Below are 288,358 nucleotides of genomic sequence, written 5' to 3' on the forward strand. Positions count from 1 at the left end.
ATTTGTTTTTGTTTTTAGCTCATACAACCATAATGACGCGGGGAGGATGAGGCCTGGACTACACATCCCAGCACCCACCAGCGCCTAGGGATGCTGGGAATGACAGAACGCCCGTATTAACTTTCTCCGTGCAATGATTTCTTTTGCATTTTAGCTCATGCAACTGCATTGCCGCTTTGAGGGCTTTGGCGATGGGAAAAAGCAATGCTTTCTCCAAGCTCGCTGCAAGAACCAATGAGAGCAGACTGGAGACAGCCTCTTTTCCGGGCTTTGCTGGCCTCGTTAAGAGCCGTCCCCTTCCTGTTCCTCCTCTTTCCCCTCCTCCTTCCCCTCCTTTTCCCTTTTGCAGCTTTGCTGCTGTGCTTCCTTCGCGGATCCTGCCGCCGCTTTCAAAATCCAAACTGTGCAGGAGGAGGAGGAGGCTTGCGATGCCCTCCTTCTAAAGGCTGCCACCCTCTCCTCCCTTCGCCGCCAGACCTGCAGGAAGGTGAGTAAAGAGCAGCGCCCAACCTCCCATCCTCATCCACTCCAACCCCCATCTGCCAGGCAGGAAAACACCTTCCAAGCCCTCCTGACAGGTGGCCAGCCAGCCTCTGTTTAAAAATCTCCAGAGAAGGAGACTCCATCACACTCCAAGACAGCATATTCCACTCTTGAACAGCTCTTTCCACCAGGAAGTTCTAAACTTTAGGTGGAATCTCTTTTCCTGTAGTCTTAAGCCATTGCTCAGTATCCTAGACTCTAGATCAGCATGTGATATCTTTTCAAATATTGAAACATGACTGCTATGTCCCCTCTCAACCAATTCTTTTCTCCAAGCTAAACAGACCCAGAGCCCGAGCCATTGTTCATAGGACTTGGCTTCTAAAGCTTTGATCATTTCGGTCACCCTTCTCTGGACATATGGCATCTTGTCAAACTCCTTGGATTGTGGTGCCCAGAACTGGACACAGGGTTGGTTATTCCAGGTGAGGTTTGAGCAAAGTGGAACAGAGTGGGATTCTGACTTTCCTCCATCTCAACACTATACTCCGATTGTATAATATAAATACTGTATTTCAGGGGTCCCCAAACTAAGGCCCGGGGGCCACATGCGGCCCATCAAAGCCATTTATCCTGCCCCACGGCACAAAGGCAGAAGGGGGTTGGGCTAAATGACCCAAGGGTTCTTTTCTTCTCTTCCAACTATTTTATTATTATTATTATTATTATTATTATTATTATTATTATTATTAACATTGAGGCTGGGAGGCCATTTGTCAGGGGTGCTTTGCTTGTGCTTTTGGTGCCCAAAGACAGAAGGGGATTGGATTCAATGGCCCAAAGGGTCTCTTCCAACCCTATTATTATTATTATTATTATTATTATTATTATTGCTTGGTGGCCAACTATAGTCCGGCCCTCCAACGGTCCGAAGGATCGTGAACTGCCCCCCAGTTCAAAAAGTTTGGGGACCCCTGCTGTATTGCATTGGCCTTTTTAGCTGTTACACCCTATTGTTGACTTATGTTCAGCATGTGGTCTATTAGGACGCCTAGATCCTTTTGAGTCTCATTGTGGAGAGAAAAAGCAGGGTATAAATAAACAAGATATTAATAATCATAATTGGGTTGCTGTGATTTTTCTGGACTGTATGACCATGTTCCAGGAGCATTATCTCCTGACGTTTTGCCCACATCTATGGCAGGCATTCTCAATGGTTGTGTGGTATATTAGAAACTAAGCAAGGGAGGTTTATATATCTGTGGAAGGTCCAGAGAAAGAACTCTTGTTTGTTGTAAGCCAGAGTGAATGTTGTAATTAATCACAATGATTAGCATTAATGCCCTTGCCAGTTTCAAGGCCTGGCTTCTTCTTGCCTGTGGGAATACTTTGTTTGGAGGTGTTAGCTGTCCCTGATTAATTGTTTTTTATTTATTTAGTGTTCTGATTTTAGAGTTTTTTAAATACTGGTAGCCAGATTTTGTTCATTTTTATGGTTTCCTCCTTTCTGATGATATTGTCCACATGCTTGTAGATATCAATGGCTTCTCTGTGTAGTCTGATATGGTGGTTGTTAGAGTGGTCCAGCATTTCTGTGTTCTCAAATAATATGCTGTGTCCAGGTTGGTTCATCAGACGCTCTGCTGTGGCTGACTTCTCTGGCTGAATTAGTCTGTAGTTCTGGGTTCCTTGATTTGTGTTTGGGCAATGCTGCATTTGGTGGTCCCTCTGTGGACTTGTCCACAGCTACATGATATAGGGTAGACTCCTGCAGAGGTGAGAGGACCCTTCTTGTCCTTTGCTGAACATAGCATTTGTTGGGCTTTCTTAGTGGGTCTGTAGATAGTTTGTAAGTTGTGTTTCTTCATCAGCTTCCATATGCGGTAGGTTATGCTTATCCTTTAACATGCGAAAAAGCCCACTGGTATTTTATGTTTTTCTTTTCTCAGATGACAGCTCCACCAAGAAGAGCTCGAACAGCACCAAAACCGAGCATTGCAGAAGATGAACTACCCTCTTTCCTCATATCGTGAGCTGAAATTTGTTTATAGTGCATATCAATTTGAATAGAGTTTGGCTATCTAACACTAGGCCAACAACAAATGCAGTTGCTGGGTATTTAGAGTGTGTTGGAATAGGTTGCACATCTTCCTTTTTCATGAAGAGTTAGTGTAATTAATATTCATGTACAGGTATAAAACCAGCAATGCACACCGGGCCAACATGACCAACAACACATGTGCAGCCACACCCAAACTAGTGGCAGACTTGTTGAAAAACATGATGCTTTGGTGCTTAGTTTGTAAAATCATAACGTATTTGACGTTTAATAGACTTAACCTTAATCCCTCCTTATTATCCAACATTTTTGCTTATCCAACGTTTTGCTGGCCCGTTTATGTTGGATAAGTGAGACTCTACAAATTTTGTGGGCATGCATTATGGGGACTGTCATGATGAGACCCAACACTTCAAAATGTGTGACTCAGCTACTGCTACTTATGATGAGCCTTATACTCATGGAAGGTTTTACTTGTTGTCTTTATGAAGGTAATACATTGACTTTGCAACAAGATAAAATGTTGTGTCTACATGTATCTTATTTGCTTACTATCTATCTTTGGGCTTGGCCCTGTGTAAGCCGCCCCGAATCCCTACGGGGAGATGGAGGCGGGATAGAAAAATAAAGTTGTTGTTGTTGTTGTTGTTGTTGTTGTTGTTATTATTATTATTATTATTATTATTATTGTATGACACAGCAAACAAGATATACATTATTATTATTATTATTATTATTTCGACTATTTAGAGAAAACTTGCATGACTTGTGACCTGATAAACCAAACTGAGGTCACTTGCTGTTACCATGTACAGTAAGATCCCGTAACTGCAAAACCCATCTCCACAGTTTCATTTATCCATGCCTGGGAAAAAAATATCTCTAGAAATTTGCTAGTTTCTTCTGGTGATCCTGTGGTATACTTTCCTATTGGAGGACCTGGCTAATTGCTAAGGGTGATACCTCTCAAGGAATCTCTAGGTCCTCCAGCTAAGGAACCAGTAATGTTCAATTTTATCTGCTGTTTCATGTAACCACACTTTGACTGGGAATACATCCCCTGTGGATACAGGAATCTTGCTGTGTAGTGGCTTAGTTATTATATCAAAACCATCAGGGCTATCATGTAACTTACTGATTGCAATAGTTGTTGGTAAGTAGCATTTGGCTTGATAGGTTGTAAGTTTCAGGCTGCATTTAAACTGGTTCATGCTTACAGTGTAGGTTGTATTCAACTGTTCATGCAGTTTTAAGAGCCTTGGTTACATAAAATTTGTTAAGGTATAGAGTGAGTTTTGCAAGCTCAACACTATAAGGTTGATATATGTGTTAAGGAAAAAAATCTCATTCTGGTGGTCATTACATGCTCATTGAGGTCAGTAAATTTGGGCCACACCCAGTAGACTATAACTGGGTGTGTTTTGGGATACATGGTGCTCTCTCCCTTGGGCGTTAGGGAAGCCATGCTCTCTGTGTTTATGTGATGCATACAAGGACTATGAAAGTTTTGTTACTCTGTAGGATTTACTTTTGATGCAGTGTTTTTGACACTGCTGAATTTATGTTTCCTTTTTCATCTGTGTGAAGCTACTGTGTCTTTGATGGACTATATTCCGCATAAACTGCAACAAAATTGGCATCCGGCCTCTTTTTTGCAGATCCCATGCTAGGGTTGAAGCTTCTCCCTTTTCTGTGTCTTCTGGGGATCATCACCCTCTTTGAAGTTTGCTCTTTCTCTACTCAGATCCTCGGAATCAGAAGAAAAGGAAGAAGATGAATGGCAGCCTCAAAAGAAAGCTGTGAAAAAAGCCACTGTGCCAAAACCAAAGGTGCCCAGGGTGAGAAAAAATGCCACAACCCAGAAGAAACCAACCGTGGCTAGGAAGAGGACTAAGAAGGTAGCCGTGAAAGAGGAGCTGGTGAGTGAAGGAAGGTAGCAATACTACTTTCGCAACATTGAGGATATAAGAACATACAAGTGCCTGGAGAAATGTTCTCTCTGTGAATGGTGCACCAAATAGACCTTTCATCGGATGCATCATAGTCATTCTTATGTTCTTATTACTCAAGATCCCTTTCACCATTTCCTCCCATCCTATTTCCCCAATCAAATTTCCCAGTGTATGGGACTACTTATTAGTAGGCTTGTGGATTTGTATGGAATTACTTACAATTTCTGTTTCTTCGATTTGTATGGCCCCATTTCCGTCCGCCGTTTATGGAAACGGGTGCATATACAAGTTCCGGAAAAAAAATTCAGGCCTTGGGCAGCAAAGCGCCAGGCCTTGCAAGCTGGGCCTACAGTTGAGCGCCAAGTGCTTGATGTTCGTAGGCCCTGTGAGCTGGGCCTATGCGCATCGAGCGTTTGGCGCTCGACTGTAGGTCCTGCGAGCCAGGTGTACGAGCCATTGAGTTCTCAATGGCTCATAGGCCTTGTTTGCAGGGCCTACAATCAAGCGTTCAGCACTCCGCCTATGAGACATTGAGCGGTCAATGTTCATAGACCCAGCGGGCAGGGCCTACAAGCATCGAGCGCCTGCCGTTTGGCTGAAGGCCTTGCAAGTGCCGAAAATCAGCTGACCAAATGGCTACCGTTCCCCTCTGCCTTTTGTTTAACTGTTTCTTTTGTTCCTGTGACATTGTACCATTCTGTGCAATCCAAATGGATGAAATGGTACAAAACCACAAAAGAAATAGATGAAACAGGATTCGGGCCCTACTCATTAATACAGTAGATCTTCCACATTTGCCGGGATTAGGCTTGCAGGACTCCCACAATAGTGAATAAATAACACTGTTTTTTACCTGAGAGATCTATGCAATCATACAGCTTCACTGGAGGACCTAGAGATTCTTGGAGAGAAATAATAAATCTGCAAATAATCAGATCCACAAAGGTTTTACCCCTAAATTTGGAGGGCCAGCTGTATAGCTTCATACGGGACGTTTAACAAGAAGAATCTGTCCTATTTTCTCCTTGGACTTGTAAGTCCATAATTTAGAAAGGAAAAAGGGGAAATTCCTACAAATGTGGAGCTTTTCATATACATGGGAACATTAGATGCACACATCAGGGCTTTTGGAAATCTCTGTGCTTGATATAGATTCAATGTTGAATGAAAATACTCATACTGTTTTCTTTGCATTCATGTTTTTTGTAACATGGACAGGACACTTCTTTGCCTGTTATGGCTCCTGGGATGAATGAAGGAGAGCTGCAGTTACAGCAGCCTAAGGAAGAGAAAGAAAAGAAGCCGAGGCCTTCTTCCAAAAAGCTCCCAGTGAAAAGAAGCAGTGTCCAACCAGGACCTCCTGCCTGCAACCTGGATGGTGCGGAAGGACCCTCCACAAGTATAGCAGCGGCTAAACAGCAAGTGAAGTTGGAAGAACCAGAAGAAGATTTTACATTTGATGAACCTCCTTTAAAAAAAATTAAATCAGCAGCATGTCCTCAAGGGACTCCTATAAAATTTGCAGCAAGTGCCAATTTGAATGAAGAGCATAAAATGAATTGGGACATTGTGAAGGTATGAGATCTCCCTGTGCCCCCTTTCATAACAAAGCTTGAAAGAAACTGTGTTACATAAAGAACTCATGTGGTCTGGACCAGCATATAAATTTGGTTTCTATTGCATATAATAGCAGTTCTGGATGTGTTCCAGAAACCAAATGGGTCTTTTTATTTTTATAAAATAAATTGCATACTTTCCTCTGGTTTTTAATGAGAATGTCTCCCAAGCATAAGTTGCAGTGCAGGAAGGTTATGATTAGTATTCGGTTTCACAAGAAAATATCAAAAGCAGCTAATTGTGATATCAGTAAGCAAAAAGGAAGTTGTGAGAGTAATATTTCTTACCATTTTTTCTTCTTCTCTCTCTTGTTCTGGACTAGCAAACTTGGAGTACACTTCCAAGATTAGGAAAGGCTACAGGTAGGCAGATAGTATAAGTGGGGGATCAATTTTGTAGCAATCGTTGTGACGTAAAGTTTTAAAATGGTTCAGAAAAGGAATTTTTTGGGTTTCTTATTTCTTAATTAGAGCTTTGCTGAAAATCCCAAACCATGTTTCGCTAAAATTGTCTGTAACAGTTAGAGTTTATTTCCTGGATCTCTCCCCTTGTGGATACCGAAATCAGTAGTTGCTCGAATCCCATTATATACAGTGGTGTAGTAAAATAATATCCCTTATATCAAGTGGGAGAAGTAAGGTTTGCTTGTTGGAATTTTTTTTTAAGCCATGGATGGTTGAATTTGCAGATATGAAAGCTGTGAATATGGAGGACTGCATTTTATATTTGTTTAACTGTTTTGAACTATTGCTTTTAAAAACGTTATTGCCCAGTCAATCTGCACTCTTTCCATTTTAGAGGTAGGGTCCATCTCTTTAGTTGAAATCCTGTGGAAGTGGGTGGACTCTCATTTAGCTCTCTGGTACAGGAGAATCTTTGAGGAAGGAGTATCTGATTCTTGTTGCCTAATCTCTCCATCCTCAGGCAGAAGAAAGATCTGTTGCTGTTGTTTACATCTGTCTTGCTTCCCACTCCTGTAGTGACTTCCATTTCAGTGAGGCAATGAATCTGTTTCTGATCACTTCAAAGGGGTCATTCAAGGTGTGGTACTTTACCCTCAAAGTAGATTCAGCATCTTAGACAGCTTCTGTAAAGTTTGGACTAAAGCAGAGACCAGAAACATCAGCCCACAGACACTGAAACCACTATCAATCACTGTTACTCCCTTCCAGATATTTCTAGATTATTTCAGGTGTGTGGTTTTAAGACTCTTCTCCTTTAAGAATAAGCCTTTCTAATATCTAGGTGTTTTGTTATCATTGTTTTTGTTTCAGGTTTTGTCGCAGAGGACTGGCATAGAAGAGTGGGTGTGTGCGAACATCATCCGCCTTTTTAATGATGACAATACTATCCCCTTCATTGCCAGATACCGCAAAGAGCTTATCAACAATCTGGAGGCTGATGCCTTGCGTGAAGTGCAACAAGTGCTGGAAGAACTGCAGTATGTTATAATGATGGGCAGGTTGGGCGGGGGGGGGGGGGGGGAGGCTGGAGAGAAAATGGGACAGTGAATATAATCTCCATAATATTATGATGCAGTGCTTTGAATGTTGGGCTAGGGTTCCAAGAAACCAGGGTTTGAATCTCTGCTTGGTCAAGGAAACCCCCTGGGTAGCCTTGGACAAATCACACTTCCTCAGTTTCAAAGGTACAGTAGAGTCTCACTTATCCAACATAAACAGGCCGGCAGAACGTTGGATAAGCGAATATGTTGGATAATAAGGAGGGATTAAGGAAAAGCCTATTAAACATCAAATTAGGTTATGATTTTACAAATTAAGCACCAAAACATTTACTTATTTATTTATTTCCAGTATTGAGTTCCTGGGGGACTCAGGGTGGCTTACAAATTGGCAACATAGTGCCATCACATCAACAATACAATACAAAAGGCATTAAAAACTAAAAACATTTAAAACATCATGTTATACAACAAATTTGACAGAAAAAGTAGTTCAATACGCAGTAATGCTATGTAGTAATTACTGTATTTACGAATTTAGCACCAAAATATCATGATGTATTGAAAACATTTACTACAAAAATGCGTTGGATAATCTAGAACGTTGGATAAGTCAGTGCTGAATAACTGAAACTCTACTGTAATGGGAAACTCCGCTAAATAAAATCTGCCAAGAAAGCAGTATTATAGGATTTCCAGTTGAATTTTTTTTTTTTATTTACCATATTTATATCCCACCTTTCTCAATCCCTGGGAGGACTCAAGGTGGCTTGCAAACGGCACTATATAGTGCCTACGGCATAAAACATTAAAAAATTACATTAAAATTAAAATAAACATACATAAAAACACGTTCAAATACAATCCAATGTTAAGACAAAATATTGTCATCACATTTAGCACATACACTGAAATCGGTTCCAAGATTCCTAAACAGTTACAAGAAATATTACTAGATGGGAAAACTTCACTTCTAAGAATGTAGTTAAACTACATTATGAAACTGCATTATATGGAAGTGTAGATGGGGTCTGGGGTTTAATTTCTATAAGTAAAAGAGATTGAAACTTTCCCCATACTTCGCTTCTCTGCAGTTGTTTTCATACAGGACAGCAAACCATGGTATGTGTTAGGGAGAGTTTGAGTCTAGGTCAGTTTTCAGTCTTGCAGTGTCTGTTTGCTTTTTTTTTTTTTAACAAGAATCCCAAGATTTATCAGCTGTCTAATGTCTTGAAGAACAGTACTTGACCATGGCTCTAGGAAATGAGATTTAGGTATCTTCTCGTCCTTTGGTTTATACTGATGCATTAAAGTTGGGAAAACATTGCATTTAACTGACTTAGAGCATGTTTACTTTTCTCACAGCTCTGTAGCAAAAAAGGTCCATGGAGCAATACAGAAGCTTAAGAAAGAAGGGAAACTGTCTGGAAATCTTTTAACAGCCTTGCTGAACTGCAGAACTTCAGAGGAACTTGATCATGTGGTCAGTATCTTTTCTAACATATAACTTGTTAAAATCTAAATATTTCAGATTCAGTGTTGTTGCTCTTGGAAGCATTCAGAGTCTTTTCCATGTGACTTTTTACCAGCTAGAAAACCCCTTGCTTGTTCCAAAGGATTCTGAAATAGTATTAAGGATATTTTCTCAAGAACAAAGAAGACAAATCCATGATCAGATACTAGTGCAGGGCCGGGGAATCTGGATCCTCTGGATGTTTTTGAACTTTGGCTGGTCAGTGGTAGCGAAACTCTGTAAAAGCAGAAGAGCAGTAAAACTTTGGAAACATTGCGATTTTGGTCAACAACTCCCAGAGGGTCCTACTGGCTGGAGGGTTCTGGGAGTTTTCATTCAAAACTAGCTTTTCCAAGCTCTGATAATACTTTATGAAGATCTGAAGAGTCTGGATGTTCCTCAGGTCTTTAATAAGTCTGTTTACTTTAGTACAATCTAGTGCAGGCATGGACAAACTTGGGCCCTCCAGGTGTTTCGGACTTCAATTTCCACAATTCCTGTCAAGGACAGAACGCCACAAGGTTCAAGATAACAGAGTTTATTTAATTACAGAACTCAAAAATGCCCGTAAAACACAAGGGCCAGGCAATTTTAGCCTTTAGGAGCAAAAAAGGGACAAGGAAAAAATGTACAAAAGATAAACCGGATTAAACCGAAGTTTAATCCGGGTAAAAACAAACTGCTTGCTTCAGCCTGAGGGTAAACAAAACAAAAGCCGAGGAACACAAGATACAAAAGAATGCAACTAATTGGCAGCAGATTCCTCTCTGCTGCCAACACTGTGCTTAGAGGAACTTGCGTCGCTCCCACACACACAGCAGACAGGATTTCCAACACGAACAGATCAGCCAAGGATTGTAGCAGAAGAGTAGACCCAGTTCCTTTCCGTGGTTCAAAGCCAGAAGTAGACGTTTGTAGTTTCCAAGTCCAGAAGGGGGAAGGCAAGCCGTGGTCAGTTCAATCCGAGTTTTCAAAGCAGGAGATGGCGTCCGTCAAGAAGACGACGGAAGGTCAAGGTCTCAGCACAGGAAAACACACCAGTCTTCAGGAAAGCGTCCCACACAGATCCCAAGCGTTTGTCCAGATTACCTTGCCCAACGCAATTTGCAATTGCTCCCAAGCCCCATTTTATGCCAGTTACAAATCCTCATCACTGTCAGCTGTCCTCCTTAATCCGGGCGTTTCCTCATCACTTTCCTCATCAGAGCTGGAACACCTCTGACTACGCCCCACAGCATCTCCAGCTGTGGATCCCGTCCCATCCCTCCAGCTAAGCCATGGGTCTAATCCTGAAAGTCCCCATTCATCTTCTATCCCATCATGACCAGTGGCACCCAATTCCTCCCTTACCCGAGTCCAATCCATCTCATCCTCCTCCGAGCTAACCAGCCCCTCCTCCATTCTCTCCGTAAACCCCTCAAAAGACTCTTCGTCAGATGGTGCTGCAAAAATGTCTCGCAGTCTTTTTCTTTCTCGCTCCTCGAGAGTATCTGACTCTCGAGGAGTCTTACGCCCACGTCTGTCAGTAACAGAGCCATGAGGCTCAATCATAACACTATCCCCTCTCACAAAGGCCTCCTCCCCCGATGGCGGAGAAGTGGCAGTAATACCCTCCGCTATAACACCACGACGACTAGAGGTATCTAGTTTCAACAGCGAACGATGGAAGACTGGATGGACCTTTAAACTAGACGGTAAACGCAAACGAAACGCAACGGAAGAAATCTTTTTAACGATAGGAAAGGGACCCAAATACCGAGGCGCAAACTTTCCCCCAGCCTGTTTAATATGTTTGGAAGATAACCACACCAAATCCCCTTCTTCCAACTCCTCCCCTGCCTGCCTGTGGCGGTCAGCCTGAGTCTTTTGCGTTGCCTTAGCTTCCAACAGTAAGCGACGGGCAACATCATGCAATGCAGCCATTTCCGAAGAGCGGTACACAGGGTCCGAAGAGACCACATTGGTCGACGGCGCCACACCTCCCCGTGGGTGAAAACCATAAGTTAGCTCAAATGGCGTATGCTGACTAGACGCGTGCACCGCATTGTTGTAAGCGAACTCAGCCACCGGTAACCACTTCACCCAAGCCGTGGGTTGATCCAAGCAAAAACAACGCAAGTACTGCTCTAAGAGCCCATTAACCCGTTCAGACTGTCCATCCGTTTGTGGATGAAAAGCTGAAGAAACGTTTAACTTAGTCCCTAAGCACTCATGGAAGTGTTTCCAAAAGCGTGACACAAATTGCGGAGCCCTATCTGAAATAATCACCTCGGGTGCTCCGTGCAAACGATAGATGTGCTTAGTAAATAGTAAGGCCAACGTAGGGGCCGCCGGAATGGTTGAACAAGGAATAAAATGAGCCAGTTTGCTAAATAAATCCACCACCACCCAAATACAAGTATAACCCCCAGACTTAGGTAAATCCGAAATAAAATCCATGGAAATGATTTGCCATGGCCTCTCTGGAACAGGTAGAGACGACAACAACCCTCTAGGGCGCCCAACAGGTGTCTTACTCTGCTGGCAAACAGCGCAGCTGTCACAAAAGCGCAAAATGTCTTGCCGCATCTTTGGCCACCAGTAGCTCCTGGTGATAAGCTGTACGGTCTTGAACCTGCCAAAGTGCCCAGCCATGGGTTCGTCATGGTGGGCTCTAATCACCTCCAACCTGAGGGCCCCCACTGGTACGTAAACCTGCCCCCTGCGTACCAATACTCCGTCTTGATCCTGTAGATGCGGCAGTATTGTACGGTTACCTGCTGATAGCAACATCAGTTGTTCCTGAGTCCACACATCATCCCTCTGAGCCTCAAGGATCTGGTCATGTAACCCGAGCTCATTGTCTACAACACATAGAGAGGCAGTAGGCAAGATGGTCTGACATACTACCTGCTCATTGGTCTTAAACTCCGGCTTGCGGGATAAAGCATCGGCCCGCAAGTTTGCCTTCCCCTCCACGAACTGCACCTTGAAGTTAAACCTGGAGAAAAACAAAGCCCATCGAATTTGACGCTGGTTTAACTTCTTTGCTGTTTGCAAGTGCTCTAAGTTCTTGTGATCAGATCTGACCACGATCTGGTGCCGTGCCCCTTCAAGCCAGTGCCGCCACACCTCAAACGCCACCTTAATCGCCAACAACTCCTTCTCCCATATGGTATAGTTCTGCTCGAAGGGTGTTAGTTGCCGCGAGTAAAATCCACAGGGACGCAAGGTCCCTGAGGAATCCTTCTGAGACAATACAGCCCCCAACGCGTAGCTAGAAGCGTCCGCTTCTACCACGAACGGTTTGTCAACATCAGGATGTGTTAGTATGTTATCCGATTGAAAACTAGACTTAAGTTGTAGAAACGCATCGTGAGCTTCCCGCCCCCACACAAATGGCTGTTTCTTACGCAGGAGCTGCGTCAAAGGTACCGTGAGCTTTGCAAAGTTCGGAATAAACTCCCGGTAGTAGTTAGCGAAACCTAAGAACCTTTGTACATCCTTCTTAGTCTTAAGCTCCTGCCATGAGTTGACGGCGTCAACCTTATGTGGGTCCATTTTAAGTTCCCTACCTGACACTACATGACCTAGGAACTCCACTTCAGGCACATGAAAGACGCACTTGGAAGCCTTGGCGAAAAGCCCATTAGCCCGCAGACGGTGCAGAACCTGCTTGACATGTTGACGATGTTCTTTCTCGTCCTTAGAAAAAATCAAGATATCATCCAAATAAATCACTAAAAATTGGTCAATTAGGTCCCTGAACACATCGTTCATGAACCTCTGGAAGACCGCGGGAGCATTGCAAAGTCCGAAAGGCATGACTCGGAACTCGTGGCATCCGAAACACGTGTTAAATGCCGTCTTCCATTCATCCCCTTCCCGTATACGGATTAAGTTATATGCCCCCCGCAGGTCAAGCTTGGTAAAGACCTTAGCCCCTTGCACCCTTGATAATAGTTCCGAGATTAAAGGTAGCGGGTACCTATCCCGAATGGTGTATTTGTTTAGGATCCGATAGTCGCAGACCAGCCTAAGTTCCCCAGTCTTTTTGGCTACAAAAAATACTGGTGCCGCAGTTGGTGAACTAGATGGGCGAATAAACCCCTTGGCTAAATTTTCATCTAGAAACTCCCGCAAAGCTTGCCTTTCCGGTACAGTCAAGGCATACAGCCTTCCTGCTGGCAATTTCGCACCTTCTGCTAACTTGATGGCGCAATCATATGGCCTGTGCGGTGGTAATTTGTCCGCTTCTCTTTTACAAAACACATCAGAGAACTCCCCATACTCAGCAGGCACTCCCTCCATATCAGATTGAGTAACATTCAGAATGCAACAGTCCTGCCTCTTTAAGGTTACTTTACGTGTCGCCCAATCTACTTGTGGATTTACTACAGCTAGCCAATCCATCCCCAGGATCACGTCATATCTAGGCAAGCTCGTAATATCCCACACAAACGTTCCCGTTACTCCCTGCACCTCCCACATTACTGCTGAGGTTTCATGGTTAACCACCCCAGTCTCCAGCAGTCTCCCATCTGCTCCTTCCACCCACACGTCGCATGCTTTGCGCACTCTAGGAATGCCATGCTTCCTAGCAAACTCAATATCTACATAAGAGACCGTAGCCCCTGAGTCCAGCAGTGCCAAAGTGGGAACAAGTTCCCTTCCCCCAACAGATAATGTAATGGGTATGAAAACATGCTTCCTCCCCTCAGTTGACTGCTTGAGGAGCCCTAGTGCGTTGGACTCACGTCGCACTAGGGCTGGCCTTTTCCCGAAAGCTGGGAAGGTTTCACATTACAGGTTTTGGCAAAATGCCCCGCATTCCCACAGTACAAACACAAACCCAGCTGCCTCCTACGGCTCTTTTCCTCTGTAGACAGCTTTTTAAAGACCCCAAGCTCCATAGGCTCTTCCCCCATCACCACAGGTGCCCTGGTAATATGCATGGGTGGCGCACACATTGCTTTCGAGTGTCTACGAGCCTCGAACCTTGCGTCTAAACGCAGCACCTTAGCTACTAAGGCATCCCAATTTTCAGCCGGCTCCAAGCGTGCTAATTCATCCTGGAGCATATCACTTAACCCGGCAGTAAATAAAAGCATGAATGCATTTTCCCCCCAATCCAGCTGGTGGCGATACAAGTTAAACTTATTTAAGTAATCCAAAACAGTCCCCTTTCCCTGTTTCAACCGATACAGAGCCCACCCAGCATTCTCCGTGCGGAGAGGATCCCCAAAAGTGTCAATTAATAACTTTTTGAAATTATCCAAATTGTCTTTGACTGGGTCATTTCCCAAAATTAAATTAGTGGCCCATTGTCCTGCGGGACCGGTCAACAAACTCAAAATAAATGCCACCTTGCTAGTGTCTGTAGGAAAAGCATGAGCACTGAGCTGGGAAAAATAAAGCTCCACTTGTGCCAAAAAGGTTAGCAACTTGCACCTGGTCCCATCAAAGCGTTCAGGAGTCAAAACATGTCCTTTCACAGCATGAGCAGCTTGGCTAACGGTAAAAGCCGTTTGTAATTGGTCAAATTTGGCTCTTAACTCATCCATCGTCTTCCTGACGGGTTTATTGCTGCAATAAACTTTTTAATGGCGTTGGGCAATCTGTCAAGGACAGAACGCCACAAGGTTCAAGATAACAGAGTTTATTTAATTACAGAACTCAAAAATGCCCGTAAAACACAAGGGCCAGGCAATTTTAGCCTTTAGGAGCAAAAAAGGGACAAGGAAAAAATGTACAAAAGATAAACCGGATTAAACCGAAGTTTAATCCGGGTAAAAACAAACTGCTTGCTTCAGCCTGAGGGTAAACAAAACAAAAGCCGAGGAACACAAGATACAAAAGAATGCAACTAATTGGCAGCAGATTCCTCTCTGCTGCCAACACTGTGCTTAGAGGAACTTGCGTCGCTCCCACACACACAGCAGACAGGATTTCCAACACGAACAGATCAGCCAAGGATTGTAGCAGAAGAGTAGACCCAGTTCCTTTCCGTGGTTCAAAGCCAGAAGTAGACGTTTGTAGTTTCCAAGTCCAGAAGGGGGAAGGCAAGCCGTGGTCAGTTCAATCCGAGTTTTCAAAGCAGGAGATGGCATCCGTCAAGAAGACGACGGAAGGTCAAGGTCTCAGCACAGGAAAACACACCAGTCTTCAGGAAAGCGTCCCACACAGATCCCAAGCGTTTGTCCAGATTACCTTGCCCAACGCAATTTGCAATTGCTCCCAAGCCCCATTTTATGCCAGTTACAAATCCTCATCACTGTCAGCTGTCCTCCTTAATCCGGGCGTTTCCTCATCACTTTCCTCATCAGAGCTGGAACACCTCTGACTACGCCCCACAGCATCTCCAGCTGTGGATCCCGTCCCATCCCTCCAGCTAAGCCATGGGTCTAATCCTGAAAGTCCCCATTCATCTTCTATCCCATCATGACCAGTGGCACCCAATTCCTCCCTTACCCGAGTCCAATCCATCTCATCCTCCTCCGAGCTAACCAGCCCCTCCTCCATTCTCTCCGTAAACCCCTCAAAAGACTCTTCGTCAGATGGTGCTGCAAAAATGTCTCGCAGTCTTTTTCTTTCTCGCTCCTCGAGAGTATCTGACTCTCGAGGAGTCTTACGCCCACGTCTGTCAGTAACAGAGCCATGAGGCTCAATCATAACAATTCCTAACAGCCTACCGGTCTAATGCAACATGAACAAAAGAAGAGGCAGGTTTCAGATTATAGCCTGAGAACACTAGCATGTTATATGGAGATTAACAAATGGATTTGAACCAAGGTGTCCCCCCCCCCCCCCCCGAAATGATCTTATTAGGCCAGTTCAAGCTAGTACTGATGTCAAAAATGAGAAAAGGTAACCAAAATTGCTGCCTTTTCTTTGTGCTCCCTCTTTATTTACTATCCTCTTTATATTATTTCATTTCATGTGACTTATACATTATTTCAAATATTCCAATGAAACGAGTTTGGAATGTGTTTGGATATAATACATTACCTGAATGTGTTAAACCAGAAACCATTATTCAGAGCACTGGAAAATTTTCCAGTTCTACTCTTTTTCTGAAAAACCCACATTGATCATTTCATTAGAGGATGTCCCCCTTTTGGATCCTGGCTAAATTTAGAAAAATATATATTCATTCAATGCATTCCTTATACTTTGTGTTATCTCTTCTAGTATGCGCCATATAAAACTGGAAGCAAAGGAACTAAAGCACAAAGAGCCAGACAGCTGGGATTAGAACCTGCAGCCAATTTGCTCATTGAGAACCCAAGAGAACTCAACCTGCTTTCATATGTCAAGGAAGGTGCTGAAGGTAAGCAGTGGTGATATTTGGAATTTTCCTGATAGCAGAGCAAAATGGCGGTATGGTTTTGGCTTGGCTGTTTGTGGATGCTTGCGGAGAACCGATTTTATTTTGGTGAAGGATTGCAGGACACCTGCATTTTATGAAGGTTAATTCTTAGATATCTCCAGGCATGGCTAGAAATGTCTCCTGTTTCAACCCCCAGAGAGATGCTGCCACTCAATACTGTGTTAGTAAAGTAGCAATCTCACTAAGCAGGAGATGTTTTTCTTTGTACCTAGCATGCTTTCATTGGGCATCTACTGAAAATAAAATCCACTTCCCGAGAGCAACAACAAACATTTTGAGGAATAGGAAGGCATGTTCCTCACCATACCAACATTTAAGTTGTTCCAGAATTGTATGTACATGAATCATATTTTTCTCTTGCTCTTGAAGATATACTATAGATTTGCTCATGGTATGCTTATCTGCATACCAATGGAGATATGGCTGTTGCTTTATGCAAGAACATGTGTTATGCACATTATTTCAATCAAAGTATAGATCCCTTGCACAAAAACATGCCTTTCTGGCATGACATAATATTACTTGTAGCTGCTGTTTATGGCCAATTGTCAGTTAATTTTAAAGTTTTTAAAACTTCTTTTGGGGACCTGGTGTGTCTAATGAAGCAAATGGTTGTCCTTTTAGACAGTTTTAGGGAAAACCATGCAAAAATTAGCCCAGTTTTATTTTGTGCTGGCAGATCCCAAGAGCCTCATGCAAGCTATACTTTGGCCACCCCTGTGCTAGTCTGTTCATCTAAAAGTTTGATAGCAATGGAAAAAAACCTATTTGTTAAGGACACATGGGATGTATTTCCTCTAATAGGGAATATTAAGTTTCCTATTAAAATCAAAAGCCTTATTATGGATCAAAGTTCAATAGAGTTCATGTGCAGTATCTGGCTTTTTGTGATCCCTCTTTTGAAATCTGCTTTGGGACTTAAGTGTGGCTGGGATTTTAAATACCATTTTCTTTAGAATAGCTGTGGATTTGGGGCCTAGTTGGAATAGCGTTTCCTTTTTCACCAGGAGGCCTGCTTTGTTACCCATTTGGATTGCTGAATTAATACACGAGCTTTAGCTGAAAGGAAAGGACATTAGCTGACAATACCACATCAGTAAAAGTCTGCACCTGTGCCTATCTATTACATGTTGATTCTTCCATACACAACCTTTACACTTTGTCTCTATGTCCTGTTGATTTCAACTGGAACATTTAGAACTTGGAAAATACAACTTTTTCCAAAGTTGGGAAAAGTCACAATTCTCAGAATTTTCTACCCAATGTAGTCACTTTGAATTTGGGGCTCTCATTCAAATCACCACTGAACCATGAAACTCAGTGGGTGACTTTGGGTTATTTGTTTCATTCAGCCTGATCTTTGCAAGGATAAAGTAGGGAGGAAGAGAGCTACTTGCAGTGCCTTGAAAAAGTAGCTAAAAGATAAACAGCGGGGCTCCTGGAATCCACAACCTCTGAATACTCAAGTTCATTATATACACTGGAATAGCAAAATGGCATCCCTTATGTAAAATGATAACATCAAGGTTTGCTTTTTTGTAACTTTTTTTGTCCATAGATAGTTGAATCCATTGATGCAGAATCTGTGTATATGAGGATCAATGGTATAAATAAATGTTACCCATGTTCTGATGCTATTGAAATATGTGATCCCCTGATCTTTTCCCCACATCCTTTGGTTTTTATTTACTGTGGCAATGACACCAATGACACCAAAGGATATGGGAAGTTAAAGTTGCTATTTTTTGTAAGGTGATGCGGTGGAGGGACATAATAAAAACTCTGCTAAACGAATCAAAGCCCTATCTGCTCCAGCACTACTGTTTTCATAATTTTCACAAATTAGATGTTAGGTAATATCAACTTCCAAACTGTTGGGATACAGTGACATACTGCTTTGAATAGGTAATCATTTAGCTATGGTGGCTAATTGTTTTTGATAGATTGATACTTTACAAATTTAGCTAATGCTTTTTAAAAACCCGTTGGCATTAGTTGCCATCAGCAACATCTTGAGGCAGTGAATTTTATAAATTAGCAGGCTTTTTAAATCTGTCAAGGGCCACTTATTCCACTTTATACATTAGAGTTTGGGAGATTTTATTAAAATCTGTGATTATAGTTACCCCCATGTCTGAAAATTACTGCCTCCGTAAATACTGCGTACCTGAACTTAATTATTTTAATACCATTGCTGTAACAATCCCAGATACACATTTGTATATTACAAGAATAATTTCTTAAAGAAAAGTTCAACCTATATTTAAAATTACTTTGTGTATAGATGCTTAGGGTTACAGAATGTTCACAGCATAGTTGTTTGTGTTATTTACTTGCCTTTTCTATATTTTACTGGACTCTAACACAGCTCACTAACTTTTTATAGTCTTCTCATAATCCTAGTTCAACCTGACTGTCCTAACTGATGCAAAGCACAAGCTCTATCTCTTTGCTGTCTTCATTGTCTCTTCTCTAACTCATATCTCTAAATCTGATTTCAGTTTCCTACAAACTGACATACACACTAGCCTTTAAAAAAAATCCAAACATTCAGCCAATCATTGATCACCTGCAACATATTATGTTCTCAACCCTTGCTAAAAGATCAGTTCCAGTATTACGAAGATTGTGCATCACATAAATAATCACACTTTACCTCTGGTCTCTAATAAATACAGCAATATATTTGTACAAATAATAAATAAATAAATAAACTTTATTTCTACCCCACCTCCATCTCTCAAAAGGGACTCGGGGCAGCTTACAAGCATTCGTAATGTAACAATACATATGGTGCAATAAATACAGGTACATCAATATTAAAGGAAAACATAATTTATATCATCAATACCTAAAACAATACCACAATAAAATCAATCAACCGCAAAATAAACATTGATAAAATGTTACAGTAATTATAAACATAAAATGAATAGCACAAAAGCAATATCATGTCTTTTTTGTGCTTTTTCAAAAGAGAGAAAGGGTTAATTCTTGCAGAAGTCCTCATGAACATATTACTCTCATTCTTCATCCTGTGATCCTGGACCAAAGGATAAAATAGAAGTCCATTACCAATACTTGGAATAATTACTTTTTTGGACTACAGTTGCATTGCTGACTGCAAGACTGTGGTATTCCAAAAAAGTAACGTTTCCAAGCTCCATTGCATTCCGGTGCTGAGAAATCGAGTCTTCCTTGACCCCTATGCATACTTTTATAAACCTACATTATGTGTCTCCACATCATAACATCACACCTCGGTTTCATAAACCATGCTGCAAACATGTGTCAAAGACAGAACGCCACAAGATAAAAGATAACAAAGTTTATTGGAGTTACAGAACCAAAAATGCCCGTAAAAGACAAGGGCTAGGCAAACACTGGCCTTAAAAGTAAAAAGAGACAAGAAAAACGTTCAAAAGATAAACCGGATTAAACCGGAGTTTAATCCGGGTTAAATCAAAACAGCTTGCTTCAGCCTGGGAATAAACAAACAGAAGCTGGTGAACAAAAAGTTCAAAGGAATGCAACTAATTGGCAGCAGATGCTTCTCTGCTGCCAAGAGCTATGTTTGAGTAACTTAGAGGTTACTCCTCCACACAGCAGGCAATTTCCCAATACAAACACAGTCAGCGAAGTCCCAATCCGTTCAGAAGGTCGTAAGGCAGATGCAGACGTTTGTAGTTCACCAGTTCCAACGATAGACACAGGTAGGAGAATCCGAGGCCGTAGTCAGTCAGTCCGTAAGTCCAGAGAAAGCAGATGGCGTCCGTCAAGAAGACGACGGAAGGTCAAAGCTATTAAGATTAAGCAGAGGTTGCACAACAAAACCCCACACAATTCCTCCCGCCGTCTGAGCCCAATGTCCAGGATAACTTACGTAGTCAGCAAACGAATCACACCCGTCTTCAGGAAAACTTCCCACACAGATCCCAAGCGTTCGTCCAGATTACCTTGCCCAACGCAATTTGCTATTGCTCCCAAACCCCATTTTATGCCAGTTACAAGTCCTCATCGCTATCAGCTGTTCTCCTTAGCCCGGGCGTTTCCTCATCACTTTCCTCATCAGAACTGGAACACCTTTGACTACGCCCCACAGCATCCCCAGCTGTGGATCCCGTCCCATCCCTCCAGCTTGTCCACGGGTCTAATCCTGAAGGTCCCCAATCGCCTTCCATACTATCATTGCCAGTGGCACCCAAATCCTCCCTTACACGAGTCCATTCCATGTCATCCTCTTCCGAGCTAACCATCTCTTCCTCCATTCTCTCAGTAAACCCCTCAAAAGAATCCTCGTCAGATGGTTCTGCAAAGATATCTCGCAGCCGCTTCCTTTCTCGCTCCTCGAGAGTATCTGACTCTCGAGGAGTCTTACGCCCACGTCTCGCAGTAGTAGAGCCATGAGGCTCAACCATAACAACATGCTTGGCTTATGGCTATGCTTGCAGTATGTGGGATCAGCAAATTCTGAACTAACTGGGAAATCATATGTTAACCACAGTGTTCTGTTTTACTCAAACTGGGAAGCCAAAGTTAAGAGAAGAGCTCCCAATTTTGCTTGTTGGGACTGTGAACATTGTGCTATGTGTAGCTAAAAGCGTGGCTTATTAAGTTGACATACAAGTGGCTAAATGGGACCATGAGTTTAAGTTTTGTAGAGGATGTCGAGGCTTGAGCCAGATTCACAGTTAATGTTTTAATTGTTCTCAGAAAGGCGGGGTGGAGGGTCTCTACAAGTCAAGACATCCTTGCCAAACTTTGTTTGCAGTTGAGACTTTTGTTATTTTAATGTGCAGCTATCATGAAATCAACAGCAGGTTGTTCATCATCCTTCTTTTCCCCCCTTTTTTCTTTTACATTCCGCTTTTTCATCAGTGAGTTCAAGGTGGCATATGTTGCTTTTTCCTTACCACTGTATCATTGCAATGATGACTATCAAAATATAGTATGTAGACTTTTAATTTTGTTGAAGCACAAAATTTATCACTGTTCCTATGTACCTTCCAGCCATTTCTGATTTATGGTAATCCCATCACAAGGACTTTTAGGGCTGAGGGTATGTAACTCTCCCAAGGTCAACCATTGAATTTATATTGCAGGACTGGGAATCAAACCTTGGCCTCCCTACACAATGCTGTCTCCTTACAGAATTTGTATATCTAGTAGTGTGACTTCATAGTGTAGTTATAGAAAAATCTGTAGGGGGCAATGTTAGACAGTAAAATGTGCAGATTTTATATTGTTAAATAAAAATGGTTTAATGCTATTTTTGTGGCTCATCTTAGAAAGAGACTTAAAAAGCTACTATGATCAAGGAGCATTTTGTTTGAGATAAAAATTTAATGTTGTGTTTATTAGACAAATAGTGTCGGGGAAAGAAAAGTGAAAATAAAGGATCCTAACTCAACATTAATGGATGAATAACTGGATGATTAAATGATTCCTAAATGTGAGGGATACATGCACGGTCCTTGTAATTGGGAAGGTTGATAATACCTTTGAATCGTCTTCCTTGTATTGCAAATTGGTCTATTGATAATACAGTATTTGCAGTAGCCATAATGCAAATCTGTTGAAAAGCAGCTCTTAACATCTTATGAAGCTGTTTTTTTTTTCAGAAACAGTGGAGGTCCTTTTAAAGCAGGAGTTGAAAGTTTGTGACCTTCCAGACACTGTGATCTTGTCAGCTCTAGTTAGCATAGTTGGAGAAGAGTGATGGACATTGCAGTCCAACAATATCAGGAGATCCACCTCCTTCCTAGTTCTGTAGTGCTACTTTTAAGCAGTTTTTCATAATGGAGTATGAAACAAGCATTTCCAAACAGGCATTTTAAAATTCAATGGGTAATCATGCTCCTCTTTTGAAGTCCATTCATGTTCTTCAAGTTCTTCATGACCACTTGGTTGTTGTTATTTTTTCTAGTATAGGCTGCTCCCTTTTTTCCCCCAGTTCCGCACTGCATTCTTCTACTTAACATCGAGGACCATTTCCAATGGAATAGGAGAAATCTCATTTACTGTTCAGGAAAGACTTTTCCTGATTGCAAGGGGTTGAGGTAGGAGGTGGGACCTTATGCAGCATTGAATGTCACCTGTTAGATGCTGCCTTTAGGTTGTTATATTAAATGGTTTAATATGTGCAAAATCTTGGCAGAGTTTAGAAACAAATACCGGTAGTTATTTTTGACATAGTCCTTGTCTAATGTGGACAATTCTTTATATTTTATTGTGTTATTGCTGCTTTGAGAACTGAGGTTATTCCAGATTTTTGGATTTTGAAAATTAATGTTCAAAAGGTCAAACTTTCACTCCTTTACTACTACTTCGTAGTCCAACATCACTACACCACACCAACTCTGCTTTTAAACATACAATAGGAATTCCACTAAATGTATAGACAAGGTACCTGTTCCAATGGATTATATTGAGTTTTTCATGTTCGGTGAAAAAAAAGTTTGAATTAAGAATTGTACCTTGCTTTGGTCTCATGTAATCTGTCCTTGGTTCCATTTTGTGGCCTTATTACTTTTCATTGCTGGTATACAATCTTGTGATTATTCCCAAATTGGGATTTAGTCCCTAGCCTGGAAATGGTTCTATATCCCTAGCTTGCAAAATATAAAGGAAAATATTCACTTTTACTTGTCCTTGTTTTGTAGACTGCCTTGTGAACTTCAATGTTTGCTGGGTATACATTTGGGAAATAAAATTAAATGAAAATTGTAAATTTCAGATGTTTTCTTTTAGGACTTTCCACCATTGAGGAAGTTAAATCGGGAGTACAGCACATCCTGGCTGACATGATAGCTAAAGATAGAGAGACACTGGATTTTATCAGAGATTTGTAAGTATCTTTGTTACAGGTGGGCTGTTTTTATTATAGGTTAATGAATTCATATTCTGTAGCATCTGTGAATTAGCTAGTCTCCCTTTGCATAATGATTAGGATTACTAGGCACGGATAACTGAAACAGAATCATTTCAGCTGCCCTGTTAAGTCACTGGTTTCTCCTGCTGATGCTTTTGTTGTTGTTAAGTTTATTTCTATCCCACCTTTTTCCCATAGGGACTCAAGGTAGTTAACAATCATATAAACCAACCTAATGAAAATTTAAAATAAGAGAAATACAAAAAATAAACAAATATTTGTGAGTGGATGTAAAAAGGGCACATCTACACTGTAGAATTAATGCAATTTGGCACAATTGTAGATGCACCTACTGTTATTGTTCACATACCTGGGAAATTCTATTCATTTTGTCAAAAACTTTTTAAAAACAAATTAATATAGGTGCCAAAGACAATACATTTGCCTTCAGTCAGCCTTGGCCAAAGGGACCTCCCAAAAAGCCAATGAAAAAGATGTCAACAAATTTCATCTCTACAAGAATTTTTCTTGCAATGTAAAGAACATTCACCACCACCAGGTATGTATATATAAAGTGCATGTATAAATAAATATATGAGGAAGAAAATAGACATATTAATTCTGTTTGTAGCAAATGTATTTTTTGATTTATATTACAATTGATGAGAGTTATATCCCAGCAACATCTGGTAGGCCCCTCATTTGCTGCTCCCCGGACAGAAATCATATTTTCTTCACATAGAATCCAACTATCACTCCAGTGTAAATTGAACAGGGGTCAGTGAAACATTCTAACAAGAAGTGGTTTATGACCTGAATCATAGATAGAGATTTTAAAGGTAGGATTTCATGATGAACTTGAATCAGCTAAAACCTAGAAACTTCTGATCTTCTGGAATGCATGAAGGGAAAATCCACAAATTGGGGACTTACTGCAACTTATTCACATAGTGCTGAAACATGACTTAACTCACCTTCAATTCAATTCAAAAGAACTATTTTAAATTGTTATTGTGGACTAAGAACTGCAGAATTTGAGACCATACTCCGGATTTCACTTTTTGAACAGTAGTTGCCTTCAAGTTGTTTCCCACATATGACAAACCTAAAGGGAATATGTGAAGGGAGTTCAATGGCAAGATTTGTTCAGAGGGGAGGGTTGCCTTTGACTGTCTCTGAGGCCGAGAGACGCCCAAGGACACCCAATGAGGTTCCGTGGCTGAGCAGAGAATTCCTGATCTTTGGAGTCTTGTCCAGCACACAAACCATGACATAGTGCTGGCTTTCCCAAATTCTCCAGCCAGCCAATTCAAGACAGTTGCTATTATTCCATGACAACTGATTTTTTTTGTGCCGGGGGGGGGGGGGGGAAGAATAGTTCAAAAAGTAATTAAAAGTAATGAAATATTTGTTGTGTTTTATTCATGCTGTCATTCAGTTGCCTTGTATGCACAGGGAGCACTATGTGGGGGAATTGTAATAGATTGCACTGATTCTTTCCTTGCCTAGTGGGAAGTTTGCCATCATTACTTCAAGCTGTTGCCCTCAGTCACAACTCAATGGGATATAATAGTCCAGTTGCATTGGCAGTCAAGGGTCAATAGAAACAGTTAAGGATCCAAAAACCAATGCCACAATTTTAGGATAGACTGTTTTCGATAGAGCATCCTTCATCTGGAATTCTGAAGTTCTCCAGAATGCAAAATCGTCATCATGGGTGACTGAGATAGTGACATATTTGCTTTCTGATGGTTCAATGTACACAAATTTGTTTCATGGACAAAATTATTACATATATTGTGCATACCATCAAGCTATGTGTTTAAAATTTACATGAAATATACATGAATTTTGCGTCCCATCTCCAAGATATTTCATTATGTACATATATGAAATATAGGCATTTCAACATCTGAAAAAAAACCTGAAATCAAAAATATTTCTGGTCCCAAGCCTTTCGAGTAAGGGATACTCCGCCTGTATTTTCAAGTTTGAAGGTAGATTCAAATTAAACAACCAAGCCTGGAGCAAATGCTTTTTAGAAAAAGGTTTCTGCTATGTTGGTTTCACTGATGCCCAAGAGCTCCTTCATATTACACAATTTCAGTATTATTATTATTATTATTATTATTATTATTATTATTATTATTATTATTATTCCTCACCTCTCCTTGTGGCTCGAGGCGGGTCACAGCACAGTCAAAACACACAGACATTGCAACATTTCTATAAACATACATATTAAAATGTATTTCTGTAAAATACATATTAAATATGCAGGACAGAGATTAGAACACAGGACACAACTTTAAAATTCATGCTTAGAACTGGCTGGGTAGGCCTGCTGGAAGACATAGGTTATTAGAAGGGGTTTACATTCCAACAGCTTATTTAGATGTTGGAGCTTTTCTGGCAGGTTGAGCTGATGAAAAGGTCCTCTGGGTTACAGTCATTGGTCAGGTTCTGACTGGTTGGAGTAGCTGCCCCTCAGAGGACCTAAGTGTGTGGGGTGGATTGTCCAGGAAAGGCAATCCTGCCGTCCTTTGAATCAGCTGGAGTTTCCAGGCTTGGTACAAAGATAGCCCAGTGTAAAGTGCATTGCAGAAATTCAGCTTTGAGGTTATCAGCGTGTGCATGACCAATCTTAAGGTCCTCCAAATCTAGGAGTGGATGCACCTGGCCTATCAGCCAAAGCTGGTAGTAAGCACTCGTGACCGCATTTTCCTGGGCTGACATTTGGAGAGACAGACCCAGGAGTGCTCACAAGCTGCGGACACTCGCTTTAAGGGGGAGTGCAACCCCATACAGAACTGGTTGACACACCTTCACCCTTGATGCCAAGTACTTTTGTTTTGTCTGGATTCAATTTCAATTTGTTTTTCCTCATTCAGCCCATTACCTCCTTCAAGCATTCACTCAGATGACAAAATCTGTTTTTGAAGGTATGGAGAAGTATATTTGGTTGTCATCAGCATACTGATAACACACCACCCCATGCCTATGGATGATCTTTCCCAACAGTTTCATGTAAATATTAAAAAGTGTTGGGGATAGAATGGCACCTTGGAGGATACCACATAGCAGCTCTGTTTTGGAGAAGCAGCTATCCTCAAGCATCGCCATGGTATGAAAGGAAGCACTGCAACACAGTGCCTCCAATTCCCAAATTTCCCCAAGGTATTCCAGAAGGATATCATAGTCAATGTTATTGCAAGCCGCTGAGAGATCTAAAAACACCAACAGGTACCCACACCCCTTGCCAGTGTTAAGATGGAAATTGCCCACTAAGGCGACCATAGCAGTCTCTACTCCGTATCCTGCTCCGATGCTGGTTCGAAATGGGTCAAGGAAGTGTGTGCCATCCAAGACTGCCTGGAGGGCAACTGCTTTCTCAATCACCTTGCCAAAAAAAGGAAAGTTAGATATTGGTATGTAGTTATGAAAGCCCAGGAAATCCTGGGAGGCTTTTTCAGCAGTGGTCAAACTACTGCTTCTTTTACACAGAATGGAAAATTCCCTTCCCTGAGAGATATATTAATAATTTGTTGTATTGGAGATCAAATTGCATCTCCTCCCTGGATGACCAACTGGGGGGGACAGGGATCAAGAAAGTAGTTTGTCCTCCTTACTTGCCCCAGCAGTTTGTCCACATCAACAGTATTCACCAATTGAAATTGATGTAGTGCAATCCTACTTACAGAGTTGCTAGACACCTATTTGTTGACTTCTGCCCCAATGACTCCATCTAAGTTGGCTTATCTTTTGTGCGAGAGATTTTATCTGCGAAATGGTTATTAAAGGCATCACAGCGAGCTACTGAAGGTTCTAACAATGGGCTCGGACGGGAGGGCCCCTGAGTAAATCTCTCACCACTGAAGAGCTCAGCGGATGCCGTCCATGCAGAGAAGAAAGTTTTCTTTGCTGCACATATTAATTACTTGGGGCATTTTGCTTGTGGGTGATGCTGGTTTTCTTAAGAAGCTAGTTGGTTTTCCTTGGTGGATGGATTGGGTAGAGACATCTGAACTTATTCTTGGCAGTTGCATATTAATTCAGTAGAAAGATTAGCACAAACCTTTAGGATGTCTACTTTTTCTCCAAGGTCAAAAAGCAACATCTCTTATTATTATTCTAGGATAATGGTTGAGTGAATGGGACATTTTAGTATTTTTTTTCTCTTTGTGATGACAAAAGTTTAGAGTGATTACTTTGTTCCTTTGCTCCTTGACCTGGATCTGCATTGCCTCCCCCCTTCCCGTGTTCCCCCAACTGCTATCCGCTGTGCCCTGAGCCCTAGTTTGTGCACTTTTTTGTTCCATCATTTTCTAAATGTAACCTCAGACATCTCATCTGATGTCATGTTTCCTGTGTGAATCGCTGTTGCGGTGAATGGCTCGGAGAACATCCACATGATCGAAGAATGCTCTGAGCCACTCGACATTAAACCTGTCACTTGAAATTGGTCTGAAGCAGCGAGAAAAGGTTAGATAATTGCAGTTAAAGGTGACCTGAAATAAATGACAGTTCTATAGAGGTAGAGGGAAATTGTAGACTTCATTTTTACGCTAAGTGGTCTCCAGACCAAGGTGAAAAGGAAATTTGGAAAGTTACTTTTTAGAAAGTCCTGAATTATAGTTATATTCTAGGTCCCCAATACAGTTGCTATTATAGTAATATTTTCTTAGAAAACATACAATAATAACTGTTATAACAGTAAATACTAGGGGAAGGAGTCTGGGAATAAAAGGCACCAAACTCTTCAGTTTCCTGTTCCTCTTCCCATAGTAATTGTGATCGTTATGTTTAGTTATCTTTTAAAAATGGATACAGACCACTGTTTTTGTAAATTCATTTTATTTTAATCCATATTGGTCCAACATCATGTTAAACAGAGACTGAGAAAGAAATACATAGCATTTACAATACAAATAATTCCGTGAGGTAGAACTTACACACTTTAGTGAGGCCAGCCTGTAAAAATAACATGTTATCCCGTGTTGCTTGATAAATATTTGTGGCTTAGTCATAACTGTTAATTTGTTTTGCAAATTACTAATGGTTTGTTAAAGTTGCTTCAAAGCTCAGGAAAAAGTATTCACTCCTGAACTAAAAGTGAAAAGAAAGGAGCATCATCTTGAAATGTTTGGCTCTTTAATCTTGCATGATTATAGAACTTTGATTCCATTTTAATTGTCTTGTCTATATTATATGGAATCTCTGGGATTTATAGTGTGAGGGCACTCTAGCAGAGAATTCTAAAATTCTTACAAATCTACAGGTTCAGAATTCAGTTGCGTTCTAGACCTTGAGACAGCAGATGGTTTAGTAGGTGCAGCAGTTAAAGACCATGGTTTAGAAAATATTAATCCCTGCTTTTGGTGATCTGGAAGAAGTCATGCTCTCAGCCTCAGCAAAGGCAGATTGCCTCTGAACAAAGCTTGCAAACAAAAACAAAAAAAATCCCCAGAAACCTGTGATAGGGTTGCCTTTGGATCACCATAAATCAGAAATGACTTGAAGACACAACAAAGGCAAGATCCACTAGAGGGCATTGTGGCGAGAAACTATTCACATCGATATCTATCCAGACTATCTGAAGGATTGTATTTTCTGTTTTAACGTGGTAATTGAGAGTTTTTGGGAGGAGAGACACATCAATTGCAGATAAAGAGACCTCCCTGGTGGTCATTCCCAGGTTTTAGAACTCCCTACTTGGACACATTCTAGGTAAACTCCCTCCCAGTTCTTTCCACAAGCAGACAAACATATTTTTTAATTTAGATACAGTAGAGTCTTTCTTATCCAACATAAATGGGCCGGCAGAACGTTGGATAAGCAAAAATGTTGGATAATAAGGAGAGATTAAGGGAAAGCATATTAAATGTCAAATTACATCATGGAATTTTGTAGGTTTCCCAGGCCATTCTGTGATACACTTCTACTGGAGGTTACCATAGAATCACCCTGGAGGGTCTAGTAAATTCCTACAGAGTTTACCTCTCTTGGTCTTCTAGGTCTTCCCAGGCAACTCTATGGTAAAGTCTGGGAGAAGTCATTCATTTCAATAGAGTTCGCGATTATTCATGTTTTCCTATATCCACAATAGATTTAAAAATGTCTCCCTATAGATACAGGGTTGTACTGTATTTGTTACAACTTTTGTAAGGTGCCTTGAATCCCAGGACTAAGGGAGAAAAAATGCAAACTACTAATATTACTAAGGCACACCAATTTATTATAAGATGCCGAGTGCTATTTGTGGGAGGATTGACTGTTTGACCCCCTCCCCCACTTACAGGTTTTGAGGGTTCTGATTTTGACAACAGTATGGAATTTGAAGAGTTGGCTACTGATATCCCATGTGAGTTTATTTTTTCTCATGCTGGACAGTATCAAGAGCACCTTATTCCTTTCCTCCTCCCTTTCCCTTTCTTACATATATTCCTTTCCTCCGTTTTTATTTTTGCCATGCATTTATGCTTCTAGTTTATCAGGCTTGATGTTAACCCTGGTTAACCTTCAACCAGGATTTGCAAACCACCTTTAAACTTGGCCAAGGCAATGCTCCAGATGCTCCATTTGTGGCAGTGTAAAAGTGAGAGAGACAGGAAGGAGGGACTGTATGGGATGGAGGAATGCTCACAAACCTTCAAGTGTAGATTGTGAAATGTTATTCCTGGCTTGGGTCAAAGTGACTGGAATGTGGATTCCAGACTGTGCTTTTGCTTGTCCTTCACTCAGCCCAGAAAAGAAAAGAAAAAAGCCATTTGAGGATTTAGTTGCTAACCTTGACTTTCACCTTCCTCCTGAAATTCTCCTGAGTCTTTTCAAATGGATTTCCTGTGCTGCCTGCTTATTTGAACAAGGGCTGTGATTTGAAACTAGCCTGTACACTTTTTCTGTCTCTCACACACGCACGTGTATCCACACACACACACAAGAGCAGAGAAAAGACGGCTGGCCAACAGCCAAAAACCTGCTGGTTATGTCAAATCAGTATTGGAAATATTCCTCCTCTTCTGAAGTTCTTGATTGTGTGCTTTCCCCTTTCAATTCCCACCACTCAGTTTTTATGGCCTCTTAGATATGAATTCTTCTTTTCCATTTCCTATTCCGTCTTTCGAGAGCCAGAATGCTGTAGTGCTTTGAACATCAGACTATATCTCCAGAGACCAGGATCGAATCCCCATTCAGCCTTGTCCTCTTTTGCTTTTTTTTTCCTTTGGAAAGTCACAGAGTCACCTCAGAACTTGAGGAAAAATAATTTTTGGATTAAAGAGACAGGGATTGCCAAACTAAGGCCCGTGGGCTGAATATGGTCTTTATTCCGGCCACGTGCGCAAGCGCATATATTTACTAGCAGTGAAGCTGAGTGTGAGTTGTGGTGGATGTGGGTGTGGTAGCTACAGCAAGTGCATGTGTGTGGAGACAGTGGGTGAGTGGGCAGTAGCGATGAGTGTAGTGGTGGCGAGTGTGCAGTGAGGGTAAGTGAACGGTGGTGTTGGGTGTATGGCAGCAAATCAGTGTGCACGGTTGTGTATGTGGCACAGCTGCCACATGCACACCAGATGCACACACTCATGGTGTACAACCCACATACACCTTACACATGCATGGCATGCATGCACGCACTTGCACACAATTAAAATATGGTCCCCCAGCATTCTGCAGGACGATGAACTGGCCAGGGTCGTAGTCAGAAAAAAAATTCGGGGGTGGGGTGAAAATTGTACTTGCAGTTCTGGAGGGACTCTTATTTTTTTGCGTCTCATAGACTTAGCATGTGGATTTGGTTAACCAGTTAAAATTCATGAGTAAACCAGGTTTTTTTTTTTTTATTAATCTGAAAAATTGGCTACAGGCTTAAACTGGCCCTCCACTTAAAAAGTGTGGGGACCCCTGGTATAAGGATTCTGGGTATTGTATCCTAAATTTTAACTTTTCAAAGCTCTGACCAATGCTATCCAGTCATAGGAGTGAGAATAATAATAATAATAATAATAATAATAATAATAATAATAATAATAATAATAATAATAATAATAATAATTTTATACCCCGCCCCAAAGGGACTCGGGGCGGCTTATATGGGGCCAAGCCTAGGCCAAACAGGCAATACAAAACACAACAATAAGACAAATCAATCAGTAATGAAACAAATCATAAAACTAATGAGGTCACATAAAATAGACATATTTTGATAAAATCCTGGATTGGCTCCTAAAAGGAACTGGGCCAAAGAGAGTGTCAGTAGTGTCAGATACAATCGAGGGGCGGGGAACAATACCAAAACTATTTAATTACTGATTATTTTTTTTAAAAAAAACTGTTTGCAAAAAGAATTAACAATTGTCCCAGTGTTACCGGACTGCAACTTCCATGACTTCTCTCATTGTTGGCTGTGCTGCCTAATGCCAATGGGAGCTGTAGTGGAACAGTTTCTAGATATCCCAAAATTACTTAGTTTATAAAATATTTTGTCATAGAGTCTTTGATAAGTCCTGAGAAATGGCACTGTATCTAATGAAGTGTTTTGCCTAACAATGTAATTTTGATTTCACTTGTGAATGCTGTTGTTTTAGCTTTTAACTCCCCTGTCAGTGTGGGATAAACATGAAACGTGTTTAGTTTTGTTCACAAATGTGCCTCATCCTAATTCCTGCCATTTGCTTTGGCAGTCAAGGTACCCGATGCTATAATATTTCACATGTAATTTTTATTATTCGCTACGTTGTTCAATGATATGTCAGGCCTGGTATGTCAACAAGGACAAGAGAAGCTGAGGAATGTGAATTGGTGCAATGTCCCCAGGTCATTTTTAGACCATTGTGTTTAACATATGTGACATGTCTGAGTTAGCTAGTGATTGAATTAAAGTTCATGATTGACATGGAAAGCTTGCTCCTGACAGGGCTAAGGGCCTATAGCAGACATCAACATGTGCGACAACACAGTAATGTCAACTTTTAACAGCTTCCTAATGGTTTCTGCAAGTCTAATGTATTAGAAATGCATGGTTTTGTTCACATTCAGGAGCATATGGGCAGCAGTGTACCTAGCAATCATCTCTTTTATCCGTACTGGCAGATAAAATGCATATGTATTATTTCATGGAAATTGTTCTCTTCTGTCAAGTAAGACAGAAGGAGAATTCATGTAAGGCTGTGTGGTTTACTGGTTAACTTGCAGGATCAAAGCTGTGGGGAGGCCTATATTCAAATGCAAGGTTGTTTATGTTTTCAGTATTAGTGGGGCAGTGAATCTGTTTCACAGTTTAGTCAGAACTTTAAAGTTGCTGAACTTTCTTTGGGGATAGGGTCAGTATGATGTTACTTATAACAAGTAACATGCAACACCTTGTGAAATTCCTTCTACTTTGTTATTGTGTACATTCTGATGTGGTGATCTTAGGGTGCCCCTATCCTGGGTTTTTGGGGGGCTGAGAATGTGTCTTGCCCAAGGTCATCCAGTGGGTTTCCCTGGCCAAGAGGGGAACTGAATCCTGGTCTCCAGAGTCATAGTGCAATGTTCAAACCACTACACCACACTGGTCCTCTTCTACCTGACCACTAAAGGGACTGGAGCCACCTCCATTTTTTTAGGTTGGCAACTTAGGTGAGATAGATACACTGGATGTGGAAGACATGATGGAGATGTGTCACGCTTACTTCAAACGACCGGCCTGAACACAGACCAAAGGTAGCTGCTATCAAACAGGATCTTTATTGAAGAACACTCGACTTATGCAAAGTCGAGAATGCCATAATGTTTACATGCAATCTTCTTTATTACCTTTGTTTCAACGTCACACCACATGTAAATACCATCACCACAGCCCTACACCACATGTCAATACCATCACTACAAAACAAGCTACTCATTAAAATTGTTTTGGTCTTCTCTCTTGAATTTCCCAGGCTTCGTTGCCAGGTGTTCCATTGGAGCTGTAGAGGAGTGTAATATGTTATGGCTCCGATTCAAGAGCTTGCAAACTCAGCTCTTGGAATCGGTCCCATGACATGGTACTCCCCCTTCGTCTGACAATTTCTTCTGTATCTCGGTCGTCTTGATCCTAGAACAGAACAAACATAGACACTATGTATCCACTTTATCCAAAGTACCCATATACTTCTTTAGTAAGCTACGATGGAACACAGGGTGTATTTTCCCTAGGCTTTTGGGCAATTGCAATTGGAAGGTTACTTCGTTTATGATTCCCTGTATTTTGAAAGGTCCAATAAACTTAGGGCTTAGCTTTTTTGAAGGTAGTCCCAGTTTTATGTTTTTTGTACTTAGCCATACTAAGTCTCCCATTTCCAATTTATCGCCCTCCTTTCTTTTTCGATCTGCAAATGTTTTGTATCTTTTGTGCGCTTCTTTCAAAGCCGCAGTCACTTGGTCCCAACATTCTTGCATTTGAGCTTTCCATTTCCCTGCCCCTGTTCCTCCATTCTCTGGCCACTTCGGCAATTGGGGTAAAGGTTGAATTTCATGCCCATAGATCACTTCAAATGGGGATTTATTTGTGGCGGAGTGAATCGCAGAATTAAACGCTAACTCAGCAAATGCCAACCACTTGGACCAATCGTTTTGTCTTTTGTTTGAATATATGCGAAGGAACTGCCCAAGTGTCTGTTGTGTGCGTTCCACTGCTCCGTTTGTCATAGGGTGGAAAGCAGAACTCATGCTTCTTTCTGCTCCTAACATTTCCAAAAACTTCCCCCAAAACTTGGCTGTGAATTGGACACCCCTGTCACTGACCACCCGGCTGGGACATCCGTGTAGCTTGTAAATGTGATTTATATATAACTCAGCTAGTTTTTCTGCTGATGGTAGCTTTGCAAGCGCTATGAAATGAGCCTGTTTGGAAAATAAATCTAATACAGTCCATATATAACGATAACCCTTACTGGCAGGTAATTCCCCCACAAAGTCCATAGCTACACATTCCCAAGGTCTGGTAGGTTCTGCCACTGGCTGCAATAGTCCCATTGGTCTCCCCCCCGGCGATTTATTCATGGCACAACTGTTACATTGGTTAATATAATTCTTTATGTCTTTTCTCATTCCTGGCCACCAACACTGTTTCGCTACGGTCTTGGTAGTTTTTGTAATCCCCATGTGTCCTGCGCTTTGGTTGTCATGAAAACGATTCAATATTTTGGCCCTTAGTGCTGCAGGGATGTACAGTTTTTTTTTCACAAACCATAATCCCCCCTTTTGTTCTCCTTTGTCTGGGTTGGACAAAATCCATTGGTCTCTTTCATACGATTGCGCAAGTTCCTTTTCCCAAATACTGCCTTCGGTAATTTTGGCTGCGGCCAAACTCTCTTTTTCCGTTTGTGCCCTGGTGGTGACTGCTAGTCCCCATTGCTTTTCAGAAAATAAAGTTCCTTCTTTCGCTACGGTTGTGTTCTCATGTTGTGGCATGCGGGAAAGTGCATCGGCCAGAATGTTTCGTTTTCCTTGGAAAAATTTTAATTGAAAATTAAATCTACTGAAGTACTGTGCCCATCTAATTTGTTTGGGAGATAATTTTCGTGGGGATTTCAAATATTGGAGATTTTTATGATCAGTCCATACTTCGAATGGGATTTCACTCCCTTCGAGGAAGTGCCTCCAGCATTCTAATGCTTTCAGTATTGCTAACGCTTCCTTTTCCCATATGGGCCAGCATTTTTCAGTTTCGCTAAATTTTCGTGATAAATACCCACATGGCTTCAAATTCCCGTTTTGATCCTTCTGTAATAGTACTGCTCCATATGCACAGTCTGAAGCATCACAGTGTATTGTGAAAGGACTCTGCATGTCTGGGTGCCTTAAGATGGGTTCTTCTGTAAAGCGTTCTTTTAGAATTTCGAAAGCTTTTTGGCATTCTGGCGTCCAAATTAATTTAGCGCCAGGGGCTTTTACTTTTGCTGTTTCCCCCTTCCCTTTCGTTTTCAAAAGTTCGGTAAGGGGCGCCGCCAGCTGAGCGAAGTCTTTTATGAACGATCTATAGAAATTGGCGAACCCTAGGAACGATTGTAATTGCCTCCTTGTTTGGGGGACTCCCCATTCTTGTACGTCCGACACTTTGGCCGGATCCATAGCTAATCCATCTGAAGATATTCGATACCCCAAAAAGTCAATTTGTGTTTTGTTGAATTCACATTTGGAGAATTTTGCATACAGCTTGGCTTCCCTTAGTTTTTGTAAGACTTCCCGGACCAATTTAGTGTGCTGCTCCCTCCCCTCACTCACAATAAGGATATCATCTAGAAATACAAATACCCCTCGATATAACAGTGGGCGTAGTATTTCGTTTATGAGTTGCATGAAACAGGAGCCCCCATTTTTTAATCCAAAAGGTAAAACTAAATATTCAAAAAGTCCATAAGCACAGGAAAATGCAGTTTTCCAAGTATCCCAAGGCTTGATCCTTAATTTATGGTAAGCTTCGATTAAATCCAGCTTTGTAAATATGGTCCCTTTCTTCAGTACAGTAATTAGGTCCTTTACTAAGGGCATGGGGTATTTATTGTCTTTTGTAATGGCATTCAAATTTCGATAATCAATGCATAGTCTTAACGAATTGTCCTTCTTCCTCCTGAATAAAATGGGGGCCCCTAAAGGGGAATTAGAAGGCTTGATGAACCCTCGTGCCAGATTTTTATCAATATATTTTCTCAGTTCCTCTTTTTCTTGAACGGACATGGGATAAACTTTGGGTTTTGGTAAACTTGCTCCTGGGGTTATTTCGATTCCCACTTCTAAATTCCTCTTGGGAGGTAATTTGCTTGCTTCCTTTTGATTAAACACATCTACAAAGTCTCTGTATTCCGGGGGCAATAGTTCTTTAGTTATTTCTTCTGATTCGTCCCCCTCGCTCCCTTCCTCTGCTATCTTGCCTATCTCCCATTCTGCTTGTTTTTCTCTGAAAGATGCTTTTTCCCCTCCAATCCACTTCGGGATTTGCCTGCTCTAGCCACGGGATTCCCAGTATTACATTGTACGTAGCGATAGGGGATATCACAAATGGTATTTTCCCTTCCCATTTGCCTATTTTACATAGAATCCCCTGTGTTTCCTTCCTTGTTAATCCCCCAGCAGCAAACGATCCATCCAACTGCGAGAACGCAATTGGAACTTTTAGTATTGTCTGCTGGCATTTTAGAGCCTCTGCTAATTCCGGAGTCATAATGTTCCTAGAGCAACCACAATCTACAAATGCTCTACAGGTGGCTCGATTCTCTAGTCCCGATAGGCAAATTGGCACTACCATCATGCGTCTGTCTTGACTCACCAGCTTCTCCGGAGGCTCGGGGGCTTGTATCTCCTCCTCCGCCCGTCTCCCGGCTGCGGGCATGGGCTTCGGGGCTTTTGGCGGTTCTCCCTTCCGGGCCCAACATTCTGCCGCCCGATGGCCTGCTTTCCCACACATGAAACATCCTTGTTTGGTCCTGTTGTCGTCGCCTTTGGAAGTGACTCCGGGCCGTCCCCCGGGGCGCTCTTGCTTCCTCGTTTCCCCTCGACCCCTCGCTGGCGGTCGCTGCTGGGCGCTGCCGCCCCGGTAGCGCTTTACTTGGGACAGAGTAGATTCAACACGCCCTGCCAGCTGAATCCATCCCGGCAAAGTCTCTGGATCATCTCTGTGCGCCGCCCAGCTAAATATCTCAGGGCGCAGTCCTTCCTTAAACATCTCGACTTTGGTGACTTCGGACCACTCTGGTACCTTTTCCGCGAGATGGAGGAATTCCTCTGCATATTCAGACACCGTCTTGTCCCTTTGCTTTATGGTTTTCAACTGGTCGCGAGCTCTTAATTGCTCCAGCGGGTCTCTGAAACGGTTCTCTAGGGCAGCTAGAAATCGATGTACCGACCTCAAACACGGGTCGTGCCTGGCATGTAATTGTACATACCAGCTGGCTGCCCCTCTTTTGAGAGTATTTCCGATGGCTCGAACTTTACCTTCTTCGGAGGGGAATGTATGCGCGTTGTCTTCCATGTATCCTCTAATGCAAACGAGGAAAAAGTTCAGTTCGGATGATTCCCCTCCGTATTCCAATTTGAGTTCCTCTCTCCTGGGTTTCCACTCTGCGACGGGTTGCCTTTGAACGGGTTGCATGGGGAGGGGTTGCATCAGGTCCCTCTGAACTGAACCTTTAACCATGCCGCGCCCCAGTCCTGTGGTCGCCCTCCGCGGTCCTCCGAATCCCGATGCTGCCGTAGGCCCTTCCATCCATCTAAATGTAGGCCCCGCTGTGGCTCCTTCGTCTTGTCTCCCGATTCTCTCCTCGCCTCCGTCGTCGGATGGCGCATCCTCTCCGTCCCCAGGGGCATCTGGTTCCTCTCCGCCCTCCTCCACCAATCCACTGGACCCGATCCCTGGCCCTAGTGGTATTTCGACTCCAACGCCAATTCGGGGGGTTGGGATTCTTGTTGGGGTCGGCGGCCTCAGAGTTCTCGAGGCTCGCTGGCGATTCATCTCCTGCTCCATCCTTTCCCGAAACTCCAGCTCCTGCCAATACTCTTCGCCCTCGTCACCGCCGACTGCCGTCGGGCTCTGCGTTGACGCGCGCTGGCCTCTTTGGCTCCAGGCTTCTCTCTCGCCCGGTCTTCTTTCGGTGCCGTATTGGGTAGGCTCCCTCTGGAGATTCTCCTCCAACAACGGCACCAACCTTCCCACAGTTTCCGACAGCCGGGATAGGTTGGTTTCTAGGATGGATAACCGTAGCGCCATGGTCTCTGGCATACTCCCACCGGATCCCCAACTGGTCTCCGCAGCCGCTGAAACTCCTCTCCCTCCTCTGGGGATTCTCTGGGTCACTCCATTAGGCCTAGGGTAGCCGGTGGAGGAAGCGATGGCCTGTGGCGTTTCCCCTCCTTCCGGCCGAACATCTGGTAAGGGGCCCTCTGCCCCCTTCGGGCTCCGATCGCCCCCCTCCGCTCATTTTCACTTCACTGCTGCTCCGCAGGAGGGTGAGAATGGGGATTCTCGACTTAATGTCACGCTTACTTCAAACGACCGGCATGAACACAGACCAAAGGTAGCTGCTATCAAACAGGATCTTTATTGAAGAACACTCGACTTATGCAAAGTCGAGAATGGCATAATGTTTACATGCAATCTTCTTTATTACCTTTGTTTCAACGTCACACCACACGTAAATACCATCACCACAGCCCTACACCACATGTCAATACCATCACTACAAAACAAGCTACTCATTAAAATTGTTTTGGTCTTCTCTCTTGAATTTCCCAGGCTTCGTTGCCAGGTGTTCCATTGGAGCTGTAGAGGAGTGTAATATGTTATGGCTCCGATTCAAGAGCTTGCAAACTCAGCTCTTGGAATCGGTCCCATGACAGAGATGTGATAAGGAATGAAGAAGGGAGGCCTGGGATACTGTGTCCAGTTCTGGGCACCACAATTTAAGGGAGATGTTGACAAGCTGGAATGTGTCCAGAGGAGGGCGACTAAAATGATCAAGAGTCTGGAGAACAAGTCCTATGAGGAGCGGCTTAAAGAGCTGGGCATGTTTAGCCTGCAGAAGGGAAGGCTGAGAGGAGACATGATGGTCATGTATAAATATGTGAGGGGAAGTCGTAGGGAGGAGGGGTACGCTTGTTTTCTGCCGCCCTAGAGATTAGGACGCAGAACAATGGCTTTAAACTACAGGAAAGGAGATTCCACCTGAACATCAGGAAGAACTTCCTCACTGTGAGGGCTGTTCGGCAGTAGAACTCTCTACCCCGGAGTGTGGTGAAGGCTCCTTCTTTGGAGGCTTTTAAGCAGAGGCTGGATGGCCATCTGTCGGGGGTGCTTTGAATGCGATTTCCTGCGTCTTGGCAGGGGGTTGGACTGGATGACCCATGAGGTCTCTTCCAACTCTGATTCTATGAGGCAGTGTCTCCTGGAACCTTCTTATCCTTTGAGTTTAGTTACTATCTTTACTACCTGGAGGACAAATGGATTTTCCTAGCAATAATGTAATTCAAAACTGATATAGAGTTGGTCGCCTATGTTTTGTAGATTTTATTATTCATGGAATTGATTACTATGTTCTTTCTAGAAATCTCTAGGTCCACCAGTGTGATCCTTTGGTCAGCCTCGCCCATTGAATTCTGCTAGAGGACCTAGATATTCTTAGACAGAGCACCTCTTTAAAATTCTCTAGGTCCTCCAGCACGACTGTATAGTCAACTGGTGGAAGGTGACCATACAGTTGTGCTAGAGTACCTAGAGTTTCCTAGCGAGGTATTCTCTCAGGTTAAAAAAAGTATTTTTTATTTTTTCTAGTTTTACTGACTTCATGCATCCCTAACCCCTCACAAAAGTGTTAACTGGAATGTATTGGGCTGGCTTGGTCTTGAGGTGTCAAGACTCATTAACTTTACAAAAGATCATCCTGTGGAAATTAAATCAACCAGGAAATTATTTTAGATTAGCACAATCCAATTTTGGGATTCTCTGCAGGGATATTGGTATAGAGACTGGTGAGCACCTGCATTCAGAAATTATAAATAGCCTATTGGGTATGAGGTGAGAAAGAAGAAAGGAAGAGCAGATAGACAATATGGAGTTTAGAAGGGTTGCCAGTGTAAAAACTGGAGACAGCTCCTGGTTTGAGCATTCGGCTGACGCTAGAGACTAGAGTATGATTTCCTGCTTGATTGTGGAAACACAGTCGTTACACTTGGGCAAGTCACATTCTTGCAGACTGAGGAAGATGAAGGAAACCCTTCTTTAAACAAAACTAGGAAAGACAGCCCTGTGATAGATTCACCTTGTAGTTGCCATGAGGTAGAATTTCAGTTTGTGTTCTTAGTCATCCAACCAGATAAACACCTACTGAAATTCTTCCTCCATATAACCACTAAATAGAAGGAGCATTCTCTAGTTTTCCCTGTTGCAACCCTGTTAGGATTTCTGGGAGTTGAAGGCCAAAACATCTGGGGATCCACAAGTTCAGAACCACTGGCTTGATCCTTTCAGCCAAAGTTGTCCAATGAGTCTCAGCTGGGAAAACAATTGATGTCAAGATCACTTGATGGGTTCCTAGGGAGGTGCAAAGTTGGTGTAATGGGTGGCTTGATGAGCTTTTGAGCTGGCACGGGATGAATTCATTTCTGGGCAAGAGGGTTCATTGTTGGACAGGAAGATTGGGAGGCAGATAATTGTGTTTCCAACCTGGAGAAGTTATGGGATTAGTCCTGTGTCCCCTTAGTGTTTCTGAGTTTCAGATGGTGGTATCCTCTGTGACCATCTAGTGGACCCCCCTCCCCCCCCGCCGCTTACGGGTTTTGAGGGTTCTGATTTTGACAACAGTATGGAATTTGAAGAGTTGTCTACTGATATCCTATATTTCATTTTTTCTCATGCTGGACAGTACAGTTGGCTGAGCATAGAGCAGCATTGTATATGCACAGTGGGTAGTCTGGATGCCAGTCTCTATATTAGCACTGTGTGGAATTCCTGTGCTACTTATACAAACAGAATTCAGATACTCAGCCCTCCTTCTCCCACTTCCACTCCTGTATTTAGGTTCTGCCTCTGAAAAGTAGAAATGTCATTGCATTCTTGCTTCTCTGGAAAGGCTGAATTCAAGATGTTTTCATCACATCACAAGCTTTCCTGGGGGTAGGAAGAAATCTCCATAGGTTGAACTTTTCGCAAATTAAAGTGATTACATTTGTTGTCATACATCCTTTTGCCTGGTGGAGGGTTTGACTTTATCTCAAATAAGATAAGGAAGATCTTTTTGGGTTGTTAGTACAGTCTTCAGTGTGTGTGGTGGTTTCATTATATCAAGGAGGGGGAAGTGGCTGTGGGCTGGATTGGCTTTCTGTGGAGGATCACGTGATTTACTGTCATCTCATGCTTCCTACCTCTTCAAAATGGGCGGGGGGGGGGGGGGGTTGCCCATAAACAGGCCAAGAGTTCTATTGGTACAAGTTGAGTGCCATTTCTGGTGGTAGTGCTTTCCCGGATGTAACATAGAAATGTGAAATAGCTGATAATAGTAAGCCCTGTTTAAATGCAGACTTCCAACAGAAGATTACCATGAAATTGTACTGGAGGACCTAGAAAATGCCTACAGGGAACACCTCTCTAGCATTTCTAGGTTGTCCAGCATTATTCTTTGGCCAGCTTCTGAATGCACATGTCATAGAATTGTGTGGAGGACGTAGAATATGCCTAAAGAAAACATATTTTTGGATACAGGTAAGTGAAACTGTGGGTACCAGTCTTTCTGGATAAAGGGGCCATTTTTAGCGCATGCCCTCATATTCCTTAACACACATTCTCATATTCTTAAAGCCCCTACATGCCTTAATTGAAATTGGGAAGTCATTGGGCAGTTTACTCACTTCTTGTTTTTTAAAGAAAAGACTTCTGTAAACCTAAAAGTGGTGAGAAAAAGCACATCTGAAATATGGCAAAATGTTCACTATCACCCCTATGCTTTGAGGATGGAAATGCTACTTGTCATTTATTCCCTACATTGTAATGGACGGGGATCCAGGGGTGCATGTGTACGGTTGTACTTTTAATGATGGTTTAGAAAAGGGAATTTTAGCAAGTGTTTTGCTTTTCACACCATTTAGGTAAAAATTGTTAGAATAACTGAGAAACATACAGTACCTGTGATTTCTATCAGAAGCGAGTGGTCTTGGATGCAGTGCTTAATAGGAGCAGTTAAGAATTGATGTTCCACTGTGTGTTGCCAATGGAAGCAGTTCCTCTATCTTATGCAGAGCTTTCCAAACATTTTATGTTGGTGACACACTTTGTAGATATGGATAATAGAATAATAGAATCATAGAGTTGGAAGAGACCTCACAGGCCATCCAGTCGAACCCCCTGCCAAGAAGCAGGAAAATTGCATTCAGATCACCCCCGACAGATGGCCATCCAGCCTCTGCTTTAAAGCCTTCAAAGAAGGAACCTACACCACACTCCGAGGCAGAGAGTTCCACTGCCGAACAGCTCTCACAGCTAGGAAGTTCTTCCTAATGTTCAGGTGGATTCTACTTTCCTGTAGTTTAAAGCCATTGTTCCACATCCTAGTCTCCAGGGCAGCAGAAAACAAGCTGGCTCCCTCCTCCCTATGACTTCCCCTCACATATTTATACATGGCCATCATGTCTCCTCTCAGCCTTCCCTTCTGCAGGCTAAATATGCCCAGCTCTTTCAGCCGCTCCTCATAGGGCTTGTTCTCCAGACCCTTGATTATTGTAGTTGTCATTCTCTGGACACATTCAGCTTGTCAATATCTCTCTTCAATTGAGGTGCCCAGAATTGGACACTGTATTCCAGGTGTGGGCTGACCAAAGCAGAATAGAGGGGTAACATGCCTTCCCTGGATCTAGACACTATACTTCTATTTATGCAGGCCAAAATCCCATTGGCTTTTTAAGCTACCGCATCACATTGTTGGCTCATGTTTAACTTGTTGTCCACAAGGACTCCAAGACCTTTTTTACTTCACTCCAAAGTAATTCTGTTTTACCAGCAAACCAGAAGTTAAATGTATTCCTTGTAAGAGGAATAGGACACATACATAAATTGTAATAATGAAATGTGTGAAGTCACAATATATCTAATGAAATCTTTCATTGATATTTTTAGAATATAAGATTTACTGCTTATTTCACATACTTATGTTTGTGTGACTACAGCTGACACTCCAACGTGTCACCAGGCACATTTTGGAAAGATCTGGTATAATGGTAGGGTCAGACTTAATTCTGCCATAACCAGTATTCTTATGTGGATAAGCAAAGTTACCTTTATTTTGAGTCTTACCACTGATCACTTTTGCTCAATCTGGTCAAACAAAGCACAAAAACAGTATGATTTCAATCTGTATTATTTTATATTCTATATGTTTTTGCTATTTAGATTTTAGCCATTAACCGAGGGGAGAATCTGAAAATCCTGACAGTAAAGGTCAACATTCCTGATCGGACGAAAAATGAATTCTCTAGGTGGTGTGTAAATGAAAGGTATGTATAGAGGCACAAATATGTGCATGCCCCCTTCTCTGCCCCCATTAGCACAGTTCATTGAATTAAGAAAGATATTTATTCTGAACACTCATTTCTTCTTGGGGATGCTCTAGCCCTGAATTTGGTGACCAACAAAACCTTCCTCAAGATGATTTGCCCTCCTAGATGTGTCAGACTCCAGCTCCCATCCTTCCTAGAGTGGAGGATGGGAGTTGTAGTCTGCATTTTAAGGCTTGGGTGGTATGGAACATCCTCTGCAAATATATGACTCTATTATTCTGAGTTTGCATGACCTCAGGCCAATCTCAGGCAAGGAATACATTGAAATATTTCTAACGTTATTGATTTTACATTTCGTATGCAATAAGGTACTTCTTGTATCCATGGAGGCTTCTCTGCATGATCTGGAACTCAGATTTTCATTTTGGATAAGGAACATCCAACTAGTATTTAAATTAAATTATTTAGAATATAAGTGCAAACTGTACTTACTTTAATATACATATGTGTGTGTGTTTGTGTGTATAGTCTTGTTTGAATTGTGTTCCAATACCCAGAATTGTAAGGAACACCTGAACTATAAGGGACATCTTTGGTTTTGATATTAGGTACCCCTCCCCCCACTAAAAAACAAAACAAAATATTAACAGAGAAAACAGCAGGGAAAATTATTTTGTCTCCATTAGTTCTCCATAGTGCTAAGCTGATATAATGCACTAATTTCCATAAAAAGAGCTGAGAAAAAGAAACTGAAAAAGAAGAATGATAGTGGTTCAATACAATACATAGTTTAACATAAAAAGCTTTTTACATAGTTTTTGAAATGATTTGGGGGCAGTACATATTACAAATTATAGTGTTGAACATTTTAGTCATCATTCTAAAAGATAATATTCGGTAATTACTGTAATTCCTTTCAATTTTTCTGAGAGGAAGCATTGGGGTTTTTTAAAAGCAATTTCCCCCCTGATTTTTTGCTTCTTCTATTCTTCTCCCGGTGGCCCCCGTGGCGCAGTGTGTTAAAGCGCTGAGCTGCTGAACTTGCAGACCGAAAGGTCGCAGGTTCGAATTTGGGCAGCGGAGTGAGCGCCCGCTGTTAGCTCTAGCTTCTGCCAACCTAGTTCGAAAACATGCAAATGTGAATAGATCAATAGGTACCGCTCATGCAGTCATGCCGGCCACATGACTTTGGAGGTATCTTCGGACAACTCTAGCTCTTCAGCTTAGAAGTGGAGATGAGTACCAAGCCCCAGAGTCGGACACGACTAGATTTAACGTCAGGGGAAACCTTTACCTTTTACCTTTACTATTCTTCCCAGGACTTCCACATCATTGTCCCTCTTTCCCATCTTGAAAAAACTGTGGTTTTAGAGTTTTGCCATATTTGGATTTCAAAAGTTGCCAATTGATCTTCGTGTGAAAAATATGTTATATCACACAGGTGGAGACCAAAAGCATTTGCAAAGCCTGAATTAATGCAGCTCCTACGTGATTCAGTGGAAGACTCTTATAAACGCCTGATATATCCACTTCTTTGCAGAGAAATAAGGTAAAGCATTCAATCTTTGCTAATCAAGGATGAGTGAGAGCGTAAGAGGATCCCTAGTGAAACAAAAGAAAGGTCCACTTACTCCAGCATCCAATTTCTGCCGTTGAGGACAAGATGCTAATATGGATATATTGTGCATAAAAATTACCTTCAATCTATGTATATAATGTGCATATACATCAAATTAGGTTATGATTTTACAAATTAAGCACCAAAACATCATGTTATACAACAAATTTGACAGAAAAAGTAGTTCAATATGCAGTAATGCTACGTAGTAATTACTGTATTTACGAATTTAGCACCAAAATATCACGATGTATTGAAAACATTGACTACAAAAATGCGTTGGATAAGCGAATGTTGGATAAGTGAGACTCTATTCCAAAATTTAAAAAACTCCAAAATCTCAAAATTCTTCAGACAAGAGATATTCAGCCTATACAATTGAAACTGGATCTACACAGTCAAATAATCCAGTTTCAGAATGCAGATTAACTCTATCGAACAGGATTATATGGCAGTGTAGACTCATAATCCAGTTCAATGCATTAAATCTTCATTCTGAAACTGGATTACATGTCAGCATAGATCCAGTTATAGTTGGTTTTCTAAACTATGGTTTGAAGGTAACTTGTTTCCACTAACCATAGTTAGAACTAACCACAGTTATCTGAATTTAGATCATATATGTGGCATGTGAAAGCTTTTTAAAACTGGGAAGTAAATTGAAATATTGGGGAGAGTAGTGGGTCAGTGTTTACACACCCTTTTTCTAGCATTATAGCTTATGGTTTTTAAGAGTAAGCATTTGACATGTTTTGCCTTCATTTGAAAAACCTCTTGTTTTTAGTGAGATGAAGTATTTTATCTCATAGTAGTTAAAAAGCATCTCTGTGACTTAAAGAAGACCAATATTATAGTCCTAAAATATTATAGTCCCAAGAACACCAGTGGAATTAGATTCTACTGAAATAAGTGGGATTTATTTCCAAGCAGACTTGTGTGGGATCAATGTAGTTGATGGGTTTTTGACACATCGTCTCTTACTAGTCACAGTTTCATAATTTACTTTTCAAGCTGTAAGAATATGCAGAATTTGGCAAGTTAAAGGCACTTTCTCCTGGCAGTTAGGATGGTTGGAAACACTTTAGCGATCGAAAATGCTTTTTAAATGGGGAAAAGTTGACAGTTTGCATACACAAACTGCAATTTGCTTAACATTTTTAATGACAGTGCCATAATGTGAAATTGAGTTTTTATGCTCTTATATTGAGTACTACATCAGATTGTTATAATGCTCTTTGTGCTAACTGCTGTGTTGCTAAAATTACTTTATTGTATCCATTTCACAATCACTGTTTCTGGAATGCTTTCCATCATGTCACCCTAATCCCATTTCTCATAATTCTCTGGAGAGAATCAGGGGAGCTAATTGCTCCCTCCATAAGTATTTTCATGTCTGTCATCTCCCCTTCCTAAATTAACAATTTAATAGTCATAATGTTGGGTTCAACTCTGCTTATGGGTACTCAAATGACTACAGAGCACGAAGGAATCTAATATGTTTTACCAATGACAATATAATGGCTTCTGTTACCAGCTGAGGTACTATTTGGGCACCATAGGAATACAATATGAATTTATGTTTAAGCATGTATTTCCAATCAAATATTTGAGGGACAGGGTGTTAAATTCTTTTTCCTGAGTAGGTTGGGGGTAATGGCTCGTGTATCATCATGAGTTTCCAGAAATAGCGATGGGCGATTTAAACAGAAGAACTTGGAGGTTTTAGTGCAACATATAACTTTCCCTCCACATTTGCAGTTTTTAGTTTTGTGGATTTGATTATTCATGGATGTAATTAATATGTTTTCTGTAGGAATCTCTAGTTCCTTCAGTGTGATACTATGGCCAACTCCCTCTAGTCATGCTGGAGGACCTAAAGATTTCTACAGGGACACCTCCAGGAATATCAGGGTCCTCCAGTGCAATCCTATAATCAGCCTCCATTGATCGTTGACCCTAAGAGCCATACTAGACGACCTAGAACATCCTAAAGAAGTGTTCTAGGTTTTTTTTTAAAGCAGCAGTTTGTTTATTCTGTTTTTCACCATCATGGGAGTCCTGTGCCCCTAGTGAATGTGAATTGCACACTTCAGGAAAAATAATTTCCCAGAGCAGCTTTCTCTAGCTCAATATCGTTCAGGTTATTTGCCTTTCAGAAGGGTACCAGACTGGAGATTAACCTCAGTGTAGGTTGGTACATTTTTGCTGGAGATCTTCAGGTAGAGTCTGTTGGGGATTAAAATCCTCATTGAGCTTTGGAGTGGTTTGCAACCATAATTTCTCCAATTTTTTTTGTTTCTCAGCTTCTAAAACATTTAGCCATTGATCATGCAGCCCGGGGTTTCTAACACATCTGGAAAACGAAAGTTTGAGAACTGTTGATGTGTAGAACTGCAGTGTCAAGGAACAGGAATGAGCTGAGATTGATAGACAATAATTTTACTATATCGACTAAAATTCATTATATCATCAGTTTTAGGATTGCTTTATGATTTTTACATTGCATTCATTCAATTAAGCTGATAATAAAACATTTGAGTATAAATCTGTAGGAAGAAATCCTCAGGGGAAAACCAGACCATAAGATTGTTTGTCATCCCATCAAATGCAGAACTTAAGGCATTTCTTTTCATATTCTCTTTCCATTCCATTTTTTAATAAAAGTGCCTGATATATACATTTTACATTTCCTTTTCAACTTTGGTGCCTATGATTGATTATGAATGTGCATGGAAACACAATAATACTGCATTCGAAAATTATCTTTTTGAATGTTATGGGGAGAGAATTGGGATTCAGGGAGACAGATTGCTTTTTTGATGCCAACTCAGTGTTCAGCATTAAGTCAAATTCTGCCATGAGATTGAATGAGATTCCAAACACTGCGACTTCATTCACTTAACAACTGTCAGAATGAAACTGTAGGATGCTGATGGAGGTGTGTAAAGGAAATTTTGTCCTCCTTTGTCTCCCTGTACTTCACAACTCTGCCATTTAAAGAAATTGCTCTGTTTCTTAGGAAACAATTTGAGCTTATACAGGAGTACATGAGGTGGAAGGCAGAGTAGAAGTTAAGTATGGTTGGACCTGGATGGAAGAGTCCCAATGGTTACCTGAGCTCTTCAGACACAGCTATGGGATAATTCTGTTTGAATTGGTAGAAAGTAATAATTAACAATATTAAGCTAGAGGATTCAGTGGTCTGATTCAATATTGGATATCCAAGATTTATCTTCCCCAGCTGCATTGAAATAAGCTGATCTTTCAGTGGGATGATAACATGATGGAGTGATGACGTGAGAAAGTAAAGTGTGATTTTGGGTGAATGAGACAAAAATTACCATTTTTTGGCAATGCTCCTTTCTTAGATCAAAATTAACTTCAGATGCCGAGAAAGAATCTGTAATGATGTTTGGAAGGAACCTCCGTCAGCTCCTCCTTACAAGTCCCGTGAGAGGACGAACCTTAATGGGAGTTGATCCTGGCTACAAACATGGTTGCAAATTGGCCATCATTTCTCCAACAAGTAAGCTTGATTTCCAGGCTTGAGAAATACTAATTATGCTAAATACTTTTTTTAGTGATGTTTACTCTGGGTATGGAGTCACATGAACTTGGAGGTGTCTATGGACAATGCCGGCTCTTCAGCTTAAAAACTGAGATGAGCACCAACTCCCAGAGTCCGACATGACTAGACTTAATGTCATGGGGAAAACCTTTACCGTTACTACTCTGAGTACAGAACAATTCCTTCTAGGACTGGTTGAGATTTAGGCTTGGAAATCATGAAGCCTATTTCCTTGCTTATTATTCTGGTTTGGAAATGAAATAAATAGCTTTTTTGTTCATTTATTCTGGGGAGATTGGGGGACACAGGAGTCCAAGGTTTGCTGGGGTTGCTCCTATACTACCAAACTGAAGTAGGCAACTGTGAGGGGATGGGGACCCCCCCTCCCCAAATAGGCTGTATCTTTAATGCTAGTCTAAATAAAAGTCACATTATGGGATATCTTCAGGACCACGTCCTCCCCTATGAACCTACGCGATTTCAAAGATTCTCCGGGAAGGCCCTCCTTTTGCTTCCATCTTCCTCACAGTTACGTTTGGTGGGGACGAGAGAGAGAGGGCCTTCTCGGCCGTGGCTCCCCGACTCTGGAACTCCCTCCCCAGGGAGATTAGGTTAGCTCCCTCCCTATCCTCCTTCAGAAAACAACTAACGACTTGGATGTTCCGGTTGGCCTTTGGTGAGACAGTCACTAGATAATCAGCTCCAGGTAGTATTAATAATCTATCTTGCATTTTATTAGATCCTTACCATCTATGCATTCGAATTCATCATTTTATTTTGCATTGCTGCCTCAGTTTTCCCACCCACGGAGATGATAGAACTGTGCCCGGTGGCTGACTGATATTATTAACTACTTGTTCCATATTGTATTGCTGTTTTTATCTTTTTATACTGTGAATATTGTTTATGTTGTTTATTTTGTTCAGTTATGTTGTCGGGCTTCACCCCATGCAAGACGCCCCGAGTCCCCACGGGGAGATGGTGGCGGAATATAAATAAAGTTTTTTTATTATTATATTACAGCCCAAGAATGGCATATTTTTGCAATTGTTCCATGACTTGGAGAAAAGGGGTGGGGGCAAAGAGGACCCTTTTTGGGTCCTCTAGATCAATTGGTTTTCTATTATTTTTCCATCCCTATACAAAACCATCATTTAACACAGGTATGGATATTGTAACTAATAGCCCCCTGGAATCTGTTTTTGTGGTCTATGGAGTCCACCACAATGTTTTTTTTTTTAAAAAAAAACATATATGTGAATTTAGGCTCAAAGCACCCCCGTCCACATGAAAACACAAGGTACTCCCATCCACAAGAAGAAAACAGAGGTATTTGGGAGGTCGTACAGTGTTCTGGGGAACACTGTATAACCCCCCAAATACCTCAGTTTTCTTCTGTAATCCCTTTCAATATGGCAACAGGACATTATGTTGCACCATTTTGAGAGGTATTGAAAAATAAATATAGGTATTTGCACTTGCTGTGTTTGACAATGACCCCTGCCACCAATTGATTTGTCCTTGTTTAACATTGAAGTATTGAACAAACCCTAGAGTTCTTCTAAACAAAGATGAACAAAACCATGTTTTTTCTTTCCTTTCACAATAGGTCAGATCCTCCACACCGACGTTGTCTATTTACATTCAGGTAGAGGATTCCATGAAGCTCAGAAAATACGAAAACTTATGTTGGATTTCAAGTATGTTAAATATGCCCTATTTTGGAGTGTGTGTGTGTTTGTGTGGTCTTTGTATATTGCAACTTCTTTTAAACAGAAATAATAATTTCTGTAGTCATTTTTGGTCCCTATGGAAAGTATCAATTTCTTGGCAATTTTTCTCAAATATCACTGAAGTGGCTAAAGGAGAAACTGCTGCCTCCTTTATGGCTGCTGCCACTGTAGTGAGGTTGCCCCTTCTTGTTGTGCTGAGATGTGTAGGCAGTAAAATGCTGTAACTAATTAATTATATAAGAACTATATTAACTGTTTACATGACCATATCTTGGCTTCAGAAGCTGAGATATGAACAATACTTGTGCCCGGCAAATTAAATGTTCCCCTCCTCCCTTCTTAGTGCACTTTAATGCATTGTAGAAACCTCCTGCTAACCAAATTTTTCTATTTAGCCTTAAGCCAACTTCAAATCATGGTTTAAGCTTCTGACTTGTTCCAGACCAGGTTAACAGCATAGAAACATGGATTAAAGGGGCAAGGGGTTCACATGAAGGAGTGGAGATAGGTTGTGCTCCATTCTGCTTTCTGACTGAAACCAATTTCAGACTTTAATCTTAATTTGAGTACAGTGTTTTTTCAGGTGCAATATTATTAGATTAGCACATCTCTGCTTAAGAAATTTGCAGAGAGTGTGTGACTTCTTTGATGATTATTGATACTGCAGCGTTATGTTAAAGCCACCTGTAATAAGCAAATTCAGATCTCCAGGAAATAATTCCTGCATCAGGAAGAGATAAAGATGCCGAGGAAAGAAGCTGATATCTACATGTCTGCCTATTTTAAAATAATGATATTTATTACATTTGTGTGTGTGTTCTGTTTTGTAAACTGTATTGAAAGTTACTTCTCCTGAGGAACACTATCTCTCTGGAGGAGTTTTGGTAACCAGCAATCAATCAGGAGTAAAAAGTATAACATTACACCTAAGCCAGTACTCTTGTTTTAATTTCCTTCCATAAACAAACCAAGAGTTTGTAACTAGAATTAGAAATTGTGTTGTGATCCCTAGTTCGTTTAGGACTGACAAGCCAGGAGGTTTGGGAAAGATGCTAAACTTTTTCTTACTAATGAGTTCTTGGTTCCTGGTATTACTCCTTCTGAAAGCAAGAAATAGAAGAAATGATTGGTCTGCACGCATGAATACTCTTGCATGTGCATTAAGTCCTGGCTTATTGTTTTGTATGAAAACACCATTACTGGTCCTTTTTGTGGTCCTTCCCTCATCTCATTGTTAAAATTTGCTTTGCTGAACAGCCAAAACACACACAAATTCCTATGTATTTTAAAGCAATATATTCAGGGAGCACATGGCTCTTTTTAAAACTGAATTGAGCTTCCAAAAATTGGGCTTCGGGTTATATGATTATGTCTTAAAATATGCAAATACTCCCCACATCTCTTTTGTTTTTAACCTTTTCAGCATGACACAGTCAGTAGCTCATTGGGTTTGAAGTGGTTTGGTTCAGGGCAGTTTCCACTCACCAAAATGTATCTGTTCCAGGAGTATTAGGTCAATTCGTTAAGTCAAGTTCATCTTCCTTTCTGTACATTTTGATTGCTTGGAAAGTGATGAATGCAAGTACAGCAGGCCTTCCATTTTTACAGGGATTAAGGATGCAAGACCCCTATGGCAATGGAAAAATGTAAATTAAAAACGCATTTTTAAACCTGAGAGAACACCACTATAGGAATCTTTAGGTCTTTTGGTGTGACTCTGTAATCAACTTCTGCTAGACATTGACCACAGAGTCATGCTGGAAGACCTGGAGGTTCCTAGAGAAAGCGTATTAATCAAATCCACAAATAATTCAATCTACACAAGTAAAACTAACAAATGTGGAGGCCTGACTATAGAAAGGATAGATGGCATGACCACTCTGCACTTACTTAACCGTAATACTGTCTTTCTTCCCACTGAAAGTTGTGGCACAGTTGTGATTGGGAATGGAACAGCTTGCAGGGAGACGGAAGCTTACTTTGCTGACTTAATTATGAAGAAATACTTTGAACCATTGGATGTCACTTACTGGTAAGAAAAAAAAACTAGTTTATTGCTTTCATCAGAGTTTTAGAGGAATGTTTTGCCTTTTTCAGCATCAGGGCTTTTCAGCCTTGAGAGCATAAAAATAGACACTGAATTGTACTCCCAATGCTCTTGACATTATTTCTTGTCTCCTAAATTTCTGTATAAGTGTGCAATCCTTTAATAATCCTGGGTTTTGAGGTCTATAGCGAGAGTATTAGAAAACGGAATTGTCATCTCCATTTCCTTTGTTCTTCACCTCTTCTATTTTGATTCTTTTTCAATATGATAGCTGCTTTGTGTCTCCTTGTGGGATATAAATAAACATAATAAACATTATTATTATTATTATTATGTAATTGTCTTTGATTGATCAACTTTGATAGTGAATTAAGGCGTGGCCAATTTGTTCAGTCAGAATGGGATTCTGCTTTTTCTGGTAAGCGTACATCCCTTGATATAGGGCTAGGTTTTTATTGCATCTTCCTGCCTGCTTATCTATGTAAAGAATATTAGCAAGTTTAAAGTGTGCTTAAGCCTCTGATATGCAAAGCTCATCCTGCTTAAAAATTGCCTAGATTATTTATTTTGTTTTTATTTTGTTGAATAATACACTTCTTCATTCCACTTTTGCTCATAGTCTTCTACTCGAGCTCTTTAAACGTTGGCAGCCTATGCAGCCACTGGTCATCTGGGAACATTTAAGTATGCCGAAAGAGATTAAGCAAAATCCACTGCGCATCTAATTTCTAATGCAGTCTACTTCATTGCTTAAGCAACTTAAATATCAGTAATAAATACTTTGATCTTTTTCTAATGGAGTCACTTCCGAGCTTTGATGTGGGGCCCCTTACTGGCAAAGGTTTTAGCTTTGTGTTCTAGTTTCTTTGTGTTTTATATGCGAAACTTTATGGTCCCTTTTTGACTTTTACGTGTGTAAGATTGCTGAATATCTGCCTTATTCTTTCTGGATGTTAAAGAAATGCCACTTTCAAGTCCCATTGCTTCCTATGTTTCTAATATTTCACCCCGACCTAATTACCTTGACTTTTTTTTGTTTCACAGCGCTCCCTTGGCTAGAAGGGCAATTTAGCAGTTAGGATCACATTATGATAATTGTATTTCAAGACCATGGTGGGAAGGATTAAGATGTCTTTGCTCTGGTTGCAGATAAAAAGGTTCAGATCCACTTGTAAAATGAGATTGGTTAACAGCCCATAGTTTTTATTATATTTGCTACTCATGCAGCATTAATTCTTAATTCATCAGGTACCCAGGGTGCTGTAACTTTAGAGGTGACCTTGGGACTTGATTTACCTCCGCTCGGTTTTCTTTGTTAATGTGCCATGAAAGAAGTACATGAAAGATAGCCAACTTCAAAGTTCCTTTTAAAGGAAAATGGCTGATACAAATCCCCTGGCATTTAATGATGTCTGTCAAATGTTTCAGCTGTCTTGCCTCCTTTTACAAGCTTTTGGTTGCTGCACTCAATTTAATTTTTTCTATGTTGGGGAGGGGGCATAAAAGGCTTTTGTGAGGATCGCTTTTAAAATTAAGATGATCATTTATTAACAATGCAGTCCCATTACATGTTTATTTGGAAGTAAGTCCTGTTGAAGTCAAGGTGATTTACAACCCAGGAAAGTGTATGGATAGAAGTGCAGCCTGAAACAGAGTTTACTGTCTATGGTGATTGCTTTCCCATAGAAAAATAAAAATAAAATAAAATCTATGTTTAGAGTTAACTTGCAGAAATTAAACCCAAGTTCAAAACAACCAAGTTCAAAACACCCAATAATGCAAAGCTTAAACACATCAGTACAGGTTGAGCATCACTATATGGAATTTTGAAACCTGAACTACTTCAAAATCCCAAAGTATCTAAATGGGTGGCTGATTGACACCTTTGCTTTCTCATGATTCAGACTACTTAACCCTTTGTCATGCTCATGTATATATGTGTGTGTGTGTGTGTGTGTGTGTGTGTGTGTGTATTTCCTACAACTATAATTTGAACTATGTAGAAGGTAGCTTAGTGGGTGCTGTTTTTTGTATGTCAGACTATACCTGTCCATATTCTTTATGCAGGCAAACCACTAATTAAGATAAAAGGGGAAAAGGAAACCCCCTGATTGCAGCCCTTAATATAGTTTTGACCCTCAATTTCATCTGTCAGAACAGCTTCCTGTGAAGTTGATTATGATGATGATGGCTAAACCTGGCTGCTTCTTTCCTGTTTTTGGCACAATGATTTATTTTTAATTTTATTCCTTTCCTAACTCTTAATATAAATGGATATGTTGGTATTCTCTGCCTTTGTGCAGCAGCTCTTTGTTTTAAGCATGCCCTAATGCAAATCCAGTGCATTACGTTTTGCAGTCAACAAGGTGAACGCCTGTCTGATTGTTATGGACTTCTATGCCAAATTAGTTATGTCAGTTACAGCCTCACGTTGTGAACAGCACTAAGTGAACAGGTACAGTGGGAACTCTGGACCATCTGGGGTTCAGTTCTGGAACACACCGTGGATAGCAAAACAATGTATTATTAAGTGTATCTGCATGCATATAGCTGCTATTTTAAGTATAGGTCATGAAAATCTGCAGTCAGTGTGCGCATTTGTGTGTATACACACACACACACACACACACACACGTACGTACGTACATACACGCACTCACCATGGGATGATTATCTAGAAAAAATCCCAGTGGATTATAGATGCAATACTTTCAGTATTCATTAATTTTGTCATAGATATTTAAAGGTCTTTACCATATCACCTCTCAGTCTTCTCTTCTCTAGGTAAGACATACCCAGTTCCCTAAATCATTTTTCAGAGGGCTGATTTTTCAGACCTTTGATCATGTTGGTTGCCCTTCTCTGGTCTTGTCCCAGCTTGCCAATATCCTTCTCGAACTATGGTACCTGGACATAGTATTCCTGGTGAGGTCTGACCTTGATATTATATACCTCTTGATGCAGGGCAGAATTGACTTTGCATCCCATCGTTTCCACATGTTTAGCCTGTGGTCTACAAATACCCGTGGATCCTTCTACCATGTGTAGTTTTCAATGGATCCTATATTTATGCATTTCATTTTCCAATCTAAATCTTACATTTATGCCTCTTGTGATTCATTCTGATAGTATGACTCAGTCTCCAGCCTGTCAAGGCTCTTGTCAATACTCTGAGTTATTTTCTACCGCCATCCAAACAACAAACATATTTCTATTTCCTTTGTTAGTTTTTGTGGCACACCAATCTTGGGTCCCTGTTAATCAAGGAGGATGAGAGTGGGGAATGGGGTGTGCTATGAATTAAGTACTATTCAAAGTGGTGGTTAATGGACAGATGCTGGGACCTGAACCGTCTGTTGCCTGTCTTTAGGAAGCTTCCTGGAAAGAAAGAAAGAAAGAAAGAAAGAAAGAAAGAAAGAAAGAAAGAAAGAAGGAATTGTCGCCAGTGTATCCAATGGTGCCTGTTCCTGGCACATTGGAAAACTTTTCCTATCCTCAACATCCTATCCTAGCCTATCTGCAAGCTTATCTTTTTTTAAAAAATAAATAAATATTTTATTGATATTATCTCATATTTCATGTTGTGAGTATGTTGCACATTTAATACAAACATTCATAACTACACATCATTTATCTCTTATCTCATTTCTCCATCCTCTTCCCTTCTATATTGTTTACTCACATATCTAATATATCATCATTCTATTCATTCTTTTTTTCCCCTTCCCTCTCCCTCCCCTCTCCCACCCCCTTCCTTCCCCCACCCCTATCCCATACCACAATTCCATTAGAAATTTAACTCCAACCATGAGCACAACTTTTCCCATTTCTGTACAATAGTTACATTGGCTTCGCCTCTTTTTATCCAATCTGAATATATTGTCCATTTCTCTTTAATTATCCTCATTTTATCTTCCTTCTTATCCTCAGAGGTTACATTTGCAATAATTTCTGATTGAACCTGGTCAAACAAATAATTATTCCAATTCACCATATTCCACTTTTTTTCGTGTCTCCAGCCCCAAGCTATTACTGCCTTCCCTGCAAGAATCATAGCTTTGAATAGATCTTGGTGTTTTACGTTAATCTTATTGTTCCCTAATATCCCCATCAACATTAATTCCATGTTTACTTGGAGTGATATTCTGAATAATTTCTCTATTTTCCCCGTTATTTTTTCCCAAAATGTTTTTACCCTTGGACATTCCCACCACATGTGGGTGTACCATCCCTTGTATCTGCAAGCTTATCAAGCATTAAGTCACTCAGGGCCCAATTCTACCAGGACACACTGGAACCCAACAGCTCAAAGACTGGAATGTTTTCTGTCTTGTAGACCACCTGATAAAGCTAATACTAGAATAGTGATGTGTGTCAGTTTATGGTATCAAGCAAAGTTTTTGATAGTTCAGGAATTGTACCCCATTCCAACTCAGAGGAAGCTCGTCTTTGCATCCCTATGTGCCCCATTTAATTTTTTCTGAAATTATTTTTCCTGCTGACATGTCGCATCCTCTAGCCCAATTGGATTGTCTCATTTGATTAAATGTAACAAATTCTCCAGCAAGTAAATTAGTCAGCCTGCAAATCGGAAGCTATTTAGTACTTTTACTGGGATGCGCTAGAATTAGCAATTTGATAAGACATTGTTTGACATTTGAACCTGGTGAGTCGTCTTTCAGAGAAATGATTTAGACATGTGCCTTGACTGGAATACTCTTGTCACACTCGCATTCCTCTTCTGCAAAAAAGGATTTTGGAAGGGAAATTTTGGAGGCACCCATAGTGCAGTTTGTGGATACTGCTCTGCGTAATTCTTGATCATGTCATTCTCTGGGCAGCTAAACCAGGCAATCCCAACTGGATGGTCCCCCATGAGGGTCTGCCTCCAGGGGTAAACCAAGAATTGGAAGTCCCTAAATAGACTGAGAAGTGGAGTGGGCAGATCAAAAGAAAACCTGGCAAGATGGCACTACCGGGAGGAATCCTCCACCTTATGTGACTATGGAGCATAACAATCAACTCCTCATATGTATGCTTGCTCACAATGCCCTGCCTCATGCGCGGAGGAGGAGTTGTTTAAAGCTACGGACAATGCGATTACTGTTGCCCACTTTTGGTCTAAAACTATTTAGCTGTTTGTGATTCCTTTATTTTATCGCTTTTAAATTTATTCATTATGCAATGCTTTTGACATGAAATAATAAAAATGTCATGGCAAAGTGAAAACATATCTTATTCCCTCTTTTTCTTTTCTTTTAGAAATGGTAATGATGATTCCTATGTGTATTGCATCCTGCGAGAGCTCTTGGGTGCTGGAGAAACACAGCAGTAAAACAGCTAAAATTATCAGTTAGATAAGTGTACCTGACCAGCTATCCCCAACATAGATCTCTAAGTCTGGCCATCAAAATAGAAAATGTAGGCTATTGAAAGGAGGAAAAATCCCTGGATGCATTGTGGAAAAAGCTTTCAAGTGGTTTTTGGAAAGTTCAGAATACATTGGTTTACTTATACAAGGCTTACATGACCTGGTTGTTTCATTTCACATATGTGTATTATTAGTTTTGGAGGAGAATTTGATGAAAAATTAGAAGCTGCTGTTTTTTGTGATGTAGGAACTTCTCTCTATTCTTTCCGTGTTATTTCTGCATCTAGTACATTTTTTTCTTTTGAATAATAATAATAATAATAATAATAATACTCTTTATTTATAACCCACCCTCTCTCCCCGAAGGGACTCAGTAGTGAATTAATGTTCAGGAATACATTAATGTTCAGGAATACATTTACCAAGCACGGGCTAAAGCCGCTATTAAGGCTTACTCCGTGGCTCTGCGAGCAGCCAGGAAAGTTTTCACGACTGCCCGCATAGCGTCTGCAGCCAACAGGCCATCGGAGTTGTTCCGAGTTGTTGGGGAGCTCCTGCGGCCTCCTGAGGCCCAGGGGTTTCCTGATGACTTGGCAACTCGGTGCAGCAATTTCGCGCACCATTTTGCAGGCAAAGTTGCTCAGATACGCCGTGAGTTGGACTCCAGCTTAACTGTGGTCCCAGCGGAGGTAACCGAGGTACCTGTCTGTGCGATCTTATGGGATTCTTTCCGGCTTGTCCTTCCTGATGACGTGGAGGGGATTCTTGGGTCTGTGAGGGCGACCACCTGCGCTCTGGATCCTTGTCCTTCTTGGCTGGTGAAGCTGGCCAAAGATGGGTTGTTGGATTGGTTTGTGGCTATTATAAATGCCTCCCTGGTTCAGGGGTCAGTTCCATCCTGCTTTAAGCAGGCGGTAGTAAAACCATTATTAAAAAAGACCTCGTTAGACCCATCTGTATGTAACAACTACAGGCCAATTTCCAACCTCCCATTTCTGGGCAAGGTTCTGGAGCGGGTGGTTGCTACGCAGCTCCAGGAGTTCCTCGATGACACTGATTTTCTGGACCGCTCGCAGTCTGGCTTCAGGCCTGGACACAGCACCGAGACCTGGTGGATGACCTTGAAGACGGCTCAGAAATTACAACTGGTCCAACGCTCGGCTGCCAGATTAATAACCGGGGCGAATTACAGGGAGAGATCTACACCCCTGTTTAAGGAGCTCCACTGGCTTCCGTTCATTTTCCGATCCCAATTCAAGGTGCAGACCATCATATATAAAGCCCTAAACGGTTTGGGACCCACCTACCTTCGTGACCGTATCTCCTACCATAAACCTGCCCGATCTCTGCGATCGTCAGGGGAGGCCCTCCTGTCGCCACTGCCTTTATCCCAGACCCGCCTTGTAGGAACAAGGGAGAGGGCCTTTTCTGCTGTGGCCCCCCGTTTATGGAACTCATTGCCCATTGAAATCAGGCAAGCCTCCACTCTTTCAGACTTTAGGAAAGATCTAAAAACATGGCTCTTCCGATGTGCTTTCGGAGAGTAACTGTTACATGCTTTTTTGTTACGCCCCCCATTATTTATCCTCTAGACTGTCTGCTATCTTTTCCCTAGTTCCCTGTGGTTTTATTTTTATCCTTTATTCTTATCCTTTTCTCACCCCGAGTTTTAACTGAGTATTCGTGCGGCCCGCCCTGTTATATTGCTTTTTGGATTTTGTGTTGTACTGTATATGATCCTTTATTGTATTGTTGTAATTGTATTATGATATGTTGTTTTTATATTTTGTTATATTGTATTTTTCCCGGGCATGGCCCCATGTAAGCCGCCCCGAGTCCCCATTGGGGAGATGGTGGCGGGGTATAAATAAAGTTTTATTATTATTATTATTATTATTATTATTATTATTATTATTATTATTACTAAGAGGAAGGAGAGAGAGCTAAGATAATTCTTCTAAAGAAATGTTGACAGTAGCTGTTGCGACAGAGGAGGCCTTTTCCCACATCCTAGTTAGTAATAGCATGGCCATTGTGTCATACTGTAGCCTATATATTGCTAAAAAATCTTGCACTGCTTTATTCACCAGAGATTAATAATAATAATAATAATAATAATAATAATAATAATAATAATAATAATAATAATAATGTATTTCTAACCTGAACCTCTCTCCCCAAAGAGACGCAGGGTGGCTTCCAAATATATCACAAAAACATGGCCAACATTCAATGCCATATAATCAAACACATTCAAAACAGTTTAAAACATGTGCAAATAAATTAGAAAAATAGAGAACAACTTTGGCAAAAATGTTATAACACAGTTAGTTAGGCATCATTGGTCGTACTAAACAGTTAAAATCTGTGTAGGATATAAAAATATAGCTCTTCAATACAATTAGACTTAAATAAATTCATAGCAAAAGTTATTCTAATCCAGGCAGTGGTTCCCAACCTTTGTGCCTCCAGGTGTTTTGGACTTCAGCTCCCACAGTTCCTAACAGCTGGTAAACTGGCTGGAATTTCTGGGAGTTGAAGTCCAAAATACTTGGAGGCCCAAAGGTTGTGAATGTCGCACCTCAGCCTTTATTCACCTTGCTACAGCAGCCAAACTCCACAGCAGGTTTGAGTCTTTTCAGTTTATTAAAAATAGATGGTAAAAAGTTCTGTAAAAAGCAAAAGTAAAGCACCAAAAGTCAGTTACAAATATAGTCTTGAGATATAAGTCCAGAGCTTACCAGGAATAAACAACATCCAAGGAAACATGACAAAATCCAAGAAACATGGGTACATGGTACAATATAACCATGGGCTGCAATATAATCCCAAGCACGGCAGGAAAACTGGAGCTTGCTTCTCTGGTAGCGAGAAAGTTGCTTTGACAACAGCTTTTCCCCAAAGCACCCCTTTTAACACTTTCTGCCAAACATGAAATCATTTCTCTGCCCTCTCACCTCCCCCCGTCTGTTTGCAATCCTTACACTACACCGTACCCTCAATTCCAAACGCTCAGCTCTATCTAAGGAGCCCATCCCATCAAGCTCGTTATTTCGCTGAGGCTCATTATTAAGCTGGGAATCTTCCATCCTCCCTTCCCCCGTTCCCATGTCAGTGTGCACCTGGCTGGCTTCAGTGGGTTCAGGGTCATCAACTCCACCCCTCCCTGTGGGAAACTGAACTTGCACCCTCTGTTCCTCATCTTCCAAAACTACAGGCTTTTCAGGAAGATTCTGAACCTGAATCCCTCTTTCCTCATCAGAGTCAATCCTAGATCCACGCTGAGTCACAAGAGAGAACCACTGAATTCAGGGGTGTCAAATTCATTTTCATCAAGGGCCACATCAGCCTTACGTTTGCTTTCAAAAGGCTATTAAATCAATGGACAGAGAATTTGTTTACATGGTGGTCAGTGCTATTTAGTGTTCACCCAGTTTGGGTCCCTAAATGTTGCTGAATGACAATTCCCATCACTTTTAGTTTTCCGCCATGCGGACTTTGGATAATGAGAATTGCAAGCCAACAACACTTGCAGTTCTGAGCCTGGGGAAGGGCTAAACGACGTTTTAAATCAGACATCATATCTACAAGCCTTGTATCTTAATTCAAGCCCCACTATCCTGACTAAACAAAACAGACTGCAGCCTTCCAGATATTACAATATCAAAACTCCCATCAGCTTTGGGCATGATGTCTAAGGACATCCTTAGACAATAATTATAGCCTAGCATCTGGAGGGCCAAATAAAATGACATGGCGGGCTGGATTTGGCCCATGGGCCTTTAGTTTCACACATGTATTCCATCCTTTGCTAGTGCTCTCTAGACCACAGCTCCCATTTTTTCCAAAGAGAGCCAACTGGTGTACATAGAGCAAAAGTTAAGTTTCCCTTATCAGAAATCCTCAGGATCAGAAGTGTTTTAGATTTTGCATTTTTGGGGGAGGAGGTTGGAATATCTTTTTTGTATATATATACTAGCATTGCCTGAGTTATTTGAAAAAGTCAACTTTTATTTGTCCAAAATGCATAAGGTTGTGGGTGAACTACAACTCACATCATGCAGGTTAATCCCAATAAACTCCCTCCGTACTAAAGGTTTGTTATGTTGGGCAAGTTTGCTCTCTTGAGCCATCATCGATGGGGTTCAGTGTGTTCTCTGGCTGCAGGGTAAACTACAGCTCCCACCATGGTGGGTCAGTCCCCTCAATTTCCTCCAGCAGGGTCAATTGGTCATGGGGGTTGTGTTTGCCAGGTCTGTTGTCGATGGGGGTCCCGACGTATCCGGATGTAGGTGGACTACAACTCCCAGAAATGTAGGTCAGTTCCCCCACAAACCCCTCCAGTAGATTCAGTTGGTCATGGGGGTTCTGTGTGCCAAGTTTGGTCCCGGTCTATTGTTGGTGGTGGTCACAGAGTCTCTGGATGTAGGTGAACTACAACTCCCAGAAATGAATGTCAGTTCCCTCCATATCCCGCAAGTATGTTCTGTTGGTCATGGGGGTTCTCCAAATGTGGTCCAGGTCCATTGTTGGTGGGGGGTCACAGAGCTGTGTCTTGATGCAGGGTGAACTACCACTTCCATCATGTAGAGTCAGTCCCACAAACCACTCCAGTATGTTTAGTTGTTCAATTGCTGATCAATTCTGCTCTGTTTGCTGTGTGGCATAGGAAAGGGTAGGAAAGGGTTAAGGGAGAGGCATGGGCGGTGCCATGCAACCTCCACACCAATGGAGAAAGAAAGGAACGCTGGGAAGTGTCTTTGATGGAGGCAAAACAGAAAAATCTAGGATGAAATTGTCCCTGTATGAAAGTTTTCACTTGGATGGTGGGCAGTATGACGTGTGTGGAGGGCATTGGCAGGTCTCTTGGACATGTTCATGGCACCCGCTATAACCTGCAATGTTCCTTGGAGGGAGGGTCATTGGTAGCTCCTCAGCACTGGGAGTTGTAGTTGTTTATGGAGGGAGGAGGCTGTCTGTGTAAATGGACACCCGTGCCACATACATGCATACAGATTTTCACTTCTATTATATGTATAGATATAATGAAACAACACTTCAGCCACATGTCTTTCTCCAGCCTCATATCTTTCTTATTCACTACTGGTGTTGTATATGAGACACAAGGCTGGAGAAAGACTGAGGATCTGTGAAATGGCAGGAATCCAAGCACAATGCTCAGTGCATGGCCTGAATCCATTTCACACCTCTTCACATTTCTCTCTAGCTTCTCTTTAAGGAGCCTGACAGTCACCTGCTTCAGCTTTGCAATGAATTACCAGAAGACCTGCAGTTGCCGCCTTGATTTTGGATTATTTCAGGTTTTGGATTTCAGGATAAAGTCTGAATTCAGTTGCCCTTCAAGCAGGGAAGTTCAACAAGGTCACAATGTCACAAGGCTTCAGAACATATCCCTGGGCTGTCACGGGTAATGGCGTGCATTTAAGTGCCTTTGACATGTTTGGAGACTGTTGGCTCATATTTATGGCTGGCACTTTTTTCAGGAAAAAACAAAACAGTCTTTAAGAAGGTACTTGGGGAAATGTCTCAACTGAATTAGTGCATTTTCACTTACTATTTGTTAGAAATACAAATAAACTTTTTGTGTATATATGGTTGCTTGTGACTGCCAGACTCTAGGAATGTGAGCATGATTTCTTGGGAACTTGCGGGTTACATGCATACCAGAACTTGCTGAATTGCCCCTGGGATTATGTATTTCTAGTAAGTATGCAACATGTTGAAAGGAAGGTAATACTTGAGCGGTTCACTTGGAAAGATTTTATGTACCTTCTTGTTTTAATGTGCCCTTGTATTTATAGGCAGAAGGGACTAAATAGTTTGCTACCGAGATCAAAGTCTTGGAATCTTTTCCCTATCTTCTGAAGTTTGCAAATTTTGGGCCAGCAGCAGGGACATTTCTGTCTGAGAAAATATTATTATTCTTGGTAGTGTTGAAAGCATTAGAGGTAGGTAGGGTCTGTCAAGGAACCAATCATCCTAGGTTTAGGTGACTTTAGCAAGACAGTTAGTGATCAGGACTCTTGGAGGTCTCTCATTCATAGGGCGTCCATAGGTCAAAGCTGACTTGATGGCTATTTAGAGCAACAGAGTATCCAACCACATTCAGCAGTGCCTTCTTTTGGTGAAAAGTGGTTTGTAAAAGGAAGTAGGATTTAAATTGGTGGTGAACAATTTAGCCTGTTGGCTGGATCAGATATCCCTTTGGAGATATGACTTGAAGAGGAACGAATAGTGGGTTTCAATCTACTTGAAATTTTCCACACATATATTGCTCTTTCCTCCATGGGTAGAAAGGGTTACTTGTGGATTTCAACTACACAGGAGATGAGAGAGCCATGATCAAGATGCACCTCTTGAAAGTTACTTTTTAGGACCATAAATGGCCTTGATGGCTGGAAGAGCTGTGGGAGCTGTGGCTGAAAAAGGAACTTTTCCAAGTTCCAAGTTTTTGATATTTTTCCCCTCAGCATTGCTGTTGTGAAAGTCAAAGCAGAAAAGAAGGAGGAATGAAACGTTTAGTTCCCAATCTGCTCCAAGTTCAGTCCCAGATCTGGTGTCTCAACCCAATGTTAATGTTTCCCATAGTGGTCTGGGGCATCGTGGAGTTTTAGCAGCAACAGTCATTAGTTATGTTTAAGGATTCTGGATGAAGTCTAGAACTGGTTTAGGATACCCATGGGAGCTAAATGAGGGGCTAAATGAAAAGAGTAGTTAAATTGCAAGATGTTATGGCAGCCAACTTTTTACACATTATCTAAAGCAGTGCTTTCAAAAGTAGTAGTCTCTTGACTGGTCCGTAGATAATTTCCAGGAGAGAACCTCCCAGTCATACCCAATGGGAAAAAATGGTGTCAGTCTCTGGCATATTTCTTGTTTTCCGCATGTGGAGAAGGCTGAACTAGGTAGACCTTTCATCATCAGACCTTTTAACATTTGCTGATAACAAATCAGCATTTGTAAGGCTTGCTAAACAGGCAAAATTTCCTTTTTATGAAGTACAGCTGAACCATCTTCTATGCAGTCCACAGTAAACACTGCAGTACAGATTAGTGTAAATCTCTAAACCAGCCATTAGGTGGTATTCAGGGAAAAAAAATCAGGATCCCTACGTAGAGCTAAGAGGACCCCATTTGGGGTCGGGACCCACAGATTAAGAAAATGATACCACATACTGTGGTGGTTTTTGTGTTCTTAATACTCCAGCCCTGATCTCACAGTTTCTTCCCATCCCATTTCCTCAGTCTAATTTCCCAATGCATGGAATACCGGTTAGTAAAACAGAAACAAAAACCTTGTAGAAGATTTTAACCTTCTTTTGATTGTTCCTGATCTGACTGCACTCATCTATTTCCAAAGAATGTCGACCTAGGTGCTGCTGCGTGTCATTTCCTAGGCTGCATTAAAAGAATGTCTGAAGATTTATCATGATTAGATGTAGAATGTCACTGGAACACCTTGGGCTGATTTAACACTCCTTTAATGTGAAGTAAGCATGATCTCTGAAGGCAGGGTTGTATCTGTTCTTCTGTTTTAGAGAGTGGAACAGTAGCAATTCTCAGATTTCCTGGTTTGGATTCAGATCAGCATCTGTGATGACAGATGCTGAGCAGATGTATTTGATAACTGGCAAGAACAATATTTAGGATTCTGACAATGAGTAGCAGTAAAGAAGACACGAAAAGATGCCTGAAGGAAGCCAACAGCATAATTTTTTTTGAGGTTTTCATGTTGTTTTATGGTTCTTGAAATACTTTTTTCCCTTTTACTCTGAATCTAGGGATAATGAGAAGCACTTTAGGAACTATTTTTAAAGTATAAAAATTATGTATTTATATGTATATATTTTGGTGGCAGCTCGACTCTTTACCAGTTCCTAAGCTCTTAGCACTGCATTTATTTTTCATTCTCACTCTTGTAGATTTCTGGTGATATATTCCAGCAGAATGTGCAGTTTAATTTTTGAGACTGTAACTCTCTTTTTTATTTTGCTGAATGTTAAACACATTGACTGGATGTGCCTAGTTTTATCATTGCCTACAAATATACAGCAATATTCTTTATGACAGACAGGGTAGGATTTAAAAAAAAGATTGTAGTCTCTTTATGGTATACAAATCGCGTAAGCAATACAAGCTATATTCTGCTGACATTTGGCAAGCAAAAAAACCCAAGGTGCATAAAAAATAAAACTGGATCATCACAAGAAGCCTAAAACTTAGTCCTTGCAGCATGTCTGAAGATTAGCAGAATACACGTAGTTTGCAAAAAGAGATCAATATAGGACAAGGATTTGAATATGCTCTCTTAAAGGAAAAAAAATCCCTGGCAATCCCAATTGACTAGCACCAGGAATTGTTTTTTCCTTGCTTAAATTATCTTACAAGAGAAGCAATGCTAAGGAAATCAAGTTTTAACGTATTGTTGAAGGCTTTCACAACCGGAATCACTGTGGCGCTGTGTGATTTCTGGGCTGTATATACGTGTTCTAGCAGCATTTACTCCTGACATTTCGACTGCATCTGTGGCTGGCATCTTCAAGTTTTAACACCGGAAAATAATTATATATTCTGTCATATTTGCTGTGACTCAGCTTCTTCTGGTTTAGAGTGCTATTTGCAAACACCCTGACCTTCTTGGCTATGCTTATTTGGGAGGGGCGTAATTCCTATTTAATTCAGTTGGATGTACTTCCCAATAATTGAGCTGCGAACCACAGCCTGGCAGCATTGCCTTTCTGAAGATGCTTAATGAGAAGCAAAATGATCTTAATTTCCTTACTGTGGGATTTAAAAAATTAAGCTACATGATCTGAAACACTGTGAAAGTCAACATGACTCCTTACGACTCCATTTCATAATTACGTATAATAAGGTTTATAAGGAGTCATTGAGTTCCTTACACAGGTCTGAAGGCTTGCATGTGCCCATAGAGATTTATTTTCTTTGTACAGCTGGAATCCATGGTCATATGGTATTTATGAAATTTCCCCTAGCTTCATCATATATTGTATAGTAAAGTTGGATGATTGTCCAATTCTGGGCTCTGCAGTTGAAGGGAGATGTTGACAAGCTGGAATGTGTCCAGAGGAGGGCAACTAAAATGATCAAAGGTCTGGAGAACAAGCCCTATGAGGAGAGGCTTAAAGAACTGGGCATGTTTAGCCTGCAGAAGAGAAGGCTAAGAGGAGACATGATAGCCATGTACAAATACGTGAAGGGAAGTCATAGGGAGGAGGGAGCAAGCTTGTTTTCTGCTGCCCTGCAGACTAGGATGCGGAACAATGGCTTCAAACTACAGGAAAGGAGATTCCACCTGAACATCAGGAAGAACTTCCTCACTGTGAGGGCTGTTCGGCAGTGGAACTCTCTCCCCCAGACTGTGGTGGAGGCTCCTTCTTTGGAAGCTTTTAAACAGAGGCTAGATGGCCATCTGTGGGGGGTGCTTTGAATGCGATTTTCCTGCTTCTTGGCAGGGGGTTGGACTGGATGGCCCATGAGGTCTCTTCCAACTCTACTATTCTATGATTCTATGAGCGGCTGTTTTGTTTTTTCGAAAGATAGAATCTCCACTAAGAAAGAGGAATCAATTGTGTAGTAGTTTGGATTCTGGCTCATTTTCTAAAACAAGAATGAGATATTGTATTTGACATCCTTCCCAAATATGCAGCAATGAGCATTTAAGAAAACAGCAATTTGAGATTTACTTCTCAGTGTACTTTTGAGTCCACGTCTTAAGGACTATTTAACTGTAATAAGTATGTACTATTCCATACTTTATGTAGACTGTTTACCTGTCTTTGCAACTGTAGCCCATCCTTACTATTTAATACGTGTGGAAGGATGCATCTGAATCTCAACGTGTTTGTCCTGCTGTTAGAGGTATACATCTACATTGTATAGGCTTACCTTTCTGCCCTCCCCCAGATATAAATGATAGCCATATAATGCATTTCCAACCTCTGCTCCACTCTTTTGGTCATGTGTTGCCTCTTTCTCTCTCAGTCAAATTGGATATCATCTTGCATTAAGTCTTCTATCTTGCATTTGCAAAGTTTTAAAAGACTGGGATCTACTTTTCAAATGTTTTCATGATTTGACAGTCTTTGGTCTCAAACTTGTTGAATTGACAAGTGAGCCTGTGCTCTTTTTTGGAAAAACAACCCATTATATTTGAAAGGGTCCTGTGTTGTCAAGATCTGTGTAAAGGTGTCATACATATTAAATGACATTGGACACACCAACTATCATCCACATTCCATTTATGCAGACCAGCATTATTGATAGTAGTGTGTAGAAAGGGGTGAAGACTTAACCATGGCTCATTGTAATATCTGAATTGCCAGATATGATTGTGATCACCTTTGATGTGAATGGTAAAAAAACAGCAACCCCATGTCATGGCCATTGCTCCACATTAAAAATGGAACTGAATGTAGGGATCATAACTCTGGGAGGTTAGAAAAGTATCAGATAAGAAGATTCCTTTGGTGACTCAGATTTGGCTTCTAACATTGGTGAAAGCCATAGTTTGGAGCAAGGTCTGATTTAAGGCCAATAATATTAACAAGCAAATTAATTGTTTTGGTTACTAATTGAAGGTAGATTGCAAACTTGAAATCTTATATGTATTGTACAATTTCCAACATGGGGAGAAGAACTTCAAATCACAATGATCTAAGAGAAAATGAGAGGACAGAGAACGGTGAAATCCAGGTAATTGTCACCTTTTAAGCATGAGAGCTTTAATACCAGGACTTCACTTTCCACCACTGACTTGAGATGTGTATTGCTGCTTGGGGGATGAATCCCAGCACCAGCTTTGTTCTGATAACAGCATCTGGCACTGGATTGATTTAACAGACTCTGAGGTTTGCTCTTTTCAGATATGCATTCTTACGGCAGCTACTGTGTAGTTCTGACATGGCCACACGCTGCTGTTGTTTTTTCTGCCTCCTAGCACCACGTGTGAAGCTAAAGCTCTTTGACACCTGCCATTTGGACCCCTTTCTTACGGAAAAATGTCAGCATTTTCCGACAAGATGAAGACAGATATCTGATCGTTCTTCTCTTTGCAGAGATGTGCTGAGGGCATGGTTCATAGATGAATGGATAAAGGATTCCAGTTGCACAGTTTGCTACGATTGGTTTAGTAAGCTAGCGGAAGACTCGGTGCTTTGGATTGAAACATCTTCTTCCAAGTGAAATATGCAAGCTGTTTAGTTTTATCATACTAAAAATGTAGTAGTGTTCTCACTGATTTGCCCACAAACAGATACTCTCCGTATATATGCTGGTGGTTTAGTATACCTCTAAAACAGGGCTAATGCAGCCCTCTAGATATTATTGGACTTCAAGTCCAAACAGATCAGCCAGCATAACCAATGAGGAAGAAATCTGGGAGTTGTAGTCTCACAGTATCTGGAGGACTATGTGATGCCTGTTTGAAAAGAGGGCAAGCATAAGAAAGATCTGGATGACATCTTGTGATGTTTCATAATGGCCACACTCAATCATATTGTGGCTCAATCAGCTGACAAATGAACAGACATTATTTCTGTGCATGCTGTCCAATTGCTCCTTCCTATATGGAGCACATGAACCAACCAGGGCTCACATCCTGGACCTATGCCAGCATACTATCACTGACAACAGAGTTGAAAGTGGAGGCAAGAAAGGAGACTGAAGGAGAAACTGTCATTCAAGAGCAACTGAAAGTGACCTTTTCTAGCTTCCATCACTACACTTCCCTACGTATATGGTGAAAAAGTAATGCTCCTTAATTCAGAGCTTTCCAAACATTTCATCTTGGCGACACACTTTTTAGTCATGCATCATTTTGCAGCACATTAAATAGTTCAACTAGCAAACTGGAGATTAAACCAACACCCCCGCATAAGATATATGGACACAAGCATAAATCATAATAACAAAATTTATGGGTATACAGAGCTCCTGAACTTGCTGAACGAAAGGTTGGCAGTTCGAATCCAGGGAGCGGGGTGAGTCACAGCTTCTGCCAACCTAGCAGTTCGAAAACATGCAAATGTGAGCAGATCAATAGGTATCGCTCTGGCAGGAAGGTAACAGCGCTCCATGCAGTCATGCCGGCCACATGACCTTGGAGGTGTCTACGGACAACACCGGCTTTTGTCTTAGAAATGGAGATGAGCACCAACCTTCAGAGTCGGACACAACTAGACTTAATATCAGGAGAAAATTTTTACCTTTATCTTTTATGGAGACCCAACATATTTCATGAAAGAGCTTTCATTTATATTTTTTAAAATATATGATTTCTAAGATAATAAACACACATTTCCAATGTTTTTGCCGTTTGTCATTACGTTTGTACGAAACACCTACACACTGCAGCTGACACACCATGTCCCAACACAAAACTCTACCTTAAGTAGATGCATTGTATGTAAGTGGTGTGCTATCTGCTTCTATCTTGTGAAGGGACAGGTAGAAGCTCTGCAGCTTTGCTTTGAAGGTAGAGGTGGACAGCTGCCAAAAGAATGGTAGTTACGCTTAGCATTGGCTCTGTTGCTGCCTTCCACAATTACATTTATAGGGACTTGATCATTCACATTTTTCTCATCTATTCAATGTCCTGGAACTGAACCCCTGCAGATATCAAGGTCTCACTTTTCTTGTTAAAGAATAAATGCATTAGCTGGAATCTTTTATGAGCCTAATGTGGCTCATATTTGTAATATTTTTTGTGCCAGTGTTTGGCGACTGTCTGTCCTCCTTCACAAATACTTGGGAGAATATCACCTCAGATGCCTGGATGCTCCAGATTGTCTGAGATGCGTTACAGTTCGAAGAGCTGTCACCAACGTTACAGTTCGAAGAGCTGTCACCAACAGGGCACATCTTGTTCACCGAGCCATCCCCCGAAATTCTTGAAGTCGACACGCTTCTCTTGAAGGGAGCCATCCAGCCTTTTCCTTTTGAGCAGGATGCTCGCGGTTTCTTTTCCAGGTATTTTACCATTCCAAAAAGAGAGGGAGGCCTTCGCCCGATCCTAGATCTCAGAGCCCTGAACGCTTATCCGGTCCACAAAGTTCCGGATGGTCACCATGTCCTCTATTCTCCTGCTACTGCATCGCGGAGACTACTTTGCATCCATCGACCTACGAGACGCCTACTTCCATGTGTTGGTACGGAGGCCTCACAGATGTTTCCTTTCCTTCAAAATCCTCGATCAAACCTACCAGTTCACCGTTCATCCCTTCGGCTTGGTGATGGTGCCAAGGGCTTTTAGCAAAGTCATAGCTGTGGTTGCAGCCCACCTCGGAAAGCTGGGAATTATTGTCTTCCCCTATCTGGACGACTGGCTACTTGTCTCCTCCAGCTACTGGCTACTTGTCTCCTGTGTTGGAGCTCCACGTCACCCATACGTTCCAGTTACTGAACTCACTAGGCCTTCCGCTGAATGCAGAAAAGTCAAATCTCATTCTGTCAAGAAAGATAAAGTTCATAGGCGCCCTCTTCAACTACGTATCCCTACCACTAGACAGGTTTCTGGTCTTGCAGCACAAGATCACCGCCTGCAAATCCAGGATACGGGCCCAATCGATCCAGGTCCTCCTCGGCCACATGGCTTTCCACTGTTCTCGTCACTCCTTTTGTCAGACTATGCCTCAGACCCCTCCAAAGGTGGTTCACCCGAACTCGATCTACCTCATGGTACCAGAATGCATCAATCGGTCGCTATCCTGGTGGAGGTTCCTTTCGAACATCTGCAAGGGCCTTCCATTTCATCCTCCCACACCGTCGGTCACCATAACGACCGACTCATCAAAATTTGCGTGGGGAGCACACTTGGGCGACCTCACGATTCAGGACCTTTGGTCCCCTCAAGAACGGGCCCACCACATAAACTTTCTCGAACTTCTAGCCATTTACAAATCTCTCAAGGCCTTCTCCCACTTCATCTCCCACAAGACAGTCCAAGTGCAAATGGACAACATGGTAGCAATGTATTACATCAACAAACAGGGCGGCACCGGATCGAGGAAACGAATGTCTCTCTCTTCACCCGCCTTTAGCTCTGGTGCATAGACCACATGGTGTCCCTTGTAGCTCTGCATCTTCCGGGCGAACAAAACAATTTCGCAGACATCTAGAGCAGGATAATGAAGTCCACCCACGAGTGGAAGCTCAACCCAATGATCCTTCATTCCATCTTCGACAATTGGGATGGCCAATGGTAGACCTCTTTGCGTCCCCTCAGAACGCTCAACTCTCTCGGTACGGGGCAAGACTATCCCCAGGGACAGCCCCCGGATGCCTCGGAGATGCTTTCCTTCTGGACTGTTTGCAGAAAGCTTCTACATATTCCCTTCGAACCCCCTCACATCGAAGGTGCTGGAGAGGTTACAACTGACTGCGGTGTCGGCAATCCTCATAGCTCCCGCCTGGCCTCGCCAGCCATGGTTCCTGGCTCTCCTCCAGATGTCCACGGGGAACCATCGACACCTGCCACTCCTGCCTCACCTCCTCACCAGACAGGAAGGTCAACTTCTCCATCCCGACGTTCACTCTCTTCACATCTCGGCATGGAATGTCTCGACGTAGCTGACCTCCACTCTAACCTACAAACAATCTTCTGAGCGGCTCATAAACCCTCCACAACAAGGGCTTATGCCTACAAGATTTCTCGTTCCTGTTCTTTCTTTTGGTCCCGAACTGTCACTGCCTCCCTGCCCTCGGTACCGATGGTGCTGGACGTTTTACTTACCTTAGCAGATCAACAATTCTCACTGGTCTCCATGAAGTCTTACCTGGCTGCATTATTGTGGGCTTCCACCAGCATGACCAACCATTCCTTTTCTCCCACCACTTAATAAAAACATTCCTAAACGGATATACCAACCTGCGTCTGCCGATCCAACCACCAACACTGGGATGGATTCTCAATCTCGTCCTTACTCAGCTCTCTGCTCCGCTGTTTGAGCTGCTGGTGTCCACCGATCTTCACCTCCTTTCCTGGAAAGTTGCCTTCCTCGTTGCCATCACCTTAGCCTGCAGGCCATCGGAGTTGGCAGCTCTCAGGGTTGACGAACCCTACCTCCATTTCCATCACGACCGGGCGGTCCTCAGGATGGACATCACCTTCTTACCTAAGGTGGTCTCCGCCTTCCATGTAAACCAGGACATTGTCCTCCCTTCCTTTTTTCAAAATCCATCGTCTCCTTTGGAAAAAAGGCTGCACCTCCTTGACGTTAGGAGGGCCCCCTTTTTTACAGGGACAGAACTAGGGGCACTAGAAAGACTCACAGATTCTTTGTTTCCTATGCCCCAGATAAGATGGGAAACCCAATCTCATCCCAGAGACTTTCCCACTGGATTGCAGCAGCGATAGAGCTTTCATACCAGCTCGCTCGCCACCCTCCTCCTCCTTTGGTCCAACCAAAGTTAACAAGGGCCTTGGCAGCATCTACAGCGTTCCTTAGGGGGATCCCTCTGGACTCCATTTGCAAGGCAGCTGTATGGTCAACTCCCCTGACCTTTGTTTCCCATTATAGGATAGACTACAGGGCCCACAGAGACTGCCTTTGGCAGATCGGTCCTCTCCTCCTGCCTTGCCTGATCACATTCTCTCCTTCCTTCCTTTCTTCCTTCCTTCCTTCCTTCCTTCCTTCCTTCCTTTCTTAAGTTCTCAAAGTTCTAACATGTTTATTTTTTATTGTTCCAAAAAAAGAAGAAGACTTTGTTCTTTTTTATGGGTCTTGACCTCATAGAGGTGTGCCTCCCATGTGATAATGCATCTACTGTAAGGTCACCTTAGATTGCTGCCTCAGGGCGCTTCACCTTCCTCCGCCACCCTGATCGCACCCTCCATTGTTGGGACACTCATATGTGGTAATGTGCACTACCTCCTCAGCTGGTACTGGGTGGCCACGGTACCCCTGAGCTTACTCCCTAATACATATATACCTCGCACTTGGCCACTGATGTGGGCCTCTTTATTTGCACTGTTGCTGTTTTAATATGTGCCTTAATAAATGACATGTTTGGACACTCAACTCGTAGTTGGGTTTGCTATGCCCCACCAGCCTGGACTTTAGCTAGCTAGTCTCCACTAGTGAGCATTCACAGAGTACACGGAGAAAAAGGACAGGTTACAGGTAAGCAACCTGTCCTTCTAGCCTATGTTGTCATATACGGTGCTACAAATGACTATAATGTTCTTACCTTTTATTAATATTTTTACACCACGCGCGTGCACACACACACACACACACACACACAAACACACACACAAAAATAATTTTCTTACATAAATAAAAACATATAGGGAAATCTAATAAAGACACAAACATTTAACTAGTTTTCTAAATTCTCCCTATCTATAAGGAGAGGAAAGACAAAGATAATTTTCTCTTTTCCTAACCAGAGTCATTAAGAAAGAAAGCTTCTTTTAATAGTAACCTCAATTGTATTTCTATGAGAGCTTGGCTGCAACTTTTGAAATGCTTCTTAGGTTTTTGTGGGGGTTTTTTTAGTAGCTGAACTTAGTGTTTAATGTTTAGGTGTCTGAGCATAGTGGTGATAGCAAAGAATATCTTAGGTCTCTTTCCAACCCTGTTTTTCCCCTCTAGGTTTTGTTTTGGAGGGGGGAGAAGGGGAGAGAAAAACTTCTTAGATATGCTTGACGTTTTCCTTTTATTGTTGAAAAAAATCAATTTAGTTAGTGGAGCTTCTCATGCTATTGTCAAATAATACGCTCTCGACAGAAGTAGATTCTTTTCACCCTTCCCAAGCTGTATCCCTTGAAAATTACTGCCTTTGAATTGCTATAATGTTGTTTGATATATGACACACAGGTTCGCTCTTTCTATATATATCACATTTAAGAAATCAGAGGAAATTGCACATTATAGCAGATTATCATGGATCTCTCTCTGCAAAAATGAGACCTGTGTCATCTTCTCTGTTTTTACTGGAAACTGTTTTTCTCAGAGCACACGAAATAAACTAAGTAGTTCCTTTGATTCTCTTAGACATCCTAAGATACCTATGCTTGCTTTTCAGTGTGTAGATGGTACACGAACATCATGTTTATCCGAAAACATGTAGTTTAGTGCACCAAACATGTAGAGATTATTTACCAAAGAATTCTAAGTCTCATTGAGTGCCATTCTTTAAAAGAAGTTGACATTTTATTCAATATACACCTTAGGATTCCATAGAATAGAGTTGTCATGTTATGGATGTAGTCAACCTTACTAAAATGGATGACTTCCAGCTGAAGTTGACCATAGAGTCACAATGGCAGAACTAAAAAATGCCTAAGGAGAACACATCCTTAACATTTCTGTGCCCTCCAGGGTGACTCTATGGTGGAAGCAAAACAGAATTGTATTAGGAGACCTAAAAATGCACTTCTGCAGCATTTCTAGGTTCTCTTGGATGACTCTATGATTAACTTCCAATATCTAGAAATAATATAATTTTTGGATGCAAGTAAATGAAATTATGAGTATTTGTATCTCATTGGCTGCTCAGGTCTTGCTGACTCGGTGCCATGGCTTCCTTGATGGAGTCTATCCATCTGGAATGTAGTCTTTCTCTTTCCCTCCTGCTTTTTACTTTACCAAGAATTATTGTCTTTTTGGTAAATTTTAAAACAATACATTTCCCCATGTTGAAGTGTAGGTTAGAGAGTATCCATAGTTTATGTTTCACTAGTTAGATTTCTAGGCACTTGGAATTTTTCCTGTTATCAACACTGGTTTGCTTGAACTTTCTGTGACTCTCCTAAATATATTGTGAAGTGGGATTTCTGTTGCTGTATTGAATGTGAGAGGGTGATTAAATATGTCAGCATTTGATGCACAAGTTATTCCAAAGGATCTTAAGGTTAACAAAATAATAAAATTGAACATAAATACAGCTTACTTCAAACCGAGTGTCAAATCGTGACACTTTTCTTCCCACTCGAATGAAAACAAATGTACTTTTGCATGGCCAGGGCTTAGCAAGCAGGAATAATGCCACACTGCGAAACTGACAATTCCCTTCTGAGATGCATTATTTTTGAGACATATGCCATCTCTCGACCCATAGTTGGCATCCAGATGCATTCTCAGGTTTAGCTGCCAAACGGACCTGGTGTAAATAGATGCTGCTGCCTTGCCCCAAGGGCTAGAGCTGGGCTTGGCTCTAGCAATGCAAGCTGTCAGTCCAGCATTCTGCTAGCATAAGCGGAGTTGAACTCATTTATGTGTCTGTTCTCACATGTGGGGGGACATAGTAAAAAGGGGGGGCTTAACTTTGTCAGGAAGAAAATGACAAAGAATAGCCTTCAAAATGCATGACATGATTTCTAAAAGTGATCTGATGCTTGTTTCTCTTGTTATTAGTGTTAGAGTGATAGAATCATAGAATTGGAAGAGACCCCAAGGCTCAGCCAGTCCAACTCCATTCTGCCATGCAGGAGCACACAATCAAAGCCCTCCTAATGGATGGTCATCCAGCCTCTGCTTAGAAACCTCCAGAGAAGGAGACTCCATAAAACTCCGAGGGAACTTACTCCACTGTCAAACAGCTCTTACTGTCAGAAAGTTCTTTCTCTTGTTTAGATTGAATCAGTTTTTCTTACAGTTTCAATCCATTCACCTGTGTTTTAATTCAACTTATAAGCTACCTTTTCTCATGGACCTCATGCCTAAAACACACACAAGTACATTAATCAGTTATAAATACTTAAAAATTACAAATTACAAATTTCTGCCAAAATAGAGGAAAAACTGTATCAACAGCATAAGGCAAGTGGAACACGTGCTTATTGCCTGAAATCTTGGACAAATAGATATGTTTTTAATTGTTGCCTGAAGGAGAATTGGAACTTCAATTTATATTAGTGGAAGTTCTAAGATTTCTGCAATATTGCATTTGTTATTCTTCCCTTTGTTTGTTTTGTTTTGTTTTTTAAAATGTGCACACTAGGTTGTTTCACTTTACAGTAAAAGGTTTATCTTTGAATTGGAAGAATTCTTGACATGGACAAGCAGTGAAATTTGAAATAAAATCCTATGTTCTATTTTCCAATGCTTCCTTTTTTATCTGTGCATGCAGAAATACAGTTGCGAATTCATGTTCTTTCACTCATCACCATTCCAACATTTACAAGAGCTCCCTTGGCATAACCTTGAAAGTGTGTATTTGCAAAATGTTTGTATTGCTTTATGAGGAGAATAATGAAAAGTGTTGAGTGAGCTCAAGTGGGGATTTAAATCCATTTGAGGACTAGTTGGGAATGCATTTGCCTCACAAGAGGGAAAGGTTTTTTTTAATGGTTTTGAGAATCTACCTTTATAGAAAAGAGATGAGTGAGATGGGCTTATGTTTCATCGTTTTGGCGGTGCGCGTGGAGTGCACTTCTGGAATTGTGGCCCAGTCCTGATTGTATGAAAGCACTTGCTACAAGAGTGAAAGCTACACTTAAGAAACAAATTAGCAAGGTTAACCTTCTCCAGAGCAGAAGGCTTAAGCTTCTGACCTCTTGGCTCCCACAGCTTGTCTCTGTTCAATGAAGGGCATGCGGTTGCATTCTCAAGAGACAGCAAGACGGTCTATGGAGCACTGAGCACTCGACTGCAGTCTTCAGTGATTTGGGAACAGGGTGACAGCAGCGTGTTGAAAGGTAAAGAGGTGAAGCATCTCACAGCAATAGAGGAAAAAGAAGCAAAAGTACGTGTCTTTGCTCATCTCTATACAAAATAAAAAGTCTTGGCAGAAGAAAGTTGAATCGCTGCTAAACCTCTTATCTTTATAAATAGAACAGAACCATTGTATAATGGTTATTTCATAGACTCATAGAGTTAGAGTTAGAGGAGAACCCAAGAGCCATTCCATTCAACCATTACAGTGGCTGAGATCCTACATCTGATAATAGCCCCACATGTGCACTGTACCACATCCTCACATGATCTGCCCACAATAATGCCCCAGAAGAGACCATGTATATTGTGGCTTACCAGTAGGAGAAGGGAGGGAGCAGGGAGCAACTCAAGCCACAGAGAAACAGTTAGTCCAACTCAAACAATAAGAGTAAGAAATTGTGTGCTTTAATTTGAAGTGCACTTGCCTTTTTCCCCCCCGGGAGCTCAGAGGAGTTGGAACTTCATGAATTGGCACCAACTTAGGGGAGCTCCGGGATTTTACTACTTTGAGGTGGTGGGAGATGCTTAGACATAATGCAAGGGCAAATGAATAGTCCCCCGCACCTTGTCCAGTAGGGTGTATGTGTCTTCAAATCACTCGTTGACTGATGGAGGCCCCATGATTTTTAGAGGGTTTTCTTAGGCAAGAAGTACTCAACGCTAACTTTGTCAGTTCCTTCCTCTGAAATGTAGCCTGCAGCACCTGGTATTTGTTGGTGGTCTTCCATCCAAGTGCTAACAAATGCTGACCCAGCTTAGCCTCCAAGCTCTGACAGAATCTGGTGCCTTTAGGATATTTAGCTTAGGTATGTGTAAGTCACCATCAGTGTTCCTAATTAGTATCAGTGGAAAGAAGGTTGACTAGCTCTTGGTTCAAATGCCATGCAGTGTTTTTAGCAGAAACCCCTGGAATAATCACTGTTTCATCTGTGATTATATTGGTTTGTTTTTTTTTCTACTGCTTTAATGTCTCAAATCACTAGAAGGTGAGGGGAAAGCTGAAGCTTGACATCTTATTCCGATTATGAGCTGGAGTTGGCACTTGGAGTATGGCAAGAAGACACTATGTCAGCAGCTTCTTTAATTACATTTTGCCATATGACATACACTTTTCTGTACAACAGGGAATTGTCCAGTCCTTGGGAGGTTACTAATCTGAATCTCCCAGAACTCTTCATCATTGGCAATTCTGGCTGGGGTGGCTGAGAACTGGAGGATTCTGCAATCCTCCTCTTACCTTTGTTTGTTCCATAGTTACAAACACTTATATATGCATGATTAATCTGAAACCTACTGTTTTATAATGTGGCTGTATTTTGTGTGTCTGTTGGTTCAACGACTGTCAGACTTTCAAGTGCTGTGTAAAGAGTGAGATGTATATTTGAACATATTAGTACGCATATTTGCATAAAGAAGCATAAATTAAGTAAAATTACTGGCATTAATGTGTGAAAGTGTATTTTGTAGTTTCATTGATGTAACTTTCACTTTTCTTCAGTATAGGAGCAAGCCATGCTTTTGAGCTCACTTACATAGCTATTAATATATACTTTTTCTGTATATATTATTATTCATTACTTGCTTTTTGTTCCAGCATTCTCCCAATATAGGAATTCAAGACAACAATGTATGCATAGAATGGGTGTTATTTTTGTTGGCTTGCCCCCATCTCAAATATAATGCTGGACCACAGTGGTACTGCTTTGGGCTTTGTTATCTAAAACAAATTGCTAGTCCAAACTAAAATAAATTCAGTGATTCAATGGGAACTTTAAGAAACATAGACACATTCAAGTGATTAATTGGGTATACACATTGAATTAATTGAACTATCAATAGGTGTGGAAATGTTAGTTATATTAGTTCTTATAAGGAAAAAGTAAAATAATCCACAAACTTGTGCAAGCATAATTACACATGAGAAATGCAGCATTGCCAGGTCTCATTCATTGAATGTTGTCATCCGCAGACATTATTATCCTCCATTTATAACCCTCTCTCAGGCCGCTTCTACAGTGCCATATAAAATCCAGATTATCTGCTTTGAATTGGATTATATGACCAGTTCAGAGCAGACAATGTGGATTATCTGCTTTGATAATCTGGATTATATGGCAGTGTAGAAGGGGCCAAAAATAGGTCTCTCTGAGAAAGAGTGATTGGTACCAAGTTTCATGGCTTAGTGAAGACCAGAATGTGGATTTCTCAAGCCCATTTCACTTATACAAACACATTGCATTATTATTACAGTAGAGTCTCACTTATCCAACACTCGCTTATCCAACATTCTGGATTATCCAACACATTTTTGTAGTCAATGTTTTCAATACATCATGATATTTTGGTGCTAAATTCGTAAATACAGTAATTACTACATAGCATTACTGTGTATTGAACTACTTTTTCTGTCAAATTTGTTGTATAACATGATGTTTTGGTGCTTAAGTTGTAAAATCATAACCTAATTTGATGTTTAATAGGCTTTTCCTTAATGCCTCCTTATTATCCAACATATTCGCTTATCCAACATTCTACCGGCCCGTTTATTTTGGATAAGTGAGATTCTACTGTACCAGTTTTTTCCTTAATACACAAAAAAATCAGAAAAGGAGCTCAAGATGAAAGAGTTAATTAGTGATTTCTAATTACTAGCCTTCTATCTGGAAATGTGCTATCTTTCCAATATTTATCTAACCAGTGGTTGCCCAGAATAGATTTTACCTGTTTTTTTTAAAAAAGAAATTCTAGCAGTAACTACTGGTGATCACCAGATGGTGCTAAAGCAACATTTTTAAAGGACTGGCATTGACCGTAATGCGATTTAGTATAACTGGTTGAGGTGTATGCAGCTTCAAAGAATTCCTTTTATTTGTCTTGTATAAGCAACCCCAACAATGACTGAAAATGGACTAGTTTATTGGTACTCAAATAAATCCTAGTGCACTTTATCTGTTTGAAAGTTTATATGGGTTAATGGAGATCAGATTATGAGAAAAATATAAAATATTTTAGTAAAGTGCAAATGGATTGCTGTCTTGACCTGACAATACCTTGTATAAGTGTATTAGAATTCCATCCACGTGTTGTGTATAAGAGTATCATATAGGGAAAGCAGATTTGTGTTGGAGAGAGCCACATTCTCCTTCCTTCTATTTGTATTGTATGTCTCAAAAGTACCATACTTATAACTTGGAAGAGAATATGTAAACATGACTCTTATAACCCCAAAATTCAATGAGGACACAATTATTCTGTTGATAACACTGATGTCTTTGTTGCGAAATATGGTAGTTTTTTTAAAAAAAGAAAGCAAACATATCAAATGCCCTTAACATATACAAGCAGTCCCCGAGTTACAGACATCCAACTTATGAATGACTCATTGTATGACAACAGGAAGTAAGAGAAATCAACATCTAAGAAGGGATTGTCACTTCTGAAAGAGTTATGATGGGGAAAAGGTGTCTCCACTGAAGCTTTATCACCAATCCTTATTACCACAAGCCAAATTTTTCAAAATCACAGGGACAGAAAATGAGGCGACATCTTCTGAACAGGGGTACAGACAGCAAAGCAAACACCATAGGGATGCTATAATGCCTTCCATATGCTATTAAAGGCTTCCTTCCTTTAGAAGGAAATCTTAATCAGCCACTCCATCAAGGGGAAGAGGGTTCTCACGGGTGGGGTACCATTGAGGTGGTCTGGGGGAGGAGGAAGAGCGGTCACTTGCGCCCCAGGGAGAAGCGCAACAGAGTTTTTGCGACCCTGGAGAGGAATAGGTGTGGTAGCCTTCAGAACAGACCCCCGGCCTTAAGGTTCTGCTTCTGAACGCCAGATCTGTCAATGGAAAGACAGCTGTTATCCAGGACTTGATCCTAGATGAGGGGGCGGATCTGGTATGCATCACCGAGACGTGGTTGGACGAGCTGGGTGGGGTGAATCTCACCCAGCTGTGTCCGCCGGGTTTCGGGGTGCATCAGCAGGCCAGGGCTGGGGGGCGGGGAGGAGGAGTTGCGGTGATCTTTTGGCAGTCCATCGCCCTGATCAGATGCGCCGTTCCGCAATCGTTGAGGTTCGAGTGTGTCTTCCTGAAGGTGGGAGCCCGAGACAGTCTGGGGATTCTGCTAGTGTACCGTCCACCCCGCAACCCAGCAGTCTCTCTGTCCGAGCTAGCAGAAGTGGTCTCTAATGTGGCCCTTGTCTCCCAACAACTCATAGTTTTGGGGGACTTTAACATTCATGCCGAGACCACATTGACAGGTGCAGCTCAGGATTTCATGGTTGCCATGACGACCATGGGGCTGTCTCAAGTGATATCTGGGCCCACACATCAGGCGGGTCACACGCTGGACCTTGTTTTTATTGTGGACGGTGGGATAGTCAGAGTGGAAGAGGAAAATATTCTTCCATTGTCATGGTCTGACCATCATCTGATCTGTTTAAGTTTCGCCGTGTCTTCTAACCTCCGCAGGGGTGGTGGACCCACTAAGATGGTCCGCTCCAGGAGGTTGATGGATCCGGATGGACTCCTGAGGTCTCTTGGGGATCTTCCTGTTCTGGAGACTGGCGATCCTGTCGATGTCCTTGCTGATCGCTATAACAGGGAGTTGGCAGGGGCACTGGACACGATCGCTCCCGAACGTCCCCTCTCTCTGCGTAGAGCCACGTCGACTCCTTGGTTCATTGAGGAACTGGCTGTGATGAAGCGTGCGAGGAGGGGACTAGAGTGCATCTGGAGGAAATCTCAGGATGTGTCTGACCAAGCTAAAGCCGCTATTAAGGCTTACTCCGTGGCTTTGCGAGCAGCCAGGAAAGCTTTCACGACTGCCCGCATAGCGTCTGCGGCCAATAGGCCTTCGGAGTTGTTTCGAGTTGTTGGGGAGCTCCTGTGGCCTCCTGAGGCCCAGGGGCTTCCCGATGACTTGGCAACTAGGTGCAGCGATTTCGCGCACCATTTTGCAGGCAAAGTTGCTCAGATACGCCTTGAGCTAGACTCCAGTTTAATTGTAGTCCCAGAGGAGGTAACCGAGGTACCTGTCTGTTCGATCTTATGGGATTCTTTCCGGCTTGTTCTTCCTGATGACGTGGAGGGGATTCTTGGGTCTGTGAGGGTGACCACCTGCGCTCTGGATCCTTGTCCCTCCTGGCTGGTTAAGCTGGCCAAAGATGGGTTGTTGGATTGGTTTGTGACCATAATAAATGCTTCTTTGGTTCAGGGGTCAGTTCCATCCTGCTTTAAGCAGGCGGTAATAAAACCACTACTAAAAAAGCCCTCACTTGATCCATCTGTTTGTAACAACTACAGACCAATCTCCAACCTCCCGTTTTTGGGCAAGGTTCTGGAGCGGGTGGTTGCCACGCAGCTCCAGGAGTTCCTCGATGACACTGATTTTCTGGACCGCTCGCAGTCTGGCTTCAGGCCTGGGCACAGTACCGAGACGGCTTTGGTCGCCTTGGTGGATGACCTCCGCAGGGAGCTGGACAGGGGGAGTGTGACCCTGCTGGTTCTCTTGGACATCTCAGCGGCTTTCGATACCATCGACCATGGTATCCTTCTGGGGAGGCTCTCCGGGATGGGGCTTGGTGGCACAGTTCTGCTGTGGCTTCGGTCCTTCCTGGAGGGCCGTTCCCAGATGGTGAAGCTGGGGGATACCTGCTCGGACCCCTGGCCATTGACCTGTGGGGTCCCGCAAGGGTCTATTTTATCCCCCATGCTATTCAACATCTACATGAAACCGTTGGGAGAGGTCATCCGGAGTTTTGGAGGGTGTTGCCATCTCTACGCAGATGACACGCAAATCCACTACTCATTTCCATCTAACTCCAAGGAAGCCCCTCGGATTCTGAACCAGTGCCTGGCTGCTGTGGCGGACTGGATGAGGAGGAACAAGCTGAGGATCAATCCTGATAAGACAGAGGCCCTCCTGGTCAGTCGCTCGTCGGATCGGGGTATTGGGTGGCAACCTGTGCTGGACGGGGTTGCACTCCCCCTGAAATCACAGGTCCACAGTTTGGGGGTCCTCCTGGACTCAGCGTTGACGCTTGAGGCTCAGGTGTCGGCGGTGGCCGGGAGGGCCTTCGCACAACTCAAACTTGTGCGCCAACTGCGACCATACCTCGTGAAGTCTGACTTGACCACGGTGGTGCATGCCTTAGTTACCTCTAGACTGGACTACTGTAATGCGCTCTACGTGGGGCTTCCCTTGAAGACGGCCCGGAAACTACAATTGGTTCAGCGTTCGGCGGCCAGATTAATAACAGGGGCGAGCTACAGGGAACGATCTACTCCCCTGTTCAAAGAGCTCCACTGGCTGCCGTTCACTTTCCGGTCCCAATTCAAGGTGCAGACCATCATCTATAAAGCCCTAAACGGTTTGGGACCCACCTACCTTAGTGACCGTATCTCCTATCATAAACCTGCCCGATCCCTTCGTTCATCCGGGGAGGCCCTTCTTTCGCCACTGCCTTTATCCCAGGCCCGTCTTGTGGGAACGAGGGAGAGGGCCTTTTCTGCTGTGGCCCCCCGACTGTGGAATTCACTGCCCACTGAGATCAGGCAAGCCCCCACCTTGTTAGCCTTCAAGAAAGATCTAAAAACATGGCTTTTCCGATGTGCCTTTGGGGAGTAAATGTTATATACCTCTTTGGTTATTCCCCTTGGATTCTATCCTTTAGACTGCTCCACCATTTTATATCCCTGTTCCCTTTATTCGTATGCCTCTCTCTCCCGAGTTTTTAATTAAGTGTTCATGTGGCCCGCCCTGTTTTTTACTGTTTTCTCTGATTTGTGCTGTAATGTTGTCACGACCCAGGCTGCAGAGCACCAATAACCATACACAGAGGCCAGAATCTATCTAATATCTTTATTGTAGGAATATATAAGGTTAATAAAACAAGTGTAGAAAATAGTCCAGAATTAGACCTTTCAGGAAAGGTCAGAATTAGTCCAAAAAAGCAATGTCCAATAAGAAATATTAAGGTCCAAAGTTGTAATCCAATAACCGAAACACTCACTTTGCCAAGCAAAGTGAGGGGAGATGACAAGGTCCTTTAGTCCATGAAACTTGAGCGAGGCTAGGAAATAACTTGATACTTAAAACAAGGCTTGAACGTGGAACAAGGTAACTAAGAACAAGAACAAGGTCCGTGGAATAACTTGATAAATCCGTGGAACAAGGCAAGGATTGATCCTGGGAAACAAGGCAAAGTCCGTAGATAAACAAAGGCTGGGAAGCAAGGCGAAGGCTGGATAGCAAGGCAAGGCTTGAGCAGGAGCGAGGCTTGAACCGGAGCGCGCTGTCCAGACACAACTCGCTCCGTAGGCTGACGAATTGACTCCGCGAAGTTACTACGCGGGTAAAACACCTAAATAGAGTCTAGCTTTCCCGCCGAAGCAGTTCTCTGGGAATCAGAACCGAAAGCTAACTCTGAGACCAGATGTGAGACTCCCCAAAGATTCTCACGAGAAGCAGTCTTAATTGGCCACATTCTTAGCTGCAATCCTCGCACTCCTGCGCGAAGCTGAATCCAAACTTCTCTGTTGTTTACAAAACTCCCGGCGCAAGAATACGGGAGAAGTAGGCTCTGGGCTTGTTTGACATACTTCTGGGAGACAACTTTCTTGCAGGTGCAAGGTTCCCAGATCTGCCTGGGAAAGATCTGGCTGAGAGGAATCCAGTTCAGACTGGGAAGGTAAAAAACCCAAGTTTTCATCTTCATCAGGAATTACAATGTCCTGAGCAGGACTACAAGGCCCATGGGTCATCACACTATCCCCCTCCTCAAGGCCCCTCCCAAACTGGGGCCCTCTTCCCGAGGCGCGAGGTCGTGGTTTGGTGGGATAGGTCTGATGAAAGCGACGGGTTAGCTCAGGAGCATGGACTGTGGAGGCGTCTTCCCAAGAGCGTTCCTCAGGGCCAAAACCCACCCAGTCAATGAGATATTGTAGGCGGCGGCGGTGAAAGCGAGAATCCAAAATGTCCTCAACCTCGAACTCCTCCTCCCCATTCATCAAAACAGGAGGGGGGGCCGGTTGGTCTGTATCAGGTCGCACACCATCCGCCGGAAGGAGCAGGGAACGGTGAAACACGGGGTGAATGCGCATTGAACGCGGAAGTTGGAGTTTGAAAGTCACGGGGTTTAATTGCGCCACCACTGGATAGGGACCAATGAAACGGGCATCTAACTTCCGGCAAGGGCGGTGGGAGGGCAGAAAGCGAGTGGACAGGAAAACCCGATCTCCTACCTTGATTTCGGGGCCCGGCTGGCGATGTTTGTCAGCGTGGCGTTTATAGTCCTCCTTGGCTTGGTCCAGTTGCTGGAGCAAAAGTTGTTGCACCGCTGTGAGTTCCTGCAGCCAATCCTCTGCTGCGGGAACCTCTGAAGTTTCAATGACAGGGGGGAAGAAACGTGGATGGAAGCCGTAGTTTGCAAAGAACGGCGTTTCTTTTGTAGAAGCTTGAACTCCATTGTTGTAGGCAAACTCAGACAGTGGTAACAGAGAAGCCCAATTGTCCTGTTGATAGTTTACATAACAGCGAAGATACTGCTCCAAAGTGGCATTGGTGCGCTCCGTTTGCCCATCTGTTTGGGGATGATGAGCTGAAGATAAGCGAGAGTCTTTGCCCAATAGTTTTTGTAGTGCCTTCCAAAAACGAGAGGTGAATTGAGATCCACGGTCTGTGACTAAACTCTTGGGCAATCCATGTAGTCTGAAAACATGTTGAAGAAATAGATCCGCAGTTTCCTTGGCCGTGGGGAGGCCTTCGCAGGGAATGAAATGGGCTAACTTGGTGAATAGGTCCACCACCACTAAGATCGTGGTGAATCCACAGGAAGGTGGTAGGTCAGTGATGAAATCCGCGGAAATTATTTCCCATGGGCGAGATGGGGTAGGAAGGGGGTGTAAAAGCCCTGAGGGCTTCTCCCTTCGTATCTTGGAGCGCTGGCATACTGGGCAGGTGTTGACATATTTTTCCACATCCTTGCGGATCTTGGGCCACCAAAAATCCCTTAGGATCAAATGCATAGTTTTAAATAGTCCGAAGTGTCCTGCTGGTTTGCAGTCATGACACAGACGAAGCGCTTTTTCCCTGCCCGGTCCGGGTGGGATATAAACATGATTTCTATAGCAGAGCAGCCCATCTTTAAGCGAAAAGGGGAAATGCAGACCTTGGCGAAGTTGGTCCTGCGCCCAGGCATCTGCTTGCTGACTAGCCCTGATTTCTTGAGCACAGATGGGTCCTGGAGTAGGGGAAGTTGAACCAATGGGAATGGATTTGGTGTTCCCCACCGTGAGCGTGGCAAAGTTCTCAGGTTGTAGCAGTTGGGATTCAAAGGTCTCCTTGCGTCCTGCAGCGTATTCCGGTTTACGTGACAGGGTGTCTGCTTGCTTGGTTTGGGCTGGGGTCACATAATGGATCTGAAAGTTGAAACGTTCAAAGAATAAAGCCCAACGTTGCTGCCTCTGATTTAGTTTGCGGGCAGTTCTTAGATGTTCTAGATTACGATGATCAGTGTGGACTTCAATGGGAAATTTGGCCCCTTCTAGCCAATGTCTCCAAGTTTCAAAGGCTGCCTTTATGGCCAGTAGTTCTTTTTCCCAAATGGTGTAATTCCTCTCTGGTGTGGTTAGTTGACGAGAATAAAAGGCACAGGGGTGGAGGTGATCTCCCACCGGTTGTAAGAGTACAGCCCCAATTGCCACATCAGAGGCGTCCGCTTGCACCACAAAAGGGGTTCCAGGATTTGGGTGCTGTAGAATTGGCTGGGAGGTGAATAGTTTCTTTAGTTGCTGGAACCCTTTCTCTGCTTGATCAGTCCAGCGGAAAGGCTGCTTTCCACGGATGCAGCTAGTGATGGGGTCGGACCAGCGGGCAAAATCTGGAATGAACTTGCGGTAGTAGTTCGCGAACCCCAAGAAACGCTGCACCTCTTTCTTGTTAGTTGGCGCCCGCCATTCCAATACTGCTGAAACTTTGGCTGGATCCATGGAAAGCCCTAGAGGCGAGATGCGGTAACCAAGGAAATCTACCTCTTGTAGATCAAAAGCGCATTTTTCCAGCTTGGCATAAAGTCCATGATCCCGCAATCGTTGTAACACCATTTTGACGTGGTTCTCATGTTCTGATTGTGATCTGGAAAACACCAAAAAATCGTCCAGGTAGATTATCAAGAACCTGTCTAGATAGTCCTGAAAAATGTCATTGACAAAATGCTGGAACGTTGCGGGGGCTCCGCATAAACCGAAATTCATAACTCGGGACTCAAATAATCCGAATTTGGTCTGGAAGGCGGTCTTCCACTCGTCCCCTTCCCTGATGCGAACTAAGTTGTAAGCCCCCCGAAGATCCAGCTTGGTGTAAACCTTGGCTCCTCGAAGCCGATCCAGTAGATCCGAGATTAAGGGCAGGGGATAGCTGTTCCGCTTGGTGATATTGTTCAATGCTCTGTAGTCCACCACCAAGCGTAGTTCCCCTGACTTCTTCTTCACAAACATCACTGGGGAGGCGGCTGGGGATTGAGAGGGTCTGATGAATCCCTTGCGAAGGTTTGTCTCTAGGAATTCCCTGAGAGCTTCTTGCTCTGGTTCAGTCAGGGAGTAGAGATGCCCTCGCGGGATCGGGGCCCCCTCCACCAAGTCAATGGCACAGTCATAAGGTCTATGTGGGGGTAATTTTTCGGCTTCTTTCTCATTGAATACATCCCAATACTCGGAGTACTTCTTTGGCAAGGTGATGATGGGCTCGGTGTCTGTGGCATGGCATACCTTGGCTACGAGGCAATGGTTTTGGCAGTACGGTGAAGCAAACTGCAGTTCTCTGTTGGACCAGGAAATGTTAGGGTCGTGGAGAGTCAGCCATGGAATTCCCAAAATCACAGGGAAATGGGGGACCTCGGTAACAAAGAAGGAAATCTCTTCCATATGTTCCCTTATCCACATCCTGGTGGGTTCCGACCACTGACTTACGGGGCCCGTCTTGAGGGGACGGCCGTCTATGGCTTGCACCACACGGGCATTCTTGAAATCATGATATTGTAATCCCAGAGAGTCGGCATACTCTCTATCGATGAAATTGTTGGTAGCTCCAGAGTCTATCATGGCGTGGATCATGACGGGTCCCCTTTTTGCTGACCATAATGTGACCACGAGAAGGAACAGGACCCCGGTTGGCGGCTCTTGGATGGATTTTTTGACCGGGTTGGCGAGCCTCTCTACACCCGGTCGTTGGCTTCCCCCGCCGGCTGTGTGCCAGTCGGCTCAGACGCCTTCGTCTCCGTGGAGGACGCCGCCGCAAGACGGGCGGCAGGCTTCCCTTTGGCTGGGCACTCTCTGGCGAAGTGGCCCCCGTTCCCGCAGTACCAGCAGAGGTTTAAGCGTTGACGACGGGCCTTCTCGGCGGCATCTAGTCTGGGACGCACATTGCCCAACTGCATCGGCACCTCCTCGCCTCCTCTGGGGTATGGGGTTGGCGGTGGGGGTCTCCACACCGGACGTGGCTGAACGCTGGCGGGAGCGGGGGGTTTTGCCCCGGCTCTACTGCCCTGGCCTCGAACCCACTGTTTCCTGTTGGCAATCATGACTTCAGCCCGTAAACATTGATCAATGAGTGCCTCGAGGGTCTGGGGAGGATCCACCTTGGAGATTTCTTCCAGCATTTCAATGTTGAGACCCTCCCGGAATTGTCCCCTGAGGGCTACATCGTTCCAGCCGGTGTTGTGGGCCAGCACTCGGAACTCGGCTATATACTGAGACATAGGTCTGTCTCCTTGGAAAAGGCGACGGAGTTTGTGACCGGCTGCCTCCAAATTGTCCTCGATTCCCCAAGTCTCCTTGAGGTGGTCCAAGAAGTGTTGCGCTGATCTTAGGTGTGGAGAGGCTTGGTCGAACAGTGCCGTCGCCCAGCTGGCCGCTGGCCCGTCTAGAAGACTGTAAACCCAAGCCACTTTGATGTCTTCTTGGGGAAACTCGGCAGCACGGGCCTCCAGATAAGCTTGACATTGGCGACGGAAGACATGAACCTTAGAAGCTTCTCCAGTAAACTTGGTTGGCAACGCCATGGCCGGAAGACGAACTCCGCGTTCCTTCAAACCCCTTATTTCTCCATCCTGTGCATTGAGCTTATCACGGATTCGGTCCACCTCTTCCTTGTCGATGGTGTAGGTAATCGGCTGGCCGCTCGGCCCAGGTACGACTCCGGTAGACATTCTGGCCGAGGTTAATTGGTGCTTAGGGTGGCGGAGTCAAACTGTCACGACCCAGGCTGCAGAGCACCAATAACCATACACAGAGGCCAGAATCTATCTAATATCTTTATTGTAGGAATATATAAGGTTAATAAAACAAGTGTAGAAAATAGTCCAGAATTAGACCTTTCAGGAAAGGTCAGAATTAGTCCAAAAAAGCAATGTCCAATAAGAAATATTAAGGTCCAAAGTTGTAATCCAATAACCGAAACACTCACTTTGCCAAGCAAAGTGAGGGGAGATGACAAGGTCCTTTAGTCCATGAAACTTGAGCGAGGCTAGGAAATAACTTGATACTTAAAACAAGGCTTGAACGTGGAACAAGGTAACTAAGAACAAGAACAAGGTCCGTGGAATAACTTGATAAATCCGTGGAACAAGGCAAGGATTGATCCTGGGAAACAAGGCAAAGTCCGTAGATAAACAAAGGCTGGGAAGCAAGGCGAAGGCTGGATAGCAAGGCAAGGCTTGAGCAGGAGCGAGGCTTGAACCGGAGCGCGCTGTCCAGACACAACTCGCTCCGTAGGCTGACGAATTGACTCCGCGAAGTTACTACGCGGGTAAAACACCTAAATAGAGTCTAGCTTTCCCGCCGAAGCAGTTCTCTGGGAATCAGAACCGAAAGCTAACTCTGAGACCAGATGTGAGACTCCCCAAAGATTCTCACGAGAAGCAGTCTTAATTGGCCACATTCTTAGCTGCAATCCTCGCACTCCTGCGCGAAGCTGAATCCAAACTTCTCTGTTGTTTACAAAACTCCCGGCGCAAGAATACGGGAGAAGTAGGCTCTGGGCTTGTTTGACATACTTCTGGGAGACAACTTTCTTGCAGGTGCAAGGTTCCCAGATCTGCCTGGGAAAGATCTGGCTGAGAGGAATCCAGTTCAGACTGGGAAGGTAAAAAACCCAAGTTTTCATCTTCATCAGGAATTACAATGTCCTGAGCAGGACTACAAGGCCCATGGGTCATCACACATGTATATGATTATTTTTGCACTGTTATATTGTGTTATGATATGTTGTTTTATTTTGTTATATTGTATGGTGTCTGGGCATGGCCCCATGTAATCCGCCCCGAGTCCCCGTTGGGGAGATGGTGGCGGGGTATAAATAAAGTTTTATTATTATTATTATTATTATTATTATTATTATTATTATTATTATTATTATTATTATTATTGTATGTGTGTGTGTGTGTGTACACATACACACACACATCGCTGGAGTTATACTTAAAATGTACTTGTTCTGACTTACATATAAATTCAACTTAAGAACAAACCTACAGAAGAAACCTATAGTTGTTTGTATTTTGGGGACTGCCTGTATTGGACAAAAGATAATGCAGTGTGAGAGAATTTTTGCTCACATGGAGGAAGGTCCTAGAGAGAGTCCAGGCTATTGCAGATGAAACAGATTACCTGGATTCATTGCAATCTGGGTTCACACCTGGTTATGGGATAAAAATAGCTTTCGTCATCTTGGCATATAACCTAAATTGGGAGTTAGACAGATGGAGTGTCTCCTTGGTGGTTCTTCTAGATCTTTTGACACCTTCAACTGTGGTATTCTTCTGGCTGATATATGGGTCTTGGAGATATTGCCTTGCTGTGGTTCCAGTCTTTCTTGGTTGAGGGTGGTGCTGCGGGACTGCTCTTCAAGATTTTGGTCATTAGCTTGGTTGTATTTCCCAATACTCTGGAAGTTAGGTTAGTGAGTACATGTATCAGTGTTTTAATTTGGAACTTCTTACCCAAAGAAGTTAGACTGGCCCTATCTCTTTTAAGCATTCACCGAGCAGCCAAAACAGTGCTGGTTTAGGGTTCTTGTGTGTTTTCTGGAATGCTTCTGGAACATGGCCATACAGCCCGGAAAACACACAACAGCCCTGTGATTCTGGCCATGAAAGCCTTCAACAACACAGTGCTGGTTTACTGGGCATTCACATTTTGAAGTGGCTGGTTTAACGATTTTAAAACTAGTTTCTAGGATAGCTTCTAAAATGCTTTTAGGAGTTTTAAAATACTATTTCAATGTGTTGCTCGGGCACTCATCTTGGGGCACACTTTGCCTTCCAGACCAGATTTAGAAGAATCCATTCCCTTTTTGGAATGTGTTTAACAGTTTTTAAATTCCACATTGCATATGCAGAAGCATCTAAACATGAAAAACCTTTCTGTAAAACCTCATGTATTTGGGCTACTTGTTATTTTAAGGCACAACAAGATAGAAGACCTCATCCAGTTAGAGAAACCTTCTAACTAGAAACTCAGTGCCCGCAGTATTAGTCTAATACTGGGATTTCTGCAGAGCTAATGTAAGAAATACTTACTTTGGAAACCTTTCTCCATTTCAGAATAGGGTTGTGTTATAGGATGGAGATTCTGTAGCCCTCTTGGGCAATTGAAATTAATTGAGTCTTTCTTTTCAAGCTAGAGCTCTGCTTTTTGAAACCAAAACTAGCCAAGCATGTGGTCAACTAGATACATGAAGGAAGCCTACCAGTGGGACACAAGCACAATTCTGTCCTCCCACTTATGTTTCATCAAGCAATTTGTATTCAAAGACATGTTGCCTCTAGCCCTGGAGGAATTATGTCACCGTCATACTGCTAGCCTTATCCTCTTATGCATTTTTCTAATCCCTCATTTAAGATAAGTTGGTGTTTTCTCTCTATTTGTGAATTGAAATATTTGTCAGAATGAACTTCAATTGTATGTGACACTTGGACTTTAAAATCCTAATAATTCTTTTATAACTTTTCCCCCTACAAAGACTTATGGAACAATCTCTGTAGGAAAACAATAGGAAAAAAAATATTATCCTTATATAGATGAGTTCTACAGACTGGTACTAACATGCCCAGGACAACAGACCAAGCAAGTTAATATATTGGACTATTCACTATTATTGTGTAAGGATTTAGAACTTTTAAACAGTCATCAAGTAGGATGATATTATAATTTAGAACGAGTTCCATTAATTCAAAATTAGTTCCATTAATTCAAAGGCTTACATATTCTACACAAATAGAAGCTGGTTCTAATAAAAAGGTTTTTAGTTCACCTGTTTTATATATTTTAATTCTATTGAGGCAACTGGCCATGAGTTAGATGTACAGAGAATGCCAATTTTATGCTCAATTTTTCCCATTTCTAAAGAAAAGATTAAAAATCTAGATTAGGAACACTCTTTTGTGCATATTTTTAAAAATTATGTTAAATCATTGTCTTCCACATATTGAACTTCAAACGGTAGATATATGGACTGAATTAATCCTAGAAACCCGATGACGTTTATCTCTGCTAATGCTATCTCTTGAATTTGTTCCTAACAGTCCTCTTTAAAATATGATATGTTCAGTACTGCTTGTTTATTGTTTATACAGATCTGTTTATGTGTGAAATACTTTATCTTTTTCTCATCATGATACGCCACAATATTGTCCAAATTTGTCCTAGTCAGACAAAGACAGCTACATTCAAGATGCATTTTCTGTGCTTACATCTCTTCATACCAAGTGTGCGGATAGCCTGAGTGACAATAGTCTATCATATCCAGCAGCTGATGTATACATGCATATGTCAGGAAACATATGCCTCATATTCTGTTCTGGAATAATAATAATAATTATTATTATTAGTATTATTTATATCCTGCTTTTCTCCCTGAATGGGACCCAAAGAGGCTCACAAAATTTTAAAAACAGTAGAAACAACAAACACATATAAAAGTAAAACCATCTATAAGAATGGCATAAATAAATATTCTAAAATGTTAACAATTACTATTATTGCAGGGACTCGTCAATTAAAATAACACACTTTGCACAACTCACTGCAAGTTAACCTTCCTGTCATTTCAGATTAGATTTCTTCATTAAAGAAAGGTCTCCAGCTGTTTTTTAAAAGATGTCAGGGAAGGGGCTGTTTTAATCTCCTTGGGGAGGGAGTTCCAGAGGATCAGGGTGGCCACCAACAAGGCCCCTCTCTCTTATCGCCACCAACGGCATTTGTGATGATGGCGACAGCGAGAGAAGGGCCTCTCTGGAAGATCTTCATACTCAGGCAGGTTGGTAGTCCGATGGGTAAGTTGGACCTTGAACTGTTTAGGGATTTAACGGTCAAAACCAGCACCTTAAATCAGGCCTGGAAACATATTGGCAGCCAGTGTAGGTGCTGTAGCAGGAGGCTGGAATGCTCTCTGGGTCCAGCACCTGTGAGCAACCTGGCTGCAGATCTTTGGACTAGTTAAAGTTTCCGGGCACCCCCAAGCTGCGGACTTGTGTCTTCAAGGGGAGTGTGATACCATCCAGCACAGGTTGCCACCCTATACCCGGATCTGCCTTATGACTGACCAGAAGGACCTCCGTCTTGTCTGGATTCAGTTTCAATTTGTTTGTCCTCATCTAGTCTACAACAGTTGACAGGCACCAGTTCAGAGTCTGGGCTGCTTCCTTGGCTTTTGGTACAGATGGCACCGAACTCTGAAACTCTGTATTATCTCTCCCAACAACTTCATGTAGATGTTAAACAACATGGAGGACAATACTGAACCCTGTGGGACCCCAAAGTACAAAGGCCATGAGGTTGAGCAGGCATCCCCCAACACCATCATCTGGGTCCGCCCTTCCAGGAAAGACGAGCCACTGTAAAACAGTCCCATCCCAGCCAAGCAACACAGAAGAATACCATGGTTGATGGTATAGAAGGCCACTGAGAGGTCCAAGAAAACCAGCATGGACACATTTTCCCTGTCAAGCTCTTTACGCAGATCATCTACCAAGGCAACCAAAGCAGTCTCAGTCCCATAGCCAGGCCTGAAACTAGAGTGGCCTAAACTGACCTAAGATCAAGTTCTGAGTTTTATTGTTGAGTAGGGATTTGAACTATTGCCTCTGCAGTTGTAATTCAAAACTCCATACACTACCGCTCATCAATAATAATTTTAAGTATTCAAGGAAGAGAACCCAGCTTTTTGTAACCTTTCCAGTTTTCTGATGTGGATATTTTCTTCTTTTTATTTAAAGAATTCAGCTCAATTATGTGTTGGAAATATTCCTGGTCTGGGGCAATTTCACACTTCTTTTTCTTCTTCTTCTTCTTCTTCTTCATCATCATCATCATCATCATCATCATCATCATCATAGTAATATACATTTTATTTGATATCCATCTCTTCTAATGGCTCGAGGTGAGATACAACAAAGTCAAAACATATGAACCTAATACATACAATAAAATACATAGATAAAAACACACAATTATAAAAAACTAGCTGTGCCCGGCCACGCGTTGCTGTGGCGAAGTCTGGTGGTATGGGAAATAAAGTATTGAGGAATTGGTGGTAGTTAAGGTCAAGGGTAAAGGTTTTCCCCAGACATTAAGTCCAGTCGTGTCTTACTCTGGAGGTTGGTGCTCATCTCCATTTCTAAGCCGAAGAGCCGGCGTTGTCCGTAGACTCCTCCAAGGTCATGTGGGATGACTACACGGAGCGGCGTTACCTTCCCGCCGGAGCAGTACCTATTGATGCACTCACATTTGCATGTTTTCGAACTTCTGGGTTGGCAGAAGCTGGAGCTAACAGTGGGGGCTCTCTCCGCTCCCCCAATTCAAACCTGTGGCCTTTCAGTCCAGAAGTTCAGCAGCTCAGTGCTTTAACACGCTGCGCCATCAGGGGATATTATTTCCTAAAGGTTGTGAATATACAATATTTCTGATTGGTTTTTTTTGTTTGTTGGAGGCAAGTATGAATGCTGCAATTAGGAAAAATGATTAGGATGTAATGGCCTTGCAGCTTTAAAGCCTGGCTGTTTCCTCCCTGAGTGAATTTTTTGTTGGGAGTTGTTAGCTGGCCCTGATTGTTTCCTGTCTGGAATTCCCTTGTTTTCAGAGTGGTGTTGTTTGCGATATTTTATGTGCTTCTACTGTCTGTGGCCCTGAGAAAACAGAGGATTTTCCAGACTTTGATTATGGGAATACTTTGTTGGGAGGTGTTAGCTGGCCCTGATTGTTTCCTGTCTAGAATTCCCTTGTTTTCAGAGTGGGGTTGTTTGCGATATTTTATGTGCTTCTACTGTCTGTGGCCCTGAGAAAACAGGATTTGCCAGACTTTGATGATGGGAATACTTTGTTGGGAGTGTTAGCTGGCCCTGATTGTTTCCTGTGTGGAATTCCCCTGTTTATTTACTGTCCTGGTTTTAGAGATTATATTGTTCTGCATTATTCTATCCCAGTAATTATTTCATATTAAAGAAGAATCTCACTTATCCAACATTCGCTTATACAATGTTCTGGATTATCCAACGCAGTCTGCCTTTTCATAATCAATGCTTTTGTAGTCAGTGTTTTAAATTCATTGTGATATTTTAGTGGTAAATTTGTAAATACAGTACAGTAGAGTCTCACTTATCCAACATAAACGGGCTGGCAGAACGTTGGATAAGCGAATATGTTGGATAATGAGGAATTAAGGATAACCCTATTAAACATCAAATTAAGTTATGATTTTACAAATTAAGCACCAAAACATCATGTTAGACAACAAATTTGTCAGAAAAAGTAGTTCAGTACACAGTAATGCTATGTAGTAATTACTGTATTTATGAATTTAGCACCAAAATATCACGATATATTGAAAGCATTGACTACAAAAATGCGTTGGATAATCCAGAACGTTGGATAAGCGAGTGTTGGATAAGTGAGACTCTACTGTAAATACTACATAGCATTACTGCGCATGGAACTACTTTTTCTGTCAAATTTGTTGTATAATATGATGTTTTGGTGCTTAATTTGTATAACGATTACCTAATTTGATGTTTAATTGGCTTTTCCTGAATCCCTTCTTATTATCCAACATATTCACTTATCCTGCCGGCCTGTTTATGTTGGATAAGTGAGACTCTACTGTATATTTGTAATCTTATAGTATCTTCTCATAACTGGATTATATGAGGCTCCTTCTTCACAGCTGTATAAAATGCACACTGAAGTGGATTATATGGCAGTGTGGAGTCAAGATAATCCAGTGCAAAGCAGATAATATAAGATTCTAAATGGGTTATATAGCTGTGTGGAAGGGCCTTGAGTCTACACTGCCATATAATCCAGTGCAAATCTGATAATCTGTGGAAGAAGCCTAAGTGAGGCCTAAAGCTGCCTGTCCCCTAACTGAAACCTGGCTGTCCCTTGGTTGCTAGGCAACCAAGTGGGCAGAGATTAGCCCTCTAAACTGGCAGCAATTGGATAAAAAAAATTATTCCTCTCCCTCTAATTAGGACTTTATTTTTCTTTTCTTTTTGTTGTATCAACGTTGAGGCGTGGATGATGGGTTGTGTTGTCAAATTTTGAGGTTGGGGGGCTTGTACTTTTGTTGTTTTGTGAATTGCCGTGATGCCATCACTCTTTTATATATATAGATACACCAAGCACACACATCAAATCAACATATAGTGGCAATAGAATGCAAATTCAAAACTCATGATTCAGAGTTGGCTGGGTAGACCTGCCAGAAGAGATAGGTCTTCAGATATGTTTCAAATTCCGACAGCTACTTTAGCTATCGGAGCTCTTCTGGCAGGTTATTCCACAGTTGTGGGGCAGCCAATGAAAAGGTTCTTTGCGTGACGGTTGCCAGTTGAGTTTTGACTGGTTGGAATAAGCATCATCCAGAGGACCTCAGTGTCCCAAGGGGCGGAGTGTGCAGAATAATAATAATAATAATAATAATAATAATAATAATAATAATAATAAAGTTCTATGATTCTTCTTTAGCTGAGATTTGTAGTTTAGGGTGGGAATTGTTAGCTAGAGGCACCAAACTGCAAATCTCAAGGTTCCGTAGAATGGAGCGGTGGTATTGAAATAATAATAATACTATAATTACATAATTTTAAAGGACACATATAGTTAATATCCATTTGGTTCTGTTCTCTCTCCGCTGCTTTGAGTCCCATTCGTAAAAGTAAATTAGTAGTAGTAGTAGTAGTAGTAGTAGTAGTAGTAGTTATTTACCTGCTTCTCCCTATGGCTCATAATGTCCAATGTGGCCTAAAATATAGTGAGATAGAAACTCTGTGGTATTTTTCATTTGATTAAAATATTTATGCCCAAAGACCTTTAAGTGATGTACATGAACATAATTTAAACAATTGCCTGTAGAAAAGAAGAATAGTTTTTGGTGTTTGCTACCACTCCCAGGAAATAATGAAACAGCATTCCATCCAGACTGTTTTGAGCATTGACTGGAACAATGGCATTCCCAACTACAGTAGAGTCTCACTAATCCAAGCTAAACGGGCCGGCAGAAGCTTGGATAAGCGAATATCTTGGATTATAAGGACTGATCAAGGAAAAGCCTATTAAACATCAAATTAGGCTATGATTTTACAAATTAAGCACCAAAACTTCATGTTATACAACAAATTTGACAGAAAAAGTAGTTCAATACACAGTAATGTTATGTTGTAATTACTGTATTTACGAATTTAGCACCAAAATATCACGATATATTGGAAACATTGACTGCAAAAATGGCTTGGATTATCCAGAGGCTTGGATAAGCGAGGCTTGGATTAGTGAGACTCTACTGTATTTCCCCCCACTTTGCTTGAGATATGTATTTGTGATCGTTGTGATTACGAATGCTCTATTTCCCCTAATTCACACTGGGAAGCCTGCTGATGCCATTTGGAAATAAATCACAGCACCGCTATAAAACGCTGGCTAAAAAAAAGGAAGAAACGAATGCATTTGTTATAAACTTGCTCTTCTGTTCATTCACAGTAGCCTTCTGTTTCATGAGGGCGTTCTCAAATTTGAGCCGCAGTAAATGTAATTGCATTTGTTGGAGGGGATGGACTTTCAGTAGAAATTATATTTCACCTTTGCAAAAATAAAGCTTTGGATACGTCTTTAATCTTCTCTGTGATTTGCTAAATTTTGTCTTCCCAAAAGGGCACAGAAACCAACTTCTTGCATGGTAGTTTGTGTTCTCCGTTGGAATGTACTAGTTGTGTATATGGGATTTTTGAAGGCTTGGCAATAAACCATTTTTCTCTATCTGCATATTATAAATGAACGACATGCATGGCTGAGCATTGCTACCCAATTTGTATCTGCAATCACATGGGGAAAATGGTCAAAACTATGCACATGGAATAAATAAAATATTTTCCCATAAAAATATTTTAGTGTTTGTCTGTGTCTACAATTTTGTTTATTTGTAAGCATCTAATTTAAAAGTTTTTAGGTAGGAGTGGATTATTATTATTATTATTATTATTATTATTATTATTATTATTATTATTGGAGTGATGTCAGCTACAGTAGCAAAATGATGAATACTTATTCATTAAATTACTAAGATATTAAGTGCTGAAAATCAATAAGGTATTGGTTACATTTAGACTCTAACAAATGTTAAAGTTTATTACATATTTTCATCTCATTATGTTTTGAAAATCCGTGTATTGTTATTGTTATCTACGTTTTGTTCTTACACTTTTTTGAGGTCAAATTAGCTACATTTAGGCTATTTTTGATGTGTTTTGCAAAATCTTATCAATCATGTCCATATGTATTTGACAAGAGTGCTCAGAGAAACTGACCAGTTGTTTGATTTGTACATTCAAATCAGATTGTAGATTTTTCTAGCAGAATATTTAGCAGCATTTGGAGGTCTTCGTTATGACTTTCTCTCCACTAGAGTTCAGAAAGAAAATTAATTAGGGTTTTTTTTAGCAATCAGAAGTGTTTTTCAGTGATGGCACTGCAATATGGAAAAATAACTTTTCAAACACGGATAAGCAATATCAATTTTACTTGTGAATCAGAGACTTGAAAAACAAAAGAAAAAAAAAAGATAGGATGATGTAATATAAAAATGGTGTTTGTTTCAGCTGCTTCTAAAAAGTTCATTCTTCCTCTATTATTTTTCTAATCTACATTGTTAAGCAGCTATATTCCTATTTCTCTGCAAATTCTTAGGAGGCAGAATGTTTTGAAAGTATTTCAGCTATTTAAAAAAAAGGCCTTTCCTCACTGATATCATCCTATATTTGATTGCATGGGAAATATATGTGTGTGTGCTATTGATATTCATTATTAATCTGTGCAAGCATATCATATTATATATAAATGTATATATAGAATTTGAGTAACCGTTTTCTATTTGACTACATGAATAAAAATGCAGCTCCAACCTGTAGATCTTTTCTAAGGGCTGGTTCTTTGCCATGAACAGAAATGCCATTGTTTCCCTTCAATGATATTCAGTCTGAAAGTTTTTGAATAGTCGAGGGAAAGGAGTTCATTTTCTTCTAGCAGATCCTCTCTTTACAGATTCCAGTATATTACAAATACTGTTCAGCTTTGATGGTTATTTCAGTCGGCTTTCATATCTGACTCTTTCTGGGGCATTTCAGTGTGCCTTAAACCAAGGAAAATTGATACTCCTGCCTTGTACGTTTGTAGCTTGGATATGGTCGCTTTGTATATTGAGATTGGCCTTCGATTTGATGTTGTGACTCTGGTTGCCTTTAGAGGAGACAGCTGTAGGGGAAAAAGTCACAGTGCCTTGTGGGAAGACCAAATAATAACAGAATACCGGCTTCTTCTTTTCTTTTTAAAAGAAAGTCACAGTTTTGTGAACTGGCTGTGCTTTGACGTTGAGGAATGCTTGAAATTACATATCACTTTTTGCATTTGTGTTTGAGTTTGATATGTGTGTGTGTATGAAAGACTGCAAGCATAAATACACTGAACGGGTGAGCTTGTTATTCTTGCAGCTGAATAAAAACCGACGGCACTACTGTTAGCTACAATGCCAGAATTATATTTTAGAATTTCTATGTAGCCATTCAGAACTGACTAAGATTGTTCCGGTGAAAAGGGATTCGTATCTTATTACTGGCATAGAAACGGCTTAGGTAAAGAATATAATGTAACACCAAAAACAATTAAACGAAGGGGTATGGATGAATGTTTAGCTCTTTTTCAATTTCCAAAATGCTTTAGAACAGGGGTTCATTCAGTTGCATATTTAGATATCTTTACTTTCAGCAGATCTATTTTTAAAAGCATTAAGAACATTTCATGTCATGTACAATGAATGTGAGCAGTGCGTAGCCTAGTATATTGCAAATAGTATGTTTTGTTTATGATTACTGTGATGACTCCCTCAATTCCTGGGCAGAGGACCATCAGGTGTGTGTATAAAATTAATAAAAACCAAGGAAAATTATTTTAATTGTGAAAATAAAAGATAAGGTAACATCTGTGGAAAGTGATCTTGACACATTTACATGTATGTACTATAGATTTCTAGCTCAAATTCTGAACAATTGAACATTAACGATTTCAGTTCAAATTACTTTCAGATATAAATATGCTTTAGGATACCATCTTGGGATCTTACTGAAGGAGGTCTATCATGTAATGGTGGAATCATTTTATTCTGAGATTTGTTCCTGTATTATTTTTAAAAACACAACATTTCAGTCTATATGTGGGTACTTTGTGATGTACAAAATATTATATCTGTTTTAAAATGCAAGAAATTGTATTCTGCCCCATTCAGTGTGTTCAACATGTTTTTGATCATGTGCTTTCTGTTTTGCAGCATTACCAATGAGGCGGGTGCATCTATATACAGTGTTAGCCCAGAAGCTTGTAAAGAGATGCCTGATTTAGATCCCAACTTACGAAGTGCAGGTAATTGTCGATTACTTTCTTAATTGCATAACAGTTAGAGCATATGTTTGTGTTACAAACACTGAATTATAGAAACACAGCACTATAAAAGTTAGAGGTGAAGAAAATAATGGAGTGAATTATGCTGTCATTTATACCTCACCATAATTTTCATTTCACATATTCTTTATACATTGAAATCTGCATGGTTTTAGAAAAAAAAATTGTAAATAGGAGAGCTTCTTTAGATAACGGGCTTTTCATAATTTCTTAGTTCAGATGATCCAGAACACAATTTGGTTACGATGCATGTATTATCCAAACAATCTGTTGAACACTATTTATACTGTACCTACCTGCTGCCTCCAGCATATGACATGTGAAGCAATGTGTTCAGTGTGTTTGACAAGGCTTTATCTTAATATTTTTATTGCTCCTTAAGCAGGAGTCACATCAGTCAGGAAGTTAACAATGAAATTGTGATCCCGTTTAAATGGTTTTTCTCTCTCTCAAGACACTTGTATCTCACCGTGAGGATATGAATGTCAAAATGGTAAAGGTGCTACCACATATGTAGAGATCTGGTGCAGATGGTATCCAGCATTCTCTGAAAAGCTGATATAATTTGTGTCTCTCTTGAAACTCTTGCCTCCTCCCAGCAGCATGTGCTACAACAAAGAAAAAAGCTGTGAACTGTGGGATTTGCAAGGCTGTAGTGTGAAAGGGACTTGGTAGCAGTAGCCAGAAATATAAGTGCAAGAGCAGCTATTGTGTGTGTGAAGTCTTTGGGTTAGAGAGTTCTAGTGACAGTCAAAAGCATATATGTGCTTATATAATGCACATTATATTTACAACTCTCTGGAAATGTAACCTTGGATCTCTCAGCCATTCTCATGTTTATTTTAGATTATTCACAATAGTGCTTCCAGAAATATTTTTGAACAATACAAAAACAAAAAAACAAAACCTCAACCTCTAGCTGTTAAAACATTCTGATATGTTTTCTTCCTCTTTCTTGATTTCATCCCTGCCTGTTCCCCATAAAATCCTCACTGGTCTTTGTAATTGTCGTTTCTTGCTCATTTATTTCATTCATCCAATCACTTCATCCTTTTCTGGAATGCTATTTAACGCTTTTCTAAATAAGCTATTTTTATGTCTGAATCAATTAATCCCTCTCTAGGCCTTCTTCAATCCCAGTTTTGAATTCCTTTTCATTTTATTTAAGATATTCAGCTCTTTGTTTGCATCTATTATAAGCCCATTCTGTCTGTTCTGTTCAGTCTAATTTCTAAAAGATGCCTTACCAATGTGAATAATACAGTGTGTGGCTGTGGTAGGTACAGTTAGCCCTCTATATTCACGTATTCCACCAACCATGGCTTGAAAATATTTTTTTAATCCTATAAATAAACTTTGATATTTCTGTTTTATATAGGGGACACCATTTTACTATGCCATTGTATATGATGAGACCTCAGGTTTTGTTATCCATGTGGGGTCCTGGAATCAGACTCCAGTAGATACCAAGGAGCTACTGTATTTATGCATGAGGCTGAAAAATGAATGTTTCTTAAGTTATATCATGTAGACAACTGACATCCCCCCCCTCCCAAGTGTGCCAGAGACTGGTATGATATTTATATTATATTATTATTTTATTTGCCTATTTACTGAAAATCTCACCATTAGCCAGTACAGATTGGCTTATAAGCAACACCAGTCAACCACTTTGAATAGCATTACCCTATGCTATATGTTTTAGTTTGCAATGATGTAATCATTTTGTAAGAGTTATGTTTTCAACCCAAGGTTTTGTTTTTTCTCTCGCTTTCTTTGTATTTCCACTCCCCACCCCACTGTTCTCTCCCTTCTGTTCTGTCTGAATCTTTCTGACTGCTGGAAGGTCCCAGAAATTATTTACATTCTTTTACCCAAATTCATGGAGGAAAGATTGTTCTCGGCCCCACTCCCACCTCCCTCGATAGGACCATTGTCCAAGCGATAAAACGTGTTTCTTTCCTACCAAATCTACTGCTCTTTTTGCTCCTTTGGCAAGTTGCTGTAGATCCTCAAAGCAAAAGGGAGTTGCAACCCACCAATTCAACTTTACTATGAACTTGTAAAAACCTGTTCCCTACAATACTTTAAATTGCAATCATGAATTCCATCTTTGTTCTAGATAGAACCAGTTCTTCAAAAGTCCTGCACTTAATCATATATGTAAATAATAAAATCCATGAGGTATTTTCATTGTTGTTCCTCAAGTTACTTGGAAGCTTGTAGTGAACAATGAGGAAAATCCAGGTATGTAGTTAGGTGCTGTTAAAATGCTTCCTTCTTGAGAGAAGTGACAGCCCTTGGCCCATCATATCTAGGCTTAGGAAGATGTCTAGTCAATGGTGCAATTAGTTTCTAAAAGTGTTTTTCTTACTAGTTCTCCATTTTTGTTTGCTTTTGTCAATCCTCAGTGTGCATGGAATCAAGGAAAATGGACTTTCTCCCCCTTTTTGTTTTAATTGTTGCGTTAACACATGTCAAACTTGGTGTCTACACAATTTAATTCAACACATTAAGAAGCAACAATGGCTGACAGCTGCATGATGAAGTGTGACATTTGGAGTTAAATTTTTAAAATGGCTTTGCAAGCGTCGCACAAGATAACAGTGATCCTAACATGGTTTGCCACTTTAACATTTTCTCTCAGTAAAAAAATAGAGAAGAGGAGAAGCTGAGCCCATGAATATAAAGATAATCAATCTATGTCTAATAAAGGGTTTTAAAAAATATACAATCAGATTGAGGTTTTTTATGATAATTACTCATGGAGTATTGACCTTTTTATATCCATTTTTGCTGCTTGTATAATTCAGATTTCCATTCCATTTGAAGATCACATCTGCTTTTATTTAACATAATGTTCTTTTAATTTATTTATTTTAAAACCTTACCAAATGGATTGTTTCAGATAAAAGAGAATGGACTATTGTTGATTGATTCACCTTTCCCTTCCCCAACATCAGTGAAGTCCAATATTGCTGTGAAGAGGTCCACTAGTATTACTTTTTTCAAGTCTAAGGATCTGTTGCTGAGAGCAAGTGAGCTGCTCTAGGTAATTTCAGATAGATATTGAATGGTCACGATTAACATGTGTGAATGTGTAATACCAACCAAATGGAAAGCTTCCTTATGCTAAGACAAAGGAGTATCTCACATAGTTCTGTAGTGTCAATGTTAGCTGATAGGACATCTTCAAAACAAGGTCCTTTGTACCTCTTCTCAGAGGTGCCGAAGATTGAGTGCTGGACCTGCTGGATACAAAGCATGGACTCTACAAAGGAGATGTTGTCCTTTTCCTCACATGTATCTCACTGGGACTTATCAACTTTTGTTTGGTCATATAATGAGAAATGTAAGGGATATATCTGCATGCTTGTGGGATGAAAACTTCAGATTGCTGCATACACTCAAGTATAGGTCTTGTCAAAAAGTCAACCAGAGAAACCTGGGTTGACTTATCCACAGGTCAATGTAGATACTGTAGCTTTCCTTTTATAAAAACAAGGAACCATATCTGATTGGAGTAGTGAAAGGCAAGAGCTTAGTCAGTCTAGGATAGTGGTTCTCAACCTGTGGGTCTCCAGGTGTTTTGGCCTACAACTTCCAGAAATCCTAGCCAGTTTACCAGCTGTTAGGATTTCTGGGAGTTGAAGGCCAAAACATCTGGGGACCCACAGTTTGAGAACCACTGGTCTAGGGAGAACCTAAAAGAAGTACCAACTAATTTACTCTCTCAACACAGTGCTGTTGTTGACATTTTTGAATGCCATTACATTAAAATGGTAGTGGTACAGGGTCAAATGAGCCCCTGAAGCAGTGCTGGTCCTTCCTCCTCTCTATGGAATGAGCCTTGACTTATCCATGAGTCATATCAAAATCCATAATTTTGATTTCTGCATTAGTTTTTATCCAACTTGAATCTCCAGATGTTATTGAGTGACAATTCCCATCACTTTAGATTATCTGCCATGCTGAATGGAGATAATCAAAATTGCAGCCCAATGGCACTTGTGGCTTTGAGGCTGGAGAAAGGTCAAAAAATATCTTACCATCTTATCAGATAACTAGTCGCAGCGGCACTTCAGAGAGGGGCGTGGGGACTCCGCACCCCACACCCTGCATTGCCTGGATAAATGGGAGGGTGATCACATGGGAGGAAGCATGACTGCACGTGCTCCCCCCCGAGATTTAATGGCAATATGGGAGCTCTCCCGTGTTGCCAGCTCCTCCCTCCTTCACCCACAGAGCTGCTACAGCATCATGTGATGGGAGCTGGCTGGCTCCATGTATGACCTGGAGTAAAATTGGCACATGCTGTTGATTTTAGCCCAATGTGATGAGGTCGTTAAAGTCATACATCATACTCACAAGCCTTGTATCAAAATTCAATCCCCACTATCCTGGTTAAACAGAAGAGGCTGCAGATAACAAGTCTAATGACAAGGAATACAGGAATTGTAGTCCAGCATCTAGAGGGCCACATAAAATGACATGGCTCACAAGGCCTGAGTTTGACATATGTGCATTGGCCAACTTATACACAAGTATATACAATATTCTACTAGTCTTTTGAAAGAAATGATATTTTCTGGCTATGTTCTTGTACATTATTATTATTATTATTATTATTATTATTATTATTATTATTATTATTATTATTATTCCTCCTCCTCTTCCTCCTCCTAGTATTAAATGTTTACCAAAATTAGAAGGACGAGTATTCTGTCCCAGCTACGAAGCAGTCAACATTTTTGTGTTGAGAGAATTGTGAGAGGAAAGGGATGAAAAGGAGAGCGAATTGTAGAACACAGTGGTTGGAAAGATGATAATTTTAGTACATTGTGAACATCCCAAATGTTTTCATTCGCAGATTTGTAGACTCCTGAAGGAGAATGAAATCTTTTACTAATATGAAACTATACTGATAAGCGTTCCATAATACAGAGCAGCTGTTGTTTAAGAAAAGCAAGGATAGGAATTTTCTCTCAGTTGCTTCTGTACTACATTGACCCACATGTTTCTTACAGATGCTGGATGAGATATTACTTGAAAATAAAGTCAAACAGCCCCTACCTGGATAGCTTCGTTCCTATCTTTCATTGTAAAGATAGGAACAAAGAAAGACAAACATTTTAATACAGAAACACCAACAATAATAAAACAATCATAGAATTTGAATAAGGGGGAAAGATTATGACATTTGAACCTGTGCAGTCTTTCTCAGCTTGTATTTAAGCAGCTCAAGTATTTCTGTTGAGAATTCAAATTGGGGGTGTTTGATGAGCCCAAATAGGTGATGCATGAGCCCCTTTCCCTATCAATTCCCCTCCTTCCATTTCCACTAAAAAAAACCCCAACAAGTCTAAATAACTTTTTTGTCAAGAGGAAGGAACAGAAATAGAAATATGGAAACTGCCTTGCATTAGGTCAGTTTGCAGTTGTCTTTTACATTGGTAGCAATTCTCTACAGCCCACAAGAGCTTAAAAAGAAAATAGTTTTTGACTATAATTGTCTGCATCTGTGAGCCAACATGGCAACTGCCCAATGGGATGGGAGACTTTGGGAATTGTAGTCTGAAATGGCAGCTTTTTTCCCAGTCTTGGCTGTGCATGTGTCTCTGTATTTATCCATGTGATATGATCTGTTGCCAAGCCAGGTAGTTTCCTCCTGTACTTATCCCTCCTTCTCCGTTTCACTGGGGAAGTTTTAGTGCCATTTTAAAATCTCACACAATTTCCCTACTGTTTTGAAATACTCAGGTGGCCCGTTGACTGCCTTTGCTCAGTACGAATCTAACCCATTTGCAGCAATTGCTCCGGAGATAGTTCCCTTCTAGCTGTTTTTTTTAAAAAAATTCTAAGTGGCTTTGTCCCTTTGCTGCCAAGTACTCTCAACAATCCCTTGGTGCTATCAAGTTTTTGTAAGGTGGCTCCTTGCCTTTAACTTTCCCCTGGCTGTTATTAGCCACTACATTTTTCTGGCTGATAGCCACTCAGAGCAAGTTATCAAGTTCAAGTCCCATTGAAATGGATAGGGGTTAAGTGCTTAATGGTGCAATTTCATCTCACCAATTTCCGTGTAACCTGAGCACACTTGACTTTCTCCGGGTTGTGGCCATTGTGCATGAGCCATACTTTGACACATCTTACCACTCCCCTTTCTTAATTCACATTTCTCATTTTAAAAGTAGTATACAGAATATAGTTTCTGACTTGCCACTATTGGATGAGGTGTCAGAAAAAATAAATCTTTTATCTAACCCAGCACAACATCCTTTAAAAGCAATATGAGGCTGTCTCATATCTTTTGCATACAAAATAATTGGATCATACAAACAAAATAAATTGTGTTGTCACATATATAAAAATATTCAGCATTAACTTGATGACTTCTATAGCAAAGGCAATAATTAATTGATCAGGTGGGACATTTTACTACTGCTACTGAATAAAGAGGGGGAAACTTGTACAATTTAAAAAAATCTTTGTAATAATAACCTAAAGCAATTGTATTACTTCCAAATTCCAGGAGAAAAGTTGCCTTAAAATTGAGTATCATTATTGCTGTTAGGATGTAGTACAATTATTAGAATTTCATTTGGCAGCTACGGCATTGTTTTAGGAATTCCAGCCATTTCAGAATATAAACATGGTTTTCATTGTGTGTTTCAGTTAATGGCAGAATGACTTCTCTCTCCCCTCACCCTTTAATCCGGTTTATTGCTTCTTTCACAGCAAAGAAACCAAGCTAGCAGCTCTGTGTGCTTCATTGCACCAACTCACAGAAAGAAATATAGACAAGCCACAGAACAAAGATTTCTTCTGACACAGAGTAAGATAGGAAAGGGCATTTCCTCTTACCGACAAGGGCATTTATACCAGCCTGTGTCAAAAGACATCTCCTTAGTAAAGCTTGTCTGTACTACTTTTGTACGTTAGTGCAGTGATGCACAGAGGGACACTTTCATTTTAATTTCCGTTTCACCTGTTAAAACAGAGATTGTACACTTGCCGTTTGTTTCCGGACTGCAATGCCTCCAAGATGTACTGTCTTTCCTGACCAGTTAGCAGTCAGGGTTTGGGCACTTGTGTCCAGCTTGAAAGCTGTGACTTGTCTTGCCATGTGCCAGAAGTTAGTTGTTAGAATCTAACTGACAGCATTTCTCCACAAGCCACTTTCTTCGTGCTTTGTGCTAGCAACAAAGTTGTTCTGTCCAGATGAGTGACCCAGTTCCTTTTGTCTTGGAACTGTGTATACAACCTACTCGGGAAGCATTTCTATGAACAGAGCGTATCCCTTTATGATACTGCCTGAGTTACAAGATCCTTAGGGGAAAGCTTTCTCTAAGTCTCAGGAACATCTGAGGCTCTTTCTTGCTACAGAGTTGTAGCACTGGGATTCATTTTAACTAGAATCATGGAATCGTAGAGTTGTAGGAGACCACAAGAACCATCCAATCCAACCTCTTCCAGGCAGGAATACACAATCAAAGCACCCTTGACAGATGGCCATCCAGTCTCTTCTTAAAACCTCCAGAGAAGGAGACTCCACCACACTCCGAGGCAGCATAGTCTTCTCCCAAACAGAAGTTTCTTTGAATGTTTAAGTGAAATCTAAACATTTGGAAGAACTTCCTGCCATATAATCCAAATTAAAGCAGATAATTTGGATTTTATATGACAATGTAGAAGGGACCTCAGTTTATCTTCCTCTGCTCTCCTTTCATCAGAAGAGACTACTTTTTAAAAATTATATACAGGCATTGGGCATTTATTGCAGATGGGGTGTGTGTACTATACTCTTTCCCCCACCACTGTATTTTAAATGGTTTTAATTGGCTTTAGATTTGTGCTACTTTTAGTAAGATGGATTACTTCTTTTAAAACTTCTTATCTCTTAGTGGTACTTTATTCTAATCAGTGCTGTGAGCCACATTGGGCCCATGTTGGAAGAATGAACGAACAAGTAAAATGTTTATTTAAAAACATGTATATGTGTGCTGTACAGTAGGCCCTCCATTTTCATCGTTTGGGGAACAAGACCTTCATGAAAGTGGAAAAATTAAAAAGTATATTCTTTCCAACCTGAGAAATTTTCTAGAAATCTCTTGATCCTCCACAGTGACTCTAGTCCTGGAAGTTGACCATAGTGTTGCCCTGGTGGACTTTGAGATTCCTAGAGAGAACATAATAATAAAGACTGTAAGTAATCAAATCCACAAAAGTTAAAACTCGCAAATGTGGAGGGCCAACCAGGGCTGTAGCCAAGGGGGTTGGGTTAGGGGTTCACCCCCCCCCCCCAAATCTTTTGGTTTACTCATGAATTTTAACTGATTAACCAAATCCCCATGAGTGTCCACTGAAATTTTATCGATGGAGCCCGATTTCTAAATCATTTTGTGTTATAGAACTACTCTTCATGATTCGCTAAAAAAAAAAAGCTTTAACTCCCCTCCCCCCCCCCCCCCCCCCCCGGAAATTTCTTTCTGGCTATGGCCCTGGGTGCGAACTGTGATATAAAATTATAGAATCATAGAGTTGGAAAGGACTACAACTGTCATCTAATCCAACCTCCTACCATCCAGGAACTCCAGCTTCTGCTTAAAAACCTCCAAAGGAGCTTCCACCACACCCCAAGGCAGAGAGTTTCACTGCCAAGCAGCTATTAGGATGTTTTTCCTAATGTTTAGGTAGAAGCTTTTTTCCCCTGCTATATAAATTCATTGTTCAGTGGCCTAGTCTCCAGAGCAGCAGAAAACAAGCTTGCTCCCTTTTCAGTGTGACATCTTTTCAAATATTTAAACATTGTTATCACATCTATTCTCTATCTTTTTTTCTCCAAATTGAATATCTTTATATATATGTATATACATGCAGTGTACTCAATCTGGATGCCATAGTTCCTTCAAGGAATATAACAGGGCAGCGTATCTTGTTTTGCTCCCCCCATTCAACTCACAACAGTACTATAAAGTTGATCCGACTTAGATACTGATGGGCCCAAGGCTGCCCCATGGGCTTTCTCATGGAGTGATGATTTTAACCTGGGTCTCCTTGACCCTCAGCTGTCAAAACCTTCTGGGTGCTCTTGGGAAAGTCACACTCTCAAATTCAAAGGAAGGCAATAGCAAATTCTGAACCCATCTTGCCAAGAAACTCCTGTGGTAGGTTCCCCTTAGGGTTGCCAGAAATCAGAAATAACTTAAATGCATTCAATACACACTCTTTGATTCTGGACTTCCATTCCAACCATGACATCTCATGTCATTGCAGTTGTGATATTTTGTCTACTCACACTGTAAGCTAGTTTGCCAGCATATCAGGGTGACATGGTACCTCAAAGGTAATTTAATATTTGTATGTATGGTGTTCTGCATAATTTATTATGTGTATGCTGAGCGATAATTTTAAAAAGTTATTATGACAGGAATACTGTACACAACAAATCTGCAGGGATGTGAATTTTCCCTAAGTTTGTCTTGAGTAAGAGTAGTACAGGGTAAGAAACAGGTTTCCCCCTTTGAATGGAGAGGTAACTATGAGTGAAAGTATCTGCCATTGAAAAGCATGGCTTTTGAGTGAACAAGAAGAAAAGCAGAGCAAAAGGTCACACAACACAGCTTGGCTTAACATTGTCAAGTCCCATCTGCTTGTCTTCTCTCCACAGGGCAGAATACATTGGATTATTGTACACTCCAAAGTTCAGCAAAGCACTTGTACTTTCCATGGCAAGAGAATGCCTTCTAGGCATTTAGGGCTTATTAGGACTTTCAGACTGTCATGCTAAAGGGGTTTATACCCCTGGGTGATTGTACGGATAAAGACATACCGTTCAGAGCTGTCACAGTGTCCAGCAAATGAAAGGTAAAGATCGGAGGCAATATAATTTCTTCTGACTTTATCTCAGGGAAAGTAAAACCATTTGATGATTCGATGTGTGGGACATAGTGCCTTTATGTCTACTTGAGCTAATTTCTTTAGCTTCTTTTAAAAGAGCACTGCTTCCCTTTGGCTGCTTTGAAAGAGAAGGTCACTTTTAGCAAACTTTACCAGGGAAAAGTCGGCACACTTAACGGCACACTGATTTGAAGTGGGAAATACTTCCAGCTACCCACAGAAAGCCAGTGTGAATTAATACAAGATTAGAGCATATTGCAAGGACTAAAACATATTATTAGTCAAAGGGTTCAATCGATGTAATAAGCTGTTCAACATTTTAAGTGTAAGTGCAAAGCTGGCTGTTTCTTTATTTTTAAGGAGTGGATTTAGATTCTATAACAAAACGAAGGCAACTGGCTTGTTATTTACTGTACTGCTGAGCTAAAGAGTTAACAGATTTCTGTGTTGACAAGATTGACTCAGGGCAAGATTTGGAAATAAAGCATCTCTCAGCAGGGCATGATCCTTATTTGGTGTAAGAAAAGCCTTTTGAGTACTTTCCTTCTTTTCTGAAGTGCTTGTCTTGTTAAGCTTTTATCTTGGACAACTCTCTTGAGTTTGCAGTATGTTGGAATGCTTTGACTTGAATCAATTTTGCTTATCTCCTTGGAGATCTGTGGCTATTCTCTGCACTTGGATGGGCCCATCTTCTTGTTGGATTAACAGTATGCTATCCGGTGTCCTAGAATCGTAATATTTCAATCATTCTAGCATGGATTCAATGATCTGTGGCCAGAATTTGAACTGTATGACACAAATTTAACCTCCTCTTTTCTCCCCCCCCCCCCACTGCCCTTTGCACACCTACCAAAAATCTTCCCATTTGGCTGGAGAATCCTTCAGAGTGGTTTTTAATGGATGCAGGCAACTTAAGGCAGGGCTAGGGAGAAATTTGTAACCATTCCTGTGCAAAGGTAGAAATATCTTCTGGTTGTTCAAGGTGTTGGGTAGGACTGAAATGTTGTCTCTACTGTATTTCCCAAGTGAAATGCGTTATAATCATCATCATCATCATCATCTTTATTTGTATACCGCCTTATCTCCCCAAAGGGACTCAGGGCAGTTTCCAGCATGTAAGGCAAACATTCAATTACCAGAAAGAAACCATACAGACAATAAACGAAATAGACATGAAATAGTCATGAAACTGAGCAGGAAGGCAAACAGACAACAAACAATAACTTTGGTCAAAGGATCTACCAAGCCTGTTAGGGATTCCTCTTCTTCAGAAGAGGAAGGGGAGCAGGAAAGTGTTCATGAATCTGAGAGCGAGTTGGAGTCTGAGGAGGAGACTTTGCTAGTACCCTCATTGCAGGAGAGGCAAAAGGAAACAGAGCAGAGACGTCATTCAGCTAGATTAGCTGCCAGAAATGCAGCTGAGTAATTAGGAACTGCCCTAGCAGCTGTGTGGGGACCCAGGGCTATAAAAAGCTGAAGCAGGTGCAGCCAGCTCTTGCTGGTAACAAACCGACTCTAATTCCTTCACTCTCTGTGTGCCTGCTCCAAGTCTGCATCTGGATTTATGCCTGTTTCTTTATCTGAAGTAAGACTTCCTGACTTTCTTTTGCATTATTTCACTGAGTGTGCTGTAGTTTATGTTTTGCTGAAGTAAAACAGTTTTCATTTACATACCACAGTGACTTAAAGCTGTTCTTGAAAGATAGAACAGGACAAAGCCCCAGCACTGTTTTCAGTTCAGCCAATTCACAGCACTGATCAGGATTGATAAAATACTGATTTTTGAAACAAACTTTATCTAACTTCAGAGTTATGCAGACAACGACAGAGACTGTGAGCAATATCTAATGCATATGTGATCATCCTTATCTGAGGTCTATGTGACCAGTACAGAATGTATCTAGAGATGGTTTGTTGTTTATGGGGATGTTTTGGGGATCTTGAACTATATGTAAGTGCAACTTGGATTGACCCTGTTTTAACATCATACATGTTTTTCAAAATCAAAAATGGTCTTTGGATCTATTTCTGATTTTGAATTATTTCAGTTGTCAGAATTCCAGATAGGGGATACTCAACTTGTACATACACAAATTAGTTACTTAGCATATAGACTGAGTGTCCCTCATCTGGAATTCTGAAAATTCGAAATACAGTAGAGTCTCACTTATCCAACGTTCTGGATTACCCAACGCATTTTTGTAGTCAATGTTTTCAATACATCGTGATATTTTTGTGCTAAATACGTAAATACAGTAATTACTATACAGCATTACTCCGTATTGAACTACTTTTTCTGTCAAATTTCTTGTGTAACATGGTTTTGGTGCTTAATTTGTAAAATCATAACCTAATTTGATGTTTAATAGGCTTTTCCTTAATCCCTCCTTATTATCCAACATATTCGCTTATCCAATGTTCAGCCGGCCTGTTTATGTTGGATAAGTGAGACTCTACTGACTCTAAGCAAGATAGAATCCTGAGTAGCTCCCCATTTATGGACAGCTGACTAGGGCATCGCAATGAGAGCTCTATCCTGCCTGTCGCCCTGGGGGGAGTGGACCGGAGCCTGGGGGAGACCATTGAGGTCGTGTGGGGGAGGAGGAGGAGTGGTCACCTTTATCCCAGGGATAAGCGCAACAGAGTTCTTGCGACCCTGGAGAAGGATAGGAGTGGTAGCCTCCATGACAGTCCCTTCCGTTTGAAGGTCCTGCTATTTAATGCCAGATCCGTCAATGGTAAATCAGCTATCATCCAGGATTTGATCCTGGATGAAGCGGCGGATCTGGCTTGCATCACCGAGACCTGGTTGGATGAGCCCGGCGGGGTAAATCTCGCCCAGCTGTGTCCTCCAGGTTTCGGGGTGCAACAGCAGGCCAGAGCCGGGGGGCGGGGAGGTGAGGTTGCGGTGGTCTTTCGGCAGACAATCTCCCTGGTCAGGTGCGCCATCCCGCAATCTGCAGGTTTTGAGTGTGTCCATCTTAAGGTGGGTACCCGGGACAGTTTGGGGATTCTGCTGGTGTACCGTCCACCCCGCGACACGGCAGTCTCCCTGCCCAAGCTGGCAGAGGTGATCTCTGGTGCGGCGTTGGTCTCTCAGCGGCTGGTAGTGCTGGGGGACTTTAACATTCATGCCGAGGCCACATTAACTGGTGCAGCCGAAGACTTCATGGCCGCCATGACGACCATGGGACTGTCCCAAGTGATATCTGGTCCCACTCATCAAGCTGGACACACACTTGACCTGGTTTTTGTTGCGGCAGATGGTGAGGTCGTAGTGGAAGAGCAAAATATTCTTCCGTTGTCATGGTCCGATCACCACCTGATCAGTTTAAGACTCACTGTGACCTCAAACCTCCGCAGGGGTGGTGGACCCATTAAGATGGTCCGCCCCAGGAGACTGATGGATCCAGATGGATTCTTGAGGTCTCTTGGGGATCTTCCTGTCATGGAGGCTGACGATCCTGTCGATGCCTTGGTAGATCGCTACAATAGCGAGATGTCCAGGGCAATTGACATGATCGCCCCCGAACGTCCCCTCTCATTGCGAAGAGTCACTTCGGCTCCCTGGTTCACGGAGGAGCTGGCAGTGATGAAGCGCTCGAGGAGGGGACTAGAGTGCCACTGGCGGAAAACTCGTAGCGTTTCTGACCGAGCACGGGCTAGAGCCGCTATTAGGGCCTACTCCGCGGCTTTGCGGGCAGCCAGGAAGACCTTCACGACTGCCCGCATAGCGTCTGCAACTAACAGACCATCGGAGTTGTTTCGGGTCGTTGGGGAGCTCCTTCACCCTCCTGAGGGGGGAGGGGCACCCGAAGACTCGGCAACTCGGTGCAGCGAGTTCGCGCACCACTTTGCAGACAAAGTCGCTCAGACTCGCTTCTACTTGGATGCTAGTTTTGTTGCAATGCCAAAAGAGGTAACTGAGGCACCTGTCTGTTCGAACTTGTGGGATTCGTTTCAGCTTGTTCGCCCGGATGACGTGGACAGGATCCTTGGGGCGGTGAGAGCGACCACTTGCTCTGCAGACCCTTGCCCCTCGTGGCTAATTAAATCAGCCAGAGGAGGGTTGGTAGAGTGGTTTGTGATGATAATTAATGCCTCTCTGGATCAAGGCAAATTTCCATCTGTCCTCAAACAGGCCATAGTGAGGCCTATATTGAAGAAGGCTTCCCTTGATTCGGCCATTCTAAACAACTACAGACCAATCTCGAACCTCCCTTTCTTGGGCAAGGTCCTGGAGCGGGTGGTTGCCTCGCAGCTCCAGGGTTTCCTGGATGACACCGATTTTCTGGACCCATCGCAGTCTGGCTTTAGACCTGGGCACAGTACTGAGACGGCTTTGGTTGCCTTGGTGGATGACCTCCGCAGGGAGCTGGACAGGGGGAGTGTGACCCTGCTGGTTCTCTTGGACATCTCAGCGGCTTTCGATACCATTGACCATGGTATCCTTCTGGGACGGCTCTCCGGGATGGGCCTTGGGGGCATGGCTCTGTCGTGGCTTCAGTCCTTCCTGGAGGGCCGTTCCCAGTTGGTGAAGCTGGGGGACACCTGCTCGGACCCCTGGCCTTTGACCTGTAGGGTCCCGCAAGGTTCCATTCTGTCCCCCATGCTTTTTAACATCTACATGAAACCGCTGGGAAAGGTCATCCGGAGTTTTGGAGTTTGGTGCCATCTCTACGCAGATGACACTCAACTCTACTACTCCTTTCCACCGAACTCCAAGGAAGCCCCCCAGATACTGAACCAGTGCTTGGCAGCTGTGATGGGCTGGATGAGGGCGAATAAGCTGAAGCTTAATCCCGACAAGACAGAGGTCCTCCAGGTCAGTCGTATGTCCGATCGGGGTATTGGGTGGCTACCTGTGCTTGACGGGGTCGCACTCCCCCTGAAGGCGCAGGTCCGCAGTTTGGGGGTCCTCCTGGACTCAGCACTGACGCTTGATGCTCAGGTGTCGGCGGTGGCCGGGAGGGCCTTTGCACAATTAAAACTTGTGCGCCAACTGCGACCTTACCTCGTGAAGTCTGATCTGGCCACGGTGGTCCATGCCTTAGTTACCTCTAGACTGGACTATTGCAATGCACTCTACGTGGGGCTGCCCTTGAAGACGGCCCGGAAACTCCAACTAGTTCAACGTTCGGCAGCCTTGCTTCTAACTGGAGCAAATTATAGGGAGCGGTCAACCCTCCTGCTTAAGGAGCTCCACTGGCTGCCGTTCACCTTCCGGACCCAATTCAAGGTGCAAGTGATCACCTACAAAGCCCTGAACGGTTTGGGACCCTCCTACCTTAGTGATCGCCTCTCCCCCTACGAACCTGCACGATCTCTTCGTTCGTCGGGGGAGGCCCTCCTCTCGCTCCCACCTCCGTCACAAGCACGGTTGGTGGGGACGAGAGAGAGGGCCTTCTCCGTGGTGGCCCCCCGGCTCTGGAACTCGCTCCCCAGGGAAATCAGGCAAGCCCCCACCCTGGTAGCATTCAGAAAGAGCTTGAAAACCTGGCTCTTTACTCAAGCCTTTAGATAAAGATTGCTAATCCAGAAGTAATCTGTATCTGTGACCATTCTTGTACCGGTTTGCACCTTTTACCTTTGTCAACTCGATATAGACACAGGGTCTATTCCCATCCCAATTTGCACTTCCAGAATTTGCAGCACTTTATCAGTCACCTTGTGTTTACAATATTTATATGGTGCACCTTACCCAGTCTACTTTTACAATCTCTCAGTTTTAATCCATGTTTTTATTAGTTCTTGTTTTTTATTGGCTAATGTTTTATTTTATTTTTTTATTTTTTTTTTATTGTGCAAGTTGTTGTCTATTGTTGTGTTTTATACTGCTACTGTTTTTATTCGGGCTTGGCCCCATGTAAGCCGCCCTGAGTCCCCTCCGGGGAGATAGAGGCGGGGTATAAAAATAAAGTTATTATTATTATTATTATTATTATTATTACTGTATTTCTAGCATAGCATTTCTTAGCATAGCACAAATGACTGAGCTCAGCAAACAATACAGGTCATGAAGAGATGTTACCTGTTGCCATTATGGAGTTGATCAGACACACCAAAACAGATCAGCATCTTTAGTTCTTATTTTCTGTCTACAGTAGGATTGTGTGAATTCCAAGCAACTGTATTTTTGTAATGAGCTGCAATATAAATATAACTTACTTGAGTGAGACTTGTATCATCATGATTAAAAGTCTGGTTTCTCTCATACCACAGTAACTTTTCTTTGGACCCAAAAGCATAAGGCTGTATTCTTCAGTTAGTACTAGCAGATATCAAGACTAATTAGAATATTATGGTTTGTTAACTCTTTCATACAAAATGGTGAATCTGTGTGTGTCCTAGACCTAAATTCATAATCCAAGTCATATAAGGAACCTTCATTCCAAAAGCAGATAAGAGATATTTGTTATGATATATACCTGTGAGTATATTTATATTTGTGCTACAATGTCCAGTATTACAACGTACAACAATCCCTTGGGGAAATATTCTTCACTTTTTAAAATTTTCTTAAGTACTGGTAGATAGCAATTGCCCATTGGAATACTGGACTGATTGGTCTAAACCAGAGATAGAAGCTACCTAGTTAAAAGCAAATTTGTCAATTAATTCAGAATTTTTTTGATGTTAGGAAAGTCAACTGATTAATTGGTTGATTAAAAAATATTAAATCCTGAGAGCTTTCCTTCAGTCAAAAAGGCTCTCAAGGTGGCATGCAAATTGTTGACACTTCGCCCACCCTAAGGTTTACAATTCAAAAATACCTGACAAAAGATTGTTTCTAAACTTAATTGGTTGATTTAAATTGAAAATTCAGTTTAGCATAATCTCAGTATTTATGATGTCAGTCTTTTAGAAGCTCACTGAGGTGCAGTTTTAATACCATAAGTGTTGTTTTAGGGTTCCATAGTTTTTTAATGAATATTAATATTTTAATGGTTAATGTTTTTGAATATTCTATTTATTTTTATTAATGCTTTCATATTGTTTTTAATTTGTACTATTTTAAATATGTTGTTAGCCACCGTGATTTCCACTATTGAGAAAAAGGTGGGATATAAATGAAAGAAAGAAAGAATACTTCAGTTTTCTATGCCAGACAAAACATAGAAACTACTACTCTGTCCAAGGAAACTAAATTTTAAAGGTCTTATTTCTTAAGTTTTTTCTTGGGATCCATGTATGAATCACCAAGCTAAAGAGATGATTGATATTTATACAGATGGGAGAAAAAGAAAACGAGGGAAGGGGTTTTGCTGGCGTGGATGTGCAATAAACTTTTCAGAAATTGATGCAGCTGTTCCATCTTTCCCAAGTCAAATCAGGGGTAGGGATGTTAAATTATGGACGGCATTTTTCAGCTTCATTTTGGTATGGCTTTTCATGAAGGCATTTCACTTATATTCAATTGATTTTTCCATCCCTTCCTTTCTAACATAATGGCAGTTATATTACACCTTTTTTGTTTATTTGTGATTAATTAAACAAAGTAAAGTTTTTTTAAAAACTAACGTTCCTATCTCTGATTTCAAGCATCTTGTGATAAGTGAAGGGCAAATCATCTAGTTGACAAAAAGTACCTAGTATTTCAAAAAAGAAACCTGTTACGTTTTCTTAAGAGAATCTGGGGAAATTGTGGAGTGATTATAAAAACTTGAACTGACTGTAGAAAAATATAGTGGGCGGCATACATTTCATAATGACTTTGTTAGCACATATATTTTTCATGCCTTGAATTTAATGATGTGTAGCACAGAATGCTTTATACGAAATATCCTGAAAGGCTTATTTTTAGAAGTCAGATACCTTTATCAGATACTATATATATACTATAAATACATGTTCTAGATAATCTTATGTCTAAAAAAGACAATTGGAAGATCTCGCTAAGTTTAACCCATGGTTATATGTATATATATTAGACATGAAATTCAGCTATGACCTGGAAAAGTAATGGCTGATTTTGGGCAGAAGATTGCTGAGTTTTTTCAGCCAATACCACCGAGAAAAATGAGTCTTAAAATTAGCAGTTCTTTATAAACCAACCATGTAAATTGTTTCAGTTGCCAAATCTAAAAAAAAATAGCAGTAGGAATTAATATCTGGTTCACATAATGGTAGTTGTGAAATGATCTGCTGGAAAATTAGAGTATTTTTTTTAAAAAATTACTTTGGCCTTCATGTAGCCAGACCCCATATATATTTACCTGGAAATCTTGGTGTTCCACTGCAATTTTGGATTGTAGTTGAATACCAAGAAGAGATAATATTTCAACTGACACAGACTGGAGGCTTCGCTAAGTTAGTTTTCCAGCTTAGCATACATCTTGAGAAAATCAGTTGCATATCATTCTGTGTGGAACATTTAATTCCGAAATTCTTCATTGTCATGGATATGCTTATTTTAGAGATACTATTTTTGCTTCTGAATATTTTTCCACTTTTGCAGTCTGTAAAAAAAACTACAAATAAGCAATAGCTTTGCTCTTTTTTTTAGTTTTAAATGCTAAGCATCTTAGATGCATTTTTGTTTACTGTCTTCTTTTATGTTGCATGTTAACACAAGATGGTTTGCTTTGTAATCTCACGGTTATAGTGTAAGTGATCAGGTTTTATAGTGTCAGAAATAAACGAGATTCTAATAGCTTTAAAACAAAAACCTGACTACTTTCACAAAATAAGAGTTTTGGATGAGTTACAGCTGTTCAGCAGCTGCTGAGAACAAGTCTCAGTTTATTCCACCAAGAAGATGTATGAGGATTCAAATTTGTGCTGCAAATCCTATCCTACTGTGAACAGATTTTAATGCAAAGCCTACTGTATCTTTTGCGGAGTAGTTTAAATCCAGTTCAAGAGTACTATCCTTGAAATCTCATGGAGCTTTAGTGTCTCACCAGACTACCAATCCCAGGAATCAATTAAATAGTACCATAGCTGGGAAAGTGGAATAATAGTACTATAATTGCATGGTGCAAATGGGCTCTTCCCTCCTCATCTCATATATTATTCTCTTGGCTCTCTTTTTCCCTTTCCTCCAGAACACCACCTGGACATAACCATTTCTTTCTCTTACTCTCTCCTCTTCAGCATGGTGGACTCTCCTTCTCTGGAGGTTTTAAAGCAGAGGCTGGATGGCCATCTGTCAAGGGTGCTTTGATTCTGTGTTCCTGACATGGCAGCTTTCCTGCTTTGTACATTTGTTTTATTTTAAAGTAAATCACATGATTTAAACAGACTAAACAAATATTTATTTATTTTTAAAAAGATGTAGAAGGGTTAAAACAGTTTCAAAACATGTGCATGTAAATTTTGGAATAAATCATGTTTTTACTTGACACCAGAATTAAGCTAGGGTTAGTCAAATAAGACTTCCAAGGAGAGCACATTCCACAATTGAGGTGCCATATCCAATTTTTCTGTATAGGGATCATAGAAACAGAGAATTGGAAGAGACCACAGGAATCATCCAATCCAACCCCCCGCAATGCAGGATTCAAAGCATTTCTGACAGATGGCTATCCAGCCTCAGTTTAAAAACCTCCAGAGGAGGAGAATCCACCACAATCGGAGGCAGTGTATTACAGGGTTCACCAGTTTTTACCATCAGGAATTTCTTCCTAATGTTTAGGTAGAACCTCTTTTCCTGTATTTTAAATGCACCATTCTGCGTCCTGGTATCTGGATTAGAAAGAAACAAATAAGTGGAATATCTGTCAGTTATATTAGAGAAATTAAATAAATGCACTTGGGCTGTGTAATACTAAAGTACAACTTTATCCAGATTGGGAAGCTGCAGTTTAGTAGAAAAAGAAAGGTAAAGTTTTCCCCTTGACATTAAGTCTAGTTGTGTCTGACTCTGGGGGGTGGTGCTCATCTCCATTTCTAAGATGAAGAGCCGGCGTTGTCTGGAAACGCCTCCAAGGTCATGTGGCCGGCATGACTGCATGAAGCACCATTACCTTTCAGCCGGAATGGTACCTATTGATCTACTCACATTTGTATGTTTTTGAACTGCTAATTTGGCAGAAGCTGGGGCTAACAGCAGGAGCTCACCCTGCTCCCCAGATACGAACCGCTGGCCTTTTGGTCAGCAAGTTTGGCAGCTCAGCGGTTTAACCTGATATGCCACCGGGGGCTCCATGCAGTTTAGTATAGTTGTGATCAATTAGATTGGGTTCAGAAAAGAATAATGTAGATGATCACAAGAAGAGGGCGCCTTTCATGATATGAATTCTAAATGTCTCTTTCTAAAACTACCAATCTTAGGATTCCATAGGATGGAATTATAGCAGCTAAAATCGTGCTACGATTCGGTAGTGTGAATGGGGGCATGCTGTTCTATGCTACCTGGGGATGGGAATGTTGAGATCTATTGTATTTAAGTGACAGGAGGATAGCTTTCAGTTGGAAATTGGCAGAAACCTAATAATGGTATGAGCAATTGAGCAGTAGAACTAATTATGTAAAGGGGTGGTGGATGTCTTTCTCTGGAGACCTTCAATTGGAAGATGGAGAACCAGATTCTGTTGTAATTGGACCAGAGGACCTACAAGGACCTGTTCAAATTCACGATTATAAAATAGTCTATAAAGCATGAAAACAGTTTTGCAGTCATAAAGCTTATATTCCTTGTTTCATCCTTATAACACTTCAGATAAGTCTATTAATTCAGGTTTCAAATGTGATGACCTTGTTTTCCTTCACTTTGCTTGCATTGATAGTTCTAGTTCATCAGTTTATAGATGCATTAATTAATTCACACAATCAGGCAAAAAGCAATGTCTTTCAAGATATAACAATAGTTAAAACAATAATAACGAACTGCAATTTTGTTGCATTTGGAATAATCCACAGGGGAATTCAAACGTATTTTGTTCCAGGAAACAAAAATGCTAACATGGATCAAGTTGTGTCATTTTCAAGTAGAAAATGACAGTGATGGCAAGTTGGTTTTGAGTTGGTGAGGGATTTGCTAGGGATTTCAAGGGTCTTTTGAGAGTGCATCCAGGGAAATGTGGTGAATCCCTTGGAGTCTTAACTATTAAGATTAATTAAGATGGCCCCCCGATTGTGGAATTCTCTGCCCGCTGAGATTAGGCAAGCCCCCACACTAGCAGCCTTCAAGAAAGACTTGAAAACATGGCTCTTTCGCTGTGCTTTTGGAGAGTAACCATTTTATATTTCTTTTCCGTTGCTCCCTCTAATATCTATCCTCCAGAATACCCCACTCCCTTATGACCCTGTTCGCTGTGGTTTTTATTTTTATGTCTTTCTCACCCCGAGTTTTAACTTAATGTTCATGTGGTATGCCCTTGTTTTCATTGTCTCCTTGTTTTATTTTGTAATGGATATTATTTATTGTATTGCTTATTGTATTATGATGTGCTGTTCTTTTATATGCTGTTTACATTGTATTGTTTTGGGCATGGCCCCATGTAAGCCGCCCCGAGTCCCCATTGGGGAGATGGTGGTGGGGTATAAATAAAGTTTTATTATTATTATTATTATTATTATTATTAAATCTGCTTCTTTCTGCACATCCCTATTTTGTGTTTCCTGATCCCTCAGAAGTTTGACAGGTTGTTAATAGAGTGGCATGGAAAGCTACAATTCTTATAGGTATTAATCTCAAATCCAAGATTTAGGCTCAGAAATTCTCATACGAAATGATATGCTGAAACCATTTAATTCTAAGGATGCTGGCCACTCTGTTTTCTTTCTCTCCAAGTACATTTGTATGCATATATCGCTTTAATTAAGAATTCTTTTAATAACACCTTTTTAAAATATCAGGCTAGGCTTTTAAAGTAAAGGAAATATAATCCACAGGCATTCAGAATATGTTTTGTACTTGCACATTTCAACGCGAAGAAAATACCAAGGCTTTAACAAAAAAATACAGAATGTTCTTATTTATGGGAAGATTGAGGTTGAGCTAATCCTAGCCTAATAGCTTGTGGTTGTCATATGTTTGTTTATATGGTCATTTGTAAAATCATGCCCGTACCTCTAGCATCTGGAAGGCTCATAATATCTAAACACACAGCCATTCTTGTTGGCATAGATTGGGGGAGCCATTTCAGTTGATGTTGCCTGGCAAGTGGTTTTGCCTTGTAGGGTAACTATGTTTAAAATGTTTGTTTAAAAGTACAGAATCCAGGAAGGACACTTGCATATCTGATTACAAACACTTGATTGATATTCAGCAATTTTTAGAGAGGAGAAAACATACACACACACACATAGAGACAGCCACTATATTTCTTGGGCATTTCCCCCTGCTACGTTGGAGCTAAATACCAGAACTGGTTTGGGAGAGGAAGGGGGGAAAAATAGAGTTTCAACGTAGTTGTTTCAGCCAGTCGTCTATTGCTATGATAATCAAAAAGCTGTAAGAATGAGAAATACTATAGTATTTAGTAAAATTAATAGTGGCACTTATAAGTGCTCCCTACCCACAGCTACAGAAGATTCAGAGGAGGCTTCCCACTGTTAGTCATTTTAGGCAATTTTTTGTGGTGCCTGGGCATGCTTTAGCCCCAGGGTGGCTTTTTTCCCAAATCTAGAATCAGTTTTCAATTTGGGGGGTATGTTTCTCCATTCTTAAAAGCTACCTAGGGTTGAGGGAATGGTACCTAGAGCCTTCTTGAAGTGTGGTTGGCTCAACAGTTTGGGGTTTGGAGGTGCAGGCAGTTCTAGTGGGTGCAAAAATGGCTTTGGCTTCATGTGATATACGGGCTGTACCATGTCCACCTCAACTGAAACAATCGTTCAAAGAAAAGCAAGGAATTACATGGATACAAACATCTGACTTGTAAGAAATCAAAGAAATACTGGAAAGAAGTACATGAAGAATGTCAGAAGCTACTGAAAAAGAGATATCAAATGAAACCAGAACTATACCTACTAGGTATAACGGACCTGAAATTAGAAATAAATGAAGAAAAGATATTAAACTACCTAGTGATTGGAGCTAGAATAGTCTTTGCCAAGATTTGGAGATCAAACGAGACCTCAACAATTAACCAATGGATATCAAAGCTGTGGGAAATAAGAAATATGGACAGGTTATCATATCTAATGAGGAAACACCAAGGAAACCCAGTGAGAGAAACAGACTGGTCAGTATTTGAAGATTATATGACAAAAAGAGAGAGGAAGACCTCTGAGGCTCCATAAGAAAGAGAAGAATCGAAAGAACAAGGAATGGCAGACAAAGACAAACACCTAAGATCACCTTACACCCCCCCCTACTCTATGCAATATCTATCACTTGCATGTATCACCAAACCGTCCCCCCTCCCCCATCACCAACCATCCCAATCCTTACTTTCTCTCCCAATTACTATCACTACTAATATCTCTCCCATTCCCCCCCCCCCTTTTTTTTTCTTCCTCTTTTTCCCCTCGGTTTTTCTTCCCCCCTCTTGATTTTAACTGTACAAAATAAATATCAATTAAAAAGCACACACACACACACACACACACACACACACACACACACACACATATATATATATATATATATATATATATATATATATATATATAACATCTGACTTACAAATGATTCATAGGTAAGAAAGGGGTGAGATAACAGGATGTGAGAGAAATCTGCCCTCCAAAAGGGAAATTAACTCCTGAAAGAGTTATCATGGGGGAAAAGCTAAAGTTTTTTCATTAAATCTTGTTTCCATAACAAGCCATTTTTTTCAAAATCTAATTTTCACAGAGACAGAAGGCAGCAACAGTGAAACAAACATGTTTTAACCTTTCCCTATGCTAGCCAAAGCTCTCTTGCTCGCTCTCTCCCCCCTCTCTCTATAGATGTATACTCTGTTTCCCCAAAAATAAGACATCCTCTGAAAATAAGACCTAGTAGAGGTTTTGCTGAATTGCTAAACGTAAGGCCTCCCCTGAAAGTAAGCCCTAGCAAAGTTTTTGTTTGGAAGCATGCCCACCAAACAGAACACCAGAGAATGCAGGATTGGTAAATATACGTGCCATAGATTGTTGTACATGGAAATAGTAGTAAAAACAAATTCTTGATAGGATTCACAGTTTGTCTGGTTATGCTGGTTTGTGATGACAACTACTGAATAGTATATAATAAATACTCATTTTTTGTTCAACAGTGAGAATTATTCTTCGTGAAAAAATAAGACATCCCCTAAAAATAAGACCTAGCGCATCTTTGGGATCAAAATTAATATAAGACACTATCTTATTTTTAGGGAAACATGGTATATATAAGCTGGCATTATACTTTTAAAATGTACCTGTTCCAACTTAACATACAAATTCAACTTAAGAACAAACCTACAGAACCTATCTTGTTTGTAACTTGGGGACTGCCTGTACTTGAATCTCTTCTATTTGCATGCATTTGGTTGCAAATTTATTTCATTGTCAATTATCAGCAGTATTATATGTTATTATATGTTATCTAATTAGGCATAAAATATCACTTTTGAGATGGAATGAATGTACCTTATGGAAGCCAATGCTTTTCAAAGTATCTGCTGCAGAGAACCGGCATTCCCCCCCCCCCCCCCCAATATGCCAATGACCAGTATTATATTTGTGTGGTAGTATTATTATTGTGTAATCACATATTTTTAGAAACTGACTAGTAGCCTAATGAGTAACCAATGTCTTGCAGACCAGCCCTAGTTCATGGACAATCTCTTGGGTTAGCACTGATATAAGCTGTGCTTTGAGAAATAATAATGTGTTTAAATGAACTTATCTTTCATTAGATAGATAAAAGGGCCTTCCTAATACAAAAGTACTTCAGGCACCTAATTATGATATAAGCAAATAAAACAAATGCAAATAACTTACTATGGAACAGATTAAAACCACAATAAATAAAGATTCCAAAACTAGCCCTACGGGACTTTTTTAAAAAAAAGGTGATATGAGGCACCTTCCAATTCCATGATTCTATGAAATTATAGTAGTCCATTCACATTTACAGGAATTAGTGGTCCTAGGTCCCTGCAAACATAGAAAAATTGAATATTCATACAAATTTACAAGCATTATTTTTTCCTGGGGGGAACACTTCTCTAGGCATTTATAGGTTTCCCCTGGCATAATCCTGTGGTCAAATCCACCAGAAGTTAACTTGTCAGTGATCATCAACATGCTAATATTTTTTGTTTAGGATTTTCTCTCCACTTAAAAGCAGCTATCCAAAGCTTTCCCACCCACGGCTGGTCTCCCTTCCCATCTCTCCCCACTAGCACTGTCAATGCACTTCAATGCTCCTTGGTAAACATGTTCAGCTACGTGGTGGCTTTGTCACGTCAGATCTGCAGCTTGAGGTAGACTGAGACCACCGCGCTGTTATTAAATCGCCTCTTTTGCAAGGTGCCCCAAGCAATCTGGATGATAGGATGGCATCTGTGCTGAAACGTCTGCACTCTAAGCCAGAGAGGCTGAGGTGAAACGTGTGTGGATGAAATTTGCTTTGCCACCTGGCTCCTCCTCTTCCCTCCAGCTGTGAAATTTTACATGGGCTTCCTGCATGACAGCACAATATGTTGTTGTCAGGCCAGATGCTGCAATCACGTTTTACTCCTAATTGATGACCTAAAAGGTTTTGCCTCAGCTTGATAGGTGGAGACTTCAGGTTACGTTGTCTAAATAAATTGAAATAGCCTCACACAGCAGTCAGAACACTGTAATCACTCTTGCTTTGTGTCTTTCTAAAATGTAAAAAGAAGAATATAAAAGTTTAATGTTTGACTTCACAGGAATCTTTTCACACTTCTAGACGTCAGCTGTCTTGTTTTGGCAACAGTATTTTAAATCATAGAATTATAGAGTTGGAAGCGACCACAAGGGCCAACCATAATATAAATGTTTGTCCTGGCTGACATTTAATGGATATTTTTAGAAAGAGCACTATCCTCATCATCCTTATTTCAAATTCCTTTTGTTTTGTTTATTTCTAAAGAAAAATCAGGGCTTCTCAAGCAAGAATAGTTAAGATTGTTACATCTGTGAGGACTGTGTTCTCGAATTTCATGTGGATATGCAGAGTTGTGGATAATAGGGAACCTTATTGAAATGAAAGACTTCTGGTCCAAAAATACCATAGAGTCATGCTAGGGAACCTAGAAAATGCCTATTTTGTTGGAACTGAATAATTGAAACTGATACCAATTTTGTATATATGAAGAGCATACTGGATTAATGTTTGTACAGTTGTAGTGTTTATTTATTTATGTATCATATCAGAAGTGAACCAAGGGTACAGCTGTAATGTATTTAAAAACACAAAGTTAAAAACTTGGCATTATACTAAATGTCTTTTGACCAATAGCTGGCCACATGGACTGCCTCTGGTGTTGCTGTAAGAAGGTCCTCCATTGTGCATGTGGCAGGGCTCATACTGCATTGTAATAGATGGTCTGTGGTTTGCTCTTCTCCACACTCGCATGTTGTGGACTCCACTTTGTGGCCCCATTTCTTAAGATTGGCTCTGCATCTCATGGTGCCAGAGCACAGCCTGTTCAGTGCCTTCCAAGTTGCCCAGTCTTCCGTGTGCCCAGGAGGGAGTCCCTCATTTGGTATTAGCCATGGTTTGAAGTTCCAGATTTTAGCCACTTTTGGACTCTCGCTTGCTGCGATGTTCCTGCGAGTATCCCTGTAGATCTTGGAAAACTATTTCTTGATTTAAGGCGTTGGCGTGTTGGCTGATATCCAGACATGGGATGGGTTGGAGATGTCACTCCTTTGGTCCTTTCATTATTGGCTGCTAGTAGTGTTTATTAAAGGATATTTAAAATATATTTAATAGTTTTATGTCTTTTTTGTCCAAAGAAATTATCCTTGCAGTAAATTCTAGAGACAAAATGCGTCATATGCACTAGATCCCTATAGGTCTTGGAAGCCAAATAGGGATGCCTCAGTTAGTACTTGGATAGGAGACTGTCAATTAATATCAGGTGTTGTAGGCTATATTTCAGAAGAAAGAACTGATGAAAGAACTGATAAAACCATCTGAGTATTCTTTATCTGAGAAAATCCTATGAAATTCATGAGGTCGCTATAAGTCAACAGGCAACTTGAAGGAGCATACACACGCACAGCCATGTTAATCTTAGTATCTCAAATATACTAGTCCCTGCTGTTTGGATAATTCCTGGCACCCAAAAGGGTTTTGTGGACCCATCCATTATCCCCATTTTAACCATAGTAAACATGCTAGCAGTATAAACTCAGAAATCTATCTGCCATTTTCATTCCTTTCTCTTCACGTCAAATACTAGACAACAGTTCCTTATCTCTCTTCTGTTTTTCTGCTCCTCTGCTCCCCAAGAATCTTAGCAGGACTACCTCAGAGAACCATTTCATGTCTAGTCCTTAAATAAAGTTCCTGGTAACTTTTGGTATACCCACCCACTCAGTTTTGTTTCTAGGATTTTTAACTTTACATTGGTCACTTTAACTTAGATGACAACCAAAAACACCTTGTCAGATGTGAAGGCATCTGCCACATATTCTAATGAATTATGTCAGGGGGCCCTTTTTTGCTTATTGAAAGGCCCTTCCCAGTTTTAACTGAAATAAAGTTAAGTAGCTGCACTTTTGACAACTAAAAACACTAACAAAAGTGTTACTATCTCAGTCACCCATGTGGACACTTTTGTATTTTTGAGTATTTTGGATTTCGGAATTCCAGATAAAGGATTCTCACCTTGTCTGTGATTTTCTGGTGTACATTGGGGCTTCTGTGAAGCTTTCATTTGCATTTTGAATTTTCAGATTGATAGTGGAACTTGAACAATGAGAAAACCACTAATACATTTTAGATATCTCCCATGATCTCTTGACAAGTTGTGACTGGGTCCCTTTTTCCTTCTTATGAGTCCTCCATTTTAAATTTTGGTTTGAATCTATGCACTGAAACATGGATACCAGCCCCAAACAAATTTTGAGGTATCTAGCATGATGCTTTAGTGAGTTATGGAAATTTCTGACAGACAAACAGGTTTTCTTGTTTAATATTATGAATATTTTTGTACCTTAGAACTCATTTACTTGTGATGTGGTACAGCGCATGATTTCTCAACATGTCATCCAAGGGTGATGAGAACTGTGTGGAAACATACTTCAGCCCTTGAATGAGTTTTTTTTCCTTTTCTTCTTTTTCTGTCATTTAGTCCAAAATACTGCATTTCTGGACCATTAGGAAGACTGGTCCCATATGCACTGGTCAAGTCATACGAGAGTGGATACAGGTTATTCATCAGTAATATGGGGTTATAAGATATTTTTCACCATTTCTTCCTTCCCTAGTCCATCCCACCCATCTATTGGTAGGCTTTTTCATTTGCTTTTCCCTGTTCCATTGCTAGACTCTTACAGTCCTAACCCACTGGTCCAAAGAAACCTGGGGGTTCTTTGGGATGAATGATTATGAATGAAGCACTTTTAATTTTTTTTAATTGTTTTGTGTTGGAGAATGTGGAAGGCCTCTGGAAAACATTGGGAGATCATGAAAAGAATACAACCCCTACATTGCATTTTCTCCTGTCACTATTTTAAGGTTGATTGTATGCTGCCTTTGGAGAATGTATTTTGTCAGCACCAAAAACTTTCTGCAAAGTGAATCAATCCCTTGACAATCCTTCATTTGCTACCATTGCTTCTGATCTTAGAGAAGCAGCAAGTGTTGGCCATTGAGGGAAGCTTGAAACATTGGTATCAGGTTTTACATCAGATACTTGGTATTGCATGATTCAGTTTGGCATGTGGTGGTTTTGGGGTTTTTTTTTGCTGGAATTTGATTTGATTTTGTTGTCTTCTATGCTAATATAAGTCTGAGATACATTGCAGTTCTCATTATATCAGGCACAAGAAACATGTGACCTTCCAGATGCTCTTGGAAAGCAGTTTTCATCCTCCTTCACTATTGCCTACGCTGGTTGCTGTTGATGGAAGTTGCAATTCTGGAACATCTGGAAACACCATGTCCCATTCTATATGATCCGATAGATTTTTCTGCAAGATACTCAATGTTTATCCTTCTCCCCCTCTTTTCTTTTTAACCCTTTACCCCACCTTTTCATACTTTCCCATCCATTCTTCCTTGGTAAAATAATACTATCCTTTAAAGACCATTCTTGATCTCTACCACTGGAATGCCAATCCATAATTACATGGGTGATTATTATAGGAAAGCTTTTCTCTTCTGAGCTGTTGTGTTTGCAGTGATTAACCTTTTGTGATTTTGACAAGAAAGGCATATATGAAAGCCTTTTGAATGCCCAAGTTCTCTGGTGTAGAAACCAGCAGATCAGGTGTCACCAGTGTAATTCTTTCTAAGTCAAGCCTGCAAGCTGCCATTGTCGGTGTGTGTGAAAGCTTGCATACAATCGAGCAGTGAACTTAATGATAAGCATGTATCTTTATCTTCATCAGAAGGTGGGGATGTAGATCTTTGAACAGCATATGACTCATTAAGTGGTCTCTAATTCCCTCTGTGTGTTTGCATGTATTTGAGATATGTCACATAAACAGTAAATTGTTAGCTCTCTTGAAGCATCAGCATTTGAGTAAATAGCTTTGAGTCTATCTCTAAGCAATACTTTCAAAATAATGGATGCTAAGAACTTGGAAGTGTTACTTCTAGCACTTCTGATGTTGCTGGACATATGGTGTGCCATTTTCCATATCCCTGTTCTATAGACTTGGCTAAGTCTGAAAGCTGAGTATTTTATTGCCACCTCTTTAGATAAAGGTAAAGGTTTCTCCTGACATTAAGTCCAGTCATGTCCAACTCTGGGTGTTGGTGCTCATCTCCATTTCTAAGCTGAAGAGCTGGCGTTGTCCATAAACACCTCCAAGATCATGTGGCCGGCATGATTGCATTGAGCGCTGTTAACTTCCCGCTGGAGCAGTACTTATTGATCTATTCACATGTGCATGTTTTTGAACTGCTAGGTGGCAGAAGCTGGGGCTAACAGCGGGAGCTCACTCTGCTACCGGATTCAAACTGCCGACCTTTTGGTCAGCAAGTTCAGCAGCTCAGCGGTTTAACCCACCTTGCCACCGGCCATCTCTTTATGTCTTTTCTCAACCTCCATCTCTCTCTCTCTCTCTCTCCCTTTCCTTTCTCTTTTTTTTCTTTTGTTCCTCTCCAATCCCACACATCTGTTAGACTTTATATCACTCCTTATCAATTGCCATATTCTCACATTGCCCTTTATGTTAATCATGAAGGCTTGATGAGAAGTGATTCAGTAATCTGCTTTACCACTGTCACTTTTATCTTTCCTCACAATTATTTACTATTTTTATAATGTAACAAATGCTAGTCGGTGAGTGTGATTGTCTCCCAGACCAAATACACAAAATGGTCATTTTGTCCACAAACATTGCTGTTCGATTAGTCATCAAGTCAGCATTTACTTATGTTAACATTATGAATGAGCAATCTAGAAGAATCTTAGTGATCTATAGACCTGTTCAGATCTTACAAACTCAGGACCGTGCCTTTCTTGTTTGAGTCATTCAAGAGGCAATAAGATGTGGTCTTTGCCATTTTTTTTCCAGTAAATCACATCCAAAGTACAAAACCTCAGCTGAGTCATTTGACTTGTAGTGAGAGTACAGACTTAATTTGCTCTTGGATCCATTTGTTTATACAGTAGAGTCTCACTTATCCAACATAAACGGGCCGGCAGAATGTTGGATAAGCGAATATGTTGGATAATAAGGAGGCATTAAGGAAAAGCCTATGAAACATCAAATTAGGTTATGATTTTACAAATGACGCACCAAAACATCATGTTAGACAACAAATTTGGCAGAAAAAGTAGTCCAATACGCAGTAATGCTATGTAGTAATTACTGTATTTATGAATTTAGCACCAAAATATCACAATATATTGAAAACATTGACTACAAAAATGCATTGGATAATCCAGAATGTTGGATAAGTGAGACTCTACTGTATATTGTATCTGTAGACGTCTTCTCCAGCAATGCATGCCATATGAGTTGATCATCTTTCTGCCAGCTCTCTTCTTTCATATTTCACACCCATACACAGTATTTTATTATATATCTTTACATTTAATATTTTTATCTAGTTCTTCCATAGTTGTCCTCCTTTAATTATTTGATTTCATTTTTTTAATGCAGTGGTTCTGACACTTTTCTCCTCCAGGTGTCTTTGGACTTCAACTCCCAGAAGCGCCAAATGGCTTAGCTAAGAGTTGGGAATTCTGGGAGATGAAGTCCAAAGCTTTTGGAGGACCAAAGTTTCAGAACCATTGGATTACTGGCAAAACCAAAGTAGGAAAATCTTCTATTTCAATGTCTTTGTCATCCAGTTTAAAGTTATATAAGTCACCTGTGGTCTTCATTATTTTAAATGAATACTCAGCTGTAACCCTACTTTTACATTAGCTTCCTTGGGTTTTATCAGTAGACATTAAATCTCTTTATTTAAAGTGATCTAAAACATTCTTTCCTTTTTGTGTAGATAAAATGATTTCTGGTGTCATAACTTTCTGTACCTAGTTTGAATGTGTTATTTCCTGTTTAATTGTGTGGTACTTACTTTGAAAATACAGTAGTTGGTATTCTCCAGGAACTTCATTTTTGTTTTTTATCGTTCTATTACCTGAAACTCAAAAGTTTGTAATTTTGTTTAATGAAAATATGCACAAAAACAAAGTTTCTGTAGTTTGATAAACGTTGTCCATGTTTTTTATGATAGAACCAATTAGGAAATGACCAAAAATAAAAATTGTATTACATATTAGACAGTCTCATTCCTCCAGCTAGCACCAGGTAGTAAGAAGCTACCATTTAATTTTCTCACAATGCCTTAGAATGTTCATATATTTCATCATAGATGGAAACCAAAGCAAGAGTTGAACTTGACTTTTTAGTACACTGATGAAGCAGAGTTTTTTCCCCTAAAGAAGGCCCAGGTTAGCAACCAGTGATGACATCTGCCAGGAAACCAAGCAATCTAGCTCAGCATTGTCCATTCAGATCAGCCATTGTTTTCAATCTGCACCCATTTCTAGAATGAGTGCAGTTTGACACCCACTTTGACTGCCATGGCTCAAAGCATGCTAGAGAGTGCTAGAGCCTCATTAAACTACAACTCCCATGATGCCACAGCATTGAGTTATGGTAGTTAAAGTGGTGTCAAAGAGCACTGATTCTACAGTTTAGAACAGTGGTTCTCAACCTGGGGTCCCCAGATGTTTTTGGCCTTCAACTCCTTGAGTCTCCTTTGGGGTAGAGAAAGACAGGGTAGAAATAAGGTTAATAAATAAATAAACTCTCAGAAATCCTAACAGCAGGTAAACTCGCTGAGATTTCTGGGAGTTGTAGGCCAAAAACATCTGGGGACCCCAGGTTGAGAACCACTGGTTTAGATGCACCTTTAGATGAAGAGATTCCACATCATTGGCTAGCAGATAGATTTTGTGGGAAATACTGGGGATTGAAGAAGAACTTTCTGCATGTGTAGTGTAATGGATAGTTTTAAAGGTATCAGTAACAATATTCAACTTTTTTATTTGTATTTTGTGTATTTTTAACAATTTGTTTTTTAATTTGTTATAAGCTGCTTTTAGTTCTAAATTGGGAAAGGGAGAAGAAATCTCCTCCTCCTCCTCCTCCTCCTCCTCCTCCTCCTCCTCCGCCGCCGCCGCCTAATAGAGTCAGCACCTTGGAAAGCTCCTTTTAAGCTTGTTCTAAAATCTGGAGTACAACCATTGCTCCATTAAGATGGGGCCCGCCAGCAACTATTGTTTTTCTGTCTCAGGTATAGCTCAGTTAGTTGGGACACATTTTTCGTCTGATTAATCCATCTAACTACTGACTTAAATGTTCTAGAAATTGTAACCATGTTTCCTCTATGTTGGGTGTATGCAGTTGTAGAAAAATGATGCTTTGAAACATACACACTGAAGAATTTCAGATGATCTTAGGCTAACTAATATATTTAACATGCAGGTAGAGGTATAGATCACAGCCATGGCAACCTCTCATACTTGATAGCATATAAGATTTTGTGTTATGTTTTTGTGTGTTTTTATCTATTTATATATTTAAGATGCACAAAGTAAATTCAGATAACCTGTTATGGTTGAGCCTTCTGGCTCCGATACTAGGAGACGAGGTCGTAAGACTCCTCGAGAGTCAGACTCTTTTGAGGAGCGTGAAAGGAAGCGGCTCCGGGACTTATTTGCAGAACCAACTGACGAAGACTCCTTTGAGGGTTTTACCGAGGGAATGGAGGAAGAGATGGTTAGCTCAGAGGAGGATGACATGGAATGGACTCGTGTGAGGGAGGATTTGGGTGTTCCTGGTAATGATAGCATGGGAGGCGACTGGCGGGTTGCAGGATCGGACCCGTGGACGGGTTGGAGGGATGGAACGGGATCCACAGCTGGGGATGCTGTGGGGCGTAGTCAAAGGTGTGTTAGTTCTGATGAGGATGATGATGAGGAGGCACCTGGAATTAGGTTAGCAGCTGACAGCGATGAGGAGTTATGAACTGGCATAAAATGGGGTTTAGAACCAATGGCTAATTGCGTTGGGCAAGGTAATCTGGACGAACGCTTGGGCTCTTGTTGGGGACTTCCTGAAGACGGGTGTGATTTGTTTGCTGTATACGTAAGTTACCAAGGACACTGGGCATAGACGGCGGGAGGAACTGTGTGGGCTTTTCCTGTGCAACTTGTGTTTAATCTTAATAGCTTGGACCTCCGTCGTCTTTTTGACGGACATTATTGCCAACTCTGGAGTGACGCTGGACTGACTGACTGACTACGACTCTGGACTAACCCTTCTGTGGCTATCGGTGGAACTTGTGGAACCTAGACGTCTGCATTTGGCTTTTCGACCTCGGACCGGATTGGGACCTCGCTGACCGTCGTTATCCTGATTGAAGTGCCTGGACCTGGTTTTCGCCCGTTGCACGGAGGAGCAACAGCCCGAGTTACTTCCGTAGCTCTTGAGTAGCAGAGGGGAATCTGCTGCGGGGTTTTGTGTTCATTTTGACCCTTTGTTAACCAGTTTTTGTTTGTTTAATTGCCAGGCTGAAGTAAGCACCTTTGTTTTAATCCGGATTAAACTTCTGTTTAATCCGGTTTATTCTTTTGAACTATCTAGACTCAAACGAAGTTATTTTTGTTACTTTTCACACTGAAGACAAGTGTTTGCCTCGTCTTTTGTTTCCTACGGGCAATTTTTAGTTCTGTAACCTCAATAAACTGTGTTGTATTCTACTTGGAGCGTTCTGTCTTTGACATAACCTGTGTGCAATAAGAGGTTTTATAGACTGGACTGTGTGAACCACATTAGACAGTCACTTTCATTGTTTAATAGGTAAAATAATTGTATGTTTTTGTATATCACATACAACTGAGATTAAAATTGGGTATCATAAAGCAGAAAATCCTGAATAAAGTGTATGATAGAGTTTATATTTTGAAAGAATACTGAAAATAAATATTCACTTAAAATGTATAGCTTTAATAGTGGTAGCATTATAACTGAACATAGAACAAGGCAGCTATAGTTAAAAACAAAAATCAATATTGTAATATATTAATAAAATTAAAGTATCACAATGAAAAATTTTATGTTTTATGTTGTCTATTTTTAATTGCAAGACCATGTTTTTATTGATTGATGCACACAATTTCAATGTTTTTAAATAAACAATTTTTCTGCAGTTTGTGGTATTTTTATTGTTTATAAATGCATTTCACTGTTTTATGATATGATTTTAAATAGCTGCAATTCACTGTGAGCATTAAAATGATGGAAAAAATCTGCATAAATAAAAAACAGTATACAAAAATTCATCTGTTTTTGTCATTTGCTTAAAGTAAGTAATGGCAGCTTCCAAAGTTAGCAAAAGATATTGATTTCTGATTACCGCACCATGTGGTACTTTTAATCGCTTGCTTGCATTTTCATTTTTTTAAAAAAAACATGATTAGTATACTTTTCAGTTGACATTATTGGTAGTCATGGGTTTGTTTTTTGTAGATATATTGATGAGAATAAATTTCCTATTGTCACATTGCATTTTCACCTATGCTGTGGTTTAGTTTTTCATGTAGCAAAGTGCAGAGTGAAGGTATGCAACACTAGACACATCGAAAAGTACTTGTTACTCCTCCATTTCACAAAACACCCTATTTTTGTTCTGTTTTCTCCCTAGTTTCCATAGCTAGACGGGTACAGGACCCATTAGCTGAACTAGTGAAAATTGAGCCCAAACACATTGGAGTCGGAATGTACCAGGTAAGGCAATGCAGGTCATTTTAATCCAAGCATAATCCTACATGATATGAAGCAACACTGAAACAGTGCTCGGTAATTAAGTGTCAACTAGTTATATGTCTGCTTTAAAAGATTTGTGGAATGGTAATAAATATTTATAAGCCCTTGTGCAGGCTTTTTCTTTAAAAATTCTCTGGCTTTAACAATTGCGACTGAGACTGAGCCATGGCTGCAGCCAGATTTATTGTCTATTAAAAACATCAGATCAGGCTGGTAACTTGATCTGTAGAGCCTTCTCCCTTTCACATAGCTGCAGCGGTGGGTTTTTAAAAGTCCTTGTGGGAAAACACTATAAGATATTGATTCTCAGCTCAGAGTCTATTGGCCTGTGTCCTTGTCTGTGATGGTTCCTCAGCTAATAGTTGTAGAAATGTTTTTTTCATATACTTTTGATGAATGAAATGAACCGGGAAATGCTTCAATGATAGAAATGTTTGTAGAAAAGTGCGTATTAGTGCATGGTGGGGGTTTCCAGTGATGTTGAAACTGTAGAACTGTGTAGTTGAAGTAGCAACATCCATTGCATTGGAAAAATATGTTTAAAAATGTGAAGTTAAGCAAGTTCACTGTACTATCCTATATCCCCCCCCCCCCCCCCCCGGAAGAAAGCTGTAGCACAGTGGTTCTCAACTTGTAGGTCCCCAGATATTTTGGCCTTCAATTCCCAGAAATCCTAACAGCTGGTAAACTGGCAGGGATTTCTGGGAGTTGTAGGCCAAAACACCTGGGAACCCCAGCTTGAGAACCAGGGCCAGAAAAAAAATTGGGGATGGGGGATTGAAACTTTTTTTTTAAAGCGAATCATGAAGAGTAGTTCCATAACACAAAATAATTTAGAAATCAAGCTTTTAAAAGATGGGCTTTTATTTATGGCTAGATAAAGTTGGTATCTAGCCATAAATAAGAGTGACTGGCTTGACCTTGAGGGAACTGGGGGCAGCGAGGGCCAACAGGGAGCTCTGGCGTGGACTGGTCCATGAGGTCACGAAGAGTCGGAAATGACTGCATAAGTAAAGAGGAAGAAAGTTGGTACAATTTCTTTGGTACATTCATGTGCCTTGTACATAAATAAGAGTAAACAGGCCTTGCATATGGAATATACTATTTCTGCCACTTGCTAGAACATTGCTATGGGCTCCTTGAGAGAATCTTTATAAGCCTTCATGGACTTCTTGAGAAAACAAAGTAAATAAATAAATTTAGTTACTTATGTACTTAGGTTCTAGAATCAGCAAGACGACAAGTGTGCCTTCCCTGCTTTTTTCTTATTCTCCAGTGAGAACAGAGAGCAAATAATACCTTTAGGTTGGCAAAACCCCTTGTCAGAAATTTTTAAGAGAAAATTTCACCCCAGAAGGTATATAAGATGCACACTCAGTGATGCAAAGGCATTGTGAATCACTAGAGCATTCAGTGCCACTTTAGGAGACAAATTGTTCAACTTGTGTGTCAAAAGAGTGATTATCCTTGGGCAACATCACAAGTCTAAAGGGAGAGGATTAAGTGGTTATGACTTTTTCTTCCTTTGAGCGCACTTATTAAGTTATTTGTTTTCAACTGAAAAGTTGAAGAAATGAGGTTGTGGAGAGGGGAAACAAGCCTCTTGCATAAGTCTGTCCTGAGTTAAAATCTATGGTGAGATGTGCCAACAATAGTTGCTGTAGGACACCAACGTTTTTTGTTTTCACACTTAGGAAGAGAATCATGCAAATGACTGTTTATATGAGCACAAGTGCCATGTGTAGCAGAGGTCTGTTGAATGTTGTATTCTCATTCATATTTCAGTACATAGTATACTGGTGTTACAGGCATTTAACCTATGCTAGCATGAAGGTAAAACTTACCCTCTGCCCCACTGAGAAGTTATTCATAGTAAATGCTCAAGATTGTTTCAGCGAGCCATGCTGCTCACCATGGAAGTCCTGCAGTGTCCTAAAACAAAAGAGACAAAGTACTAAAAACTTATATATAATCACTGTTTCAATGTGTTTCTTTAGTAACCCCATAAATAGTTTTGTGGGCTTACAATGAAATAATGAGTTGAAAAACCCTCTAGGAAATTTACTATTGTCTGAAATCAACCTAGTTCCCATTTTAGTTAGACCATGCCCATAGGTGGGATTTATATAAGTGCTGGTTTAAGTTAATAGCCTAATTCCAACACCTACTTCCAAGTATACTTGTTTCATCAGATGAGCATGCGTTTTGATTTCACTGATTTATTAAAACATTTGCTTGATTCAGTAAGATTAGCCTTTAGTCATATTTTCAGTACATTTATTAATAACTTGGAAATTTCCTTTACAGTATTTTTGGGGTAATGTTCTGTTATCCAGGTGGGTACCATTAGGGGTGCTAGAGAGAAAAGGATAGTTCATTTTACAGGGAGGGAGTTGAAGGAGGAAAACAATTTTCCCCTTCTGCCCCCCCCCCCCATATCATAAACGGGAGTTGTTTCCATGAGGGGACATGAGTGTGTGTGAGGGGGGGGACACAGGAAATTGGGCGGAAATGGTTTTACTTCTTCAACCCACCCTCCAACCCCATAAAACGGACTATCCTCTCTAGCACACCCTAGTGGCTTCCGTCTGGATAATGGATCAGTACCCCTTTTTGGTTGTATTATATCCGGTTGCATTTTTTTAAAAAATTAAGAAGCAGGAGAAAAACCCACTTTGCATCATCAACCCCAGAGTCTTGAAACTTGTTCCATTCTAATTTTGCTTTTGATAGTCAAAATATCAAGTTTTTAATGGTGCTTAAAATTGTCCATGTGCTCCAGTATTTCCAATATTACAAAAGTAGTTTATTAGTGCACAAAGGAGCAACCATCTCCTATACTGCAAAGGTAATAGAAATAAGAATATATCCTCATTTTAATTTTGACCTCTGCAGATTTTGTTGACCAGTTATATTTGTAAACAAAGTTAACGTGCTTTCTTCCTTGTTCTACACACTGACATCTTCTCTCCTTAGCACATTTGGGAAATTAACATCCTTTAAGCATATGAGAGATAATGTGTATAGTTTTCAAACCCCCAGAAGGGAACCATACTTCATTCCAGATGTAACTGCAGCATTTTGTGTCAAATAAAATCTGCGAATAATGCTTTTATATGTAGGCTCCTTGAGGGAGAACAGTTGAACTAATTTCTCCCCCTAGTTCCCATGTATTGCTCCAGGGTCTTGATCAAAGAAGGATTTTATCATGTATAATTGAAATACCTAATATGAAGTTTAAATACAATGTGGGTAACTCCATGCCTTCTCCTCTTTCTGGCCTTCCCTTCTTCCCTTGGTACTTGAATGTATAGAGTTTTCTTTCTTTCGTTTCAAGCATTTTGTTCTGGGGTCTTTACAATTCCAAAATGAAACTGGATATTTTACAGCAAAGCTTTTGGGTGTGTGTGTGTGTGTGTGTGTGTGTGTGTGTGTGTGTGTATATATATATATATATATATATAGAGAGAGAGAGAGAGAGAGAGAGAGAGAGAGGAAGTTCAGGGAACATTGTTTCTCAAAGGCTTCCTTCTTCTTTAATTGACAGTGGGAAATGTCTTCTAATAATCTAAAGTGTCCTGCTGGTATTACTGTCGTGAGAATATAGATTGGTTTAAAAGTTTTTGCTCCTAATTCTGTATCCCTTTAGGGGCGTGAATAGGCCCATTAAATCATAGTAGAGGATTCTCAGTGGGATACCAGTGGGAAATCGTGAGTTCTCTCCCGGTAAGTGGAGTGGACATTTCCTTCTCTACTTAGAATCATAGAATCATAGAATCATAGAATAGTAGAGTTGGAAGAGACCTCATGGGCCATCCAGTCCAACCCCCTGCCAAGAAGCAGGAAATCGCATTCAAAGCACCCCCGACAGATGGCCATCCAGCCTCTGTTTAAAAGCCTCCAAAGAAGGAGCCTCCACCACAGTCCGGGGAGAGAGTTCCACTGCCGAACAGCTCTCACAGTGAGGAAGTTCTTCCTGATGTTCAGGTGGAATCTCCTTTCCTGTAGTTTGAAGCCATTGTTCCGCATCCTAGTCTGCAGGGCAGCAGAAAACAAGCTTGCTCCCTCCTCCCTATGACTTCCCCTCACATATTTGTACATGGCTATCATGTCTCCTCTTAGCCTTCTCTTCTGCAGGCTAAACATGCCCAGTTCTTTAAGCCTCTCCTCATAGGGCTTGTTCTCCAGACCTTTGACCATTTTAGTTGCCCTCCTCTGGACACATTCCAGCTTGTCAACATCTCCCTTCAACTGCGGTGCCCAGAATTGGACGCAGTATTCCAGGTGTGGTCTGACCAAGGCAGAATAGAGGGGGAGCATGACTTCCCTGGATCTAGATGCTATACCCCTATTGATGCAGGCCAGAATCCCATTGGCTTTCTTAGCAGCTGCATCACATTGCTGGCTCATGTTTAACTTGTTGTCCACAGTACATCTTTTTCACATGTACTTCTGTCTAGTCAGGCGTCCCCCATTCTTCTCAGTATGAGCACCTGTCAATGATATGTGTGCATGCTGTCTGCTTTGTTGGAAAGGTATTCAGAAGGTTTCCTCCCATGCCTCATCTGAGATTGAGATAATGTGAGTTGCCCAAGGCCATCCAGAAGATTTCCATGGCTGAGTGGGAAGTCCAACACTAGTCTTCCAGTGTCCAAAACCACTACTTACTTACTTACTTACTTAGGCGATCCCTCGTCGTTCGAGGACGATAGTCTTCCAACCTTGGTATCTTGGGCGTGTGTTCTTAGGTGACTGAAGAGACCGATTCTTGACCCGCATATTCTCCCGCAGTGAGGACATTGGTTTCCAGGTGGAAGGCGGTCCCGGTCGGGGTTAGCTTGACGCTCCTTCCTCTTGGCACGTTTCTCCCTTAAGCCCTCCGTTCGTGCCTCTTCGAACTCCGCAGCACTGCTGGTCACAGGTGACCTCCAATTAGAGCGCTCAAGGGCCAGGCTTCCCAGTTCTCAGTGTCTATGCCACAGTTTTTAAGGTTGGCTTTGAGCCCATCTTTAAATCTCTTTTCCTGCCCACCAACATTCCGTTTCCCATTCTTGAGTTCGGAGTAGAGGAGCTGCTTTGGGAGACGGTGATCAGGCATTCGGACAACGTGGCCAGTCCAGCGGAGTTGATGGCGTAGGAGCATCGCTTCAATGCTGGTGGTCTTTGCTTCCTCAAGCACGCTGACATTTGTCCACCTGTCTTCCCAAGAGATTTGCAGGATTTTCCTGAGGCAACGCTGATGGAAACGCTCCAGGAGTTTGGTGTGACGTCTGTACACAGTCCACGTTTCGCAGGCGTAGAGCAGGGTTGGGAGGACAATGGCTTTATAAACAAGCACCTTGGTCTCTCTACGGATGTCCCGGTCATCAAACACTCTCTGCTTCATACGGAAAAATGCTGCACTCGCAGAGCTCAGGCGGTGTTGTATTTCAGTGTCGATGTTGACTTTTGTGGAGAGGTGGCTACCAAGGTAGCGGAAATGGTCAATGTTTTCTAATGTTACACCGTTAAGCTGTATTCCTGGCTTTGCAGAGGGATTAGCTGGTGCCTGTTGGAAGAGCACTTTGGTTTTCTCGATGTTCAGTGAGAGGCCGAGCTTCTCGTATGCTTCTGCGAAGGTGTTTAGAGTGGCTTGTAGGTCTTCTTCTGATTGCGCACAGACTACGTTGTCATCAGCATATTGGAGTTCTATAACAGATTTTGTGGTGACCTTGGTTTTTGTCTCTCAGTCTGCTGAGGTTAAATAGCTTGCCATCTGTCCGATAGATGATTTCCACTCCGGTGGGAAGCTTCCCATCAACAAGGTGAAGTATCATAGCGATGAAGATGGAAAATAAGGTGGGGGGCAATAACACATCCCTGCTTGATGCCTGATTCCACCTTAAATGGGTCACTTTGGGAGCCGTTGCTGTCCAAGACTGTTGCCATCATGTCATCATGGAGGATCCGCAGGATGTTCACAAATTTGTCAGGGCACCCGATTTTTTGGAGGATGGTCCAGAGAGCGCTGCGATTCACTGTGTCGAATGCCTTTGCAAGGTCAATGAATGCCATGTACAGAGGTTGGTTTTGTTCCCTGCATTTTTCTTGGAGCTGTCGAGCAGTGAAGATCATGTCCACTGTTCCTCTGGAGGGACGGAAGCCATTCTGGGATTCTGGGAGGGTGTCTTCTGAGACAGGGAGAAGGCGGTTTGCAAGGATTCTTGCAAGGATTTTCCCGGCCGAGGTTAGAAGGGAGATACCACGATAGTTCCCGCAGTCTGTTCTGTCCCCTTTCTTGAAAAGGGTGATGATGGTGGCATCCTTGAAGTCTGCTGGGATTTTCTCGGTCATCCACACCTTTTCAATGAGCTGGTGGAGTTGTTGTATCAGCTCAGGTCCACCCTCTTTGAAGATTTCAGCAGGAATCCCATCAGGTCCGCTGGCTTTGTTGTTTTTTTGTTGGCTGATGGCATTGCTGACTTCTTCCAAACTAGGCAGTGCTGCAAGCTCATCCCTGGTTTGTTGTTGCGGGATTTGTGAGAGGGTCTCTTCGGCCACATTGGAGCTGCGATTCAGCAGGTTCTGGTAGTGCTCTTTCCAACGTAGTGCAATTGATGTTTTGTCCTTCAGAATTTTGGTTCCATCTGATGAGCGTAGGGGCTGTATGCCATGGTTTCTTGGTCCGTAAATGATCTTTGTGGCTTTGAAAAATCCCTGAGCGTCATGGGTATCTGCAAGGTGTTGGATTTCTTCAGCCTTCTTTGTCCACCAGATGTTCTTGAGTTCTCTGGTCCTTCTTTGGACCTCAGCTTTTGCACTGGCATAGATCTTTTTCTTGGCAGCACAGTTGGTGTCTCTCTGCCATGTTTGGAAGGCTTTCCTTTTGTTATCAATCAGCTGTTGGATCTCTTTGTCGTTATCATCAAACCAGTCTTGATGTTTCTTAGTTAGGTATCCAATGCTTTCTTCGCAGGCTGTGATGATGGAGGTCTTCAGTTTGTTCCAATGTTCCTCAACATTTTCGGGGTGTTCTGTGGGTAGACGATCTTTGAGTGTTGTTTGGAGAAGGGCTCGTTTGGAGGGCTCCTGAAGGGCTTGGGTGTTCATTTTGCGCCTTGTTTTTCTTCCTTGGAGTCTGCGTTTGGGGACGATCTTGATAGCCATCGTGGATCGGATTAGCCTGTGGTCTGTCCAGCAGTCATCAGTACCTGTCATGGCTCTTGTGAGAAGCACATTGCGGCGGTCTCTGGCACGTGTGATAACATAGTCCAGGAGGTGCCAATGCTTTGACCGAGGGTGCTTCCATGATGTCTTGAGCTTGTTTTTCTGGCGGAAGAGCGTATTGGTGATGACAAGGTTGTGCTCTCCGCATTTGGTGAGAAGCAAGATGCCATTCGAGTTGCTGTTTCCGACCCCGTCTTTTCCTATGATCCCTGGCCACAGGTCAGAGTCCCTTCCGATTCTTGCATTAAAGTCCCCCAGGAGGATGATTTTGTCCTCCTTAGGTATCTCCGATAGGATGGTATCCAGCTGACAGTAAAATTTTTCCTTGATGTCTTCGTCAGCATCTAGAGTTGGTGCATAGGCGCATATGATGGTTGCCTGTTGGTTTTTGGCAAGGTTAATTCGGAGGGTTGAAAGTCGTTCGTTGATGCCAGTGGGTACTTCAGTCAGGTGCTTCACCAGGTCGTTTCTGATCGCAAAGCCAACTCTGTGTATTCTTCGCTCTTCTTCAGGCAGTCCCTTCCAGAAGAAGATGTAGCCTCCCTTTTCTTCCTTCAGCTGTCCCTCTCCTGCTCTCCGGGTCTCCTGAAGGGCTGCTATGTCAATCTTAAACGTCCCAGCTCCCTTGCAATGAGAGCAGTCCTGCGTTCGGGGCGTTCGCTGTCAGTTTTATCTAACAATGTCCGTACGTTCCATGTTCAAAGTTCATTTTTCTTTTTTGGCCGCAGAGTGGTGACCCCTCTGGACGCGGCAGTCCAGTCAGGGTAGGAGAGGCAGACTATGTTTAGGGCATCTTTTCTAGCCCCTTCCCCGTGTGGGGTGAGCAGAGCGGATCCTAAAAAGGGCTGCTCAGTCATGGATACAGCTGCCGGACTACTCAACTGCCTCGGTCCTTGAGGTAGAATGACTGAGTCCATATCCACCGCCCATGTGCCAGTCTGTGACTAGGGGCTTCCAGATTTCACAGTCCTGCCCCCGTCGCCACTCGCTGATCGCCATGGGACTTTTGTAAGTTTCTTTTTATTTTTGTTGGAAGATGCCTGTGCGTGATTTTTTTTAATGTGTGGAGGTCGGTGCATGGCCTGTCAACACACAGTCTTCATAGAGTGAGGTTCCAGCAGTGGTGTGGTTAACACAACGACAGTGGCTTCTCAGTCTGTTGCAGCCTTCTTCAGCCTTCACAGCCGTTGTAACATGTACCATGTTATCCTCCGCCTGCTCCGCCGTTGAGGTCTTTGGGTCTTCGGATTGTGCTTGGTCTGGAACCTCCCCTGCGGCCACTCCTGGGAGTGCATCACTCCAGTGGTTGTGCCCACAGGTTCATCGGAACACGCAAGCCCCCTCACCACGGCAAGGTGACAATCCATCCAGAAGATTTCCATGGCTGAGTGGGAAGTCCAACACTAGTCTTCCAGTGACCAAAACCACTATACCACACTTACTCTCTCAATCATAGTTATATTTCCTTATTTAAAACAAAACGAAGCAGAAAGGTCTGTTTTTTTATGTCTGAGATCCCTAGGTTTTCTTGCTGTTGGGGTGAGGTTACTACAGAGAAAGTCAAGTATCATTGTTCTGTCGTTTATGTTGCACCATCTTGAAGCTGATTGATTTCCTGAGTATTTAATTGACAAGTAACACTAAATCGACGGGTTTGCTGGAAAGTTTTACTTTTGTTTGTGATTAACAGTGTCTTATTATTTCATTCATTGCACATTATGGCTTCCCAAAACAATTGATGATCCAGTTAGAGTTCTGCTTGGAGCAGGAACATTAATATGAGCATTAAGCTAATATGCCCACCCAATACCATGGCTATGATTTGGGAAGCTTTCACTCCAAATTTTAGAAATACAAATCACAGCAGGTGTTAAGCTTATAGTTAGTCGGAACAAGCCGGTTTCAGACCACTGTTTATAGCACTAACCATAGCTTTAACCAGCCATGATTCATAAAGTAGATAACCATCTAAAATGTAAGTAGAAACATCAGATCTCATGGAAGTGCAGAAGAAAGGGAGAAAAGAACAAGAAACTGGATTTTATCTTGGTTCTTTCTTATAATACTAATGTGTGACTTTGTGTTATATCTAAACGTAGCTACTATAACTTATTTCAGGAATGTTTTTGTTTTGTTTTGTGTTTAAATGCATATGATTGCATAGATTGACCACGTTTACTTCAACAGGTATAGATCTTGTTTGTTAGCTGACTAATAGTACTTATATATTTGTGTGTGTTTTCAGCTTATAGCATGTGCACGTGTATACATATATCTTAGATGAATAGGACTGGAGAGTATTACAAATACAGTAGAAGGTTGGTGTCTTGAGACAGTTGCTTGCAGAAAGTGATTTTGAGGGATGATGTGCCGCTGAGTGGTTTTTAAGTCTCCGAGGTGTGATTATGTCATAACAACTGTAACTTCTGGACTTGCTTTATTACTTTTATTAAAACAAATATGTATGAGGGTTTTTCCTGGTTTTCTGTGTGTATGATGAGGGAAATGAGGTGGCTAATTTATGAGGTGAACAAAACTTCCACAGAGCAGTGTGCCATTTGCTTAGATATGCTTAAACTACGGTATTTGAGGGGAAAATATTATTCAGTGGTCTGATTTGTGGCCTTCTGCTGTCAACGTTTTAAAGTGTGGTTTGTCTCCCAGATAGCTATTTTTGCATCTTTGCCCCCTTGAAACGTTTGTCCCAAGGTGATGGGGCCGCGAACATTGAAATATTTTTTGTTTCATTGTAAAAAGATGTGAAATAAAAGTTTTATGAAGTTCATTAATTGAGATTTATGCTCCACCCATGAAAAAAACATGCTGGCAATAAACTCTCAAGGATACTATAAAGTCAGTAATGTATGAAAATAAGTTGAAAACGGCAAATCTTCAAATCTATCAAAGGAGCATAAAAATAATACAAAATTACTCAAAGTAAATTGATGAGTTTAAAATGGTTTGATACTTTGCTTTGTGGCAGAAAGACTTTGGAGTGAGCAGCAGATGAACCTCAGTGACTAGAGCATTGCAGAGTAAAGGTGCTCCCAAATGGAAAGGACTCTCCCAAGTAACACTCTATATGTATTTCATAGGTCTGGAAAACTCAGAGATGAAGCTCTATAGCAGTGGTTCTCAACCTGGGGGTTCCCAGGTGTTTTGGCCTACAACTCACAGAAATCCCAGCCAGTTTACCAGCTGTTAGGATTTCTGGGAGCTGAAGGCCAAAATATCTGGGTTGAGAACCATTGCTCTATAGTAATCTCAAATGTTCAACAAACATTCATTTCTGTCTTCACTCCACATTCATTGAGTGTGAATGATGAGTTGGAGCCATTGCGATATGCAATACTAATGTGGGAGATGAGGAGATGCATTCTAGATGTGGGACTTATATATGCTCACTCAAAAACCATAATAAACACTGCACACACTGTTCATTCTGAGATTTCATAACTAATTTCAGTGCTAACTTCAATCAATAACATATTACAATCTAAGAATGTTAAAGCAAGCTGTGAAAAAAACTATGTGATGGAGCAAATTTTAGATTTAGAATGTCAAATTCCTATGAAATCAGCATACATTATAAAAAATCTGATCCTCAATTTGTAATAGTCTAGTAGAAATGTTTTAGCAGTCAAAGGGATGTGGAAAATATCCATCCATTAGCTCTTTTTAATTTTCAAAAGCAGGTGAATAACTCAAGATAACATGAATATATCATGTATATCATGGAACTTTCCTAAACCAAATTTACTCCTATGATTTCTTCTTCCCTAAATTTACTTAACAATGAGATAACGCCCAAACATGAAGCATTAGCAGTATTACATTTCCAACAGTTTGCTGGTTTAGAAAAGCCTATCTAGAATAGATCTTATGGTGCCCAATATGCCAAAAATAGCAATTTCTGCTGAAAAGATCTCATTAGAAATCTATAGCAAAACTTATTATAGATGTAAAAACTAATAGACATTGTTTTGTTGAAGGCTTTCATGGCTGGAATTACTCGGCTGTTGTGAGTTTTCTGGGCTGTATGGCTATGTTCCAGAAGCAGGAGAGAATGCTTCTGGAACATGGCTATACATCCCATAAAACTCAGAGCAGCCTAATGGACATCGATTAGTCAGAACTGAATATGCCAATTCTCTATTCCATTCTTGTTCTAAATTTCATATGTCAGATTTATTTGTACACAAATACACAAATTAAATATTAAATAAGACAATGGACATCCCTACCTTGACCCTGCTCTAACGTAAAAAAAGGTAAAAACAAAACAAAATTAGTCATGTATGTGTGTTTTTTCTTAATCATGGAAAATTTTAAAATTCAATTTTATTTTTTATAAAAGACTATAAAAGGAATTGGAGAAGTTTCATATTTTGGATATGTTTATATTTATACAATATTTGACAAAAAAATCACAGAAGAATTTAATATGTAGGGTACAGTTTTGGAGTAAAAACTGTTGAGGTTTTTGTAATGTATTTAAATTGTCATTGCCTGCAGCAATAATTACACTTATTCATTTGTGATTATACTAATAAAAAGGTTAATCCAATATACTGTTTAACAACTGAATTCCTGATTGCAATGTGATTTTTATTTTTACTTCTTTAACTTCAAAAATAGTTACATTTATAAGAGTACAGGGGCATAACATTTCATAAAAGCACCACATTTACTCCATCTGTGAATGAATACATAACAATCATTTTAGATGTCAGTGCATGCCATATTCATAAGCTCTGATTTCTATGGAAATTTTAGGGGCTAACAGAAGTTTAAGAGGCATGCCTTAGGGTAGCAATTTTAGAAATGAGTTTGGCAGAAAGTTAATCCAAGTAATCTTTATTTGTCAAATTTATTTTTATACATTTTTTTAAAATCCCATAATAGTTTACAATATTACACTGTTAATTTAGAAAATATAATAAAATCATACAAGGTCCACAAAACTGAAAATATTCTTGTCTATTTGATTAATAAAATGATGATCATATGCATTACAGACATTGCATGAAGATTGCAATTGAAAAACAAATCCAGATTACTGTTGTTGCCATAGTAAATGGATTGGAGATATTGGCAAAGAAAACAATTCCACAATATAGATATTTGTTGATACACTTCATGAAGAAGACTAGTCCTTTTAATCCACCAGCTCCACAAGATTATTCCAGATGATTCAGATGTTCTGAAAAAGTATGGTCGTCTTAGTGTTCACCTGTACTGTAGAGTTAATGAAGTTTGATATTATTATTATTATTATTATTATTATTATTATTATTATTATTATTATTATTATTATTATTATTATTTGATACATTTGTACCTCATCCTGCTCACCCCTCCTTCCTGGGGGGGAGGAGGGGGGCAGACCCAGGGTGTCCTCACAACCAGCAGGCGGCAACCATTAGATGCCAAACATGTATAATTAAAATCACAATACAGATAAAAACAAATAGTTCAAAACATCAAGTATAAAACATCAATTTATAACTACACAAGTTCAAGGTCATAATCTGTCCATTATCAGTCATATAAATCTTTCTTGTTGTTCAGTGCTATGGAATCCTGAAAATTGTAGTTTGGTGAGATACCAGAGCTCTTTGACAGAGAAGGCTAAAGACCTTGTAAACTATTATTTCTATGTTTCCATAGCATTGTAGCCATGACAGTTAACTTTAATTATGTCAAATTATGTTCTACAGAGTAGATGAACCCTTAGCAATTCTATGCAACCATGATGTTGACTTGGTTTTTGTGGAAGTATAGGGTATAAAAAATTATTTGTATTTTTAAACCTGTCTTTTTCCCTTTCTCCTCCTCCTCTCCCCTTAAAATTTAGATCTTTTCGTCATATCATCTACCATCATTTTTGAAGTGGTAACATCAATTGAGTAATTATCTTTTCAACAGCAAACTTTCCTCATAAAAGATATTAGATGGGCAACAAAGAAGAACACTTCCCTTTTACTAGATTTCTATTTAGCATCGCTTGCCACCTGGCTATTAAGGAAACCTATCCATTGTGAGACAGCTCTGAACATCTAGCTAAAGCAATCAGCAGATTTCCTGTTAGAGATTTCCACCCCATTCCCTATCAACCACATTGTGGTGGGGAGGTATTGTTAAATCATCAAGCAACCATCTTCAATTACATCTTTGTGAGTCCAAGCATCTTGTTGTTTATTACAGGCATGTGAATTACAGGACTGTTTCTCTCAAACAAAACATTGTGTGCAGGTTATGCAATATTATTTGTTTCTGTGAATGCAAATGCCTAGGATATAACATCCCTATGCAAGGAAATACAATGACTGGTTGCATTTCCTAAAATGCACACGTTTTGGGAACCACTAATCTGCAATCATAATGGAAAAAATTGGAAACATCAGTTGCATAGCACTTCAGATTCTTAAAATATAACATCCTAGCTGTCAGTTATTGCAATAGGGAAGCCACCAGATGCAAGAGTACTGAAAGAAAGCTTCTGATTATATAGATTTGATAACTAGGCACAAAAGTGGGAAGCTTTATTCTGCCAGAGGGCCAAATTTAATTTAATATTACAGGCATTTTCAGCAGCTGCATTCCAGTGGGCGGTAAGACCAAAGGCAAAGAAGTGGGACAAAAGGTATCAGCATATTTTAGTTTAAAGCTCTTGTCTGACAAAGATTTAGCAGAGGTGTTTTAATCTTTTACGGTAGGGAGTGGCAGCCATACGAAAGTCAGGAAAACACAAAATAATGAGTGTCATGGAGAATAAGGAATAATAATCTGAGGAAGCCAAGAGGACCAGAATGGTACCCAAGTATGGCTGGATATACATCAGAAGGTTCTAAAATTCTCCACATCTTTTGTAACATCTTGTGGCCTCAATATGGTAGGTAATACCTAATGTCAATTTATCAATAGCAAATGCCACACCATCATATACTCTCCTCTTTGTTTTATAACTTCCACTTTGTCTAAAATAACCTTTGATTCAGATCAGAGCATGTCAAGAAGCTAGTAGCCTCCAACATTTGCTTCAGGGTTTTAAATATCTCTATTGTGTCAGTCACTATAATAAATACCCCCCAAAACATACATCTGTATATAGTTTGAAAAGTGGCTTGCTACATAGAAGACAGACTAGATTAATCTTGGATCATGGTCAAGGTTTTTCCGAATGCCATTGGTAGTTTTGCATTGCTATATAATTTAACATTCAAACTGACATTTTATTACCACTATGATATTTAAATTATTTTGTTATTTCTCTTGATTTCTTCCAGAAGTGCATTCTAATCAATGCATTTTATGATTTAGTAAAGCAATGTTGCTTCTCATGCAGTAATAAGTTAGTGTTTTATTTTCTAGCAAGGTATTTACGCAAAGCATGCATAGAGTCTTGTTTTAAAATTTCTTTTTTTATTGATTCTATCAACCTAATATTTTTAGCAAATTGTTCCCTCCCCATCCACAACACTTATCATAACAATGAATATCTTGTTTTATTACATAGATTATTATCTTTGACCCTTATTTTTGGATCACCAACATAAATATACACTTTTTCTGTGTCAGTCATTGTCTAAAATTTCATCTTTGTTCTGCTTTCCATTACATACCATGAATTATATGAAATTAAATTAATCACTACTCTAAACAGAAATTAAATGTGCCCTAATCCAGAGTTACGTTGTTTGCTTTTACAAGTGAAAGTCATAAGTAATTAATTTTCCTTGGAAAATTAATTCACTTACCATTCCCAGTAGCATCATATGTTGACACAGGGTTATAGATAGTTTAATGTTTTTTTTCTTCAGCAAGTTGGCCTCAACTTTGGAAGACCTTAAATCAAAACAAATTCAAATTTACTCTACTGCATACATTCAAGATTATTTAAGTTGAATGTTGTCTTTGGTGCTGTCATCCAGATGATGGTTCTGAAATGATATTCAAACTTGCAAGATCTTGTGCCTGAGGACAGTTGCCAATCTCCTCTTCTTTGTTTTGTTTTGTATTTCCTCCAACTTTAAGTTCAACCAAGGTTGACCACTGCGAGACTAAACATGGAGAATCAGTAAAATTGAACGATTTTAGTGTGATAAAACTTGAAATGTTTGTCTTGGCTTTCTGTGGGTAGTGGTAAAGTGGCATAGGGTATGATTTTTGTCCCAATTTTTGTGAAAGCACTCTGGTTATCATTAAAAAAGAAAGGGCTGTTTTCATCAAAGGAAGGCTCTTTTCAATGGAAATGGGGAATCCTGAACTTTGATTACTGTGCTTTGACTTTTTAAAACAGTTTCCATGCTATAGCATTATAATCTTGTGGACTCAATCCAATTATTTGTGCCAACTAGACTATAACCATGGAATCAAATACTGACTGTACACATATAAATCCAGTTATATGGGGTTTGCTCTAGTTGGGACTGGAAACCAAATTAAGTCCAAAAATTCAAATTGAGCAATAAGAGATTTCTATGTAAATAAATACATACTCTCTCGTGTGGCAACGAGGTGAGCAACTGTGCTGAATCCAAAGCCCAGATTCCTTCCCCCTGGGCTCAAAAAGACAGACCATCAAAAATATATGGTTTTGCAATAGAATTACAACGAAGTGATGGAAGTTCTTTGCTGCAGGGAGAAGATGGAATGGATGAATTGCCTGGGCTAGCCTTGTTCTAACCAGGGTAGGAGGTTTAAGAGGGTATGGCACACATACTTTTCATAGTCACCTTTACACTTTCCCCCTCATTTCTCATCCTGTTGGTACTGATGAAGGGTAAAGTATGGGTACCAGCTCCAAGGTTAATGTTCTCCTGTTATCCTGTGCTCTATAGGCATATTCTAAATCTCCCATGTTATACCTCTGGCCCATCTTTTTCATTCCTGCTGGCATATTGGTGACTTTTTGGTATTCCTGTAAGGAGGCTTGAAAGAATTGAGCCCCTTCGCTATCTGGGACACTTATTGTTCATATATGCAAATGCAGTTATTCAGAAATCCAATAAAACAGATATCTAAAACACCTCTGGTCCTAAGCATTTTGGATACTCAACTTGTACAGAATTTTTGGATATCTTGTGATGATGCTAAAGTTTTCTGCTCCTCAAATAATAGACATCCCTTACACTAAGGGGCATCTGTCAGCAATTCACAAGATGATATTTCTGGCCCTCAGTTTAGTATATTTCTAGGAAAGTTGTACAGTGTTATAGATTTTTTTATTTGCCTTTCTACCCAGTGATTTTCAAATCAATTTTCATATTATTATTTTTGTTTTAAAAGAGGTAAAACAAAAGCACCCTTATTAGCAACAGGGCGAGATAACAGGAAGTGGGAGAAATCTTTTCCTAGAAAGGGAAATTGACTTCTGAAAGAGTCATCATGGAGAAAAGGGATTTCCATTGAAGCTTTATCATCAGTCTATGTTTCCACAACAAGCCAAATTTTTCAAAATCTAATTATCAAAGGGGCAGAAAATGAGGTGAAATATAAACAGGGGCACAGACAGCAAAACAAATACCACGGGGATGGTAACCCTTTCCTATGCTATCCAAAGCTTTTATTTATATGTGTGTGTATGTGTGTGTGTGTGTGTGTCCCTTTGTATATGTGTATACATACACACAATACACACACACACATACCCATATTACATCATACACACACACACACACACACATACTGTACAACAGGGGTCCCCAAACTAAGGCCCGGGGGCCGGATGCGGCCCTCCAAGGCCATTTACCTGGCCCCCACCCTCAGTTTTAGACTTAGGCTTGCCCAAAGCCTGAAATGACTTGAAGTCACACAATAACAACAATCCTACTTGATTATCTCAATGGCCAAAAGCAGGCCGACACTTCCCACTGAAATCCTGATAAGTTTACAGTATGTTGGTTAAAATTATTTTTATTTTTAAATATTGTATTGTTCTTTCATTTACCAATATTGTAAATGAAATATTGTAAATGAATGATATGGTAATAATATAATATATTGTATATACATATAATATTGATAATAATATTATAATGTAATACAATATAATATTTATTTATTTATAACAGTATTTCTACCCTGCCCTTCTCACCCAATAGGGGACTCAGGGTGGCTAATAATAATAATATAATATAATAATATTGTATAATATAGTAATATTATTTATATATTATATATTAAATGTAATATTACTAATAATATTACGGTATAATGGTATAGTACAGTATAGTAATATATAATGCTAATATTGTGCTATGCTAATAATATAATATATTGTATGTACATACAACTTGTAAGCTGCTCTGAGTCCCCTTCGGGGTGAGAGATGGTGGGGTATAAATGTAGCAAATAAATAAATAATTGTTGCTGGGGGGGGGGTTGGTTTTTTTTTTTTTTTGGCACTACAAATAAGACATGTGCAGTGAGCATAGGAATTTGTTCGGGTTTTTTTTTTCAAATGATAATTCGGCCCCTCAACAATCTGAGAGACCATGAATCGGCCCTCCACTTAAAAAGTTTGAGGACCCCTGCTGTACAACAACATTATATTACTATTTAATTGGAGTTCTCTTCTCAATTTATTGAATCTTGATTGCCAGTGTGAGGATTTTTTCTAACTATAAAATTTTATCCTATAATGAAAATTGGATTTCCCCCCAAAAAACCCTTCCAATGTATAAACAACATGACCCTGATTACTAACCTCCTGCATTCATGCAAAAGACCTCCACCCAGTTCACAAAGGCACATTTATAGAATAAGCTTTGGCTTTTTTGAACTGTAACACTGCCACCACTGGAGTTTTACCTTGGAGATTTAAGTAAATAGAAATAAACTAAAGTAATAAACACTATATGTTTTATGGAACTTCATAAATATGAAAAAAAGATTTCACCAGACTAACAACCTCTGGGTGAATGCAAAGAAGAAAATAATAATTTGATTCAATTGGATCTTGAGGTCCAAGGCCAGAGTAGGTTTCTGGGTTTGCTTGGGGTGCGGGTAGATAAAACAATATAATCAATTTTGTAACATAGGATCATAAGAGAAAGACCCAATAGTTTGGTTATGAAGAGGTTCGAAAGCATAATTGAAGCACTGAAATGATACCATTTTCTCCCAAAGAATGGATAACAACACTGGGGACAAATGCCAAACAACAAATGCCTAACTACACTACAGCTTAGAAATGATTTTGTGGGCTACAACTCCCAGTATCCCTTAGTTACACTGTTCCTGTAATTTGAACTCATTGCTCTGGATCCTGGTCTCCAGGGCAGTTGAAAACCAGCCTGCTCCCTCTTCCTTTCAAATATTTATATATGGCTATCATGTCTCCTCTCAATCTTCTCTTCTGCAGGTTAAACATACCCAGCTGTTTAAGACTCTCCTTCCTCATAGGGCATGGTCTCTAGACCTTTGATCATTTTAGTTGCCCTCCTCTGGACACCAGCTTGTCAATATCTCTTTTAAACTGAGGTGCCCAGAATTGGACACAGTATTCCAGGTGAGGTCTCACCAAAGCAGAATAGAGAAGCATCATTACTTCCCTTGATTTAGGCACAAAGCTCCTTTTGGTGCTGTCCAAAATCCAATTGCCTTTTTTAGCTGCTGCATCACATTGTTGGCTCATATTTAACTTGTTGTCCACTAAGGGCCTTTCTACACAGCCATATAACCCAGAATATCAAGGCAGATAATCCACAATATTTGCTTTGAAATGAATTATCTGAGTCCACACATTTGATTATTTATAGAAAGTCTGTGGGATGACTGCTTCTGTTATTTTTGTCAGTTACAGGTGAGCAAAATGTACCCGTGGGAGGCTTCAATGCAAGTCTAAGAGAGCACTAGGGAACTAATCAATTCTGTCATTCCAGATAATGGGTTCACTTTTTCAAGAACTTTTAATGACCCCACACTGAATGAAACCTTCCATCAGTTTGGTGTGATAGAATTTGCTTTATTCATAGAATCATAGAATAGTAGAGTTGGAAGAGACCTCATGGGCCATCTAGTCCAACCCCCCGCTAAGGAGCAGGAAATCGCATTCAAAGCACCCCGGACAGATGGCCATCCAGCCTCTGCTTAAAAGCTTCCAAAGAAGGAGCCTCCACCACAGTCTGGGGGAGAGAGTTCCACTGCCGAACAGCCCTCACAGTGAGGAAGTTCTTCCTGATGTTCAGGTGGAATCTCCTTTCCTGTAGTTTGAAGCCATTGTTCCATGTCCTAGTCTGCAGGCCAGCAGAAAATAAGCTTGCTCCCTCCTCCCTATGACTTCCCCTCACGTATTTGTACATGGCTATCATGTCTCCTCTCAGCCTTCTCTTCTGCAGGCTAAACATGCCCAGCTCTTTAAGCCTCTCCTCATAGGGCTTGTTCTCCAGACCCTTAATCATTTTAGTCGCCCTCCTCTGGACGCTTTCCAGCTTGTCAACATCTCCCTTCAGATGTTGGCATAATAGGCAGAATAGAGGGGGAGCATGACTTCCCTGGATCTAGACGCTATTCCCCTATTCCGGACTTCCAGATTATGTTGACCAGTGTGATCCAACCCACATGCGGCCCACCAATTTATTTTTGTTGGTCCTTGCCCTTCTTACTGGAAAAATATTTTAATTATGTAATTAAATATTACATAATGTCCTCGTGGACAACAAGTTAAACATGAGCCAACAATGTGATGCAGCAGCTAAAAAAGCCAACGGGATTTTGGCCTGCATCAATAGGAGTATAGTGTCTAGATCCAGGGAAGTCATACTCCCCCTCTATTCTGCTTTGGTCAGACCACACCTGGAATACTGTGTCCAATTCTGGGCACCACAATTGAAGGGAGGTGTTGACAAGCTGGAATATATCCCGAGGAGGGCAACTAAAATGATCAAGGTTCTGGAGAACAAGCTCTATGAGGAGCTCCTTAAAGAGCTGGGTATGTTTAGCCTTCAGAAGAGAAGGCTGAGAGGAGACATGATAGCCATGTATAAATATGTGAGGGGAAGTCATAGGGAGGAGGGAGCAAACTTGTTTTCCGCTGCCCTGGAGACTAGGACGCGAAACAGTGGCTTTAAACTACAGGAAAGGAGATTCCACCTGAACATCAGGAAGAACTTCCTAACTCTGAGAGCTATTCGGCAGTGGAACTCTCTACCCCGGACTGTGGTGGAGGCTCCTTTGGAGGCTTTTAAGCAGAGGCTGAATGGCTATCAGTCAGGGGTACTTTGAATATGATTTCCTGCTTCTTGGCAGGGGGTTGGACTGGATGGCCCATGAGGTCTCTTCCAACTCTACTATTCTATGATTAATTATGTAATTAGTTTTCTTTCTGGAATGTCTCTGGCCCTCACGTTCCTATACTAAAATTTGATTGGCCCCCAGGTAACTAAAGTAGACTATCACATTTAAATTATCATGTTTCCTCATTTCAAAGTAAGGACCTGTGAATTTTGTGAATTTGAATTTTGAAATGTCAGAATTTCAAACTAGGTGCATAATATTGGTTAGGTATTAAACAAAATGCCTGGAATAAAATCCTGAAAATGGAGAGACTTGTCATGTTTGTTTTGGAGAAACAAACACAGTTTACCTTTTGTGTTGTGAAGTGGGCTGTCTTAACTGCCTTCATCTTTCTTTACTCACATACACGTGCATTCTTACATATATGCACACACAGAGACACCGGCAGAGGGATTACTCTTTTTATTTCCTTTTTTGGCATGTAATGTTGTCAGTTTGGACACTGATCACTAAGCCCGACTGAGTGGTTTATGTCTCATTGCTAGTAGTGATAGACTATCATTCTATGTGTTGTACCCAATCCTTAAAGATCATGGGTTTAGTTCATCATTCAGTTTTAGGATCATATCACTTGTTGATCCGCATTTTTTAAAATACAAGTGTCCTTTTAATTTAATGGCACCAGCAACAACAACATATAATAAAGTATATAGTATTTGTATAGTACTTTCATATGTTGAATGTCATTTATGTACATTAAACTAATTTTAGTCCTTGAAGCAGTCATTTAAACAAAAAATTGTATTACTTACTGCACAATATTGTAAATGGGAGAACAGAGACAGAGGAAAAGAGATATTTGTCTTAGTCAATTTGGTGAGTTCACAAAAGACGTGAGATTTGATGCAGTACTGTATATACTCATGTACAAGTCGACATGTATAAGTTGAGGGTAAAGGTTTGGGCATGAAGTTATAGATTTTTATATGATGTGTGGATAAGCCAAAGGGCATTCCACAGAGAGGGGAAAGCACCAGCGCTACCTCATGGGACTTTTCTGCCGCTGCCATTTTCCCATGCAGGTATTCATAAAGGCCAGAAGCGGCACAGAGACAGATAACGGAGGAAGGCAGTGCTTCTCTTCGGTTTTCCCAGAACAATAATAACTATAATGACTTTATTCTTGTATCCTGCCACGATCTCCCTGAAGGGGCTCGGGGCGGCTTACACACAGCACAGAAGTGCCTAAAAGCAAAGCATAAAATAAAACACAATATAAAATGTAATTGAATAAAACAAATAATCATATAAAACAACAACTTAAAACACAAAACGGTGCTTATCTGGTGTCAGCTATAGTAAGCACATACTTACACATGTTTCTTCCATAAATGTAAACCCAATAGGATTTATTCGCTGTGGGATTTATGTATATACTCTATGTTATTCAAAATATGAAAAAGAGCATTATTACAACTGATCAAAATAAGTTGTTGGGTTTTGTTTGGTTTTGTTTTGTTTTGTTTTTTTGCTTTTAAAGTGGAATAAATACCACACATTTTAGGAACCAAAATGCAGTTTTCAACTGGACAGCAAGTGAGTTGGCAATCACTTTTGAAATAAACAGAGGAGCCGTAAACTCCAATAAAAGAAAAACACTGAAGGAAAATGAACAAATAACATACAATGTCTCTTAATGTAAACGTTTGCCTCTGCACGGGCCACCAAGAAGTCTGCCATGATTGACAGCCGTCCTGGTTGTTTTTTTTTCTAATTCCTGCGGCAGCACTGAAGTCAGTCAAAGTATATAGACAAAGCTAAGTGAATACCAGTTTCCCCAGTACAGGGGCTATTTTTTTTAAGGAAGTCTAACTCAAACCAGATGTTTTGCCTAGACTTGGAGTTCGCTACTGCCAAGCATCTCATCAGAGGTCAGAGTTCTGGGCTCGAGGCTCTGCTAGAATTCTTTCACAAATTGCTATTCGGTGAGGTTTTAATCCTAATGGAAAGAATAATGTGCTTGTAAAATCTACAGTTATTACAAACACAGTATACATATTGTGGACTTCAAATGACTACATATTTCATTCCCATAAACAGGGAATTCAGATGAATGCCGTGTGTAATAGCTCTAGACATTCAAACTTAAACCAAGGAGGGAGTTTATACTACTGTTAACCATTTGCATTCTTAACACCCCTGTAAACGGAACAGTAATCGTGACTTACATTTCATAAGTCCAGCATTTTTTAAAAAAAGAAAGAAAGTAAGAAAAGGGATCTTGATATTTTGAGAATTTTTTCCAAAGTGTCATTTTTAAAAATCTATTTGTGATAACCCTATAAGTAATGCCCAGATAGGCATTTTTTGCATAAAGAAAGCTTGCCGTCTCTAAAGTGTTATGTCATATTTGTTTGCTTTCACTTAATTTTAATGAATACCTGTTCTTGTTAAATCAGATTCAAACTTACCAACTTTCTTTTAAAATAGCAGGTAGCAATTGAAAACGTAGCTATATAACATTTTAAATGTAAGCTGCTATAATATATAAATATTGTTGTTAATATTATTTGTGTAATGTAGCCTTCCCTCTTGATGTTCTGGACTGACATCACCATAGTCCATAATTAACATAGCCATTAGTTAGCGATCTGGGGATGCTGGGCAGGGGAAGGCTGCTTTTAGGAATGTATTCCTCCCTGTTGTGTGTATCTGTATACATATAACCTTACCCTGTTTCTCCTAAAATAAGACATCCCCAGAAAATAAGACCTAGTAGAAGTTTTGCTGAATTGCTAAATATAAGGCCTCCCCCAAAAGTAAGACCTAGCAAAGTTTTTGTTTGGATGCATGCCCACCGAACCGAACACCAGAGCATGCAGGATTGGTAAATGTACATACCATAAAGTGTTGTACATGGAAATAATGGTAGTAACAAGAAATTATTGATAGGATTCACAGTTTGTCTGGTTATGCTGGTTTGTAATGACAACCACTGTACAGTATATAATAAATGTTCATTTTTTTTGTTCAACAATAAATGTGAATTTTTCTGCATGGAGAAATAAGACATCCCCTGAAAATAAGACCTAGTGCATCTTTAGGAGCAAAAATTAATATAAGACACTGTCTTATTTTCGGGGAAACACGGTATCTATCTGTCTGTTATCTTATGTACAAAGTAGCTAAAAGTAGCAGTTATTGACAAATGCACTCAAAGGTATGAAAAACCAAACTAAAGCATCCCATTACACAAGAAAATGTAGAAAGCAACTTTGGTAAAGTATGACAGTTCCCAAATATTGAAAGTATTTGAAAGGAAATGTCTTAACCACAAGTTGATCCCCATCAAGATGCTGCCACATAGAAGATTTTGGTATATCTTTGTTGTCTATGTGAAGGGCTATTCTGTTCAAATACACCTGCCAAATACATGTTCGGGTCAGGGCATATTCAACAGGGAGACACAGGGTTGACAAACATGTTTCCATGATTATCTTATTCATACTTCCAACTCATAAAATGATAGTCATGTGTCCTGATGCAGTAGAATGACCCCCATACATAACTGGGGTCATATTAGTGGAACACTTTATTTCAGCTATAGGATATGGTGTAGTTTAATAAGAACTAAAAAAGGTCAGTGTGGTTTAATTATATGTTACAAAACTAATTGCAAACTTACCTATCAGCTATGCTCACTTGAAAGTTTGGGAAACTGACTTACTTACAGAGTAATCCATTACACATTAACTTAGAAATAATGCCTCCTGGATGTCCCCTAATAGGTGAATTAAAGATGGCAAAGCTAATCTATTTGACAAGAGGCTAAAGACTTTACTCTGAGTTCCTTTGTTGAAATATAGAATACAAAAGTAACCAATCAATGAAATTCTAGTATTACTTTCCACTGGGTTGTAGCTTTCAGAGAATAAAGGTTGATCTGTATTCTTATAAGGCCTGTGTGCTCAGGGTGTCCAGAGGAGCAGAAAGCAATTGCAGAATGAGACATTGATTAGAGAATGCTGGCTCTCAAAGATCTGGATTTACTTTTTGTCTGCGTGTTCAAAATAAAGATGTAAGTATATGAATGACAGAGGCATGAGCAGTACTTTATAAAAGTATTTCATTAGTCATACATTTCTAGGCGACAAAAAGCAAGAATGTATAAACTTTGTAGTTCCTTCTGCTGCATGCAGAATGATGAGAGACAGTGTGTCTTATTATTTAAGCTTCTTGTGGAGTTCTGAGCACTAAAACAATAGGTTTTATGCCTACAGTGATGGTGCCAAGGATACTTCTGGAAGACATCTCTGGCAGTTGGAGAAGAATAGACTAACTCTGCTTGATTTACTTAGGATAGGTTGTACTGACACTACTGTAGCTAAAGCCATCCTTTTTTCTGTTTTTCTTGCTGAATTTCAAAGACAGGTAAAACAATGTCACAACTTGGTGAACATAGACATACATTTCTTTATTTCAAGGGTAGCGAAGTGCAAAGTCCAGGAGCCACATTTGCTTCATTTTCTAGTCTCACTGATTCAGTGGCCAAATCTGCCGATCTTTTCAAAACAAGGTTGTCACGAGATTACAATCAGTTTTGGATCGTTTTGTTCTTCTTTCCTCCTCCAGCTTGCCATAACTGTACCCCTTGGATGTAGTACAGAGCTGAGTCTCCATTTTGAAGTTGAACTATATGGTGGTGGCTTTGATAAAGCATTGTGAGTTTTGGCAATCCATGTCATCCATGTCACAGATTTACTTAGGGGACAACAAGTTAAATATGAGCCAACAATGTGATGTGGCAGCTAAAAAAGGCAATGGAATTTTCGGCAGCCTCAAAAGGAGCTTAGTGCCTAAATCAAGGGAAGTAATGATGCCTCTCTATTCTGCTTTTGGTGAAAAGGCAAAATGTATTCATTTTGCCTTTTATGACACTGCATCTATCAGTACCGGTACAAAATTGTCTACATGGATGGCTGAGATAATGCCACTGTTGCTTTCTGGTGGTTCAGTGTATACAAACTTTGTTTCATGCCCAAATGTATTGTAGAAAATTACACTTGTGTTATATGTATAATTTGTATATGAAACATAAATGAATGTTGTAGTTAGAACTGGGACCCACCTCCAAGCTATTTTCTTATATACGTATATGCAAATACTGGTATTCCAAAAAAGAAAAAGGCCCCAAAAATCTGAAATTTCAACTATTTGTGCTCCTCAGCATTTTTGTTAAAGGATACTCAACCTGTATGTTAGTTTTTCTTTTTAAAAAGTGTTGAATATTACTTTTGCTTGACGTTTAAATGAATCAGGGGTATACGCATTTTGAATCATGTGAAGTAACCACAGTGTCAACTAGCTTTCCTTCACAGAAAATAAAATGCAATAAACCCTGATCAGGACCCAAGCAGTATGTTGTAATTATTCAGGTGTAATAAAAATAGTTGCCTCCAACGACCATCTCATAAAAGAGAAACCTCTCTCCCGCCTCATATTCATGAATTTCCATTTGCTAATAATTCTTTTAATTTGCACAGTGAATCACTCATCACCCCCCATGGCACTTTTGAAGACATCATTTGCGACTTTGCCTTGTGTTTTCTGTCCTTGATGTTGTGAAAATGGCAGTCTACAGTTACATGACTGAAAAGAGATCCCATTCAAATATCTTTTGTGTTTCCACTTTCGAGGGGGGAGCAGAAGGAGGAAAAAAGTGTTTTTCAAACCTGCAGCTGGTTATTTCTGCAGGAGTTCCCACTTATATTCCGTCTTGATTGACATTCTGAAATGGCAGCTTTTCATGAAAAGCTGTTAACTTGTAGAATTTGGTTATGGAACTAAGACAGACTGACTTTGTTCTGCTGTTGGGGCCTGTCCAACCTAAACAGAACCTTGCATCTGAATTTAATAGTCTTTCTCGGCCGAGGGAGAGCGGCGTTCCCAACAGTGGTGCTTCTGATGCATTTTAAAATATGACCCAATGAATATTCTTTCTAAAAACGTTTCATTGTACAATTGGATTTTCTTTCATTGTCCTTCGTTGTCTTTACCATAATTCATCAGTGTGATGGGAAAAGTGTATTGTTGCATTAATTTCTAAATTGTACTTTATCAACTTTCTCTGAGAAGTAAAGCAAGGATGCTTTTGCGGATTATGTTTCTTCAATCTATTCCTTTTAAGCTGCAAAACAAAACAAAGCAAAACAATCCTAAACAGGAGTCAGTCTTAAGTAACCATCATAACACTGATTACCTTTTAATTTGCAGTTGAAAACTGAAAGGGTAGTGAGTAATATATCATAATTTTCCTAATCTTTGCCAATCACTTCTTTAATGACCTGCCAGCTATTTGAAAGTCAAGCATATAAGAGAGGGACTCCATCCAAATGCTCAGTTTCCCTTTCTGCATCTATTACCATGCTCCAACATAAAGTGTGCATGGAAGTATATTTTAACATCTCAGATTCATGACCTTATTTGCTTAAGAGAAGTAAAAGAAAGTAAACAAAATAGAAATTTAAGCACCCTGAGCCCTTTGCTTGACATATAGCAGTGCCTGCTTGTGTGTTAAAAGGTAAAATTCTACAAATATTATCTTTACTGTACTGATATACAATATGCACTTTTCTTTCTGAGAAAGTTTAATGTTACAGCTTCTTGAGTGTTAATGTAATACGGTGGTTGAGCTTATGGAATCTGAATTAATGGCATTGGGTGGTACGTGGATTGTATGGGGTCATAAATGCACTATGTGGTTTGGGGAGAGTATATTTTATTTGTTTAAACTGTTAGCCAATTGGGCTTAATTTCGATTTTTTTAATTGACACTTGGTTAGTTTATGGTGAGTAGAAAGTAGATGTGTTTCTGTTTGTATTTTCAATCTGCGTGATGGGTTTACCTTATGAATATTGATCTTCAGTTGCAGGCATTTCTGGTTTTTAATTCTTATTCTCTTCACTGCTTTCCTGAAAGCAGAGTGATTTGTTTTGAGAATCCCTGGTTTCTTTTAATCCTTCATCACATCTTTTGATCTGATGTAAGAGTATGTGCTGAAAAACGAGTGATAGTCCTCGGTTCATACAAAATTTTTGAGTCCAGATGTCTCTTCTTTCCTGAATCATTTACCGTTCATCTGGTCCTGTACGTTGAGCTTTCTCTGCCCCTTTCCCCTTTCTCTGGTCCAAAGGCGCATTTGGTACCCCCTCCTCCCCATTTGTAGGGAAAATGTTACTCATAAAGCTTCTTTGCTCTTTCTAGAAGACATTGGGACATTTCAACATGTTTCTAAGGCTGTCATAGAGTGAGAACATGCCTTCTCCCTGCTCCTAAAGATTCCAGTTCTTTTTTTTTTAATTGAAACAGTATTTGTTATTCTGTAAGTGGGAAGGTGGGGCCCCAGATGTCAGGTAGTTGTTTACCAAGAAACACAGATATCTCTAACAGATACCAAATAGCAAAACAACAAGTTGTCAACTGTTATACACAATAGTGTTATACAGTACTTTGGTCCCAAATATGGTATGTCTGTGAAAAAAATTTCTTGTACAAAAATCAACTTTTTTTGCACATTTCTTTCACAAAAAGTCCCAAAATGCAAAAACAAAAGAGGGGAAAACAGAACAAAATTTACAAAGCTCCCAAATTCATGACAAGTGATAATTTTGTTTCTAATGGAATTTCTTGATATACAGTAGAGTCTCACTTATCCAACATAAACGGGCCAGCAGAACATTGGATAAGCGACTGTGTTGGATAATAAGGAGAGAGATTAAGGAGAAGCCTATTAAACATCAAATTAGGTTATGATTTTACAAATTAAGCACCAAAACATCATGTTATACAACAAATTTGACCGAAAAAGTAGTTCAATATGCAGTAATGCTACGTAGTAATTACTGTATTTACGAATTTTGCACCGAAATATCTGTGATGACTCATGGGCCATGTAGTCCCGTTCCTAGTACTGTTGTGACAGATGAAGAGGAAAACTTGGGTTTCCCACCGTTTCTGCCGGATTTGGAGCCCTTGCAGCTGCAAGATGTTTGCCCACAAGAAGTCAGCCAAACAAGCCTTGAGCAGAAATCTCCCCCATTTTCTCGCCGCCTTTATTATAATCAAGATAGAAGCGCTCGGGAGGCGACTCGCAGGAGCGCTAGGATCGCTGCCAGACAATTAGATGATTAAGTCTGTTTCCCTTGGGAAAGTTTAAGGAGTCCTGCATCTGGACACAGAATAGGTTTCGTTTCTTGTTCCCCAGAGAAAGTGTTCTTTGGCGGGAAAACAAGATCCTATATAGGTGTCTGGCCACTAAGGAATCCTTGCGGAGTCAATTCGTCAACTTCGGGAGTAGATTGTGTGTGGACTACGCTACTTCAGTTTCCAGGACTGTCAGGACCCAGGCAGCAGAGCACCAATAACCATACACAGAGGCCAGAATCTATCTAATATCTTTATTAAGGAAATATGTAAAGTTAATAAAAGCAAGCGTATGAATTAGTCCAGGAGTAGACCTTTCAGGAAAGGTCAAAATTAGTCCAAAGAAGCAATGTCCAATATGAAATATTAAGGTCCAAAGTTGTAATCCAATAACCGAAACACTCACTTTGCCAGGCAAAGTGAGGGGAGATGACAAGGTCTTTTAGTCCATGAACTTGAACGAGGCTAGGAAGTAACTTGATTCTTGGAAAAACAAGGCTTGGATACAAGGCAGCAAGGAACGAGGAGCAAGGACAAGATCCGTGGTATTTACTTGGCAAAATCCGGGAAACAAGGCAAGGCTGGGTCTTGGAAAGCAAGGCAAAATCCGTGGAAGAACAAGGCTGGAAAACGAAGGCTTGAATCAGGAACAAAGGCTTGGAAGCGGAGTAGCTGTCCACACACACTACTCCAGTTGCTGACGAATTGACTCCGCAAGATCCCTCCGGGAGCAAGGAACCTAAATAGGCCTTGTTTTCCCCACCAGAGAACACTTCTCTGGGGAACCAGAAACGAAAGTCAATCTCTGTGTCCAGATGTATGACTCCCTAAAATTTCTCATGGGAACAGGCTTTAATCATCTGAATGCTTTGCTGCTATTCTCAAACTCCTGCGATTAGCCTGTTGCACTCCTTTCTGCTGGAGAATGTAATTACGGCGCGAAAAAGGGGGAGAACTCGACTCCGGGCTTGTTTGGGAGATTTCTGGAAGACAAGCCTCCTGCAGGTGCAAAGGCTCAATTTCTGGCTGAAATGGTTCCCTTTCTGGCTGAAATGGAGGAAAACCCAAGTTCTCCTCTTCGTCAGTCACAACAGCACTAGGAATGGGACTACATGGCCCATGAGTCATCACAAGGACCTTGTTCTCGTTCCCGCCCTGCCTTGTTCCCTGGACCTCGCCACGGATTTCACCACGGACCCTGTTCTTGTACCTCGCTTCTTGTTGCCTTGAATCAAGCCTTGTTCGCCAAGAATCTAGTTTGCTCTCCAGCCTTGCATCAAGCTCCATGGACTAAGGACCTTGTCATTTCCCCTCACTTTGCTTGGCAAAGTGTGTGTTTCGGTTATTGGATTACAACTTTGGACTTTAATATCTCATATTGGACATTGTTTTCCTGGACTATATTTGACCTTTCCTGAAAGGTCTACTTTTGAACTATATTCTACACTTAATTTTATTGACTTTATATATTTCCTTAATAAAGATATTAGATAGATTCTGGCCTCTGCGCATGGTTATTGGTGCTCTGCAGTCTGGGTCCTGACAATATCACAATGTATTGAAAACATTGACTACAAAAATGCGTTGGATAACCCAGAATATTGGATAAGTGAATGTTGGATAAGTGAGACTCTACTGTATTGAAAATGTATTGAGGGGTAGCCTTGTGGCCCTACCCCTCTTGACTGCTATTTAAATAGTCTAGAGCAGAGTTTTCCAAATATTTCATGTTGGTGACACACTTTTTTATGTGCATCATTTCCCAACACAGTAATTCAGGTTTATCAGCAAACTGGAAGTCAAACCAACCCCTTTAAAAGATATGGACATATGCATAAACTGTAATAACGAAATGTATGGGGACACAATATAGTTCATGAAAAACTTTCATTTAGATTTTTAAATATATATGAAATAATATTGCTTATTTCACATAAAGGTTTCTCCTTATGTTGGCATGACACACTTGCATGCTGCAGCTGACACACAAACACCTTGTGACACTCAGTTTGGAAAGCTTTGGTCTAGAGAAATATCAATTCAAGGAAAGGCCACTCTCCTTGGTCATGTGGATACTAGGAACATGTTTTAGACATGTACCATGTGACACAGTAATTCAGTTTTATGAGGAAACCGGAGGTTAAACTAATCCCGTCTAAGAGATAAGACAGGTGCTAAATTGTAATAAAGAAATGTGCAGTGGGGACATTCTTTTATATTTTTAAAATATATGATTTACTGCTTATTTCACATAGACTCTGGGGTTTTCATTATGTTCATGCAGCAAACCTACACACTGCAGCCAACACACTAACATGTCAAGACACATTTTGGAAACCACTGGCTTGAATGATGTTTTTTATTCATATCAGTTGGTCCAAAAATTGTATCACTGTTTTTTGGATTTTGTATACATTGTATACACTGTATTTTGTATACACGAAATACACTGTTGTATTTCGATATGTTCAGACACTCTTTCTTGGCAAGGACCAAAAATGCATCTATTCTTTACATTATGAGTTGATTTGGCTGCTATGGCTTTATGAGACCACATGTATCCTGATTGGCTTGGAAAATCAGCTGTCTAAAAGTTCAACTGTGTCTCTTCTAATTAGAACTCGATTAAGCTCAAGAGGAGTCTTTTTTCTCAGGTTTAGCCTGTTTTATGGTTGAAGACCCAGAGTTCCAGTAGCACAGGAGGTATAACACTGGATCTTTATTGCTGGTTTTGAGAGAAACACACGTTACAACAACAAGCCTCTGTCCTGTCTCCTCTTTACCCCTGTCTTGCTTGAAATGTTGCAGAGATTGTAATTGATCCAATCCATGACTACATCATTTTTTTTTTTTTTACAAAGCACAGAGCCCTCCTTTCAATGCATAATGCTGTATTTTATGCTGATCTCAGTGACTGCAGTAATGGATGCCTCCTTGAATGACTTTTGCTTGTTTATCCAACCCAAGATGGCATTGTGGTTTCCTAGATTTTATTGAGAGCTCATCTTTGGGTGGTTATACAGTATAATTCCTAAAGCCCTTTTCTTGCCATCCCTTCCCTAAAATGCAGTCTCCCCCTCTTTCAAGTATGACCTACATTCTTTGATGCATGACCTTGCATTTGGCTGCATTAAAACACATGTTGATCAAATGAAACTGGTGAATACACATTCCAGATTTGAATGCTACTGATTTGACATTGATGGCAGAGACGATAATAACCCCTGGTTGTAATTTCCTTGTTAAAAGATATTTGCTCTCAAGATTGAAGAAATACAGTTAATAGGACTTAAGAGTTGCAAACTTCCAATTTGTTAAATCCCATCATACTCTCTGTGCTGAAGTTACTCTGATATTTGAAAATTATGTAGTTTTATAGTTTCCTTAACAACCAGTTAATCTTGGCTCCTTTGTTGCATGCTATTGCCAATTTGAGGATAAAGGTGGGATATAAATAAAGGTAATTATGGTTATAGCAGCATTAGGACAGTGGCATTTCAAACTCTTCATTGCAGAACTATACAGCTTTGGTGTGTTCAATACTTTCTTTACCTAGAAATGCCATTGTACACATTTATATCCAATTATAAAGGTTTTCCATGTTGTTTGATTAAGGTAATAGAAATCTTTGGTGGATGCAATCAGCATGATATATATGTACAGTATTAGATTTTTTAGCTGAGTGAAGTTTTTTCACATGAATGATCTTGATTCCAGGGTCATGATTCAAGGCTCACACAACTGTCCAGTTAAGTACTTTCTGCATTCATTTAGAACAGTGGTTGTCAACCTTTGGGTCCCCAGGTGTTTTGGCTTACAACTCCCAGAAATCCCAGCCAGTTTACCAGCTGTTAGGATTTCTGGGAGTTGAAGGCCAAAACATTTTGGGACCCACAGGTTGAGAACCATTGATTTAGAAAGTAGTAGCAGCAATAGCAAAAAAATAAAGTGGGGCGGGGGGGGGGGGGAGGGCAGAGAGAGAGAAAACAAAAGGAGGAAGCAACCACCTTCAAGCTGCTTATTTCTTGGATGGCTGAATTTGAGGTGTTCTCAGAGCTAAGACATTCTCCAAAGGATAACATGGAATATCTCTCCTTCCATTGCTGCCACTGCCTCATTATTTTACCATCATTAAAGTAAGCAATGGAAGAAAAATGTCAAATGGGATGGTAAGTGTTGTTGTGCAGAAGTGATTGCAGCATAGAGAACAGGGACCAAAATAATCTGAAAATCTGCAGAAAGCATGAAGAGTGTCATTGCTAGAGTTTCTCTGACGGTACTTATCTTGAGTTTTTCATCCTGATACATTTAAAGTAAAGAAGACTGGGACCCCTTCCACACAGCTGAATGAAATTCCACATTTTCTGCTTTGAACTGGAATATATGGCAGTGTGGACTCAGATAACCCAGTTCAAAGCAGATATTGTGGGATTTTCTGCCCTGATATTTTGGGTTATATGGCTGTGTGGAAGGGCCCTGAGAGAAGAAGAGCGCTACTAGCTTCTGATTTTACCAGTCGTACTATGCAACTCAATAATTGCTTTTCCAATTGGCAAATCGATTTAAAAATTTCCTTTCTACATGGATTGGACCCGAACAAAAAGGATTCCTTCCGGGACGACATATGAAAGAAAATGTGAGGATTATAGTAGATGTAATCGAATACTATGAAACACACCACCAAAAAGAATTGGCACTCCTTTCGATTGATGCAGAGAAAGCATTTGACAATTTAAATTGGGCATTTATCAAATTATTATTCAAAGAAATCGATATTGGCTACAAGTTCTATAATGCCGTTGAGGCAATTTATACGGAACAAAAAGCAAAAGTCTTAGTAAACGGGCAATATACAAAAGATATACAAATTAATAAGGGAACACATCAAGGGTGTCCGTTATCACCTTTGATCTTTATATTTGCAATCGAAGTTCTAATAAGAAATATCAGAAAGGATAACCAATTAAAAGGAACAAAAATAGCAAACTATGAATTTAAAATGAGGGCCTTCGCTGACGATCTTATTTGTATTATCGAAAACTCAAAATACCAAATCCAAAAATGGTTGGATAAAATAGAGGAATTTGGATCAGTTGCAGGCTTTTACCTAAATAAAAAGAAAACAAAGATTTTGACAAAAAACATATCCAAGAAAAATCGAGAAGGAATCGAGAAAGAGGCAAATATTCAAATAGTGTCCAAAATAAAGTACCTAGGAATCTGGTTGACAGCGAAAAACGCACACCTATTGAAAAATAATTATCAAATGAAGTGGAATGAAATTAAAAAAGACTTACAGAACTGGAAGAATTTGAAAATTTCTATTCTCGGACGAATAGCAATAATAAAAATGAACACTTTACCAAAACTGTTGCATTTGTTTCAAAATCTCCCAGTGATAAGAAATAACAAACTCTTTTTAGAATGGCAAAAGGAAATAACAAAATTCATTTGGAAGGGTAAAAAGGCAAGAATAAACTATACAATAATGACTGATGACAAGAAAAGAGGGGGATTTGGTCTACCTAATCTAAAATTATATTACGAATCTTGTGTATTGGTATGGGTGAAAGACTGGGCGACCCTGGAAAAAAATAGCATACTAACACTAGAGAGTTTAGACCTGAGGAGAGGGTGGCACAGCTATCTTTGGTATGGCAAAAGATCGGTGGAGAAAAATTTCGGAAATCACTTCATCAGATCCTCACTAATAAAAGTATGGGACAAATATAAGAATAGGATTTACAAGAAAACACCCCTTTGGATATCACCTTTGGAGGCCAACCAGAATAAACTTCTGGGATGGACAAAATGGCCAAAATATAAGGAAATACTAAGAAAAAAGGATGGACAGTACCAACTAAAATCACAAGAAGAAATAAGACAAAAATTTGATAGAATATCGTGGTTCCAATACGCCCAAATAAAAGAACAATTTGGAAAAGACAAGGTACTAGGATTCAATGAAACTGACAACTTTTGGGATGTTCTAATGCAAAATGAAAGGAAAGAGATTGCAAGGATATACAAGAAGCTATTAGAATGGTCTACGGAGATGGAACATGTAAAAATATGTGCAGCGAAGTGGGCAAAAAATATTGGACGCCCAATCATGATGTCAGAATGGGAATCAATTTGGAACACAAAACAAAAATATACATACGCCACAGATTTACAAGAAAACTGGCTCAAGATGTTTCATCGATGGCACATCACTCCAAAAAAACTGGCGATTATGTATAAGAATACGGACAATAAATGTTGGAAATGTAAAAAGCATGAAGGATCATATTTCCATATCTGGTGGACGTGCCCACAAACTAAACTATACTGGAAATCTATACATGAAGAAGCACAAAAAATACTACAAAAATCATTCCCAATGAAGCCAGAAATTTATTTACTTGGACTGACGGAGAACACTATGAAATTGAATGTAAATGAGGACAAAATAATTACCTACGTAGGAACAGCCGCACGAATAACCTTTGCTAAACACTGGAAACAAAAAAAATCCCAACAAAACAAGACTGGTTGGAGAAATTGAATGATATATATGATATGGACAAATTAACGTATTTAATGAAAGTGAACAGAGGAAATATAATAAATCAAACCAATTGGGCAAATATGAAGAATACAAGAAAAAGCTAAAGGAAAAATAAGCAAAAAGAGAACCCGAGGCAATGTATAACAAATCTAGTCTAATCTAGGGGGGGGGGGGGGGGAGGAAGAAGAGGAAAAGAAATCTAAACCACAAAGATTAGAAAGCGGAAGGACACAAATTTATTATATATATATATTTTATTTTTTTATTTTCCTCTATATATATATATATATATATATATATATATATATATATATATATATATATATTGTTTTGTTTTTTCTCCCCCTTGTTTTCCTTTTGCCCCTTTACTTTAACCCTATACCCCACCTCTCACTTGTTTCCCATGACATTATCTATCCTTTTTTTTAATGTATGTGCACGTAAGAAAACCTGAATAAAAATCTAATAAAAATAATAATAATAATTGCTTTTCCACAAGGAATTGAGACCTACACGTTGCTCACCCTGATATAAAGGGAGTTCATTTATTCAGTTAACTTTCCTTTCTTCCCTACCAAAAATAGTGCTTTAGCGAGATTTTAAAATGGAGACAGATTAAAAATGGAAATTGTGGTATTAAAATACCATTATATAAATATACAAAATCAAAGTAATGAATATATCTCTGTCACAACTCCCTTTTCTATTTTTAGCCAGCTTTCTATAGCATCATGCTTTATTGTATGAGAGATACTGTACAAAATATTTTAGCCTATCAGTGAGATATTCCAAAAGGCACCTTTTATATCCATTCCTACTGTACCTATGGCCGAAGTCCCAAAGTACTAAGTATCAGGAACAATGCAAAAGGAATTGCAAAGTAAACTGCTGGACTTTTTCCAGGCAACAAAAAGAATAGTGGTTTATCCTTCCTTGCCAGCTGGGAAAACAGAACAGACAAGCTCCCCTGCGAGCAAACACGGCTGTTCTTTTCGTAACTGCATTCCTTCAGTATGGCAATTGGTTTTATGACTTGGGCTCATCTTGCTAGATGTGGATCTTCATGTAATTTTGCCCCCTGGTTAAAAAGGCAAACTGCTGCTTTAGTTACCATAAGTATAAGCCGACCCGAATATAAGCTGAGGCACCTAGTTTTACCATAAAAAACTGAGAAAACTTATTGACTCAAGTATAAGCCGAGGGTGGGAAGTGCAGCAGCTACTGGTAAATTTCAAAATAAAAAATAGATACCAATAAAATTACATTAATTGAGGCACCAGCAAATTAAATGTTTTTGAATATTTACTATATTTCAAAGAAAAACAGTAAACTAGCTCTGTAAGTGCAAGAGCAGGGTCAACAAAAACAATATGGTATTAACAATAATTTAACAACAACAACAACAACAATAAAACTTCATTTGTACCCCGCCCTATCTCCCCATGGGGACTCAGGCGGGCTTCCAACATAGTAACAGGTAAGCATTCAATGCCTATATAAACATATAAACAATGCAGAGCTAGATATAGATCTATAATTATATATACTAATTTCACATATGCATTTCCCCTGAAACGTTTGCAAATCCTCTATACAGTAGAGTCTCACTTATCCAACACTCACTTATCCAACGTTCTGGATTATCCAACGCATTTTTGTAGTCAATGTTTTCAATACATTGTGATATTTTGGTGCTAAATTCGTAAATACAGTAATTACTACATAGCATTACTGCGTATTGAACTACTTTTTCTGTCCAATTTGTTGTATAACATGATGTTTTGGTGCTTAATTTGTAAAATCATAACCTAATTTGATGTTTAATAGGCTTTTCCTTAATCTCTCCATATTATCCAACATATTCGCTTATCCAACGTTCTACCGGCCCGTTTACGTTGGATAAGCGAGACTCTACTGTGTGTGTGTGTGTGTGTGTGTGTGTGTGTGTGTGTATATATATATATATATATATATATATATATATATATATATATATTTCCCTCCTGCATCTATTGAGAAATCTCGCTATGTGTGTGTGTGCATTTCCTCTGTAATATCTCCAAGCCCTATATTCATATATATCTATCTAGACATCTCTCTATATATAGATAATTATATCTGCATAGGATTTACAAAGACTTATAAACATGTGAGGCAAAAATTCATATATGAAAATATTGTATACACATAGATACAGATATACAGGTACATGGAAATCTCTAGAAATCTATATGTATATAGAATTTGCAAAGACTTGCAAACATATGAGAGGAAAATTCATATCTAAAGTTAATGTATATAGATAGATACAAATATTTAGGTACATAGGGATTGCAAAGGCATGCAGGGGGAAATGCCTATATATCTGTAGCAGATATTAGCAAATATTTCAGGGGAAAATGCTTTTATAAGATTAATGGGTATATATATATATACAGTATATTCTTTTTCCTGACTTGCAAGGGCTTATTTTCCTTTTCAAAACATTCCCTTGGTTAAGAGCGAGGGAAGCTTTGGAAAATAAAACACACTGATAAGGGAGGAGAGAAATAGATCATATATTGCAAGCGATGCCCTCCAGGCTTCGCTGCCCAGCTTGACCCCATTATAAGCCAAGGGAGGCTTTTTCAGCTGATAAAAAGAGCTGAAAAAAATCCGCTTATCTTCGAGTATATAGGTACTTCCAACAAAGTTTTATTTGAAATTATCCATGTTTTTAAATTGAAAGTTTGGTTTTAAGATGAATAAAAAAGGGCAGTGCATTACCAGGATATGATACAGAAATAAATATATTTGGATGCTGGGTATTTTTTAGCCATGTTTAAATATTTGAAAGGATGTCATAGTAAGGCAAGCTTGTTTTCCGCTGCTGGAAAGAATAGAGCACAGAGCAATGGATTCAAAAAGCAGGAAAAGAGATTCCACCTAAACATTAGGAAAAAGTTCCTGACAATAAGAGCTGTTCAAAAGTGGAACAGTTGCCTTGGAATGTGGTGTATTCATCTCAGGAGGTTTTAAAATAGAAACTAGATAGCCAGGAAAGGTTTGGTTTGTCTCTTTCTGCATAGCTGGGATTTGGACATGATGGCCCTTGTGGTCTTTTCCATCTATGGGCTTGTCTACAACAGGCAGGCTAATCTAGTGGCAGCCTAGCCTTCAGCAGTTTAGATCCTGCATTACATATGGAATTTAGAGCTGTTGCCCAGACAGGACAGACCGACATCTGCTTCACTGAGCTGCCACCTTGTCCTTCTCTCATAGCTGGAACATTGCCATGTGAGTGCCTGGCCCTCACATGTCATGTCTGATGTCAGAATGGGGCACTCATGTGATTAGCAAGAAGGAATGGTTTCATTTGCCCTTCTTCTTGCTGGTCACATGGGTACCCCATCCTGACATCAGAAATGTGATTTTGGTGGCCAAGTGCTCACTCTGTGCTCCTTGTAAGCCAGCACTTGGGTATGTTATGTTGATTCTGTGTTCCTACTCTAGTTTGGATCAACAACTGCATCTAGGCTATTCAACTGTATGATATAAACTGTTGGCGTATTTCAAACTGACATTCATGCTGAAACAGAGCAATGGAAAGGGAATCAAAATGTCAGACTGGACAATGTTCAAGGATTATATAAATGTGGATGATAAATAAATAATAATATGAAGTATGGAGTTTAGATAAAAGAGGAAATTTTTCTAGAAAGTTTATGAAATATAAAGATGTGACAATGGGGTAAAGGAAGACGAACGGAAGTCAACAATATTTTATTTATATTTTCTTTTTAATTTTTTTTCTTTTTTCTATTTCTTCTTTTAGGGTGGGTGGGCCTGAGGGGGGCTTATTACTATATCTTCTCATTTCTTAACTTTCATTAAGAAACTTGTTCTCTTTCGCTGTATATCTTTGGAAAACCTCAATAAAAACTATTTTTAAAAAAACAGTTGGCGTATGCACTGGAAAATAGATGGTAGTGTTTGTTTTTGCTACTGAAAACAGTTGGCCCCTGGTATCTGCAGCCTAGTAATGGAATCAAAGTCACTGAACAGAAGCAAGAAATCCAACATTCATTGTCTCTCCCAATTTCCTCTGCTAAATGAACCATAGCAGCTTCCACTATTTTCCTTTTCTTTTTACTAAGACAGCAGCGGAAGTAATTAGCAATGAGAAAGGGCCGATTTCTTGGCAAATACTGAGCAAGGTTTTCCTGGAGTATTCTCCAGGTTTTTTTTTTTCACAGCCAGTGGATGATGAAGTCTTCCATTGCTGCCTTAAGCATTTCTGCAACTACTTTTACTGAGAGGAAAGTTTTGATTTCCAAAATAGCTACTCTTCAAAGGAAGAAGAAAGAAGGGTGGGAGATTTTTTGCCACTTTACTGCTTGTTTCCATGGAACAGAACAGTGAGCATAAAACTCCAGGCCAATTTCAGTTTTTCTTGGTGGAAAGTTGGAGAATGAAGTTACTACAGGTAGATAGGATTTTCTGAATCAAAAACAAATGACTTTGGCTGTTGGCCTGAAGACTAATGGGGAAGTTCCATGACAAAACATTTCCCCATTTTATTGCAATCAGTAAAACTGTAGAATTAAAGTCCTGTGTAGTTGCTGAAATGGCAAGCGCTATTAGCAATTATCTTGATATTTTCTTGTTCCTGGTCATTTAAACAGATACTACTGTGTTACATTTTCTTGAGTATTTGTGAATTAAGAAGAATTATGAAGGAAACCCCACATTTCCTTGGTTCTCTCTTTATGATTTGCAGAAATATTTGCCAGGTCATCATATAACAACCTCCTAGTCAGGTGTGGTGGGCGAGGGTTTCTTAGGTATCCATTTCTGCACTTAACAACATGATTTAGGCATTATGAGATGATTTTTAAACCAGAATTTTAAATGGTTTGTGTACACAGCTGAGATGTTTCTAAACCATCATTTTCCACATCCTGGAAAATATTATTTTATAGGCAGTTTTTACAATATATTCACTGCCACAACCTGACTTTAAAAGTGCATTAGACATACTTAAGTAGGACAAGGCTATCTATCAGTCAAGATGGTTCTCTACAACTGTAGAAGTGACTTTCTACCAAGTACTATTGCTCATTGTGTGTATGTGTGTGTATGCGCACGCCTTCAATTGGTCTGCCATTTTCTTAGGCAAAGAATACTGGTTTTGCCAGTTCATTCTTCTGAAGTATAGTCTATAGCATGCGATATTTGGTCTCCCATGCATTTAGTCAGAAGCAAAGGCAGAGCTGGGTTACAGTATGACCCCTGTATCTGCTGGAGATACTTTCAAGAGCTTCACTTGGATATGCAAAACCACCAGTAATATTTCTTTCACTTTCACGCATTCACCTGTTGCCTTGCAGAGGGGAGAGTAGCTAAAGAGAAGACTCACATGTTGTTCCTTTAAGCCACCTTCTAGCTGGAGCACAAAGAGCAACATGGTGAACACTTCTAGCTTCAGCACAATAACTACTACCTCTGGCCGTGGTCCTTCCTCCAGGTTGCAGGTTCCCACAGATACACCATGCTGAAGGTGAAAGCAATAGGGAGCAGGTTGAAGAATTAGTCTCCATCCCCTTGGTCCATCAAGAGTGGCACATCCCTTCCTCTGTGCCACTCTTCCTCTGTAGGGAAAGGTTGCCTATAATGCTTGGTTGAACAAGGGGTCTCCATCCCCTTAGTCCATCAAGAGTGGCACAGACTCCATATACTTCCCTTGGATGAAGAAGGGGTTTTTCATCATCTTCCTCTGTAGAGAAGGGCCGCTGATAACATTTGGTTGAATAAGGAGTCTCCATCCCCTTGTCCAGTGGTTCTCAACCTGTGGGTCCCCAGATGTTTTGGCCTTCAACTCCCAGGGATCCTAACAGCTGGTAAACTGGCTGCCTTAGTCCATCAAGAGTGGCATCCTCTTCCTCTGTTGGGAAGGGCACATTGCTCCCCATGGCCAGGCTGTCTGTGTGTATATCAGGAGAGTAAGGAATCTCCAGACCCCTACTCCAACAGGCATATTGGCTGAACCCTTTCTTGGAAGAGTGAGGGGATGGAGACAGGTCCCTTCTGGGAGATGGTGGCAGGGGAGAAATTAAGTTCTTTAGTCTTTAGGGGAAAATCCATATTGAAGAAGTTCACATGAATGAATGTGGTTTCTGAATTAGGAATGTATGTTTCCTAGTGAAGCTTCACAATCTTCATTGTGATATAATATTAGCAGTTTTTTAAACAGTACTTGCACATTTAAATAATTTACACATAATTTCTGTCTACTTTATTCCAAAGACATGATGCTGTAATTATTATAATTTCTGTTATACAGAAACTGGTCTCTGACATCTTCATTGTATGTTTTCTGTAAGGCTAGTCTAATTTCACTGCCTTTACCATGCTTTTAAAGCACTGAGTTTGGAAAATGTTTGAAGAGACAGTTGTATTTTGTTGCTGCCAAGTCTTTAGCATTATTTTAGCAGTTCCTCACTCCAGAATATTAAATCTTGATGCCTCAGGCAGATACTGCAGGTATAAGTAAATTAAATGTGTTGTCTGTAAGAAAGAAAGAAAAAGCCGACAATGCAACATAAAGGTCATCACTGAGATGTGAATTTAAGCAGAATTGGAAAAAGATGAAAGGATCTCAACCATGCTGTTTTATCAGATTCTTGTGTGGTAAGCTAATTGTCATAAGAAAGCTGTGTAAGGTTAGTCTAGGCTGTTTTATTACAAGTTTCAATGCAGGTCATTTCAAGCTCTTTTCATATAAAAACCTGTGTGCCAAATCAATAAAATCTTTCATCAGGTTCATAATTTAATTTAACTTTCCTACACAGCACTTCACTAATCTGATAGTGACGTCAAATAGATCACAGTTAAGCCATTAATTTTTTTAAAAAAAGAACGTTATCAACATTTTACATTTCAGTGTAAAATTATATTCACAGTTTTTAGTGTGAACAGAATTTTGTTTCTGCGAACAAAATGAGGCTCCTCCCCACATAAATAGGATTTACTGATTTGATCATGTCGTCAAATGGAGCCTACTCTCTGTTAGTTATTTTTAAGAATGGGAAGCTAAAAACTGTACCTTTTTAGCTATGAAAATGTAGCTAACAACTTTCATATTCTAAGGCCTGATCAGAGCTAGTCTGTCTGCTTTGTATGGCCATTTTGTTAAAATATGAAAAGTTATACGAATGTCAGAATTTGGCATGTTCATTCCTAAACATTCTGGAAGTAGACATATTTTATATAACATTCCGTAAGTACACATATGTATGCTTTTCTATTAAAATGGAAGAAATGTCTCTTGCTAAATAGTTATCCTATTGCTTCTTAAGAATTTGATAAAATTACAGTATGACCCCTGTATGTACAGAACCAAAGTACACAGTTTGCCTTACTCAGTCCTCCTGTGCAAGCTGTATTCTCTTCTTGTTTGTCCCATTGAAAATAATAGGGTTGGCAATTGTCTGCAGTTTCATGTAGCCATGTGAAGTCTGGAAATGTATTCCCCATGAATACTGAAACTATACTATATTTCTTAGTGGTTTTTAAAATATATATAAGTCAAATTATGTATGTATATATTTATGTTTGTTGGTTGTTTTATTATTGTTATTTATACTACAAGGACTCCTATATGGCTTGAGGAATCTTAACCAAACACGGCACACATACCCTTCATTATTCAGTTAAAAGAAAAACACCCCTTAAGGGCCCAGAGCAGAGGGAAAGAAAAGGAACGAAGCAGATTGGCTGTTGCCAGGTGAAGTGGCCTTTTGTCTTGTGACTGGTGGGAAAGAATGGGAGCAAAGCAAATTGGCTGCTACTAGATGGCATATGTATGAGGAAAAGGAAGGGAGGAAAAAAGGTAAGAAAAGAAAAAGGGAGGGAGGGAGAGAGAGAGAGAGAGAGAAAGAAAGAAAGAGAAAAAGAAGGGTAAGGAAGGGATAAGGAAAGGGAGAGTGGGAAGAAAGAAAAAAGGAGGGGAAAAGGAGAAAGGAAAGGGGGAAAGGAAAGATAAGGAAGGGAAGAAAGAAGGAGCAAATGTGTAAAGAAGTGTGTTTTTATTTTGATTTATAGATGTCATGTTTAATTTCGTTTTAAAAGTCATGTTTGGCTATGTTTAAAAGGGTAAGTATTAGTTACCATGTGAGGGCAGTTGGAAAAATATAATATTAATTTTCTAATTAAGATGAAAATTAAAGATTCAAATTTACCTTGGTTCAGAAGATGCTGAAGAGCTGTGTTCTGTATATTTCCACAAGAAACATATCTATTGATTTCTCCCCTTGGCATAGTGGAATGTTTATTCTGTTTGTTTATTCTGCCTCTGTTTACAGAAGTACATAGGTCGAACCGGTAGGGCATGATGAACTCGATGAGTGAATATATCGATCGGGATGTGTAAATACATCTCAGGACATTTAATTGATGCAGTATTAGAGCGTCATCTTACGGAAACTACGTGTAAATAGCAGGCATTTTAGAAGAACTTATTTTGAATTATATTTTTCAGTTTTACTTAGGAAAATACATTACATTTAACATTAGGAAAACAATCAAGAACAGACACTAAGGAAGATCAGCTTAGTATTCGTTGATTGATTATAGCTTTAGTAAGAATACATATATATATTCAAAGAATATATAAAAGATAGGAAAAAGAAAACAATAAATAAATGAGATTAATAGTTCTTATAAGATGAAACCTATATTTTAAAAGAGTTTGCTTTAAGATCTGCTTTTAAAATTCAGTAATATAATAATCATTTAAAAGACTTTAAAAATCAAATGGTAAGAAATAGAACATTTGATCTTTGGAATCACCTGATGTCTGAATTACATAAAAGTATAATCAGGAGATGTAGATACGTCAGCAAATGTTGCATCCCCCTGACCCGGAACATGACCTAAAATTAGAAGGTCGAGGGCAACTGTACACGTAAACACCTGTTTTTCACTTGTTTAATAATTATATCAGGGAAATTTCCAAATGTTGTATCTTCTGCGCATGTGTAGAAAACTAATTTTGTCAGCACAAATTGTACTATATATACTGGTGTAATTGAACATAGCTTTTGTGACAGTCCTTTGATCACTGATCACCCTCTTTTGCAAAAAAGTAAAGACCTGGAAATCGATCTGCTGCCTCCGCCTCTTCCTTTCCCTACTGCACTCGAATGGACGGGTAACGTATGCTGCAACAACCAGTGCGTGGGGGATGGTAACCAGCTCAGCATTCTGAGGCAGGTTACCATAGTAATGTGGGTGGAGCCAACCGCCATTTGAAGGAAAAAGGAGGGAATGTTTTTAAAACAGTTTAGTCTGTGATTTTAGTCACAGGGAAGACACTGCTTCCAGGTTAGGGAAACCAGGGAAACTCAGATCTCTAGTGGTGTCAAATTAAGCAAGTTAGGTGACTTGTTTGAGTTTATGTGTAGAGTCTGAGTAGTAAGGGAAAGCAATCCCAGTTGGATCCAAAGTGATCAGTTAATATCTTTGCATTATCTAAGTGCCTTTAAAGAAGTTACTGTAACCACTAAGCTCTGTGCCTGAAATAAACTTATTTTTTTGTTCTTCCAATATCCAAGCCTCTGTCCCATATATTCAAAACTAAGTTACGCTACCATCTAAGTGAATAAGAAGAGAAGAAAGAAGAAATAAATTCCCCTCTGCCTGACATCTCCACAATTGGTGGCAGCATTGGGATTTTAAAAAAGGGTTTCCTCTGCTCCACATCGCCACATTTGGTGGCAGCGGTGGGATAAAAAGATTCCTCCCTGCCACATCTCCACAAAATGGAATTGAGGGGAAATAACAAAAAAGAAGGGAAGAGATAGGAGAGAAAGGAAGACAGGAGAATATGTATGGGGGAAAGCAAGGGAAGAAGGAAGGAAGGAAGGAGGGAAGGGAGAAGGTGTTTGAGGGAAATGGAGGAAGGAAAGAAAGAGCCAAAGAAAATGAATACCCAGGCAAAACCGGGTATATACTTTAGTATACAATAATTTGATTTGAAATGTTCTCTATAGGAGTCCCTAGATCAGTGGTTCTCAACCTGTGGGTCCCCAGATGTTTTGGTTTTCAACTCCCAGAAACCCTAACAGCTGGTAAACTGGCTGGGATTTCTGGGAGTTGTAGACCAAAACACCTGGGGACTCACAGGTTGAGAATCACTAGCTTAGATCCTCCAGTGTTGTTCTGTGATCAACTTCTTTAAGTCATGTGGAAGATCTAGAAACTGCTAGATAAAACACCTCTCTAGGAACCTTTAGGTTCTCCATTGCAATTCTATGTTCAGCTTCCAGTAGAGGTTGGCCATATAATTGTGTTAGAATACCTAGAAATTCCTAGAGAGGTGTTTTTCCTGGCAAAAAATTAGCAATTTCTTTATTTGTGTGTTTTTTTTTGTTTTTTTTTTTTGTTTTTTTACTTTCACAGGGGTTCTGCTGCCCTAAACCCAGCAAATATGGAGGGGTGACTGTACATGTAATTTTAAACACCTTCAGCATAAAATTGCCACCATTAATGTCCTTCCAATTTCCTCTCCAGAATACCCATGACAAATCCTCCCAAATTGCTCCTTAACGCCTGGGAAAGATTAAAAAGCTGTTCTGGTGATTCAGTGAAAATACCTTTCAAAATTCTGAAGAGAAAGGATCTGAGTGTGTCTGCACTCATCTGGACCCTGGCCATGGTAATTTATAAAAAATTAGCAAGAGGCGCATTTGAACTTCATTTCCCTTTTATGTGGAAAAACCTCAGGAACAGCAGACAGCTTCATATATGGTCTGCTTTGTAAACAAGTTAGGACTTGATCACAAACTTCAAATGTATTATTTGAACTCAGCTCTTTTTCTGAACTGTTATGACATGAAACTGGTGTATGCAGTACTGAAGGAATGAAGATGAGGTACAAGTTTATCCACAAAGGAGGGGGATGTTGTTTACTCTTATCTGCTGAAAGCAGGGAAATCAAGTTAATAGCATCTTACATTTGACCCCCAAAAGATGAGGCTTATATTCCAGCTGCAGTCTGAACATACTGTTGTTAATTAAATGCTGTGAGTTGAATACTTTTGATCAGACTCCTCAGAGAACTCCTCGAAGGAGCAATCTCTGCTTTCTCTTATTTGCCCTTTGGCCTCCCTCTGTTCTGCTTGTGGCATATTGTAATTCAAGCCAGAAATTTCTGTTCAGGGGCTCTGGCTCTGTGGTTGCCTATAGACTTAATATTCCCATTTTGAATCTCTATTGTGCAAAGCATGCAGAACATGACAACTGAGACAAAGTCTAGTTCAGGGTTGGAGACCAATTGCTGGGTACATCCACCCATATTGGTGGTGCTGTTAGAGCTCAGGTCCAACAGCAACTAAAGTAGAGCTTGGATAGTTACTACAGGCTGAATATTCTTTATCCAAAATGCTTGGAGCCAGAAATGTTTGGCGTTGGGATTTTTTTTCAGATTTTACCATTTTTCAATACACCATATATATTCATGTATAAATTGACCTCATGCATAAGTTGAAGACAGAATGGAGAAAACACCAGTGCCAATTCATGGGAGCATCACCATTTCCCTGCCCAGGCATTCAAAATGGCCAGAAGCAGAGCCATAGTGGAGAGAGTAGAGTGGATCACACATCTTTTAGGTTCTCCTGGGGTGGACTAAGTTCTTGCCTTTTGCCACTCTACTCAGAGATGGTTTATTTTTATTGACCCATTGATAAGTCAACCTAAGTGTTTGGAGTTGATTTTTTTTTACTAAAATGTTTATACTTATGTATGACTATATAGCAAGCATAAAAAGTAAAGGTTTCCCTTGACGTTAAGTCTAGTCATGTCTGACTCTGGGGGTTGGTGCTCATCTCAAATTTCTAAGCCGAAGAGCCGGCGTTGTCCATAGACACCTCCAAGGTCATGTGGCTGGCATGACTGCATGGAGTGCCGTTACCTTCCCGCCGGAGCAGTAGCTATTGATTTACTCACATTGCCATGTTTTCGAACTGCTAGGTTGGCAGGAGCTGGAGCTAACAGCAGCCGCTCTCGCCGTTCCCGGGGTTTGAACCTGGGACCTTTCGGTCTGCAAGTTCAGCAGCTCAGCGCTTTAACACAGTTTGCCACCATAGCAAGCATGGGCAAATGTTTTTGCCTTGGGGCCACATTGTGGGCCAGGCCGGGAGGGAGGGCAGCCAGGCACATGCTGGGTGAGATGGACCTGGGAGGGAGAGAGCCAGGAGGGTGCGGGACATGGCCCGGGTCATCCTCAGGTTGTCCTCCCGGCATAAGGATGGGGCTGTTCACCCCATCCTTATGCTGGGAGGAAAACGAGACATGTGGCAACTGCCACTATCCTTGTCCCCAATACTCCTCCTTTGATCTTTGTGCTATCTTCTCAGCATTATGGCAGGTGGAGGGTGAGACAGGCGATTCTGAGAGCACTCCGGAGGATTCACAATGTCTGCATGCCTTCCTCGAACCATCCCCCAGCATAAGGGCAGGGCTGTTTGCACTGTCCTTATGCCGGGAGTTGGTGACACATGTGGTGGCTGAGAGCACTCCAGAGGGTTCTCAGCTGCTGCGTGCCTTCCTCCTTGTCCTTTCTGCATAAGGATGTGGTGGGCCACCACATCCTTATGCCAAGAGGACAGGAAAAATGAGGAGGGCCTGAGGTAAACGCCCGGGGGGCACATCCGGCCCACAGGCCTTAGTTTGCCCATGCCTGGTATAGAAGGTCCTTAATGAGATACCTTGGAGATTGAACCCAAGTCTAAACATAAAATTGATTTATGTTTCATGTACACATACCCATATTGTGTATATAATTACCTAATTATATACACAATATTGTTGCTTCTGTTGTAGGATGAGATAGCCTTTCAAAAATAGTCAAGGCATTTAAAGCTTTATAGCCCAAAAAATATCACATAGACATGAACTTGGAAACAACTCATTTTATTTTATTTATTTATTATTGCATGTATACACCACCTTTTTCCCTGACTGGGATTAAGTCTGAAGTTGATCAGGGCTTGCCATATATTGCTTTTAAAATGTACACCAGATAGCAGTCTGTACATGTATTTTACTTTCATTCTAATTTCTGAACATTTTTAAAGAGCAGTTCCATGTAGAATTCATTACAGTGATCTAAAGCGGTACTTCTCAAACTAAGTGGTATTACAGGTTGGTACTATATTCATGCACTTTGGCTACAATTGTTCCTTTCTTCTCTGGAAACTCTCTATGGGCAGGCATTTCAGACTGGCCCTGGTCCATGTACCATCACCTTAAATTGCTCTGGTCTAAAGATACACTCTAGCAGTACTGAAACTCTCCAGCTATAGCTTTCTTGGATTTCTGACAGATTTTTTTTTTCTCAGTCCTCATTGGTGGCGCCAGTGATTGAAAGCACCTAATGAGATATGACAGGTAGGTATGGCTGGTTCAAGACCCACAGGTTTGCCATGGCATTCTGAAGCACTTTAAAGGGTTTAGCTGCGGCTCCAGTTGTGCTATGTATGGTCTCAACAAGCATCTTCAGGTAGACACAAGTGCTTGTGGGTGGTAAATTGCCCTCCCAGTGGCTCTGCTAAAATGTCTGGGCTGCTTGTAAAGGAAAGCCATTACACCATGAAATAGAAAATAAGTAATTAGAAAACAATTACATTACTTAATAGCTGCCACAGTTGAAATGTTACTGGAACACGTAGGCTAGGCTCATGAAACAAATTGCCTAATTACATCACTGACTCATCAGCATCCTGAAGCGACTGTGGATAATTAGCTGGATGCGATGATCTAATTCTCTCCTGCTGGATGCCTTTGTGCAGTCATTCACACCTACATGCCGGGGATGCAGAGTGCATGTAAAGGCAGCGCCATCAGAATTTCCTGCTTCTTTTTTCAGAGGCATGAATAAGCCACACATGATGGAGAACCTGGGACTGTCCTACTGCACAGATGTTTCAATAAATTACAGAAGCTTGCATGAGCTATATGGCTTGCTTTCAGATTCAATATATAATAAAAGTTATCCTACACACCACTTTTACAGTAAACTGTTTCTTTTTTTGTGGATGTAGGTTCATACTTTCCAAGTAATATTTTCTCTCGGAAATTATAGGTAAGCTGTGAAACTCACTGGGTGAAAGTGAGGCACTTACTACTAGTAATCTTGATCTACCTTTGAAGGTGATTGTGAGGATAAAGCTGGGAGGAAGAGAGCCATGTGTGTCATACTGACTCATTGGAGAGATGGTGGGCCATAACTGTAGATAATAAATGAGTATTATTGCCAAAGTAAGGAACTAAGTAATTTTCCCATATAATTTCTCTCACTCAAAGCAACTTAAAGATGATCCCCCTGCACTAGTAATTGCAAATACAGTTGGCCCTCCATACTTGCAGGTTTACTTTTGACATATTTTATTATTCGTGGATGAATATATTCTTTCTAGAAATCTGTTGCCTCCAGTATGAGTTTCCACTAAAAGTTCACCATAGAGTCACACTGGAGGACCTACAAATGCCAAGAAAAGCAATATTTTATATAGAGATATGTATTATATTTATGTTATTTTCTTACACTCCTCCTTTCTCCTTCATCTCAAGACATTTCCATAGTATGTGTCCCAAATGTAAGGGGTGAATAAAGTTCTGGAACATGGGGACCAGATTAGCCAGTTAAGCCAACTTAGTGTAGTGGTTGGACTATTTTACCTAGAACTGGAGAAACCCAGGTTAAAATCCCCACTTGGCTGTGAAACTCACTGATTCTTGACCTAACTTACACCATAGCATTATTGTGAGGATAAAATGAAAGGGGCAAAATGTAGATACCACCTTGAGCTATTTGATGAAAACAAAATGCAAGACAAATGAACAAATTTGAAGAGTGAATGATCTCTTTTATCCCCCATGTCTGTGCATACAATCCACAAACCTGTGTGAGCTAGTGGAGAACACTGCAAGTTATTATATACTCGAAAACCTAGAGGTTATACACTTAACTCCACCTGGAGAAGTTTGTAGTAATTTCTGTGTTGGAGTCAGTCTGGATGAATTCTTGTCAGGACTACAATAATCTTTTCATTTCTAATCCAGAGGGGACAAGACTGTTAGTTTGATACCACTCAAGGGAGGATGGTTTCCCCCCTCATGTCCTGTTTTTGGCTTTCATAAGCATTGTCAGGTTAGCTACTCTGCATACAGAAAGCTGGACTAGATAAGCCTTTTCTCCAATCCAGGATGACTCTTCTTATGTTCTCCAGTCCTTTTTAATTTACTTTATATATTACCTTCCCATAGAGATGCAAAGGCAGTGAAAATGTTTAACATGCAGCTTTGAAACAAGTGACTCTTTTTTTCTCCCAGTTCTTTTCTTTTCTTTTTTTCTTTTTTCTTTTTTGCTTAAACGTGAAGAACTTGGGTATGAAATGACCAGTGTTGAAATTGGTACCAGTTGTGAATGACACAATGGGTATTTATGTGGCCTGTTTGGAAAATCCCAGGGATGCTTGGTCTGAGCTTATACTTCCTCTTGTTATGTCAAACGCGTCCTTGTCTTTTGTCAGCTTTCAGTTTTCCATGGGTCATTCCACATGCAACCCTGGGTGACTTCTTTGGGATGTTGAATGCCAATCACTTCTAAGTGGAAGAATTTCCTGCAAGTAGAAAAAGCAAGCATTTCTTCTTTTTTTGAACCTGCCTTTTATGTTTTCATAAAAAACCTTCCTCCATCTTTTTTCATTCAAAATCTTAGCTTGTAGTCGTATGCCCATTTATTTTACCTATATTCCAAAAGAGGGAAGCACATGATCTTAGATATACCTGGACTTCAATTCCCATTTAATCCAGTTCATAGCCAGTGATGCAGCTCCATGGGAGTTAAAAGTCCAGCGACATCTGGAGAACCATATGTTCTTGATTCTTGCTTTATTCACAACATAAGTGTATAAACACACACTACTTTGTATTGATAGTTGCCAAGGGAGGGGGCCTTGAAACAAGATAGATCCTCAAATACACTTGAACACATTGAACATCTAGATCAGTATGAAAACTTTGTTTTTAAAAAAGGAACATAGATGTGTCTGCCTTTAATCTTTCTGAAAGTTGAGCTCTGTTGTACTGTTTGCAAGTTTACTTCCTGATTTCATCAAATAATCATAATAATGCCTAATTCAAAATATTGGGTGTGGAAAAAAAGTTTGAATTTTTAAAAATTAATAGGAATGTTAGTGGTAGTAATAATAATTAATATGCAATAATTACCAATTAGCCCATTCCTGTATAAATCTTGTCAGAAGTAATCCTCAGTGAATTGAGTTGAACTTGGTCTTGGTGTATAAGGTTCCAATTTAAAGCACTTAAAGTTTTCCGCAGTTGCAGAACCACATCTAACCTCCTAGGGATACTATCCCTGTTAGCAAGGTAGAAGTTGATGAATTGAACTAGGTTGCCTGGCAAAATAACTTGTCAAGAGTAGGTTTGGGTTGATGGGAATTATAGTTTTGGCCCTAGTCACCAAAGATATTCAAGAAATTCAGTTGCTAAGCATATTATGCCAGCATTGTATGATGTACTGTCAGTGGCAATATGAGATTTCTATTCACAGATGCTTTGTAACATCTGGGGAAAGGGAACAACTATCCACACACATGAGTAACTAGTGATTCTTATTTCTAATGGCCACCAGAATTAAACTGGTTCTTTCGTAAAGACAGAAGAAGGACAATTCATATCTTACAACCACTTCTGCTTGGCAATACTCCACTACTTGGAAAGTTTGCAACCTTCTTACTGTGTACATGGGCCTGACTTTAATGTTTGGATAGACATGAAGACCCTCAACTGATGAATATGGTCAGATACTTATGAAAACTGCAGTCTTGCATGGGGTATCAGCATTTGTTTCTGTAAAAAGACTATCATGTTTTAGCAACCTTAGAACAATTTTTAAAATAATATTTTTATGAATAGAGTATGGGAAATGGGGAAGGATAAAAGAATGCATATAAAGTAGGGATATTTAACATCCTTTGTTATTATCTTCAGTAATTATCTAATACAAAAAAGATTTCTATGATGTTAAAAAATTAAATCTGAACTAAAATAGAAAAACAGGTATAAACCGAATTAAAGCAAAGAAGACAGAAAAGTTAGGAAAAGAGAGAAAGCCATACCAAACACTTCCTGCCCTCTCACTAATGTTTTCTTCATAATCAATTTGGGTGGTGGGTGCACGTAGAGATTACATGCATAAAAACATATAATTAATTGTTTAACAGATTTATTGTATGTTTTGTGTTAATGTTAGTTGTGTGTTTTAATTTTTTGAATATTTTTTTAAAAAAATCTATCATTCAATAAGGTAAAGGTAAAGATTTTTGCCTGACATTAAGTCTAGTTGTGTCCAACTCTGGGGGTTGGTGCTCATCTCCATTTCTAAGCAGAAGAGCCACCGTTGTCTGTAGATCATGTGGCCAGCATGACTACATGGAGCGTCGTTATCATTCAATACTGCATTTATAATTCACAGGAGAAAACATTATTGCTCTAGTGATTGATGTTTTTGAATGTACCATGCTGATGAGACCCAGGGCAATCTAATGTTTGAGTTTTGGATTCAAGGTGACTAGGGTTTGCATCCTTACTTGGCAGTGGAAAACTACTAAATAACCTTTGATAAGTCATTCTCTCAATTGTAGAAGAAGACAATGGCAAAATTCTTCTGAATAAATATTGCTAAGAAATACCTATAATAGGATTGGCATAGGTTGGAGTTGAAGGCACATCATAGTAACAACAAGCCATGGTCGTTATTATCTTAACACTTCCTGTCTAAGCATATTTCCTTGGGAATCCATCCCATTGATTTCAGTGAAATCTTCTAAATGTTATCAAGTTTAAGAATCATCCCCCACCTGCCCCAAATTCTGGTTTCTCTTTAAGTTTATTTATTTACTGCATTTATATTCCGCTCTTCTCACTCCTAAGGGACTCAGGGCGACTCACAAAAGAAGGCACAATTCATGTCACATATACATACATAGTAGTACAGCTGGATACCTGAGCATTATTTGTGCACATATTAAATTCCATTGCTTATTTTGTGACATAGTTGTATTACTGCTCATGACATACCAAAAGGTTTAAGTTCTTTTGGTTTTTAAAAGATGGTTTAAAAACACAATACAGATGATAATCTGAAAGGCCATTTAAAATGTAGTGATATATTTCAGGTTTACCAAACGTTTTGATTGATTGAAATAAAAAACTATTTATTTGCCTCAGGGGATATTTCTGGCTATCTTATTGCTGTTAAAAACAAACAGTATTTCATTCTGAAAGGACAAGATATGAGTCAGAGTGAAAGTACAAACTACAACAAGAAGTATCCAGATTTGCAGCGGGGAGGGGGAAGCCCCCAACAACAACATACACACACACACACAAAACCTTCAAAAGAGTGTCTTGAAGCAAGAGTCTTTTATCAAACATCAGAGGGCTGCACTTGTGTTCTTTGAATCTAATTGAAAGGGTTTTTCCAAATGAGACACAAAAGATTAAAACCTCTGGTCTGAACTTTCAGAGTCTTCTTACCTGAACTGGTAAGGAATGTGTGTCTCTCTCTTCTGTTTAATGTCTTTTAATTCTCCATATTACAGGGCATTGCTCATTGGGTTATGAAAGTAGGTTATTCATATGTTTTGATAACAGGTTTTAATTTTTGTGGGAGAGGCAATGTTTAGGAAGTTTCTCCTGAAGGATCCCAGTTGTGAGCTAGCATCTTCAAATGGACTTCTTTATGGTGGACAGTGTTCTCTTTATAGGGCTATGTAGTACAAGTTTGGTTTAAATGTTTTTAAAAAATGAAAGAAAGCTGTACATTTCCTAAAGTGTTATCCATCAAAAACAGTTAGAACATCTATTGCAGCTTAAAGAGGTACACAGGAAGTTCTTCCTAAGGTTTAGGTGGAAAAGAGATTCAACTTAAACATTACCAAGAACTTCCTGATGATAAGAATTGTTCCACAATTGAGTGGAGTCTCTTTCTTTAGAGATTTTAAACAGAAGCTGTGTGGTCATATGTTGAGAGCATTTTGCATGGCAGGGGATTTGACTGGGCGGCTTTTGGAGCTCTTCCAACGCTATGATTTTATGTCTCTTATGTCACAGAGGATGCATCTACATTGTAAAATCAATGAGTTGGACATTGCTTTTAACTGCCATGGCTCAATGCTATCAAATCCTGAAAACTAGTTTGGTGAGCCACGAGAGGACTCTTTGACAAAGAAGAAAGGCTTTTTGTAAAACTACACCTCCCCGGATTCCATTGTATTGAACCATGGCAGTTAAAAGCAGTGTCAATTTGCATAGATGCACGCTGAAACAATTTTCCCCAGTATGATTTGGGGTGTTTTATGTTATAGTCCTTTAGATATGATCTTTTAAGGCCATATTTTGTATTATGCCTGGAAACAAATTGGTAGCTATGGAAGTCGTTACTACAGAAGGGTTATACATTCCCTGTATCCAGTTTCAGCAGCATTTTGGACCTGATGAAGTTTCCAAACAACTTCCAATGGCAACACTGCATAGAGTGTGCTACAGCAATCCAAATGAGAAGGCGTGTCTCACTGTAGCCAAATCTCACATCTCCAGGTACTGGCACAGCTGATACACATGTTTTAGCTGTGCCAATACACTCCTGGCCACCACCAAAACGTGGGTTTTCAAACTTGGATCAGCGCCCAGGAGTATGCCAATCTATGAATCTGAACTTTGCAACCCCATCAAGCACAGGCTAAATATTCCCTGATCTGCCTTGTGACTGACCAGGAGCATCTATATCTTTTCTGGTTTAGCTTGTTGACACTCATCCAGTCAATTACTAAAGTGTTTAATATGGAAACAGTTAGGTGGGAACGAGAGATAAAGCTGGGTACCCTCAGGATGGTGCTAACACCAAATCCCAAATTCCAAATAAACTCTCACAGCAGTTTCATGTGGATATTAAATAGCATGGGAGATAAAAGTTATGGGACTGGCACCACCGCAATGCAGTGCCTCCAAATGTCTTGCATATATATTACATTGCTATGTGGAAATGAATGAAAGCTTCACAAAATGTCACCTTTCTTTGTCTGCAAGGTGTCCATTACATTAGTATATCTTATAATCTCATCTGAATGAGAACTCCTTGTACATAATTGCCTTCAAGTATTGTAGGTATGCATTCCCAATTGTCCTTTTACTTGTAAAGTTGGCAAATTTGTCATTAAAATAATCAAAAGACAATATTCATAGAGAGCAAAACTCCTGACAGTCTCAAGGTTTCCTTTTGAGGTGGAGGGGAGTAATGAATAACTTCAAAGGGAGACAGGAGCGTGAGCCAGGTTTACAAGCTGCTGGTTATAAAGCTTAAAGTTTAAAATGTAATTTTAATATCAGAAGTTTCTTTGATGGTTAATTACAGTGTGTAACACTTTTATTTTTTACTGCTGCAATGGTAACCAGACATTTGAATGATCTAATTTGATCCCATGATATGCTACTTCCTCATCTCTGCCTAAATATCTTAAAGGCACCAGATCCTCTCTGATCTTGGAAATCAGGCTCAGTACTGGTTAGTACTTGGATGGGCAACTGCTAGTGAATACTAGCTCTATGTAGATGTCTGTGTGCGCGCACAAACGTGGTTTTACGTTGTCTGCTGACTTAAGGCAATAGGGTTTCATCTTAAGTTTCCTCTGAAATATAGCCTATACGCCTTGCTATTTGTTAGCAGTCTCCCATGCAAGTACTAGCCAGAGCTATCCCTGCTTTGCTTCCAAGCTCAGACAGACAGGCTCTGGTGCCTTTAGGGTATTTGTATCTCTGAGGTGAGGATGGGATCCTATAAATATTTAAGGCTCTGTCTCTTCCACCCCATATGGTGCATAGATACACAACAGATGTCTGTTCCATCTAGTACAGCTGTTATAAATTGAATATTAGAAACTTGTGGGTGTCTCTTAATGGGAGCTTCAGAGCTCTTCTAGCAGGTGTTAAGCTTCATGCATTTGTTGGGCAAAGCTGTGGCATGCTGACAAGGAGAATTAATAAGCCTTTCTACAAGACAGAAATATATACATTGCAATGGCTTTCAAAGGATTCCTTGTTCCTTTTCTGTCATGCATCGCTTACCAGACTATTTGTATAGACAGTCAAGTCACTCCTCAAGATTACATGACAAATAAACAGTCAGGAGAGTGGGCAATGTGAAGGAATTGACAATGGATCCATGGTTAAAAGATGCAAGGGAATTTCACTTGGAGATCTTAGGCTCTTGTTTTTGAAAGGAACTAGAAAAAATATAAGGATTGGAGGAGACATATCATGAAATATGTTAAGGACATGTGGACCATAAAGTCTAGATATTTGGAATGGTGTAATTTTTAAAATTCGTTATACTTCATTTTCTTGTTAGCACCCACCAATGGCAGGGAGCTTGCATGAAGTACATAATATTGGTAATATAAAACAAGCAAAGTCTGGTAGCATTTTTTAAAACTCCACATGTCTCCCAGAGATTGCAATAATTTCCATCGATTTCACCAGGCTCTCATGTGTATGCCACATAGGTCTTATTGAAATGAAGAGTAATTACCTGGAACAAAATTGGGCACAATGTAGCCCAGAACTGATGTATGTTCTTGGTTTGATGGCATCATCTCTACCAGGTGGTGTCTGTGTTTATGAGCATAAATTTTTGCCATTGCCCAACTTTCACATTTATACATGGAGATGGAAAATATGATGGTATGAAATATCCTAGCTTTAGTATTCAGTGCATGGAGAAGACAAGACTCACCAGAAAACACAGTAATGCATGGTAAGGCAGAAGTCAGTAGGAAAATAAGAAGATGGCATTGCAGATGGAAAGACTCAATCAAGGATGCCACGGCCGTAAGTCTGCAGGACATGAGAAGGGCTGTTGGCAATAAAGTGACTTGGAAATCTTCTTTCACACAGTTGCCATAAGTCAAAGTTGACTTGACTGCAGTTAACAATGATTACTAGTGATAATGCTATAAGCTCTGCAGCTCTGTTTGTATTTGAAACCTTGGTCTCTTTGTCTTTGTCTCATATTCTAACCACAATCCCACAGATATAATCTGTATATGTATAACTGTAGCAGATAGCATCTTAATGACCTGGGATTTTAGGATAGAGCCTTGGCATCTGAATTTCAGTTTTGGTGTACATAGAATAATTGGTTTATTTGAGTATATTAGGTTAAATTGCATTTATGACATCAGCTATATACAAAATATCAATGGCATTTAGTATTACAGTTAACTGCAGGTCTTTCCTAGCTTATTATATATATCTCATCATTTGTGATGTTTGCCATGGTCACTGTATGCTTAGATTTGGTTAACTGTGATAAGGAATGAGGAGTTGTTGGGAAATGGCTTAAGAATCCCATCTGATATTGTCCACAATTTAATGAATTACAAATACGAGTTGATGGAGTCTGATGCTGGTAGCATATCATATTTTGTTAAACAATTTTAAAGAGGCTCTATGATTTGGAAAACAAAACAAACTGTTGGGTGAAATAATCTGGGACTTTGGCTCAGGGCCAGCATGATATCCCAAGCAGGCACATCACAAAACCACCACAGATCAACTCAGATTTAAATGAGTGACTTGTAAGAACCCTTGAACTAAGCCAACATGGTGATTGAATCAGCTTCTGCATTTATAAAGTATTCAGGCTTCTTGGCTTTGATTGGCCTGTGCAGTAAAGTTCATAGTGTTATTACTTTTAAGTGCATGTGTTGTATGTAGAAAAAGAGGGCTCGGGTAGATTTAAAGCCTATCAATTTCTGAAAAGCACAGCTATTAGACTGTAATAATGAAAATGAACGGTCAAGTTTCAAACAGCAACTAAAGGACTTGTCCATCTTCTCAGTGTTGGTAATTATTTTTAGTTTCTTTTCTGGTAGCTTTATCCTGGATATTCAGTGAGGCTTACTTTGAGCTAAGTAGACATACAACTGAAGCCTTAATTTCTTTTCATTTTTTGCACTCAACCTTATCCTTTCTTGTTTGGCTTGTGAAATTCCCCCAAGCATGAGGTTGGCCGTCGTCTGAATGGGACTGTGTCCTTATCTTTTTATATCATGAAGGCTAAATTGTAGATTCTCTTGGCCAGTGGTTCTCAACCTGTGGGTCCCTAGATGTTTTGGCCTACAACTCCCAGAAATCCTAGCCAGTTTACCAGCTGTTAGGATTTCTGCGAGTTGAAGGCCAAAACATTTAGGGACCCACAGGTTGAGAACCACTGCTCTAGGCCAATAAACCTGAGTCAAGCCCAGGAGTGTGGAAATTACTTACAAGTGCCCTCTCCTTGGTCTTTGCTCTGGTATTATAGCATGGCTCCAGGGCATATAATTAAATATCATACCATTAATGTCAGAATCATCCAGCCCACTTTATTTCCAGTGCCGTAATATGATATTGTGAAAACTAGGTAAAAAAAAAAACAGATGGAAAGAGAATCAACTCATTTGAAATGAGATGCTGCAGAAGAGTTTTGAGGATGCTCTAGACCACTAAAAAAGTTAAATAAATGGGTCTCAGAGCAAAGTCTGCAGGTGCTACCATCCTTTGGACATACCATGAGACTGGGACTCATTGGAGAAGAACCATAAAGCTTTGGTAAAGTGAAAGGCAATAGAAAAAGAGGGAGACCGTACTACAGAGTTTATTCAATCAAGGAAGCCATGGTTTTGAGCTTGAAAGACTTTAGCAGGACATAGATGACCAGCTTTTGGAAGTCTACCTCATGACAAATAACACTCCAGACTGAAGAGATGTTTGGTTCCATTCCCCTTTCCCTTTCCTGCTTTATTGCTGGTAGATTTTACTAGGTAGATGCATTCTCTATGTATCAGAGGATGGAGTATAATGTCTGGAGTTAGCCGTAATGCTATTCTTAAAGATTCCACTTCTTTGAGAGTAGCTTTTGGGGGGAAATTGTGAAAAACGGAGCCATGAAACATTCTCTTTCTCCAGACATTAATGTAATTTCTTTTTTTCCCCAACACCCTTGTCAATGATCATACTCCTACTTAAATCTAATATACCCCAAGTAGAAAGTGTGTATGCCACCTTTAATTGGTTTAGTCAGTGCTGGGCATTTTAATAATTGGGAGCAGTAAACTTTAATTGATTGAGTTGTGAGTTATTGGGGCATTTATGTTTTATTTTTACAGACTGCTTTTGTCAGCGTTGCTGTAATAACTATTAAAGGTGAAAATATTCAGTGTGGACTTTTCTGTCTCACAATTATTAGTAGTTTCTGTTGGTTCAGTTTTAAGATGCCTTTCATGTTTCCTTAGGTTTTGCAAAGTGGCACATCTTATAGTTTTGAGGCAATGCAGTAATTTGACATAAATGGATTAATAGGTGAAAAGACCCAGCAGTTCACTGCATAGTACTGTGAATGTGTGGGCGTTTGAGATGTTGTGAGTAGTTAGGGCACCACTGGCCCTCTACTTCACACTCCAGAAAGTAGTTCCACTTGTTGGACTGATACCATCATCTATCGTGCAGCTCTTTTTCACTCATGCAGTTATCCACCAACTAAATATATTCCTGTATAAGTCAAGGGCAGCCTTGTGGGGCAAAATTATGGATTTGATATGACCCATGGATCGAGAGTCATGTCCCAGCATTGTCATTTTCCCACCCAGGTATTAGAAAGTGTCAGAAGCAGCACTGGGACAGAGAGGGTAGAAGGGGTGGGTACTTTTTAATGGTTTTTCAGGGACAAAGTTTTCAGCTTTCACTACTTTAGTCAAAGGTTGTTTCTTTTTTATAAGAGTTGAGGCACAGTACTTAAATTGACAGGCCAAGCTCTCAGCTTTCACCACTTTATTCAGACTTGGTTTCATTTTTGGTAAAGGTTATGGGATAGTACTTACATTGATGTAGATTTTGGGGTCAGTTTTTAAACTAAATTTCTAATTTGTGCGTAAATATATCCCTCACTTCAAAATGTGTGTCAGCTGTTTATATCTTTTTATATCCAGGCAGTCCCAAAGTTACAGACATCCGACTTACAAATGACTCATAGTTAAGAATGGGAGTGAGGCAACATGAAGTGAGATAAATCTATCCCTGAGAAGGGAAATTCAGTCCTGAAAGAGTAATCATGGGGAAAAGGTGTCTCAGCTGAGCAAAATCCAATGATCACAGGGACAGAAAGTAAGATGAAATCTTCTGAACAGGGGCAGAGACCACAGAACAAACACTACAGGGGTGTTAACCTTTCGCTGTGATCTCAAAAACTTAAAAAAAAAATTGGCTGAAGTTCCACTTAAAAATGTACCTGTCCTTCTGTTCCTATCTTTGTACTGCCATTATAGAGAAGAGCACATTTCTGCTTACCCAAGAGTATGTCTCTGTTGTGAAACAAGATAGGCTTTCTTTTGTGTATGTGATAATTTTGACCTTTTTGCAAATAGGTTGGGGAAAGACCTGTATTTACAAAGTGAATAGCTTAAAATAAATTCAGGTGAGTTATGATAGCTCTATAGTGAAAAGCGCAGAAATGCAGAGTTCCTCTCCTAAACTCTTTTACATGTTGAAATTATACTGGCCAATGTTTTATTAACATTGCTGTTCTTTGGAATTCGCATTGCGATGTGGTTTCTGTATTTCAGTAATCTGATACAACACTGTTGTTGTTGTGTTTTGTTCTTCCACCTCCCCTGACTTCCCCTCTCCCCTGATTTGCAGCATGATGTATCTCAGACCCTGCTCAAAGCAACCCTGGACAGCGTGGTGGAGGAATGTGTCAGTTTTGTAGGAGTTGATATTAACATCTGTTCAGAAATATTATTAAGGTGAGCTTTAAATATCCATATGGAGTCAGATGAGATATATCCATGTTCTCTAATCTACTATGGCTTTTCAGTGTACTTGGTGTCAACTTCAGTTACCACATCCACAGTCACGTCCCTTGTTCCATGTGCTGCAGTTGAGGTAAATTGGTCCTCTGTTCATGAGGATCCCAGCATTTGGGATCTACATGGAGAAGGGACCAATAAATAGCCCAATTGACTCCATGGGATCCTCATGGAGAAGGGACAATAAAAATAGACCAACCTATAATTAAATCTTTCTTATTTTTTGCTAGTATATGTACCCCCTTTCCCAGTGCTTTTCCTAAACCATACCTGTAGAGCCTGACGTGGCAATTTTTGGATATATTTATTGGACCAGAAGAACATTCCTGGTTGAACAGTGGTCACTCCTTTAATGTGTTTATTGTGGTGGGTAGCTTGGCCAATAGATCTACTAAGAATAAATGTGCTCTGACATGGTAACGCTTTGAAGTAAATGCTACCAATTAGATTATTGGAATTTATGTAGTAAACTGGTTATATTTGTGAGCAGAATAGGTCTTAAGAATCTTTTTAAGGCATCCTAAGACCCTAATCTGGGTTGTAGCTAAACTTAGAGAGTAGGATACTTGGGAGAGTTCAAAACAAGATGCATAAAGGATTCCTTTTAAACATGATCTTCTGCCCTACTAGGAGTGCTTTTTTCATCTAAATCAAGGTGTGCAAGACCCATGCATCTTGATATCAAATGCTTTAAGCCTGGGCCTAAGGGTCATGTGCATCATGTGTCTTGTTTTTAAATAAAAACAATGTAGTGAGCTTAGTTTTGGAATCACAACACATTCCCCAAGAGGGAATTCCCCACCTTTATGCTCTCTCCCTCTCTCTCTTTCTGTCACACATCTGTTTTATTAAAAGCATGATGTTCTCTTACATCAATTATTGTTAGTTATGTAATATGGAATTCGATATCTGTATTTGTTGATGAAGAGCTACCTCCTTTTTTTTTGCTTCTTAGGCATATTGCAGGGCTGAATGCCAACAGGGCTAAAAATATTATTGAGTGGCGAGAGAAGAATGGCCCATTTATCAATCGGGAGCAGCTCAAAGCTGTCAAAGGACTGGGCCCAAAATCCTATCAGCAATGTGCTGGCTTTATCAGGATTAATCAGGAATATATCAGAACATTTTTAAGGTAACGTATGAGCAGGTGATGTGGATGACAGGTTATACAGTTGTCTCTTCCTTTCATTCTCTGTATATTAACAGGCAAGTGAAGGTGGGAAATCCTTCACTTTCTGCTTAGGCCCCTTCTACGCTCCCATATAATCAAGATTATCAACGCAGATAATCTGCATTATCTGTTTTGAACTAGATTGTATGAGTCTACACTGCTATTTCATCTGGATTTTATATGGCAGTGTAGAAGGGGCTTTAGAGGCACACATTTGGGAGTAAAAGAAAGATTCCCAGAATGGAATGACTTGAAATCTTCTCAGTGCTTCCTTGCCTTGAGCTCATTTTCATTTTCTCCTTTGTCTTTTTAGTATTTATAAAGTTTCATCATAAAACATATCTTTGGAACATAGCTTGGAAAGCTGTCATGTTTCTGGGGCATGGAGAACTTGTCACCTTTTATATGTTTTTAGATTATAGTTGACACAATGCCTTGATTTAGCTGTGTCAGATGGAGCTTGATAGGAGTGGTAGTCCAAAACCTCCAGACATAAAAATGTTCTCACCAATACAGGACAATATAAAATATAGTAATAACACAAATAAACATTAATAACCTACCTATGTAAGTATTAAGAAATTGTAGCCATATTACAAAAGATGCCATGAGAAAAAAGTATGGAAAAATAGGAAGTGGGGGCAGTGAGAATAAAATGAAAATTCTTCTTTCTCCTTCTGCTTACTCCTATCCACAAGCTTGCTGTCACAACTTTCAGTAACCAATGGGAATTCTTCATATGTTGTGGGGTTTTTTTGTTGCTATTTTGACCTTGGCAGACTGCAGACATTCTCTCGCAAATTGGGACTTTGTGTCATAATAAACTTTCTCATCACTTCTAGTGGAAGAAACCCCAAATGACAGTTCGATTAAATTTTAAATGGAGCAGTAATGTAATAGCAACTTGATTGAACTCAGTCTGGAACTGAGCATCGGGATTCATTCTGGAGGCTGACCTAACCAGAGATCTGCAGATACTCCAAATGCCAAACCAAAGCACATAAAAAAAAATCTGCCAGCTTGCTCAAGTAGATGTGTGTTATGAGACTGTATCTTGTTTTAGGAGCAACCTTAGAGTTGATATAGAAGAAAAGGGCACACTTCTGAAACCCGTACTATAACCACTGGCCTTCAAGCGGGTCCAATTTTTGTAATATGTATAATTTTGTCTGCTAATCTAAAACTGGGCTTGTACTTCAGCACATAAAAATAAGAATATAAAGTTGAGAATAACTTTAGTACACCCATTCCTTGGGGCAGATTAACACTAAATTATCTAACAAGTGCAGCATTTTCTATGCCAGTTTTTAATCTAGAAGCCTCTAAGTGATATACAATACAATAAAATAATGAAATAACAATCTGTAAGTAGCAGTCCATTGGGAAACAATGTGATATAAGTTCAAGTATTCCTTATACAAACTGCTTGAGGCCAGAATTTTGTATTTTTCAAATTTTGAAATATTTGCATATACATAATGAGATGTTTCATATTCATCTGAAGCTTATAGACAATATTTTAAATGATTTTGTTCATGAAAGCAAGTTTGTGGTCGTGGAACCATCAGAAAGCAAAACTGTCACTACTTCATCCACTGATATAGACAATTTTGGATTTTGGAATACTTTGTGATTCTGGATAAAGGATACTCAACCTGCAATAATGTGTACTGAACTTGACTAACAGTAAATATTCATTGAAATTGATTCAGGAAAGTGAAATCTGGGCCTCCTGTTTCCAAAGTATATATCATACAATGGAACTATTGCTGAGGTATAGCCATGATGAGTGGGATAAAATGAGAGCATTGCTTCCCGCTCTGAATTTTGACTGCCAAAATGACATTTTTCTTCATTCCTCAAATTTCTAGCCTTGCTGTAACTTAAATCTTCAGTCAAGCATTTTGAAATAAAGCTTAGACATCTTTTAAAAAGGGCAGCCAGAGTTATTAAGGGAATGCGAACACAGGTGTGAACAATTTTCAGTGTCTCATTTTTCTGTGGTGCTATAAATATTTGACAAAAAGAATATTTCACTTGGATTAGGCAAAATTTTGATTTGAAGGGTCATTTTGCCCCCTTATAGCTATAACCGTAAGCTTCATTTCATTGGCATTGCTGACAGTTGAACTTAGGACCTTTGTGTCCTGTTTTGTCTTTCAAGAACAGCCTTAAGACACTGTGGTAAGTAAATGCAAACTGCTTTACTTCAACAAAACATAAAGTACAGTAAATAATGCAAAAGAAAGCAAGGAAGTCTTACTTCAGGCAAAGAAACAGGCATAAATCCAGATGCAGACTTGGGGCAGGCACACAGAGAGTGAAGGCATCAGAGTCGGTTTGTTACCAGCAAGAGCTGGCTGCACCTGCTTCGGCTTTTATAGCCCTGGGTCCCCACACAGCTGCTAGGGCAATTCCTAATTACTCAGCTGCATTTCTGGCAGCTAATCTAGCTGAATGATGTCTCTGCTCTGTTTCCTTTTGCTTCTCCCGGAATGAGGGTACTAGCAAAGTCTCCTCCTCAGACTCCAACTCACCCTCAGATTCATGAATACTTTCCTGCTCCCCTTCCTCTTCTGAAGAAGAAGAATCCCTGACACTTTGGTACATACAAATGTATTGGATGTGTATTTTATATTTAAAATATTTATTTGTCCTTCTTCCATCTGGGCTTCCAAGGGGATACTAAACAAATATTAAAACAAGTTCAAAATTAGTTTCAACCTATATGAAACAATATAGTTTGGTGGCCCACCACAATCTGGGGTAAAGCCAGATTGCTATCACTTGGGAGGTTGTTTCAAAGTAGAATGGCTGCTACAACATCCCTGTCTAGTATATTCCTCTGTTTTGGAATGAAAGTAATAATTAGTATCAATAAACAAATATTTATTTAGATATTCACTGAACTATTATAAACTATGGATCCACATTTATTTATTATTTATTTATTACATGCATTTATACCCCGCCCTTCTCCCCGAGGGGACTCAGAGCGGCTTACATTCTGCCACGAGGGCCAGCAACAAATATACTATAAAACAAAACAATTAAAACATGATAAAAAGTATACAAAAATTAAAACGCTGCAAGGCAGCGATATTGCACCATTTGAAAGGATGCTTCTGTCCATTTTTATTCCAGATATCTTTTAAGTGAAGCAAACACAATAGCTTTTGTAGGATTCAAGTAGGTCCACTATAAACCAATTTTTATAGGACTTTTAATTACAAAACACTTTTTCAGTCATAATATGAATTTTCCTTTGCTCCTTGTGATGTTAGTAGTATTTACAAAATTTTCATAGTGAATGAATTGTATATGCTCTAGCTGTACCCAGAGTGAAGGATGAAGAAAATGTGCATTTGAAAGACATTTTTAAACTATAATAACGTTTTTCTTTTTTCATTTCATGATTTTGGGCATTAGTCAAACAAGCGAGCTTGCAGCTGGGAATCCCAAAGAAGCCACAAATGAGAAACAGGGTAAAAAGAAAATTAAAGCAGCGGCAAATGTCACTTGGCAGCCAGATCCGTTGGATCAGACTTGCATCCACCCAGAATCATATAATATGGCAATGAGGTAAGCCATCATACAATGGGCCTACAGTTAGCTAATTTAGCTTTTAATTTACAGTATGGTCATTTTTCATGGATAATGGAAAATCTAGGAAGTAATACACTGAAACTCATAAGGTTTGCGCTGTGGTCTTAAGCTCTGTTCAGCATTGACTTTCTTTTATTCTCACCAGCATTTGAAATGACTTCATATACCTCATGATGTCCCTTACTGTTCAAGAGCAACCATCTATTCCCATCTGTTCGAGATCATATATATTCTGAAACCTTTATATTCACTTACACAGTGTAAGAAAAGATGCATTCAGCACTATGTATTGTCTGACTTTTACTTTGGCGTATATATGTATGGGATTACACAATAATTTATGCCCTTAAGACAGCAGTTTTTCCCTATCAAACTTTTTCCCTATCAAACCATTAAAGGCAAGACATTTCAACTGTATCAGATGGGACGATGGAAGACTTTCCCACTTTAATGCATTTACCATAATCCTTGGACCGTTCTGTTGGCAAACCTTGCTGGGATTCTAACAAAGGCCTGCATATGTAGGAAATTGGGAAAGATCCAGCAAGGGATTTTATGTCTTCTGGAAAGTAGCCTAGGCTTGGTTACTAGATTAACACCCCCTCCCTGACTTCCCATTTCCTTTTAATTAACAAGGATTCAGAGTTGCATAAAGAACAAAGCCACTAAACTTAAGAGAGGAGGAAAAGCTAAAAATCAACTCAACCTCTATGGGCAACTAAGAAGAGTTGATCTTGGTTGACCACTGGCCTTGGTGACTGGAGGATTTGGGGTGTTGTAGTCTAAAAAAGCAATGTCCCCAGACTCTGTTTCTGTGTTTTCCAATGCAGTTTGAATCTCATTGAACACATGGAAAAGATATAAAGAGCAGAGCTTGGGAATGTTACTTTTCACCAAAAGAAAATTTTCAAAGTTCTGCTTCTATACTCCTGTGTTACACAGAATTAGCACTATTGTGCCCACTACTTTACTTTTAAAGACCTTTGATTCAGAGGACCTTCACTATTTAAACAGAATCATCTCTGGAGGCCCTTTCACACTGCAGTTAGTCCTCCCATTTGCAGGTTCCACTTTTGCAGATTATTGTATTTGCAGATTGGTTTAATATGTTCTCTCTGGGAATCTCGTAAGTCCTTCAGTGTAGGTCTATTGTCAACTTCTGCCATAAAATATGGCATCTAATGGGCATCTAATTGTTGCCACTGTTGTAAGCCGCCCTGAGTCCCTTCGGGTGAAAAGGGCAGGATATAAATGTGAGAAATAAATAAAATAAATAAATAAAATAGCACTAGAAAATCTTAGAAAATCCTAGAGATAACACTTCTCTAGGTGTTTATAGGTCAACGTCCAGCAGAAGTTGATCACAGAGTTGTGCTGAAGTACCTAGAGATTCATAGAGAAGCATTTTCCCAGTTAAAAAAAATGTTTTCACTTTTGCAGAAGTCTTGTGTCCCTCCCAAGTTTACATCCTGTGGAATCCAGGGGGTTTGACGTCTGTTAAGATTCTAAAGCCCTCTGCCTCAGAAATCAAAATATCCCTCCCTTAACTGTAAAACCTAGGAATCCCATGGAATTCCAACTGAAGTGGAATTTTACTACTATCATTATGTGCTGTGGAAGGGCCCCATGTGGGTATTATGGTCACATATAAATCTGTGTCTAATGTAGTACCACTCTGAGATTAGGAATGATGAAGGGGAATTATTGAGACTGATGAACAGTTGGAATTAGGAAAATCTTGCCAATCTCTACTGCAAACCAGGCAGTGAATTGGAAAATGCCAATCTACCTTCTCCACACCTGCATCCTGAGGTGTGTCACAAAGATATAATGAGGGGTATATCTACACCAGGCATATGCAAACTTCGGCACTCTGGGTGTTTTGGAATTCAACTCCCACAATTCCTAACAGCCAAGTCTTTAAAAAGTAAGCATTTTTTATTTATCTTTTTAACAACTTTAACTTTAACTTTTAAGCAAAATTATTTCCAAATGCTGATAGCAACCTGTAGCCATTTCTTGGAGTCAATTTAAAAAACTGCAAAATAGGGACTGGAGGTTGTAACAAGAAGCCAAATTATATTTTCAACATGTGCTGTATAATTGTCTTTCTTTTTAAAAGTTCTACAACATATGTGGCAAACATGTTATGAATATAAATTATCATTTATGTATATTACTTGTTTCTCCACTTTGGAAATATGATATAGTTCTGAATTCTAATAAAGCTTATTAATGTTTTTTAACTGTTTGCAATACAAATCCATCTTGGATTTAGAAACTTCAAAAGGTGTGTGTGTGTATCAGTCAAAACACTTCCAAGGCAGCAAGCTCGATTGAGATTAGGTTAGTTTTGCTTCAGAATCATAGAAGCTTTGTGGAAATCAATAGAAAGTAATGCGACTATCTTGACCCACTGATTTAAATAGGATTAACACATCTAAGTTTTGATCCAAACTATTTTATTTTTTCTGGCATAATATGACTGTGTATTAAAATTTGGAAGGTCTGTTTAAAAAAGCCTATAGTGGCTACTGATCCTACTCTGTTAATATAGATGGACAAACTGTCCAATTTAAATTTGCATGTACCAAATAATTGCCCCAGAAATATCAGTAAAGCTTTCAATGAGTCAATTAATTATATCCATTATTATTATCATCATTTGTTGCCTTGTTATTGGTGTACTGGGTAAGGTACTGGCCAGAGAAAAATCTCAGAGAAAATGCCCATTAAAACAAGATGTTAAGCAGATTATACCTATTATTTAGCCAAATTGCAACGTCTGGTTTGTGGATTATATTTCGAGTGGATTGAGATTTTAGGAGTCTTGTGCCATGGTTTAGTATTTAGCTCTGCACATATGGGAATCTCCTTTTGCAGATCACCAAGCTCCAAGTGCCATAAATACCAGATAATCATTTTGTTCTCAGCATATATCATGACTTCCCATTATCTACTAAAATCAGATTAAAATAAAGATACATACAATAGCTATACATTACATGTAATATATAGCAGAAAATATTTGACAGAAGCTCTGAATTGATCCATGTTTTTCTCTTATTCCTGCTTTCATTTTCTTTCGATTTGACTATCTTCTCCTTTCTGGAGACAATAAGGGCCTGAGGACAGAGATCTGTCTGCTTCTCTGGCTATGGAAAACCCCTGGGTGGCAGTGGACAAGTCACACTCTCTCAGCTTTAGAGAAAAGGAAAGATAAACTGAGCAGATCTTGGCAAGAAAACCTTGTGATAGGTTTGCCTTCATGTCTCTATAAGCCAGAAAGGAAGGTACACAAGATAATGGTGTTTGGTGGTGATGGTGATGACTGTATGCTGCTTGAAATACCTTACTTTGAATTAGAGCCAGAACTTGAGAAGGTTACTGTTTTGAATCCCTAGGCATCATGACTGGAAGATGCTGGGAGTTAATGGTCTAAAAGAATCTGTACAGCTCATTAGTCTACCTAGCTAATCTATACTTGACTTTCACATCAAATTCATCAATTATAGAGGTAGCTTTATCAAGTGAGAGGTTACATGGGCAAAGTTTCTCTCTTGGACTAAGTCAGTGGTTCTCAACCTGGGGTTCCCAGATGTTTTTGGCCTTCAACTCCCAGAAATCCTAATAGCTGGCAAACTGACTGTAGAGTTGCACTTGGGGACATAAAGATAAGGAGGTGCTAATTCATATATATGCATATATCATTGTTTAATACATTTTTTCACTGTTGCAGGGGTCCTATGCCCCTAACCCCAACAAATGTAGAGGTCTGACTGTAGTTCGTCTCCAAACAGCCTACTTGAAATGTGCCATTATGAAGTATCGGTTTGGTTATTCAAAACACAAATAGAAATATGATATTTGAAGAGATGAGAAAATGGACATTTATTGTAAGTTCTATCAAGTATGGCCAGCTGGAACTTGCCCATTCACATGATCATGTTAAGTACCATATGTCAGTCAATTGTTCATCCCAACAAAAACCAAATAAAGGCAGAGAGAAGAGGAAGTTGCCTGTAATGCGGTCTGTTTTGCTTCCTTTCTTTTAGAAGGTAATATCCTTATTTTCTGGCTCCATTTTCTGTGACCTTGCAGTGTAACTCGGAGGACGTTTTGCAACATGCAAAAGCATTTCACTTTGTTCTTAGCAATGATGTTTAAAAATAGAGGTGGTCAATATGCATTACCGCTGAGATGGAGCTTTGTGTTTTAATATTGATTTCTGTTCCAAGTGCCCTCCAAGCACGTTTCTTTGAGCGAAAATGATCTATGAAATATGTAACCAGATTAAACAACCAGATTTTAGAGAAAAATGAAAATACATCACTCTGTTGACATGGAAATGACAGCTTTCCCTAAAAAGGCACAGGAAATGTCTGTGGTTCTTTGAAGAGGAGTCTGAGTTGTTTATTAATTCTGGGGTTGGTTTGATTTTTTTTTTAAATCTTGCAAAAACAACAAAAGGGTTTGTGATATCTTATAGGCTAATTTTACATGACATAAATGTTGTTTAATGGTTTGAGCATTGGATTATGACTCTGGAGACCATGATTCGAATTCCTGCTTGGCCATGAAATCCACAGGTAACCTTGCTCAAGTCATGCTTTCTCGGCTTCAGAGGAAAGCAATGGAAAACTTCTTAACAAATTTCATTAAGAAACTCTGTGATTGGTTCATTGTAGGGACACCAAAGGTTGGAAATGATTTGAAGGCACACAGCAACAGCAGCAATAGTTTTTGTGAACTACTGTTACAAAGGCATATGAAAAATAAAATGTGATTTAAGGTACAAGACTTTTTGTGGTCCATGGAATATCCCTTATCCAAAATACTTGGGATTTAAAGTGTTTTGAATTTCAGATTTTGAAATATTTGCATACACATAATGAAATACTTTATGGATGGGACCCAAGTCTAAACACGAAATTAATTTAAGTTTCATAGACACCTAGAGAGATATTTCTTTATTTATTTATTTATTACATGCATTTATACCCCACCCTTCTCCCCGAGGGGACTCAGAGAGGCTTACATTCTGCCACGAGGGCCAGCAACAAATATACTATAAAAACAAAACAATTAAAACATGATAAAAACATGATAAAAAGTATACAAAACCTTCCTCGGTCATTCACTACTGCTACAATTACAGATTTGCGACCCGATTACAACAGCCAATGAGCTTATTCGCTGAATGCCTGGGCGCAGAGCCAAGTTTTTAGTTTTTTAGGTATCTACTCTAGGAATCTGTTAGTCACCCAGTGAAGCGATTCCCCCCCCCCCCCCCCCAGCAGATTCTTCCATATCATAGAATCACCTGAAGGACCTAGAAAATTCCTAAAGATGACATATTTTATTGGTTGCAAGTCTGTAAACCTATGGGTACCAACCCTGCAGATACAGGGGTCACACTTTATGTGAACAGCTATTACATTATTTTGAAAGGGAAAACCATCCTTACAATAACTTTTTATCATTTTTGTTATGCTCTTATATTGTTCACTTTGGGGTTTTTTTAGGGATAGGTGGATTTACTTGTTTTATTCATGTTATTCAAACATAAAAGTAGTCCCAAAAGTTAAAAACGGTAATTGTGCAACTCAACCAAGTCTTTTTTAAAATTGCCAGTCTGTATCAAAACTGTCTACTTCCCCAACCAGATGATATTTCTGGACCTTTCTCTGATTGTCTGCCTGTTGAGTGGATTAAAATTTACAAGTTCAGTTTCAAATAATTCTGAGACTCCTTGTAATCTGCATCAAGATATAAAAAGTCATAAAGAAAGGACTAAAGTTATGAATCATGTTATGTGTTTCCTTTTATACTAAACCACTTAAAACAACCAGAGTGTATTATCCATATCTCATTACTTCTTCTGCATTGTTATCTGTATCCCAAATGGCTGCAATCCTGGAGTGCAAATAGTGCTCTATTAGTGTCAAGGACAGAACGCCACTAGATAAGATTCAACACAGTTTATTAAAGATACAGAACCAAAAATGCTCGTAAAAAACAAAGAGCTAGGCAAACACTCGCCTTCAATATGAAAAGTCACTCAAAAACGGTTCAAAAGATAAACCGGATTAAACAAGAGTTTAATCCGGGTTAAACCAAAAATGCTTACTTCAGCCTGGGACTTTAAACAAACAAAAGCTGGTAAACAAACATTCAATAGAACATAAATACTGGCAGCAGATTCCTCTCTGCTACTCAACAGCTGTGGTTGAGCAACTAAGTTGTTACTCCTCCGTGCAGCGGGCGAACTCCGGGTCCAAACACATCAATCAGGGTTGCAGCGGTCAGCGGGGTCTCAATCCGGTCCGAGGTCGATAGCCAGGTGCAGGCGTCTTAGGTTCCACGAAAACCTCCGATAGCCAAAGAAAGGGTCGTCCAAGATCGTAGTCAGTCAGTCAGTCAGTCAATCAGTCAGTCAGCCAGTCCAGCGTCAATTCCGAGTAGGTAAATAATGTCCGTCAAGAAGACGACGGAGGGTCCAAGCTAATAAGATTAAACACAGGTTGCACAAGAAATGCCCACACAGTTCCTCCCGCCGTCTTTGCCCAGTGTCCTTGGTAACTTACGTATTCAGCAAACGAAACACACCCGTCTTCAGGAAATTCCCAACAAGAGCCCAAGCGTTCGTCCAGATTACCTTGCCCAACGCAATTAGCCCCGGATTCAAGACCCCATTATATGCCAGTTACAACTCCTCATCGCTATCAGGTGTTACCCTAATTCCAGGTGCCTCATCATCATCATCCTCATCAGAGCTAAAACATCTTTGACTACACCCCACAGCATCCCCAGCTGTGGATCCCGTTCCATCCCTCCAGCTCGTCCACGGGTCCGATCCTGCAACCCGCCAGTCGCTTCCCATGCTATCATTACCAGGAACACCCAAATCCTCCCTCACACGAGTCCATTCCATATCATCCTCCTCTGAGCTAACCACCTCTTCCTCCATTCTCTCGGTAAAACCCTCAAAGGAGTCTTCGTCAGATGGTTCTGCAAAGATATCCCGCAGCCGTTTCCTCTCTCGCTCCTCGAGAGAGTCTGACTCTCGAGGAGTCTTACGACCACGTCTCCCAGTATTGGAGCCATAAGGCTCAACCATAACAATTAGTATGTATTTATGGTGGTGCATGTGTAAAATATTTACAAGAAAGTGTGACAATTGTGGCTACTTGGGATTGCATTTTCAACCCTGAGTACAATCAGTCTTTGTTTATGAATGTATGAAAATGTGTAAACCTCCCCTAGGAAGGATATATTATTTAGACTATTGAGTCATGGGAGTGTCTGCCTGTAGTCGTCAGTCAAGTCACATCTGCCACGTCAGTCAAGGCTTAGACAGCTGTTGCCTGTCTTTACCATTGTGGTGTGGCATTGTCCATCCATCAACACTAAGATTCAGTGGTTCCCTATCAGGGATTTAGTGGTTATTCCAATTTATGATAGTTTTCACTGCCAATATTTTAAATAATCAGGCTAAGGAAATATAGTGGACATTTTAACATCATACATGCCATGATTTATGAGCTAACAAATAGTCCGATTAAGAAATTATTTATGCCCACATCGTATTAAGTGTACCCATGGCTCCCTTTTCGTTACTGCTTGTTAAGTTATCATTCCACAACTGATTATAGGCATACAAAGTGTTTTTCTTCACTCTGGAGTTTTATACCAAGTGTGGAAAATGTGACACGTTCTCAATGTTGTTGGAATATAATTCCTATCAGCCCTAACTATTATCGCCAAGGATCGGGAATCATGGGATTTGTTGTCCAGCCACATTTAGAGAATTACATGTTTTCCATTCCTATTTTACACCAGACATTGAATGATGAAATGGGGGGGAGGCAGAATTCTGTGCAAAGTCAATAATACTTTGTCAGGATAGTTGTTGTTATTTGTGATTATTAAAAAGTCTTTTTATCCTTTTGCATCACAAACAAATATGACATGGGCCTTTCAGGATATCAGAAACACTGAGTAGTAAAAAAGTAGAACCATGGTCCCCATTTTTTAATTGAGGGACTGCTAGTGCTCTGGAAGGATGAAATGAATGAACCAACTGTTGGGAGAGAGAGAACAGAAGAAAATGTTTCAGTAGTGAGGCCCTTGGTTTTCTCAAATATATTAGGTTTTAAATAATAGATGTACCATTAATCAGGAGAATGCTTTCTAGTCAGGATGATGTGAACCACCAAACGCCTTCCATGCTCTGGCTTCTGCTGTTCACATTATTTTTCTTGTTGATTTGCCTGCTGTTACTTGAAGTTACTAGAAATGGATGCATTTTGAAAATCCTTGATTTAAAACTGACTTGTTTCAGCAGTAGACTTGCTTATATGATGATCTCCAAAAGCTTTCAGTGATGATGTAGTAGTCTACTCAACCAAGAATGAGATAACATCTTTTAGACCAACTAGTAGTTCCATTCAAAATTGCCAGCATGAGCTTTCATGAGTAACATGTGATTAGTCAAATGCAATGATCACTATTATTGTGTTCCTATTGGGAGAACACCAGGATAAACATAAATAAATAAACAAATAAAAACATGGTGCTGGTGATTATGTTCAGAGGTCAAAATGGCTTGGCTCCTCAATAATTCAAAGAGAATCCCCCCCCCCCTAAATATGCCTGTTGATGACTTAACATCTGCTGTATGTTCCTTAATATATTTACACCTGAAAAACTCTGTGCATTGGCATGGGAGAATTTTTTTCTGCAGTGTTACCTGAATTGTGAAATTCCCTCCCTTGGAGGTCCATTTGGTGCCAGTGTTGACCTCAGCTTGGTGTTTTATTACAGCTTTTTTGGGGGGGGTCTGTTGTTCTCCCTACCACCACCACCAAATGCAAATGTTTTACTCTTCTAAGTGAATTTAACTTGTTCACTTGTCTCTTATGTTTTAGTCTGCGTAAATTGTTTTGTTGTTTATTGTTTTATATTATTTTAAATAGGTTTTATTTGTAAGATGCCCAGAGTGCTCATGCAGGGCAAGATATAAATATATTACTAAGTAAGTAATAAGTAAATAAGACGGAGGCTTATTCTCAGGTTTTGGACTCCTCTTATCCAGCTAGGTTGGCAATTGGACTCTCCTGGTATGATATGTATGGTCTGTTGTTTAGGCTGGCTCTGGTTTGAGAAACTGGATCAGGGTGGGGAAAGTATAGCCCCCAATTACCCCTCAGGGGTAATTGTGACGCCTCAGGGCAGCGTGGGTACTGGGAACCAGACACAGAGGCCAATAAACAATCTAATATCTTTATTAAAGAAATAAAGGAGTCAAACAAAATAAGCAGAGTATATAGTCCAGCAGTAGTCCTTTCAGAAAAGGTCAAATATAGTCCAGTAATGTGAAAGTAGATGTCCAGTATTAGAGTTCAAAGTTTTAAATCTGATAACCGAAACACACTCAAACTTCTAGGCTGTTTGAGTGGGGATTACAGCAAGGTCAGTCAAAGAGTCCCAGGTTTCAAATCCGAGACTAGGATACAAGGCAAGGCAAAGTTAGTCGTGGTAGAGCTGAATCGCTGTCCAGGCTTGGCAGAGAGACGAGATGCAACGCCCGGTCTACTCGAGAGTAGCACGTCGCAGATACTAGAGTCGATGTGAATTCCTCAACTGACACGTTGAACACCGCAAAGACCCGCCTGCGCACAGAACTTTTATGGGACTTCAATCTCCCCTCAAACCAGGTGTCTGAACACTCTTTCCCAAGGGAAAGTGGACTAAAGTCAACAACTTGCCAGATGCAAACCTCCCGGGAAACTCTCAAGGGAACTGGCTTAATTGGCGCTTGCTTTCTCCGCTAATCTAGCGCTTTTTCTCCTATTCTGTTTCTCTGAGCGAGATGTTTCCCAAAACAATTTTCAATTAAAAGGAGCGCTCTCTGGAGAACCAGGCTCTGACTCAAGGGCTTTTGTAATTAACTGTGGGCTAGAACTGTCAACAGGGGACATCTGGAAGGGAGCAGAATCCTGCTGAATCAGCACAAACCCCATGTGATGAACCATGGGCCTTGTAGTCCTGCTCAGGACATTGTAATCCCTGATGAAGATGAAAACTTGGGTTTTTTACCTTCCCAGTCTGAACTGGATTCCTCTCAGCCAGATCCTTCCCAGGCAGATCTGGAAACCTTGCACCTGCAAGAAAGTTGTGCCCCAGAAGTATGTCAAACAACCCCAGAGCCTACTTCTCCCGTGTTCTTGCGCCGGGAGTTTTGTAAACAACAGAGAAGTTTGGATTCAGCTTCGCGCAGGAGTGCGAGGATAGCAGCTAAGAATGTTGCCAATTAACATTGGTTCTCGTGAGAATCTTTAAGGAGTTTAACATCTGGTCTCAGAGTTTAGCTTTCGTTTCTGATTCCCAGAGAACCGCTTTGGTGAGAAAGTTGGACTCTATATAGGTGTTTTGCCCGCGTAGCAACTTCGCGGAGTCAATTCGTCAGCCTACGGAGCGAGTTGTGTCTGGACAGCGCGCTCCGATTCAAGCCTCGCTTCAGCTCAAGCCTTGCCTTGCTATCCAGCCTTCGCCTTGCTTCCCAGCCTTTGTTTACCGACGGACTTTGCCTTGTTTCCCAGGACTAATCCTTGCCTTGTTTCACGGATTTTACCAAGTTATTCCACGGACCTTGTTCTTGTTCTTAGTTACCTTGTTCCACGTTCAAGCCTTGTTTCAAGTATCAAGTTATTTCCTAGCCACGCTCAAGTTTTATGGACTAAGGACCTTGTCATCTCCCCTCACTTTGCTTGGCAAAGTGAGTGTTTCGGTTATTGGATTACAACTTTGGACCTTAATATTTCTTATTGGACATTGCTTTTTTGGACTAATTCTGACCTTTCCTGAAGGGTCTAATTCTGGACTATTTTCTATACTTGTTTTTATTAACTTTATATATTCCTTCAATAAAGATATTAGTTAGATTCTGGCCTCTGTGTATGGTTATTGGTGCCTCTGCCGCCTGGGTCGTGACAGTTTGACTCCGCCACCCATAAGCACCAACTAACCGAGGCCAGGATGTCTACCGGAGCCGCGCCGGCTGGACAGCCGCTCAGCTACACCATCAGCAAGGACGAAGTGGACCGCATCCGTGACAGACTCAACGCGCAGGATGGAGAAATAAAAGGGTTGAGGGAGCGCGGAGTTCGCCTCCCGGCCATGGCGTTGCCTACCAAGTTTTCTGGAGAAGCTGCTAAGGTTCATGTTTTCCGCCGCCAATGTCAAGCTTATCTAGAGGCCCGTGATGCCGAGTTTCCCCAAGAAGACATCAAGGTGGCGTGGGTCTACAGTCTTCTAGACGGACCAGCGGCTAGCTGGGCGACGGCCCTGTTTGATCAAGCCTCCCCCCACCTAAGTTCAGCACAACGCTTCTTGGATCACCTTAAGGAGACCTGGGGAATCGAGGACAATTTGGAGGCAGCCGGTCACAAACTCCGGCGCCTCCTTCAAGGAGACAGACCCATGTCTCAGTACATAGCCGAGTTCCGCGTGCTGGCCCACAACACCGGCTGGAACGATGTAGCCCTCAGAGGACAATTTCGGGAGGGTCTCAACATTGAAATGCTGGAAGAAATCTCCAAGGTGGATCCTCCCCAGACCCTCGAGGCACTCATTGATCAATGTTTACGGGCTGAAGTCATGATTGCCAACAGGAAACAATGGGTTCGAGGCCAGGGCGGTAGAGCCGGGGCAAAACCCCCCGCTCCCGCCAGTGTTCAGCCACGTCCGGTGTGGAGACCCCCGCCGCCAACCCCATACCCCAGAGGAGGCGAGGAGGTGCCGATGCAGTTGGGCAATGTGCGTCCCAGACTAGATGCCGCCGAGAAGGCCCGTCGTCAACGCTTGAACCTCTGCTGGTACTGCGGGAACGGGGGCCACTTCGCCAGAGAGTGCCCAGCCAAAGGGAAGCCTGCCGCCCGTCTTGCGGCGGCGTCCTCCACGGAGTCGAAGGCGTCTGAGCCGACTGGCACACAGCCGGCGGGGGAAGCCAACGACCGGGTGTAGAGAGGCTCGCCAACCCGGTCAAAAAATCCATCCAAGAGCCGCCAACCGGGGTCCTGTTCCTTCTCGTGGTCACATTATGGTCAGCAAAAAGGGGACCCGTCATGATCCACGCCATGATAGACTCTGGAGCTACCAACAATTTCATCGATAGAGAGTATGCCGACTCTCTGGGATTACAATATCATGATTTCAAGAATGCCCGTGTGGTGCAAGCCATAGACGGCCGTCCCCTCAAGACGGGCCCCGTAAGCCAGTGGTCGGAACCCACCAGGATGTGGATAAGGGAACATATGGAAGAGATTTCCTTCTTTGTTACCGAGGTTCCCCATTTCCCTGTGATTTTGGGAATTCCATGGCTGACACTCCACGACCCTAACATCTCCTGGTCCAACAGAGAACTGCAGTTTGCTTCACCGTACTGCCAAAACCATTGCCTCGTAGCCAAGGTATGCCATGCCACAGACTCCGAGCCCATCATCACCTTGCCAAAGAAGTACTCCGAGTATTGGGATGTATTCAATGAGAAAGAAGCCGAAAAATTACCCCCACATAGACCTTATGACTGTGCCATTGACTTGGTGGAGGGGGCCCCGATCCCGCGAGGGCATCTCTACTCCCTGACTGAACCAGAGCAAGAAGCTCTCAGGGAATTCTTAGAGACAAACCTTCGCAAGGGGTTCATCAGACCCTCTCAATCCCCAGCCGCCTCCCCAGTGATGTTTGTGAAGAAGAAGTCAGGGGAATTACGCTTGGTGGTGGACTACAGAGCATTGAACAATATCACCAAGCGGAACAGCTATCCCCTGCCCTTAATCTCGGATCTACTGGACCGACTTCGAGGAGCCAAGGTCTACACCAAGCTGGATCTTCGGGGGGCTTATAATCTAGTTCGCATCAGAGAAGGGGACGAGTGGAAGACCGCCTTCCAGACTAAATTCGGATTATTCGAGTCCCGAGTTATGAATTTCGGTTTATGCGGAGCTCCCGCAACGTTCCAGCATTTTGTCAACGATATTTTTCAGGACTATCTAGACAGATTCTTGATAATCTACCTGGACGATTTTTTGGTGTTTTCCAGATCACAATCAGAACATGAGAACCACGTCAAAATGGTGTTGCAACGACTGCGGGATCATGGACTTTATGCCAAGCTAGAAAAATGCGCTTTTGATCTACAAGAGGTAGATTTCCTTGGCTACCGCATCTCGCCTCTAGGGCTTTCCATGGATCCAGCCAAAGTTTCAGCAGTATTGGAATGGCGGGCGCCAACTAACAAGAAAGAGGTGCAGCGTTTCTTGGGGTTCGCGAACTACTACCGCAAGTTCATTCCAGATTTTGCCCGCTGGTCCGACCCCATCACTAGCTGCATCCGTGGAAAGCAGCCTTTCCGCTGGACTGATCAAGCAGAGAAAGGGTTCCAGCAACTGAAGAAACTATTCACCTCCCAGCCAATTCTACAGCACCCAAATCCTGGAACCCCTTTTGTGGTGCAAGCGGACGCCTCTGATGTGGCAATTGGGGCTGTACTCTTACAACCGGTGGGAGATCACCTCCACCCCTGTGCCTTTTATTCTCGTCAACTAACCACACCAGAGAGGAATTACACCATTTGGGAAAAAGAACTACTGGCCATAAAGGCAGCCTTTGAAACTTGGAGACATTGGCTAGAAGGGGCCAAATTCCCCATTGAAGTCCACACTGATCATCGTAATCTAGAACATCTAAGAACTGCCCGCAAACTAAATCAGAGGCAGCAACGTTGGGCTTTATTCTTTGAACGTTTCAACTTCCAGATCCATTATGTGACCCCAGCTCAAACCAAGCAAGCAGACGCCCTGTCACGTAAACCGGAATACGCTGCAGGACGCAAGGAGACCTTTGAATCCCAACTGCTACAACCTGAGAACTTTGCCACGCTCACAGTGGGGAACACCAAATCCAGTCCCATTGGTTCAACTTCCCCTACTCCAGGACCCATCTGTGCTCAAGAAATCAGGGCTAGTCAGCAAGCAGATGCCTGGGCGCAGGACCAACTTCGCCAAGGTCTGCATTTTCCCTTTTCGCTTAAAGATGGGCTGCTCTGCTATAGAAATCATGTTTATATCCCACCCGGACCGGGCAGGGAAAAAGCGCTTCGTCTGTGTCATGACTGCAAACCAGCAGGACACTTCGGACTATTTAAAACCATGCATTTGATCCTAAGAGATTTTTGGTGGCCCAAGATCCGCAAGGATGTGGAAAAATATGTCAACACCTGCCCAGTATGCCAGCGCTCCAAGATACGAAGGGAGAAGCCCTCAGGGCTTTTGCACCCCCTTCCTACCCCATCTCGCCCATGGGAAATAATTTCCGCGGATTTCATCACTGACCTACCACCTTCCTGTGGATTCACCACGATCTTAGTGGTGGTGGACCTATTCACCAAGTTAGCCCATTTCATTCCCTGCGAAGGCCTCCCCACGGCCAAAGAAACTGCGGATCTATTTCTTCAGCATGTTTTCAGACTACATGGATTGCCCAAGAGTTTAGTCACAGACCGTGGATCTCAATTCACCTCTCGTTTTTGGAAGGCACTACAAAAACTACTGGGCATAGACTCTCGCTTATCTTCAGCTCATCATCCCCAAACAGATGGGCAAACGGAGCGCACCAATGCCACTTTGGAGCAGTATCTTCGCTGTTATGTAAACTACCAACAGGACAATTGGGCTTCTCTGTTACCACTGTCTGAGTTTGCCTACAATAATGGAGTTCAAGCTTCTACAAAAGAAACGCCGTTCTTTGCAAACTACGGTTTCCATCCACGTTTCTTTCCCCCTGTCATTGAAACTTCAGAAGTTCCCGCAGCAGAGGATTGGCTGCAGGAACTCACAGCGGTGCAACAACTTTTGCTCCAGCAACTGGACCAAGCCAAGGAGGACTATAAACGCCACGCTGACAAACACCGCCAGCCGGGCCCCGAAATCAAGGTAGGAGATCGGGTTTTTCTGTCCACTCGCTTTCTGCCCTCCCACCGCCCATGCCGGAAGTTAGATGCCCGCTTCATTGGCCCCTATCCAGTGGTGGCGCAATTAAACCCCGTGACTTTCAAACTCCAACTTCCGCGTTCAATGCGCATTCACCCAGTGTTTCACCGTTCCCTGCTCCTTCCGGCGGATGGTGTGCGTCCTGATACAGACCAACCGGCCCCCCCTCCTGTTTTGATGAATGGGGAGGAGGAGTTCGAGGTTGAGGACATTTTGGATTCTCGCTTTCATCGCCGCCGCCTACAATATCTCATTGACTGGGTGGGTTTTGGGCCTGAGGAACGCTCTTGGGAAGACGCCTCCACAGTCCATGCTCCTGATCTAACCCGTCGCTTCCATCTGACCTATCCCACCAAACCGCGACCTCGCGCCTCGGGGAGAGGACCCCAGTTTGGGAGGGGCCCTGAGGAGGGGGATAGTGTGATGAACCATGGGCCTTGTAGTCCTGCTCAGGACATTGTAATCCCTGATGAAGATGAAAACTTGGGTTTTTTACCTTCCCAGTCTGAACTGGATTCCTCTCAGCCAGATCCTTCCCAGGCAGATCTGGAAACCTTGCACCTGCAAGAAAGTTGTGCCCCAGAAGTATGTCAAACAACCCCAGAGCCTACTTCTCCCGTGTTCTTGCGCCGGGAGTTTTGTAAACAACAGAGAAGTTTGGATTCAGCTTCGCGCAGGAGTGCGAGGATAGCAGCTAAGAATGTTGCCAATTAACATTGGTTCTCGTGAGAATCTTTAAGGAGTTTAACATCTGGTCTCAGAGTTTAGCTTTCGTTTCTGATTCCCAGAGAACCGCTTTGGTGAGAAAGTTGGACTCTATATAGGTGTTTTGCCCGCGTAGCAACTTCGCGGAGTCAATTCGTCAGCCTACGGAGCGAGTTGTGTCTGGACAGCGCGCTCCGATTCAAGCCTCGCTTCAGCTCAAGCCTTGCCTTGCTATCCAGCCTTCGCCTTGCTTCCCAGCCTTTGTTTACCGACGGACTTTGCCTTGTTTCCCAGGACTAATCCTTGCCTTGTTTCACGGATTTTACCAAGTTATTCCACGGACCTTGTTCTTGTTCTTAGTTACCTTGTTCCACGTTCAAGCCTTGTTTCAAGTATCAAGTTATTTCCTAGCCACGCTCAAGTTTTATGGACTAAGGACCTTGTCATCTCCCCTCACTTTGCTTGGCAAAGTGAGTGTTTCGGTTATTGGATTACAACTTTGGACCTTAATATTTCTTATTGGACATTGCTTTTTTGGACTAATTCTGACCTTTCCTGAAGGGTCTAATTCTGGACTATTTTCTATACTTGTTTTTATTAACTTTATATATTCCTTCAATAAAGATATTAGTTAGATTCTGGCCTCTGTGTATGGTTATTGGTGCCTCTGCCGCCTGGGTCGTGACACCCCATATCTTCTTCGGTCTAATCCATAATGGCTACGGGGTCATGACTCGAGGGTCTCTGAGACACTACAAATATACTGTATTTATTCTATTCTAAGGCACACTTTTTTCACCATATAAACACCTACCAAAATTGGGTGTGTGTATGTGGGTTTTTCTGTTGTACTGAAATTAGTATATATCTTACAATTGATAGCATCTTAGAAGTGAAGAAATACAATAATTGTGGGTTTGTCTTCCTGTTTGATTTGAAAAAGAAAGTCCTTCCTAGACCAAAAATGACCCAAAGAGCATTAAAAACATGACAGACATGCCCCATTATGTTAACAAGTAAGACTTTAAGAAGCCTTGGACTCCATCCGTCTTTTAGCTTTCTGTAAAAATAAGGTGATGCATTTTCTCATCTGTTTCATAAACCAACTGAATAAGCTACTGGGTTAGTGTAACTACTTAGCCCCCCTGAACTAGGTGTTTAATGTTGCCTTATATTAGAATTTGGATTTGACACCTTAATCACTTTTTAATGTTTTTGTAATCTGTGAAATTATTAACAAAAGGTGTTTGGGTGTCTGGGTAGACATGTGTTTGCTTTTGCATCATTGGAAGAAAGTGCCAAGCTTTTCATCACAAAAAGTCCTTCTAGATGCATGATTAAAAATCCATACGTTTGAAAAATACACAAAAATAATCTATGGTGGGTTTTTAAAAATGGTCTATTGTGAAAGGGTTGTTTATTTCATTTGTTCTCTGTTCTCTCCCCTTTCTTTCTTTCTTTCTATCTTTCTTTTTACATGTAAGGTTTCTAACATTCATTGGAGGTAGCCCCAGTGAGATAGGAAAGCCAGAAATGCAGCAAAAAGTGAATGTGTTGCTTGAAAGAGAAGGGATGGAAGGAATATCAAAAAGGCTGACTACAACAGGGCAAACTCTACAAATAATCATTGATGGGTTGACACAACCTGAAGGCTTTGACATCCGAAAAGGTAAGATGTTTAGGGTGACGACTCAGTTATCGCTATGTCATTGTTTTGGTTTTTTTTTTTATGTGTAAATCCAGAGTCATTTGAAAGTGGATTAATAACTCCCTTCCTTTGTCTACGAAAGGAAATATTGTGTTACTCTGAGGAGTGTGTGAGTAGCAAGAGGTGGTTTTATAATTAAGAAATTTGAAGCCTCTCTCTAAATCATAGTCCTTCAAAGCTATAAGAAAACAATCGCTATAGATCCTGATGGGTTCATACTTCTTGGTGTTTTTTGACACAGGTGGCGATAACTAAACTGCTTGCACTGATTCTATTGATCTACCATTACCTTTGAAGATCGTTTGTAAATCGTCGTTTTTTCTGCTTGAATATTTCCTCAAGTGTGCGAGAGAAAAAGCAAATGATCACATTTGGTTATGAACAAATACCATTTTCCGGGTTTTTAACTGGGAGATTATGCTGCATCATTCTTGAGGGTTAGATGAACTGGGTCAGACAAATTAACTTGATGTAGATTTTTACTACAGGGCATTTTTAAAATTAAACTATATCTACCCCATTGTTTCCAAAAACAAGCAAGAGTCATTTGTTTTTTTTTAAAGAAAATGCAGAATAGAAAGTGGGAAGTGATATGTACCATGAACAAAGTTTGTTCCATATGTTTCTGCATATTTACATGTCAAGTTATTCTGCTCCATTTGTTTATTAATCTATTATTTTCTTTTTCAATCAGCATGGATATTTGCATATATACACTTATATCTAAGGCTGTTTTCTCTCAAGATTTGCAGTTCTAAGTGTATTTTCTCTTAGAATGCAAAACTTAAAATATTTTGATTTTTTTAAAACAACATTGTAACTTGTTGGAAGGTTTTAGAATCTAAACTCGTTCAAAAAGTATGGGTCAGTTCAGTCTGAGTCAATATTCATTAAAATAAAATTCCTATAGTTATACACAGATATTTTCAAAGTAGATACAAGAAGCTTTTTGGAAAATAAAGTTGATAATGAGAATCAAGGAATTGCATCACGGCTTGATTTAGAGATGAGATATGAGCTTTCCAGGTGTCTTTTCGGCCCTATAGTTCTAGTCACATTTGCCAATAAACTTGGAGTTATGAAGCTGGAGTCTGAAAACATCTGGAAGCTCACAACTACCTAACTTTCATATAGAGTAGACCATGGCTACTTTTTGAGTGATAATTAGGAACCCAAAATCAGAGCTGTGATGAGGGCAGGAAACAGTGATAATATGTGAGACTGGGGCCCCTTCCACACAGCTGAAAAAAATCCCACATTTTCTGCTTTGAACTGGGATATTTGGCAGTGTGGACTCAGATAACCCAGTTCAAAGCCGATATTGTGGGACTTTCTGCCTTGACATTCTGGGATATAGGGCTGTGTAGAGGACCCAAAGGGTGTATCTACACAGTAGAATTTACAGTTGGACACCACTAACTGCCATGGCACAATGCTATGGAATCATAGGAGTTGTAGTTTGGTGAAGCACCAACACTCTTTGGGAAAGAAGGCTAAAGAGTTTGTAAAACTACAACTTCCATAATTATATAACATTGAGCCATGGCAGTTAAAGTGTTAAACTGTATTAATTCTACACTCTTAGTCTCACATGTCACCATTGTCCCCGATCCATCCCTTCCAGTTCCAGGCATGGGTTACAATAAAAGTCTGGAAGCATTTGAGTTCTTTTTCATTGCTGAAACAGAGCTTGTTGTACTGCAGGGGTCCTCAAACTTTTAAAGCAGAGGGCCGGTCCACAATCCTTCAGACTGTTGAGGGGCCGAATTATCATTTGGGGAGAAAAAACGAACCAATTACCTATGCACACTGCACATATCTTATATGTAGTGCAAAACAACAACAATAACAATGAAATAACAATACAATATTTAAAAATGAAAATAATTTTAACCAACATAAACCTATGAGGATTTCAATAGGAAGTGTGGGCCTGCTTCTGGCCAATGAGATAGTTAGGTTAATTAGGATTGTTGTTGTTGTTGTTGTGTGTCTTCAAGTCATTTCAGACTTTGGGCGAGCCTAAGTCCAAAATTATTTATTTATTCATTTACTACATTTACTTACTACATTTATATCCCACCCTTCTCACCCCGAAGGGAACTCAGAGCAGCTGTATGTACATACAATATATTATATTATTAGCATAGCACAATATTGGCATTATACTATATTGAACTATACCACTATACTGTAATATTATATGTAATATATAACATATAATTAATATTATTATATGATATTATTGTTAGTATTGTATTGTATAAAATGATAATATTATTATCAGTATTATATGTATATACAATATATTATATTATTAAAACGGATATAAAAATATTATACTATAAATGAGGGCGAGGGCCAGGTAAATTACCTTGGAGGGCCGCATCCGGCCCCCGGGCCTTAGTTTGGGGACCCCTGTTGTACTGTCATTTGAAAGATCCAAACTGTGATTAATGTAACTATGGCTTGCTTGCTTGGATTGAATCAGCTTCATTCTATCTGTTTTGAAGTTTCCAAGTTCAGACAATGTGAAGTTAACATTAAGCATACTTTACGATCAAATAATGTTTAATTGTGGTTGATATGGACTAGTAGTGAAATTCTCTAAGCATGCTAGTTGGCGTGCTAAACTATAGTTTAGCTGCCTGGCATCATGCCTGAATGTTGTAAGTGACACAAAGACAAAAACTTTTGAAAAAATGATCTCAAGGACACATACATATTCCCACAGCCCCTGATATTGCATCCTAGTTACAACTTCCATGTTCTGTACTGTATTGTACCACTAAGCCACAATAATCGCACTTCAGAACCAATTTTTATTGCCACAGATGCACCATTTAAAAGTTGTATCTATTTTTAAAATCACAACGCTTTCTTAGTGGGATTTGGGAAAACGATTGATTTGGGGGCTGGTGGAATCAGTAGAAAGCTCGTAAAAGTAATGGAAAATACAGTATATAAGGTTGTGCAGCCAAAAGATTTAATTATACAACCGACCACACAAAATGAGGGCTTTTTTCATGTGCAAATGTTTAGCAGCTGATTTTATATATAGGGAGCAGATTAGGGGTGCAAAGCCGCTCAACATGTCAAGAATAACGGGGGTGGGGAGTACAGGGAGTTTGTAAAGCATACACGTTACTCCAGAATGGGTACCTAAGATTATCTTCACTGTAGCCATTAAAAGATATTTCCTTAGGTAAGAGAGTTTGTGTAAGGAAATTGCCTGCATTGTATACAGTGGTACTTCAAGAAGTTTAACTATTTGGGAGTTAAGTAATTAGGTTCATTTCTTCATTGGAAATGTTGAAGTCATGCCGTCTGCTGTCACTATTACTGCTGGTCTTGACTGTATAGAACTTTTTCCCTTCCAAAACTTTCCAAAAACATTTGAGATCTCTCTCTTTCCCACACACAGAGTATTTCACAAAGTAAAAGCCATTACAAAAGAAATATAACATTCAAAAATACAAGAAATTGGAAAAGGGAAAGTGTATAGAATGGACTGTGGATTTTGAGAACCAGCTTTCTCCCATTTGATTTTCATTCAAACATCAGTATCCTGTGGAATTTTCTACCATTAGGACTAGAGTAAATACAGGGGTTTCAGGAAAATCATTGGGGATCAGTGGCTACTAGCCATGCTAACTGTAGATTAATTCAGACTGGGAATTAGTTTCAAAAGCAATACGCTTCTAAATAACAAACATCAGGGAATATAAGGGCAAGTTTGGGACTTCCTGCTTGTTGACTTCCCATAGAGGCATTTGGTTGCCCACAGAATGCAAAATTAGATAAGCCTTGGGTCTAATAAGTCTTTTGTTGTGTGACTTCAAGTTGTTTCTGACTCATGATGATGTTAAAGCAAAACTTTTATGAGGCTTTTTGGGGAGGATTCATTCAACTGGAGTTGAGATTGCCTTGTAGGTTTCCATAGCTGAATGGGGATTTGAAACCACTGTGATACACTGAGAAAAAACTTGATCCGTGATAGACATTCTTATATTTTCATTGTCATCCAATGCAAAATAATGGTTTACCTCAGAATGCATCCAAGAGTCCTCAATAAGCAAGTGGTGAACAATTTGATCTTCATCTTGTAGTTCCATAGGTGGTTGTTATTATCATTATTATCATTATTATTATTATTATTATTTTATTGTATGACACAGCAAACAAGATAGATATGCTGGATTTCGTATCATAAAATCACAAGTCGAACACTTCCCAAGTGTCTAGGACTGTGTGATGTATTTTTGGATGATGCGTGCAGATCCCAGCAGGGTGGCCTTTTGCAGTTGGCAGATCGTAATTTTGTCAATGTCTATTGTTTCCAAATGCCGGCTGAGATCTTTTGGCATGGCACCCAATGTGCCAGTCACCACTGGCACCACCTGCACTGGTTTCTGCCAGAGTCTTTGAAGTTCAATCTTGAGGTCCTGATAGCGGCTGAGTTTTTCCTGTTGTTTTTTGTCAATGCGACTGTCACCTGGGATGGCGACATCAATGATCCAAACCTTTTTCTTTTCCACAACTGTGATGTCTGGTGTGTTGTGTTCCAGAACTTTGTCAGTCTGGATTCGGAAGTCCCGCAGTATCTTTGCGTGCTCATTTTCCAATACTTTTGCAGGTTTGTGATCCCACCAGTTCTTTTCTGCTGGGAGGTGGTACTTGAGGCATAAGTTCCACTGAATCATTTGGGCCACATAGTTGTGTCTCTGTTTGTAGTCTGTCTGTGCAATTTTCTTACAGCAACTGAGGATATGATTAATGGTTTTGTCAGCTTCCTTGCACAGTCTGCAGTTTGGGTCATCAGCTGATTTTTCGATTTTGGCCTTAATTGCATTTGTTCTGATGGCTTGCTCCTGGGCTGCAAGGATCAGGCCTTCTGTCTTCTGTTGTTGTTGTTGTTGTTGTTGTTGTTGTTGTTGTTGTTGTTGTTGTTAATAGCCCGCTTTATCTTTCCTGAAGTAAACTCAAAATGGCTACTTCTACACTTCTATTATATTCTATATTCATTATCAAAAGCCAAATAAACTCTTAGCTGGGATGCTGAATATATTTTCTGATTTTATGTGTAAGAACAAGTCATAGGCACCTATAGGTTTCCCACAGTGCAATTTGAGTTGTTCTCTTTATAGCAAATAGTTTTATAATCATGATGTTGTGTTCTATTTTTATAACAGATTTTGACAAACCTGATTTCAAGAGGAGCATTGTTTGCCTTGAAGACTTAAGTGTTGGAACTATACTCACAGGAAGAGTTGAGAATGCTACTCTCTTTGGAGTTTTTGTTGACATTGGAGTTGGTAAAGCAGGACTGATTCCAATGCACAGGATAACAGAAGACAAGCTTCCAAAAGCAAAGAAAAGAAGAAGTCTCGCCCTGGGCCCAGGAGAAAAAGTAGAAGTTAGAGTATGTGACATTAACATTCCTCAGTCCAGGATATCATTAGACCTCATACGTGTTTTATGAACATTTTGTTGGTACTTTTCTCTCAAGGGCTATAATTCCACCACAATGAGCAGAATGCAGTAAGTAAATGAAGACCAGTCCAGATGGATAGCAAGCCAAACATTTGTGGGAGTGTGTTAGGTTACCTAAAATCTCAGGATCAAACCAAAAATCATACAAAATCCACAACTCTAGAAATTCAATATCTTGACATTCTGTTTTAAACTTTGTTGTGTTAACCAGAATGTTTTGATTTCTAAAGATGTTTTTCCATATCTGTGAGCTGATGTAGTTTCTGTTCCATGCTTATATTTATACATTCTGATTTTGTTGGCCAGCATATCCACTTTAGTACCATAAAAAGGGACAGTACCATCAGAAGGTGTCAAAAGAGAAAGATGCCCTACCAGCTTACAAACTATAGGAGGCAGCTGAGCAACTTCTTTTACTGGTAGAACCAGCTTTTTTTCCCAATTGCTCTTTCACCACTTCATGCTGCTTCAAAAAGTGTTTTTTGCCAACATTACAAGGTCGGCATAATCCTTAAGATGCAACTTAAAATGCTCACAATATTATTTTGGAAATTTATACAGATATTAAGATGGAGGATTGCTGTAAGTAAATCTTATGTCTTGGCCATAAGACTTCAAACTTCAAGGTGAAGACTTACATACCTCAATTGTCTTTCATTTAAAACAGCGGGTTGAGTTTTGCGCTAGTTCTGGGTATTTGCTTACTGGTTTCATTGTGAACAAATCTTCAGCTCCGCTCCAAAAGGATTGGTTCTATGGTTCTGTTAGCTACTTGTAGTTTGTTTGTTTTGTTTTTAAAAAGGAAACTGAATGTAAGTGTGACGTAGTGCAGAATAATATGAAGAATGATATTGTTCTAAACGGAAGTAAAATACAAATACATTTTAATACATATTTTGAGCATGAAATGTAGTTGTTAATTTTTTTTCTGGTTGCTAGCTTGTTGCAGAACAGTTGCTCTCAAAAAAGCAAAGAAATATTGTTTAGTGGTTTTTAAAATAATCATTTATTATTATTATTATTATTAATAATAAAAAAGATAAAACCCAGATTTTTTTTGTTTTCCTAAGTATCTATTCTTTATTTGCCTTGGAGGCCAGGGGGACTTTCTCCTGAGCTATAAATGACAGAAAAGTGATGGCCAAATTCCAGTCTTCTAGATATTTGTCATTTCAGCTTCCAGAAGCCTTAGCTGCCTCAGCCAATGGTTGGAATTTCTGAAGTCCAAAACAGAAGACCAGACAACAAACTCCACAAATGTGGCTAGTTGCCTGTGGGCAATCATATGCATCTTGATTGTCAAGACATTCCTAATATTGCTTACTATCGGATTGATGTGTATTGGAACTGGCAACCTTTAAATCAGAATTCAAAAGGGTCACAGTGGAAGGGAGTTCTCCACCAAATCAAATTCAGACCAAAATTAGTTAAGTCAAGAAGGTTATATGCACCTACATGTTGAAAAACCATCACAAGTGAAGGAGGGTGCCATATGGACAGGGAGTGGAATTTATAATGGAAATTATATATGGATGAGTGTAAAGGTGTTCTCGTTAGAGCACTAGGATGTTGCTATGCAAAAGCTAGTAAAATGCATCCTCCTCATCTGGATTATTAGAGTGAGGTCACAAGGCTTACTTTAATCTCCAAAATTAAGGAGATATGCCAGAGTTGTGTTGGAGTCCAGAAGAGCGGGGTTTGAATTCCCAGGCAGATTCTATGTGTGCCTCATTGGAATTAAGGTGAGCAGCTGTGACCTTGTAGTCTATAGTTGTCTTTCCAAGTTCAAGGGTACATCTATGCTGTAGAACTGATGCAGTTTGACACCACTTTAATTGCCTTGACTCAATAGAAGGATGGGAGGTGTAGTTTTACAAGGTCTTCTGCTTTCTCTGCAAAATAGTGCTGGTGCCTCACCAAATTACAATTCCCATGATTCTGCAGCATTGAGCCAAGGCAGTTAAAGTGGCCTACAACTCCCAGAAATCCTAGCCAGTTTACCAGCTGTTAGAATTTCTGTGAGTTGAAGGCCAAAACATCTGGGAACCCACAGGTTGAGAAACACTGTTTCAAAGTGTAGGTGCAGCCTTAGTTTCCTGATTTCCTGAATGCACTCTTGATTGAACCTATGGAAAATCTTGAACCACAGGCAGTCCCTGAGTTACAAACATCCAACTTACAAATGACTTGTAGTTTACAAATGGGGGTGAGACAACAGGAAGTGAGAAATCTACTCCTCACATGGGAAATTCATTCTTAGAAAGAATCACGGGGGAAAGGTGTCTCCACAATCCTTGTTTCTACAACAAGCCATTTTTTAAAAATTCAAATTATCACATTCACAGGAACAGAAAATGAGGTGAAATCTTCAAGCACCACATGGGTGTTAACCCTTCCCTGTGCTATCCAAAGCTCACGTGTGTGTGTGTGTTTTTTTTTTATTGTGTCAGAAGCAACTTGAGAACATACTGCAAGTTGCTTCTGGTGTGAGAATTGGCCATCTACCGAGACATTGCCCAGGCGATGCCTGGATGTGTTACCATCCTGCTGGGAGGCTTCTCTCATGTCCCCGCAAGCTCACCCCGTCTTGCGGATTAGAACCGGCAACCTTCAGGTCAGCAGTTCAGCAAGCACAAAGGTTTAGCCGATGGCTGTAGCTACACTTTAAAAATATGTCTGTTCCAACTTACAGCTGAAGAACTGAAGAACGAACCTATAGAACCTACTTTGTTTGCAACTTGGGGACTGCCTGTATTTCAATGTCTTTTACATCTGTTTTAAAATTATATAGTCTGTGGTCTTTTTTTTTTCTTTTATTAATGTTCAGATGTAAACTTGCCTTTGCACTTTCTGCCTTGGTTTTCTTGCTAACCGTAGTTAAATTGCTTCTGCTAGGATTGCTGTAAGTAAATCAGCAAAGCAATCAATAAACCATTCATTATCACAAACTCATTAAATCTTCCCACCAGTCTAAAGCTAACATACAGTGTTATAAATAGGATTTCAGTAGTACAAAGCTTGATTTAAGTAGCTTTGTCCCATGGAAATGAACTTTCAAATGCACTGGGATATTTGCCAAACCTATCTGTTCCACAGGAAAAGAAGTATAAATTATTTCTCACTCTGTCTATATACATTTTGGGGATAGGCTATTTAGATTACATTTGTGGTCATGATTACCAAGATGGTGTGAAAAACTTACTGCCAGCATTGAAGATTAATACAAAACTGGTTTTGCTGGTCTTTCACCCTTTCACAGCTAATGGAAAGCTGCACCTGAAAACACATGATTTGCTTTATAAGAAGACAGGTGAGTTCCTTGTAATTTATACCAGGCAATAAAACATTTATATAAAACATGGCAAAGAAATGCTGTTTGGAACATTACCCAGATGATTAACTTCTCATCTTAGAAACCTCAACTTGTTATATTTATTCCATAATGGAGTGTCTTTCAGACTTTGGTTTTCAGAAGGATTCATAGTCTTAACCCTTTCTCTTCTCTTCACTATAGAAACTTTTAGAAGGTTTTTCAGTCCAAATGTTGAGAATGATTCTTGAGCAAGACAGGAGAGGAGACTATCGAATAAAGAAAGCCAGAATTCTCCTTGATTTTCTTTATGCAATGCTTTTTGAATATGTGAAAAACTTGGAAAATCCCTTGTCTGTTGATGATAGTTATTACCTTTTGTCCCAGAATAACTGGTATAATTGAAAGAAACATTTGGATAATAATTAAGGCAGTCTTCTCCAAGATTACAAATTGTACCACAATTGTTTACTACTGAGACTGAACCCAAATGGTAGACACCAGGTTAGAGGAGATTGATTTAGGGTAGTGTTTTTCATACTCTGTTCCTCCTGATGTTTGGGACTCAATTCCCACAATTCCTAACAGCTGGTAAGATGGCTGGGATTTCTGGGAGCTGGAGCCCAAAACACCTGGAGGAGTAGAGTTTGAGAAACTGATTTAGAGAAATGAAATCTTCATCTTGCATAGATCTTCTTTTTTTGTAGCAATCATCAAGGCGGGCTTTAGTAATATATTCCTGCATGGCAGGTTGGAGTAGATGGTCTTTGTGGTCTCTTCCAACTCCTATAATTTTATAAGTGGCAGTATATCTCTAAGTTGGATGGTTTGGTTAGATATTAAACTCAAGCCATCTATTATTTATTTCCATAACGCTTTCACTTTAGAGCACTGTAACCACATATCTTCCAGGGAACCTATAGCTCCAAATTCTCTCCAACTACGTTTCAGGTGATTTAAAGTAGTTTAGTCAGACATATAAGCTCAGTACTTCTGATGTTGATGAAAGAAGGAGGTGATAATCTTTCACACTGGTTTTGGGCGACTACTCTTTTCAGATTACAAGTCCAACCTCAACCTGCATGGCTAAAATAACTTGGCTAGACTGCAATACTATGCAGCTTGATTTGTGAGGTTTTTCAGGAATTGGGCAGATATTCTCATTCTGTCTTGTGACAAAATATCTTGATTGCTCCTCATCTCTGAACAGCCAGTGTTTTCCTCTTTCAATAATCCCTTCCTCTATAAAAACAGCTTGCTAAACTGTTGCCAACAATGAGTGAACCAAGGCATTCGTCTTGCATTTTCCTAAAATGCTTTTTGTATCCCCAAGCAGCCACATTACTTTCCATGCTGGCTTAAAGTTTGGAAACTGGACATTTCTATTATCTTCAGAATCAATTTCCTTTTTCGACGTTGCGGTTTTCAGGTTCCTGACATCATAGTCTGATTATCATAGTTTTTCCTATACTTGCTCCTTGCTTTGAGACTTCAGAAGTAATTGTTCCACATGTTTTTTCAATAAGCACTGGGAACGCCTTTCATTGTGTGGTCCCTGGTGCAGTGGAATAATAATTTATAAAACCTCAAACTTTAGTCATTGGGAAAATCTATTATAGTTTCTTGCTTTAATGATATCAAATACAACTCCATATAAGAAAAGAATGTGTATCATAGAGAAGTGTTTCTTGCAATTAATGTTTGATACCAAATAACTTAGCAATGTTATAAATACAGATCAGCCATCTTTGATCAAATAAAGGAATTCTCCTTGCTTTATACAATATCCTTAGGACCTGTGTTTTCAACTACCTGTGTTTTCACCTGCATCTGTCAAAATATGTCCTCTGTAGGAATCTTTCAGGTGATTCTGTACTTCTGTCAAAAGTTACCAAAGGGTCACCCTGGAGAACCTACCTAGAAATAGAACCTCAAGCAGATTTACTATCACACCAACACAGAAAGTTTGGGTTGCCAAAGATCCCATTTTTATTGCAAATCTTTGATGCTGATAAAAAAGGAATGCAGAATAGTATTCCCTGCTGTCCTGCTACTACTCTAGGTGCTTCTCTACTATTACACTGTACTTCCAGTGTCTTGTTATAGTGTATTCTTGGCTAGATTTATTCAGAATGGATTTGCTATTGTATTACACTAAGGGTGAAAGAGTTTGACCTGCCCAAGATCATCCAATGAGTTTCTAGTTCAACACTCAAATTATTGCTTCACACTGGATCTCGCATCCCTGCTCTAGACTCTCCTGCTCTGAACACATTTGCCAGAAAGCTGTATGATCTTTTACTTAACATAACTTTATATATACTTAGCTAAATAACAACGATGCAAAAAGCACTATTCTTGAATTGTGAAGATGTGCATCTGAACACCATCAATAGATCTGATGTACATCAAATATCAGTAATCCTCAATGTGCAATGCCCATTGGTGCACATTGCATATTGGGCACTTGGTTGGCAAAGTTACATAGTAATGCAATGGTAGCCCTCTACTGGATGTGGATGTTTTGAAGCTACCCAATTCTATTCATGCATATACAAAGATGTAACACCCCAGCAGAATTCTAGTCATCAGTTTTAGTGGGCTACATTTTTAGATTATCTTAAGTTTGTAATTTTTCTTTGCTTGTTTCATAACTTTGGTTATATGATCCCGTTACCTTGAGGACCGCTTGGAAAAGCTAGCTGTTGCATGCTGCACCTAAATCTTCCCAGTGGGAAAGGATGTGATCCTACCATAACACAGAGAGTCAAATATGTTTCTTGCAGAAGTTCCACTGGATATCTTGGGATCATTTCTTTGGTGTTAATTTGCGCAAGCATTTTTAAATAAACGAACAAATAGTACTAGCACTCTCTCTTTATGAAAAGAAAGACCTCCCTAACTGTTATCGTATGTGGAAGCATTTAGCAATGAAAATATCATAAACGGAACCTCAATTGTTCCAATTTGCATGCCTGGCCTATATTGCTTTGCGTAACTACTTGCCCCGGTGGACTCGGCAATTGCGGCTTCCCAGCTGCAAGGGCTGATTGAGAGACTCTGTAGGCAGACACTTTTGCCAGATTCCAATAAAGACGGGGCCTAGGGAAAATATAAGGCAATTATCAATGGGCAGCAATCCACTAATCAGGCAAATTTCAAAATTAATCCCATCTTCCCTCACTGTATTAGCTTGCCTTCGCCTTTCTGTTTACAGAGGGAATTCACAATTCGAGGAGAAACTCTCCCCTCCAGCCCAATTATGTCTTTCTGAGGGGGATTAAATTAAGGAAAGGAGACATATTGAAAGTGGCTGAGAATTAGTTTCCTGAATGGTTGGGACAGCCGCTCAAAGCTTCTGTCTCGAAATATGAGGCCTGCTCATAAAAACAAGCAGTCATTTGTCTTAATTTTAGCTGAACAAGTGCGGATGAATGTTGGGCCTAATGAAATTGGTTGCAAAATGAAATGAAGGAGTGGGTGGGAAATATAGCTGATTTTGGACATGCAGTGTTACTCTCCTAAATGTGATGTGCTCGTGTGTGTGACACAGAGAGAGAAAGTTCTCAAATTATGGTAATCATTACAATTTATCCAAAAAAATCTATTTCCCCTTTGGTGGGCAAAGCAGAAATAGTATGGTTGCACGAGTGACAACAGGAGGTGGTTCCACTAATGGATGCGTATCTGGGCATTTCAGCAGGTGTTTTGCAACCTGGCTGCAAAGGTGATAAGTAACACCTGCTCTAATGTCCTCTTCTATGCAACCATTAGAGGCACAGGAGCTACCTCCAGTTTTCAATCCAGCAGGAAGGCACGTGAAAGAAAACAGTTTTCCTTATTTTTCTTAGAGTCTTCTCACCATCCCTGTTTTCTGTCAGTTTTGATCCCAAGTGAGTTTTCATGAGGGGGAAAGTTGCTAAAATGTAAAGAGTTAAGCAGTCATAGCAATCTAAATTTTCCTCTTTGCTTCTTGAAAGAGATGAGTCAACAGGACCAATGTTGCTATGAGGGATAAAAGTAGGCTATCTACCTAAACTTTTATCTACTACCTCTAAACTCCAACTTACTTGTGTGTTACCCTATAGTGATAATCATATTGATCTCCTAGGTCTCTTTCACACTACGTAATTAGAATAATTTGACACCATTTTAAGAAAGCATCTCACATAACAACAAATCCCAGGATTCTATAGAATGTGATACGTATATGGCAATGTGAAAGGGCCCTATTTGTATACAATGCTTGGAAATATTAACTCTTTTTCTTTGCAGCAAACTCTGATATCCAGTGGCCATACTGACTAGAGAATTCTTGAAATTGTAGTTCAAAAGTGACTGTTCAAAGTTCAGATTTCTTCTTAGGAAGAAAAAAATACACTCTTAAGGCAGAGAAATTTGAGCATCACAACTCTCTGGTTGATAGGAGGCAGACTAGCCAACCTGCCATCTGGATTGTTGCACTCAATTTAGGCCACATGAACGGTCTCTGCTGGAGGTGCAATTCTGAGAAAATGGTGGGGAATTGAGCATGACGTGAATAAACCAGCAAATTACATGACTTCCCCCTGGATGCACCTGCTTTTTGTTAGAGACATAGTTGGCTTTCTAACCGACATGTGGAGCTGCCTCCTTTCCTATGTCCTCCTGACCATTAAAAAGTTTGTTACAGTAGTACTTTATTACCGTCTTGTGGTTCAGAGCCTTCAGTGAAATATGCATTGGATTACTTATGTACCTTTTAATCATACCACCCTGCCTTGAACAGGAGATGGGGTGGAATGAGACAGTAAAGGAATAGAAACATGAGTATATCTGAAATCTGCCTGAACTATGTTCAGAACAGCATGTTCATCTAAATCATAAATGGAGAATGAGTGACTCTCGAGACAGAAACTGCAATTCTCATCTTTCCTAACCATGCTTGGGAATGTGGAAACCTCTTGATATTAGTTCAGCTATAGTTCTTTGGAGGCACCAGATCTCATGTGATCTTGGAACCAAAGCAGGGTCAGATCTGGTTAGTATTTGCATGGGTTGGTGGCCATCTGTCATGAGTGCTTTGATTGGGTGCATAGCAGGAGATTGGATTGAATCAGCCTGGTGGTCTCTTCCAACTTTATGAGTATATGAATGTGCTAGATGTGATTACTTCCTGAAATTTCAGGTCATTTACTTAGGTGTACTCTTGGACTCAGCCCTACACCTGGGCATACTTAAAACAAGTGTGTCAGCAACAACTGTTCCTGAAGCTGTCAGATTTGCTACAGTAATGCATATGTTGATTACATCCTATTTGGGTTACTCTATGCAAGGGTGACAGATTCATCGAAGGAAGAATGTTTTGCAGATGACCCTATAATTTTAGAAAGTGATGTGGAAGCAGCACTCAGCACTTGAGAGAAATAAATCACCAAGAACAGACAGCATTACCAATACAGCTGTTTCAAGCTACAGATGCAGAATCTAGTTAGAATTATAGAATCATAGAGTTGGAAGAGACCACAAGGGCCATCCAGTTCAAACCCCTGCCATACAGGAAAGGCACAACTACAATCTGCCAATAAATATGGGAAACTAAACAATGGCCCACAGAGTGGAATTCCTAAGGTAGAGCACCTTTATCCTGTCAGGTCCTGGGAGCTCTGAGACTGTTGGAATCAATTAAATTATTTTCCCTGTCTAACTATACCACCCAAAACTGATGGGAGCTGTTGTCCTTCCAGAATCAAGAGCATTACATTTTAGTATACCTTCTATTAGCAAATAGGCTACTTGTATCACCCCACCTCACAAGGAGAAGACAGAGGATCACCATTATTACCAACGTGAGCGTGCCTTCAAATGGCCTTTGTTTCTGCATAATGTTCTGCCAGTGTCACCCTGCATTACTCCTGCTGCTCATTAGCTGTTAGTCTGGATCTGCAGTAAAAGACTACCTGATGTGAGAGATCTTACCATTAGCAGTGTTACCAAAAGCAACATCTCTTGGCTCAGAGGAATATGAATTAGTCTCCAGTGTTAATATTGTATGTTTTATGTTGATTTTAACGATTGTTTTTACTGTAATTGATGTTTTTATTGGATAACTGTTTTATTGCTGTGTTTTGATATTTGATTGTTTTATCGGGCAAGGCCCCATGTAAGCCGCCCCGAGTCCCTTTGGGGAGATGGGGCGGGGTATACAAATAAAGTTGTTGTTGTTGTTGTTGTTGTTGTTATTATTATTATTATTATGCCAAGGTGGGAATTGTTGTGTGCCTGCAAGTTATTTTTGCTTGTGATGACTCTAGGCATATCACAGAGCAAGAGGTTTGCCTTTGCCATCCTCTGAAGCTGAAAGCAAGGGACATGCTGGCCTGGCCACCCAATTGGTTTCCATGGCTAAGCAGACATTTGAACACTGAAATCTAAGAAACTTACTCATGGTGAATAATAATAACTTTATTTTTATACCCCGCCTCTATCTCCCCAAAGGGGACTCAGGGCGTCTTACATGGGGCCAAGCCCGAATAAAAACAATAGCAATATAAAACACAACAATAGACAAAAAACATGCACAATTATAAAAATTTAAACATTAGCCAATAAAAACAAATGACAAGAACTAATAAAAACATGGATACCCCATTATTTATTATTTACAGTATTTATATTCCGCCCTTCTCACCCTGAAGGGGACTCATTATAACATAAGGAATATGGATAGATGAATCTCTAGCACGTAGTAGGAATCATGTGTCCCTCCAGACTTTATAATGCAACTCCCAGTGTTCTTTACACTGTGTTATGGTTGAGCCTTCTGGCTCCGATACTAGGAGACGAGGTCGTAAGACTGCTCGAGAGTCAGACTCTTTTGAGGAGCGCGAAAGGAAACGGCTCCGGGACTTATTTGCAGAACCAACAGACGAAGACTCCTTTGAGGGTTTTACCGAGGGAATGGAGGAAGAGATGGTTAGCTCAGAGGAGGATGACATGGAATGGACTCGTGTGAGGGAGGATTTGGGTGTCACTGGCAATGATAGCATGGGAGGCGACTGGCGGGTTGCAGGATCGGACCCGTGGACGGGCTGGAGGGATGGAACGGGATCCACAGCTGGGGATGCTGTGGGACGTAGTCAAAGGTGTTTTAGTTCTGATGAGGATGATGATGAGGAGGCACCTGGAATTAGGATAGCAGCTGACAGCGATGAGGAGTTATGAACTGGCATAAAAATCAATGGCTAATTGCGTTGGGCAAGGTAATCTGGACGAACGCTTGGGCTCTTGTTGGGGAACTTCCTGAAGACGGGTGTGATTCGTTTGCTGGATACGTAAGTTACCAAGGACACTGGGCATAGACGGCGGGAGGAACTGTGTGGGCTTTTTCTGTGCAACTTGTGTTTAATCTTGATAGCTTGGACCTCCGTTGTCTTTTTGACGGACATTATTTGCCAACTCTGGATTGACGCTGGACTGACTGACTGACTGACTACGACTCTGGACTAACCCTTCTGTGGCTATCGGTGGAACTTGTGGAACCTTAGATGTCTGTGTTTGGCTTTCGACCTCGGACCGGATTGGGACCCCGCTGACCGTCGTTACCCTGATTGATGTGCCTGGACCTGGTTTTCGCCCGTTGCACGGAGGAGCAACAGTCCGAGTTACTTCTGTAGCTCTTGAGTAGCAGAGGGGAATCTGCTGCTGGTTTTTGTGTTCATTTTGACCTTTTGTTAACCAGTTTTTGTTTGTTTAATTGCCAGGCTGAAGTAAGCACCTTTGATTTAACCCGGATTAAACTTCTGTTTAATCCGGTTTATTCTTTTGAACTGTTTAAACTCAAACGAAGCTATTTTTGTTACTTTTCATACTGAAGACAAGTGTTTGCCTAGTCTTTTGTTTCCTACGGGCAATTTTTAGTTCTGTAACCTCAATAAACTGTGTTGTATTCTATTTGGAGGCGTTCTGTCTATGACACACTGACTGTATTGGCTAAGGCTAATGGGACTCACAATGTAACATTTGGATAGTCATTTCATTCATTCTCCTGATATATAGGTGTTTGTCTTTTATATTAAGCCTGAACAAGCCAAAGTGCTTTTTAAAAGAAGCATTACACATTTGATTCCTGTTATTTTGTTCTTTAAAAATATCTGTTTTTACTCTTGTAATTTTAAAAGGCAACATTAATTCCCTCTTCAGTAAGTCCTGTACTATAGGTACTGTGCTTAAGAAAAACACTCACGTTACAGACAAACATTAATAAACTCCCCAAGAAGTCGAGAGAGTTAGCACAGAAATGATTGAAATGCAGAGCTGGGCCTTGTTATGTTTTATGAAACTGTGAATAATATAAGTATCCAATTGATAAAATGTTATTAAAGCTGACAGCCCTTAAGTGATCTAAGTGGTAAATATTGAAATTAAGTTTCTGCAGAGCGGCGGTAGGCAAGAGAGGCCTACGGCAGTAATAAGGATTAAACAACGATTTAATGTTGTTCTTTAGGGGGCTGAGGAGTGTGATTTCAACCGAGAGCAAAAGCTCACTCCCTTTAAATAATTAAACTGTGATGGGAGAAATTGATCTAAGGTAGTTGTAGTGGTTTGTTAAGAGTCCGAATGAGCTAAATGAAGGAAATATATCCTAGGGCAGCTGAAAGTCAGGTGAAGAAATAGTTGGATGGCAGAGTCTCCTGATGCACCTCCCATGGGGTTCAGCCAGCTAACAACCGAGCATATTTTAGCATCTCTTTTGTAATGTAAACAGACTTTTGTCGCCAGAGGGAGGATAATAGCTAATGAGCAGAGGGGGTTCCAGAGGCTGCAGATTTTATTAGCAGCATTTATAAGGAATGGAGAGAAATTAAAAATGTAGCATCTTTGAGATAATCCGATAATCAGGGACTCTATGGGGAACACATTTACCTATGCACAGTGGAGGGTTGAAGGCATATCGATGTATGAACGTTGAAATATGCAAATTATTTCCTTAGCTACATTTAACAATTGTGCAGTTAGGACAGGATAAGGAGGTGAGCGTGAGATATACATTTTTGGTTAAGCTAAATTAGGGAAATTATTTTTAAAAATTGCTTTTCTCCAACTTTGATGGGGATATCTGTATCCCTAACCCCAGTAAATGTGATGGGCTTACTGTGTATTTTTTTTTTAAATCACAATGCCCCTTGTGCCATTTGCCATATTTTTGCTTCTACAAGGACTGCTTAAACCCAGGAAAGGACTTTTTAAAACCAGGAAGTCAAACTATTTGCTCAATCAATCCCTTTCCATGAACCACCCATCTCAGAAAAATGAAAATTGCTTACACGCACAACCAGCTATCCAGAACCATCAAACGTAAAGAGTGAATGCCTCCAGCTTCCTCAACTCCATGTCCTTCAAATATTAAGGATTGGATTATAGCCATTATTTTCTCCAGACAACATACAAAGCCCTGCTGCTGTCGCTGAGGATAGTGAGAATTTGTGCAACATTACTACTTATATAGCATTTTAGGGAACTGGCGGACCATTTGTGGACTTCCATCTATCGTTATGTCTAAGGAGGTTTCACAGTACACAACAACAGCATTACAATTCTACTTAAACTTCCATGGCTGTATCCTATGGTGTATGTAGTTTGGTGAAGCTCTTTGGTTGAAAATGGAAGAATATCCCTCCCTGAAATGTAAATTCCAAGATTCTATATGATGGAACCAAGCCAGTTAAAGTGGGATCATAGTGGCATAATTCTGGAGAGTGGAAGGGCTTTATTTCTGGATCAGTAGAATTGAATCTAAACAGTTCCGCTTTTGTTGGCTTACTAAACAAACTTTACACCAAGGAATCAATGGTGGGAAACTCTGTTATATTTTCATGTTAAATATGACCATGGGATGGGTGGGAGGATAAAGGTGGAATGGGGCCAGAATGTCACAGTTCATGAAGCCATGGCGACTATTTCCATGCACCATTGTCAGGCAGGTGAAAATAAAGCCCCAGCATTAAAGAAAAATAAAACTTCAAAAAGGTTTTATATAGTTCACTTTTATGTTTTAATAGCTCTTTAGGAACCCATAAATGAAGAGGCAATTGGTTTTTAGACTGTTTCCATAGTTATATTACACACCCAGGGAGAATTCAATAAAACAAATCTTTTATTTAGTTCCTGACAGGTAATTAAAACATGCCTTTGCATTTCTGGGTCTTCTATGAAGCAAGAAGGACCTGCTATCTGAATTTTTGAAAGGTATAATTAGTCACTCTTGCAGTACAACTTAGTTCTCCTTCTGGGCTATGTAACTGCAAATGGAAAGCAGCATTGGAGGGAAAGTTTGAGTCACATTTTAGACCTTGTATTTCATTCCTTTGACAACAGCAATCATTCAGTGTCAATGATATTCTAAGGATTGGAACATATGAATGAGGTAAGAGAGTGTACTCTTTCTGCACTGCATAGTTACATCAGTTTCATGCCATTAATTTTATAATTTAATATAAATTATAAATGCTGGAGACTGTAGTTGAGCACTAGCAAAGAATCTCAAGCCCCTCACTGTATTATAAACCCCAGAATTTCAATGATTGGGTATGGGGACATACCCATGATATACTAATGCATTTGAGAATTATCCTAAAGATGAGGCAAGGCCCAGAGGTCTCACCAGTTCTATAATTTGGTGATATACTTAGAATTCTTTGCAAGGAGGCTTTTAATGCTGCAGTTCTAAATATTGCATCAGAACAGAGATCCTGGAACTGCATGGGATGAAACTATGATGGTTAAAGGGGTAGGGAAAATGGAGTCACTAGTGGGTGCACTTTGGTGTATGAGCTGCACCGAGTGACGCACTCAGAGGGGGTGACACCAAAAGGACTGTCCATGCATTTTTTGTTTAATGTTTAAGCAGATTTTTTTAATTTGTTTATAAAAAAAATCCCTGCAGTTAGATATAACCACAAAAACACTTTTGTGAACCCAGCTTGCATGCACTGTGATTAATATACAGTAGAGTCTCACTTATCCAACACTCGCTTATCCAACGTTCTGGATTATCCAATGCATTTTTGTAGTCAATGTTTTCAATACATCGTGATATTTTGGTGCTAAATTCGTAAATACAGTAATTATTACATAGCATTACTGTGTATTGAACTACTTTTTATGTCAAATTTGTTGTATAACATGATGTTTGGGTGCTTAATTTGTAAAATCATAACCTAATTTGATGTTTAATAGGCTTTTCCTTAATCTTTCCTTATTATCCAACATATTCGCTTATCCAATGTTCTGATGGCCCGTTTATGTTGGATAAGAGAGACTCTACTGTACCTATAAGGCTACAGAGCTCGTGCTGATTCACTTTTTGAACCAGCAAATGAGTATGCACTCCTGTCAAAGGTATCATTATTACCTAATTACAGCGATGCTACTGATAGTGGGGTTCTGTCTACACATGCTATAAGCACATGACATTTTTTTCTTTATCCTGGGGTTTTTATAGTTGCTGATTTTCTCAGAATTTCTGGAATTTTAGCTAAAATATTCTGGTGTGGTACTGGAAGAGGTCCGTGGGAGTGACACCATGAGTTCCCATAGTGTGTGACACCAACACTAGAGATGAAACTAGTGATTAGGAAAGTAATATTATTCTGTGTAGTACTGATAGAGCTGGAGAATGTGGCTTGAACGAAGGGCCTCTGTTTTTGTAGCATACCTTCCAGCATATTACGTTTCAGAAACAAGGAATATGAGTCTGTTAAATTGTCTCAGAAAACCTTGCCAAACTTATTTGAACTTTGGTGACAACAGCTCCCTCTCAAATAATTTTCTTTAATAGAAACATTTGCAGATTCCTGAGGTCCACAAATGCCTAGTTTAAAAAGGGAGTATATCTCTTTTAAAAGCTTAAGAGGACAACTGTCATTGGAAAAGTGCAGATCCTCCAACAACCCCAATTTCAAAGTGACAGTCCCAATTAATATTCTATTATCTCACTCTTGGTTGCATGTTGCAACCTTAAGAAATGGGGCTACAAAGTAGAGTCCACAACATGTGAGTGGGGAGAAGAGCAAACCACAGACCTTCTATTACAATGCAGCCTGAGCCCTGAGGACCTTCTTACAGCAACACCAGAAGCACTCCAAGTAGCCAGCTACTGGTCAAAGGACATTTAAACTTTGTGTTTTCAAATACATTACAACTTGTGCCCTCGGTTTGCTTCTGACACAGTAAATAAATATATCTCACTCTTTGCCTTTCAAATACCTCAAGGCCCTTCCAGATACGCCCTATATCCCAGGATCTGATCCCAGGCTTTCTGTTTCTCCCAGATTATCTGGCAGTGTAAGCAAGTAAGTAAGTAACTTTATTTTTCTATCCCACCACCATCTCCCAACAGGGACTTGGGGCGAAAACAAACAAATACAACAATTAAAACATATTACAATAAATAATCACAATAAAATTGACATTATAAAAACAATCCATTACATAAATCATAAAAACTCATTAAAAGCATAAAATGAGAAAACCAAATTACAATGAAATGAACCACCAGGTTGATGGAGGGGGGTGGTGTGGCGGGGACATTTGAACTAAAGTGCAGTAGTATAGTTATAAAGTGCTTTGGGGCAAACAACAAGATGGAACATTTCTTAACTGTTTGATGGGGATGGATGTCCGGTTAATTATAGAGAAGGGAACAGTGCGTGAGAAATGTATTAATTTCATTTTGGACATGGGGACTAAATTATTCAAATACACAATGAAAAAAACAAATTTTTAATAGCTTTTTAAAAGATGCAAGGGTGGGAGTCTGCCTGATCTCCCTAGGGAGGGAGTTCCAGATCCGTGGGGCCACTACTGAGAAAGCCCGTTCCCTCATCCCCGCCAACCAAGCCTGCGATGGACTCATATAATCCAGTTTAAAGCAGACAACCTGGGATCAGATCCTGATATAAAGCCTGTCTGGAAGTTTATTTTGCCTCTTCCCATTTTCCCTTTTTCTCTTTGACTTATGCCAGTTGCTGCAAGTTGAGCTCAAAGTGTCTGTACCATTTCCAGTTTTCATTCTGGCAGCCCTAACACACAATCAACTACCAATGCTCAATATTGTTAGTGCTTCAATGTCAGGTTGCCCTCTTCATGCAATAAAGTCTCACGTGAGAAAGAATAATCTACAATTTCCCCTTGGTCCGGAAATAGCCCCTTAAGTAAGATGTCTGTCTTAATTTCCAAAAAGGAAAATATGTTCTCCGTGCTTGCTTTTGAATGACAAACTGTGAATAACTGTGATAAATACATAATGCATAACACTTAATGACATCACCAGACACCACCCCTATGTCTCAGTTTTTGGTTCAAAAACCTCAGAACCAGGGATGATCCTGAATTGGCAACCCAACTACTTACAACTCTCAAAGACTTTAATAGTTAAAATACATTCTCTTTCTAATGTTTCTCTTTTGATAAGCACTTTTCTATTAATCATACTTTGTGTGCGGGTGTTTTTAAAAAGACACCTGAAATTATTACATTAGAGGTGCAATCTCAACAGAATGATAAGATTTGCAGAATAGTCTGATCAGACGAGATAGACCAATAAAAAATCAAAAAAAGAAGGCTAAGCTGGAGGAATTTACAGGGGGAGATTTACGAGCTCTTGGCACGCTCAGAAGTAACTGCTTCCATGAATGGGTGTTTTATCAGAAAGAGAAATTACATAGTTATGTAGCACAAGATGTTTGTAATGGAGGGAGAAAGCCTTCATTTCTGGTTCTCTTTTGGCACTGCCCATCTCCCCCCTCCCAAAAAAAGCCCCTTCTAATCACGCTGAGCTGTTCATCTGTTTACTATTGTAATGCAGCATTTCAGGTGCATATTAATACAGTGCCTTTCAGATCAACTCTGATCGCAGCTTTCAAGCTGTCTTTTATCTCTTGCTGCAGCAGTTCAAACCCACTTATTGCATTTGCAGAATTTATGTGTTTTATAAAGCGAACAGAATGCCTCATGTAGTGATTGATGGAAAATCAGTTGCTCAGTTGCCAGAAAATGATTGATTTTCCAACACAGCTGCTCCAGCTGTGCTACAGATGAGATTCTTTCCCCCTGCAAATGTTACAGAGTTGGCACAGTCAGCCATTTGAATCAAACCCTTAGGTCTAATGGTTTCTAAAGCATCAGTCATTTCAACAGATAATTTGGGCAATGTGTTCTCATGATGTAAGTAAACTGGTTTACTGTAACAAATAGATATGCTAAGGGTTTTTTTTCTTTCCTTGATTAGTTGTTTTCTATGTTTGAAGATGACTTTGAATTCTGTCTGTGTGGATCAAGATGTTTAGGAAATTATTAATAATATCTAGGGAAAGACCCATATCTCTGGTTTTCTCTTTGTAACCACTTCCCAGTCTGCAGTCTGGCCATAGCATTTTGAATCTTCTGAAGTTTCCAGTTTCCAAAGGTAATTCATAGAATGCATTATGGTAATTGATGGGATAAAATCAAGAGATGTATCCCTGTAAGCAGATGCAACGTCTTGATGATTGGCCACAGGTTGTGTACTAGTTTTAGTTGTACAAACATGCTGCTGGACTCTGCTGAAACCTGGGTATGTAGGCTCAGGTCTGAATCCAAGAGTACACCCAAGCTGCAAACCTGAGATTTCAGGGGAAGCGTAACCACATTCAGTTTAGAGGATGGTATAAACCTCTCCTCCAGTGTTCACATATTAGTTAATTCTATGCTTTTAAATTTATAGAAGCTCTCTCATGTTCTTGGCAACATTTACTCTGAGGAAATTTATCTTTAGTCTTTAATTTAGATAATGAGACTTGTCTAAGGTCACACATGTTTTCTCAGAGCTCTTCTACACTAAGCTAAAACCCAAGAGGAAGCAGGTTAAGACAACCCACTTCCTCTCGGGTTTCAGTCCCCACCACCAACTCAAAACTTGGGCTTTCCTGGAAGGGGTGACAAGATGGCATACAGGGTCAAACCCCCCCCCCCATTTCCCGTCTCCCCAGCTTACCAGAGGGACCTGCAGGCAGTGCAGGCCTCTTTGTACAGGACTCCTGATGCAAGAAAATGACATTAGGAGGTGGGGAAGGAGGGGAGAAATCCCTCCCCACCTTCTAACATGCCATTTCCTCACACCTAGTGTCCTGTACAGAGGGACCTGCACTGCTTGCAGGCCCTTTTGGTAAGTTTTAGTGGGGAAATGGGGGGCTGGAGGGGAGGGGGTAGGAGCCCAAATAACTGAGATAGCATTGGGGATTGACTCCCAGGACTGTAGAAGCAGTCCTGGGAGTCAATCCCCAAAGGGCCCACACCTGGAAAGATTCAAACCTTACCTTAAGGTCCAAATCTTTCCAGGAAAACCCAATTTACTCTGCATTAATTTGTTTTCCCCCCGAGGTGTTATTTGGATGCCTCTAGTAAAATGCGAGACAGGTCCCATGTATTACGCTTGTCTAGAAGGGCCCTCAAAGTCCTAATTCAATATTCCAGCCATTACACTATGATGGCTCATAATGCTTTGCACCTGGTCACCTCATTAGCCAATCGTTTTTACAGTGAAAGCACATCCAAGAATACATTTACTTGTGAACAAACCTGCCAAAGAATATACCACTTAGCTTGTGCTGTGTAGGGGTGTTAGTATCAGCATTTAATGAATAACATTTTCCTCAATGGCATGATCACCTGAGTTGACTGTGAAAAATTGGTTCACTTGGGGAAAATAAAGCTATTTGACACTGAAATGCTGGTTCACTTTTTATTTTGTGATCAATGGGATCACTAGGTTTGGTGGCACCCAATGTGGTCTGGCATGGAAGGAGAATCCTCATGGCTTGCTGAAGGCATCTGAACCTTATTTCTTGGTAAGCATTTGATAAATGTATGTTTAAACCAGTTCTCTACATTTGGCACACTATGGTCTGAAACTCATGGAACCTTATTGTAGAGGAATCACAAGAATTACCATATCTTTGGAAAGAGGTCTGAAGGTTATTGTATCTTTGGATTTAAGTGTCTTCGGACTTGGGTAGTTCAAATAAATGTGATGTAGAATGGTGCTGTGTCCATATCTATATCCATGTGCTAGCAACCAAATGGTCTAAGCTATTAGGAAAATAAGAACATGTATGAAATACTGTTGGAATGAGGTAGTACAGTATTCAACATAGTTCCTTAGTGAATAAAATACTAGTTTAATTTCCTCTTTCATGCGAAAGACTCTGAACTGGCAGCAATGTGTATCTGAAATAACAGTTGCAATTTTAATTTTGGCAAAGTAGGTTGACCTCTGTCAGTGAGCTACCCAGCTCAAGGGAAGGATGAATTATTGAACTAGCCTGCCTTTAATATTTCATACCAAGTCCGAAGTGGATTGCATAGCCAAATTGCAACCTATGACTAGATAAGCAAGGTCATCGCTTCTGAGAAAACACTGGACAATGAGACAGTTCTGTTCTTTCACCGTTCTCTCACTTTTTGGTTAACACTTGCCGATTAATAGTTGCTATACTAAAGGCACATTTTCTGATTTAGTTGAGAGTTTGGTTCTGGGATCCTTTTTGTACCTTAAACATGTGTAGGTTTCCCTACAGAAGCACTAGGACATTTTATCTTCGATGTGGAAACTTCACATTCAGTTCAAGGTTGAGAAAATGGAATTCTTCATAGCTTGCCACTGTGAATTCAGATGTATGCTAAACAATTATATGCATATTGTGGTGGACATGCATTGTCTATTGTGCACAGCTGCTTATGCACATTTGATTGTGCATAAAGTTATATATTTGATGTCTTGGTTCAGTTGCACAGCTACCATTCAACACAAGGTTTGCAATTGTGATTCCACAAGTGAAGGTTTACACTGAGCAGCCCTACTGTATATTATTATTATTATTATTATTATTATTATTATTATTATTATTATCATCATCATCATCATCATCATCATTTATATCCTGTCTTTCACATGATAATGGGTTTCAAGATAGCTAACAAGATATTAAAACAGTACAGCTTAAAATATTATAAAATCACTAAAAAGTATAAATACAAGACTGGAAAAACAATTAAACAGTTTATAATTTAAAACAGTAAACATTTAAAAATATTACAGTAGCTCTATACAAACCTTAGAGTAGTCCAAGAACATCTATAGGTGGCTGGGATTCCCACTTCCAGGGCACTCAATTGTTCTTATTAAATATAATCATGACATCTTCTCATGTTTTAAATTTAAATTATTGCCTGCATTGTTCAAACACAAAATTTCAAATGCAATTTTCTGCCATGGTTTGTGTGTTCCACAAAACTGGATTTGAAGTAAAATAAAGATAGTCATGATGTTTCACACAATGTGTAATTTCAGAATTGGGTTGAAATAGCTTTAACTGTTAGATTTAACAAGTATTTAGAATGGGTGAATGTTGCATTTTTAGCCAAGCAAGTCAATGCATATAGACTTCAGTTACGGAGACATAAAATATAGAGACACAGCCTTGTAGCCTTTTCTTTTTTGCTTCTAATAACGTTTTGGCAGATTTAGAGGGGTCTGTTGTGGAGGGGGTGAGATCATCAGCTGAATACATTTATGTAAGAATGATAGTGGAGAAACTTTGCTTCATTACACTAATAAAAATTGTGTAAATAGCCAGAAAGCACTAGAACCTGGAAGTTAAGCCACTTAAGCCCTGGTTAGTACTTGGGTGGAAGACTGCAATGAATACCAGGTGCTTTAGGCTATATTTAGGATGAACAACCTGGCAAAACCACCTCTAAGTATTTCTTGACCAACAAAGCCCTATGAAATTCAGCAATACATGGAGCGAGAGTTGCCAGATGTCCAAGCTGGGTTCAGAAAAGGCAGAGGAACGAGAGACCAAATTGCCAATATCCGCTGGATAATGGAGGAAGCCATGGAGTTTCAGAAAAACATCTACTTCTGCTTTATTGACTATTCTAAAGCCTTCGACTGTGTGGATCATAATAAACTATGGCATATTCTTGGTGGTATGGGGATACCAGTTAGCCTTGTCTGTCTCCTGAGAAATCTGTATAAAGACCAAGTAGCGACAGTAAGAACAGATCACAGAACAACAGACTGGTTCAAGACTGGGAAAGGTGTACGGCAGGGCTGCATATTTCCACCCTCCCTATTCAACTTGTACGCAGAACACATCATGTGTCATGCGGGGCTTGAGGAATCAAAGGCCGGAGTTAAAATTGCTGGAAGAAACATTAACAACCTTAGGTATGCAGATAATACCACTGATGGACGAAAGCGAGGAGGAGCTGAGGAGCCTTATCACCAAGGTGAAAGAAGAAAGTGCAAACGCTGGGTTGCAGTTAAACATCAAGAAAACCAAGATCATGGCAACTACACCTATTGATAAATGGCAAATAGAGTGAGAAAACGTGGAGGCAGTGACAGACTTTATATTTCTAGGCACAAAGATCACTGCAGATGCAGACTGCAGACAGGAAATCAGAAGACATTTACTTCTTGGGAGGAGATCAATGGCCAACCTTGACAAAATAGTGAAGAGCAGAGATATCACACTGGCAACGAAGGTCCGCATAGTCAAAGCAATGGTATTCCCCATAATAACTTATGGATGCGAGAGCTGGACCATAAAGAAGACTGAGCGAAGAAAGATAGATGCTTTTGAACTTTGGTGTTGGAGGAAAATCCTGAGAGTGCCTTAGACCGCAAGAAGATCCAACCAGTCCATCCTCCAGGAAATAATGCCCAGCTGCTCACTGGATGGAAGGATATTAGAGGCAAAGCTGAAGTATTTTGGCCACATCATGAGGAGACAGGAAAGCTTGGAAAGATCACGATGCTGGGGAAAATGGAAGGAAAAAGGAAGACCAAGGGCAAGATGGATGGACGGTATCCTTGAAGTGACTGGCTTGACCTTGAAGGAACTGGGGGCGGTGACAGCCAACAGGGAGCTCTGGCGTGGACTGGTCCATGAGGTCACGAAGAGTTGGAAACGACTAAACGACTGAGCAGCAGCCAAAAGTCAACAGGCGATTTGAAGAAATATCCATATAGTTTATGAGAAATAGAACCTGGTCTGTATTGAAGAACCACTGTGATCCATCATGTTAAATCGAGGAATCATTTGACACATTTATTTCTTCAGCAGGAAGTGTTCTGTCAGATCTGTTGGGAGCATTGAAACTGTGTGCATTAAAGATGAAAGTGGAAAAAGCAGCCATTCTTCGGCCTGGGTCCATGAATATGAGATGTGTCTCTTTACCAATTGGATGCAGAATGCTTCCCCCCCCCCACCTTTTGCACATGGATTTTCATGATGTTGTATCATTAAGGGATATATTAGATCAGTCTGAAAGTGATGCTACATGTGTTGAATTCCATCCAGTGCAAAACAGACTCTGTGTACAAATGCATTTGAAATGGTACACCATCAACTGGTATCATGATGAAACAATTACCAAAAAGAGGAAGGAAGTGTCCATTTTGGCTTTCATCAGGCCACTCATGATATACTTTCAAGAATGAGATTGAACAAATCATATGTGTTTGATTTCACTTCCACTGCTGTCTGTTTGCATTGCTTATTTCCCTATATTTTAGAAGACATTTTAACATTCATTCTTTTAGCTGTTCATAATTTGTGATTCTAAGTGTGATTTTTCTGCCAACTCTTAGAAGCTTTGAGCTCCTCTGGGAAAGGAAAGGGAATAAACTGAATAATCAACAATGAAAACAATAACAAGAAAATGATCTATAACGAGCCATGTTCTAATTTGATAATAAAAATCTTAAGCACACGGTTGCGAAGAATGATTAGTTGACCTGCACTGAAAATGCATAAACATCTTAATAAACATTAGCTCTAGATTTAGCTCATATATAGGAACTTCAGCCAGTTTCTTAATTATAGGGGGATGCAAAAAGAACAGGGGGAAAAACCTACCAAAACCAAAAAACAAACCCAGGTTAGAGCTTGGTGATCTTTACCTTAATTATTAGAAATATATAAAAAAGCAGCACTGGGGATGTTAAAACACTGAGAGCCAGCTGCATTTTTATTGGCCGTCTGTAACTTCAAAGCTTTTCCTCTTCAGAAACTCAGCCAGGTACCTTAGTTGGGCTGCCCTCAATCTGCTTTTGCTGACTTATTGTTTTTCATTGTGTTTTTCTTTTCTCCCAAGCTGTGTTTTTCGGTTTGAAATAAAGTAGCATGTTTACTATTAGGATTTTTTTCCCCTGCCTTTCTTTCCTCTGAAGGCTAATAACACTGTTTCTGCTCCATTTTCCATCCTTATTGGCCTTTCAATTAAATGTTTCCTTGTGCATCCATTGGGTTACTTAACATTAAAAAGGAAAGGATGGAAGAAGGAGGAGAAAAAGAGTCCTGCATTTGACCAAGAGTTCCTTGATCCAACAACCTACCAGAGGCTTTTTAGAATCTCATAAGCTCCCTATGGTTTATTATCAGCTGATATGCATGGGCCGCCTCCTGTGTGAGGCCATCTCATAATATCATAGCGAAAGTACCAGAAAATATAATGAAGCAATGATTGATTGGGATTGTCTCTTTGAAACTGAGGCATTGGCACCTCGAGCAACTGTACTTTTCCAGTGATGGTTATCCTCTTAAGCTTTTTAAAGATAACAATTGCCATTATTACTACTATTTCCATGCTTACTACCACCACCATTTGTACCACCTTTGTCATTCTTACCACCATTGCCATTCCTATTTGGCCTTTCTTCATGCACCTCAGTAAATTACAAATGCTTCTCTTAAGTTATGGAAAGTGTTTTGAGAGAGATTCTGTATTACAGAGAGAGAGAGCGCTGTGGCCACCAGTGTTCAAATAAGTATTTGTTTTTGAAACAATGCAAAAATATTTCACATTCCCTATTCCTGAGAGATAGTATGGTGAAAGGTATGCTAGAGAAGAAGTGGTCCTTCAAACCACCTTTTCTGGCTGTATCTGTACTACAGAATAATATGAGCTTCATGCCAGTGTTTCACTAGGTTTGTTGTCACTCAGTGCAGTTACTCATGGTGTCACATCCTTCCAGACCAGACCATAATATTGTATGAGGGTTGAATGAAAAGTAATGCCTCCACCTTCATAACTCCTCAAGAGATGGCAGTACTGGTATGCGGCAGGTACTGGCTTGTTCAGTAGACTCTCCTCTACAGTTCTATTTGGCAGGAAGCCTTAGCATTGAACAGTTGTGTTGTTAAAGTACAACGTATGGAACCCTGTGCAGACGGTCAGTCAATGCGACTTAAGCAATGTGCAATCATTGAATTCTTGACAGCAGAAGGTGTCACTCCAAAGGAGAAAGGCATCACCTTAATTCTCGTAATGCGAGAGGAGTTCATGGCAAATTTCAAGTCTGTGCACTTTCATTTCAGGCATCAGTGTCCTGGGTACCTGTAGTGCATAGATCTTCCAATAGCCAAGCAAAGCAATAATGTGAGCCACATGTTCTTGTGAAATGCCGATTATGCTTGAAGTTTCTCTCTGAGTGATGCGACAATCATCCTGAATCAATCTGTCAACCTTTTGCTTGTGAAACTCGGTGGTTGCTGTCAAAGGACATCCAAGTCTTCGTTTGTCATGCAAGTCAGATGTTCCCACCTTAACATCTTTAAACTTACTCATCCAATGATGCACAGTACTCACATCAACACAGTCACCATTCTCTGATGAATCTTCTTTGGGGTAACACCTTCTTCTGTCAAGAATTCAATGACTGCACATTGCTTAAGTCGCATTGATCGACTGTCTGCGCAGGGCTCCATACTTCGCACTTTAACAACACAACCGTTCAATGCTAAGGCTTCCCACCAAATGGAACTATAGAGGAGAGTCTACTGAACAAGCCAGTACCTGCTGCACACCAGTACTGCCATCTGTTGAGTTACGAAGGTGGAGGCATTACTTTTCATTCTACCCTCGTAGCTACAATTTCAGAAAATTTGGACAAAATCATCAAATATTAAAAAAACACAATGACAATGACAACAACATCATGATTCAAGATGACATTGTAATGTGATGATAATGTTAACTGTCATCAGAGTGCATGCACATTACAAGGTTCAAAAAGTAAGCATAGTTTTAGTTTTGGAAGACTACTGATACAGGACATGTAAACTGGGCTTACAATTTGTGATTATATCTAACAAATTTATCCTGAAACACACACTGTACAAAAAAAAAAGTGATAGACCGTCATTTTGTTGTCACCCCATCTGATGGTGTCACTATGCGTGGTTTGTAATCCCTTATACTACCTTCATGAAGTCATGGGATGGAAGAAGAGGAACATTACAAAACTCTTATCCTGCCTCTCTGTTGGTTTTCATCCACTGGGGCAATTAATCTATACCAGGTTTTAATTTGAACTTTATAGAAGAATTCAAGATTGTATAGCAGGAAGATACAACATAGTCCTCTCTCCATATTGAGAAGAACTGCACCTACTGAATTTGAGCAGGATGTCTCTTTGAAAATATGTTTCAATTCATTTTCAATAAGAGTTTACTAGCCTTGGTAAATTACTTCCTAAATTTGATGGAAAGATTATGAAGAAGTCAAGTATGGAGGAAAGTCAGACTGTCAAATTCATCCATCCCTCATTTCACATCATAAATAGTCACAATTGATAGCTTTATCTTCCATAAATGCATCTTAATTTTTTTACAGCCATCTCATTCACTTTTACATTACAAAGAGTGATTCTGTATTTACTTATTTATTTTTATTGACCATATTTATATCCTGCCTTTCTCTACCCCAAGCGGGACTCAAGGCGGCTTACAAATGGCACTTATACAGTGCCTTGGGCATAAAACACAGACATGAAATAGAATTATAAAAATTAAAACAGACATAAAACATAATTAATTAATTAATTAATTAAATATCCCTAGGAACAGAAATATGATCTCTTATTGATTGTTTCATTCTATGAAATTCAAGTCTTACTTTGTCTTCAAAATATAAATAAACCAATGACAATAAGAGATTAATAAAAATTCAAAAATAAAAGAGGCAGTTAAAAGAGCAGCCAACTAAAAATAAATAAGAGTAATATAATAGGATATTTTACCTCAGGTCAAAAGTGATATTATTTGACTTTTGGTTAGCAGTTAATTGGCCAAACTAAACTGGCAAGATCTGTGGTATGTTAGCTATTACTAAAGACCATACTAGGGAATTTAGTGCCCATTACAAAATGAATTGACCTAATTTGCTCTTCTAAGACTTAGGAATCCAAATATTTTGGGGATTCTACATTTCTCTGAATTTTGCCATGTAATTCTCTGCTCAACTGCTGGATATGAAAATTGTATGTTAGAAAAATATTGTGTAGAAAAAATATATATAATAATAATAACTATTTTTATATCCAGCCTCCATCTCCCCAAAGGGACTCGGGGCAGCTTACATAGGAACAAGCCTGATCCAACAAAGATTAAAACCAAACATAGATTAAAACATATCTCAATAAAATCAACGTGTGACTATTAGGGAAGGGAGCATACATACAACTTTCACACAAAATAACACTCTGGAAATGGCATAGAAAGATAATGTTGTTTGTGCTTTCGGGGGACAAATCAGATAATCATGTTGAAATTGGATTGAATAAATTTAACTGTTTTCTATCCTTTTAATGTTTTAGTAGGCATGTTCACTTTTCTTTGAAATTATTGGTGCTTGATTGCATTTAAATAAAAGTCCTCTGTATATATTATCCAATATCTGAAAGAAAAGGTTACTTTTAAGAACTACAATTCTATAAATTCCCAGCCAATTTGGCCTATGAGGAATTCTTAGAGTTGTGACCCTCCCAAAGTAACTTTTCTAAACTCTGCCCAATCATAGACAACTGTATTTCAATTGCTCTTATTTTTAAAGTAAAAATTGGTATGATGTCAAATAAACAGATATTTTAATGTTCACCTTTTAAGATTTAGCAAAAAATCTGGGATAAGTCTAGCAAAGTCCTGTGAATGTTTTTACTGTGTGTATTTTTAGGTGCATGTTTTTAAAATCAGAAATAGTTTTCAAAACTACAGCTGGCAAAATGGTGAATGTGCCTTTTAATTCCTTACTTCCCTAAAATACATACATACATATATATGTTTGTTGGCTTTAGGTTGTGTAAGTAACTGGCAAACATGCAGATAAGATCAGTTTCATGTAACTATATATATTTTTGAAAAATAGCTAGTCAGTATAGTAGAGGCATTTTAGAACAACTTGCTTGTTTAGGCATTAAGGCAAAGGGGGGGGGGAGACTTTGAAGTCACAGACTGCCAATAAAAATGCAGCTGGCATTCAGAAATTTTAACAACTTCAGCATTTAGCTTTTCCATGTCTGTTCCTAAAAACCAATGCTGGCAAATCTTAGCATTCATTCTATACCCCAATAGTATGCTTAAAAGGTTGTTGCTTCTTATATAGTAGAAAGCATGTTCTGATATATATACTGGCTGCCATGTTGTATTGCAGTTATGGATTACTAACCTAGTTATGGATCTGCAACTTCTCTGTGTTTAGCAAGACTGTAATCTTACTGTAAGACTATATTAACAACCAGTAGCCACACTGAATGCAGGAAGTCTGTTCAGTTGCCAGTTGATCAGAGGTACAAGGAAGAGGGTTTTTCCAGCCTTCTCCTACCAGCGAGTAAGGATGCCATTATACTGGTGGGAGGAGCTTGGAAACATTCTCCTCGTTGCATCCTAACTGGCAACTAAACAAACCTATACCCAATACATATACTGGTAGTTAAGGTTGGAGGCTGAGTCAGGACACGATAGGGGAGGGCAAAAGGGAGAAACGTGCGTAAAGGAAGATGTATCAAGCAAACCCTTGTTGGGACAACCTTCCATCTGGAAATGTATGTCCTCGTTGTGAAAGAGCGTGCAGATCCAGAATAGGTCTCTACAATCACGTTCAGACCCACTGCCAAGACTCCACCCTTGGAAGACAATCATATTTGCCCACAAGTGATCGCCTATAATATGACTTACCCTATATACCCATGTATAAGTCTAGGAATGTTAGTTAAAATTAATTTCAGAAAGTAGTATAGAATCATAGAGTTGGAAGAGACCTCACGGGCTATCCAGTCCAAGCCCCTGCCAAGAATCAGGAAAATTGCATTCAAAGCAACCCCGACAGATGGCCATCTAGCCTCTGCTTAAAAGCCTTCAAAGAAGGAGCCTCCACCACACTCCGAGGCAGAGAGTTCCATTGCTAAACACCTCTTACAGTGAGGAAGTTCTTTCTAATGTTCAAGTAATTTTGATAATAATGAATAATGATAAGTAATTGATTTAAAAAATTTTCCAGGGTCTGATCTGGTTTCGGAAAACAATTAAGTCTCTGATGATGATGATGATGATGATGATGATAATAATAATAATAAAAACTTTATTTCTAGATCGCCCTCTCTCCCCAGAGAGACTCAGAGACTCACACACAGAAAAAAGGAAAACATTCAATGTCCAAAATAAATACAAATACATCAAAAATCCAAAGTAATAAACAATAAGGAAGATAGAGGTTTATCTGATCAGCTCTTCCCACCCCAATCACCACCGTCTTCATACTGTATAATGACAAATCAATTATCTTGCATCATGAAACTTTAAAAGTAGTAGATGTCAATGTCCAACTGAATGTCCCTTCAGATGCTGCCTAGAAATTCCTAGTTTTGTTCTTCGGGTGTTCTCAGGCCATGGCCTGAGTTCAGTATCTTAATATCTGGCCTTTATTCAAGTTTGATCCAAATCCTACCCAATTCTCATTCATACACAAACACACAGGGAGCAGTTCTGATGTTGTAGTTTTTATAATGTTTATTTAATTATGTATTGATGGTAAGGCCAGCCCTATCAGTAGGTAGAGGGAGACACTATTTTTGCTTCATCAGCATTTTCTGAAGGAAGAGCAGAATACAAATGTAATGTTTAAACAAACTAATTCTTAAAAGAACAGAGAATGTTCTGGTGGTAAACTGATTTTTCTGCCCAGTAGCAGGGTATGTTTCAACACCAGTAGGAGTATCCAAACAAACAAAAATTAGAGACTGAAAAAATTACTTTTTTGAACACAGCCAAGTTTCTTCATCATGATAAAGCCATAGGAGAGTGCCTGTGATAGATGCTATGGAATCATGGGAGTGATACTTTTAAAAGATCTTTAGCCTTCACTACCGAGGAATGCTGGTGTCTCACCAAACTACAACTTCTAAGATTTCATAGTATTGAGCCATAGCAGTTCATATAGTGTCAAACAGCATTGATTCTACAATGTAGATGCCTCCTTACATAAGTTCTAGTGATTCAATGAGTCTACTCTAGTTAAGATGAACAATTGGATGAAGATTCCTCAATGTAACTTTTTCCAAGATCTGCTGTTGACGGGATGACCTCTTATTTTGGCCCTGGACAAAGCGTCCTGGGTAAAAGTAAATGCATCAACCCTTCATCAGATTAGGAGTGTAGAAAAGCCGACGTGTTCAAATCTTAAGCACATCATAATTTTAAGCATCCCAAAGTGTTTAAAATGTGTTACTAGGAATGAGCACATCCATCCATTTGCTAGTTAAACAACATAACCTGTTTCATTTTTAAGCACACGGGCAGGGGAACAGCGCGCATTAAAAATGTTAAACATACTGACATGTTTACAACGTGTTGCAAGAAAGTGTTTAACTTCTTGTGCTCCAAAGCTAAACACTTTCGAATTAGAGGGTTTGCTACCTCTGTATTTATTCAGTGCAGCTATCACTTACTCATGCTTATTGGTTTAACTTTAAATTGATTTGGAGCAGGCAGTAAGTCATACAAACAAGGAGATAATTTTGATTTCAGAACCATATGGGCAAAATTGTGTTCGCAGCTTCCAGTGAAATATGTCTCGCTGAGGGCCTTTAATAAAGAGACTGGCCTTTTAAATTTATGAACTGTGCTTATCCTAATTCATGTTACATATTAACAAAGGTTATTGTATCAAATTAGAGTTCAAATTCATATTCATTAGAAGGGTAGATTAAGAGCACATAAAACCACATTGCTGTGCTCTTTGTAAACCATTTAAAACCAGCCGCTCAAGCCTATGGTTTAATTTAAAGATGCGGTAGCCAAAGTAGCAACTGCAGTTAAGAGCACAAAAACAGCCCTGCTGGATCATGTCAAAGGTCCTTCTTGTCTGACGTCCCATTTTTTCACAGTTTGCCTAGCCAGATGCTTTCTGAAAGCTAACAGGATGGAATGAAGACAGCCACTGCCCTTTACTGTTTGCTCCCCGACAAATGGTATTCAGTGATGGATTGCACTCAAATATGGAATCTCCCTATAAATACCCTATATATGAATACAACTCTAAATGTGAATTCATTTGCAACCAAAATGACAGCATGCATACAAAAGAAAGAAGTACTTTCTTTTCTGCAGGAATGTGGAATCCCCAAAGTTTGTAGAAGTGTAACATCTATAGAAAAAAGAAATCCTCAAAATAAAAAATACCGTAGCTTCAATTCATGAAAATACAGCCTCCTCTTCCCAAACTGAAATTTCATAACTTGTTCAATATTTGTAAAATACAGGTTATCTAGAATTCCAAAACTCAAATGGCTTTCAAAATGAGCAGCAGATAAAGTGACATCTTTCCTTTCTGCTGGCTCAATGTCTATGTATGTAAGATGTACATGAAACATAAATAAATTCCATGCTTAGACTTGAGTCAATCTCCATCTCATTATACAGGCATTCCAAAATCCAACAAATATGAAATCCAAGACAGTTTGGGTCACAAGCATTTTGGATGAGGGACCAACTGACCAAGCAGCGGCCCAACAAAAGAGTTTCCAAGGGGTTGCAGATATTTGCAACACTTTTTAGAGGCATGTTGAGATAAGCAGTTGTTTCAAGACACCATGGGGTTTCTCCATCTCAACACACCCTATGACTGAGAGTGCTTCAGAAACCCTTTAGTTAGGGCAGTGCCTGTCTTAAATATTAGATTTTGGGCAGGAGTTGAAATCAATCAAAGTAGCTCTTACAAATATAAAATGAGGACTGATTGCAGAATACTGACTATTAGAGGGCAGAAGAAGAAAATCTAATGTGGGAAGGAATAATTTAAAATCAAAGCTTTGTGTATGTATAGGTCTGTCATCATAGCTGTCTGATGATGTAGGACTTTGGCTGATTTTTCTTAGATATCACTAGTGGTTCATCTACAAAGAGCAATTGAGTCTGGAGTAGCCCTGGATCTGGCACATTTAGGCTGTATCTGAAACTGTTGTTCGTGGCCAGGAAATACCTATGCTTCATTGGAACGTTGTACATCTCGCCTCCTCCATGTTGCCACTTTCACCACAGCTTCTAGCCAGCCATGTTTTCACATCAGCAGAGGTGCCTACAACACCAGAAAGAAGGAGAGGAGATTGCCTATCTGCATGCCTCTGCTGAGGTCAGACTGGGGTGTCAATGCAACCAGGAAGAAGGGGGGGGGACCAGCCCTGGTCATTTGGACATGCCCTTCTCAGGTCAGCAGCAGCACCTTTGATGGCCAGGATCTCTATGGTTAGCTAGGAGTGGTGGCGGCGGCTACAAAGGCATGATATCCCATACTTATGATATCCAGTCTACGCATCAAATCAGACTAAATTTGACTCAGTTCATCTGTCCAGACTGCCCTAAAGCCAAAGTTTCCAGCAAGCTCCAGAGTATTTCCTGACTTTGCCCAAAGCAGAGCAAAGGTGTTTTAAACAACAACACAATGCAAGCTACTCACTGGAAGTAGCTGTAGACAGACAGGCTTCCATTCAAGGTGAGTCCAGGTTATTTTTGGCTAGTGTAGACAAACCCTATGCCTTTTTTAAAAAATAAAGAAATGGGGTATGGTAGCTTAATTTTGGACATGCAAGAAAGAGATAGCTTCCATCTGACATACAAGAGGAATGTGCCCAGGTGGCTGGTTTGTGCAAGCTGGCTGTATTGCAGTGTCTTAATTTTGTATTATAAAAACCTTTGTTATTTAAAAGTGTATACTGCTAAAATGATATGTGCATGACCTGAAACTTCATTGATAGTCATCGTTGTTGGATTCTGGCTGCTCTCGCTGCAGACTCATGCTCAGGGCTGGAAAGACAAATATTCACCATTAAGTACTGAATGGCCAGAGAATTTACAGTTTTAGTCACGCACAAATGTATACTCTACAAATGCCAACTCCAAGTAAATATTTTTTGGACATATGATCAGCTGACATTAATGTATACATCTAGTCTCTGGTCACGTTCTATTTATTTTGCCTTCCTCCTCTTTTCTTTCTTTTTCCTAACTCCCACTTTTTCCTAACTCCCACTAAACAAGGTGCCTGGGAAACTCAGCAATAGCTTAATTGCTCTGAATTTTTGCAAACTACTTAAATAGTTTCATTAGTGTAGTAGTACATGAATGTTTTTCTTTGGATTTAATTATTGCTTTCTTTCAGCACTTCACTGAATATGGTACAATTATTTTGATTTAAACTGCCCTTATACAGTACTGGTTGTGTTTTTTTAAGTGACAATTTTATTATTTTAAATTCTATACCAAGGGTAGTATCATCATCAATTTCATTTTGAAATGTAAGATATCGCATTGGCTGTCCACATTATCTGCTTTGAACTGGATTATATGAGTTTACACAGCCATATAATCCAGTTGAAAGCAGATAACTGGCCATTACCATTGCTTCTAAAGCAACAGTGCCTTCTTGCAGGTTCAATTTATGGCGATGCTAGGATTTTCTTGGTGACATTAATTATTCAGACCAGATGGGGCCATTGCCCAACATTTATTATTCAGAGAGTGTGACCTTTCCAAGGTAACCCAGTAGTTTTCCATGGAGAAGTGGAGATTTTAACCCTGTCTTTCTCAATTCCAGGTCTAACACTCAAACCAGTGTAACATACTGGCTCTGAAAAGTGTATCCATAGCAGTGGTTCTCATTCTTTGGGCTACAACTCCCATAAATTCCAGCCAGTTTACCAGCTGTTAGGATTTCTGGGAGATGAAGGCCAAAACATATGGGGATCCACAGGTTAAAACCCATTGATCTATATGTTGTTGTTTATTCATTCAGTTGCTTCCGACTCTTCCTGACCTCATGGACCAGCCCACGCCAGAGCTTCCTGTTGGCCATCGCCACCCCAGCTCCTTCAAGGCCAAGCCACTCACTTCAAGGATACCATTCATCCATCTCGCCCTTGGTCGGCCTCTCTTCCTTTTTCCTTCCATTTTCCCCAGCATCGTGATATTTTCCAAGCTTTCCTGTCTTCTCATGATGTGGCCAAAATACTTCAGATTTGCCTCTAATATCCTTCCCTCCAGTGAGCAGCCGGGCATTATTTCCTGGAGGATGGACTGGTTGGATTTTCTTGCGGTCCAAGGCACTCTCAGAATTAAACATCAAGAAGTAAACGTCTTCTGATTTCCTGGCTGCAGTCTGCATCTGCAGTGATCTTTGCACCTAGAAATATAAAGTCTGTCACTGCCTCCACGTTTTCTCCCTCTATTTGCCAGTTATCAATAGCTCGTCCACAGAAAACCATGTTTAATAATCTAGAGCTGATGCAGTCTATCTAGTACAATAGTCAGCTCTATGGAAAGGGGCAGAAATAAAATTAATAAAAAATATAAATAATTAAGAGGAAGGAGGTTCACAGACCAGATTTTGTTTTCGTAGCCCACTGCTGGGCCACTGCCCACAGGTTGAGAACCACTGCTTTAGAGGCAATGATGATGGCTTAAATCCACTTAGTCATTTACATAGCCACATTCAATGGAACCAGTGCCCTTCTTACATGTCAGTGATGTTTAAGCTGCATTGGACTATAAAAGTCTTTGGTCAGATTAATTAAAATTCATACCTATATGCAATCTGCCTTGAGTCCCCTCCAGGGTTGAGAAAGGCAAGGTAGAAATGTCATAAATAAATAAATAAATGTTAATCTTTTTGTCCTGCCATGTTGTTTCTTTGCTGATACTTTCTTGAATCATGCTTGTACTCTACTGTGTAACTACATGTTTGGACTACAGCTCCAAAAATCATCCAGCATGACCACTAAATACATGAAAGGTAACAGATCCAATCTGATCTTGGAAGCTAAGCAGAGCCAGCCTTCGTTAATACTTAGCAAGGAGATCGCCATCAAATACCAGGTGCTAAAGGCTATGTTTCAGGAGATGGAACTAGTAAAATCACCTCTGAGTATTCCTTGTCTGATGTCCCATCTACACAGCCACATAAAACCTAGGTCATCGCTTTGGACTGGATTATATTAGTGTACACTGCCATATAATCCAGTTCAAAGCAAATAAACTGGATTTTATATGACAGTATAGATGGGGCTTAAATAATAAGGCCTGAGGAAGCCTTATGAAATTCATTGGGTCACCATAAATCAGCAGGAGATTGAAGACACACACACACACACATACACATGACCACCAGCCATGCTGACTATGGGACTCTGGCAATTATAGTCCAAAAAGCCACCACTCTCCCAAAGGAGCAGAAATGAATTTGCTAATCAAGGGAGGCCATAATCCTTGGAGAGAGGGTTGGATTCCTATTTGTGCACCCTCCTTTTTGTTTTCCCAACCTGGATATTTCAAAATAGCTCTTGGCTGGTTGCCTATTTAAAAAGAAGAATCCGGATTAGTGTTCATGCTTCAGGTCAGATTGAAAAGATAGAGCATGTAAGGAGGAAGTATGCTTGTGAAGGATTTTCCATAGCTGACTCTGGGGAACAAAGCAAAGTTATTCTCCCTGTAGCTCTACAAATTCAGCTGTTGAAAGCAACTTGAAACCAGCAATGCTAGCCATGCAAATTGACTAATAATGTTTTTCCTTTAACTTTCCCCCCACCCAATCTACAATATGTGACCACATAGGAAAGATTGTCAGGTTAATGAAATGTAAATTCATTATCTTAGCAACTTCTCTTACTTTCTACCTCAGGCTTCTTCCGTGGGTTTCCCCCTTCAAGATAGCAGTGCACAAATCATCCCTATTAAATGAGAACATTTTGTGTGTGTTTAAAAATACCACAGCTAACTTATAAACTTACTTTGCATGTGTTTTGCCCATGAAAGAGATTAGCCTTTGTGTTATACATAAGCCCAAGTGTTAGATGAAAAATGTTTTCAAATACCTCTTGTATTGTATGTGAGCATATGCAAAAGCTATTATTCAACATAACATAAAATGGAGAAGAGGTGTTTCAAGAATGGACAAAGACTTCTAATGTTTCCAACAGCATTACACTCAAAATACACACAAAGAAAATGCAAAGCTTGATTTGTGGGTGCACAAAGGTGGACCAATGATGGGACAAAATGAAGATAATGCCCCACAAATGATTTTTTTCATTCCACCCCTAAGTTTCTAGAAATAAAGTTTAAGAATCCAAAAGGAAGAGGCAGACAACATTGCAAAGGAGATATGAAGACAGCAAAGATAAGACTTCTAGGTATGAGGGGTTTTTCATGTTTCATTCCCTGCAATTTAGAGGGACTGCTGAAGCAGGATTTAGTTCATGGGGTTGCTTTGAGGGAGGAATTGGCCCCTACCCACCATGGACTTAGACACCCTTCTGTAGTGATTTCAGCTAGGACCACGGATAAAGAGGTCCGTGCCTGTGAGTCTTTTCTAAACCAGATCAGCCAAGATAGAGTACAGGCAGGGCCGTAGCCAGAAAATTTGGGGGGGGGGGGTTGAACCCCTAGCACATACCCCTCCCTGCTACAAACCTGTCAATATCTGCTTGAGATAGTGCCTGGAGGGACTCTTAATGTTTTGCATCTCATAGACTTAGCATGGGGATTTGGTTAACCAGTTAAAATTCATGAGTAAACGAGATTTTTTTTATAACTTGAAAAATTTGGGGGGGGGGTTTGAACCCCTAACCCCCCCCCCCTCGCTACAGGCCTGAGTACAGGTGCTCCAGGTTGAGGGCAAAGCCACAGAGGTTTATTACGATTTAGCCAATAGGGTGCAAGTACAAGCAATATACTTCAAAAGGTAAAAGCACAAATGAATAGAAAAATATATGACATTTTCTATAGTTCTAACAGCTAATCAGATTTCCTGCCCCCTTTCCTGATTGGCTAAGAAAAAAAGCAGGCTATGATCCATGCCAGGATTGCCTGTGGGGTTCCCTGACATCACAGCCTGCAGGAGGAGATTTCCATGGCAGAAAGAAAGATTGCAGGCAGTTGGTCAGCTTAAAAAGACCAACTGTTGGAGGGATGCCCCCTGGGAGGATGTGACCCTGGATGAAATTGTGATGTGAATATGCTGGTGAGTTTTTGATTCACTCAAGTGTCCAATTTCATGTGAGAGAAAGGGTGTAAAACCCAAAAGACAAAGGTGGTAATTCTAGACAATCAAGGGCCTGGCTGCCGATTCAGAGAGTTAATGAATACATGTTTTCTGAGCCCCCTCTTCCACAGGAGAAGCATACTCTCAGCCTCAAGTTGAATGAACAAACACCCTGAGCTCATTCTAATGATAAAGAGGATCATCTGTCTGTATATACACACAAAGGTTTTGATGTTTATCTGGCTTGGGAAATAGCTGGAGGGATCCTGGCCGTGATCGCTTTTCCCAAGGGATGATGCAAACTGAGGGCATGGAAAGGTAGCTGTCTTCAAGAGACATTTTGATACATACATTGAGGAATTCTGGGAACTGTAGCACAAAGATAACTTTGGCCCCTTCCACATTATCCACTTTGAACTGGGTTATATGAGTCTACACTACCATATAATCCAGTTCAAAGCAGATAATCTGGATTTTATATGGCAGTATAGAAGAGGACTAAGTAACAAGGTCGCCATTAGTCAAAATAGACTTGATGTCAGTGAATACATACAGTCTTTGTATGCATTTTGTTAGGAGAAGCCTTGGTGCTTTCCCCTCGACTTATCCATGGGTCACATCAAAATTCATAATTTTGGCTTCCAAACCTACCTTTGAGTTATACATGAGGTCAACTTATACCTGAGTGTATATGGGAGATACTTTTAGCTTTAAAATGTGAACCACCAATGGTTCACATTTTAAATGCCCATATCTACATTCTGCTGCCAGACTGGATTGGAATCCATGCAAAAATAAATAATCCATCCATTCCTAGTTTTATTGTGGGTTTATGACTACTATGGTTCCTAGAGGAAAGAAATAAAAGGAAAGGGAAATGAACTGTAAATCTGGGTGTTTCTCATATCTGAAGAATTGATCAGCCATCGTTGTATGATACTGTAGCATGTGTTGTTCATGCGTTTCTCCACCACAGAAATTAATGAATAGTAGCTGAATCCCAGCACCTAATCTATCATTTCATTTTAACTTAGAACTTGTGTATGGGTCTAGAGATTCCATGGAATTTATTAGGAATCTGGATACAAAATGTGAATGTTTGGAATGTATTCCTGCAGCAGAATTAGCGGAGTTCCTAGTTCCTCAGTAACTAAGGAGCACATAAATCAATAGCTCAGCTCATTTTGTTCAAAGCAGCTTGGAGATTTAAGAGAAGCTATGTTGCGTATCAGCACAGTTGGCTGCCGATCCAGTTTTCCTACCCATTTTATACCTGCAGGTCTTTCCTTTTGCTTTAGTCTTCTGTTGTTGCATATGTTTCTGGTCTACAGACAACCTTTCATAGGTTCGTTAACTGCAACATGCTCTTTAATAGAGAGCCATGGGAAACACCTGCTTTCTTAGCTTTGCCAGATTTTTAATGTACTCTTCATTGCTTTGTGCTTATCTCATTTATAATTATGTAAAAGATTTTTGGCAGCTGTCATCAAATAATAACAGAGCCACAGTTAATACCTTTTAAGTCCACATTCTTGGTGTCTCGGTAATTTCATACTGTGCTTTTATATATATGCTTTGCTTTTGATTAGTTTTTTAATTCTGATTTTAAAAAAAAGAATTTTAACTAAATGGCAAAAAACAATCTAGGATAATGTTAAAGATCACAAAAGCTTAGTGGTTTTGAATGCTGGACTATGACTCTGGAGATCAGAGTTCAAATTCCCACTTGGACATGGAAAACCACTAGGTGACCTTGGGCAAAGTCAAGTTCTCTCAGCAGCAGAAGAAGGCACAGGGGAATCCTCTATGAATAAATCTTGCCATGAAAACCCTGTGATAGTTCACTTAAGATCACCATAAGCCAGAAATGCCCTCCCACACACACATAGGCATGATAAACAGAAAATAGGAATGGGTTGCTGTGAGTTTTCTGGGCTGTCTGGTCATGTTCCAGAACCATTCTCTCCTGATGTTTCACCCACATCTATGTCAGGCATTCTCAGAGGTTGGGAGGTATATTGGAAACTAAGCAAGGGAGGTATATATATCTGTGGAAGGTCCAAAATGGGAGAAAGAACTCTTGTATGTTGGAGGCAAGTGTGAATGTTGTAATTAATCACCTTGATTAGCATTGAATGGCCTTGCAGCTCAAGGCCTGGCTAATTCCTGTCTGGGGAATCCTTTGTTGGGATATGTTAGCTGATTGTTTCATGTCTGGAATTCCTCTGTTTTCATAGTGCCCAAACATGGATCAAGGAACATAAAAGGTACTGCAGACTAGCTCAACAAGAGGATTCAGCCATAGCAGAGCACTTGATGAACCAACCTGGACACAGTATATTATTTTAGAACACTGAAATGCTGGACCACTCTGACAACCACCATGTCAAACTACACAGAGAAGCCATTGAAATCCACAAGCATGTGGACAATTTCAACAGAAAGGAGGAAACCATGAAAATGAACAAAATCTGGCTACCAATATTAAAAAACTCTAAAATCAAGACAATAGATAAAGAACAATACTCTGAAAACAGAGGAATTCCAGACATGAAACAATCAGGGCCAGGTAACACCTCCCAACAAAAGATTTCCCCAGGCAGGAATTAGCCAGGCCTTGAGCTGCAAAGGCCATTCAGTGCCAATCAAGGTTTTTAATTACAACATTCACACTTGCCTCCAACAGACGAGAGTTCATTCTCCCACCCTAGACCTTCCACAGATATAATAAATCTCCTTTGCTTAGTTTTCCAATATACCTCCCAACCTCTGAGGATGCCTGCCATAGATGTGGGCAAAACGTCAGGAGAGAATGCATTTGGAACATGGACATATACTGCCCAGAAAACTCACAGCAACCCAGTGATTCAGGCTATGAAAGCCTTTGACAACACAGGAAATAGGAATGTTCTGAACACACAACAACAACAACAACAACAACAACAACGTGGATCTAAGTTAGTCAACTTTTTGATCCAATGGTAATAGATTTTTTAAAAGAAACTCTTTTGAAATTGCCTCTGGGATTTTCATATTAGGGCTCAATCTATAAATTGCTAGGGTTCTAATTATGTTTCTATGGTTCCATAGATTGGATGTTATTTTTGTCCACAAAGACTGGATGTTATTTTTGAAGACACCCATGCCCACAATTTTTAAACAAGTATGGTTAGGGTTTTTTTTTTAATCAATTGACCAAAAAGTAATCTTTGCAAGCTTTCTGTGTCCTACCTTGCTTTAATTTGAAAAGGGACTATATGTATAGCTGTTTATGTAGTTATATTGGTAGGTAGGTACACATGAAAGTGTTTTCCTTTTAGCAGCATATTGACTATAGAACCTACTCCCAAAACAGGCTTTGGTTAGCTCCATCCCTTTTGAGTTTCTGGCAGGTCACTGTATTGTTTTGTGGGGCATTCAGTCCTTAAGATTAGAAGAACTTGCTCTCACTGTTTCAAGTATTGGCAGTTTAAAAATTATTTTTAAGGAATGTTCTTTTATCATTATACTCATTATACTCATCATGCCAATAAAGTAGTTTTGTTATTATTATGCTACTGTTGGCATGTGACTCCATTATGCCCTTGTTACAACCTTTCTTATAACTCATTACAGATAGCTGTGCTACTCATAACTAGTTTTTTTCTCATTCTTTTCAGGGGAAAATATAAATAGGAACTCTTATAAACAGGTGAAATATAGAAAAATTGATTTCTCCCCATGTTTGCAAATGTATTTTTGAAAGATTAAATATGCCACTCATGGATTCAGTGTCACTGAGATAAAAATGAGAGAGTCTGTGAAAATGTAGGTGTCAACAGCTTGTGAAGAATAAAACGCCAAGTTGTCATTTGTAGAGCTGCAATTTGTGAGGAAGTTACTGTTAATAGCAAGGCGTGAAAAGAATGCAACATATCCCCCCAAGGCTAAAGTTGAGGAGGTATTTTGGAAAGCTAGGAACTGTCAACAGAAACAGTTAACAGGCAAAGTCTATCTGTGTGTGTGGTTTTCTACAGCAGGACGGGTGGCCATATTTTGGAAATACTTGTTCAGGGATAAGAATGCAAAGGACAGGCAGTAGCTATAACCCCAACATATTTTTATGTATAGCTATTACTAGCATCTCCCAATGGAGAACAAGAAAGATATTAGATCAGTTCACTTTTTCAACATAATTCTCTGCACCACTTATGACAAATACAAAATAGGAATGAACTGTACCCATACACTGTTGTCAATCAAAATGCATCTCTCTTCACATTGATTGTAAAAGACTAACATAGATCACGTTCCCCTTTTATAGCTAGCAGTTGCGATGGGACAGTGTGGTGCAGTGGTTTGAACATTGGACTATCACTCTGGAGACCAGAATTTGAATCCCTGTCCAGCCATGGAAACACATTTTGTGACCTTGGGTAAGTTACATTCTTTCAGCATCACAGAAAAACCCCTTTGAACAAATATTGCCAAGAAAATCCCATGATAGGTTCTCCTTAGGGTTGTCATAAATCAGAAATTCCTTGAAGGAACTCAACAACAAAGTGGTGGCGTAAGTGTGAGGCTTGGAACTGTGCTCAGAAAATAGCTTAGTTTCGTTTGAGCCAATTTTGAGTCCACTTTAGAACCAAAAGCACAACATGATTGTTGCTCTTTCCCATCATCTCTTTGTATAGTACACAAATCCCCCAACCAATTCAGCAATTTGTCTGAAAGAGAAGCAGTAATTGAATGGGAGGAAAGCATCTCCTTCTCCCCCCCCCCCCCCTCTCTCTCGTTTCCTCATTCTCAGCTGAAAAATATACATTTCAACAGTTCATAATATTCACCACAACAGGGAAACATAATGTCCCTGAAAGTTCTTCCAGCTTGGGAGAGCTAGGAAAAAAAAAATCAAATTTCAGCAATAATGCTATTTCTAGCATTTTATATATCTGAAATGTAGGCTACTATTCTGTGCTGTTTTTGCACCACAAACATTCCAGAAGTTACAGAGAAAGTTGTTGTTTTTAGCACTGACACACATTGTCCTGAAGATTTTCTTGAGCCAGTCAGTCAAAGTTCCTTAGAAAGGAGAACACTGTTGCATAGCCAGATGCTCAAAGATAATCCTAAAATATAATTTTGTAATGGTTTGCAGGATTTACCTATTACTTAGCATTTCTAGAAGAGTATGACCACGATGCTGCAAGGTCTGAAAGTCAAGGAATGATGAAAAGAGTTGGATATGATTGTACAGAAGAAGAAGAGCTTGAAGAGGGACATAGCAATCTTCAAATACCTGGAAATCAGAAATTACTCCGAAATCTGAAATTAACCATACAGGTAGCTGAGATAGTGACACTTTTGCTCTCTGATGGTTCAATGTACACAAATATTGTTTCATCCACAAAATTATTAAATATATTGTGTAAAATTATCTTCAGGCTACTGTACACCAATAATGTGTATATGAAACAAATGAAATTCATGTTTGGACTTAGGATTAATCTCCAAGATAGCTGATTTTCATATAGTACAGCCTCCTTATCCATGGTTTCACTTATACACACTCCAAAACTATTCCCCCTCAGAAGTGTTCAAGAGCCACTCAAGGTCTTCCCATGCAATTCTGTGATATGCTTCTCAGCACAACATCTGTTATAGAACTCCAATATGCTAATGACAACGTAGTCTGTGCGCATTCAGAAGAAGACCTACAAGCCACTCTAAACACCTTCGCAGAAGCAAACGAGAAGCTCAGCCTCTCACTGAACATCGAGAAAACCAAAGTGCTCTTCCAACAAGCACCAGCTAATCCCTCTGCAAAGCCAGGAATACAGCTTAACGGTGTAACATTAGAAAATGTTGACTATTTCCGCTACCTTGGCAGCCACCTCTCCACAAAAGTCAGCATCGACACTGAAATACAACACCGCCTGAGCTCTGCGAGTGCAGCATTTTTCCGTATGAAGCAGAGAGTGTTTGATGACCGGGACATCCATAGAGAGACCAAGGTGCTTGTTTACAAAGCCATTGTCCTCCCAACCCTGCTCTACGCCTGCGAAACGTGGACTGTCTACAGACGTCATACCAAACTCCTGAAGCGTTTCCATCAGCGTTGCCTCAGAAAAATCCTGCAAATCTCTTGGGAAGACAGGCAGACAAATGTCAGCGTGCTTGAGGAAGCAAAGACCACCATCATTGAAGCGATTGTCACGACCCAGGCTACAGAGCACCAATAACCATACGCAGAGGCCAGATTCTATCTAATATCTTTATTAAGGAATTATATAAAGTTAGTAAAAGCAAATGTAAAAGTTAGTCCAGAAGTAGACCTTTCAGGGAAGGTCAAAATTAGTCCAAAGAAGCAATGTCCAATATGAAATATTAAGGTCCAAAGTTGTAATCCAATAACCGAAACACTCACTTTGCCAGGCAAAGTGAGGGGAGATGACAAGGTCCTTTAGTCCATAAACTTGAGTAAGGCTAGGAAATAACTTGATACTTGAACAAGGCTTAAAACGTGGAACAAGGTAACTAGGAACAAGAACAAGGTCCGTGGAATAACTTGGTAAAATCCGTGGAACAAGGCAAGGATTGGTCCTGGGAAACAAGGCAAAGTCCGTGGATAAACAAAGGCTGGGAAGCAAGGCGAAGGCTGGAAAGCAGGGCTAGGCTTGAGCAGGAGCGAGGCTTGAATCGGAGCGCGCTGTCCAGACACAACTCGCTCCGTAGGCTGACGAATTGACTCCGCGAAGTTACTACGCGGGCAAAACACCTATATAGAGTCTAACTTTCCCACCGATGCAGTTCTCTGGGAATCAGAAACGAAAGCCAAACTCTGAGACCAGATGTTAACCTCCTTAAAGATTCTCACGAGAAACAGTCTTAATTGGCTACATTCTTAGCTGCAATTCTTGCACTCCTGCGCGAAGTTGAATCCAAACTTCTCTGTTGTTTACAAAACTCCCGGCGCAAGAACACGGGAGAAATAGGCTCTGGGGTTGTTTGACATACTTCTGGGAGACAACTTTCTTGCAGGTGCAAGGTTCCCAGATCGGCCTGGGAAAGATCTGGCTGAGAGGAATCCAGTTCAGACTGGGAAGGTAAAAAACCCAAGTTTTCATCTTCATCAGGAATTACAGTGTCCTGAGCAGGACTACAAGGCCCATGGGTCATCACACTATCCCCCTCCTCAAGGCCCCTCCCAAACTGGGGCCCTCTCCCCGAGGCGCGAGGTCGCGGCTTGGCGGGATAGGTCTGATGAAAGCGACGGGTTAAATCAGGAGCATGGACTGTGGAGGCGTCTTCCCAAGAGCGTTCCTCAGGGCCAAAACCCACCCAGTCAATGAGATATTGTAGGCGGCGGCGGTGAAAGCGAGAATCCAAAATGTCCTCAACCTCGAACTCCTCCTCCCCATTCATCAAAACAGGAGGGGGGGCCGGTTGGTCTGTATCAGGACGCACACCATCCGCCGGAAGGAGCAGGGAACGGTGAAACACTGGGTGAATGCGCAATGAACGCGGAAGTTGGAGTTTGAAAGTCACAGGGTTTAATTGCGCCACCACTGGATAGGGGCCAATGAAACGGGCATCTAACTTCCGGCAAGGGCGGTGGGAGGGCAGGAAGCGAGTGGACAGAAAAACCCAATCTCCTACCTTGATTTCGGGGCCCGGCTGGCGATGCTTGTCAGCGTGGCGTTTATAGTCCTCCTTGGCTTGGTCCAGTTGCTGGAGCAAAAGTTGTTGCACCGCTGTGAGTTCCTGCAGCCAATCCTCTGCTGCGGGAACTTCTGAAGTTTCAATGACAGGGGGGAAGAAACGTGGATGGAAGCCGTAGTTTGCAAAGAACGGCGTTTCTTTTGTAGAAGCTTGAACTCCATTGTTGTAAGCAAACTCAGACAGTGGTAACAGAGAAGCCCAATTGTCCTGTTGGTAGTTTACATAACAGCGAAGATATTGCTCCAAAGTGGCATTGGTGCGCTCCGTTTGCCCATCTGTTTGGGGATGATGAGCTGAAGATAAGCGAGAGTCTATGCCCAATAGTTTTTGTAGTGCCTTCCAAAAACGAGAGGTGAATTGAGATCCACGGTCTGTGACTAAACTCTTGGGCAATCCATGTAGTCTGAAAACATGTTGAAGGAATAGATCCGCAGTCTCTTTGGCCGTGGGGAGGCCTTCGCAGGGAATGAAATGGGCTAACTTGGTGAAAAGGTCCACCACCACTAAGATCGTGGTGAATCCACAGGAAGGTGGTAGGTCAGTGATGAAATCCGCGGAAATAATTTCCCATGGGCGAGATGGGGTAGGAAGGGGGTGTAAAAGCCCTGAGGGCTTCTCCCTTCGTATCTTGGAGCGCTGGCATACTGGGCAGGTGTTGACATATTTTTCCACATCCTTGCGGATCTTGGGCCACCAAAAATCCCTTAGGATCAAATGCATAGTTTTAAATAGCCCGAAGTGTCCTGCTGGTTTGCAGTCATGACACAGACGAAGCGCTTTTTCCCTGCCCGGTCCGGGTGGGATATAAACGTGATTTCTATAGCAAAGCAGCCCATCTTTAAGCGAAAAGGGAAAATGCAGACCTTGGCGAAGTTGGTCCTGCGCCCAGGCATCTGCTTGCTGACTAGCCCTGATTTCTTGAGCACAGATGGGTCCTGGAGTAGAGGAAATTGAACCAATGGGAATGGATTTGGTGTTCCCCACCGTGAGCGTGGCAAAGTTCTCGGGTTGTAATAGTTGGGATTCAAAGGCCTCCTTGCGTCCTGCAGCGTATTCCGGTTTACGTGACAGGGCGTCTGCTTGCTTGGTCTGGGCTGGGGTCACATAATGAATCTGGAAGTTGAAACGTTCAAAGAATAAAGCCCAACGTTGCTGCCTCTGATTTAGTTTGCGGGCAGTTCTTAGATGTTCTAGATTACGATGATCAGTGTGGACTTCAATGGGGAATTTGGCCCCTTCTAGCCAATGTCTCCAAGTTTCAAAGGCTGCCTTAATGGCCAGTAGTTCTTTTTCCCAAATGGTGTAATTTTTCTCTGGTGTGGTTAGTTGACGAGAGTAAAAGGCACAGGGATGGAGGTGATCTCCCTCCGGTTGTAAAAGTACGGCCCCAATTGCCACATCAGAGGCGTCCGCTTGCACAACAAAAGGGGTTCCAGGATTTGGGTGCTGTAGAATTGGCTGGGAGGTGAATAGTTTCTTTAGTTGCTGGAACCCTTTCTCTGCTTGATCAGTCCAGCGGAAAGGCTGCCTTCCACGGATGCAGCTAGTGATGGGGTCGGACCAGCGGGCAAAATCTGGAATGAACTTGCGGTAATAGTTCGCGAACCCCAAGAAACGCTGCACCTCTTTCTTGTTAGTTGGCGCCCGCCATTCCAATACTGCTGAAACCTTGGCTGGATCCATGGAAAGCCCTAGAGGCGAGATGCGGTAACCCAGGAAATCTACCTCTTGTAGATCAAAGGCGCATTTTTCCAGCTTGGCATAAAGTCCATGATCCCGCAATCGTTGTAACACCATTTTGACGTGGTTCTCATGTTCTGATTGTGATCTAGAAAACACCAAAAAATCGTCCAGGTAGATTATCAAGAACCTGTCTAGATAGTCCCGAAAAATGTCATTGACAAAATGCTGGAACGTTGCGGGAGCTCCGCATAAACCGAAATTCATAACTCGGGACTCGAATAATCCGAATTTGGTCTGGAAGGCGGTCTTCCACTCGTCCCCTTCCCTGATGCGAACTAAGTTGTAAGCCCCCCGAAGATCCAGCTTGGTGTAAACCTTGGCTCCTCGAAGCCGATCCAGTAGATCCGAGATTAAGGGCAGGGGATAGCTGTTCCGCTTGGTGATATTGTTCAATGCTCTGTAGTCCACCACCAAGCGTAGTTCCCCTGACTTCTTCTTCACAAACATCACTGGGGAGGCGGCTGGGGATTGAGAGGGTCTGATGAATCCCTTGCGAAGGTTTGTCTCTATGAATTCCCTGAGAGCTTCTTGCTCTGGTTCAGTCAGGGAGTAAAGATGCCCTCGCGGGATCGGGGCCCCCTCCACCAAGTCAATGGCACAGTCATAAGGTCTATGTGGGGGTAATTTTTCGGCTTCTTTCTCATTGAATACATCCCAATACTCGGAGTACTTCTTTGGCAAGGTGATGATGGGCTCGGTGTCTGAGGCATGGCAGACCTTGGCTACGAGGCAATGGTTTTGGCAGTACTGTGAAGCAAACTGCAGTTCTCTGTTGGACCAGGAGATGTTAGGGTCGTGGAGAGTCAGCCATGGAATTCCCAAAATCACAGGGAAATGGGGAACCTCGGTAACAAAGAAGGAAATCTCTTCCATATGTTCCCTTATCCACATCCTGGTGGGTTCCGACCACTGACTTACGGGGCCCGTCTTGAGGGGGCGGCCGTCTATGGCTTGCACCACACGGGCATTCTTGAAATCATGATATTGTAATCCCAGAGAGTCGGCATACTCTCTATCAATGAAATTGTTGGTAGCTCCAGAGTCTATCATGGCGTGGATCATGACGGGTCCCCTTTTTGCTGACCATAATGTGACCACGAGAAGGAACAGGACCCCGGTTGGCGGCTCTTGAATGGATTTTTTGACCGGGTTGGCGAGCCTCTCTACACCCGGTCGTTGGCTTCCCCCGCCGGCTGTGTGCCAGCCGCCTCAGACGCCTTCGTCTCCGTGGAGGACGCCGCCGCAAGACGGGCGGCGGGCTTCCCTTTGGCTGGGCACTCTCTGGCGAAGTGGCCCCCATTCCCGCAATACCAACAGAGATTTAGGCGTTGGCGGCGGGCCTTCTCGGCGGCATCTAGTCTGGGACGCACATTGCCCAACTGCATCGGCACCTCCTCGCCTCCTCTGGGGTATGGGGTTGGCGGTGGGGGTCTCCACACTGGTCGTGGCTGAACGCTGGCGGGAGCGGGGGGTTTTGCCCCGGCTCTACTGCCCTGGCCTCGAACCCATTGTTTCCGGTTGGCAATCATGACTTCAGCCCGTAAACATTGATCAATGAGTGCCTCGAGGGTCTGGGGAGGATCCACCTTGGAGATTTCTTCCAGCATTTCAATGTTGAGACCCTCCCGAAATTGTCCTCTGAGGGCAACATCATTCCAGCCGGTGTTGTGGGCCAGCACTCGGAACTCGGCTATATACTGAGACATAGGTCTGTCTCCTTGGAATAGGCGACGGAGTTTGTGACCGGCTGCCTCCAAATTGTCCTCGATTCCCCAAGTCTCTTTAAGGTGGTCCAAGAAGCGCTGCGCGGATCTTAGGTGTGGAGAGGCTTGGTCGAACAGTGCCGTCGCCCAGTTGGCCGCTGGCCCGTCTAGAAGACTGTAAACCCATGCCACCTTGATGTCTTCTTGGGGAAATTCGGCAGCACGGGCCTCTAGATAAGCTTGGCATTGGCGACGGAAAACATGAACCTTAGAAGCTTCTCCAGTAAACTTGGTTGGCAACGCCATGGCCGGTAGACGGATTCCGCGTTCCTTCAAACCTTTTATTTCTCCATCCTGGGCATTGAGCTTATCACGGATTCGGTCCACCTCATCCTTGTCGATGGTGTAGGTAATCGGCTGGCCGCTCGGCCCAGGTACGACTCCGGTAGACATACTGGCCTTGGTTAATTGGTGCTTAGGGTGGCGGAGTCAAACTGTCACGACCCAGGCTACAGAGCACCAATAACCATACGCAGAGGCCAGATTCTATCTAATATCTTTATTAAGGAATTATATAAAGTTAGTAAAAGCAAATGTAAAAGTTAGTCCAGAAGTAGACCTTTCAGGGAAGGTCAAAATTAGTCCAAAGAAGCAATGTCCAATATGAAATATTAAGGTCCAAAGTTGTAATCCAATAACCGAAACACTCACTTTGCCAGGCAAAGTGAGGGGAGATGACAAGGTCCTTTAGTCCATAAACTTGAGTAAGGCTAGGAAATAACTTGATACTTGAACAAGGCTTAAAACGTGGAACAAGGTAACTAGGAACAAGAACAAGGTCCGTGGAATAACTTGGTAAAATCCGTGGAACAAGGCAAGGATTGGTCCTGGGAAACAAGGCAAAGTCCGTGGATAAACAAAGGCTGGGAAGCAAGGCGAAGGCTGGAAAGCAGGGCTAGGCTTGAGCAGGAGCGAGGCTTGAATCGGAGCGCGCTGTCCAGACACAACTCGCTCCGTAGGCTGACGAATTGACTCCGCGAAGTTACTACGCGGGCAAAACACCTATATAGAGTCTAACTTTCCCACCGATGCAGTTCTCTGGGAATCAGAAACGAAAGCCAAACTCTGAGACCAGATGTTAACCTCCTTAAAGATTCTCACGAGAAACAGTCTTAATTGGCTACATTCTTAGCTGCAATTCTTGCACTCCTGCGCGAAGTTGAATCCAAACTTCTCTGTTGTTTACAAAACTCCCGGCGCAAGAACACGGGAGAAATAGGCTCTGGGGTTGTTTGACATACTTCTGGGAGACAACTTTCTTGCAGGTGCAAGGTTCCCAGATCGGCCTGGGAAAGATCTGGCTGAGAGGAATCCAGTTCAGACTGGGAAGGTAAAAAACCCAAGTTTTCATCTTCATCAGGAATTACAGTGTCCTGAGCAGGACTACAAGGCCCATGGGTCATCACAGCGATGCTCCTACGCCATCAACTCCGCTGGACTGGCCACGTTGTCCGAATGCCCGATCACCGTCTCCCAAAGCAGTTATTCTACTCCGAACTCAAGAATGGGAAACGGAATGTTGGTGGGCAGGAAAAGAGATTTAAAGATGGGCTCAAAGCCAACCTTAAAAACTGTGGCATAGACACTGAGAACTGGGAAGCCCTGGCCCTTGATCGCTCTAATTGGAGGTCAGCTGTAACCAGCAGTGCTGCGGAGTTCGAAGAGGCACGAATGGAGGGTTTAAGGGAGAAACGTGCCAAGAGGAAGGAACGTCAAGCTAACCCCGACCGGGACCGCCTTCCACCTGGAAACCGATGTCCTCACTGCGGGAGAATATGCGGGTCAAGAATAGGTCTCTTCAGCCACCTAAGAACCCACCCCCAAGACACCAAGGATGGAAGACAATCGTCCTCGAGCTATGAGGGGTCGCCTAAGTAAGTAAGTATAGTCAAAATATAGCTCTTGCTATGATCCATGAGAGTCTTGGAATACATCCTCTATGGATACAGATACAATACTTAATATGCAAATAAAGGTATTTTAAAATCTGAAAAAAATTAAAATTGAAAACACTTTTGGTCATAAGCACTTTGGATACTCATCCTGCATAGAAATGTTTTATCTTGCTTACATCAGTTCAGTTGAACTGGTTATTAAAATTACTAAAAGATGCTGAGACGGGAAATTAAAAGAGATGCTAGAAATAGCTAAGAGAAGAGGAAGAAGAGACTTGGGCAAGAAAGTTGGAGAAGAGGGAAGACTGGATCCTCCAGGGCTTTGAAAAGGGCCCTTGATGCTCTCTTCTTCAAAGCTGAAGACTAGCTGGTAATATGGATACTCAAGTCTTTCTTTCCAGGCTTAATAACAGAACTACCACTGTGTTTCCTTAATATCGAGAAAGAAAATAATTAATTCTTCTCAAATGTGATGTAGCCAGCAAGGCGCAACATCCCCAGCTGAAGAGGCCTGAACGTTTTAGTGAAAACATTTCTTTGAAGAGATGTTTTATGTGAAGATTGATGAGGTCAGAGGAGCTTGAGCAGGGAGAGATTTGGAGCAATAAAACAGGGAGAAATCTCAAATATAAAAGCCAACTCTTTTTGGGGCTAAGCGGTTTCCTCCCCTCCATACCTTTTGATTAATTGCTTGGCACCAGAACTTGGACATTAATGGGGCAAAGTCCATTGCGGAAATGAACTCACTGGGAATCACTGAGGCAAAGCAAAAAAAGATTTAAAGTGTGAGCCAAAGGAGACAGCCTTGTTTTAGTATTTGTGGGATGGGGGCAGGGAAAGGGGAATGAGCCATAATGAGAGCTCTCCAATTGACACCTTCCTAGCATGCAGCCTGCACCTTTATCTTAAATCAAGCGCAGGGCATGGTGTAATAATGGGTGGATAAGTACTATAACACATTTTATGTAATGTAAATCTACACTGTTGTGGTAGAACTGAACAGATATGAATTCTTGCTATAGGAAGTGGTAATTCAAAATAGAATTGCCCACAATGCTACTTTCAAATAGCTCCCCAGTGGAAGAAAGAAACAAGACCTAATGACAAATGCAGAACTGCTCCTGACCACATGTCATTCCCTTTTTTTGGTCTCATGCCTTGTCCAGCTAGTAGGCTTCCCGTAAGCAACTGGTGAGCCACTGTAAATGCCTTTTGGTCTGACCCAGCCTGGCAGTTCTTATGTGTTTATCATCAGCCAGCAACAATAGTTTAGGCCATGGAGTGAGAACATGTGGAGGCTTCATGACATTCATCTTCATACCTACCCATGTTGAGAATTTCTATAACTGCATATGGAAAAATATAAAATGTGTTGCACTGTATGTTTCTGTTGAGTGATGTTGTCATATTGTGAGTTAGTGTGAGAATGATTGCTTGGTGATAGATTCTGAAGAGAGAGAAGGGATGATCGCTTTAACATTCTTAGACAGGGAGTAGAAAACCAAGTAAGTTCATTCTGATTGGTCTGGGAAACCTTAAATATGACTAGTTTCTATATATCCCCACCCTCCTAGAGACAATGACTTAGAACTATAAATAGATATGACCTGGGAACATGTTCACCATTAGTTCCACAAAGTTGAAAAATAATAATTCAGCTCTGTTTTGTGAAATTTTCTACAAGGTTAAAATTGAGAGATGTGGTACTATGTCATGAAGTATTTTTGGTAAATAAATAAATAACAACAACAACAACAACAACAACAACAACAACAACTGCAAGACTCTGGCATAAACCAGTACAAGTGGTCCCAGTGGTAATTGGTGCACTGGGTCCTGTGCCAAAAGATCTCAGCTGTCATTTGGAAACAATCAACATTGACAAAATTATGATCTGTCATCTGCAAAAGGCCACCTTACTGGGATCTGCACGCATCATCCGAAAATACATCACACGGTCCTAAACACTTGGGAAGTGTTGGACTTGTGATTTTGTGATACAAAATCCAGCATATCTATCTCTTTTGCTGTGTTATACTATGTCTTTGTGTCGATGATGATGATGATGATGATGATGATGATGATGATAATAATAATAATAATCGTTATTTATACCCCATCCCCTCTTCAAATAGGACTTGGGGCAGTTTACAGAAAATAGTTTACAGAAAATAAAACACAATACAAAAAAAAGCAAAAATAAAAGATAATACATAAACAACAATCTCAAAAACCTAACAGAAAATAAAACACAATACAAAAACCAAGGAAAAATAAAAACGTAATACAGTACATCAACGGCAATCTCAAAACCTAACAGACTAACATAACAATAAAACAGTAGAAAATAACAACAGTAAAAACATTTTTGCCGGATTTAAAACATATTGTCCACCAGAGGCAAAACTAGTTCAAGTCAGTTGATATTGGTACTGCTATAAAACCACCATCACAATAGATTATAAATTAACAATTTTTGAATGCCTTCTTCCACGTCCATGTTTTTAATTCTTTCCTAAAGGAAGCTAGGGAGGGAGCCTGTCTAAAGAACACTCAACATGAGGTTGATAGTGGCATTCTTAATGGCAAACCTGTGTTTGCCATAACATCTACTTCTGTCCCACGATCTGGGCCTAAGTCCAATTGTTAATTCCAGGTTGAGTTCACCCATTGAATCAGTGGGAATTTGGAGGTCATCACTTATGAAAGTTCATTTGATTCAATTGATGTATTCTAGTTAGGAATAGCAATTGGATTTCACCCCAGTCTGGGCATCTCACTTATCATAAAGATTGCAATGGTTCTTGTTTTGGAAGCATTGTACGGGGAGTCCCATGAATGCCATTGATCTAGCTTGAGGACAGAAAGATGCATCATTAAGTTTTACTAAACAATCAGGGCTTTCTGTTCTGGACCTACACTAGCCTGTCTCAAATATTGTGAGACACAATCCCAGTATCTATATTCAAGAAAGGGTTAACTCTTAGTTTAGATGGTTTTGTACATAGAAAAGGGAATGGCTGCTATCTAACCTTTCATCTCAGGCAGCAAAATTTCTTGGGCCAGGCCTGTAAATAAAATGGAAGAATGTGAAAGTTCTAATATATGTTTGTGTGCAATTGACCAAGGAGATGTTTAGCTCATCAAGGTGGTGATAATTCTTCAGGCTGTCACTGGAATGTTTGTAATGCTGCTGATCAATCCATATGGGCATTAACAAATGGACTCATGTCAGGGTGATAGGACTACAAATTGGTGAAATCATCCAGATAATTGCTGAGTATGGAGCATGAGAAGTGGTTCTGGGCGCTGTGAATGTCTGAATTATAAATGTTAGAGAGATGCTCAATAGGGGCATGAACTGTTTTCCTCAATCAGTTTTCCCCAACTTGATGCCACCCATCTCTTTTTAATTATGGCTCCTATCAGTCTCAAATAGGATAACCAAAGCTCATGTGAAGATGGGAGCTGTAGTCCAAGTCACCTAGAAGTTTCTTGGGAAGTTACTGGGTGGTAAACAAATCATTTTTGTATGAATCAGAGCTTGAGCATGCTGAAGAAAATGGGTGAGCATCCTTTATCTGGAAATCTGAAACACTATAAAATCTGAAATTGTCGACATAATTGACATCTTTGCTTTCTGATTATCAATATACACAGATTTGTTTCATGCCAAAAACCATTAAAAATCTTGTGTATAGAACTACCTTCAGGCTATGCATACAAAGCGTATAATAACATAAATGCATTTCATGTCTGCACCTGGGTCCTGGGATACAACCATTCATAGTTTGGAGAAAAAAATTAAAAAGTGAACGCTGATTTTGCAATTTTATATAAGAGACACTATTTTATCATAGTATTGTATATAATGGGACTTGAGCATCCAAAGATTTTGGTATTAATGGAGAGTCTTGGAACAAAACTCTAACAGATACAAAGGGTACATTTTATAAATATTTCAAAAAAAATCCCAAACATTTCTGGTGCTAAGCATTTCAGATGATGGATACTCAACTTGTGTGATACATTTCTATATATTTAAAAGGACTTACAGCTAATATCCCCTTGGCATCATTAAACCCTATATAGGTTATGTCTATGTGAAAAGTAGAAATATCGTAAAAACTATCAAAATAAAACAAATAAGTAGATTCAAAATTAAGATTCTAGCCTATGAAAGATATAGCTTTCCTATTTAATGCATATTTTATTACTATGGTTTGTTTGGATTTTTTTTTCATTTTTAACAGCTGAAACAATTGATCTCTTGTGAGACAACTGATAGCCAAGTATTGATAAAAAAGAGCAAGTTCCAGATGAATTAACCTGCCATATACTAATTCCAACCTCATAAAGTGCTTGGGAAAGGCAATTTAAAATGTTTGTAAAGTCAATGAAAGTTGAGATCCTTCATGCCAATATGCCTCCACTAATTAACTTGACTTTGTGAATGTGTAATAGGTGTTCATGTTTAGCAAAAAAAAGTGAAGACTGAATATTCGAGAGCTTATTCATGCAAGGTTGGACCCAGGTTTAAAGCATACCTATTGTCATCAGTAGAATATTCATTATTACTTGATTCAACAAAATAAGCTTATACTGTCAATTTATTTCTCTCAGTTAGGTTCAAAGTAAGGTCCCTTTACATATTAATCCAGACTAACAGCTATTTTGTTCAATCAAGTAATAACTAAAGTTCGTAAGTACACAAAGGTTTGCTTTATCAGATGTGTGCTGTGAATTTTCTAGGAACAGGCCTTGATAGTTATAAGTGAGCAGACTAGGGACTTCATCAGACTGTTGGGGGAGAACTGGAGAGGAATATCTTATCCTGTTCCCTCACGTCTTTCCCTATCATCTGGGATGGCCATCCATCCCATGTCCTTTCACTGTCTTCCCCCCCCCCTCAAATCTTTCTTCCACTTTACCCCGTCTTTCTCTATCAGTAGTCGATTGACACTCGACTCCTGATAGAGGTATTTGGTCTCCATTTCCATACGCTTGGGAAATGGAGTGTCATGGAGTTCCATCAGAAGTGCTCTTACGTCGTTTGATGGCCTCCGTGGGATTCCCGTGAGGCTCCGTTTCCCAAGTGCATGGAAACTGAGCCTGAAAACTGTCTGATGGTCTCTGAATAGCAATAGATACATGCAGAGCCAGCCCTAGGTATTTTTCAAGTGTAGGCGAACAGAATTTTGGCGCCCCCCCCCCAAAAAAAACAATCACTGAAAAATAAAAGCGTTGGATAAGCAAAAATGTTGGATAATAAGGAGGGATTAAGGAAAAGCCTATTAAACATCAAATTACATTAAGATTTTACAAATTAAGCACTAGAACATCATGTTTTACAACAAATCAACAGAAAAAGCAGTCTCGACTGCGCCCCCGTATGTTTGGCGCCCGAAGCCTCATTGTTGGACCAGCTCTGGATACATGTCAGTGTGGTGATGAAATGGCAAGTTTAAACTATTGTTGTTATAATGAAATAAGGGGAACAACCTTGTCATGTTCTTGTTCTTGGTGTTGCGAATCAAGAATCCCTTTTAATATAGAAGTCATTATTTTGGAGGTTGAATTTCTTTACTACAATTGGAATTGGACTCAAGACTTTACGCAGCTCCAGTACTAATATGGGCATGGTTGTATCCACATGCTTCTCTTTATGTCTATTACTTACTCCTTGAACATTATACCCTTTGTTGGATTATGATATGAGATTTGTACCTTTACGTTTGATACTTTGGAAGTAATTTCATTATAAATAATACAGTTTGAAGTAACTTACTTTCAGGCAGAGTTGTAGGAAGTATATCCTTGTTACATTTCTTACAAGTAATATAATAGTGTATATGCACATACATTATTGTTTTATGTTGTTATAGATATCTGTGCATTACCCACAGTAGGGTAAATGTTGCCCAAAGCCAAGGTGAAGAGATAGCCATATGTATTGTGGAATGAATTATTGGGATGTAGTGTGATGCTGGCTTGGAACCAGAAATAGGATGTATAAAAGAGTGTTGTAATATGTGTTGTGTACCAGAAACCATTCCCTTTATTCAATCCACAGTTAATGGACTGGAATGCCACTTAATTATGTATGTGTAACTAAGTAATATCTCCTAGCCCAACCTCCCAAGTGCACCTTAACAGCCAGGAGAAACACTGTTAAACTGAACAGTTTTTAATAGCTTTTAATCTTTTTAATAGTATCTTGTCCGTCTAAACATAGATTTGAAGGATTTTAATACTGTGAATAATTTAATTCCATTTTACTGTTCGCCTTCTACATTTTGGTTGGTATTCTTTTTAAAATTGTAAGCTATCCTGAACTCCAATTTTGGGGGAAATAAAGAATGCTACTAACAACAACAGAGGGCTGGCTACACCGTGACAGAAATATACTAAAAATGAGTTCTATGTTCAGTTCTGGGTGCCTTGTTTAAAGAAGAGTACTGACAAGTTAGAGCAAGTTCAGAGAAGGATAATAAGAGGTATGGAGCACAAAACATAAGAGGAAAGGAGGTGGGCAAGTTCAGCTTGCTGAAGGATAGACTGAGGTGAATCTTAAGGGCTTTCAAATTGTCTGCTGCTACAATAGGGTTTGAAGCTACAGGGGAGTAAATTTGGATTGAACATTAGAAAGAACTTCTTGAAGGTAAGAACAGTTCAGCAATGGAATAAACTGCCAAGAGAAGGAATGGTGTTTCCTCTTCTGGATATCTTCAAATAGAGGCTGGGCAGCTGCTTTCTTGGGATGATATAGTTGGAGACCCTAAATTGAGCAGGAGGATGGATATGTGACCTTGAGATCCCTTCTAATTCTATCACTGAGTCATTCTTCTTGAGCTCCTATCAGCAGTTGCCCAATATGGCTGCTGGCTGTTAAGGTGGGCTGAGAAGAATTTATATGCTTGACTGAATATAGAGTTGTTACAGATCCATAACTGTAGCTGCTATAAACAATGCCAGCCACACAACCTCTGAGGATGCCTGCCATAGATGTGGGCGAAACGTCAAGAGAGAATACTTCTGGAACATGGCCATACAGCCCGGAAAACATACAACAACCCAATGCCAGCCAATATTGTTGTTAGAGAGAAGCAAGCAAGGCGGATTTAAGAAGGCATGCACTCTATTCCCCGGAATGAAATATTCTGTTCTGTTTGTGAAAGCTTGCTTGTCACTGAAGCTTGGGGCGGAAATGGATGCATTTTCCTCTATGCCTAGATGTGCAGGTTGTCATGGCACCAATTGGCACATCCTGTGTATAGTAACTGGAGTAGGCGCATGGTTATTATTGGTTAAATAAATACAGCCAGCTGAATGCAGGGGTTTCTGTCTATCCAGCGGTTACCTTTCCTTTAGAGTGGCCGAAAGTGTTCTAGGTTTCTGAAGTAGTTTTACACAGAGAAGTCGAGGACAGCTATAGCTCTGCACCATTCCTTCCGTCCATCCTTGAGCCTTTTTGCCTCAGCTGGTGGGGATTTATATTCTTTCTTCCTACCTAGGGATGCAACACTCTTGAAAAAGATGTCCTACAAAATCCTATATTTGGAAGATGGGATTTTTTACATGATGAAAAGGCCCCCATACATCTTTTGTTAAACCAAGGGCAGTAGAGTCATAGAAGAGACCAGAAGGACCATCCACTAGAGACAAGGACCAGCCCCTGCCATGTAGGAATACCCAATTAAAACACTCCCGATAGATGGTCATCCAGCCACTGTTTAAAAGCCTCCAGAGGCAACTCCATAACTTTTTAAGGCAGTGTATTCTATAGTCAAACAGCTCTTGCCACCAGGAAGTTCTAAATGTTTAGGTGAACTATATTTTCCTGCAGCTTGAGTCCACTATTCCATTTCCTAGTCTCTAAAGGTAAAGGTAAAGGTAAAGGTTTTCCCTAACTTTATGTCCAGTCGTGTCCGACTCTGGGTGTTGGTGCTCATCTCCATTTCTAAGCCGAAGAGCCGGCGTTGTCCGTAGACACCTCCAAGGTCATGTGGCCGGCATGATTGCATGGAATGCCGTTACCTTCTCGTCGAAGCAGTACCTATTGATCTACTCACATTTGCATGTTTTCGAACTGCTAGGTTGGCAGAAGCTGGAGCTAACAGCGGGTGCTCACGCCGCTCCTGGGATTTGACCCTGGGACCTTTCAGTCTGCAAGTTCAGCAGCTCAGCGCTTTAACACACTGAGCCACCGGAGGCTCCTAGTCTCTAGAGTAACAGAAAATAAGTTTGTCCCTTCCCCAATATGACATTCTTTTCTATTTCAACATACCTATCAAGTCCCTTCTCAACCTTCTCTTCTCCAAGCTCTTCTCCCCATGCTGCTCCACATAGGGCTTGGCTTCCAGACTGTTGACCACTTCAGTTGCCCTTCTCTGAACATTTTCCAGCTTATTAATATCCTTATTGAATTGTCTGAAACTGGGCATGGTCTTCCAGGTGAGGTCTAACCAAAGCAGAATAAGGTGGCACTATGACTTCCCTTGATCTAGACACAATATTCCTAAAGAAAGAAAAAGTGTATGTGTATATGTGAGGGGTGCGGGGAGAAAGAGAGGTTACAAAATGCCCTTTGGCTGCTCTTTACTGTGTGGTGAAATTTCACAATATCTCACCTCATATACTATATGGGCCCTGAAGGCAGCTGGAAAGATTTAGAAGAGAATGCCTCTTTTGGTATGAGATTGCCTCTGTGTTATAACCAATAGTGTTGTGGGGATGGAGAAATTGGCTGAAATGAAAAGCCCAGACCAATGTGTGGAATGGAAATGGAGCTCAAGGCAAAACGGCATCTTATTCGGGGACTTCTGCTAAAAGAATCAGCCACCTGACTGCTCATTAAGTAACAGTAAATACAGGAAGGAGCCCAGATTTGCAGATGGCTCCAAATGATTATTTTGCGTTCTAATGAGATCACTGGTAGTGTCATAAGGTAAAAATACACCCCAGCCCACTTCCCTCTGAAGTATCAAAGCTTAAAGGTTTTTAAAAGAATGCTTTCATTTTGAGTCATCTTTTTCCAAGAGGATAAAGAAGAGTGCCATTACAGAAGGAATATGACACTGGCTGTGTATGTATCCCATTTGCTCACATTTGGCACACAGGAGATATTAAGCGAGGGGTGAGTAATTGCATTTATTGTCCTAGCCTTTGGCTCCCTCTCTGTGACAACTATTTGATAACATCAAAACCAAGACAAGTACCAAAAAAGGAAAATGAACAACTTCAGATCTATTTAATAAATTGATTCAAAATGTATCTCTCTCTGTTCAGGAAAGTCTCACATCAGGAAAGTAGTTTTTAAAGATTTTTTCTTCCTAGTTATTTTAAATTCCATCCCATATAGAGCCTGAACAAGACACTTTACCTGAGACAAAGGATGAGATGCCCAATGCTATTTTACCTGTGGTGTTGTTTACACATAAATAAATAAATGCGCCGACTTGTAATTTCCTGGTCTGCCATGATTGTGTTAACATCACACACATCCATATTAAATGGAAGTGAGAGGATTGTAAAGTCTCATACCAGACGCATGAAAGGATGACCCTGCAATGATTGTGTGTGTTGCACTCCAGGCCTGGAAACACCTATGACCACTGCACCACACAAGAATCCGGAATATAAGCAAACTATTTATTGTAAAAACAGATAAAAAGCATATGAATATCAGGAATAAGGAAGGAATAATAATCCAATAATCCAAATGTCTCATAAAGTTCCAAAGGTGACAAAGTCCAAAGAACAGCCAGGAATTGCAAATACAGTATAAATCCACAATCAGGAAGATATAATTAGTGAGACTTGAGCAGGAGCACATGAACAGGAACATAGAAAACTTCCAGGATATATTAAATCCAAAATCAAGGCTTGACTTGAACCATGAACAAGAGAATTCAGGTTTAGCTTCTCACTCTAACACAGCATTGTCTGAACTGTTCTTAGAGTAAACAACTAGTTGTTTAATAGACACCTATGAAAGCATTACATCTCCCATGTATTTTCTCCCCAACTTTCCCACATAATCTCTCAGCCCAGCATACTCTAGTTTCAGATATGATTTGTAAACAGATACTTTTGTTGATCTCCATAGCTACAGGCGGCTTCTCCTGGGAACCTTCCTTATCACTCAGCTCTTCACTGGAATCCTTATCTACTATTGACTCCTCAGACTGGCCTTGAGGCCCTGCACTTTCTGAGCCAGCTTTCTCACAGAGAGAAGCATCATTTCCCAGACCTGAATTTCTCAGACTTGAAAGCCCATCACTTTTTGCTACAGGAAAGCCTACAATCCTCAGTTAAACCATCAGCCTCTGGCTATCTACAACAATGTGTGCCATACATCAGATTTTTTTTCTAGCCATATGGCTGTGGCCACTCTGAATTCCTTTCTCCTATGGGGGTGCTGTGGTTTTTAACTTTGAATTTGTTTTAATGGTTTTTAACTGGGATTTTAAAAATACTGCTTATATTTAATCCTGTTTTAATGTTCACAAATTGTATATTTTAAATGGTTATGCTGATGTGTTTAGGTTACGCCACTTTGAGTTTCCTTCGGGGGAGATAAAGCGAGGTATAAATATAATAATAATCATCATAATCATATAATCATACATATGTCCACATTTTATATGAATGCCTTGATAGGGCATTTGTAATCCATGGACTAAGCAGAATATACAAACCACAACAAAAAAGAAAACCTACTATAACTATTAGATACTTTTAATGAATTGTTAAAGTGAGAACATTAAGTTTTTTTATGTGACTCTTAAATCGAACAGGATTGATTTAGATGTGAGATGATGATTTCTGATCACTTCTACAGTTATCCACATCTACACTCATCCACATTCATGGCATAGGAGCACAGGAGCCCTGTAAAAGTGAAACACATATTACAAAATTGCGAATTTTTATTTGAGAGAACATATTTCTTTGTAATTCCAGGTGTTTCAGCATGACTCTGTGGTCATCTTCTCTTGGAAACTGACCATAGAATCACACTTGAAGACCTAGAGAATTTTAGGGCCCTTCCATACAGCCATATAAATCAGAATATCAAGGCAAATAACCCACAATATCTGCTTTGAACTGGATTATCTGAGTCCACACTGCCATATAATCTAGTGTAATGTGGACTTTATAGAGCTGCGTGGAAAGGACCTTTGAAAGAACACTTGTCATCAAATACTGAAATAATCAAATCTGCTAAAGTCAAAACTACAAATATGGAGAGAGTGTAGATTTTAAAGGTCTCCCTTATTAATCTAGTGATGGAATCTAAATCTGAACATTTTGTAAAGCATTAAAAACCAAGATATATTTCAATTAAAATATTTATTTCTATTTTTATAGAACTAATTGCTTCTTTAGATAAACTGCCAGTGGCTTACACAGTAAATGAACCATGGTGCAACATTTAGCAAGATAACCCAGAATATTTACTGCAAAATTCCTAAACTTACTAGATATCAAGATTTGATCTTCCCAATTTAGGTTTATTCTGCATTTCCCAGCGTGAAAATGATGACTCTGAGAGAGCTATTGGCAGCATTTTGGTTTATTGACATCTGGAAAGGCTCATGCCACAATAAATATGTTAGTCTTTAAGGTGCCAGAAGACTGTTATTTTAGCTACTAAAGCTAAGCCCATGAATGCAATAACAACAGCTGAAAGTCTTTAGAGTTTGCAGGTAATCTTTTCAAGTATCTTCAAAGGGGGAAACAAATTATGAATTAGGGGAAAATTATATGGCAGATGATTCACAAGGACAGCTTCAGCCAAGCCAAGCAAGGGCGCATCTACAAGCAGGAACAAGAGCACAAGCATCTATTTGGAGGTGCAAAGATGCTTCTTGGGAAGGGAAAAGAGAGTGGGTGGGGTTAGGAAAAGCAAAGGAGGAAAGTCCAAAGAAAGTGATTGTGGTAGTGAATGGATCTGAACAATATAAATAAAGAAGCCATGGTACAAGAGACTAGCTATTATGTCTTCCACCCCACCTCCAAGGAGACACCTGTACATGTGCTTTTGTTGAGGGATGTCTGGTATGAGACTAAGCCATTCACATCAAAGTAACCTAAACAGAGCAATAAGTGATGTGAGGTGATGAGCCAGGATGACATAAGTCATTTGATATCCAGGGAGAAGGGATGGAAACATACCTGTGCAACAGGTAATTGGCTGGGACACAAACACACTTCGCCAGGAAGGGTCAAGGAGAAAGTGATAAGATTTAATGTGCTCAGATGGATTTTTTGTGTGTGGTTTATGCCCTGCAAGAATAGAATTTTTTTTATTTATTTTCGCCATAGAGCAATGAATGGAAGTAAATTAGGCACTAGAATCAGAACATCATCTGCACATCATTTTTATAAGAATTTGCCTTCAAACTGTCAAACAGTTTACACTTTAAACTTTTTGTCCAAACTCTCTCCGATGGATCTATCTGTCACTAAGATTATGTGCCCATTTTTATCATATGCTCTTTAATCTATTCATCTTCCATTTCCATTCCCGACAACATTTTAACAATCAGATGGCCATCATGAGAACAAAGCTGGACTTCAAATTCAGCTTTCAGGATTTTGAAACCATAAAATGGGCAAAACTAAAAAAAAAAAATCTGAAAAAATCCAGGTTTCCTAAAGCCAGAATAACAAACTGCTTTGAAACTTGCAAGAATGAGGAAGAATGTGGAATAATGGGTTCATTAGTTATTTTTTGGGACCACAACTTCCAGAATGCTCTATCCATCATGACCTTTTGTGGGAAAATGTTGCTGTTTGTAAAGTTCCAGACTGTGAAAAATCATCCAAAATCATTCTTAAAAACTCTCTAATCTTGCCTAAGGAAAAAACCACATGGGCCATCTAATCCAACCCCCTGCCATGCAGGAAAAGTACCCCAACCAATGACCTGACAGATCATTTATTTTTGCATGAGAGGACAAAAAAGTGAAGACTTCCACCACCATTCAGCAGTATCAGCCATGGCAGTCACATGTACTTACGTATTCT

The 288,358-nt window shown here is 40.4% G+C and overlaps 1 protein-coding gene and 1 long non-coding RNA gene across 3 annotated transcripts; one reads left to right on the forward strand and one right to left on the reverse strand.

The window, feature by feature from the left end:
* The first annotated feature begins 208 nt into the window (after window positions 1-208).
* Window positions 209-226,566, forward strand: srbd1 (S1 RNA binding domain 1). 2 transcript variants are annotated; one of them, XM_062971303.1, is made up of 22 exons: window positions 209-487; window positions 2,433-2,512; window positions 4,287-4,461; window positions 5,713-6,069; window positions 7,386-7,552; window positions 8,939-9,056; window positions 16,257-16,395; window positions 23,206-23,302; window positions 23,750-23,885; window positions 29,625-29,687; window positions 43,215-43,318; window positions 44,763-44,870; window positions 48,308-48,465; window positions 50,117-50,207; window positions 52,165-52,272; window positions 101,231-101,322; window positions 136,487-136,569; window positions 197,610-197,716; window positions 198,735-198,911; window positions 202,380-202,532; window positions 219,799-219,983; window positions 225,215-226,566. In XM_062971303.1, the coding sequence occupies exons 2-22, from the start codon at window positions 2,433-2,435 to the stop codon at window positions 225,502-225,504; spliced, it is 2,988 nt and encodes a 995-aa protein (XP_062827373.1). In that variant the 5' UTR covers window positions 209-487; the 3' UTR covers window positions 225,505-226,566. The 2 variants fall into 2 exon arrangements, with proteins under 2 accessions (XP_062827373.1, XP_062827378.1); XM_062971308.1 differs by lacking the exon at window positions 29,625-29,687 and having other exon boundaries at window positions 212-487.
* LOC134296408 (uncharacterized) lies at window positions 208,523-209,677 on the reverse strand. The gene is made up of 2 exons (XR_010003141.1): window positions 209,144-209,677; window positions 208,523-209,060 (listed from the first exon to the last, which is right to left on the reverse strand). It is a non-coding gene; the product is annotated as an uncharacterized LOC134296408 (long non-coding RNA).
* Window positions 226,567-288,358: the final 61,792 nt, after the last annotated feature.

Source organism: Anolis carolinensis, chromosome 1 (assembly GCF_035594765.1).
Source record: "Anolis carolinensis isolate JA03-04 chromosome 1, rAnoCar3.1.pri, whole genome shotgun sequence".
In the NCBI taxonomy this organism is placed as follows: Eukaryota; Metazoa; Chordata; class Lepidosauria; order Squamata; family Dactyloidae; genus Anolis; species Anolis carolinensis.

Bases quoted from the DNA above. Each gene is read 5' to 3' on its own strand.
- srbd1 (XM_062971303.1), top strand. From the start codon at position 2,433: ATGACAGCTCCACCAAGAAGAGCTCGAACAGCACCAAAACCGAGCATT. The intron at 2,513-4,286 runs GTGAGCTGAAAT...TTCTCTACTCAG, and splicing joins CTACCCTCTTTCCTCATATC to ATCCTCGGAATCAGAAGAAA. The intron at 52,273-101,230 runs GTAAGAAAAAAA...TCTGTTTTGCAG, and splicing joins CCATTGGATGTCACTTACTG to CATTACCAATGAGGCGGGTG.